The 251,798-nt window shown below is 41.0% G+C and overlaps 3 protein-coding genes and 1 non-coding gene across 13 annotated transcripts; 3 read left to right on the forward strand and 1 right to left on the reverse strand.

Moving 5' to 3' along the window:
- The first annotated feature begins 6,859 nt into the window (after positions 1–6,859).
- Positions 6,860–46,732, forward strand: acat1 (acetyl-CoA acetyltransferase 1). The gene is made up of 12 exons (XM_080197267.1): positions 6,860–6,998; positions 10,628–10,675; positions 13,090–13,207; positions 15,494–15,589; positions 15,761–15,861; positions 16,809–16,952; positions 28,823–28,973; positions 34,267–34,362; positions 37,159–37,272; positions 40,599–40,663; positions 44,487–44,644; positions 46,484–46,732. The coding sequence occupies exons 1-12, from the start codon at positions 6,921–6,923 to the stop codon at positions 46,602–46,604; spliced, it is 1,290 nt and encodes a 429-aa protein (XP_080053393.1). The 5' UTR covers positions 6,860–6,920; the 3' UTR covers positions 46,605–46,732.
- A 247-nt stretch (positions 46,733–46,979) lies between these two features.
- On the reverse strand, positions 46,980–90,351 carry npat (nuclear protein, ataxia-telangiectasia locus). Of its 3 annotated transcripts, none has more exons than XM_080197263.1 (18): positions 90,203–90,351; positions 86,256–86,374; positions 83,287–83,347; positions 82,418–82,490; positions 81,688–81,731; positions 81,098–81,340; positions 78,653–78,734; positions 75,266–75,377; positions 72,323–72,414; positions 69,482–69,569; positions 68,040–68,136; positions 64,149–64,274; positions 62,019–63,941; positions 60,751–60,869; positions 57,359–57,473; positions 56,877–56,949; positions 52,807–53,935; positions 46,980–49,914 (listed from the first exon to the last, which is right to left on the reverse strand). In XM_080197263.1, exons 1-18 carry the CDS (start codon positions 90,237–90,239, stop codon positions 49,828–49,830), a joined length of 4,620 nt encoding a protein of 1,539 aa, XP_080053389.1. In that variant the 5' UTR covers positions 90,240–90,351; the 3' UTR covers positions 46,980–49,827. The 3 variants fall into 3 exon arrangements, with proteins under 3 accessions (XP_080053389.1, XP_080053390.1, XP_080053391.1); XM_080197264.1 differs by having other exon boundaries at positions 62,025–63,941; positions 90,203–90,350; XM_080197265.1 differs by lacking the exon at positions 81,098–81,340.
- A 92-nt stretch (positions 90,352–90,443) lies between these two features.
- On the forward strand, positions 90,444–230,790 carry atm (ATM serine/threonine kinase). Of its 8 annotated transcripts, none has more exons than XM_080197258.1 (63): positions 90,444–90,512; positions 96,285–96,385; positions 96,799–96,911; positions 97,808–97,953; positions 105,992–106,156; positions 107,677–107,842; positions 112,499–112,737; positions 114,160–114,329; positions 114,589–114,758; positions 115,681–116,052; positions 117,000–117,197; positions 124,621–124,719; positions 125,760–125,991; positions 127,608–127,733; positions 129,069–129,194; positions 129,998–130,087; positions 131,988–132,141; positions 132,334–132,533; positions 133,675–133,757; positions 134,522–134,668; positions 134,828–134,903; positions 136,266–136,396; positions 139,468–139,588; positions 142,537–142,701; positions 144,318–144,487; positions 146,488–146,740; positions 148,401–148,519; positions 149,843–149,969; positions 152,045–152,244; positions 153,134–153,308; positions 153,900–154,064; positions 156,617–156,749; positions 158,028–158,123; positions 160,892–161,063; positions 163,806–163,956; positions 166,340–166,516; positions 169,428–169,605; positions 172,161–172,248; positions 172,554–172,712; positions 175,647–175,755; positions 178,609–178,697; positions 184,078–184,180; positions 185,061–185,209; positions 187,384–187,488; positions 187,810–187,929; positions 188,489–188,723; positions 189,629–189,781; positions 191,551–191,670; positions 191,908–192,113; positions 193,409–193,616; positions 195,048–195,161; positions 197,049–197,198; positions 199,138–199,276; positions 199,909–199,991; positions 201,644–201,784; positions 205,495–205,611; positions 208,182–208,331; positions 213,681–213,846; positions 215,009–215,095; positions 217,841–217,955; positions 221,478–221,541; positions 224,339–224,487; positions 229,397–230,790. In XM_080197258.1, the coding sequence occupies exons 2-63, from the start codon at positions 96,314–96,316 to the stop codon at positions 229,575–229,577; spliced, it is 9,177 nt and encodes a 3,058-aa protein (XP_080053384.1). In that variant the 5' UTR covers positions 90,444–90,512; positions 96,285–96,313; the 3' UTR covers positions 229,578–230,790. The 8 variants fall into 8 exon arrangements, 7 of the variants coding, with proteins under 7 accessions (XP_080053384.1, XP_080053382.1, XP_080053385.1 ...); XM_080197256.1 differs by having other exon boundaries at positions 90,471–90,626; XM_080197257.1 differs by lacking the exon at positions 90,444–90,512 and adding an exon at positions 93,050–93,138.
- Positions 230,791–247,320: 16,530 nt separating this feature from the next.
- Positions 247,321–247,392, forward strand: trnac-gca (transfer RNA cysteine (anticodon GCA)). The gene has a single exon. It is a non-coding gene; the product is annotated as a tRNA-Cys (tRNA).
- The last annotated feature ends 4,406 nt before the right edge of the window (positions 247,393–251,798 follow it).

The following is a 251,798-nucleotide window of genomic DNA, read 5'->3' on the forward strand; positions in this document are numbered from 1 at the left end:
CAATATCTCAGGAAAAGCAATGTCCTGATACTGACCCTGGGGATCTCCACTACAAAGCTTCCTCCAATCTAAAAACCATCCGTTGTTCAGTATACTTTCCTGTTATTCAGCCAATTACATATCCATGTCGCTACTGTCTCATTTCATGAGCTATGATATTGCCTACAAGTCTGTTATGTGGCCCTGTATGTCAAATATTTTTATCCTCATCAACCCTCCGTTACCTCAAAAAAACTCCAAGTTACTCAAACACAATTTTACTGAACAAATCTGCTAGCATCAGCCCTGAGTCTAAAGAAGATTGGAAAATAATGACCAGTGCCTCTGCAGTTTCCACACTGTCCCTTCAGTTTCCATCTCATCTGGTCCTGGTGCTTATCAACTTTATGTACAATAATCCAAAATCACCACCATAGCAATTTTAAATCTGTCAAAAATCTTCAATATTTGAACAATTCCAATAAGCTGTACTTTTACATAGTTTGTTTTGGTGCTGCTTATATATTCTGTAATTAGAGATCAAACTTATAACCAAGGATTGGCAAATGTCCCAAAGCCATTTAGAGAGAGATGCACTGTTGCATGGGGATGCATTAATTGACTGCCAGTATTAAACACTGCTAGCATACGCACCACAAGAGGGCTGGTTTATAAACTTTCACTTGCAGTAGACCATATGCTGACTTCTAAGCCCACTTACCATAATACTCCAAGGGCACTGAGGTGAATCATTTCCCTTCTGGTGTCAAGGAACCCTAATACAACAAAGTCAATGGAGGGGGGACAGGGTCAGTGATAAAACTCCTTGGTACAAAGATGATTGACTTCCAACTGCAATCATCCCAACTCTAGGATGCAATTGCTGCAAGAATGTCTGAGGCCTAAGTATTTTCAGTTATTTCAGTGATGACTTGCTCCATAAATTCAGAAGTAAGGCTGTTTGCTTATTGAATCATGCTAAGCCATATTTGAAATTCCTCAGATAATGTAGCAGCCCATACCCACATGTAGCAAGACTTTAGCAGTATCTAGCCTTGAACTGATAAGTGATAATATTTCCAATTTACAAGTGTCAAGAAATGAACATATCCAGCAGGAGAAACCATAACATTCAATGGTATAGAAATTCCTAAGCTCTCACTATTGATATTCTGGGGTGACACAACAAGGAACTGAATTGGACAAACTAAATAAGTATCATGTGCACATTCAGGCTAACAGCTGAAAGTTCTATGGTGAATAGTTTACCCAAGTCCCAGAAGTGTGTCTATCACCTACAAGATACAAGTCAAGAGTGTCATGGAATATACTCATCAGGATGGTTGTTGTTCCAACACTTAAAGGTTGATCCTTTGCATGGCAAATCAGAGTACTTGATTGATGCTCAATTTACTGTTTTAAATATTTAGGCTCAAATCTTCAGCTCAGCATTGTAACCCTAGACACTAAATACCTTCTAGTGAATTTTATTTTAGGGCAAACTTCCAGCAGAGGATTCTACATAACTCAGTGCACAAAACCTCAAAGGGAGCAGTGGAGAGAATCGGCACAGAGACTGAACTCCCTTTTTTATGGCACTAATTGCGGAATTTTGTTAGAGTTTAAATGTCCTAATTTATTGACAATATATTGAGAGAAGATAAAGGGGTAGGGTGGGTGAGGTAAGTAGTTTAAGGGGGTTGAGTGGCAGCTGATCAAGGTGGGGGGGGGGGGAGGTTGGGGAGTCAGAGGGTAGTCATGTGGTGAGGGCTCATCAGTTCATAGAATCCTATACTGCAGGAGGAGGCCATTCAGCCCATTGAGCTTGCACTGACCACAATCTCACCCAGACCCTATCCCCATAACCCAATGTATTTTATCCTAGCTAGCCTCTTGACACTAAAGGGCAATTTAGCATAGCCAATCCATCTAACCTGCACATCGTTGGACTGAGAGGAAACCAGAGCCCCAAAAGAAACCCACACAGATGGGGAGAATATGCAAACTCCACAGACAGCAATCTGAGGCTGGAATCGAACCAGGTCCCTGGCACTGAGGCAGCAATGCTAACCACTGCCACCCTATTGTATCAGGGGGAATTGGGTGATGGGGCTCGGCCATCTCAATGGGAAGTTGGAAGATGTGGAGAGATGTCAGTTCTGTAGTTACCCAGGTGTTAGATTTTAATCTGCCTAACATTTCCCAGGTAACAAAAAGTAAATCACAACTGTCCAAAGTCTAGCTTTGAGTTGGAGACTTTTTTGAAGATTCACATGGAATGGGATCAGAAATTCAGAATTTCGGGGCAATTCCCACAGACCGTGGGAGATCTTATTCTCTCCACCATTGGTGTACTGGGGCCGTAGCCCACTATCTACAGATGCACTGCAGCAAGTCACCAAGGCTTCATTAATTGGCAGCTCCCCCCAAATCTACAATCTCAGTTGGCACAAGGGTAGCAGATGCACAGAAGTCCTTGATTTCCCAGTTATTTTTTTTTAAACTTTATTCCAATCCAATCAAGTCAAATTAAACCCAATTCAGAGTCCCAACAAGTTGGGACATTCCCAATCCAAGCTGACAAGACAGGGCTCTCACCTCCTGTCTTGGGCTTGATCTACATGATCTAAGCTGACTGGAGTAGGTGTAGCTCCTCGTCCAGGGCTTGATCTTATTTGCATCTTAGCCAAATGGCCGAGATGCCGCTTTAAAAAATTGCTTCAAATGAAGCTGAAATGTAACCTAATGACTTAACCAAGTGCAGCATGTCGATACTACACTTGATCTTAGCCAAAAGGCCGAGATTTCCCAGTTATTTGCACCTCGTGCATATAGACATTTGCTGTTCCTTCATGGCTGCTTGGTCAAAATTCTGTAACGTAACATTGTAGGAGCTCTATCTTTGCGTAGATTGCAATTCCAAAGGACTCATAATTATCTTCTCATAGGAAATTAGTGATGCGCAATAAGGGCCAAACTTGCCAGTGATTACTGTATCTCTATACTCATTTTTTTTAAAACAAAAATGACTGGAAAATGTGTAGACTGAGTGGCTACAAAAGTCGTCGCATAGTGAGTATATAGGAGTTATCGCCGGGAGTGCAGGTGGAGCATAAGTATTGTATATTGTTGAACTTAGGAATAATCTATGTTTGTTGGAAGTCTGTGATGTCAGTTATTTAAGGAACCCACAAAACTGAAGATGAAGTCCTGCTAGCACCAGGGCTGTGCCGCATCAACCCACTCATCAAAAATATTGCGGATAGTTGGGAAAAGTTCCATAAAGAGTGACGTATTTACTGTGGTGTGTTCTCTGACAAGTTTAAAAAAAAACAGTTTCATAATTGATTAACTTCTTGTGGGCCCTGAGGACATCAAAAAATTTGAGTAGTTTGTTTTCCAGACCAAGGAGAAAGAAGACATTGAGATAATCCTGAAAACAATTCAAGAACATCTGACTCCTAGTAAACAAAATGTAATCCTTGATAGACATGCATTCAACTCAACAAATCAAAGAGTAGATGAGTAAATACAATCTTACATGGCCAACCTAAAAACATTGGCAAAGAAACGTGCGTCTGAAACTTTCACTGAAGACCTAATCAGAGAATGATTTGCTTGTGGACTAAATAGTCTACCAGCAGCCATCGATATCTGCATGTTAAATAATCAGAAAAATGAAGCAGAGACTTCAGGCAGGAATTTGCAGTAGAGGGGGCATTCTGCTCCAACTGCAGTGACCAGCACCCACCAAACAGAGCAGCTTATTTTGTATTTGGTAAAAGGTGCAATAAAAGTGGGATTTGGAAATGCTGCAGATCCAAATCATAGCTGCCCTTCTTTATCATCAGCAATGTGGCAGCTGTTTGATCCACCAGGCATAGGAGTGTCAACAAGGTGATTGAATTGAAATTCAAACAAAGCAGTAATGCTACAGAGCCTCCACAACACTATTGCAAGTGTTGCCAATGTCACAGGAAAGGGTGAAATCTTCACCAACCTCAATATAATTAACAGTAATGCCAAACTTTAAAGTCAGGATTGATTCTGGAGTGAAGGATAATGTACTATCCAGCCAAATGTTACAGGAAATAAACGCATATGTGGTACCAAATTCCAGCACCCAGATGCCCCTCATGACTTATGGTAAACAGACAATCTACACCAAAGGTGCAGCAATCCTCGATTGCACACAGGGAAATTTCAAGTAGTTGAATAAAATGTAAAGCCATTATTAGTAAAGCATTGCATTGGGGCTCATTTAACTTGGTCAAGAAATGCATGTTTTACAACTCCAAGCCTCAGTGATGATAGCATATAGAGAACTCTTCAACTGTGACATCATTGACAAGCTACCAGTTGTATACCAGAGGAGACTCGATGATTCAACACCATCAATGGTCTATGCTCTGAGTAGAGCACCAGTAGCCATGAAGCAGGAAGTCCTTGATGAGCTGCATCGGATGCTGGCATTTGGTGTCATGAGATCTCTGAGCACAGTAACAGGTGTCACAACACCAGGTTAAAGTCCAACAGGTTTATTTGGCAGCACAAGCTTTCGGAGTGTCAGGCTCCTTCAGGTGAGTGAGGAATTGTGTTGACAAACAGGGCATATACAGACACAAACTCAACTTACAAGATAATGGTTGGAATGTGAGTCTTTACAGGTAATCAAGACTTAAAGGTATGGACAATGTGAGTGGAGAGAGGGCCAAGCAGAGGTTAAAGAGGTGTGAATTGTCTCCAGCCAGGACAGTTAGTCTCAGACAGTTAGGCCTCATCTCTAGATGAGGCCATGGAATGGGTTTCAGCAATGGTGGCTGCAAAAAAAAATCATAATATGTATTGACTCAATGCACTTAAAGTGCTGCTCAGACTAAATCCTATGAAGACAGATGATAGCATACATGCCAAATGCTGAGGTGTTCAGCATTTTCAATACAAAATGTAGATTCTGGCTGATCCTGATTGATGACGAATCCTTGAACCTAATCACGCTTGTGTCTCTGGTAGGCAGATATCATTTTCTTGGTATACCCTATGAGAGCAAATCTTTGGGGACAGTAAGTCTGAGCAAGGTGCCCGAATGGACTTCTGCACTATAGGGATTCTATGATTCCATAGATATATAAGTAAGTAGTTATGTATTCGGTTAGATTATTTGTATATTACATAATGTAGTTTCCTATTGCTCCCACTGTTATATTTCATCATGCAGTGGGAACTTTCCACACACCTGACAAAGGAACAGTGTTTCCAAAAGCTCGTGGGTTTACTATCAATTAAAGTGGTTGGACTTTAACCTGGTGTTGTGAGACTTCTTACTACATTTCATGCAGCCAGGTGCCCCAACTGAATGGGGGAAGATGTAGACAGAATGATTATGTGAGAACGTGGGCATGTTGCTACAACAGAGGTCAGGTGGTGGGAGTTCAGGAATTATCTCCAGGAGTGCGGGCAGAGCACAAGTATTGTATGTAGCTGTTGAGCTTAGGGAAAACTACCTTTGTTGGAAGACCTTATGTTAGTGACTTAAGTAACCCACAACATTCAACAAAATTAACAAAAAACATGTAGAACTGGGTCTGTGTCATGATTCGTCTCAGTGGTTTAAACTTACGTAGTGTTCAAATGGGTCTGCAATCTGTGTCACATTCTCCTGCTGTTGGCATCTTTAATATTTGTGCCAGTTCAGACTGGATGCATCAGAAGTGTTATTGGCACCACGGAAGCAGACACATGGATTAGCTTTAGTGCTGACACTGACTCCTTCAGTCAGGACTACAACTCCCAGGACAGCTGACACTGACTCCAACTTTTACAGATGCACCATAGAAAGCATTCTTTCTGGTTGTATCACGGCTTGGTCTGGCTCCTGCTCTGCCCAAGACCGCAAGAAACTACAAAAAAGTTGCGAACGTAGTCCAATCCATCACGCAAACCAGCCTCCCATCCATTGATAAAGGGGGGGCAGTTCAGAACGGAGTTGAGGAGGAACTTCTTCACTCAAAGGGTGGTGAATCTCTGGAATTCTCTGCCCGTTGAAGTGGTGGAGGCTGCCTCGCTAAATATTTTTAAGAAGCGGGTTGATGGGTTTTTGATAAGAGAGGGGATTAAGGGTTATGGGGAGAGGGCGGGAAAGTGGAACTGAGCCACGACAGATCAGCCATGATCTTATTGAATGGCGGGGCAGGCTCGAAGGGCCAGATGGCCTACTCCTGCTCCTATTTCTTATGTTCTTATGTTCTTATGTCTATGCTTCCCACTGTCTCGGCAAAGCAGCCAGCATAATTAAGGCCCCCACGTGCCCTGGACATTCTCTCTTATAGTAAAAAGTCTGTGTTTATGCCAGTCCAACGCCGGCATTCCCACATCATTCTCTCTTATGTCAGGGTAAAGATACAAAAGTCTCAGGTCAGGTACAACCAACACAAGAACAGCTTCCCCTGCTGCTGTCAGACTTTTGAATGGCCCTACCTTGCACAGAGTTGATCTTTCTCTACACCTTTAGCTATGACTGTAACACTACATTCTGCACTCTCTCCTTCTCTATGAAGGGTGCGCTTTGTCTGCAGAGTGTGCAGGAAACAATACTTTTCACTGTATGTTAATACCTGCTAAAGCTTGTGCTACCAAATAAACCTGTTGGACTTTAACCCGATGTTGTGAGACTTCTTACTATGTTTATCCCAGTCCAACGCCAGTATCTTCACATCATGTTGATACCCGTGACTATAATAACTCAAAATAAACCCGGTCAGGACTACAAGGCCCAGCCGCACTTCCGACACCTAACGGTTCTGGGCAGCTCGAGGCCCCCCTCCCACCTCCCACCTCCCAGCATAGGCGGCCGCCATTGGGCAGTGAGGCTGCTGGCTTGTGATTGGTGGCTGTTTGGGGGCGAGCCTGCTGAAGGTGAAGGTGATCACTTTGCGCTTGAAATGGCAGCTGTTCGCTTTGCTCTCTTGGCCAGCTGGCGAGGTGACGGTGTGCCCCGGCAGTTGCTGCTGCCGCTGCTGGTGAGAAATGCGGGTCCGGTTGTTTTGAGAGGCTGTGCGTTGATCTGTGAGAGGTGGCTCGGAGTTGGGGGAGAGGGTGTGGCGCTTCAGTCAGACTCGGATTGATATGAATTCAGTTGCTTCAGGGAGACCGGGAGATTTGGGTAGTTTGGTAAATTATATAGTTTGTGCAATCTGGATAGGACGGTGACTGGTGTAAACCCATCTAAAGTAGGGCCCGCAATGATGTGTATGTATATCTGAGGCGAGTGGCAGTCGGAGTGAGTGAGACTTGTCCACACTCCATAGTGGGCACATGATGTGAAGAGCAGCCAGAGCGACGTTCAGATGACCTTTCTTCAAAACGAAGTGCAAACATTTAAATCTGTTGGTCAGCATCGATGGCTAGGAGTTCATTTCGGGTCAGGATCTTCAAGTAGAATCGATGACCTGCGGCTACTTTTAAAACACCAGAAAACCACAAGAAATGTGTGTTAAAATTGAAAATTACACCCCCACCACCACCGATTTTTGAAACAACGAGGAATGAAGGCTGTCAATGTGGAGAAACTTGCAATAATCAATAATCCTTCAGCTGCTTCAAGATTTTTATGTGACATCCCATAGAGGGAAAAGCCAGATTAAGAGTTTACTATTTTAAGTATGTCACATGAGAGTGGCTAGTATAGAATAGAACAGAATCCCTACTGTGCAGAAGGAGGTCATTTAGCCCATCAGGTCTGCACCAACTCCATGACAGAGTAGCCCACCCAGACTCTATCCATGTAGCTGCACATATTTACCCTGCCAACCCCCTGAACCTACACATCTTTAGACAGCAGTGACATTTTAGCATAGCAAATCCACCTAACCTGCACAACATTGGCCTGTGGGAGGAAACTGGAGCACCCAGAGGAAACCCACACAGACATGGGAAGAACGTGCAAACTCCATAAGACCAGAATCGAGCCTGGGACCTTGGTGCTGTGAGGCAGCTGTGCTAACCATTTTAGCCTTTTTTTCAAATGTATTTTTCACAGTGGTGCATCGGATGCAGGAGCATGCATACTGAGTTTTACGTGGGTGAATGACTGAAAAGGAAAAAAGTAAAACGTACTATTATCACTGTACATGATAACCAACCAAAAGAATGTCGTAGAAGGCAAATAACTAGTCCCCTAACATGTGCCTTTCTACCAAAATCCTTTTGTTCTATTTATCCATACAAACAAGTTAAGGCTTATGTTTGTGAGTTTTCACCATTACATGGGTGGCACAGTAGCACAGTGGTTATCACTGCTGTTTCACAGCTCCAGGGACCTGGGTTCGATCCCTGGCTCGGGTCGCTGTCTGTGTGGAGTTTGCACATTCTCCTCATCTGCGTGAATTTCCTCCGGGTACATAGAACATAACAGCGCAGAACAGGCCCTTCAGCCCACGATGTTGCACCGACCAGTTAAAAAACTATGACCCTCTAACCTAAACCAATCCCTTTCCATCCATAAACCTATCCACGGATCTCTTAAACGCCCCCAAACTAGGCGCATTTACAACTGCAGCAGGCAGGGCATTCCAATCCCTCACCACCCTCTGGGTAAAGAACCTACCCCTGACATCCGTCCTATAACTACCTCCCCTTAATTTAAAGCCATGCCCCCTCGTGCTAGCTTTCTCCATCCGAGGAAAAAGGCTATCACTTTCCATCCTATCTAAACCTCTAATCATCTTATATGTTTCAATAAGATCCCCTCTTAGCTGCCTTTTTTCTAGCGAAAACAACCCCAAATCCCTCAGTCTCTCCTCATAGGACTTCCCCTCCATACCAGGCAGCATCCTGGTAAACCTCCTCTGCACCCTCTTCAAAGCCTCCACATCCTTCCTGTAATGTGGGGACCAGAACCGGGTACTCCGGTTTCCTCCCACGGTCCAAAGATGTGCGGGTTAGGTTGATTGGCCATGCTAAGAAATTGCTCCTTAGTGTCCTGGGATGCTTGGGTTAGAGGGATTAGTGGGTAAAATGTGTAGGGATGTGGGGGTGGGACCTGGGTGGGATTGTGTTCAGTGCAGACTTGATGGGCCGAAGGGCCTCTTTCTGCACTGTAGGGTTCTATGATTCATATTTTCCATTATATAAATGGTGCTTTGATCTACAGTGCCATGGAATGTTTATAACTTCCCACACATAATTCCTGATCATGGCTATGTTGTTTGAATGGACCTAATAGGTGTTGTCTAACACCTATTATTGAACAACAGTGATGAAGGTTCCTAATCAAACTTGTTAAGCTACGTCTTCATGAGTGCTGCAAGCCTTTTGGCACTTCATTAAACAATCATTACTCAAATGAAATCCTAAATAGTGAGTGTCAACTGAGAGACATCACATTTAAGCATAATCCTGCATGATGTATACATACTTTTGAGTCTGTAATAGAGGTTGGTAATTATGATCAAAAATTGGAAACATGCTGCTTTTCCCTTCCCTACCTAGCTGTACAGACACCAATTAGAGTAGCTAATTCAGAATTGAGGTGGAGCTAGACCTGGAACTTTCTAGTCTGTATAATTCAAATACATGCAGTTACCAAGTGAGCTACGTTAAATTTCAAGATCTGATATTGTTTTAATCCATGGAGTACTGAACATCTTTAAAGATTTTTGATTTTCATAACATTCTTTTGACCTGTAGTATGAAGTTGTTGACACTACCATTAAAAATATAAGGGTCGGGTTTGTATCTGGAACAGAAGTCACATTACTTCATAATGGTGGATCATTGAGTTCAAATATCTTTGACCACAGATGTTGCAATACTGACTGCAAAATTGAACAAATAGCTGGTGATTAGTCAGAGAAAATGTTTACTTTTCAATGTGCCAAACAAGTGATTTAAAAAAAATGTTTTATTACATTTTTACCATTTCAGGATTAGAATTTGTTTCTTTGCCATTTCTCATTTCAAAGTTGCTAGAGTCTAGCTACTATATATTTTCCCACGTGTGAAAGACAAATTAATTTTTAGTACTAAATATATTTTGTTAATCAGTATTTATCTTTACTCACGTTAACTTCCTTTAAAATTCTTTTCTTTTTCAAAAATGAAAAATAGCAGTTTTTGCTTCACATGACTGCTACAAAAAATCTTATCGACCTAATTCTAGTTGGCTACGGACTATAACAGTAGTTTTAATTTGAAGAGTTAAGAAGTTGTTTAAAAACAATTGCTGTCAGTTTTGAGGTTTCAATACAAGCTTATTTAGTAGTGATATTAGAATAAATGAAACAAGCTGCATGTTTAATTTGGTTTCAAAATCTGCCCTTGTACTCAAAAGAATAGCTAGCAATAGCCACTACCGCCAGAGATAGTCTAAGTGTAAAAAGATTGTGCGCTCTTTTGCAGTATGGACTTTGAGATATTGTCAACTAGCAGGCCATTGGACTGAATAACACAAAAGACCTTCTTCTGGCTCTTTGTCAAACAAAATGGAAAATAAAATTTATGTTAATATTTTGTAAGTCATAAGACTGAAATAAACTTTGCTTTTGTTATATAGATGAGAGTATGTTATGGTCTTCCTATACCAGATCTTTCTTAATGTGTTATCTCAGTATATTAAAGAAAACTAAGAATATAATGTGTTTTATCTCAGCTTGCAAAATGTAAGCACAGAGGATATTCATCTGGAGCCACATTGAATGTAAGTATCATAACTTCTTTCAAGTTTGCTGTGATTTGTATTAATGAGTTTTATGGATTAGGATGTTTTACCAGAAATGCACACTGTATTCTGTAACAATTACAAAATGACTACATTTAAAATGAAACCTGTACAGACTTGACATCCCCAAAACACACACATGTTGATGGTTCCAGATAATGTGAATTGTGATAGATACAAGCTGCACCTTGAAATCACAGGCACTTTGTAAGTGTGAACTTTGGACTGTCTTCATTGCACTAAATCTGTTTACAGCTTAAAATGACACATTGTTTAATGCGAGGGTGTAGGGGGTGAAATAAATGTACATCTCTTTACCCAGCATCCACTGAGACAGAGAAATCACCCTATCTCTGAAATTGAATGATTGCTTGAGTCTCTTCCAGGCATCTGCCACTATGGCTATTAAGGACTCCTCGTTGCATAAAAGCTAGGAACTACTTCTCATTCCATATGGTTTCCAGCCCTCCAGAAATTGAGGGTTCCTATCGTGCGCGTTCATTTCTCCAGATGAATTGTTTAAATTTCTTGAAATAGGACGTCCACATGACAAATAGACATGCTAAGTGTGAGGTACTGTAAATAATGACTAACTGTTATCTTGCAACTAAGAGTGAGAACAAGGTCATGCCACATGAATTTTAAACTGAACAATTTTTTCTGTCTTTTCCAATGAGATCATAATTGGTACTATTTTGTGCTGACACTCAGAGCCACAACCAGGCTACTGGTACAAAAGGGCAAGGGTGCTCAGTGGGCAAGTAGGTGAGGGGGGGATGTTCTGTGGGCAATAAGGTGAGGGGGCAAGTGGGGAGGAGTGCTTGTAGAAAGGGAGTTTGGGGAATGTGGATTTGTGGGATTGGTGAATGGGATTGGGGAGGGAACAGAGAGGTTTGGGAAGGGGTGAGAGATGAGGGACTTTGGGGAATGGGGACATTGGCGGGGATGGAAAGAGACTGGGGGATTTTGGAAGAAAGATAAACATGGTTTGACTAGTGGAGCTTTCGGGAGGGCATGAAGAGGTCTTGGGAATGTGTGGGGGAAAAGATTGGGGAATGGGGGTTGGGGAGGGAATGTTCTTTTGTTTTCTCATGGGATCATTCATCTCTTCATGTTGCCTATTTGTAATTGTCCTTGTGAGGGTGATGGAGTAGCACCTTCTTGAATTGCTGCCGTTCATCTGATCTAGGTAGGCACGCTCGCTAAGGGAGTGCCAGGATTTAGGGAGTGCAACAGTGAACCTGTGCTAATGTCATTCCATGTCAGGGTGTTGTGTGACTCAGGAGAACTCGCAATTGGTGTTGCGTCGAGTGGCCTTGTTCTTGTAGGTCGTAGAGATCGTGGATTTGAAAGGTGCTGTCGAAGGAGCCTTGGTGAGTTGTTGCAGTGCATCTTGTAGATGGTAAATACTGCTGCCACTGTGTTAGTGATGGAGGGGGTGAATGCTTGTTTAAAGTCATAGAGGGTGTGCCAACCTGTGCCATGTAGATTGAGAAAAGGCTTTGAGGAATTAGGAGGCGAGTTACTTGAAGCTAAATTCCCAACCTCTGATCTGTTCTTGCAGCCACAAAATTTGTATGGCTGGTCCAATTGAATTTCTGGTCAATAGTAACTGCAAGATGTTGTTGGGGTATTTGCTGAAAGTAATGCCGTTGAATGTCAATAGTTGAATGTTTTTTCTTTTGTAGATCATGCCACAAGAAGGCAGACTGCTCTGGTATCTGAGGAGTTGCTAATGTTACTGAACAGTGTGCAAATGTCATGAACATCCCCACTTCTGACTTAGATGGAAGGCAGATCACTAATGAAGCAGCTGAAACTGGTTGGGCCACAACACTATCCTGAAGAACTGCTGCATTTTCCTGGGGCTGAGATAATTGGCCTCCACCAACTGCAACCTTTTTTATATACGAGGGATGATGTCATCCAATAGAGAATCCCTCCAATTCCCCTTGACAGAGAATTGATCTTATGGGAGATAGTGACATAGTGGTAATTTCACTTGACTAGTTATCTAGAGGTCCAGATTCATGTTCTTGGAGCATGGGTGCAATTCCCACTTGTTGGAACTTAAATTCCATTAAGTTTTTCAAAAAATCTGGAATTGAAAGCTAGTCTCAGTCATGGTGACCATCTCTGTCATCAGTTGTTGCTATTTGTCTTCTGACTATGCATGCTCTGATCTATTAATCTATTATATAGCACATTACCCAAAGCCTTTGGGAAGTTTAGAAAAATTACATCTCCTGCATTCTCCTTATCCACTCTAAATTGCCGATATTGGTATATAATAATATAAGAACACTTACTAAGATACAGAATGCATTAAGTCTATCTGATTTAAAATTTTATTTACAACTGAATACTCAGAATATAATACTTTTAAACCATAGGAAGTGGTCATTGCAAGTGCAGCCAGAACCCCTGTTGGTTCATTTAAAGGATGTCTTTCCTCATTAACAGCCACTCAGCTTGGTTCAATTTCGATAAGAGCTGCCATTGAAAGAGCAGGTATGAGTATATGTTCTGTTCTTTGATTTAAAAAACCTTTTCTTCAACTTTAGTTTTTTTTGTGAAGCAAAGCTTTTGGTAAAATTAAAATGCATGCAAAGCAAATTGGTAAAATAAAATGGAGAACTAAATAATGCTGGACTGACAGAAGAAAATTGAGATATGGAAGAAACGTAACTGCTAAATCTAATGTATTATTTAGCTACTTAAAATCCCTTAATGTAGAGATCACTACCTAATGTAGTGACTGTAGAAGCATTTTTCAAAATGTGTCACTTTTTGTTCATGCAAAGTAGTAGATGATATTGGCAAGGTCTGATGAGATGAGGAGAATGAAGTTGTTTATGAGCTGAATAGCGTTTTTCCCATTACGGTTTATGGAATTCTTTACCTATCACCAGCATGTGTTTATGATGTCTGATGGTGAGACCTTGAATACTTTACAAATTGTAACAAAACCTCACTACGTGCTAACTAATTTGCACAGTTTGATTAGCAAATATCCATAGTAAGGTTTGAGTGACAGATTTTTATAAATGCCAGTTGATGCTGAGAAGCTTGACCAGCAAAGCAAGCTGTAAGATTCACATTTCAAACCATCAAAAGTCTCTGGACAAAACCAGAGGTGGTGAATGTCTGGAACCCGCTGCCTGGGGAAGTAGTGGGAGCAGGTACAATAACGGCATTTACGGGACATCTAGACAATAGGATGGGATGGAAGAGTACGGACTCCATTAAGTGCATATGATTTTAGTTTAGGCAGGCATCATGATCGATGCAGGCTTGGAAGGCTGAAGAGTCTGTTCCTGTGCTGCACTGTTCTTTGTTCAGTGTCAACATTTTTAATTTTTGATGTGTTTTAATTCATACGTTTATTATATTACACTGCAGTAGTATAAGTATGATATCACTTCAATACCCATATGGTTTTTCCAGTGTTAGTATAGTGCAACACTAACGTTTATGGAATCTTTGGTTTTAAAAATGTAACTTTTCCAAGTCGATTACTTTTTTTTAAGGTTGCCACAAATTTTTCTCAGCATATAGATACTGAGTTGTAAGATAGAAAGTTCTTGAGAGTAGATTGAAATGATTCATCGTGCACTGTTCTTTTTTTTACCTCTGTAATGAAGTGCTGGCTTCCACTTGACATTTTCCCAATGGGATGTATCAGTGCCCTATTCATCTTGCACAATATGTTTGCACTATCAGTCTACTACATTGTAACAATGATAATCAAGCTATATTTCTGTTGACCAAAGTATACAAGAACGTAAGAACATAAGAAATAGGAGCAGGAGTAGGCCATCTAGCCCTTCGAGCCTGCCCCGCCATTCAATAAGATCATGGCTGATCTGAAGTGGCTCAGTTCCACTTTCCCGCTTTCTCCGCATAACCCTTAATTCCCTTGCCTACCAAAAACCTATCTACCCGTGTCTTAGATTTAGTGAGGTAGTCTCTACCACTTCAATGGGCAGAGAAGTCCAAAGATTCACCACCCTTTGAGTGAAAAAGCTCCTCCTCAACTCCGTTCTAAACTGCCCCCCCCCCCCCCAATATCTTGAGGCTGTGCCCTCTAGTCCTGCTGTCCTTTCTGAGCAGGAAGAATCTCTCTACCTCTACCCTATCCATCCCCTTCATTATCTTATATGTCTTTGTAAGATCCCCCCTCATCCTCCTAAACTCCAACAAGTACAAACCCAGTCTATTTAGTCTCTCTTCATAGTCCAACCCGGTCATCTCCCGGTATCAGCCTAGTGAACCTCCTCTGCACTCCTTCCAAGGCCAAAATATCCTTGCGCAAGTGCGGTGACCAAAACTGCACACAGTACTCCGGCTGCGGCCTCACCAGTGCCCTGTACAGTTGCAGCAAGACCTCCCTGCTTTTATATTCTATCCCCCTCGCTATAAAGGCCAGCATCCCATTCGCCTTCCTGATCACCTGCTGCACCTGCAGACTGGGTTTTTGCAACTCATGCACAAGGACCCCCAGGTCCCTTTGCACCGTAGCATGCTACAGCTTTTCACCCTTTAAATAGTAATCCCACCTACTATTATTCCTGCCAAAGTGGATAACCTCACACTTGCTAAATTTGTACTCCATCTGCCAGGTCCTCGCCCACTCGCTCAGCCTATCTAGATCCCTCTGCAGACTTTCCACACCCTGATTCTTTCTGTTGAAATCTTAGACATTGTTATGCTTATTTTCTACACATGTTAGCTAATTGAATATTTGTATGCAGCAGACTTTGATGTGCAGTATTAATATATTTGTTTAATTGACAGGAATTCCTTCAGAAGAGGTGAAAGAAGTGTACATGGGCAATGTTTTACAGGCTGCAGAAGGACAAGCTCCTGCTAGACAATGTGCCCTTGGTGCAGGTAAGTATACTGCTATTATAATTAGATGAATGAAAAATATAGCACGGACTTTTGGGTTGGATCATAAGTAAAACTCTGACCATTGCTGTCTTAGTTCAGTGTCAGGGAAAACAGTTATTCTAAATGTTATGGATGAAGTTTGATGGTTGGAAAACGTTTCTCTTGATTTAGGTTTGCCAGTCTCCACACCTGCAACAACTGTCAACAAGGTCTGTGCCTCTGGAATGAAATCAATCATGCTAGCAGCACAAAGTCTTATGTGTGGACATCAGGTACTTCTGCTTAATTTATGGTGGAAACGTGTGATTTTTTTTTCAGGTTGATTTAAAATTTAGTTTCTTTGGAAACAAATAGATCAAGAATAATTCACTACCAAGTTAGGTAGCTTGTAAAATGCAATCTACTGAGACATGACTGCAGGGAAACTTGACTCAAATTAAACTTTGCAGCATATCACATATTTAGAATCTTGGTTAGAGCACACTTAAGAGATATGCGCGCATTTCTGGTTGCCATATAATTAAATGGATATAGAGGCGCTGGAGAGGGTACAGAGAAAATTTCCAGTGATAGGTCTAGTCGTACGTTTCAGTTCTATCTGGAAAGGATTGACAGAAGGGGCTCTTTTCAAAAAAACAGAAGGCTGAGTGGTCACATAATAGATGTCTTGCAAAGCATGAAAGTTTTGATAAGGTGGATACAGAGAAGACGTTTCCACTTGTGGGTAAGAGCTTAACCAGAAGCCATCACACTGCCGTTCACAATTTGCAGTCTAGATTCAGTCACCAAAACATCGAAAAGAAACTTCTTTATCCAAAGACTGATACAAATGTGGAACTTACTGCCACGGAGAGTGGTTGAAGTGCCTAGCCTTGATGCATTTAAGGGAAACTAGAGAACACATGAGGGGAAGGTTATTACGATATATTTGAATGAAGAAAGATTGGTAGAAGCTCAAATGTAACGAAATGCTGATAGGGACTCGTTGGGCTATGGCCTATTTCTGTGCTGTACACCCCTTATAACTCTATGTAACATGATAATGTAATGCAGCAACGTAGCTGAGAACTCAGTGGGAAAAATATCAAGAACAGTGTATATTTAAAGTAAGGTGTAGTCCTACTTTTTGTGAATCCGGTGTTTTGTACTTCCATGAATGTGACTATTAGGTATTTTTTAACATTAGTTGAATATTAATTATTTTTTCCCTACATCTCAGGAGGTAATGGTTGCTGGTGGGATGGAGAGCATGTCCAATGTACCATATGTGATGGGCAGAGAAACACCAGTTTATGGTGGTGTAAAATTGGAGGACCTGATTGTAAAGGATGGGTTAACGGATGTCTACAACAAAATTCATATGGCAAGTATTTAACTTTTCTGATAAACTTTTTCCTTTGCAGTTGGTTGAGAGTATTTATGTATTGGCAATGGAGCCAGATATTGAATATTTTTTGATATAAAAGTCTAATTTCAATTTCCTATAGTGCTGTGATCTGATGTGATCAAAGAGCAAGGCTGGCGGGGTAATATCGAGAATGGAGTCGAGATAGGGGAAGGCTGAGAGTGGGGTTTGTCCCTGACAGCTGCTTTTCTACAGTTCTCCCACATTGAACAATGTGGAGAAATCCAGAGAGGATGGAGAAGAGGATTCCGGCAGGAGAGGCTTGAGTGACTGAGTGTGGAGGGCAGTAATAAGTGAGTGGAGCCTATGTGAATAGAGGGCATGAGTGAATGCAAAGGCTGAATGAAGATGGGAAGGCATGAGTACGTGAGCGGGGGAGACTGAGTGATGATGGGAGGACGCGAGTGAGCGAATGGGAGTTTGAATGGAGATGGGAGGGAGGCTATGTGAGAGTGTGGGTGGGTGGGTGGGGTGGGGGGGCAAGCTGATTACAGTATGTGTGGTGCGTAGGAGAGATTGCTTCATTGAGTCAGCTATCATTAGTGAATAAGGAGTGTTTGTCTGAAACCTACATGGGTATCTAAATTAATTTTACAAAATTGTTTAAGAATTTTACGTGTGTTGTATATTATTATACGTTGACATATAATACACGAACTTTAATTCGCTCATTGTTTCTATGCTACTTTATTGCTGTTGGTTTTATTTTTGTTGGTGTCTGGGGTCATCTTCATTTTCGAGTTTTTTTTTAATGTAGATTATTTTTCCATGGAATGTGGGCAGCATTGACAAGGCATGCCTTTGTTACCCATCCTAAAAGCCCTTCAGAAGGTGGTGATGAATTAAAATGAGGTCACATTGCAAAGTAGTTTGCATAGCATTGGCAAGGTCCTTCGTTTTGCATGTATAGGGGTGGGGAGAGAGGAGGAGGTTGTTCTTCAGGGTAGTGTCTTGGACCCAACTTCCGTCATGAGGTCAGAAGTAGAGATGTTCACTGATGTGTGTTCAGCATCGTTCGGAACTCCTCAGATATTAAAACAATCCATGCCCAAATGCAGCAAGACCTGGACAATATCCCGGCTAGGGCTGGCAAATGGCCAGTAACGTTCGCACCACACAAGTGATTGGCAATGATCATCTCCATAAAAGTAAACCTAACCACTGCCTCATGATATACAAAGGCATTACCGTTGTTGAATCTCCCACTATCAACACCTGGGGGTTAACTTTGACCAGAAACTGAACTGGACTAGCCAGATAAATGCTGTGACTACAAGTCAGAGACTATGAATCCTGCAGCAAGTACTTCCTTCCTGACTCTGCAAACCCTGTGTACAGTCGAGTAAATGTGGCTCCAACAACATTCATAAGAACATAAGAACATAAGAAATAGGAGCAGGAGTAGGCCATCTGGCCCTTCGAGCCTGCCCCGCCATTCAATAAGATCATGGCTGATCTGTCGTGGCTCAGTTCCACTTTCCCGCCCTCTCCCCATAACCCTTAATCCCCTCTCTTATCAAAAACCCATCAACCCGCTTCTTAAAAATATTTAGCGAGGCAGCCTCCACCACTTCAACGGGCAGAGAATTCCAGAGATTCACCACCCTTTGAGTGAAGAAGTTCCTCCTCAACTCCGTTCTGAACTGCCCCCCCTTTATCTTGAGGCTGTGCCCCCTAGTCCTACTGTCTTTTTTGAGCGGGAAGAGTCTTTCCACCTCTATCCTATCCATCCCATTCATCATCTTATACGTCTCAATGAGATCTCCCCTCATTCTTCTAAACTCTAACGAGTACAAGCCTAGTTTATTCAGCCTCTCCTCATAGCTCAACCCCCTCAACTCCGGTATCAGCCTAGTAAACCTCCTCTGCACTCCCTCCAAGGCCAAAATATCCTTGCGCAGGTGCGGCGCCCAAAACTGCACACAGTACTCCAGCTGCGGCCTCACCAATGCCCTATACAGCTGCAGCAAGACCTCCCTACTTTTATATTCAATCCCCCTCGCTATGAAGGCCAGCATCCCATTCGCCTTCCTGACCACCTGCTGCACCTGCAGGCTGGGTTTTTGCGACTCATGCACAAGGACCCCGAGGTCCCTCTGCACCGTCGCCTGCTGCAGTTTTTCGCCACGTAAGTAATAGTCCTTCCTACCATTCTTCCTACCAAAGTGAACCACCTCACACTTGCCAACATTAAATTCCATTTGCCATTTCCTGGCCCATTCGCCCAGCCTATCTAGATCCTTCTGCAGACTCTCCACACCCTCCGCACAATTTGCCTTTCCCCCAATCTTGGTGTCATCAGCAAATTTCGACACCCTACACTCGGTTCCCTCCTCCAGATCATCTATATAAATGGTAAATAGCTGAGGCCCCAGCACCGACCCCTGGGGCACCCCACTAGTCACCAACCGCCAATCCGAATAGCACCCATTGACCCCCACTCTCTGCCTCCTATTTGACAACCAATCCTCTATCCACGCTAACCCTACCCCCAACTCCATGTCCTCTGACCTTCTGCAGTAACCTCTTGTGAGGTACCTTATCAAACGCCTTCTGAAAATCCAGAAAGACCACATCCACCGGCTCTCCTCTATCCACCGCCCTAGACACATCCTCATAGAACTCCAGTAAATTGGTCAGACACGACTTCCCTTTAATGAAACCGTGTTGCGTCTGCCCTATCAAGCAATTCCCTTCAAGATGCCTCGCAATTTCCTCCTTAATGACGGATTCTAACATTTTACCTACCACAGACGTTAAACTAACCGGCCTGTAATTCCCCGCCTTTTGCCTGGCACCCTTCTTAAACAACGGCGTAACATTAGCCGTTTTCCAATCCTCCGGCACTTCCCCGGAATCCAGCGACGTCTGGAAAATAACCACCAAGGCATCCACTATCACCTCCGCCATTTCTTTCAGAACCCTCGGATGCATTCCATCCGGTCCTGGGGACTTGTCCACAATCAGCCCCTCCAGTCTGTCGCGCACCACCTCTCTAGTAACAGTAATGTCATTAAGACCCTCCAGTCCTACCACCTTTCCATCGCTAACACCCGGCAAATTATTCACGTCCTCCTCCGTGAAGACAGAAACAAAAAAGTTATTCAAGACCTTAGCCATATCCCCATCCCCTACCACTAGGTCCCCTTTCTCATCCGCTAAGGGACCAACGTTCACCCTAGCCAGCCTCTTCCTTTTTATATATTTATAAAAACTCTTGCTATCCTTTTTTATATTAAGTGCTAGCCCAGCTTCATAGTTTATCCTACCCTTCTTTATCAACTTCTTTGTCAATCTTTGTTGACATTTAAACCTTTCCCAATCCTCTTCTCGCCCACTGCTCTTAGCTACTCTAAATTCCTCCGCTTTTAATTTAACACTTTCCTTCACCTCCTTCGTTATCCACGGCTTATTACCTCTCTTCCTACTGTCCTTTTTAACCATCGGAATAAATTTCTGCTGAGCACCAAGAAAGATCTCCTTAAAGATCCTCCACTGCTCCTCAGCAGACCTACCTTCCAACGCACTCCCCCAGTCCACATTCGCCAATTCTTCTCTCATCCTACCATACTCCCCTCTATTCAAACAAAGGACACGTGTCCGGGAACCCACTTTCTCCTCCTCCATCTGCAACAGAAACTCCACCATACAATGATCACTCTCTCCAAGAGGATCCTTCACCTCAAGGTCCCTAATTCTACCCGCCTCATTACATAGCACCAGATCCAAGATAGCTCGCTCCCTCGTCGGCTCCAACACACACTGTTCCAGGAAACTATCCCGGCAGCATTCCAAGAACTCCTCCTCGAGCCCACCTCGTCCAACATGGGTCGACCAATCAATATGCAGATTGAAATCCCCCATAACTACTGCCGTCCCCATTCCTGCACGCCGCACTTATTTGCGCGTTAACAGCCCGCCCCACCTCCAGATCATTATTCGGGGGCCTATAGACGACACCCACCAGCGTCTTCCTCCCTTTGCTGTTCCTAATCTCCACCCACAACGATTCCACTTTCTGCTCTTTGGCTCCGATATCATCCCTTGCTACCACCTTGATGCTGTCCTTAATCAGCAGAGCTACGCCACCCCCTCTTTCCTCCTGCCTATCCTTCCTAAACACTTGATAGCCCTGTACATTCATCTCCCAGTCCCTGTCACCTTGCAGCCACGTCTCTGTAATGGCCACCAGATCGTATCCATTTGTGTCGATCTGCGCCACCAGCTCATCCACTTTATTCCGAATGCTTCGTGCATTCAGATAAAGCGCTTTCATCCCAGCCTTCTTCTGGACCCTATTTGCCGTAACGCCACCACTTGGGACATCCTCAGCCTCTTCCCTTACCTGTACCCTATCCTTAACTGTAGACCTCCTAACATCACCTACCCTCGCACCCTCCCCCCCCCTAATTAGTTTAAAGCCCTGTCTACAGTTCTCTTTACTCGATTCGCCAGCACTCTGGTCCCAGCACGATTCAGACCAACCCCATCCCGCCCGAACAAGTCCCACCTACCCCAATACTGGTGCCAATGCCCCATAAATTCGATCCCATTCCTCCCACACCAATCTCTGAGCCACCCATTCACTTCCTTTATCCTGTCAACCCTACGCCCATCTGCACTCGGTTCAGGCAGTAGCCCAGAGAAGACCACCTTGTCGGTTCTACTTTTTAATTCCATTCCCAGCTTCTCATACTCCCTCCCCAGATCCTCAGTCCGCACTTTGCCTACGTCGCTGGCACCCACATGTACCACCACAACTGGGTTCTCACCCTCCCACTCCAGATTCCTCTGCAGCCCAGCTGCGACATCCTGTACCCGAGCACCAGGCAGACAACACACCCTTCTGTGCACTTTGTCATTGTGACAAAGGACAGTGTCAATACCCTTCACCCCACTATCTCCAATCACTACTACGTTCCTTTTCCCCTTCTCTTTGCCTATGTCCTGCTGCATCACTGTACCGTGTGCAGTTTGCTCACCAACCTCACCTGCCTCGTCCTCTTCCAGACTGGAAGCAAGAACCTCAAACCTGTTATGCAGATTAAGAGGCTGAGGCCTCCGCTCCTCACCCCCTTTCCTCCTCCCAGCAGCCCCCTTTTGTTCCTGACCCTTAGATTTAGACAGTCTAGGGGGGGTGGATGTCACTTGCACCCCATTGACAATGACACCCTCTCTCCCCCTGATGAGCCTCAGTGTCTGTAGCTCAGAGGCCAGCTCATCCACCTTGAGCTGGAGCTCCTCCAGCAACCTGCACTTACTGCAGACATGGCCACTGGGAAGGACCCTGGGGTCCACCAGTTCCCACATCATACAGGAACCGCACATCACATGCCCCTCCATTATTCAATATAATTTGTTGTGGGAAAAAAATATTTTCCTTGTTTTTTGCTGTAGTAGTTTTGAAAAAAAAAATTTTTTTTTTTTCCTTGTTCTTTCCACCTGGCCTTTTTACCTTCCAGCCCTTTTTGATATTAAGCCCTAATAGCTCACTCTGCTTCCCTCTCACTCCGCTGCCCGCTCCGACGCTGCCCGCTATCTACACCAGGCCTCCTTTTAAACTTGGCGCTGATTTAAAGCAGATGGGCCACAACTGCCTGATGATCACTCCCTCACAATTCTTAAAGCAGTAAATACAATAAGTAAATGCTTTAAACAGTTCTACAAAGAACAAAGTGCTTTAAACTTATTTTAAACAGGTTTTTAACAGGTAAAGTCTTAGCTTTCTCTCTGATGCTCCTTCCTCGTCTGCTCCAGCAAACAATGTAAGGCTTCAAGAAGCTTGGCACCATCCAGGAAAAAGCAGCCCACTTGATTGCCATGCCATCATAAATATTCACACCCTTCACCACCAATGCACAGTAGTAACAGTGTGTACCACCTACAAGATGCACCAGAGGAACTCACCAATGCTGTTTCTGCAACATCTACCAAATCCACGACCACTATCATTTAGGAGGACAAGGGCAGTAGATAGATGGGAATGCCATCACCTGGAAGTTCCCCTCCAAACCATCACCATTCTGACTTGGAAATATATCTCCACTCCTTCTCCCAACAGCACTGTTGGTATACCTCATAGACTGCAGCAATTCAAGAATGCAACTCACCACCACTGTCCATTGTCTTGAGAGCAATTAGGAACGAGCAATAAATGCTGGCTAAGCCAGCAAAGCCCACATCCCATGAATGGATTTTAAAAATTCTTCAAAGTCATGTTCAGTTGTTAGTATCCTGTATTAAAGGCACTAACTGTATTGAATGCTGAAATGCTGAGGTCATTTTGGTGATTTGATAGAAATGCATTGGTTCACAGTCAAGGTAAACAAAGAGAAGCAAATGTTCCTAACACTTGAAAGTTAATAATTCCACCTATCTGAAGTGGCCTGAAAGCATTTGTATTTCACTACAAGCCAGTAAAAAGTGCTATAATTAAAAGATTCCTTGTCATAAAATTTTGTGACCCTTTTGTCTCCAGCCACTCATCCTTTGTATGCATTAGTAACTTTGTATGAATGTACTGCCTATTGGAGTCTCCCTTTCATTACATTTAGAATGTGGATGGGTTTCAGGTTGGCTGGAAATGGCCATTTTTATTCTTAAAATGTTTGGTACACTTTCTGTGAGGCTCTAGTTTGACTTACTATTTCTTGCATACAGCTTAGATTATAGTTGTCCATGTGTGTTTAAAAGGATTTCTCTGCATGCATTTACAAATACATTTCTTGAAAATGCATAGTCACCAACTTGATCATTCACGTTTTAGAAACAAAAGAAACTACATTCTGTGAAAGTATATTGGCTCAGAATTTGCTGAAAAAAAGCAATGAGTGAATAACACAGGCTATTATTAATGTGCAAATTTATGAGCAAATAGTGGTGCAGCTGAGATTTGAGTTGCTCCACTATCAACTTCACGAAAACAACATTTGTTTTTAACCTTCCTTAGATTTATGTAAAACTGAAGTATTTGGACATTAATTATCCATTAATCCTGCTACAACATTAAATTGTAACTAACAGCTAAAGCACCCTTTTAATGATGTGGCAGTCATTACTGATTGCCAATCGTGCTTTCAGGTCAGAGGATGAACAGTTAAAAGTGAAATCTCCATCCTTCATTTGTGAATAGTTTTATGAATTGAGATTTCAAAAATGTAAATGTTTTTCTTTTTATTTTTCATCTTTCTCTTTATTCCTCCAATTGTACCTGATTTAACATTGAATTTACATTCTAATTCACCCTCCTCAAATCATTCTGTTTCTTTCTCAGTCATAAGAACATAAGAAATAGGAGCAGGAGTAGGCAATCTAGCCCTTCGAGCCTGCCCCGCCATTCAATAAGATCATGGCTGATCTGAAGTGGCTCAGTTCCACTTTCCCGCTTTCTCTCCATAACCCTTAATTTCCTTAATTGTCAAAAACCCATCTACCTGTGACTTAAATATATTTAGCGAGGTAGCCTCCACCACTTCAATGGGCAGAGAATTCCAGAGATTCACCACCCTTTGAGTGAAGAAGTTCCTCCTCAACTTCGTTCTAAACTGCACCCCCCCCCCCCCCCCCCACACACACACACACACACACACACACACACACACACACAACCTTATCTTGAGGCTGTGCCCTCTGGTCCTGCTGTCCTTTCTGAGTGGGAAGAATCTCTCTACCTCTACCCTATCCATCCCTTTCATTATCTTATACGTCTCTATAAGATCCCCCCCTTATCCTTCTAAACTCCAACGAGTACAGACCCAGTCTATTCAGTCTTTCTTCATAGTCCAACTCCCTCATCTCCGGTATCAGCTTAGTGAACCTCCTCTGCACTCCCTCCAAGGCCAAAATATCCTTGCGCAAGTGCGGCGACCAAAACTGCACACAATACTCCAGCTGCGGCCTCACCAGTGCCCTGTACGGTTGCAGCAAGACCTCCCTGCTTTTATATTCTATCCCCCTTGCTATAACGGCCAACATTCCATTTGCCTTCTTGATCACCTGCAGACTGGGTTTTTGTGACTCATGCACAAGGACCCTCAGGTCCCTCTACACTGTAGCATGCTGCAGCTTTTTGCCCTTTAAATAGTAATCCCTCCTACTATTATTTCTACCAAAGTGGATAACCTCACATTTGCTAACATTGTACTCCATCTGCCAGGTCCTCGCCCACTCGCTCAGCCTATCCAAATCCCTCTGCAGATTTTACACACCCTCCGCACAATTTGCTTTTCCACTCATCTTCGTGTCATCAGCAAATTTTGTTACCCTACATTCAGCCCCCTCCTCCAGATCATCTATATAAATGGTAAATAGCTGAGACCCCAGCACTGGTCCCTGCGGCACTCCACTAGGCACCAACCGCCAATCAGAATAACACACATTGATACCAACTCTCTGCCTCCTATTAGACAACTAATCCTCTATCCACACTAACACCTTACCCCCAACTCCATGCCCCCTAACCTTCTGAAGCAACCTTTTGTGAGGCATCTTATCAAACGCTTTTTGAAAATCGAGAAACACCACATCCACCGGTTCCCCTCCGTCTACCGCACTAGTCACATCCTCATAGAAATCCTATAAATTCGTCAAACACGACTTCCCCTTAACAAATCCGTGCTCCGTCTGCTCTATCAAACCATTCTTTTCTAGGTGCCTCGCTATTTCTTCTTTGATGACGGATTCAAGCATTTTTCCAACTACAGACGTTAAACTAACTAGCCTATAATTCCCTGCCTTTTGCCTGCTACCTTTTTTAAACAGCGGCGTATCATTAGCCGTTTTCCAATCTTCTGGCACTTCCCTGAAATCCAGCGAAGTTTGGTGAATAATCACTAAGGCATCTACTATCACCTCTGCCATTTCCTCCAGAACCCTGGGATGCATTCCATCTGGTCCTGGGGACTTGTTCACCATCAGTCCCGTTAGTCTATCAAGCAGTACCTCTCTAGTGACAGTAATCGCATTCAGGCCCTCAATTCCTACCATCCTTTTATCTTTAATATCCGGCAAACTATTCGCATCCTCCTCCGTGAAGACCGAGGCAAAAAAACTTATTTAAGGCCTCTACCATTTCCTCATCTCCCACCACTAAATCTCCCCTCTCATCCTCTAAGGGTCCAACATTCACTCTAGCCTGCCTCCTCTTCTTTATATATTTCTTTATATATCTCCTTTAATCTCACAATTAAAGGAGATATGCTGTTTCATTAGGCCTGAAGCACCTGAATGCCCTGTTACCCTTCTATGCTATTATCAGCTTATACTTCCCAGCAACTTTGTGCCAGAAGTGTTTTAAGCATAAACATACACAAGCAAATCTTAAAAGCACATGTCTTGAGATGTTCTGCTGCAGCAAAACCTGGGTCACTCTACTCAATAATCCTACAATGCTTTTCTAAGTAGGTTAGCTTGAAAGGAAAACTACTGAGTATTCTGACAAAAACATCTAGCTTTCAATTGTCAATTTTCTAAGCTAGGATAATAAAATTACTCTCAGGTAAAAGCAGACTTTGGAAAGAAAGATGTGCACATTTAATTGAAAAGACAACATGTTCCTTTGGCTGTGATGTCTCGAATCTTTTTTAAAAGGAAGTATTTTTAAGGTCAATTGATTACAAATTTTTTCAGCTTTATAAAAAAACTCTCAGCTTTAGTGAATGCTTGATTTAGAAACCATTAAGTGTTTTGTGCCAGTTATAATGTTTGGTCTGAAATAATGTAAGCAAAAACCATATTGATTTATAAGGATATTTTGTATGTAATCTATAATCACAGTGTTATTGTCAACTGCATTTTGAAATTGGCATGGGATAAATAGCTGGGGAACATGTAAAACCATATTTTGTAAACTGTTCAGGGCTATAAAATGATTAAGTGAGATGGAGGAGCATACATACCTAAGGATACAGATTCACAGATCATAAAACGTAGCAATACAAGTCAACAGGGCCATAAAATACTAGTATTCATTTTCTTGAGAAAACATAGAATCCCTACATTGCAGAAGGAGCTCATTTAGCCCAATGAGTCTGCACTGACTCTCTGTAACCCCACGCATTTTATCATACTAATCCACCTAACTTACGTATCATATCTTTGGACTGTGGGAAGTAACTGCAGCACCTAGCAGAAACCTGCACAGACATAGGGAGAACAAGTAAACTCCACACAGACAGCCATCCAAGAACGGAATCGAACCCTGAGTCCCTGGCACTGTGAGGCAGTAGTACTAACCACTGCATCACCAGTAAAAATGAAAAGAAGGGCAGATGTATCAAAGTTGTATAGAAGACTCAAGGGAGTACTGTGTACAGTACTTCAAATTATAAAATGTATAAACACAATAAGTAGTCTCACAACATAGGTTAAAGTCCAAGGTTTATTTAGTAGCATGAGCTTTTGGAGCGTTGAACCTTCATCAGGTGAGTGTCTATCCCAGTCCAACACTGGCAACTCCACATAAAAGATAAAGAGACACTGAAGTTGATGCAAAAAATATTTACAAATATGATGCTAGAACTGAGATGTCACAACTTGGAAAAGTCTGAACAAGCTGGGCTTTTTCTCCAGGAAAGGTTGAGTTGTGACATAATGGAGGTCTTTAAGTTATGAAGTGGTTTGATAAGGCAGATGTGAGAACGTTGGAACAGGAGTTGCTCATTTTAGCCAATTGAGCCTCTTCAATCGTTTATTGAGAGCCAGGCTGGTGTGCTTGGTCCCATGTTTTTTGGTTAATAAAAACGTTGTCAATCTCAGATTTTAAATTAACAATTGATGTTTAACATCTATTGATGTTTGCAGAAGGGAGTTACAAACTTTTACTATCATTTGCATGTAGTAGATGTGAAGGACCTCCTAGACTAGGGATTATTAAATATATGATGGTTAATTACTAATAAATTCAATAAAGGATTCAGGAAAAGCTCAGAGTGGTGAGAACGTGAAAGTTGCAGTTGACGTGAATAACTGAGATGGTTTTAGTAACAGACATTTGAGAACGTGTTGAAATAGGCGCGTGACAGATGAAATTTGACACCTTTGTGTGTGTGTGTGTGTGTAGTCTTTTGATAGGAATAATGAGGGGCAATATAAATTAAATGGTACCATTTTATTGGGGGTGCAGGAACTGGGAGATTTGAGGGGTTGATTCGATCTTTAAAGATGGCAGGATGAACTCTGAGAGCTGTTAACATGCAGAATCCACATCTATATAAGCTGAGGCATAGAGTACAAAAGCAAGGAGGTTATGCGAAACCTTTTATTGCAAAACAGTGAAGTATTGTTGGCAGTTCTGGACATTGTGCTTTATTAAGGATGTCAGGGCCTTGGAGAGGATGCAGAGAAAACTTAGAATGATAACAGGGATGCAGGACTTCGATTACATGGAAAGACTTAAGATAATTGGCATGACTAGAGACAGCGTTAGAACTTTTTTTACACTGAACTATGATTAAAGTTGCACTATATAAAATTTTCAAAAAGGAATTGGATAAATAATAGAAGGGAACATACTTACAGGAGAGCAGGACAATGTAAGGATAACTCTTTCAAAAAGCAGGCTCAGTGGACCAAATGGCAGTGTACTGTGCTACATCATTCTGTGATTCTGTTCAGATGAAGCTAGATAAGTTTGAGGAGGAAGACATAGAAGGATATCAGATTACATTAGATGAAGAAGGGTGGGAAGAGGCTTATTTGAAGCATGAACATTGATATAGACCAGTGGAAAAAAATGAGCTGTTGCTAAAAAATTGTGTAATTCTCTGATTAGTAACTATGTGCATTAAGCCCATTGGGATCATTTTCCATGAAAATTAAATTTGTTACAGGGCAACTGTGCTGAGAATACTGCTAAGAAGTTTAATATTTCACGTGAAGAGCAAGACACCTACGCAATTAGTTCATATACTAGGAGCAAAGCATCTTGGGATTCAAAGCTGATGGCAAAAGAAGTGGTTTCTGTCAGCATTCCACAAAAAGGTATTTGTGCAATGTCTTTCTGTTTTTAAATTCAAATTTTGTATTGTTTTCTCTACCCCACCTGTCACAGTGCCTTCTCTCACTTCTCATATGTCCCAAATTCCTATTCCAACTCTTCAGCATTCCTCAAAGGTCTTACACTCTCACAACTATTCTAGGTTTAACACCCTCTTAGCTATGGCTACAGCTTTCTTCTGTATCTCCCTAGGCATCCTTCAAAGGCCCAATGAGGAACTTAGCCCTATCTCCCTCAGAGGAGAAATGTGCAGTTGGAATTGCTGCTCAATTTCTCCTTCCCACTTAGCACACACACAGGGTACTAATCTTGCCAATCACCTTCCTGTCTCACTCACTCTTCCCATCACCGACTCCATGGTTGCCACCAGCAGATTGGCTATATCGGTATATTTCTCAGTATCTACCTCCAGAATGTCCATTCACTTCACTTTTGAACAAGGCTTTTTTTGCCCATGATCTTATTTGGAGGATAATAATTGCTTTGTTGGTTTCCTTGCGTAACGAACGATGCACTTGCTAAGTGGAGTGCAACAAAAATTCTCTAGGTTGATTCTTGAGGTGCAAGAGTTTTGCTATGAGGTGAGATTGAGCAGAATGGGCCTATATTCTCTAGAGTTGAGAAGAATGAGAGACGATCTCTTTGAAACATAAAATCTTTCAAGGCCCTGATAGGATGGACACTGAGAGGCTGTCTCCCCTGGTCAGAGTCTCTACAATTGGAGATCTTAGTCTCAGGATAAGGGGATGCCAGTTAGGACCGAGGAGAAATCTTTTCATCGAATGCTATGCTCAGTAGAGTGCCCTTGGAAATTCTTTATCCCAGATGACATCAAATACTCAGTCATTGAGTATATTCAATTTGTGATTGATAGATGTTTGTTCTATTGGAATAGAGGATTATGGGATAAAACGGTTAAGTGGATCTGAGATTGAATATCAGCTATGACCTTATTGAATAGTGGAGCAGGGGACTTTCGGCTCTTATTTCTTCAAATGATTGAATTGACATAGTCTTGATGTCTATCTGACTACCTTCCTACCTCAACAAAAAAAAAATCACATCTTGATGCATCCCTACTCCTCTGACATCTGCTTCTTTGAGCATCTTGCCTTATTCAACCCCTTTTACCCTTTCCTTCAAAATCTTCATACCATACTGCCCACTCCAAGTTTCTCACGGAAGTATCTTCACTGCCTTCCTCCCTTGGCCTCTGCACCAAGTGATTTCAACCTCTGTCCCAGCTCATCATGCTTTCTGTCCTCTGAATTTACTGCCCTCCTACCCTCTCTAAAGCTTTCCCTCCATATTATCTCCCCATCCATATTCACAACCATCCCCTTGACTTTGCCATCTCATATGAACTTGCTGTTCTCATTGTATCATTCACAAATGAAGTTATTTGTGATCATTTCTTGTAATCTTCCCAACCTCATCTCCCTTTTTCCTCTCAAATCCCATTTACTTATATGGGCAACACGGTGGCACAGTGGTTAGCAGTTTTTGCTTGGCAATGCAGGGGCATTCAGCCTGTGATCTTCGGGTAAGCGTTCTCCAAGATGGCCTTCACAACACACAATGCAGAATGGCCGAGCAAAAACTGATAGCTAAGTTCCGTACACATGAGGGCGGCCTCAACCAGGATCTTGTTTCATGTCACACTATCTGTAACCCCCTCGGCTTGCAAAATCTCACTAACTGTCCTAGCTTGAGACAATTCACATCTTTTTAATTTGTGCTTAACCCTCTCTCCACTCTCATTGTCTGTGCCTGTAAAGACGTGATTATCTGTAAAAACTTGCATTCCAACCATTATCTTGTAAATTGAGTTTGTGTCTAAGTATGCCCTGTTTGTGAACACAACTCTTCACTCACCTGAAGAAAGAGCAGTGCTCTGAAAGCTCGTGCTACCAAATAAACCTGTTGGACTTAAACCTGGTGTTGTGAGACTTCTTACTTTGTCCACCCCAGTCCAACAACAGTATCTCCACTACATGGATTTAGTAAGCCATCTAACAAGTTATGACTGATCAGAAAAGTAAAATCCATGGGATACAGGGAAATGTGGTGAGTTGGATCCAAAATTGTCTCAGCAACAGGAAACAAAGGTTGATATTCTAGTGAATGGAAAATTATTTCCAATGGTGTTCCACAGGGCTTGGTGTTGCTGTTTTATATGTTAATGATTTGGACTTAAATGTGGATGACATGATTGGGAAATTTGCACATGACTCAAGATTTGGCTATCTGGTTCATGGTGAAAAGAATAGCTGCTTGTCTCCAGAATGATATCAATGGTTTGATTGAGTGGCCAGAGAAGTGGCACATGGAATTTAGTCCACAGGAGTGCAAGTAAATCCGCTTGGTGGGGGCAAACAAAGCTAGGGAATACATATTAAATGGCAGGATATTGGTAAGGGAAGAAGTGACACCTTGGACTGCATGTGCACAGGTCCTTGAAGGTGGCAGGATATATAGAATTCATTCCATCTCTTAGAATATTACAGCACAGTGAAAGCATATGGAATGCTTCCTTTTAATGGACGAGGTATAGAATACTAAAGCAGAAATATAAAGATGGAACTGTATAAAATAGTGGATAGGAATTTTGTGTATGGTTCTGGTTACCACATTACATGAAGAACTTAATTGCTCTGGAGAAAGTACTGAGGAGATTTATAAGAATGTTGTCGGGGCTTGAAAATTGTAGCTATGAGGAAAGATTGGATGGGGTTGGATTGTTTTCCTTTGAACTGAGGGTAGCCTGATTGAGATGTAGAAGAGTCTACTTGTCTACTTATGACTAAGTATGTCCTGTTTGTGAACACAACTCTTCACTCATTTGAAGAAGGAGCAATGCCCTGAAAGCTCGTGCTACCAAATAAACTTGTTGGACTTGAACCTGGTGTTGTGAGACTGTGTCCACCCCAGTCCAACACCAGCATCTCCACTACATGGATCTAGTAAGCCATCTAAGTACAGTAGACAAGAGTGCCCAGTTCGCCGAGCGGAGAGGTCAGTTGCCAGGGGATGAGTATTTAAGGTGATTTGTTGAACATGAGGAAAACCTTCTTCACCCAGAGGGTGATGGGTGTTTGAAAATTCAGGTTTGGTGATGGAGGCAGAAATCTTTCAACTCATTTTAAAGGTACCTGGACCTGCAAGGGTAAAGACTGGCTGCTGGAAGGTGGAATTAGGTTGGGCAACTAGTTTTTTCTTTTCACTTTTTCACCCAGGACAAACACGATAGGTTGAATGGCCTCTTATTATGTTGCAATAGTTCTATGGTTCTATTTCCCTTATTTCCACTCCCTGAAGTTTAAGGGATACAGGTTTTAATGTCAAAGATCAACAACTAATTTAAGTATTCATTGCCAATCTGGTTGGGACTGAGTATATTGGGTTTTGATCTTGTCTGGTTGTTGTTCCAAATTCATCCTAGAATGTGGAGATAATCCCAGGCTTCCCTTCAGTACGAGCTTTCTCAAACCCTCTCCTTTGTCTCCTTCCCGTCACCTCCAACACCAGTTGTGGGAAACTCACTCACTTCTTTCTCACCTTCCTTGCCTTTTCCACCAAACTGCTGACTGGACAGTATTCCTTCCTGGACCCCATGTTTTATATATTTATTTATTTATTGAAAAACAGTTTCCCTCCCTTCAAATTTGCTATCGTCATCCCTCCCAAAAAGCCACCTTTGAGCCCACTATCCTTGCAACCTATTGCCTCCAACTCAAATCTCTTGCCTCCCAAAGTCATTAAAATATTGTGTCCCCAATCCATTGTCACATTTCCCATAATCCCTAGATTGAACCAATTGCCCAACCACAGTGCTGAAATAATCCATACAAAAGTCACAAGTGGCATTCATTGTGACAGTGACCATGGTAAGTTATCCCACACCATCTTTTTTTCTGAAAAATATTGCAGCCTGGTCCACATATCTGTAATATTTGAAACATTGAACCACATCATCTTCCTCAAGTGTGCCTCTTTTGCTTTCTAGTTGGATGAGACAGCTTTGCCTGGTTCCATTCTTAGCTATTCAGTCATACAGCATCAGGTCTTAAGAGTAATCTATCGGTCTCAGATTTCAGGTGTTTAATTTCATAGAAATCATCAAAACCCTACAGTGCAGAAAGGGGCCATCTGGCCCATCGAGTCTACACCGACCACAATCCACGCAGGCTCTACCCCATCATATTTTGACCTTGGAGGGAGTGCAGAGGAGGTTTACTAGGCTGATACCGGAGTTGAGGGGGTTGAGCTATGAGGAGAGACTGAATAAACTAGGCTTGTACTTGTTAGAGTTTAGAAGAATGAGGGGAGATCTCATTGAGACATATAAGATGATGAATGGGATGGATAGGATAGAGGTGGAGAGACTCTTCCTGCTCAGAAAGGACATAGGACTAGGGGGCACAGCCTCAAGATAAAGGGGGGGCGGTTTAGAACAGAGTTGAGGAGGAACTTCTTCACTCAAAGGGTGGTGAATCTCTGGAATTCTCTGCCCGTTGAAGTGGTGGAGGCTGCCTCGCTAAATATTTTTAAGACGCGGGTTGATGGGTTTTTGATAAGCGAGGGGATTAAGGGTTGTGGGGAGAGGGCGGGAATGTGGAACTGAGCCACAACAGATCAGCCATGATCTTATTGAATGGCGGGGCAGGCTCGAAGGGCTAGATGGCCTACTCCTGCTCCTATTTCTTATGTACCCACTCATCTACACATCTCAGGACACTAAGGGGTAATTTTAGCATGGCCAATCAACCTAACATGCACATCTTTGGATTGTGGAGGAAACCCACAAAGACACGAGGAGAATGTGCAAACTCCACATAGACAGTGACCCAAGCCAGGAATAGAACCCAGGTCCCTGGAGCTGTGAAGCAGCAGTGCTAACCACTGTGCTACCGGGCTGCCACAGTACCCAGCATCAGCTGCTGTTGGTAAAGAGATCCATTCTCCAAACTTCCTCATTTTTCTCATTTCACTATTGAATGGCCTGCCTCTAAAATTTAGGCTACATTCCTTAATTCTCTATTTTCTCCCTATGTTCTCCATTTTCCTGAACATCCTGTATACTTTGATTAAATTACCTTAAAATTTAAATTTCAGGGAATATAATGCTAATGGCAGTGCCTACTTTTGAATATAATGTTAAAAAAAACTTCAGCCATCTTTTTGCATATTACCAGTAGTGATAGTGTCAAAAATTAAAAATTCTATTTCCCAACTCGCATTAAAAAAAATGGTGATTTTTTTTTCCTCGTAAATTAGGTAAACCGGATCTAGTGATCAGTGAAGATGAAGAGTACAAACGTGTGGACTTCACCAAAGTTCCAAAAATAAAACCAGTCTTCCAGAGAGAAAATGGTAAACGCATCTGCTCTAATAGTTGACAATATTTACTGAAATGAAAATAAACCACTCTTCAACATTAAATTGCTTCAGCTGTTTGAAAATATCTTTAGTTGTGGAAATTGATAGATTGTAATGAAACTTTGATTTATGCTTCTCAGCCTTTTGGCTGAGATCAAGTGTGGTATCGACATGCTGTGCTTGGTTGAAGTCATTAGGTTACATTTTAGCTTCATTTAAAGCAATGTTTAAAAACAGCATCTTGGCCTTTTGGCTAAGATGCAAATGAGATCAAGCCTTGGAGGAGAAGCTATGCCTACTCCAATTAGCTTCGATCATGTAGTTCAAGCCCAAGACAGGAGGTGAGAGCCTTGTCTTGTCAGCTTGGATTGGGAATGTTTCAACTTGTTGAGACTCTGAATTGCACTTGATTTGATTAAATTGGAATTTAAAAAAAAATTTTTTAAAGATTTTCAATTTTCATGCATTTGAAAAGTTTCTGAAGAAATATTGTGATCTGGTCTACATTTCTGCAAGTAGTATTACCAGTCAGATTAATATATTATTTATCTCATTACTGTTTATTTAATCTTGCTGTCTATAAAATGGCTGATGTTGTTGATATAAATCATAAATCTTTGTATTTCAAAGTAATTTTGTATGAAAGTGCTTTGAGACGTTTGAGACGCCCAATAACATGCTATATGGATGCATAATTTTTCTTTGAAATATTAAATGTAAATATGGGTTAAAGTCAAATATTGAACTGTGAAATTAGGTTTCATCAAAATGTCTAAAGGAATGTTGCTAGAAATGATACATCTGAGCTGTAAACGACTGTACAATTTGAGGGGAACTCTTGAATTAACAACTTCGCATTGTTTCCACCCAATCTGAAAAGTGATTTTTTTTCCACTGCATCAATTTGTAGGACTAGGGGGCACAGCCTCAAAATAAAGGGGGGGTGGTTTAGAACGGAGTTGAGGAAGAACTTCTTCACTCAAAAAGGGTGGTGAATCTCTGGAATTGTCTGCTCGTTGAAGTGGTGGAGGCTACCTCGCTAAATATTTTTAAGACGCGGGTTGATGGGTTTTTGATAAGAGAGGGGATTAAGGGTTATGGGGAGAGGGCGGGAATGTGGAACTGAGCCACGACAGATCAGCCATGATCTTACTGAATGGCAGGGCAGGCTCGAAGGGCTAGATGGCCTACTCCTGCTCCTATTTCTTATGTTCTTATGTATCAGTCAACATCACTTTAAAAAAAATTATATGGTGGTTATTTTGTTGCTGTTTATGGAACCTTACTGTGCACAAATTGGCTATTACAACACTTTAAGAGTGATAATATGGCACATCAAAGGTTGTTGTGGAAAATAGAAACGTGGTGTAGGAGATAACCTGTTGGCTGGCAGTAAATAGTATGCATAAATGGATTTTTGGCAGGATGTGGTGAGTGGAGTCATGTAGGCGTCTGTACTCAGGCCTCAACCTTTTCCAATTTATTTCAATGACTTGGGTGAGACCTAGTAGCTAAATTTACAGATGGTACAAAGATAGGTTGGAAAGTATGTTGTAAAGAAGACACGAGGAATTTCCAGACAGATATCGATAAGTTGAATTAGTAGGCAAAAAAAAACTGGCAGATGTAGTATAATGTGGGAAAATGTGACATTGTTCATTTTGGCAGGAAGAATGAAAAAAACAGTATTACTTAAATGGAGAAAGACTGCAGAATTCTGAGATGTAGAGTGATCTAGGTGTTCCAGCACCAAGTGTCATAAAAGTAGTATGCAGGTATGGCACAAAATGAAGGCTAATGAACGCCACTCATTGCATACATTAGCCTTCATTATGTGCCATACCTGCATACTAATGAATGAATAACTCATTCATTCATCTCATTTCACTATTGAATGGCCTGCCTCTAAAATTTAGGCTACATTCCTTAGCATTAATTAGCTAATGAATGCTATTATGAGAGGAATTGAATATCATGTTTTGCTTCAGTTATACAAGGCATTGATGAGACTGTATGATGAAATGGCAAAAATGGGCTCGACGTGTGTTTCTCAGGCAAAGGATGGTTAATATTTTGGAGATCCTAATAGAGGATTTTACCAATTTTATCAGTGCTTGATGTATTGAAAACCTTTGTGCTCAATCTTCATGGACATTCAGCCTTTGATCTTTGGGTAAGCGTTCTCCAAGGTGGCCTTCATGACACGTGACAGCGCAGAATCGCTGAGCAAAAACTAATAGCCAAGTTCTGCACACTTGAGGACGGCTTCAACTGGGATCTTGGGTTCATGTCACACCATCTGTAACCCCTGTGACTTGACTGGGCTTGCAAAATCTCACTAACTCCCCTGGCTGAAGACAATACGCATCTCTTTAACGTGTGCTTAACCCTCTCTCCACTCACATTGTCTGTACCTTTTAAGATTTGATTACCTGTAAAGACTCGCATTCCAACCATTGTCTTGTAAGTTGAGTTTGTGTCTTTATATGCCCTATTTGTGAGCACAACTCCCACTCACCTGATGAAGGGGCAGTGCTCTGAAAGCCTGGATAAACCTGCTGGATTTTAACCTGGCATTGAGAGACTTCTTACTGTGCTTACCCAAGTCCAATGCTGGCATCGCCACATCATGTCTTCAATCTAATACATAGAAGGTTTTCATGTATTTAAAGTGTTATTTCAAAGATGTTTGAATAATAAAACATCCAAACTTGTGTTTTTTTCAAGCTGCAAACTGGCCTAACCTTCCAACACCATTTAAAATACATATTGGTTGAATTTGTTTTTCAGGTACGATTACAGCTGCCAATGCAAGTACCTTAAATGATGGAGCTGCTGCTGTAGTACTGATGACAGCAGATGCTGCTAAAAGACTAAATGTTACACCAATGGCAAGGATTGTAGGTATGCAACAAGTACTGACTAAATATAATATTTTAAACCACAAATATTGTTTGTAGTGTGAATGCTGCAGAAAAGCACGCCAGTCACGGGAGAGTGTGGCAGCCGTATTTAATTTGAAGTATAAATGTAGCCGTTTGTCTCAATGTAGCCCTTCACACAAAATATTTACATCATTTAATAAAAAAAAGATTGTTTGAAAAAAAGACATTCACTTGAATTATTCAGAAATAAGGTTTAAAAATACATTTTGGTGTGGTGCTGCAGAACAGAAGTGTGAAGTGGTTCATTTGTTAGGATAGGACGGCACCGTGGCACAATTGGTAGCACTGCTGCCTCACAACACCAGGGCCCAAGGTTTGATTCCTGGCTTGGGTCACTGTGCAGAGCCTACATTTCTCCCCATGTCTGCATGGGTTTCCTCTGGGTGCTCTGGTTTCCTCCCAGAATCTGAAAGATATGCTCATTAGGTGCATTGCCCATGCTAAATTCTCCCTCAGTGTACCCAAACAAGTGCTGGAGTGTGGCAACTAAGGGATTTTTACAGTAACTTCATTGCAGTGTTAATGTAAGCCTCCTTGTAACACTAAGAAATAAACTAGGAAGAAGGTGGAGAGACAATAGAAGATAGGGGATGCAGGATCAGAGGGACCTTGGTGTGTATGTGCATAAATCATTGAAGGTGGCAGGACAGTTTGAAAGAGTGGTTAATAACAGCATGCTAGGCTTTATTAATTGGGACATAAATTATAATAGTGAGGCAGTTATGTTAAACTTGTGTAGAGTGTTAAATGGACTTTAATTGGAGTTCTAGTTCTAGGCACCACGCTTTAGAAGGGACGTGGCATTTGAGATATTGCAGGAAAGATTAATGAGAATGTTTCCAGTGATAAGAAATTTACTTGGGAAGATTGGAGAAGTTTAAAGATGTGCAGGTTAGATGGATTGGCCATTGTGAAATGCATGGAATTACATGATGATAGAGCGGAGAGGAGGGCCTGGGTGGGGTGCTCTTTTGAAGAGCTGAAGCAGATCCGATGGGCTGGATGGCCTCTTTCTGTCATCCTGTGGCAAATCCTATGATTCTGAGAAGTTGGGATTGGTATCTATGGAGAAGAAATATTGAGAGATTTGACATAGGTGTTCAAAATCATGCGGAATCTGGACAGAGCAGATAGGTAAAAGCTCTTCCCATTGGTGGAAGGATCGAGATGAAGAGAACACAGATGTAAGGCAATTGGCAAAAAAAAAGGCGATATGAGGATTAACCTTTTTGCAAAGAGAATGGTTACAATCAGGAATGTACTGCCTGAGAGTGGTGATGGCATGTTCGCCTGAGGCATTTGAGGGAATTGGATCTGCAAAGGGAAAATATGCAGGAATGACAATAGGCGAGTTGCTCCGTTGGAGAGCCAGCACAAACACAGTGGGGAAAAATGGCCACCTCCTGTGCTGTAACCATTCTGTTATGGAAAGTGACTGGTTTCCACTTGCTGTCCATCACAGATGTGATGGTTAAGAATGGCAGCTTGCCACTATTTATTTAAAAAAACACCTGGATGAGCACCTGGCACATCATAACATTCAAGGCTCTGGGCCAAATGCTGGTAAATGGGATTAGATAGGGTAGGTCAGATGTTTCTCACGTGTCAGTTCAGATTCAGTGGGTGAAAGGCCTCTTCTGCTCTGATTCTGTTTCCACTTCTTATTTTAAACTGAAATCCAGAAGCTATGTCAAGGTGAGTAGCTATATACTTGAATTTTTAAGAATTTTCGGGAATGGAGAACAAAGCACAGGAAACAAGGCCCTTCGGCCCTACAGGCCCGCACTGCCCACTTTAACACTCAGTGAGTGCCTCATTCCAATCCTCCTTCTACCTACGACTTTTGTCTACGCCTCCTTGGACTCCACAATACAGGGGTTCAAATTTAGAGAATTATATGTGTACCAGATTAAGGGAGGTCTAATTTAGGGACAATTTATTGACACCAATCAGCCTAAAAGCACGTTTTTGGGGTGTGGGAGGAAACCAGAGAAAACCCGCGCAAGCACGGGGAGAATGTGCAAACTCTCACAGACACCGACTGAAGTCGGAGATCCGACCCAGGTCCCTGTATCTGCACAGCAAACAATGATAGTCACTGAGCTGTCGTGTTGCCCATCAATTGGTCCAGTTTAAGCATACACTAATGACGTGAAGCACTGGGCAACTCTCGAAGCAACATCCAAGAGCAGCCCTCGCACGACCCACTGCGTGTATGCCCCTTGTTGGCCAACAAGGTGGACCGAATCACCTGTGGATGTAAAAAAAAAAAGGAGACATCAATAAACATACACAGCCTATACAGACATTCACGGAAGATCCCCAGTAGCTCCAACGTAAGAGACAGGTGAGCCATAAAATGTTTTGGACAGCCCATAGGAATCCATTGATTCCCAGGAACGTCCTGAGGCTCTTGATCCTTAACTAGAGGAGATGTGCTATTTTGATTGAGGCTTCTGGAAAGATTGGTGCCTGACATTTTGACCTGGTTGCTCTTTGTTCTTCAGCTTAATTTACCCAAGGTCAGCCAAACTAGTGCAAAAGATTAAATCAAGCTTCTTTGGTCTTTTGTTCATTTAAAAAAAGTATTCTAGAATTAGGTCTCATGCACAAATTGACTTACTAAATGAGCTTGCTTATTTGTTGAACCTTAGTTGAGGCTGTTAAAATGGAGTTTTTCCTTTTGGCGTGAGGATGCTGAACAGCTTTTTTAAATGCTTTAAAATTATTTTTTGATTTAATTCACTAGTGTAAATCAAAAAAAACAGCAAATGGTTCTGTACAGATTTAATACCTTTTGTCATTGAATATCAGATTACTCAGAGCACTGAATGAAAAGTTTATTTTTTTGATAAAATACAGCTGAAAATGGTTTTTTAAAAAAGCAGCAGGTTACCACTCTTAATCTTATTGGAATTATTTTAAAGTAAAAAGTTACATTCTAAACACTGCCCAGTTCCACTAGTTCCGGGGAGATGTTGTGTTTGCCAATGTCCAAATGGATTGGAATGGCGACTTGAGCACAATGCATCTGAAAACTGGCATAATTGAGTGTAATTTGTACCTAGTTCGTTTCTGAAGTGACGACTCTTCCCCAGAAGCTTTCAACTAAGAAACGTTATTAATTGTAACTGTTAATGGGAGAAGGAAGATGACTAAGATTGAACAATCATAATATTATTAAAAATCAAGTTGTTTCATTGAAGTGCCTTTGTTTTTTTAACTGGATCTGGTTTTTGTGCATTGATTTTTCTTTGTGTAGTAAAACTCATTTATTCTCTGCAGCCTTTGGAGATGCAGCAGTTGAACCAATTGACTTTCCAATTGCACCTGCTTTTGCCATACCAAAGGTAAATATGTGCTAGATATACTGTAGATGTTTGCTTATAAGTTGACTGTGCAACTTCCACACATGGAGATTGATTCATATGCTAAGTGTAAAATATGAGCTGGTGGTGTGGGTCTGAATGCCATTTTGAAATGTGAAAAAAAATTAATGTGGCATGGTTTTTGAATCAATTAAATCTACAAGGTGTCTTTAACCAAAGTGAAAACATTTAAAAATCCATCACATTCATTGGCTTCGGCATCCAGCAAAGAATTCATCAAATTCATTGAGTTGCTTTGGCTATGGCATCATTGTAACGATCTCACTTTGGATGTGGTGCTTTTGGTTTCAGAAATATCCCTCCACAATAAATCATCTTGATTTCCATCATTGAATTAGATGTTCCACAAATTTTTGAATTATCTGATGGTGGTTTGCGCACAAATAGTGTCCTACAATTTGATGGTGAAATCTCACAAAACATCCAGTGGGGCAGGGCACACATTTCCATTCGTTGTGAAGGATTTTCTATGTAAACCATGCAGTGCAAACGTGATCCTTGAACGGCTTGAAGTAAATACCCAAAAGGTGAATGACAGACATTGGATCCCCGGTACAACTACAATGTGGATGTTATTTTGTCAAAGGTGCCTTTTGATTTCATTGGTTATACGGGATCTAATCATGTCCTTCAAATCTTTATGGAGGCAACCGATTCAATTTGTTTGAAAATTGCCATAGGCTATAATCTCATTCCATTGACTGATACCATGAAGGCTAGAACCATTGTGAATCTTGTCGTCTGATGTCGTGTCACTTTCCCTGGAATGGTTTTTGAACCTTTCCACCCAACATTTTGGTTGCTGGCCGTATTGGAATTTGACAGTGTTTCATGCATGTTTCCATTGTGGCCTGATTGAAAATTCTGTTTTTGTCGCTGTGTGATGAAGAATCGCTAGAAACTGGTGGTTTTCCTTCTTCCATTCTTACATCAACAACAAATTCCCTCACAGCAGCACAGTTATTTGATGAGTTAGAAAATGTTATGATAGGTCAAAACCAGTTTAATATTTCATTTGTTTTGTTGGAAGACTCTCTTCTGTTCATACATTGCTATGCAGGGTTTGCTGTGTGGGTATCGTAAAAGTCTCACAACACAGCCTAAATCAGCTGCTCAATCCCTTGCACCCAGTTATAAGGTAAATAAAATTTGTGGGGTGAAATGTTGAGGCTGAAAACGAATGCTGGTATAGCATGAAGTGATTGAAAAAGGTGTTAACTTGTATGCCAAGTCTATGGAAAAACATGATTTTAATAGAAGTGATTTTAATAGAACTTATTGTAATGTGTTAGTACGGACTTGATGGGCCAAAGGGCCTCTTTTGCACTGTATCATTCTATACCCTGCAAACTGCATTTTAAAAAAGCACCATTTTTAGGGTAAGAGAGGGAAAGTTTCAGGATGGCTGATATGAAAAATTTAGAGAAAAAAAACATTGGTGGTAACTTGAGCTGTCCGTGCACTGAATCAGACACGACACTTTAACTTGATGGTGGACCAAGCAGTATGTAGGATTCCTTATGATGTATGCATGTTTTGAAATGCAATTTTCAATGGAAATGTTCAATGGTAATGTTACGCCGTTGTTTAAGAAGGGTGCCAGGCAAAAGGCAAGCAATTATAGGCTGGTTAGTTTAACGTCTGTTGTAGGTAAAATGTTAGAATCCGTCATCAAGGAGGAAATAGCGAGGCATCTTGAGAGGAATTGCTTGATAGAGCAGACGCAGCACGGTTTCGTTAAAAGGAAGTCGTGTCTGACAAATTTACTGGAGTTCTATGAGGATGTGTCTAGGGCGGTGGATAGAGGAGAGCCGGTGGATGTGGTCTTTCTGGATTTTCAGAAGGCGTTTGACAAGGTACCTCACAGGAGGTTATTGCAGAAGGTCAGGGGACATGGAGTTGGGGGTAGGGTGTTAGCGTGGATAGAGGATTGGTTGTCAAATAGGAGGCAGAGAGTGGGGGTCAATGGGTGCTATTCGGATTGGCGGATGGTGACTAGTGGAGTGCCCCAGGGGTCGGTGCTGGGGCCTCAGCTATTTACCATTTATATAGATGATCTGGAGGAGGGAACCGAGTGTAGGGTGTCGAAATTTGCTGATGACACCAAGATTGGAGGAAAGGCAAATTGTGCGGAGGGTGTGGAGAGTCTACAGAAGGATCTAGATAGGCTGGGCGAATGGGCCAGGAAATGGCAAATGGAATTTAATGTTGGCAAGTGCGAGGTGGTCCACTTTGGTAGGAATAATGGTAGGAAGGATTATCACTTACATGGCGCAAAACTGCAGCAGGCGACGGTGCAGAGGGACCTTGGGGTCCTTGTGCATGAGTCGCAAAAACCCAGCTTGCAGGTGCAGCAGGTGATCAGGAAGGCGAATGGGATGCTGGCCTTCATAGCGAGGGGGATTGAATATAAAAGTAGGGAGGTCTTGCTGCGGCTGTATAGGGCATTGGTGAGGCCGCAGCTGGAGTAGTGTGTGCAGTTTTGGGCGCCGTACTTACGCAAGGATATTTTGGCCTTGGAGGGAGTGCAGAGGAGGTTTACTAGGCTGATGCCGGAGTTGAGGGGGTTGAGCTATGAGGAGAGGCTGAATAAACTAGGCTTGTACTCGTTAGAGTTTAGAAGAATGAGGGGAGATCTCATTGAGACGTATAAGATGATGAATGGGATGGATAGGATAGAGGCGGAGAGACTCTTCCCGCTCAGAGGATAATAGGACTAGGGGGCACAGCCTCAAGATAAAGGGAGGGCAGTTTAGAACGGAGTTGAGGAAGAACTTCTTCACTCAAAGGGTGGTGAATCTCTGGAATTCTCTGCCCGTTGAAGTGGTGGAGGCTACCTCGCTAAATATTTTTAAGACGCGGGTTGATGGGTTTTTGATAAGAGAGGGGATTAAGGGTTATGGGGAGAGGGCGGGAAAGTGGAACTGAGCCACGACAGATCAGCCATGATCTTATTGAATGGCGGGGCAGGCTCGAAGGGCTAGATGGCCTACTCCTGCTCCTATTTCTTATGTTCTTATGAAAGACCAGAGAAATTTGATATTAAAATATTAATTTTATTAAATTATTAAAAAGAAATCTCCAGTCCACAAACTAGAAAATATATTTTCCTGGCAGAAACCAGCAAATCTATGGTTAGTGGGAAAACTAACCACAAAAAAGGTAAAAGTTTATTTATTAGTCACAAGTAAGGCTTACTTTAACACTGCAATGAAGTTGCTGTGAAATTCCCCAAGTCGCCACAGTCTGATGCCTCTTAGGGTCAATGCACCTAACCAGCACATCTTTCAGAATGTGGGAGGAAACCGGAGCACCTGGAGGAAACCCAAGCACACATGGGGAGAACATGCAAACTCCATACACATAGTGACTCAAGCTGGGAATTGAACTCGGGTCCCTGGTGCTGTGAAGCAGCAGTGGAACCACTGTGCTACCTAGCCGCCTGTGTAGCAATTTAAGATGGTGCACTGCTTTTTCAGGGTGTAATTAAGGGTGAACAGTAAATGTAACATCAACATTAAAAAAGGTTGTTCTTACTGTTTAAGTATTTAACTTCTCTGCCTTTTACTCACTATGAAAGTTTATTTGGAGATTCAGATCAGTGACATTTTATGTATTATTAAGACATCAAACCTAAATATTTGGTTCAATGTGGGAACTGCTAATAGGACATTTAGGAAAATGAAGACTAAGTATTGTGCACGGAGACTAGATTAACTTGCCCGTTTTAACAATTAACAGGTGGAATCAATGAATTTGCAATGAATGTTTTTTTTTAACTCAGCTCCTTGCAACAACTGGCATAAAGAAAGAAGATATTGCAATGTGGGAGGTTAATGAAGCCTTTAGCGTTGTTGTTCTGGCTAACATTAAAATGTTAGAAATTGATCCTCAAAAAGTTAACATCAATGGTGGAGCAGTATCTTTGGGTCACCCCATCGGGTAAGTAGAAATCCCGATTTCTTGACTAATTTTTACATGATAATGTTGACCTAGTAACTGTTTCCAAAAGATATGTTCCTGCCATGCAAGGCCATCTGATACCTTGAAAAAAGTGCCTATTTTTCAAGTAAGAGACTAGAGGAGCACTTAGCCATTCAGCTCTTATGACATTGATGGTCACCTTTACAGATCCTAGACTCTGAAGATTGGAAGGTAGCTAATGTAACCCCACTATTTAAGAAGGGAAGTAGGGGGGAAGAAAACAAAGAATTATGGAACAATGAGCCTAATGTTGGTAGTGAGGAAAATTCTAGAGCCCATTACCAAAGATTTTAGTTTACCAAGTGCAGAGCACTTGGTAAACAGTGGTAGTATTGGACTGAGTCAGCATGGATTTACAAAAGGGAAATTATGCTTTACGAAACTACTGTAATTCTTTCAGGATGTAACTATAGACTTGATGAAGGGGAGGCAGTGGATGTGATTTATTTAGACTTTCAGAAGACTTTTGACAAAGTCCCACATAAGAGGTTAGAATGTAAAATTTAAAAACTGGCTGGCAGACAGGAAACAAAGTTTTCCATATGGCAGGAAGTGACTAATAGGGTACCACAGGGATTGATTGGTACTGGGATCCCAGCTACTCACAATATATACTTGCATTTAGTTCCCTCATTTAAATCATAATATCTCCAAATTTGCAGATGACGCAAAGCTGGGTGGTACTGAGCTATGAGGAGGATGCAGAGATGCTTTAGCGTGATTTGGGCAGGCTAAGTGAGTGAACAAAGGCATGGAAGATGTGAGGTTATCCACATTGGTAGCAAAAACAGCAAGGCAATTGTGTGGCTATAAAATGAGGGGGGTGTAGGGGAAAATCAGCAACAAGACTTGGATGTCCTTATACACTAGTCTTTGAAGGTAATCATGTAGGTGCAAACGGTGATGAAAGCGGCAAATGGTATGTTGGCCTTCGTAGCGAGAGGATTCGAGTACAGGAACAGGGATATCTGCTGCAATTATATAGGGCCTTGGTGAGGCCTCACATGGAATACCGTATCCAGTTTTGGTCTCCTTATCAGAGGATGCTCTTACTATAGAGGGAGTACAACCAAGGTTTACCAGACTGATTCTTGGACTAGCAGGACTGAAAAATGAAGAGACATTGAGTTGGTTAGAATTAGATTGGTTGGCATTCAGAAGAACAAGGGAAGAGCTGATTGAAACTTATAAATTTCTAACAGGACTAGACAGTGTACATGCAGGAAGGATGAGCCCACTATTGGGGGGTATCCAGAACCAGGGGTCATAGTCTAAGGGTATGGTGTCAACATTTTAGAACTGATGAGGAAAGATTTCTTCATCCAGTGATAAACCTGTGGAATTTGCTGCCGCTAAAAGCAGCTGAGGCCAAAACATTGTATGTTTTTGAGGAGTCAGATAAAGCTCTTGGGGATCAGAGGATTTTGGGTGGGGGGTGTGAGTTCAGACTATTAAGTTGGATGATCAGTCATGATGATAATGAATGATGGAGCAGCTACAAAGGGCCAAATGGCTTATTCCTGTTCCTATTTTCTCAGTTTCAGCTCAGCATTCATTCCTTGAAGAAATACAGCTTTGACTATAAAGTAAACCTTGACAATATTTAATAAAAATAGATGTCTGAATATCTAAATCCTCTCCAAACTAAATACAGAAGACTTGAACACTTGTACAGAACATTTCTCTAACTTTTTTAATTTGTTCATTCATTATTCTGTGTTAGAAGTTCAAGGAAAATATTTTCTGCACATAAAATTTGGGGACATTCATTCTTAATCCATTTTCTTTTAATTTTAGAATGTCTGGAACAAGAATTGTTGGTCATATGGTTCACAATTTAAAGCCTGGAGAATATGGTATGGCTGGAATCTGTAATGGAGGTGGTGGTGCTTCTTCAATACTTATCCAGCGCTTGTAAAGTACTGTCCTGAATTATATTTCTTGAGATCCAAGAGCTAAGCTGCTAAACATTGTCACTGAACAATGATGTAAAAAATAAAACTTTGTATAATCATTTTGGAATGAATATTGGATACAATTTCTGTTGTTAAGAAAAACTGATTTTCTATATTGGTGGCAGATGTTACTGATCTCAGAACATTCTGCAGAAGCAATTTGAAGACTTGAGATATGTGTACTACATTGTACTTCAATCATATTCTGTTAAGTGCAGTCTGACTGATCAGTGCAGATGTTTTGTTTTACAAGTTAACTATATCCAAACTTATCATCATTGTGGCCTTCCATCAATTTTACTTAATTGAGTATGCTTCTACCTAAGTGGACTATACAAGCTTTACTTCTAATTTTTTTTTAAAGTGGATGTTTTCTGTGGATCTATGGTTAAATGAAAGGTAATCTTCAAAATATTCAACTTCTGCTTTAGAAAAGCAGTGGGCCCAATTGTAAAATTCAGCCTCTTGAGTATATTAACAGCAGCACTGATAAATTTGCTCATCATTTATTGTCCATCAAACTATTTACTTCAAATAAAATGTTATCTGCTAAACTCTGGTGAATTACTTGAAGTTAAAGATTATAGGAGGAGTGAAGGATAAATGTGACATTTCTCCTCACATTTTGCTTAAAGAAAATGTTTTAAAAGTGATAAATTTCAATAGCTTGACTAGTAAATTCTTTCCATTGGTTACTTACTACAAGCTTGCCTTGTACCTGAGCTAGATTTGCTATTGTATAGTTATTTACATTCTTGCAATGTATGCCACCATCCCTATACATTTGCACCCCAAAATATCCTGGTCAGAATCTTGTTACCATTCACAGCAGTGGGATTTTCCCATTCCCCTGCTGTGAATGGAGATGATTTGGATCTCCACCAAATTCTCTGACCTCACTGCAGTGGGAGAATGGTATGAATGACAGTTAAGATCATGCCTTTTGTATTGTACAATCCATAATATGATCTTCAGTACCAACTCTTTAGATTGCTTTATATTTAAAAATATGATCTTCAGCAAGAATGCAGCGAAGTACAAAGATAGGAAGTTTCACTCATTATTTAAGGATGCTGACCTATCATTACTATGGTGAAACGTACTGCAGCAGAGATTGGCGAGGAGCTGAAGCAACAATGGCTTCTGAAGTGAAACTTAGGAGGGGCGGTGGGGAGGGAGATGCCTCCTTTAATAAGCTGCCAAACATGCTAAAAGAACCAATTTTCCAGGTGAGTTTTGAGGGATTGATAAAGATAGTGAAGTGAATGTTGTCCAAGTGGGTTTCAGTAAGACAGCTGATAAGCTCCCATGTGGCAGAGTGGTCAAAAATGAGATTCCATAGGCTAGTGGCAGGTTAGATTCAAAATTGGCTCAGTGACAGGAATCAAGGGAATGTTGACAGATGTCTTTTGCAAAAGGGAAGTGGTTTTCTGTGGTGTTCCACAGGGCTTCATGTTGGGGACCACAATATTTGTTGTATATTTTAATTTAGACTTAATGTAGGTAGCATGATTTAGGAAATGTGCAAACAAAAAAAATGACTGTAGTTGATAATGAAGATGTTAACTATTGATTTCAATTATTAGGTTGAATGGGCAGAGAACTAACAACTGGAGTTTGATCTGGAAGAGTGAGGCAATGCATTTTGAGCAAGGCAAACAGAACAAGGGAATACTCAAGTGGGAAGCGGTTGAGGTAATGAGACCTAGGAATGCACGTCCACAGGTCCTTGAAGGTGGCAGAACAGGTGGACAAGGTCAAGAAAGCAGAATGCTTTTTGGGGTGAGGTATTGAATATAAAAAGCAGGGATGTAAACTGCTAGTTAGGAAACGTACAATTTTGGTCACACATTACAGGAACGATGTAATGACTCTGGTGAGGGTGCAGAGGAGATTTACAAGAATATTGTTGGAGCTTAAATTGCAGCTATGAAGAGAAATTGGATAGGCTCGGGCTGTTTTCCTTAGGAGAGGAGGTTGAATGACCCATTAAAGGGTCTAGAAGATAGGAAAGACTTGTTTTCCCTAGCTGAGGGCTCAATTACCAGGGATTTAAAATGATGAGCAGAAGGATTAGAGGGGGCATGAGGAAAACATTTTTATGCAGAGGAAATTCTGGGTATCTGAAATTCACTGATGCTGAACTCAGCGAAAGAAAAGTACCTGAATCTGCACCTGAAGAGCTGAAAACTGCAAGATTACATACTACACACTGGAAAATGGGATCAAAATAAGCGGTTAGGCTAGCACCAATGTGATGGGCTGAATAGCCTTTTTGCACACATGGTACAAATACAATTTGCTTCTTTACCAATTCTGTCACATCTTCTGTTAACACTGTAGTCTATCGGTAGAAATTCACTCCACGCACCAAATGCTACAACTGAAATAAACACCTGGCAGGCTCAATTAGCACGTTACCCAACCACAAGTGCAATTTTATGTTAGCACAACACAGCGCCTTAGCTTGAGGTTGAAATTGTGTAAGATTTAAAAAATGAGTACACATTGCCTTGGTGTTATCCACTAACAAAGTAAGATAAATCCAAATGATGACTGCATTAATTCAATCAGACTAAAAGAACTTGTAGGAGACAGTTCCTCTTAGCTGGGACAGACAATGGGCCAGGAATTGGACTGTAAACAAACAATTAGACTTCCTGCACAATAGATCAGATGTGGTCAGGTGGTTCGTGCTGGCTCACGTTACAGCTCATTCATAAAAAGGTTCAGTTTTTGGAAGTACAGAAAGGATATTTAACCGTATAAATTTAAGTCCTTATTGAAATAGCCCAAAACAATCTGGAGACTGCCATTAATTGTGCTCCCTTGCACATGATAAATTTATTAAAGCATAGTTCAAAGCTTTACAGTATTTACAAGTTGACTGGCACTATTAATAACAATTGCAACTGGAAATACAGTCCAAGTTTCAAAAAATATTTCAAGCATAATCTAGTTGTCAGTCATTTTCTACAAGACTTGCCCTTTGACTACACAATGCAAACTTCACCTTGCTTAGTACGTTTCAGCAACTGTACTAAGTGCTGTTACAGGGGCATTGTAATTTATGTAGAATTTTGTATGTCAGTATCAGGAATCAGTTATGATACAAGATGAATGGAGAAAGGATGCAACAACAGTTTTGTTTGTCATGAAATTAAGGCCATATCAAATCCTGCATAATCATTCATCATACTGTAATGAACTCAAAAATTTATCTACATCCATTTCAACAGGAAAAGAGTCCAGGTGTTTCTTTCTCTTGTGTTTCTGGAAGACAAAACATTTCATTTTAAAGTTGGAACAAATTACCTATAATTCCATAAAATTAGAAAGAAAAAATGTCTATGATCTGTACAATGACCAGTGAAAATTAAATGACCAGTGAAATTAAAAACCATATTTTAAATAGAGTGAAATCATTGATCAATTGATGTTAGTCTTAATTATCAGAACTTTTCAATACACTGAAAACTGTCAATTACCCTCCTATAATACAAACAGAGAAATAACCAGATTATGCTCTAAAGAATATGCTACAAGCTTTATGTTATGTTAAATATTATGCTCTTGCCATCACATAAACCAAGACTGTTTATTCATCCAGGTCTTGAGACCGAGTCAACAAAACTGAAGCTATCCTCTATGGCTCACATAACCATCTATGCATCAACAACTTCAAATATTCTTAGATACGAATACCCTGCCCAATAAACTTGTTTCAGCATTTCAAACTTGTCATCATTTCATACTTTGTGATTTTGCACAGCACCATCCCTCCTACTACTTAATTTCCACTTCAATAGCTCCGCAAAGCACTCAGACATTTCTGTACATGGACAGCATTATAGAAATATAATCTAATTCTTGTCCACAATCACACCTTAAATGTATTTTGCCTGAACGCCTCACCCAGAAAACTATTTTGTCTTGAACTTTTACTAGTTTGTATCCATATCTCATTTTGTACAGTTTTAGATTTATAGTGCTTCCCAGTAAAATTTAAATATTTGATTTAATAGTTTATATGCTGGATTACATTTTTGGGGGATTTTCATCCCAGGCATTCACTTGGCTTGGGTTCAAATCTGGATCTGGCCATTCCTGTAAGGAGATCCAAAGATCCAATGTGAACCAGAATACTCCAAGACGTCGAGTCAAAAAAACTGTCACTGTACTCCAGTTCACTAGAACTATGCATCATCATCACCACTCACTTTCAATGGTAGGAAGAATATAGATCAATTTGCTCAGGCTATAAACCATGATTAAAAATATACTGAACATGAAACAAGTTAGGAACTCATCAATACAAAACTAGCATATTCCAAGTAATTACAACTTTATGATTCTGTATCAAAAATAGGTTATTCCCCAATACTAACCCCTAAAAAGATAATTAACTTTGGACATGGACAACTTCTCAAACTACCCTATATCCATAGCAACTTGACTTTTTTTGTTGTAATAACTTGTCAAAATGTAGCTTCAGATTTTTCTGAAGATATCCCAAAGGACATTAAAATTGTGATTTGGAATCGCCTTTCAAAGGAATTATGCTGAAAATTGCACTCGCACACTATGGAGTGTAAACCAGATTAAAAAAAGCACAGAATATACACGCCACTGTCCACCTTTAAGTACAACTTCATCCTCCTGATGTTACAAAAATTAAAGTTTGAAGCCAGCAATGTACATTAAGCATGGCATATTTAGGAACATACTTTTTTTTAAACACAACATATTCTGGTACCAGAAAGGAAGGCACAGAAAATACAATCAAAAAAGAGTTACAAGGATGTTAGAGATATAGGGTTAAGTCATCTGAAATAGTGACCCAAAGGTTTACTGTATAATGTAAACATTCTGAAATAGCATAAATTCAAGAAATCAGCTTTCCTGGTCTTTTGCATGGAGCAACAATAGTGAGACTATTAGCCAGACTTAATTCAGGGATTGGAAAACCAGTTTAACATTTCCTTAGGCAAAAATTGCACAACTCCATCTTGTTGCATAGTTACACTGAAACCATTTTGGAAATTGTAGGCCTATATTTTTAATAACTAAGTTTAGGAAGCCAAGGTACTTGCTGGATTTAAAATATATTATCCACACAGATATTGCATCTAAATATAAAAAGTGCCAATGTACTTAATAAAATTGGATTATCAGTTCCAAACACTGAGTAATCTGGAGTTGAGTCCCCATTTAAGGACATTGCTCATCTCAGTAGTGATCCAACCAACATCATAGCAAATAAGTAACTATCTGCATATCTATGTCTTTGGCTTAGATTGTAATGTGCATCTCTGAGGAATTAGAAAGCAGTGCTTAGCTTTAACCCCAAAATGATCAAGAGAAAGGCTAATGATTTTAGACAGAAGTATTTCATTTTTAAAATCACACCTTTCAGAGTCAGAGTTTTTTTAAAACTCTCCTTAACTGCTGGGGCAACCTCAAACTGCCTTTATAAAAACTAATTGTGATTTTAAGCATCTCTTATGAAATCTCCTCCTGGCCTTTTCTGCTCTTTGTGAACAATCCCAAACAACCTTGTGTTTTCATCATTCTTGGAACCATTCTAGTAAAACTCTTCTATACTCTCCCTGCAAGTCTTTCTTAAGGAGACCATAATTGGGAATATTCCTGCTGGGCCAAACTTTTGTTTCATATAGATTTAGTAGAACCTTCTGGCTGTTATTTATAAAGCCCAGGATCCCATAACTATACTCTCAAGTATTGTGCTACTCTGCCAGGAAAATGTAAGTGTTTTCTCACCCAGATCTGTCTCATCTGTTCATCTGGCTGGGTTTTAAGAAACATGTACCTCATTAGGTTCTAATATGTTGTCATCTGCATTGCACTTCATTTCTATGGTTGTCTAAATGTGAGTTTACCTGTGACTGCTCTTCAGTTGTCTGCATTAACAGTCTTATCACTTTGTTTAACATAGGTACAAACCACCATTACCCCAACCAGTCCACTTTGCAGGTACAAAAATACCAGTGCTCTAAACTGTACCTTACGGAATTTAACTTGTTCATCTTTTGTCACTTCAATATTATTATACATTTGTAAGTGGCAACAGTTTTCTTTATTATTGACCATACTGGCATTTTGTTAGATTATCACGCAACAAAATCCTAAGACTGAACTACTTACATGTGATTTTGAACGTTTCTTCTTTCCTGGTGAGTTGGAATTTTGAAGATCTGTCTTGCTGGATAAAGACTGCTGTCTATATTCTTCCTCCCGTTCTTCTAGTTTTCTTTTCTTTGTCTGACTAAGCGGAGACCTGATCTGACAGCTATTATCTTTCAGAGGTGTGGTACCGGTAGTCCTTGCAATTGCAGCCCTTGAGAGAATCATTAGAGTATGTGCAGCCATACTAACACTGTTTTCACTTCCTGCTTCACTTGCTGGGCTGCATGTTGGTATGTCTGGGGTTGTTGGTGGTACCATTACCCTGGGTGATGCTTTATCATCTCCAAAACTTTTGTTGCGTGGAGTCCGTTGAAAGTCTGAGCAATCATCTGGTCCTTCATGTGCATTAGAACCTGGTGTCCTGGGCACTGCTAAGTCAGTATTACTAATTTGCTTTGGAACAGGACTTTGCCTCTGCATATCTTGCAGCATCTCAGCTGCCTGTTTAGTCAGTGTGCTGGTCAGACTAAAACTATCACTTTTATCTGGATTCCTTTTAGATGCAGTTTCTTGAGAGACTGCAAGAGCGGTGGTCCCTTTTTTGCACTCTTGCTGAGATTCAGGAATTTTAATTATGCCATCCTTGTCTGCAACAGTTGTTTGAGAATTAGGTCTCTCACCATGAAAGCCTTTTTTTTGTATATGAATATTTGAAAGGTCCGAAGTTTCTTTACCTCTTTGTCTAACTGAATCCCTGCTTGCCTCATTTTCCTTATTTGCTGTTGTTTTGTGGAATGAATCATATGGTGGGCCAGAAGGTATATTTTTATTCTTGTCTGATTTACCCTGTATTTCCTTCCCTTTGCTAACCTTTGCATCCGCCCTTTCAGACCGTTCCTTATTCTGTGAAATAAAAAGTCTGTCAGATTGATTTATGTTATCAGTACGATTTTCTTTCTTTTCTTGATTGGTGTTAGACTCCATTTTGGGTTGGTCTGATTCTACAGCAGTTGCATTATCAAAGCACAGTACTCGTCTGTGGCGCTGAGATCTCAACTTCGAGCCTGACGCATTTGGTATCTCCAGTGGGTGCTCTTTTAATTTTCCTAATTGGCTGACAGGAATATTCAGGTCTGAATTTTCAACCCTAGAAAATAATACAAATTTTGTATTATGTGTTGTTGCTTTTATCAGAGAACATACTTCACGGAAGGTAGAAATTATTTTGTCGGCTTTACACAAGTGCTTTATTTCCACTTGCTTTCTTCCCAGATATTTTGGGAAAGAATAGATTGTTTAAATTCAAATTGAGGTTCAATTTACTTACATCACACATCAGTAACTGAGTGACTAAGAGCAGATCAGAAGAGGTAAAGTCCAAAGAGAAACTGGAAAAATGAACATATGGCTACATGATGCTGGCCAATGTTTATATGTACAGTAATTACATGGTGGTGGTTTAATCCTAATAATCTCACTGGGGGGGCAACATGGGGAACTAAATCGAGATCAAAGATATTGGTGTCAGAGCAGGAAGAGAAGTCACTGCAGTGATACTCTAATGACAATTAGTTAAATTACAATGACAAAAAAAAGGAAGGTTATGTCAGATATTGGGAGCTCAATAGCACAGAAAGCCTACAGGAGTATAGAAAACATGTGGATAAAATTTAACAACAAAATCAGAGAAACAAAAAAAAATCCTAGCAAGAAAAATTAAATAGAAAAAAACCAGAAAAAAACCATAGAAAATTACAGCACAGAAACAGGCCTTTCGGCCCTTCTTGTCTGTACCGAACCATTTTTTGCCTAGTCCCACTGACCTGCACTTGGACTATATCCCTCCACACCCCTCTCATTCATGAACCCATCCAAGATTTTCTTAAATGTTAAAAGTGACCCTGCATTTACCACTTTATCTGGCAGCTCATTCCACACTCCCACCACTCTCTGCGTGAAGAATCCCCTGTAATATTCCCTTTAAAGTATTCTCCTTTCACCCTTAACCCATGCCTTCTGGGTTTTTTTCTCCCCTTGCCTCAGTGGAAAAAGCCTGCTTGCATTCACTCTATCTATACCCATCAAAATCTTATACACCTCTATCAAATCTCCCCTCATTCTTCTATGCTCCAGGGAATAAAGTCCTAACCTATTCAATCTCTCTCTGTAACTCAGCTTCTCAAGTCCCGGCAACATCCTTGTAAACCTTCTCTGCACTCTTTCAACCTTATTTACTTCCTTCCTGTAACTAGGTGACCAAAACTGTACACAATACTCCAAATTCGGCCTCACCAATGCCTTATACGACCTTACCATAACACTCCAACTTTTATACTCGATACTCCGATTTATAACAGCCAATGTACCAAAAGCCAAAAATATTTTATAAATATATTAGAAGAAGAAAATTAAGGAACAGATTAAGGATGATTAGAGATCAAAAAGAGTTTCCTTTTTTATCCCGAGTATGAATTTTGAAGTGCTGCAATCTGTAAGGCTAAGGACCAAGAGCAGTGGGATTATGTTACATAGAAACTAGGAGTCGGAGAAGGCCATCCACCCCTTTGAGCCTGCTCCACCATTCATTATCATCCAACTCAATACCATGATCCCACTGTCCCCCCATATCATTTTATTCCCTTCGCCCCAAGAGCTATATTTAACTTCTTCTTGTTTTTGCCTCAACTACTTTCTGTGGTAATAAATTCCACAGGCTGACCACTCTCCTCATCTCTGTCCTAAATAGTCTACCCTGTATCCTCAGACTGTGACCCCTGGTTCTGGACACCCCCACCATCAGGAACATCTTTCTTGCAGCTACCCTGTCAAATTCTGTCAGAATTTTATAGGTTTCTATGAGATTCCCCCTCTTTCTTCTGAACTCCAGCGTACACAATCATAATCAACTTAATCTCCTTATGTTAGTCCTGCCATCCCAGGAATCTGTCTGGTAAACCTTCCCTAAATTCCCTCCAGAGCAAGAATATCCTTCCTCAGATAAGGATACCAAAAGTGCACACAAAACTCCAGGTGTGGCCTTACCAAGGCCCCACATAATTACAACAAGACATCCTTATGTTTGAATCCTCTTGCTCTGAAGGCGAATGTACTATTTAGCTTTTTTTTTAAACTGCCTGCTACACCTGCATGCTTACTTTCAGCAACTGGTGCACCTGGACATCCAAATCTTGTTGCACATGCCCCTCTCCTAATTTACGGCCATTCAGATAGTAATCTGTTTCCCATTTTTGCTACCCAAAGTGAATAACTTCACATTTGCCCAAATTATACTACATCTGCCAATCATTTGCCCACTCACTCAATTTGTCCAAGTCACACTGAAGGACCTCTGCATCCCCCTCACCGCTCACTTCTCACCCAGCTTTGTAAATTTGGAGTAATTACGTTTAGTTCCCTTGTCTAAATCATTAATGTATATGGTGAATAGATAAGTTCTGGCACTACTTGCTGTGGCACCCCACTAGTCACTGCCTTCTATTTGGAAAAAGATCCGTTTATTCCTACTCTTTGTTTCCTGTCTGCAAATCAGTTTTATATTCTTCTCAATACATCACCCACAACTCCATGTGCTTTAATTTTATGCTCTAGTCTCTTGTATCAGACTTTGTTGAAAGCCTTCTGAAAATCCAATAAACCATATCGACTGGCTCCCCCTTATCAACTCTACTAGTTACATCCTAGGTAACTACAACATAAGTTGGATGCCTATTTATCAGATAGCAAAGACACAATGGACCAAGCGGCCTTCTTCTGTGTGTTTATATCCAGTGTTTCAATGTTGATAATTCGTCAAAAGGGAAATAAAACATATAAACAGTAAGAGATAAGCGCTTTTCTCCTCCGGAAAACAGATCAACTCATAGTAGCTCTGCATCGGAGTCCAGCCATGAAATAAAACTATGCAGGAATTTGAGTTTGGTCCCTTGCCAAAAAGATCTGAAGCCTAAGTGAACAGAATATTTTGAACTGTTTAAATCCATCTACGCAAGCATCATTTCTAAACAATAACACAAAAGATTAACTTTAATAGCATACAGAATGACATTTCAGTCACTCTGGTGTATTACCTCGGAGGCTGGGAATTACTTTGTGAAACTGATGAATCTATTGAAATGAAAGTGCCAATAACAGATGATTGTCCTAGAATACAAAACAGTAATTAAATTAATCAATTTAATATAATCCAGGACAATTATTTAAACAAAAATGAGAAAGCAAAACATCAAATTACTTGTTTTTCACCTTTATATTGTTCCAAAAAATGGTTAACATGAAGATTGAAGGTGCACATTATCAAGCCATATAAAGCTCTATTGTGATACTAGTGCCAAGTCTGCGTTCAGCCATCACAATGGTGAGAATTACAAGTAAGCGTTCCAGACCACACAGATGCTTTATAAATTGTAAAAGCATTTAACTGTTAAAATACCATTTGATTATTTATTCATTCAAGGTAACAAGCAGGATAAAAAAATTAAATAAATAGGTATATTGTTCGCCAAATAACTTTTTTGGGGGATAAATATAATTTATTTCCATACATACTAACCTGTATTTAAGGTGCTTGGCTGAACAGCTAACTGCGGTGGTTTCCTTGAAATGGGAAGTTTGCTGAATCTGTTGCATTTTTTGCCAAGTGAAGAGGATACTGGCATACGGAGAACCTGGTTGAAATAAATAGAACATTGCATTGCGTAACTAAGTCCAGTAAGTGGAGACTGGCATTTATGCATTCCACCTTCAGTGTGTACCTTCAATGCCACCTTCAATGGTGTACTATGCAGCCATTCTGTCCCTGAAATGAGTCACAAACTTGTACCTAAACTTGCACCAATGCCACTCCACATGATAGGCTCCAAAGAGATTCACACCCAATGTGGGGGGAATGACTTATAGTTTTCCCCTTTTTCTCTGCATAACATGGCTGAAATCAGCAATAAGCCAGAGCAAATTGCAAATTTGAATCAAAATCCTTTAGTATAGAAACAGAATATAAGAGCAAGAGGGGGGCATTTAGCCCTTTAAACTTGCTCTGCCATTCATTATGATAATGACTTCAGCTAGCTCAAAAGCCTGATCCCACCTTCCCCATATTTGATCCCCTTCACCCCAAGAGATTCTTGAAAACATACAATGTTTTGAACTCAACTGCTTTGTGTAGTGAATTCCACAGGCCTACCTCTCTCTCAGAGAATACATTTCTCCTAGCCTCAGTCCTAAAAGGTTTATCTCATATCCTTAAATTATGGGCCCTGGACTGGCCCCCATCATTGGGAGCATCCTTCCTGCATCTAACCTGTGGTCAGGTCCCAGACCAGAACTTCATATTACATTATGAAGCCAGACTAGACCCCCTAACATTTTTTTTTATTTTGGCATAAATGTCAGGAAAGGATGTTTCAAGCCACTGACAAATTAGGGATCTTTTAACAAAACAAGCTTTATTCATAACAGTTTAAGTATAACTGTAACAAAATGAAGCAGCTTAACACTTTAACAGTTAAACAATCTTTAAAACTGAAAAGAAACAACTCTAATTTCTAATTGCCATTTCAGTTCCAAATAAGCAATATGATTCTTACATACATGAAACTCACTTTAAATATAGTTAGCAATCACACCCTTGGGGTTTTCAGAGATATATAAAGCTTTCAGAAGCCTGCAAAATTCCCCTAATTTCAACCAGGATAGTCAAACTCCATCTTCTTTCTACAAAAGCCTGTTTCTTTTTCCCTTCCGATCCAGGACTGCACATAAACCACAACATCATATGACCCTGTAATCACTCAGTTCCCAGGGGAACTCAAGTAAACACAAACCCATTAAGTCAACATAACCACTTGCAAGGTTGAAATGAGTAATTATTCTGCTCTCCCAGTATCTAAACTGCATTCCTGCCAGACATGAAAGTGTACTAACTAAATTCATATATGTACTGAGTTTTTTTATGTTTCAGGAGGATGTTTTAAAGTTTAGATTTTACTGCAGGTAGTTAGCATGTCTGGCAGGAATGCAGTTTAGATACTGGGAGAGCAGAATAATTACTCATTTCAACCTTGCAAGTGGTTATGTTAAGTAGACTTAATGGGTTTGTGTTTACTTGAGTTCCCCTGGGAACTGAGTGATTACAGGGTCATATGATGTTGTGGTTTATGTGTAGTCCTGGATCGGTAGGGAAAAAGAAGCAGGCTTTTGTAGAAAGAAGATGGAGTTTGACTGTCCTGGTTGAAGTTAGGGGAATTTTGCAGGCTTCTGAAAGCTTTATATATCTCTGAAAACCCCAAGGCTGTAATTGCTAACTATATTTAAAATGAGTTTCATGTATGTAAGAATAATATTGCTTATTTGGAACTGAAATGGCAATTAGAAATTAGAGTTGTTTCTTTTCAGTTTTAAAGATTGTTTAACTGTTAAAGTGTTAAGCTGCTTCATTTTGTTTAAACTGTTATGAATAAAGCTTGTTTTGTTAAAAGATCCCTAATTTGTCAGTGGCTTGAAGCATCCTTTCCTGACATTTATGCCAAAATATAAAAAATGTTAGGGGGTCTAGTCTGGCTTCATAATGTAATATGGGGTTCTGGTCTGGGACCTGACCACAGGTTAGATGCAGGAAGGATGCTCCCAATGATGAGGGCGAGTCCAGGGCCCATAATCTAAAGATATGAGATAAACCTTTTAGGTCTGAGGCTAGGAGAAATGTATTCTCCAAGAGAGAGGTAGGCTTGTGGAATTCACCTGTCTAGTCCTGTTAAGAGTTTAATAGGGTTTTAGGAGATCCCCCATCATTCTTCTGATCTCCAGCAAGCAGAATCATAATTGACGCACTCTCTCCATATATGTCTGTTCCACCATCCTAGGAATCAGTCTGGTAAACCTTCTCTGCAGTCCCTCTATAGCAGATCATCCTTCCTCTGATAAGGAGACCAAAATGTCAAGCAATATTCCAGGTGTGACCTCACCAAGGCCCTCTAATTGCAACAAGATATTCCTGCTCCTGTATTCAAATCCTGTTGCGATAAGACCAACATACTATTTGCCTTCATTATTGCTTGCTGCATCTGCAGGCTTACCTTCAGCGACTGGAGTAAGAGGACAGCCAGGTCTCAGTGCACATTCCCCTCTCCATTTATAGTCATTCAGATAATCTTCCTATTTTTGCTACCAAAGTGAATAATCTCACATTTATCCATTTTGTACTGCATCTGCCATGCATTTTCCCGATCATTCCGCTTGTCCAAATCATACTGAAGGATCTCTGCATCCTCCTCACAGCTCACCCTCCCACCCTGGTTTGCTTCATCTGCAAACCTGGAGATATTATGTTTAGTTCCCTTATCTAAATGATTTATATTGTGTGGACCCTATTATTAAGAGTGGCACCCTATTATTCAATGCCTGCCATTTACCCGTTTATCCCTACCAGTACTGTTTCCTGTCAGCTAACCAATTTTCTATCCATCTCAATGCATTACCCAAATCCCATGCACTCATTCTACATGCCAATCTCAATGTGAGACTTTGTTGAAAGCCTTTTGAAAGGTTTTGTGATGAATCTGAAATCCCCTTCCTAACTGCATTGAGTCGACCAAAACCACAAGGACTGCAGGGTTTAAGAAGGCAGTTCACCATCACTTTCTCGTGGGAATTAAGGATGTGTAATAAATGCTAGCTTAGCAAGCAATGTCCACATCCTAGAATGCTTTACCACAAACAGCTGTTGAGGCAAAGATCAAGATATTATACCTTTCCATTTCACACAAAACGTTAAATAGACCAGCCCTGCACTGTAATTTCTCTGATTCTGCAGCATGTCAAGCAGAATCAATCAAGATCTTAAGTCCCAAATCAATGTACAATTATCCTCAATAAAGGCAACACCTCCTCAAAGTTACAGATTAAGTACTCCAAATGCAGGCACATACAGAATGTGTTTAAACTGACCTGTTGGGGCGACACTGCAAATGAAGTCCCATTATTTGGACCCATTATTGAAACGGGAATCACTCCCATCATTCCTTGCAGCACTGGTTGGACAGGAGATGTGATAATAAAAGTTGACCCTGAAAAATATAACACATTTAATTTTCAGTAGCAAGATGGGTTAGAAAGCTCCATCAAGAAAGATTCTGAACACACAAATGAATTAGCAGTAGGCCACTCGGCCCCTCATGCCTGCTCCGCCATTCAATAAAATCATGACTGATCTGATTGTAACCTCAATTCCACATTCCCGTCTACCCCCAGTGAGTTGCTAGGCTCAGAGGCCAGGTACTACTCAATTTGGTGAGGAAAGAGAAAACAATGAGTGTCAACTCAGGTTTTTCTGTTGCCCTTCTTCATTAGAGACAGGAGACATGGCTGCTCACATGTCTGTCCTCCATCATAAGAAACAGTGAGGAAAATAAATAAGTAGATACTTTGAATTGGCATTTATCTTCCATACACTTAGAACACTGAGCAAACGTAGGGTGTGATATTTAGTCATACAGACAAGAACACCACAGGTTCAATTTCTTTTCTGAAACTTATTAGCTGAAATTCAGCTTCTTCCTTTGTTCTACATGAAGTTAGCCACCAGGGAAGCAGTTTGAGTGTTACTGTAACCATTTAGGAAGACAGTCAAAGGGAAAAACACTTGACCTGTCTCCTTCTGTTCTAATAACAATACTAGCATTTCATCACATGGCTTTGTAGGTGTTGTGTATGACACCAGCTGTGTAACAAATAGAATTCTGACAGTGCAGAAAGGGGCCATTTGGCCCATCGAGTCTGTACCAATTCTCCAAAACAGCATTCCACCCAGGCTTTCCCCTCCATCCTCATAACCTCCCGCATTTACCAAGGTTACCCCATCTAACTTACACATCTTTGCACACTAAGGGACAATTCAGCATGGGCAATCCACTTAACCTGCACATCTTTGGACTGTGGGAGGAAACCGGAGCACCCATACAGACACGGGGAGAACGTACACCAGACAGTCACCTAAGGCCAGAATCAAAGCCGGGTCCCTGGCAACGTGAAGCAGCAGTGCTAACCACTGTGCTGCTCTCATGTGTGCCAATATTGTATTACTATACAAGGTAGTACTGGGTAGTACTATGCATTAACAGAAGCTGGTAACATCACAATAACAATCACGTATTAAAGTTGGAAAATTTTCTGATATTACAAATGTCAAAAATTGCCATTTTGAATAGTCTGATCACCTGCACCTTGTGAAAAACTTGAAGATACAGGCTGTCCCATAGTAAAAACAGTGCTTGGCCTTGGAGGTGTTGATAAAACTTGAGGAACAGACGTTGATATGGTGGTGGAAGCAGAGCTGCTTGGTAGCATCAGGACATTTGCAGAATTTCCTCGGTGGTCCAAAATAAATGTGTTAGCGTTATTTGGTTCCTCTCCCTTCCTTAATGATTGCCCTGCAGAATCTTGCACACAAGTTGCTATCAGAACACTGTTGGACTGCCCAAATGTGGTAGTGGCAGGCAACAGTTGAATAAGGCCAGTGTCTTTTGATAGGTTAACTGGATTTTGTGTGGACAACAGAGTACCATCAGCCTGTGGTATATTAATGGTCACATTACTCGAGGTAATGCTTTGTGTAGGTACAGCTTCAACTTCAGTCACTGCAACATTCTGCTCACTGCTTTCAGGCTCCTCTGCCACCCCCAAGCTATTAATAGCACTTTCTGTTTCTTCAGTACTTACACACTCATTGCAACTGGAGCTCGTTTCAGTAACAGCAATACTGTTGCTCCTTGATAATGGTTGACTTAATCCTTTGCCTTTTAACGGTGTACCACCCGGAGAGGACAATATAATTGTTGGTACATTTTCATTTGTAATACTAGACACAGCATTACTTAATTCTGGATCTGATGATGACTGTTTGGGGTCATCACTAATTATTATCTTGAGAGTTACTATATTTGTGGGATCTACCTCCATAGTGCTGGAAGGTTCAGCATTTGAAGCTTTGGAGGTGGAGATAACATTCGTCTTTGTAGAAGTGGTAGGGAGCGGTGACTTAGACACCATGTTAGTTGAAACACTTTCGGTTGTAGGATTCAGGCCAGAAGTAACACAACTTGGTTGAAGAGATACAGTTTTAACCTCAGAGCTCGATTTAGAAGAAGAAACAGAGGAAGAAACAGGTTCTGCTGGATCAGACAACTCCACTTCAGCAGAAACAACACATGTTCTTATTGCACCAGATTTCAGAGAGTTTACTGAACTGGAGCTTACAGTGGAACTGTTTGATGCTTCAGGTACAGGAGAAACAAGGACATTGGTTAAAGAAGGGCTTTTAGAAATTTCGACCATGTGCATGGCATTTTGCTGATCTTGCATTGTAGTTATTGTGGAGTTATCAGAGTTAACTGATAAGGACTTTCTTCCATCCAGGGGAGCAGGCTCACACTCAGAAGTTTTCTGCACTACAAAAGTTGACTGAACTGATGCTTCAGCACAAGCTGCAGGTGGCACATTACAACCTACAGTATCAATCTTATCACTTGTTCTTGTAACACAGACAGATTGTGCCGCTGGCTGTTCAGGTTTGTGCTGACTTGTAACTGCTTTTGACTTATTAGTATCATAAAGTGAAGGTTTATCAGCTTCTGCAGCAAGGCTATTTTGGCATGCCAATTTGGATTGTGATTGTGCTTTCCTATTGTGATTAGTTAACTCTTCAATGCCCAAGGGTTCCTCACTGAGCTCTTGTTGCACAAGTGGAGACAGTTCTGCCCTTTTATGATAAATAGATGATGACTGAGCTTCGATCTCCATTTCGACAGTGTCCCCAGCTTCTTGACACTCTGACATTGCTATAGTAGTTGTGTGAATAGTGGCAACAGGCGAAGAAAGATCAGATACAGAACTGGCTTCTCCGGTGATCCAACAGCTACATTTGGATGCCTGGCTGCTGGTTGTCTGACTATCCGTTGAAAGGATGGGTTTGCTTGCATCTGTTGTACTGAAGGTTGGAAAAATCTGATTTTCTCTTTTTGTGGGTTTTGTAATAGAATTTGATTCTGATGACGTTTTATTTTTATGTACTGTCCCATCAGCTTTGCTTTTCTTCTTAAAACCACTTGATACTTTCTCAGAGACCATCGAAGGCAAGGACACTAGGATACCAAAGGGGGAGGCAGAAAAGTAACATTACATGATTTGCAAATGTAGTACAAAACATATTACAAATAGTTTAATAAATGATGAGAATAAAATTATGCAATTATACTTTGAAGGTAATGCTTTTCATTAAGAATTTTTGATACAAATCCATAAATATGTATTTCTGGTTTTATAAATTAGTAAACAAAACTGCAACTCACCCAATTCCTCTGTTTGATAGGTACTAAATACCTCAGAGAATGCCGAACTTGCACTACCTTCTATTATTTCCAAGTCTTCTTGACTGCACTGTCCACGATCGCCATCTTCACTCCTTTTAGATTTGCCTAAATTAATCAGATTTTAGAAAGATGAAATACAAATTTACTAAATTATAAACACAACTCTAGAGATACATTTAATCCTAATTAATGAAAGACTGATCATAGAACCAAAATGTACAATTTCTCCAGTTAACACCTTAGAAAAAAAAGTCAGAATATCAGACATTATAATCGTAGAATGATACAGGCCTTAGTCCACAGTACCTGTGCCATCTCTTTTTCCAGATGGCTACCCAACTGGTCAACCTTTATCATAAGCTTCCTCTTTCTGTTTTAGTTTAATCTGTCTTCAGTTATCCGAGGGACATGCCAACAAGGAGCAGAAGTCGACCATTCTGCCCTTTGAGCCTGCTCCAACATTTAAGATGATCATGATTGATTTGATACTAACTTCAGATCTGCATCCTGCCGACCCCCCATATCCTTTCATCCCCTTGCTTACCAAGAATCCATCCACCTCGGCCTTAAAAATATTCAAAGACTTTGCTTCCACTGTGTTTTCAAGAGTTCCAAGGACACTTAATCCTGAGAAAAATAATTTTGCCTCACCTCAGTTTTAAAATGGGTGACTCCTTATTTTTAAACGGTGACCCCTGATTTCTCTTATACAAGAGGAAACATCCTCTCCACATCCACCCTATGAAGACCCCTCCGGATCTTATACGTTTCAATCAAGTCACTTCTCACTCTTATAAACTCCAGCCGATACAAGCTAAGCCTTTCCTCACAAGGCAACCCACCCATTTCAGGTATTGGCTTGGTAAGCCTTGGCTGAACTGTTTCCAAAGCATTTACATCCTATCTTAATTAAGGTAGCTAATACTGTATTCGGTACTACAAATGTGGTCTCATTAGTTCGCTGCACAATTGAAGCATAACCTCCTTACATTTATATTCAATTCCCCCTTGCAATAAATGATAAAATTCTATTACCTTTCCGAATAACTTGCTGTACCTACATACCAGCCTTTTGTGATTCTTGAATTAGGACACCCAGATCCCTCCGCATCTCAGAGCTCTGCAATCTCTCATTATTTAGATAAAAAGTTTCTTTCTTATTCTTCCTGCCAAAATGGAGAATTCCACATTTCCCACAATGTACTCCATTTGGCAGATCTTTGTCCATTCGTTTAACCCATCTATATATTCTCATCTTCTTCAGGACTTACTTTCCTTCTGGCAATCATCCCTTCATACGAACAAGGAACAGAAGTCAGCCAACCACCCCCGTGGGCATGCTCTATAATTTAGTGAGATTGTGGCCGATCCAATAACTTATCATCCCCTTGTTTAGCAAGAATCTGTCCACCTCCACCTTAAAAATATTCAAAGACTCGGTTTTCACCACCTTTTCAGGAAGACAGTTCTAAAAACTCATGACCCTCTCAGTGAAAAAAAATCACCTCATCTATTTTCAATGGGCGATCGCTTATTTTTAAAGTGACCCCTAGTTACAGATTTTCCCACATTCTTTCACCCAATTCATTTATGTAAATTGTAAACAGTTTAGGTCCCAGCCCTAATCCCCGTGGCACACCACTTGTGCATCTTGCCAATCTTAAAAAGGCCCATTTATGCTTATTCTCTGCTTTCCGTTAGCCAGCCAAACTTTAATCATGCCAATATGTTATCCCCTATGACATGAGCTTTTATTTTCTGTAATAATTTTTGATTTGGCACTTTATCAAATGCCTTTTGGAAACATAAGTGTAGTACATCCACCGGTTCCCCTTTATTCACAACACATGTTAATTCCTCAAAGAGCTCCAATAGTTGGCCAAATATGATTTTCCCTTTCACAAAATTATGTTGACTCTGTTTGATTACCATGAGCTTATCCCAGTACCCTGCTGTAATTTCTTTCATAATTGCTTCTAACATTTTCCCCATAACAGATAGTAGATCAACTAGTTTTCTGTCTCCTTTCCTTTTTGAATAATGGTGTTATATGTACTATCTTCCAACCTAATGGGACTGTGCCCAAATCTAGGGAGTCTTGGAAAATTAAAGCCAATGCATCAGATATCTCACTAATTTTTTTTAAGACCCTCGGGTAAAGGGCTTTTGTCAGATCACAGTTCCAACAGTTTACTGAGTACCACTGTAGTTAGGGAGCTGTGCCTTTGAATGTCCTTCCTTTCCCCCTAATAGAAATGTAATGCAATAGAATGTCCATTCTGTATCCAAAATATTTCCTTTCTGATGACCTTCCATTATTGATTAACTGTTTCAACTGCCAATTGTTGATTCCAACCCCTAATTCCTTTTCAGCTCACTGGAATTAGTCCTCATTGGCTAAGTATTTTCACATCTGATTTTTCCTTGCCCTTTGCCATAACTTTTCCTTCCATTAGGTTGGAAATGCAGTCAAGAAAGTTTTCTTGCAGACATTTCAGTAACTCCTCTTCTTTGCCTTTTACATTGTTATTTTCCCAGCCCATATTAGGATAATTGAAGGCCCTCACTATTACCAAGTAGTGTCTTGCTGCAATGTGCCTGCAAATTTGTTCCTCTGTCATTCCCCCTATTTGATTGCCAACAGTATTCATTCAGCAGCATAGTGGCTCCTCCATTGTTCATTAAATAACTAAAGATTGTATTTGACCCCTCAAGCTCATCACTTTTTTTTTATTAGTGTCACAAGTAGTCTTACATTAACACTGCAATGAATTTACTGTGAAAACCCCATAGTCGCCACACTCCAGCACCTGTTCGGGTACACTGATGGAGAATCTAATATGGCCAACCCACTAACCAGCATGTCTCTTGGACTGTGGGAGGAAACCACACCTGGAGGAAGCCCACACAGACACAGGGAGAACGTGCAGATTCCCCAGGCCGTGACCCAAGTCGAGAATTGAACCTGAATCCCTGGCTCTGTGAGACAGCAGTGCTAACCACTGTGCACTTTCTAGTGCTGTAACAATATCTTTGATCAATACTGCTATTCCCTCTCCTTTATTTACTTCCCTAACTTTCCTGAATTCCAACATTATAACCAAGGATATTAAACGTCTACATCCCCCTTTGAGCTACTATTGCCATTATTTCATAATACCATTTGCCTGCAGTTCAGCAATCTTATTCACTATTCTATGCATGTGCATAAATGCATTGGGTAAAAGGGAATGTATAAAATCCATGGAACATCAAGCATTTATGAATCTGATGTTTTAAACTCTAATTCCAAATTATCTCAGTTATACGCTTTTAAAATTCCATTTGGTGAGTTCCTACATTCAGCAAGATGAGGGATGTTGAAGTGGAGAATATAATCCCCAAATGTCTCAATTTAGGAGTTGCCTGAAGTCAGAATAATGCTTTCTACTGACTTAATAATGTGAGGAATTCCCATCTTTCAAAGCCTGCCTGAAAACAGGTCTTTCAATTTGTACTTTCCATTTTAGCAGCGTTTGCAAATATATTGATTTATAATCTTAAAATCTGGTATAAATTTGTGTATGATACAAGTGCCACAATGCACAAAACTCAAATGTAGGAACTGTCCAGTTAATACTGAAGAAATGCCAAGTCTTTTGCCCTAATGGGTATTCTACATTTATAGTCTCAAACTGAAAATCTTCCTACAAATTACAAACTGAATACTTATGGCTATTATTGATTGGCCTGTATTGAGAAGTTACATTCATTTTCATAAACACTTGTATGAAAAGACCTTATCTGTTCAGATCAAGTTCATTATTTAAAAGATCTTTATTGAACATCAATTTAAAAAGCGTACACTTTTCAATAAGGTTTGGTACAAACCATAATCAAAGAGGTCAAACAAAGCCTGAAATGCAGGGTCTGATTCCGTCTGCTCCAAGATATCCTGAATAGCTTCATCAGACATATGGACTTCATCCTACAAAATATAAAACAGCATTTTATTCAAGATTTTGATTTGGTTTGCAAAAAAATGCTCAGGGTCATAAGCAGAGAGTATAATCTAGACTGGAGTGTTAACATGTTTGGAGTCTTCAGGAACATATGAAAAATAACTTGAAGGATTTTTTTTTAAAAAACTAGAATTTGTTGTCTTATCTTGGTTTTGGAACTAGTGTTCCACTCTTTTTCCACTTTTACACCACTGTCCATTTGTGCATAAATGTTTCTCAGCAACAAAAGATCAAAGCCTAGGCTGCTGAACTAGAGTATAACATTTATGTTGGCTGAATGCTCTATCTATTCATTCTGAAGAGCTTCGTTACCGAAGTGACATTACAGATGCTCTTCAGCTTAAACTAGCTATTCTAATATTTCTCTAGTTGTAAATAAAAGGAAAACGCTTCGCAGCTGCATTAAAATACAGGCACTGATATTTTAAATTATATACTGTAAAAGCTAAGTGAGATTTTCAATGAACTGCAGAAAGTTTATTTTATTTAAACAGAGACAGCTCCCAGTTAATACCTTTATCCCCAGACACATTTGGCAGAATTTTCTGGTGGGCGTTGGGATCCTGATGCCAGGCCCACCTGGGGTACCAACCAGCCCACTCGCCCCACCTTCCTCCTAATTGTCTGTCTCTGCAAATAGTCCCATTAAGGACGGCAGACAGGCAGGCTCCTGATGATGCAGATCCAAAGAGGCCTGTACCCATGTCAAGTTGAAAACTCCGCCAAGAGAATCAGAGACAGGTAGGTGCTGGTTGGCAAGCAATCACAAGGTGCTCCAACAGGGAGGCACCCTCAGCCATATGCATTTATTAATTAAAGAGGCTCATAGCCAGATGGATCATCAAGTGGAAGGAAACTTATTCACAGATGGGCCTGTGATCTTTCACCCCCAAAACCTGGCATTGGGGATGGAGTCCAGTCCAGCCCAGGAAAGTCTCTTGTATGCGAGAACACGGTAATAAGCTGTCTGATGGAGCTTACCCCCATTTTCCTTGCTCCTCCCAGTCTCCAAAGGAAAAATCCCTTTTCATTTCCACTATATATACAGAAAGATCTTGTCCCATAAAAATTATAGTTGACCCTCATCATATTTAGCATAAAACCATATCTTATCATTTATTGGTTATCACACAAAGGTCTGCCTTAATTAAACTAACTTGAAAAAATTAAAAGAAATTCAAGAGCATCCAACTTCTGTTTTGCTGAATTTATTGGCAAAATACCTTATTAAATGGCCCAAGTATTCAAAGACACAAGTTGCATATAAAAAAAATTAGATAGTATGCCACTCAAGTTTAAAATAAACATTACCCCAAGGCCCAAGATTTCATCAATGGACTGCTCCGGTAATAAAGTACTGCTGTCTGGTGGCTTTGAAGGGTGTCCAGTGCTAGTCTCGCTGTAAGACAGAAAGCATGTTCGATTCAATACAAAATTGAGAAGTCTATCCAGTTTACAGAATTCTTGGTTGGTTAAATTTAAGTTTTGGATGAAATGTTCCTATGAATACAGATACCACCTGAGTTTCCACAAACAAAATCCTTTTGGTACACCTATCAAAAATGCATGTGTAGCATGGAGGCCTTTCCACCCACTGGGGCCAACCTTGGCAATTCTCTTCCTGTCCAACTAACGCCACTGCTGATCCTCTGGACTCTACCAGTGGAGCAACTCTCATCCCTCTATGTACTTTCTTCCAGAATGTCCTTGAACCAGCCCTTGCTGTCAATGATTTCATCAACAGTATGGCCATGATGGAAACCTGGCTGATGGGTGCTGACACATAAGAACATAAGAAATAGGAGCAGGAGTAGGCCATCTAGCCCTTTGAGCCTGCCCCGCCATTCAATAAGATCATGGCTGATCTGTCGTGGCTCAGTTCCACTTTCCTGCCCTCTCCCCATAACCCTTAGTCCCCTTGCCTATCAAAAACCTATCAACCCGCGTCTTAAATATATTTAGTGAGGATCACCTTTCTCCTTCACGATGCATCCCCTACTTGGCTCTATATTCCATCACTTGCTCCATTAAGACCAAAGTGGCAGTGTGCTACTCGCCACAAGATCACCTTTTTTCCTCAGGCACCTTCTCCTCCTTTGAGCATCTCACCTTTTTCCAACCATCTCCCCTCTTTCAAAACCATAATTCTGTACAGACAACTAAGGAATGTTAGAAATTTTATCACCAAGATTTTGTAACTACTTTCATCCTTCAGTGTCTGAACAAAACGACCTCCCTCCTCCAAGATCATTGCCTTCTCATCCTCCTTGTGTCTCTACATGTAAATTCCCTAACCAATATTCACAGCCACCCCCTTTAACTTGCCATCTTACACGGTCCCACTACACCCATTGCTTCAATTACAAATAAGGCTATCTCTGATCACTTTGTTGTATCACTCACCACCCAGATGTCCCTTTCATGCCCCAAATCTACCTCTTTCTATATCCACCCCTGGAAAAAACCTATGTCCCATTTCACTTCCAAAATTCCAGTTACCCAGCCTTTGGTACACCATTCCATTTCTACAGCTACTGATTTATTCAACTGCACCCTAATTTTCACCTTTCACATCCTAATCCTTGATAAAGCTCTCTCTCAGCCTGGCCATTTCCCCTGGTACTGCACTCACCTACACTCCCTACAGTCCAAGGGTCACATGTTTGAAAGGATTATGGTGGTTTAGCTATTCACTGCCTGATCAAGCTGGACCACTTAAAACACTACTCGTGTTTGCTAATACTGTGCACTATTCCAGGATCATCCTGGAATGCAATGATAACCCCTGGTTTATTTACTGCAAATCGTTGTCATAAATCTCTCCCCTTCTTCTCCTGCACGCTCAAAAAATATTTATAGGATCAAGAAAAACAAGAATACACTCAACAATCTGATTGCACGTCTGCCATGTCACTCTCTTCCACCAGCCTACCTGGCTAACTTTGCATGAATGTTTCTATCTGCACTAGCCCTGAACTCGTCTCTTTCAGTTCCCACTAAATTGTTGAGCACCCAACTTTCCCCCTTGCCCCAGGTTAGCTAATATTGTAAACGGTTCTCTCTCTTTAAACCTGCTGTCACCAACCATCTCCTCCAAAAAACTCCGACCCTCGATCCTTGCAAACTACTGTCTCCAACCACCCACTCTTCTCCAAAGTCTTCATATGGTTTGTCACCTCCCAAACCCTTTCCCTTCCGAAGCTCTTGTGATTGAATTCATCTACCAGATGTCTGTCCCTGCCACAGTACCAAAATGGCTCTCACAAAAGTCACAAATTATATCCAATGTGAATGTGACAAAGGTAAATGTTACCTCCTTCTCCTTGACCTGTCTGCTGCTTTTGACACAACTGACCACACCATCCTCCTCTAACACCTCTTCATTATTCTTCACCTGGATGGGGCTGTTATCACATTGTCCCATTATTATAACTAATTGAAACCAGAGAATCATTTGCAATTTCTTCTCTTCTTGCTCCCACATTATCTCTGCTGCGCCCAAAGGATCTATCCTCTGTTCTTTCCTATTTTCCAGCTACACCTTGCTCCTTGGTAACATCATCCAAAGGTACAGTGTTAATTTTCACATGGATGCTGATTGCACCCATTTCCAACTCATGACTCCTCTAGTGTTGCTAAATTATCAGACTGAATGAACAGAAATTTCTTCCAATTAAATAGTGGGAAGATGGAAACCATTGTTTTCAGACGCTGTCCCAAACTCTGTTCCCTGTGACCTACTCCATCTCTCTCTCTGGCAACAACTTGAAAATAAGCCAATCTGTTTACAACCTTAGAGATGAGCTTCCGACCTCATATTCTTGCCATCACTATGACCTGCACCTCTGAAAATCATTCAGCTTCCCCCCGCCATCTCAGCTGATCTGCTGCTGAAACCCTCATTCATATGTTCCCTAGTTCTAGAACAGACTATTCCTAGATGTTCCACTCTGAAAATCTGAAATCAAAAGCTTAATTTAACTTACATCAAGTATCTCAATGACCTATAGTGACTCCCAGTTAAGCAAGAAGTGGATCTTAAAATTCTCATCCTGTTTTTATCATGTTTTGTTTGATAGTGAAGTGCCTTGGGACTTTTAAGTTGTTGTTGCTATGGAGTCCAGTTTGTTGCCACATAAAGAATTACATTACCTGAACATAACTTTATTTATGTTTTCTGCAAGTTTTTCCAGTAAAGATCGGTCTTTCAAGATTTTCTCTCTGGCATTTTCAATTACTCTTTGCTGCAAAAAAAGAGACACTAAAATTCCATTCTTAATTGGCATTCTATATAGTCCTATTTTCAAGGACAAGTTATTATTTTCCTGTGAGTAAGGGTATACTCATAGTTGAGCTCAACCCTGTTTTTATTTGGAGTAGATATAAATAAACTGTTAATTTTTTTCCTCCAATTCTTGGGAATGTTACAATTTGTTGTCCAGGTCAAAGTAATCGGAATAGGGGCAGCACGGTAGCACAGTGGTTATCATTGCTGCTTCACAGCTCCAGGGTCCTGGGTTCAATTCCCAGCTCGGGTCTGTGTGGAGATTGCACATTCTCCTTGTGTCTGCATGGGTTTCCTCCCACAGTCCAAAGATGTGCGGTTAAGGTTGATTGGCCATGCTAAGAAATTGCCCCTTAGCGTCCAGAGAGGTGTAGGTTAGAGGGATTAGTGGGTATAATATGTAGGGATATGGGGGTAGGGCCTGGATGGGATTGTGTTCGGTGCAGATTCGATGGGCCGAAAGGCCTCTTTCTGCACTATAGGGTTCTATGATTCTATGAGTCCCTCCTCAAAAACTTGATGGCTTACTAGGTCATTTCATAGGGCAATTACGAGTCATGCCAAAAGGTCACATGTAGGATAAACCAAGTACAGTATGATCCCTGTTTAAACAGTAGTGACAGCTTCATATGTGACTTTTAGTTTGGCCAACAAATTATTTCCACTTGTGATTAGAAGCAAGAACCTAGGGTAATTCCTCCTCTTCACCCTTTCCTAGCTGGGATCATCAAAGCCACCAGTCCAGATGATGCCAGTATTGACTGAAATCAACTAACAGCATAGGATAGTGTCTGATCCATAGATTCTTGATTCATTATGGTTCAGTACCATATTATTCAGCATATTTCTCCACCAACTACCAGGAGAAACAAATAAAACAAGGTTAACCGTTTTAATAAAGTTAGCTTTCAATTTAGAATTGCTCCCAAATGTCTTGGGTTTAGTAAAGGAAACTGGCATTGTTTAACTTTTGCAAAATTACTCAACTCCAAAATAGCAAAAGTAATAAAGCCAAGACTCTTCAATCGGTTATTAACTCCTGAAATATTGTTAGGACAGGACAGAGCAGCACACGCACACTCTCAGGATTTATCAACATCATTCTGTGGAAGATGTTATGGCTTGGAATTTCCTCTTTCGCATTTCTATGGGGGCGATTTTACAATCACATTGTGTCTATTTTCGGGTGTGATGCGATGGTAAAATTGGCCAGCTGCAGTTGTAAATGCGCCTAGTTTGGGGGCATTTAAGAGATCTGTGGATAGGTTTATGGACGAAATGGGATTGGTTTAGATTAGTGGGTTAGTGTTTTTTTTTTAAAAGCTGGTCGGCGCAACATCGTGGGCCGAAGGCCCTGTTCTGCGCTGTAATGTTCTATGTTCTAAAGCAATTAGCACTAGTTTTTGCAACCAGTGCCGAATTTCCAGTGCAGTCAGCCTCGCACCAGAAATGGGCAAGAAGCAGGTGAATGTATGGAAATTTATTTAAATGTTTAACATCTGCTCACTGAGCCCGGCGCTCAATTATCCAGGTTCACCCCCCTTTATGACTTCAGCTGAAAAGGTTTGCGCTGGCGAGGAATAGGCATGTTCATGTTGTAGCTTTATAGAACCTTACTTAGGCCACACTTGGAATATAGTGTTCAATCCTGGTTGCCACACTACCAGAAGGGTGTGGAGGCCTTGGAGAGGATACAGGAAAGATTTACCAGGATGTTCCCTGGTACGGAGGGCATTAGCTATGAGGAGAGGTTGGAGAAACTTGTTCTCATTGGAGCGACAGAGGTTGATGGGAGACCTCACAGAAGTCTACAAGATTATGAGAGGCATGGGCAGAGTGGATAGTCAGAAGCTTTTCCCAGGGTTGAAGAGTCAATTACCAGGGGGCATAGGTTTAAGATGCAAGGTTTAAAGGAGGTGTACGAGGCAGATTTTTCTTTTTTACACAGTGAGTAGTGGGTGCCTGGAACTTGTTGCCGGGGGAGGCAGTGGAAGCGGATACGGTAATGACTTTGAAGGGATATCTTGACAAGTACATAAATAGGATGGAAATAGAGGGATATGGTCCCCGGAAGGGTAGGGGGTTTTGGTTAAGTCGGGCAGCATGGTCGGTGCAGGCTTTGAAGGCCGAAGGGCCTTTTCCTGTGCTGTAATTTTCTTTGTTCTTTGTTCCCCACAAACAGGGAGCAGTCAACTTGGCGTCATCAGTGGAATTGGAGGCCATTGAGGCTCCCTGGGAAGCCGAAGCCAGTGCCAGACTAGAAGTGCCACCCTGGCACCTGGGCAATGCCAGTGGGGGCGCACAGCCAGTGAGGGCCTGCTGCCACTTTGCAGCGATTGATCTGAGTGGTGGGGCTGTATCTTGGGCCCTGGGCTCCTGCGATTGCAGGGGAGGTAGCTGTTTGGTCTGCCTATACTAGCAGGGGCCTGACAACTCCCTCTTTTCTGTCAGACCCCTGCTATTGTTAATGCGCATGTGCAGCAGCAGAGGCCTACACGTGTGTACTACCTCCCTCTGCCAGCTTTCGGGCACGTTAAGCCCCACCCACTGGCTTCTTTAGCGAGCAGAGTGTGTACGTGGGAGCTCAAAAACGCACCTAAAAAACGGATCTGAAATTCTTCCAGTTTCAAGTCCGCCTAGCACTTAGACAAAAAATGTTAAGATCGTCCCCACGTCCTCTTTGTGACTATGACGCTGCCTCAGGCTCATCAGCTATGTACTTGCCTGCATCACTTTTAGATAAGCAGCACAGTAGCAAGCAAAGCAGACTTCTGAGTGAATTTTGGAAATTTGACTAGTTTTATACTTACTGGAAAACTTTCAACAGCAATTTCTACTTGGCTTTCTTCCACTTCATTCTCCACACTTCTAGAAGTCGAATTCTGTCCCGATACAAAACCACCTCTTTTACGAGGGGAATCACTAAAACCAAAAAGGAATCAAATTAAGGAGTCAATAACACAATTCAAACGTATAGCATATCAAACTTGTAAAGAGATGCTGGTTTCTTCAATGTAGAACAGAATGGCATTATTTGACACCCCAAAGTTAACAATTTCAGCGGTCGCTCACCAGTACTCTGGGATCTGGAGCATGGCTGTGATTTTTAGGTGCCAACTTGGCTTGTTCCTTGAGGTGCAATATTCAGATAGCACTCGTAGGAAGTGATCTGTGACAAACATTAGTTCGTTCTGCATTGGTCTGGTAGTTGCCACTTTAAACCTGATAAGATATATTGTCAGGTCTATGCTGTCACATGTGTTTTGTGATGGCCTTGAAAGAACATCCAGCACAAGATTTTCAAATAATGGCCACTGGTTCATCTAATGGAGAATGACAAGGACAAGAACAGAAGTCAAAGGGAAGACAGTTACTGTTTAAGAAAGGAACGGGAAATTTCTGGTGCAGGCAAAAGATCTGGGATAGCTAAGTAGGTCAGATTGAAATCCTGGCTTTATTTTGGACGACTTGGGTGGAGAACATTGAAGGCCATTTACTGCCTTCTGGTTGACATCTCACATCCCTTCCTCTGTCTAATCAATATTCCCAACACCATTCATCTTCTTTCCTGCCCTCCCGTCCTAGCTCCATCTGTTCGATGCCCACACTTCTCTATGCATTTTCTTGATCCCCGTATCCTTTTAAACTTCACTTTATCACTACTTAATGAATCCATTGCCCATGTCCACTGCTCCCATCTATCGAATTCCCTTCCTATTATTCTGTTTCTAATCCTGTGCACTCCATTATACCCTGTTCCTTACATCCCCCTTTGTGGTAGCCACTCTTTTCCTTCTGTTTTTTTTCTCCCATCTCCCACATACTTTTATCTCTTGCCCCTTCAACAACTTATATTTATCAGACAAAATTGGCTTTATCAGAGCCAATAAGTGATCATATTCAATTATTGCAATTGAGTGGCTCAGAATTAAATGAAGACTGAGATATGAAGACCAGCAACCATAAGTTTAATCCAAGTTATGGATTCCAAGGAGTATCTTAAAAGAAGAAACTGGCAGAAAGGTTTTAAGGAGAGTATTTCAGAGTTTAGTACAGCCATCAATATTGGAATGAAGGCTACAGTTGGAGGAATAATTAGGGGGATAGAGGAAGTAAGAGAGATAAGGAGTGACAACATCACTGAGTATTTGGAATACCAGGATGAGAATTTTTAAAATCAAGATGTTGATACTGGTCAGAGTGAAGTTATGAATTAGCTTACATTTTTGGAGGGTGGGAGATGGCAGACGTACCAGGAGAGCATCAGAATTGTTCCATCCGAAGGTAACGAAAGCATGGACCTATTTATCTTTCCTCGTCAGCAGCCTGAACCCAAAGCCTATTTCCCCAAAACAGCCTGGTGGCGTACTGAGAGAGTGGTTAACAGCAGCTATCCTATATTGGTCAGAAGACAGCATGGCAACCTGCGGCAGCTCAGAGCTGCGTTGGAGGGAAAAGTAGCAACTGAAGCCCAATTGGCAAACAGTTGCACCGAGTGCTTGGAACATAAGCAATCACTGCCATTCAACAATTATCACCAGAAAATGAATAATTTAAAAATCTGCAGACTCACTGCATTGTTGAGTGCAATTGATTGACTGCTTGAGCTAAAGCAGACTGAAGGTAAAATTTAAATAAAACACCACACTTTTGTGGTCAGCTCCACAAAGCCACAGGTCCAAGACCCTAGTAGCCCTTTTTGGTATACATGATCCTGAATGGTTTGAACAAGGCAGACCTGGAAAGTAGGCTCCCTCTTGCGCTGAGTCCAGAGCAAGGGAGCATTGTTTTAAAATTGGGACTCAGCCTCTTGAGACAGAGACAAGGAGAAATCTTTTCTCTAAGAGGGTTGTGCGGCTTTGGTACTCTGCCTCAGAAGGTGGTGGAGCTAGGGGAGTTGAATATTTTTAAGGTGGAGGTAGATAGATGAAACACAAACCGATCAGCCATGGTCTTATTGAATGGCAAAGCACATTCGAAGAGCAAAATGCTCCTGTTTCGTATATTCGTATATCATAATACCATGATCAAGAATAAAATTTATTCCAAGTATTGTGTGTACGTGAATTGGCAGAAGTCTTTGGCTAAACCATCTCTCACAGCTGGAAACTAATCTCTGTAGCAACAATAAGCAATTACCTTCTGTCAAAAACAATTCTGTCAGAGTTGGAATGATAGCTTTCACTCGTCCCAGTGTTTACCTCTAAAAGTAATTTCCAAGAATAGGACATTCAAACACACTCATCCCATGCGTACAATCCCAAAACGGGCAAGCAACATTGTATCAGTCAGATTCAACCCAAGAAGCACGCATGTATAGTACACCAAAAGGCACAGTCCCGCTTGCCCCTCCAACAAGCTAATGGTTTCTTGCTCATTTCCTCTAGTGGTTCTCCACTTGGTGCTACCTTTAGCTAGCTAGCTTCAACTACTTTCAGCTTGCTCCTCAGAGATGCAGCAGGCCTGGTCCTACGAGAACAACAAAGCAGACAGACAGCAAAAAAAAGCAAATGAAAATCGTTCAACAGACACAACGGTTGAGTGAAGTTAACAGAAAAAAGGTAGAGAAGTCATGAGTGAAAAAGTATGAGACAAGAATAAAGAAAGTTCTGACAAACAGAACACATTCATGGAAGGAGATAATGCAGCCCAGAAAGACTGGCAAAACCCTGAAAGATCCTGTAATCATACAATCAAAACAGCATATGACTCATCCACCGAAACAATTTTCCTAATTATGATCAAACTGAATCACAGAATGCAATTCCAGAATTCATTGAAATAAAAAAGATGGAATTTCACTTCATCAGAACTCGTGGCCAAACTAGGTCTCCAGCTCATTTCGCTTTTAAACCCATGTATTTCAGTCTGCATGAGATTTTCACGGTAACTTCACTGCAGTGTTATTGTAGGCCTATTTGTGACACTAATAAAAAAAACTATATTTGTGAAAGTGAGATTCAGATGTTGACTGATCCTCTATTATAGAAAGCGTATTGACATCATCAGGATATGTTAGCACAGAAAGGGAAAACAAACATTTGTAAACAAAGCACATTGGCAAGAAATTTAACTTCACTTATAAAGATGAAAGTATAAACTATGTGTGTGAGCAAATTACATTGAAAAATGGAATTGCGATGTGACATTTCAATATAGCTTTGACAAGACGCTGTTTCCACTCACTACTCATTTACCATTTCCTTTTCCCTGGAGAAATGTGTTCAGGTTGTAATCTTCGGTCACAGGGTCCAGGAACGACAATGTGAAGAACATCACCTAAACAAAAAAAATCTCTTTACACCAACAGAAATCAACACGCCCAAACAATATAGCAAATTGCTGACCTCTGTTTTTTTGCCCCCCATGATATGGATATGCCGGTGTCGGACTTGGGTAAACACAGTAAGAAGTCTCTCAACACCAGGTTAAAGTCCAACAGGTTTATTTGGTAGCAAAAGCCACTAGCTTTCGGAGCGCTCATCAGGTGAGTGGGAGTTCTGTTCACAAACAGGGCAGATGAAGACACAAACTCAATTTACAAAATAACGGTTGGAATGCGAGTCTTTACAGGTAACCAAATTTTAAAGGTACAGACAATGTGAGTGGAGAGAGTGTTAAGCACAGGTTAAAGAGATGTGTATTGTCTCCAGACAGGACAGTTAGTGAGATTTTGCAAGCCCAGGCAAGTCATGGGGGTTACAGATAGTGTGGCATAAACGCAAGATCCTGGTTGAGGTCGTGCTCGTGTGTGCGGAACTTGGCTATCAGTCTCTGCTCAGTGACTCGGCATTGTCGTGTGTCGTGAAGGCCACCTTGGAGAACGCTCACCTGAAGACCAGAGGCCGAATGCCCATGACCGCTAACATATTCCCCAACCGGAAGAGAACACTCTTGCCTGGTGATTGTCGAGTGGTGTTCATTCACCTATTGTTGTAGCGTCTGCATGGTCTCCCCAGTGTACCATGCTTCGGGACATCCTTTCCTGCAGCGTATCAGGTAGACAACGTTGGCCGAGTTGCAAGAGTGCGTACCACGTACCTGGTGGATGGTGTTCTCACGTGAGATGGTAGCATCCCTGTCGATGATCCAGCACATCTTGCAGAGGTTGCTGTGGCAGGATTGTGTGGGGTCACGATCACTGTTCTCCTGAAGGCTAGGTAGTTTGCTGCAGACAATGGTCTGTTTGAGGTTGTGACCATCCCCACACCCCCATTTTTTGCCTTGAAACAATCGCACAACCTCAAACAGACCATTATCCACAGCAAACTACCCAACCTTCAGGAGAACAGTGAAAATGACACCACACAGCCCTGCCACAGCAACCCCTGCAAGACATGCTGGATCAGCGATAAGGATGCCACCATCTCACGTGAGAACACCATCCACCAGGCATACCGTATATACTCTTGCAACTCGGCCAACATTGTCTACCTGATAAGCTGGAGGAAAGGATGTCCCAAAGCATGGTGCACTGGAGAGACTATGCAGACGCTATGACAATGGATGAATGAACAACGCCTGACAATCATCAGGCAAGCGTGTTCTCTTCCTGTTGGGAACACTTCAGCAGTCACAAGCACTCGGCCTCTGATCTTCAGGTATGCGTTCTCCAAGACAGCCTTCACGACTCACGACAATTCAGAGTCACTGAGCAGAGATTGATAGCCAAGTTCCGCACACGAGGACAGCCTCAACTGGGATCTTGGATTTATGTCACACTATCTGTAGCCCCCACGACCCGCCTGGGCTTGCAAAATCTCACTAACTGTCCTGACTGAAGGCAATATGCATCACTTAACGCTCTCTCCACTCATATTGTCTGTACCTTTAAAACTTGATTACCTGTAAAGACTCGCGTTCCAACCATTACTTTGTAAATTGAGTTTGTGTCTTTATATGCCGTGTTTGTGAACAGAACTCCCACTCACCTGATGAAGGAGCAGCAAGCATTCCGAAAGCTAGTGGCTTTTGCAACCAAATAAACCTGTTGGACTTTAACCAGGTGTTGTGAGACTTCTTACTGCTTTTTTCTCCATGCCAGAAGAGCAACTTGAGTAACAAGGTGGGTTGGCGGCATCCCCAACAATAATACAAGAGAATTGTGATTGTAATTAGTAGTCCTCCAGCATGATTAATAACGCAGACTAATTAAATAGAAATGCTCTGGAGGAAAGGAAGTTGCATGCAGATTTGGAAATAAAGCCCTTACGTGCCTTCTTTAGCATTAGAGAAATAAGATTAAAAATTTAAAGTTGCACCCATCCAGGTAATAAGCAATGTGTGCCTCTATCCCAATGGCAATAAGTGATTAGCAGGCATCAATACTGCACAAGGACGGCTAATATGGATATATTCAAATACATGTAACAAAATTCAAATTCATCCTCATCAGTTAATCTTACCCAGCTACTTCCAGCTGGACTCATGGAACAGCCAGAAGTTGCACCCTATCTGACTTTCTTGTCTAGTTCATGAGTACAAAGACCACCTGAAGTCTCTTGCATCATTCCACCCAAAATCAGCTGACTTGGAATAGATTAGGAATCAACTGAAGGCTGTCCCATTATAGATAATTCAACCACTAACCAAACTTTTTCACCCATGGAGCTAAAATTTTCAATTCCAATGAACCTACTTACCACTTGCATTAGCAGCAGGCCGACTAGGATCTTGTGAACGGATTTGGTTTGCACAACCATCAGGAATAACTGGACTGGTTCCAGTGTTGTGTGTTATTACAACTGGGTTTGCTGACAGAGGTTTAATAATTCTCTGCTCGGTTTGCGGAGAAATCGACAAGAGGCTGGAGTTAGCCCTGGTCACCTGCCTTGAAGAATAATTCCCTCGCCGTCTTAATTCACTTAAAGCATTTTTTGTGCGAGCTACAGGAAACAAGATTTTTTTTTAAAAGGGGGAATTTAGTATCCCTTTGTCAAACAATGTAAAAATTGCTACAAAATTAACACTGGATTTTATAAATATTCAAAAATGATAATATTTCAACGTTCATCTGCGCAGAAAAGTACTTAATATAAAAGTCCAAGTCATTTACTATTAATTACAATTCCCTATATTTGCAGCAAAAGGTTAATGCAAGAGCTGATTTGAAGGAAGGAAAGACAGAGAAACAAGAGGAAGGAAGTGAGAGCAAGGACAGTTAAAAAAAAGTTTGACTAATCATAGATATATCCAAAATAACTTCATACAAAATACTTTTTATAATAAATACCTCTCTGGTTTGTGGCAAGTGCCACAGAGCTCTGTTGTAAACTCCTGTAAGTAAAAATAAATACATCAATTAGAAACATCAATAATCAAGAAACAGCACAGAACGCTAATCATTACATTTCAGATACGTTCAGTACAATATTTTGAATTTGCTTTGACACTGAACCATCAACCCACTCACCAAAGACCTGCCACATCTATCAAAGGAGAGGCTCTCCTCTAGTTGCAAGACCTAACAAAATGGATCTGCACAAATACAAGTCTAATTTGAAGGATGCTGTCAGGAGGAAATAACATTCAGAATATGCTCCTGGGATAGAATGACACACAGCTGCCTTTAGCCCTTGACCTGGGGTTCGTCTTTCAATGCTCCTCTTATAATACCAGTTTCGCTGATTACAACTCAACTTCTAGCGGGTGTGGATCATCCCATAATCTGATGTTAACCCCACACGGAAAGAACAGAGGATGCCTGGTTATGGGACATTTAAATTATTACACTGAGAATGGAAATACCATCGTGAAATTGGGGTAAATGGAATTTTATTTTGCATTTAACCATCCTACACCTGACACTTGATGTGAACACCACATACCCAAGATGGGAAAGTACTCTACTTCAGCATTAAGTGTGTAACATAATTCTATTTAAACATCCAAAGAGTTGGAGCCATCTAATTGCCTTTATTCAATTTGCAAAAATAACTAGCACTCTAGAAGGTGGCTTTTACCTAATTTGAGAAAGTGTATACTCCAATTTTCTCCACAAGGATGGCAAGACTGCAGGTGCTTCTGGCATTGAATCTGGAAAAGGGGAAGAGTGAAACAGGGCAAAATTTAATTTTTCCACAAGAAACTTGGTCACTCCACTAAGATACTGGATTCAAGCATCTGTTACTGAATTATGAATTCATTCAAAACGTTGTTGCGAATGTTCTAACTGGCACCAAGCCCCATTTGCCCATTACCCTTATGCTTGTTGACCTACAGTGACTCTTGGTTAAGCAATAACTCACTTCCCATCCTCATTGCCAAATCTCTTCCCGGCCATGTTCTCTCTTTTGAAATCTTCTGCAGTCCAACAACCCTGCAAGATATTTGCATCCCTTTAAGTCTGCCCTTTTATGTATCCCCAATTTTCAATTCAGTTCCAACAGTGATGGCTATGTCTTCAGCTACTAAAGGCCTAATGCTAGAATTAAACCTTTCTGCCTCTTCCTTTCTTTAAGGCTGTCCCTAAAATCTGTCTCTTCCATAATAGCTCATCTTGAAATGCTGCTTGATAACAGTGCCACAAAGCACCGTGGAATGTTTTGCTTTGTTAAAGACACTATATAGAAGTTATTGTTGTTGATAATGCAATGTCACAGAGAATATTTGTTTTCTGATATTTCATTCTTGCAACTTTCCTTTCTTTGTACTTTATTACTATTTTTCCACATTTCTTAGGCATACTGTATCTCAACACTTGTAATCTTTTCATTTTCCCTTTTGTACTGCCTGACTAACCATATTGCAGGTGAGTTTAATGACTGAAGTTTTCCATCAATATTAGAGAAATCACCATCATATAATCCCAAAACTCTAACAATATACTTACCTCTTGCTTTCATAACCACATATTCATTAAGAATAGTTTTCAAGTTTTTTCCAAAAAGTGACTGAAAAAGAATGAATTCAATATTAATCAGCAATTTAAAACATGTGAGTGAGAATTTCAGTTAAATAACTGCAACTAATCGAAAACAAGTGCACAAAAACAAAAACAAAAGCTGGAAATGCCCAGCAGGTCAGGCAGTATCTATGCAAAGAGAAATAAAGTTAATGTTTCAAGCTGATGAACTGGAAGAGGTTAGAAATGCAAAATGTTAAGCACAAACAGAAAAAGGGAAAAGGGTAGGCGGGGAAGGTCAAAAGGGCAATTCTATGATAGGGTCAAAGGCAGGTCATCACAAAAGGGATGATAGTAAAAGGGATGATAGTACCGGGACAATTAAAGAAACAGATTAGGTATAAATGAGATTGAAGAAAAATATTGCTGTCAGATAAAATGGAGATTGTGGTTACGATCTGAAATTGCTGAATTTAATACATGTTCTAGGAGGCTGAAAGTGCCTAATTGAAGGATGAGGTGCTATTCTTTGAGCTTATGTTAAAATTTATTGGAACAGCATAGGAGAGAAGGAGCAAGGACAGTGGCATAGTGAGGTGACACAGAGATTAGAAAGCAGGACCCCAAAAATTGCATAATAAAATTCTATAATTATATGAAGAGATCATTTTAAAGAGAAAGTAGGGCAGTGGGACTAATTAGATAGACAGAAGACCAGTACGCCCCCGCCATGGGTTGAATTTTATGGGGCACCATATTCCCTGCATGCCCCACCTCCATCAAATTGGTTGGGAACCAACTGCAGCTATTTTACACTAGTTAGGGTTTAATTGACTAAGGGCAAGACACATCTTAAGAGAGCTGCTGGTCAAACCATAGCTCCAACAATACCAGGTTCAAGTGATGGCCACTGTTGAAATTACAGGCAGTCCCCAAATAAGAGGTTATGGATGCTGTACTTCAATAATTCTGGTGTATTGCTGGGACCTGGCTGGCAGACCCAGTGAAGGATTGGGGCCAGGTCTGAGGCTAAAGGGGAGGAGTTATAGCCCCCCAACTTAAAACTAGCCAGCCATAAAAATCTAACTCTGTGATTCATATTTCAGTTGATAAAACCATTAATTGTTTCAACTGATGTCACATAAAACACTATTTGCATAACTATCTTCCACATTTGAATTTCTCCATTTTATAAAGATCTGGATTTTTCCATGCATTATAAAAATTTAACATAAAAATTGTATCGCAAGTCAGTTTGTACTTCTTGTGGAGATGATGAAAGAACAATTCATTGATGAATGACTTGGTTTCCAAATGCCTTAGGTTTACAACTTTTTAAACAATAAGTTGCTGTGAATGCACGTCTATATATATCCCACAGCAGTAGCTCCTCTATGTATAACTGGCTGCACAGATAACATACACACATTATACCTATAGAGCTATAATTTGTACAGTATCAACCATATATAAATACTTCAGGTAATCCAAATTTCACAGAAATTTTTGCTTGCACAAAGTTAAACTGTGTGAAATCATACATTCAGCTAGTAAATGGCTGATGACCTAGCTGAGAATCACCAACATCAACACAGATGTAGATGCGATTACACAGATTTGAAACTTGGATTTGAAAACTAGCTAAAAAATTGCAGATAATACATAACTGAAAAGGGACAGTAAGAGCGGCAGCAGAATCGAAGAGACAGCTCAGAAATTATAAAATAAGATAAACTATGCCAGCATAACATGCAAATAACCATTCAAAACTGTTATAATAAAGTACATCTCATATGAAGGACAAATGTATAACACACACACACTCCATGAATGGTGCTGAAATCACCAATAAATTAAAATGGCTTAGCAGTCTTAACAAATCACCCAAAGCAAAACAGCAATCACAGCTGTTAAACAGTTACTCTTTAAAGTCAAAATAGTAGAATATAAGCCAGAGAAAGGCATGGTGAAATTGTACATTTTTTTAATCAGAGTATCTCAAATATTGCATTCAACTCTGGTCACTGAGAATGAAAGGAGAGACTGAGGCTCCATGAGGCTAATCCCCAGTGTGAGAGGACTGAGTTATGAGGAAATGCTGGAAAAACTTGGCAATGGAGATATGTGAAAGTTGATCTTTGGAAGAGATAAGATAATATGAGAATGGAAAAGATAAGTTCAGGATATTACTTCCACTTGATGGGTGAGAATAGGGCACAAACAAAGGACAGAGGTTCAAACTAGGGAATGGTAACGCCTGACAGCAAGATGCAACTTCTCCAATGTGAACACATGAAATGCACTTGTAAATAAGAAATGCTCTTTGGTAAAACCGCACACTTGAAAAGCTGCAGTATACAGTTTATGCTGTCTCCACCCATCGCAAGGATTGTTCAGAGAAAAGTAACGGGTCATCTTTACAGCGCTGTCACATAAATATCCCTGCTCCCACATATTGATCCGAGTAATAATACCTGGAGCTATATTCATAATCTCCAGGGATTGTCAAGCAGTGTTTCGTACCTTCCCCTGGTTGGGAAAGGCTTGTGGCGCAGTGGGTAGTGTCTCTGCTTCAGAGTCAGAAGCTCCAAATTAGGCGACCTGATGGCTACAGAAGATGCGAACATAGTATGCAAAATTATCAACCTATAAATTTGAAGGCCTCCTGGTCAGCCACGTTTGAGCAAAGTGGTGCCTCTCAAGCTGTATGAGAGGCTGACAACTTGTTCCAGGAAAGATGCACCATGGAAACAGACATAAGTGTATGCTTTGTTTACCTCTCCTGTCCTGACATGGGAAAGCCTCTGATCTGAGTACTGTAGTAGAACTCCACAGTCTCACCAATGGGAAATCTACTGGGCCTTTTTTCTTTATAAAATGGGACTTGCATTCCCACCAAATACAAAATAAAAGTACTTCATAAAAGGCTTCATAAACTCATTCAATGGATACTATACCAGTAAACAAGCAGGAACCAATCCATCCTCTGTACTGTGTTCTGCATACTCCTTTAGATCACCACTTTCCAATATAAAGGTTCTGCAAGTATTAGAAAGCTTTTCCTGCTGCAGATATCCTATAAGACAAACACAATAAAGTCGTTTCTCACTGATCTATACAAAAAGCAATATAATATTTTGATATACAAACTGTTGCAGAGACATTCTAACAATTAAATAACCGAGCATAAGCTATAACTATAAACATACAGTGGGAGGTGGTGGCACACTGGTAATGTCACTGGACTCAGCGACTCAAGCTAATAGCTAGGACTTAGGTTCAAATTTCACCGTGGACACTATGATTCCTCTTTAGAACTACCTAGTGACTTGAAATGTTAACTGTTCCACTCTTCAGGTGCAGCCAGAGCTGCTGAGTTTTTCCAGCATTTTCTGTTCTTATTTGTTGTCCATCCCCAATTGCCCTAGGATCAGGCTGTGGAATAGGAGTTGTACAAAGGTCAGAACAGGCATGGATGGCAAATTTTGTTCCCTAAGGGCACTAATTGAACTCCTGGGTTTTTACTACAATTGATAACAGTTTCATTGCTGAAAAATCTCATTAAAATTGGGAATTGAAATTAATGATGGTGGCATTCTCTCATTTCATTTTCCAGCATCTGCAGTAGTTTGCTTTCATTTTCATGGGTAACAATTGATGGTCTTGCCCACAAAAACAAAAACATTACACTTAGGATATAGGAAACTCAAAATGAATACCATTTTACAAGTTGTTTAGTCACATTGCCTTATGCAAGCTAGCTGTTATACGCTTCACAAATGTGCCTGCTTTGAAGAATGGGTATTAGTAGGCAAATCTCCACTCCTCGAAGTATCAATCTTTAGAAAATTAGACTGACAGCATTCAGAAGAAGGGGCATAGCAGTTGGTAGTTGTTCTGTGCAATGCATCTAGTTATTTCTAAGTCTGCTGTGTTATGGAGAGTGGGAAAGAGAAGATGCTGTGGGGATAAACATGGATATTTTTAAAACCATAAACACTGCTTTTCAATAATAAAGGCTTACTAAAGTAGCAAAATCTGAAGTAATCAGCAGGTCTGAAAGCATCTGTGGAAACAGTTTTTCTTGCCAGGCCTGACAAGTCTTTCCAGCCTTTTCTGTTTTTATTTCTAAATCTGGTATAAACCTAAGCTATCACTAATTGCACCAGCACTTCAAAATCTCACTGGCTACTAACCCCTCTCTTCCCCTGTCCACAATAAGCCAAACCTATACCTGCCTATGCACCTGTAAACTGTTCAGCATCTTTGCAAGATGGCAGAGTTTAAATAAACTCATCCCATGGGACAATAATGATGAACACTCCTTTCCTGTACAGATGTCCTAGCATGCCTTATTAACGTACTACATTTTGCATTAATGGGCGATTATCTGTAGAATGGGCTATTTTCTCTCATTCAAAGATCATTTCTGATATACTTTCAATATAAACCACTCCCACTACATCGTTCAAATAATTTTTATGAGAAGAAATTTAAAGTATTGTTATAAAATGAGGCAGCATGAACCTCTTGTATTATGGTCATTTGAGCTGAGCAAAGTAATCAGCAGCCCAATAATACATATTTTTCTTCCAAATTGTGCTACATTGGGAGACAGCAATTTGATTTATTAATGTGAAGATGGAACAGGCATATGGAACACAATTAAAATATAAAGGCTTCAATTGCTACAGTGCACTGGAGAAGAAATATATGAAACACAGAAAAAGAAGTAGGCCATGCAGTGCTCTCCTATTTCAATGACTCTTCCACAATTTAATTGAAACATCACAAGATATTTATAGTTCTTTAACATATGCAGAAATTTAATTGGTGTTTTTCTTGGTGCTGCATAAGTCTAGATCAGCAACCATTACTGTCATTGATTTTCAAAGCAATTTAAAAATTCAGCACAAGACTGCAATATAGGAGAGAAAGAAATTGCATGTATTTGGTTTCTTATCAAAATTCCCTATACACAAAAAATACTGTCAACCATGGTCACTGTTGTTATGTAGTCAGTCAACCTTGTCTGAAGTAGAACATTCTGGCTCAAGTCTTATTTCAAGGTCATAAGCATGTAGACTGCCACAGATCTGTGGGAGTGCTACACTTTTGCAGTTGTCATCTTCCAAGAAAGATTTCAAACCAAAGATTCATCTACTCTCTGATGTGGGTGTGACTGATATTTAGTTCTCAGCTAATATCATTAAAAATAGGCTTCTTAATCAGTAGCTCATCATTATTTCTGGAAGCTGCTGTATGTAGTCGATTTGACATGCTTCTTCTATTATCGCACTAACTACACTTCAAAGTATCTCATAATAAATAACCTTGGAATATCTGAGGTTATGAAAGGAGCTACATATACGCAAGTTGTTTCCTTCCTATATTGCATCTAAAAAGGATACTAACAAAACGTACCTTTTTCTTAAGATAAGGAGACAAATATAAATGAACAACAGTTCTTTACACTAATTGTTCTTTCATACAATGATCAGTGGGATGATGGTACTAGACTACAGATTTTAGCAACTATGTTGCTCACTGTGCCAATCATGAGACTCTGCAGCGTACAGAGCAGTTGTTGTTGCCACACTTGCATTCTACGAAAGTTGGAGTACGTCAGTGACAGTGAGAACAATACAGAAATTCCACTGGCAATATCTTCACCACATCCTTCGAATTCAATGGAGAACTATCAAACACACACTAGTGTCCTTCTTGAGGCCAGCTCCATGGTATTCAGACACAACTACTACAAAATCATGATGGCCTGGACACTGTGCACCAGATGGCTGAACAACAACTCTCAAATGGCTAATGTTTCAGGGGAGGCCAAAGAAAATGCTACCAAGGGACTCTGAAGTTCTTTTTGAATACTGGAAGGAGCTAACTACCTATCATTCACAAAGTCGACAACCTGTACATTAAGCTTTGAGTCCGACTACCTCAACAACGAGGCAAAGCAGCAGCAGAGAAGATAAGAAAAGAAAGCAAATTCCGCACTCCGGATCCATCATCTCATGGGATATCCTGTTCAATGTATCCTAAGATCCGCATGTCAAGAATCAGTTTGCTCAGTCCCATGAAGATCCACGTCCAAAACAAGGGACCTGGAGTAGACATCATCTCAAATTGAGGGACAGCAGATGATGACCAATCATCAGCAGTTTCTGATATCCAATCTCTGCTTGATGGAGTTGTTTGATGACCAAATAATTTTCAAGATTAATAAAAATTAATAAAAAGGTGTGGAAAGGAAAAGCAAGCTGGATTTTTTCACAAACAAGGCAGATCACCAAAGAAATCATGTGAACACTCAGCCAAATTGTTTGGATAATTGAGCCCAACAGCTCCACAGTACTCAAGGGAAATGTTGACATCCGAGCAGCCAGCCTAGCTCATTGATGGAACTGGATCTGTCAAAAGGGCTGAAATTCTTTCCTTAGGAGTTATTATTCCATCAACATTTTGAATACACTTACACAAAAACAAATTGCAGTCAAATTTCTATTTCGTTGATGCAACGTCAGCACAATGGCACAGACAGTTGAGGCTGCCATTTGACACCATCACTTCGTTCAGGAAAAAGGAAAGTGAAAATATCCCGTCAGAGAACCAGACATTTGCCAACACAATTAAATCGAGGTACCCCCACCCCATCCCCACGTTTCGTGGACCACGATTCAAGAGAAAACTGTTCCAGAAACTTGGGATAAGTCGTGACTAACAGTAAGTGATTAATAAAACATTGTCAATGGGTGGTTTTGGGAGAAGTGGTTGATATCCCGCCCACTTCAATCTGCCAGTGAGAGAACTCTTCAGCTCCGGTCTAACCGGTTCCTTGTCAGTGGCCCAGCACCGCCCAGTCAGAGCAGCCTCCTCTCCAGGCCCCACTTACCCAGGACCAGCCGCGCTATGTCGGATGGTAGCAGCATGATCGCGGAATGGGCCGCAAACTGCGAGAGGATGGCCCCAGGGAGCGGCGGCCCGGCCTCCCTCCGTCCCCCGGCCGCTCAGTCACATCCAGAAGCCGATTTCCCAGCTGAAAATGGCGCGTAAAGAAAACACTGCTGCGGAGATCTACTTCCGGCGGATGTGAGGTGAGACAGGATGCATTGTGGTAGCTGCAGTCCAGTGGACTACAACTCCCAGAGTGCCGCGCAGCCGCCCGGGCATGCGCGGTGGAGGGGAGGGAAATCTCCGCTTGGGTAACTCGCCTCCAACAGAAGTTTCAGTAGCGATTCTCGTGCGGGTTAATTCATGCCTGTGGCTCGGCTTTAAATGGAGTTTGATTCCCGGGCTATGTGTGGAGTTTAGTTGCTGTGAGTTCTCCGGATTGTGATGGCCGGCAGGGAAAGCTGTATCTGCACCCGGTCCGCTGGGGTTACTGCACATGGCATTGGAATAACATGGAGAGCCGCCGTGCTGGGCCAGTGGAACATGTTTAATCTCCTGCAGCTTGTTTAGCGTTTAAATGTGTGGCTTTCCCGCCCTAGTTTAACTGCCGGTGGAAAGCTGATTCGCTTTTGCTGCTGGCGGGCTCTGAGGGGATGGCGCATTGGTTGGCACTGCTGCCTCACAGTGGCAGGGACCTGGGTTCAGTTCCAGCCTTGGCTCACTAGCTGTGTTGGGTTTGCACTCCGTGTCTGCATGGGTTTCCTCTGGGTGCTCTGGTTTCTTCCCATTGTTGTTGGTGCAGCTTCGATGGGATATATGGCCTCTTTCTGCACTGTAGGTTCTATGATCATTGATGCATGTTTCCCACCAGGAGCAGCATGTGGGCTCTCTTTCTTAGGCAGTCCCTTTGGATCCAGGCTGACTTGCTTCCCATCTGTTCCATGACCCCTGGGTTGGCTGAAATGTCCAACGTGGTCTCTGTCAAATGCTTTGCAGGTGGTGTTTGGAGAGACCGGGTAGCTTGGAGATTTTGTGCAGACTTGGCTTTTGTGTGTTCCCAACAAAAAGTCTCTGTGTTCGGTGCCTTCCAGAATGAACCATTTCTATTCTGCTTGATTGTGAACCAGAGACAAATGGAGATCTTACCTGCTGGCTGAAGAGGCAGTGAGAGCCCCACGTGGCCTCTTTTAGGAGAGGCCTAGCAAATTAAGTGTGAATTGGGCAAGGAATTGATGTCTCAAGGGATCTAGGTTGGGAGCTCTATTGAACACAGCATTACCAGAAGGCAGTGGCTCTGATAATGCCTGATATCATTATTGCATCTTGGGTCATAGGTGACTGATGGGGGAGGTGGGTTGGCAGCAAGAGCAGTGGCTTCACTGCTGTGCCAATGCTGAGTCCCTTGATCAGGCAGAGTGCTTTTGAACAAAGATGCTCCTGAGAGCCCGCAAACAACCCAACATGGGTTGCTTGATGTGTTCCCTGCATGGAAAACCCCATTTCCTCCCCCAAACCACCCCCCCCCCTTCAACTGCTAGGTTAATACTGGTGACAATGATGGCATGAGATCCTTAAGTCAATGTTAATTGCCCAGTTAAAGGTATCCATTGTTGTCCAGAAGGATAACGATAGGGATTCCTGCCATGGAATTTCTCAGAACAGAGCCAAGAAGGTGGCTGTGTGCCATCTGCCATCTTATAAGAGTACATGCCTTCCACAACTGGCAATGGGGCAGGGTATTAAAATCCACCCCTTGAGGCAGCTGCTCAGCATTGATTTGAGGACATTGCTAAAATGTTCCTGAAGTCCTCCGGAGTGGGGATCTGATGTCAAACATATCAATGATTTGCCTTGCCCAGTGGAGTTGATTTTTGAGTGATTAGTGACCAATGCTGTGCATATTGGCTTGGGAGAGGACAATGCTGTTGGGCTGCCTTTCTTGCCACTGGATTTGGGGAAGGTACTGCTAATGGTATTTCTCCGGTGCATTTAGGAGTGTAGGGAATTCTGGTAAATACCGACCTTAATCTCAGCTTTGAGATCCTGGTGATCAAATATTCTTTTCCTCAGAAGGCTGAAGTGTGACAGGCAAATTGGAAACAATTATGAATTTTGTTGTCTGTGTCTACCTTCCCCTGAGCTAAGCTTCCCAACATGCAGAAAATAGTCCTTGTTTCTAGACTTCTGGAGTCTAATCCCAAATAACAGCCAGTGTTTGTCCACCACCTTTTACATAACAAAATATCTTGAGGCACTCCACAAGAATGTTACCAAATGAAATTTCACAGTAAGCCACATAAAGGAGATATTTGGACTGATTCAGAGATGGTAAAGGGGTGCAGAAGGATATCCTATGTGTTAGGGACCAGATTGGAAACCACAAGGTATATTGTGAAGTTAAACTAGACACCAATATTTTTTGGCATGAGTGAGGATGAAGTGTTTCACTCCAGGTGTGATTCTATTGACATACTCGGAGGTGTTTATCAAAACAAATTTTATTTTAACAATACAGTTGAGCTTGACTTATTGCCACATATATTAGTATACAGTGAAAAATATTGTTTCTTGCGCACTATTGCAGACAAAGCATACCATACTTAGAAGGAAAGGAAAGAGTGGAGAATGTAGTGTTACAGTCATAACTTTTACAGTTGAAATACTTAAGCATGTCAAGATGCAATTCTTAACTGCTAATCTATTTCCATTGGTTTCAACTCGTGCAATATTCCTCTTATAGACTTAAAGTCGTCTTCAAAATCAGTTAACAAACAACACAGGCTTCCATGTTTTTACTTGTTCACTGTTCTAGAGCCTTTGAACACTTCTGGAGAAAGAAAGAGAGACAGCTCTGACAATAAAACAGCAGCTTCCAGAAAGAGAGAGAGCCATCTCTTGCTTCTATAAGGACCATGAAGAAACTGCTTGCCTCTCACTGTAAGCTTAGCTCTTCCCATTAGTACGTAACACTGCATCTGTCAAGCAACCTAATCGCAACCCTACTCTGAAACCCCAGGGGGTAAAACCAAAAATAAACAAAAATGCATTAACTCAGATTAAAGTAAACATCCCATTATTTAGGATCAATAATTAATCTGCTTTCCCAGTATGTGAGCTGCCTGGTGTAGACACATCGGCATTGTGTAAACAGAACTGAATGCCAAACATACCTCTTACAAGAAACATGAGAAAAATACATTTCCTTAAGGCACAGTATCATCACACATGCCTAAAGTGATTTAATATGGTTTTTAGAAGAATGTTGGGAATTATGTGATTAATCAAAATGCAGCCTGTACTAAACAAATGGAGTAGTACTTATTGGAGTAGCTCAGGAGTCAAAATGAATTCTCATTTTTAACAAATCATTGTCAGACTGTGCAGCTTCCACTAATAAATTTGAGTATCTAATTCCACATCCTCCCATTCTTAAGCACTTTCTTCCATTTCAGCCCTTCTGGTGCAGAAGCTATTAGATGTGGCTTTGTGGTCTCTGGACTCATTGCTCACTTTAGTGTTCTCTGATCTTCTTAACTCCATAATCTCTAATTTGTCAAAAACCATGCTACAGGTGTTCCATCTGACAGTTAAGTTCTACTTGTCCATCACTCCTCCTCACCCACCTATGTTGGCTCCCTGTCTCCAATAATTCAACTGAAACCTTTTCATCCTTGGGGTTAAAAATCAATCTCCAGAGTCCACCTCATCATATCTCAGCAGTGTCTTCTACTAATTCTGCTCTGTGGATCCCTCTTCCTCTGTGGCGCGGTTGGCGATGTGTGAGGAGAGGGAGAAGAAGAAGGGATGATTGACATGGCAGAAAGTGGAGAGGCGAGCAGGCAAGATTATGGAGAGTGGAGTGGGAGGAATAGGGAAAAAGAAAAGTGAGAATAGGGTAAGAAGGGACAGTGCAGAAGGCTAAGGGTTGTCAATGTTAACATTGCCTTATTTGGTGGGCATACTACATTATTGCTGTTCTTCAGTCTGGCAAAGAGGGAAAAAGACTTACACAGAAGTGAATTGCCCAGAGAAGAGGTTGATGATGGGACAGAGAAAAAGGAAGAAGAGACTGAAGGGGGAGAGGAGGAGGAGGAGAGCTGTTGGAGTGCTAACACTTTATCTGAGCATACCGTATTTATTCCTGTGCTTTGATCCGTGATGGGTGGGGAATGGATGGTTCCCATTTTCTCTAGAGTTAGCTGTTGAAGGGTGGGTAATGTTTTTGTACATATTTTCTTCATTGAGCGGGTGTGTGACTACTGGTCAGAATGTTTGGCTGGCATTATTTAGCTGTGGCTGGCTGAATTGACTTTCAGTTCGCCCTTCAGATAACGTTTCTTTTAATATTTGAAGTAAGCAGCATTGAAGTAGAGTTTTTATGTTGGTGTGAACATTTAAAAATAACCTTTTTTAAATTTCTCTTGCATGCTCCGAAAGATGTTTGATATACCTTTGATTTGGGTGACCTTGTCCCCTCTTGCTACAATTTCTTGAATGCAATATTTTTGGAATCTTGCAAACTGTACTATATATGGCTATACATATACTTACAGGAGTAGTCGTGAGGGTGAATAGCAGAGAAAAAATATATTTTTGAAGCTAACCATTCTGGGTGGTACCACTATAACATACTTCATATGTGACGTTTTTCAGTTTTGGATGAAACACCTGCAGTCCTGCTTTACTCATTGTAATGCAGCAGCCTTCCTTGTCCATCTGTTTTATAGTTCATAACTCTAATCAATGAGATCTTTTGATATTTAAAGTTATGAATTTTGAATCTATGAATAATAGGAATAAATTTAAATTGTCTTATTTTTCATTTATCACATTTAAAACAAGCTGTTTACATTTTGATTGGACAGAACTATTATCTGTATTGCCTCTAGCAATAGGAAATGTGGATTGTAGCATTTGTTTAATTTTATATTTATGTAAATGATCTTATGTGTATAAACATGATTTAAGGCAGTGAAATTACAACTTGGGTATTAAATAGCTTGAGTAAACAGATTCTGGTGATGAACAGAAGCTTTGGCATTTTTAGTCATTATTGGACCATGAGATTTTGTGGTATAATGCTACAATGTAAACCATATAGCAATATTAAATGGGATTCTCAACATTTTCAATAAAGAAAGGGCCTTTTTAAAAGCTTATTGATGAAGCTCATCAGTCCAGAGTGCAGATTCCAGATTTATAGAAAAATCATAGAAACCCTACAGTGCAGAAGGAGGCCATTTGGCCCATCAAGTCTGCACAGAAACAATCCCACCTAGGCCCTAACCCCGTAATCCCCACATATTTACCCCGCCAGTCCCCCCAACCTATGCATCCTGGGACACTAAGGGGCAATTTAGCATGGCCAATGCACCTAAGCTGCACATCTTTGGACTGTGGGAGGAAACCAGAGCATCCGGAGGAAACTCACGCAGACATGGGGGGAATGTCCAAACTCCAGAATTGAATCCAAGTCCCTGGAGCTGTGAGGCAGCAATGTTGACTGCTGTGCTACCATGCCGTCTTGTAGCAGCATTCTGCGTGAATACTTGGATTTTTCAATTTTCAAAATAAAAGCTTCAGGTCCCTACTGAGATCATAACAATGTACCATAAGCAAAACTAGAAATCTGAAATAAAAACAAATTCTGGGGGGAAAAAATCAGCAGGTTTAGGATCTGTGGGGAGAAACAAAGTTAACATTTCAAATCAATGATTTTCAGGATTCTAATGAAAGATCCTATCTGACTTGCTGAGTGGTTCTAGAATTTTCTATTATTACATTTCTGTCAGATATTTTAAGTAGAAAACATCCCAGCTATTTCACAAATTTATGCCCCAACATACCATGTACCTATTTTTTCTCTTTTGTCTGTGGAATGAACTGATAACTCCTGCAGCAGCTTAGCCTGAGAATGAAAATGATAACTGCGACCCTGTGTCTACTGTGCCGTGTTACCGTGCATTAAATCTTCAGTCCGCATGTCAACAAAAGCATTGTTTCTGTCTCTTAATAGAAATCTTTTTTATGGGTTAACAGTCTTTCATTAAACGTGTAATCTCTTGTTCATTTTTAATTGGTAGGATTCATTCCACGGTTCTTTTAAGGAACTATGAGCCTTATACTTCATGATCTCTACCTTTGCTGTCGCCAGATTGATAATGACAAAGCTACAGAGAGAAAGGTAATAATTCCTATCTAATTTATTTTCTCAGAACTATGGAAGACATTTTGTGTCCAATGAGTTAAAAATAAAATTAAAAGCTTGACAGTGAATTGCACTTAGTGTTGCCTGTTGTTTGAATGTAATTTTTTGTTCCCTTGCCTGGTTTAAAGCATCTCCTTTGACATTTTTTTCTCTTGCACTCACTGTTTGTTTCTTCTGCTCTCTCCTGCCTTGTATCCTCACAGGAATTAAGAGACTTAGCACCTGAATGTGTATCTGTTTGTCCTCTGTGATACAAAGGGCTAATTATGTGCGGGCTCTCTACTGCCTGATTTTGTGATTTTAATCCATAGATCGAATGCTTACATTGTAGTTTGTACATTGTCTCTCACCAGGCTTACTGTGGCTTTAACATCTTGTTTTTTTCTTAGAAAGAAATTGAAAAATTTAAACGTCTTATTCGAACACCAGAAGCTATAGAGCAGTTGGATCGAAATTCTGAATCAAGACATCCAAAACAATTGAACTGGGATGCAGTTTTTAGGTAAAATTTTCGTATGTCCCTTTGTAAAAAGTACAGTGGATGCCTAATAAAGCATCAGAAGCCTTCTATTACAGAGCAAGTACTGAACTACAAAATATATTTCCATACACATAATTTGGGCTCTTGCATGTACGTTGTAGACATTTGAAGATTTGTACCATGCTGTCAATATTTTTTTGGGATGTATGAAAAATCTGTCTGTGTTTTATCAGATTTTATATTGTACTTTGTAGTATTGATATGACTTCATCAGGATTTCTGTGTTTCTGGACCAACCACCCAATTCACTCCAAAGATTATATCAAGTTCTGCTTCAATTAATCAATAGCATCTTTTAGTCTCCTTCCTCCGTTTTATTTATCAGCACTATGAACTATTTTGTCATCTCAAAATATCTTGGTTTTAAATTGGAAAGTCTCTTTTTTTGATACAGTATATTAGAAGTGGACTGTGCTGTTCTTTAATAAATATATGCCTGTCCTTCTCTAGTGTGTGTATGTGTGCAAAGGTTCCAGATAATGTGGAGAAATTGCTGCACAATAAACACAGTACCATGTAACAGCCATTTCCCATTTCATCGTAGAGATTGAAAGCCTGCACTTATTGGATTGTCCCTCGTTTCTATAACCATTGATATGATTTTAGTTTCTTAAGATTTGTGGTTTAGTTGTACAGAATTGCATAGAAATTGCAAAATTAACCAGCCCAATGTGCATGTTGATGATTATCCTTCGAGCAAGCGATAATCCTTGTCTCAAATGTCCAATCGGTTGCCATTTTTCTTTATCTAATCTAATAGACAGTGTAGCTTCATAAAGTGTAAAGTAATGTTACTTTGATGTTATTCCTACTATGTCCATGTTCTTTTTAACATCAACAAGTTGCTTGTGTTCTAGGTTTCTTCAAAGATATATCCAGAAAGAAACCGAATGTCTCCAAGCAGCCAACCCCAACGTATCAGCAGCTACTCAAGCCAACCGACAGAAGAAAATGCAAGAAATTGGCAGTATCGTGAAATACTTTATCCGATGGGCCAATAAAAGTGAGTGGGGGAGGCAGTGGTGCACTGGTATTGTCGTTGGACTAGTAATCCAGAGACCCAGGGTTTGAATCCCACCCCAGCAGGTGGTGAAATTTGAATTCAATATAAATCTGGAGTTAAAAGATGACCATGAAGCCATTGTCATAAAAACCCATCTCGTTCACTGATGTCCTTTAGGGAAGGAAATCTGCCATTCTTACCTAGTTTGGCCTATGTGACTCGAGACACATAGCAATGTACATAAGAACATAAGAAATAGGAGCAGTAGTAGGCCATCTAGCCCTCTGAGCCTGCCCCGCCATTCAATAAGATCATGGCTGATCCGAAGTGGATCGGTTCCACTTACCCGCCTGCTCCCCATAACCCTTAATTCCCTTATCGATCATAAATCTATCTACCTGCGACTTAAACATATTCAATGAGGTAGGCTCCACCTCTTCAATGGGCAGAGAATTCCAGAGATTCACCACCCTTTGAGAGAAGAAGTTCCTCCTCAACTCTGTTCTAAACTGCACCCCACCCCCTCCCCCTTATTTTGAGGGTATGCCGTCTAGTTCTGGTTTCCTTTCTAAGTGGAAAGAATCTGTGATTGACTGTTAAATGCCTTCAGGGATGGGGAATAAATGCTGGCCCACATCCCATGAAGGAATAAAAAAAGTTTTTTGAAAAATCGAAATGCTTAAATTTTCTTCCAAATAAATTATCCCTATCCTGATGAAAATCTTTTAGTTTATTTGTGTTTGTTATGGTATGTAATGTATTTTTCTGAGCGCTTCTTAAAAAAAATGTTCATTTAAAAACTACAGAGGAAGTGGGCCGCAGGGCTTTGTGGGAAGGGATTTTTTTTTACTGCGCGAAGTTTAAAAGGAGGCCTGCTGTAGACAGCGGGCAGCGTCGGGAGCGGGCAGCGGAGTAAGAGGGAAGCAGAGCGAGCTGTAAGGGGTTAGGATCAAAGGGCTTGGGAGAAAAGGGCCAGGTAAGTTTAAATTCTTAACTGTGTTCAGTAATTACTAAGAGACTGTGATGGAGGGGTATGTGATGTGCTGTTTCTGTATGATGTGGGAGCTGGTGGACCCCAAGGTCCTTCCCAGTGACCATGTCTGCAGTAAGTGCTGGTTGCTGGAGGAGCTCCAGCTCAAAGTAGATGAGCTGGCCTCTGAGCTTCAGACACTGAGGCTCATCAGGGAGAGGGAGTGTACCGTAGATAATGGGGTGCAAGAGACATCCACACCCCCTAGGCTGGTTCACTCTAAGGGTCAGGAACAAGAGGGTGCTGCTGGAGGAGGAGGGGGGTGGGGGAGGGACGAAGGAACGGGGGGGTGGGGAGAAAGGAGGGGGGGACCCAAAGGCCTCAGCCTCTCGATCTGCACAACAGGTTTGAGGTTCTTGCTCCCAGTGTGGACACGGACGAGGGCTGTAAGGTTGACGAGCAAACTGCCCACGGTACAGTGGTGCAGACACAGGTCAAAGAGGAAGAAGTAAAGAGGAATGTAGTGGTAATTGGGGATAGTGTAGTTAGGGGTATAGACACTGTCCTTTGTGACAGAGATAAAGAAGACAGAAGGGTGTGTTGTCTGCCTGGTGCTCGGGTCCAGGATGTCTCATCTGGGCTGCAGAGGAACCTGGAGGGGGAGGGTGAGAATCTGGTCATTGTGGTACATGTAGGTGCCAACGACGTAGGCAAAATGGGAACTGAGGATTTGCAGAGGGAGTATGAAAAGCTGGGAATGAAGTTAAAAGCAGAACTGACAAGGTGGTTATCTCTGGATTACTACCTGAACCGCGTGCAGATGGGCATAGGGTAAATAGGATTAAAGAGATGAACGGGTGGCTCAGGGATTGGTGTGGGAGGAATGGGTTTGAATTTATGGGGCATTGGCACCAGTATTGGGGCAGGTGGGGCCTGTTCAGATGGGACAGTCTTGGTCTGAACCGTGCTGGGACCAGAGTCCTGGCGAATCGTATAACTAGGACTGTAGATAGGGCTTCAAACTAATGGGGGGGGGGGGGGTGCAGGGGTGGGAGAAATTACAATGTCTAAAGAAAAGGAGAGGGTACAGGTACGGGAAAAGGTCAAGGATGTCCCAATAATAAAGGGAGTTGGGGGCATGAGAAAGGTTGGTAGTCTACCATCAAATAGGGTCCAGATGAAAGCTGGGATAAAGACACTTTATCTGAATGCACAAAGCATTCGGAGCAAAGTGAATGAGCTGGTGGCGCAGATCAGCACAAATGGATATGATCTGGTGGCCATTATGGAAACGTGGTTGCAGGGTGACAGGGACTGGGAGCTGAATGTCCAAGGGTATCAAGTGTTTAGGAAAGATAGACGGGAGGAAAAAGGGGGATGGGTAGCTCTGCTGATTAGGGATAGTAAAAAGTCTGACAACACCAGGTTTTAGTCCAACCTATTTATTTGATAATATGCTCACTAGCTTTCGGGTTAGCCCCTTCGTCAGGTGAATGGAGAGTTCTGGCCTCAGACAGAGCATATAAAGCACAGACAGTTTAGAGTTTAGAGATTTAGAGTAATCTCTAAACTGTCTGTGCTTTATATGCTCTGTCTGAGGCCAGAACTCTCCATTCACCTGACGAAGGGGCTAACCCGAAAGCTAGTGAGTATATTATCAAATAAATAGGTTGGACTAAAACCTGGTGTTGTCAGACTTTTTACTGTGTTTACGCCAGTCCAACGCCGGCATACCCACATCATGATTAGGGATAGTATCAGGGCGGTAGTAAGGGAAGATATAGGCTCCAAAGAGCAGAACGTGGAATCGTTGTGGGTGGAGATAAGGAACAGTAAGGGGAGGAAGATGCTGGTGGGTGTGGTCTATAGGCCCCCAAATAATAACTTGGAGGTGGGGCGGGCTATAAACACGCAAATAAATGATGCGTACAGGAATGGAACAGCGATAATTATGGGGGATTTCAATCTACATATTGATTGGTTGACCCATGTCGGACGCGGTGGGCTTGAGGAAGAGTTCTTGGAATGCTGCCGGGATAGTTTCCTTGAACAGTGTGTGATGGAACCGATGAGGGAGCGAGCTATCTTAGATCTGGTGTTTTGTAACGAGGCAAGTAGAATTAGGGACCTTGTTGTGCGGGGTCCTCTTGGGAAGAGTGATCATTGTATGGTTGAGTTTTTGATGCAGATGGAGGATGAGAAAGTAGGGTCCCGGACCTGTGTCCTCTGTTTGAACAGAGGGGAGTACGACAGGATGAGAGAGGAATTGGCAAATGTAGATTGGGGGCGCAGATTGGTCAGTAGGACTGCTGAGGAACATTGGAGGATCTTTAAGGAGATCTTTTTCGGTGCTCAGCAGAAATTTATTCCAATGGTAAAGAAGGAATGTAGGAGAAGGGATAACCAGCCGTGGTTATCAAAGGAATTAAAGGAAAGTATTAAATTAAAAGCTGATGCGTTTAGAGTGGCTAAAAGTAGTGGGCGAGTAGAAGATTGGGAGAGGTTTAAAAATCAACAGAGATTGACGAAGAAGATGATAAAGAAAGGAAGGATAGACTATGAAGCTAAACTAGCACTAAATATAAAAAAGGACAATAAGAGTTTTTATAAATATATAAAGAGGAGGAGGCTGGCTAGGGTGAATGTTGGACCCTTAGAGGATGGGAGGGGGGATTTAGTGGTGGGAGATGAGGAAATGGCTGAGGCCTTAAATAAGTTTTTTGCCTCGGTCTTCACGGAGGAGGACGCGAATAGTTTGCCGGGTATTAAAGATAGGAGGATGGTAGGAGTTGAGGGCCTGAATGCAATCTCTGTCACTCGAGAGGCACTGCTTGATTGACTAGCGGGACTGATGGTGGACAAGTCTCCAGGACCGGATGGAATGCATCCCAGTGTTCTGAAGGAAATGGCAGAGGTGATAGTAGATGCCTTAGTGATTATTTTCCAAACCTCGCTGGATTCCGGGGAAGTGCCGGAAGATTGGAAAACGGCTAATGTTACGCTGCTGTTTAAAAAAGGTGGCAGGCAAAAGGCAGGGAATTATAGGCCAGTTAGTTTAACATCTGTCGTGGGAAAAATGCTTGAATCCATCATCAAAGAAGAAATAGCGAGGCACCTTGAGAAGAATTGTTTGATAGAGCAGGTGCAGCATGGATTCATTAAGGGGAAGTCATGTCTGACGAATTTATTGGAATTCTGTGAGGATGTGACTAGTGCGGTAGACAGAGGGGAACTGGTGGATGTGGTGTTTCTCGATTTTTCAGAAGGCGTTTGATAAGGTGCCGCACAAAAGGTTGCTTCAGAAGGTTATGGGGCATGGAGTTGGGGGTAAGGTGTTAGCGTGGATAGAGGATTGGTTGTCTAATAGGAGGCAGAGAGTTGGTATCAATGGGTGCTATTCTGATTGGCGGTTGGTGACTAGTGGAGTGCCCCAGGGACCGGTGCTGGGGCCTCAGCTATTTACCATTTATATAGATGACCTGGAGGAGGGGGCTGAGTGTAGAGTGTCGAAATTTGCTGATGACACGAAGATAAGTGGAAAAGCAAATTGTGCGGAGGGTGTGGAAAGTGTGCAGAGGGATCTAGATAGGCTAAGCGAGTGGGCGAGGACCTGGCAGATGGAGTACAATGTTAGCAAGTGTGAGGTTATCCACTTTGGCAGGAATGCAGTTTTGGTCGCTGCACTTGCACAAGGATATTTTGGCCTTGGAGGGATTGCTGACGGGGTTCACTAAGCTGACACCGGAGATGAGGGGGTTGGACGATGAAGAGAGGCTGAATAGACTGGGTTTGTACTCGTTGGAGTTTAGAAGGATGAGGGGGGATCTTATAGAGACATATAAGATAATGAAGGGGGTGGATAGGGTAGAGGTAGACAGATTCTTCCTGCTCAGAAAGGACAGCAGGACTAGAGGGCACAGCCTCAAGATAAGGGGGGGGCAGTTTAGAACGGAGTTGAGGAGGAACTTCTTCACTCAAAGGGTGGTGAATCTCTGGAATTCTCTGCCCGTTGAAGTGGTGGAGGCTACCTCGCTAAATATATTTAAGACGCGGGTTGATGGGTTTTTGGGAGGCAAGGGAATTAAGGGTTATGGGGAGAAAGCGGGAATGTGGAACTGAGCCACTTCGGATCAGCCATGATCTTATTGAATGGCGGGGCAGGCTCGAAGGGCTAGATGGCCTACTCCTGCTCCTATTTCTTATGTTTATGTTCTTATGTTCGCTTTCATTTAAAAAAGACATAAAATGCTAACCCAGTTCTCCTGCGCTGACTAATCAGAGTGAAGGACATGGTTGCTTCTGAAACAAGAATTTCTGAATTATACGTTTTTTTTTAGCAACTTTTGTTTCAACTTTACACTGTTGTACTTAAAATTGCCAGATCTTTGAAATGAGCAGGTTTATGGGCTGTAGTTTATTCTGGATTAGGACTATGATCTGATTTCCAACCTTTCACATGATTTGTTATTCACTAGGGCCCGTTTTTTTAATATTAAACATTGACAGTACTTGGAGTCCATCATACCCACAAATGAAACAATAATGTTATTCATTTAAAATTTATTCAAACTACTATACATCGACATTGGGCATAATTCTAGGTACAATTTTTGTTGTTGTCGGCTCCGATTCCAATAAACAAAAATTATTTTGATAACCATTCCTCTCCTCCTCTTCCTTGTTCTGCTACCATATGAATTGCTAAGATTCTAAAAACGCTATGCTACTATTTAAATATGAACCATGGTTTTGAATGTTGAGTGCAGTGGGCATCACATCAGAGCTTGATCCTGCTGTTTACAAACATCCACTTTCAGTAAGTGTTGCTGCACGGTGAATAGGCTCATTTATGAGATATGGCATCATTGCAAAGAGCAGCATTTATTATCCATTCCTATTTGCCCTTGAGAAGGTAATGATGAGCCACTGCCTTAAACCAGTGCTGTCCATGTGTTATGGACCATAGTGTTGTTAGGAAAGAAGTTCCAGGATCTTGACCCAGCAAAAGTGAAGGAGCGGTGATATAGTTCCAAGTCAGCTTTGTGTATGACTGGGAGGGAAATTTGGATGGCAGTGTTCCCGTGCATCTGCTGACTTTGTTCTTCCAGCAAGAGGTTATGGGTTTGTAAAGTACTGTCAAATGAACCCTGGTGAGTTTCTGCATTGCAGCTTGTACTTAGTGCACACCGCTGCCACAATGCGCCAGTTGTGGAGAGAGTTGCTGTTTACCATGGGGAGGGCCAAGTTACCAATCAAGGAGGCTGCTTCGTCTTGAATGATATCAACCTTTCAGAGGGGTTTAGAAGCTTCACAAACAAGTGGAGCATACTCTAAGCTCCTGTTTGTGTATTTCTTTTTAAACGTTTCCAAGTCAAGAAATTTTTAAAACAGGAACTTCTCATCAACTAGGGCATCTTAATCTCACAAAGCTACAGTCTCGGCTGCTTTATGTATGCTTTATTCTATAAGTTGAGTTGCAAAGTTGGAAATAATATTATTCTTCATTTGGGGCAATGGTCACTTGAAAGCATTATATTCTATTGTTTATTAACAGAACCCAAATGTTTCTATGGAATTTCAAATTTGTGTACCAATAAAAAAAAATGCTGCATGGTTCAATTTTACCACCTCTCAGCTGCGACCTTATTCCTAATATCACCAGAGAAAAATTCTAGTTTGTGGCACATGCTTCAGAATCCATTCCTTTGTCATCTTCTGTTGCTTTACTGATAGTCAGTCTTGATGAGAGTCATTGTAGGCCACAATTATTCAATCCAGTTAGCATTCATGGGCAGCTTGTTATAAGAAATATCAACGTACTTCAGTAAGATTTCACAAATCAATTAAATTAGCACTGTCTTCATTTTAAACACGGAATTCTTGCTTAAATCTTTATCACTACAGTGGCCCGGATCCTGTGCTTCCAATCTAGGCAAATGCTGGGATGTTTGCCTTCATTGAAGGCTGCAGTGGAACTGCAATTTGTAGGGAACTGACTGACACTGGAACCCAGTTCATCAGAAGTGGACCTGGGAGAGCCTGTGCTAGAATCTGTCGGCATGTAAACTTGAACTTATTTCCCAGTATCCGGACAATTATTTTGTTACGGTCACATCCCAGGTGAGGCTCCCTAAAAGTCATTGAAAATTTAATACCCAAGTTGTAAAAATTGTTACAAACCCAGGTGGAGAAGCATGTACTGGCTCAGTGTCAATTCAACCCCCCCTTTTCCTTGGGTACCTTTTTCCAGATATAATAGTTACAATAAAAAAAAGTTAATTTAACCAGCTTTCTTGAGTTAAAGACAGTGAGTTTAAATGACTAAAAAGGTAAGGAGAAAATTGGTAAAACACGTGCATGTACATTCATACAGATTAGAAGTGAGAATGGAGTCCAATAGTAAGTAAATATTTTAAAAATGTATACAGAACAGTCCTTGACTTGCGGGGGTTGATGAAGTGTCTGAGTGTTAGGATGTCATTCTAGTAGGATTGACTTCTGCAGGCGAATAATTGATTTTTCAATTTCCGTGATTTGTAGTTTCATAAAGAAATTCTGCGTTTTTTTTCCAGCTGTGATCCTTTTGCTGCTAGGCTGACTTCCACAGTCAGAGGGATTTGAGATATACCAGCAAAAAAAATGACCATTTTGTCAGGGCACTGCTGGCTGTTTCTGTTACTATATTACACCTTCAGTGAGAAAAAGTATACAGTGCTTATCCTTGCAGATCACACAAAGACAGACGTTGGGATGGCTCTTTCAGCTAACTTTGAACCCCTTCTTTGTTCTAAGAGGAAAATGGAATCCACAATTCCATCTAGATATTACACTCAGGATTCTTTGAGATGAGATGGCTATTATGTCCCTTTGTCTTTATCGGAGATGGTAGTCAGTCTCTGGATGCTTTTAGAAGTACCTTGCCTGGAAACAGAAGGTCAGGGGGGTGGTGTCCATTGTCTCTTAGAGAAACACCATGCAGCAATTCCTGTCAATAGCTAACTATACATTCTCAGCCAATGAGTGCTCACTTGCTTATTATTGTTTCATTGATAATATTGTTTTGTTTAGGGGGACCACGTCTGAAATGTCAGGATCTACTGAAGCACATCATGGATACTCTGCAGAATAGATTTAGCTGTGCAGCCTATGGAACTGACTACAGCAGCATTCTGCTAAAGGATATTCTCTCAGTTAGGAAGTACTGGTGTGACATTTCCCAACAACAGTGGTCAGGTATTTTTATTTGCACTAAATGTTTACAATAATTGGATGTTTTTCAATGACATATGAAAGTGCTTTTGTAAAGGTATGTGGTGCGAAATCCACAGTCACGTTGAAGAGTTTTTTTTTTATGTTCAGCAAAACTAGCCCTGAGCTTCTCTTATTTCAGGTGACTGGCATGAAAACTCCCAGGTCTGGTGAAGCTCAGCTAGGTGAACCTTCTACCCTGTTCTAACAATGTACCTCTTTCTCATTCTCAAGTGTGATTCATTCTTTTCCAATTTCTCAAGTAGTCTACTCATGGCCTCTGAGTCAACTTCCCAAGTAGTATCAGATTTGTGCTTAGAGATGTACATTCACAGGTAGTTAAGGTGGTCAAGAAGGCATACAGCATACTTGCCTTCATCAGCTAGGCCATTGAGTTATATTACAGCTGTATAAAAACTTTAGTTAGGCCACATTTTGAATATTGAGTGCAGTTCTGGTCACCACACTACCAGAAGGAGGTGGATACATTGGAGAAGCTGCACAGAAGGTTTAACAGGTTGTTGCCTGGTTCCAAGGGTTTTAAGTATGCAGAGAGGTTGGATAAAATTGCGTTGTTTTCACTGGAAAGACAGAGGCGACCTGACAGTCTACAAAATTATGAGATACATAGAAACAGGTGGATAGTTAGATGCCTTTTCCCAGGGTGGAAAGGTCAACTGCAAGAGGACACAGGTTTAAGGTGAGAGGGTATAAGTTTAGTGCAGATGTGCAGGGAAAGTTTTTCACACAGAGGGTAATGAGTGCCTGGAATGCAGTGCCAGTAAAGGTAGCAACATTCAAGGCATATCTTGATAGACACATGAATGGGAGCCAAACAGAGGGATAGAAACTGCATATTGGTGCAGCTTGGTGGGTCGAAGGGCATGTTCCTTTGCTGTATTGTTCTTTGTAACTGGATTTCGCTACTGGACCCAGATAGAAGAGACTTTTCTCTTGTCAGGATTGGATTTGAAACTAGACTGAGGAGGTGAAAAGGCTCATGTTGAATGTACCATGTCACGCAGTTTCTTAATTTTAATATTGGTCCAATAATCTATTTAGCAGTGGTTATGTGTCATGTTTGAATGTGAACCCAAGTTAGGACATTCATTGCATTGAATTATCCTGTTACTGATTGGTGAAATATTTGCTTATCATCTCAGACGTCTAAGGAATAGAGTGTAACAGAGTTTGCATGGGTTACATTTCATTTTTATAGATATGTTATTAGCCAGGTTTATTTCTTTAGAATACTAATTCTAAAAATTAGCTAGTGTCAAATCTCCACCTATGCCCAGTGGAATGAATCATTTTTCCAGAGCATCTGAGCAGAGGAGAATAGTCTGGAGACTTGAAAGTACCTGAAACTTCCTCATGGAAGTTTTTATCATCTTTTTTAAAAAAACTATAGTTTTGAATCATGGTTGGAACCAAATCTGCCATTCTACAGGTTTAAAATGTTTGAAGTAATTAGTGGCTGATGAACTGTCTCCATCTGGCTTTAGATTTAACAAGCTTGTACTTCAAGATGTACCTGAAACCATCTAATGATACAAACCGGGTTCTTGTGGCCAGAATAATTCACACACTTATCAAAGGCTGCTGTTTCCAGTCTGAAGGACTGACCTCCAAACTGTTTGAGTTCTTTGCAAAAGCAATGCTGAATGCAAGGTAGAGGACTTTTGCGTATAAATTTCTTTAGTTATGTGTTTAATCGGTAAATCATAATTACCAGCAATGTCTATTAATCTTATAGGTAATGCTATGATTAGAATATTTACTAGTAAACATGGAATATAAGAATGAAACAAAATCCATACAGTGCAGGATATAAAGTGCGGAGCATACAGTCGCTGTTGCTTTGTGCCAAGATTGTGTCCCTTGCTTTGTTACTGTGTTCCCATAAATCATTTGAAATGCTGTCTAATTTTCTTTTCCCCAACCTTCATGTTTTTCTCACTAAGTTACTAGGGCTGTATTTTCCCATCTGGACAGGGGGGGGTTGATACATTGGGTAGGCACAAAGAGAGGTGGGTGGGTCCCGCATCTGAAATTCCGACACACATTTCAGACATGGCCACTTCCAACGGGACAAGGGATGGGTAGCGATATAAAGCATGTCAGGCACACCATAATGGAGGCTGCTGAAGCAGTCATTCAGCATTTTATGGAGTTGTTGCAAATTTGGAAGCATGAACAATGCCAACTCAGTGCAGTCAGGAACACAAAGGAGGCCCCTCGGCAGGAAGTTTTGAAAACGTTAGCAAGTAAGGAAACATTGACTGTATCTTGACCAGAAAGACTTCAAGGAAAGTCCTGGGGAGGGCGCACGAACTCATACAGCAGAATTCTGTCCATTCGGCCACATTAGAATAATCTATACTCTGAGAAAGGAAGTCTGCCATTGGACATGAATGAATCTCCCTCACACCTGAAAGCCATTCAGATGGAGCAACTGTAACAGCAGCCTTGCATGCTATGAAGGAGGGTACCCAGGGAGCAAGAGTCACAACCTCAGCAGCCAGCACAGAGGAGGAGAAAGAACAGGAATTTAACCTGAGCAATATGTGTACCATGTCAGGCTCACCTATCTGGAGATGTTGGAGGGCCAGTTCAGGAGGAGACTTTGGCTGTCCAGGGAGATGGTGATTGCTCTCTGTGTCTTCCTGAATGATGACTTGGCCCGTAGAACCATCCATTGACAGGCCCTGCCAGTAGCGGCACTGAAAATGACAATGGCCCACAACCTCTTCGCGTCAGGTTTCCTTCAGGGTTCTGCTGCTGGTTACTGTGGGATATTTCAGTTGACTGCTTATCACAAATACATGCCACCACGAGGACCTCCTTTGCAATAGTGGCTGACTTCTTCAGCTTCCTAACAGATGCAGACAATTGTTACTGGTTTTGTATTTAAACCCTGTTTTCTACAGGTCCAGGGTGTGTTGGACTGTACCCGTATGTCATGAAGGGACCCACAGAGGATCTAGGTTGATCAACAGGCAGGGTTGCCATTTTGGAACCATGCAGTTGATGTACGACCACTGGATGATCTTCCTATACATCTGTGCAAGCTTGTCAGGAAACCACCAGAATGCATTTATATCCCACAGGTCAAGGCTGCTTTAGCTCTTCTAATCTCCCCTTCCCTGAAAAGAGGACGGGTTCTGGGCAACAAAGTCATTCAATCTCCACTGATGAATTTTCAAACAGAACAATGGTGGTGTATTCCTTATTTGTGCACAGGATTGACACTGTCCCACTTTTTCTTCAATCTGAGCATCCAGACCCGTCCACCAAAAATAACTATGTGCTAATACCTTCATCCGGACAATATCAGGATGTCCTTCATGTAGTTGTTCAAGGACTCTTCTGTGCAGATGAGGAATGATCACTCCCACAATAAATACCCACCTTGGACTATCGGCTTGAGCTTTCTTGACACAAATGATTTCAAATCCAAGATGTGTGTGATGCATTCCGGCTATCATTCCTTTCAATACCATATCCGTTATGGGATCATTTCTGATATGATTCTGTACTTGAAGCTGTCACAGGCAAATGATCTACTGGCAAAAAGTAAAGAATATCAGCAAAACTAGTTGGTGACACCTGAATAGGTAAATGTAAGTGTGATGATGGATCAGCATTAGCATGGCACGCTGATGATATTTTATATCGGAGATCTGTGCAGATAAGATCAGTGACCATCTTTGCAATTGGCTAGCATTTAATAATGGCATATCTTTATACAGCTCAAAAATAGTAAAGGGCCAATGAGCAGTTAATAATGTGAAATGACAATCATGTAAATAATGATGAATATTAGGTGCTTTATGTAAGCCTTTACTGTCAATAAGATGACTTGAGTACTGGACTGACATCTGGAAAAAGTCACACTTTTCTTTCTTGATACACAGGCCATGTGCTTGATGATGTTCCAATTTTTCTTCTAAATTATTCAAGTTCTCCTGTTCACTGACTGTAATTAGAATATCATCCAGGTAACATTGTTGACCAGAGAGCCCACTTAAAATCTGATCCATCATCTTTGGAATATGGCTGGTATGAATTTTATTCCAAAAGGCAATCTTTAATGACAAAAAAGACTTACGAGTATCAATGGTAATTGGTGGTTGAGATTCAGCTGCTACATTCATTTGTGAAAGATCAATCTTGCTGAATTCCTGCCCAGCTGATAAAACAGCAAATGAATCTTCAATTAGAGGAAGCGGATAATGATCAGCACACAACATTGGATTTATGGTTGCTTTAAAATCACCACAACTACAAACTGAGCTTTCTGGTTTCATGAAGAATACGATGGGAGCGGAGGGGGGAGGAGGGTAGCCCAGTCACTCATTGTAACCGGCTCTAATACAACAGTGTTAACAAGTCATACTTATTCTTCTTCGACCTTGGAACGAATTGCATATGGCATTGCTCTTGCTTTAAGACTTTCTGGTTCACTATTAGGCTTTATCTTGCGTTCTACTTGAACTCCCTTCATTGAGCCAAGTGTTCCTTTGAATAGACTCTTGTATTTATCCAGAAGATGCCATAGGTCTGTTTTGGCATCAACCAATCTGTTGACCGCACTCAAGTAAAGCTTTATATTCTCCAACCATGATCTCCCAGTAGAGCTGGAAAATGACCACGGACGACATGGAGAGACAGCTGAGCTGTTTTTACACTAATCTCTGTGTAGACCATGACATAACCTTTTAACGGCATGATCTCTTCCATCGTGTCAGTTGGTTTTAAAGGAAGATGTTTCAACTTTTGGTATGTAGTCTCAGGAATTAAAGATACAGCAGCACCAGACTCAACCTCCATTCTAATAGGTTGTCCGCTTAATTTCGCAATCACCCAGAATCTATGTGATTCACCTTATATGAATTAGAAGTTCAGTTGGAGCTCTTCATCATTTCTCTAGACATTCTCTTCACAGTCGTAACTTGTTTTCTTTCTGAAAGGTACTCAAATTCAATTTTGGAATATTCTTTGCTGAATGGCCCATTTTGGCACATCTGTGACATGCTTGTTGCTGTGTGCAGTTCCCAACTTGTGGATCGTCAATCCTGCATTGTGAAGCCTCTTAAGCAACCAGTTCCATTGACACTCTGATTTCTCCTGCTGTCTTTAATGTAAAAGCATGTTCAGTAAGCAATCTTATTTGGATAATCTCATTTTGGAGACAACAAATCAGATAATTGTGAAGATAATCTTCTAATGACTCTCCAAACTCTCACTGTTGTGCCAGCCTTTTTAAGGTTGTCATAGTCTGAACAATGCTTTTGTCTTCCACTTCATTCCTTTGTTGGAACCTGAGCCATTCCACCATCATCAGTGGTTTTGGAGAGTAATGCTCTTCAACAATCCTTGTCAAGTCATCATGAGTTTCACTTCATGGCTTTGTTGGATACACCAGTTCTGGGGCAAATTGAAGGTGTTATTTCCTATTGTACAGAGAAAAGCTGGTAAAGGCAACTTGCTTTCAATTTTATTTGCTTGTACGGAATACTGAAAGCGCTCAGCATAGGAACTCCATGATTCTTCATTGAAGGGACCCATGGATCTTAATTGACCCGCCGCCATTTCTCTTCTGCAGGGAATAGCAATTCGAGACTACGCAATGTGTATATTTTTTACTGTCTTCCAAGTACTTATCTTTTACCCTGGAAACTGTTGATTTTTTAAAATTTTTTTTTCAAATGACCCAAGCCACACAACAAAGCATTCTTTCTTTTCAAATATGCCAGATACTGCCTGGATTTACACCCTTCTCTGATCAGACAAAACCCTTATTTTAAAATCACACTGAGAGCTTTTTTCTTTCTTCATCTTCCTGCACTGGCACTTTAATCTTGAATCCTGTTGTCAGTTTTCCCCAGCCTTCTAATATCCAAAGTGTGAGAACCCACAATGTTTTTTGTTTTCTCAATGGAACAAAATTCCGACTCATTGCCAATTTTCTTTTTGAAATGTCCTAACTATGTTAGACGTTGTGGGTTTTAAACAAAAAGAAAAAAACATGGTTTGCACAAGATTCAAATTGACAACAGATTTATTCTAGGAGCTGCTGTCTGCACTGAGTACAAAGTGAAACCAAAAGCAGGAACCTGCAAAACACCCTACTGACGTTACCTCAAATTATGTGATCAGCTCTTAAAGCAATCATGCAGCCTCTTAAATATGTAACACTGATATGATTCACTGTAGTGTCAATCAGCCAAAATCACTAGCCATTTCCATAAAGATTTTTCAGTGACTGAATGTGAAGGTAGCTTTAAGAATGTTTAATTGTTTTCATTCATATTTCTAATGCAGACAGGAAAATGTCTTTGCTGTTATTGAACACATCATGTCAGCTCTGAATGTCTTTCTCAACGCATGTGTAATGAATTGTCGTATTCGTGTGTGTAAACTGGGGGAAGAGATCTTTCCAACACTTCTATGCATTTGGACTCAGAAGCGTCCCCAGGATTCCCTAAAGGAAGAAATCATTGAATTTTTTCAATTACAGCTTCGAGCCCACCACCCAAAAGGGGCCAAAACTCAGGAAAAAGGTACAGGGGTAGATTGATGGCTGTTTTATGTTATATAATCTTTTGGCTATGTATTTTGTTTTTAAAATTCATTTACAGACTGTGGGCATTGCTGTCTAGGCACTTATTGTCCATCCCTAATTGCACATGAGGAGGTGGTGGTAAGCTGCTTTCTTAAACTGCTGCAGTCCCACAGTGCTGTTAGGGAAGGAGTTCCAGCTTTTGACCCAACAACTTTGAAGGAACAGCAATATATTTCCAAGTCAGAATGGTGAATGACTTGGAGGGGAACTCCCAAGTGGTGGTATCCCCATGTGTCTGCTGACCTTGCCCTTTTAGATGGTAATGATCATGGATTTGGAAAGTGCTGCCTCAGGAGCCATGGTGAACTCCTGCAGTGCATACTGTAGATTTGCTGGGGTACCGGACCAGAACCCCAAGATATATAGTGAAGCCAGATTAGACCCCAACTTTTCTTTTTGGCATAAATGTGAGGGTAAGATGTCTCTCTGCAGGAGTGATTCCACTGACAAAGTATGGATCTTTTATGGTAAAACAAATTTTCTTTAATAACATAGTTTAAATATAACTCTAATAAATGAAGCAACTCAACCATTAAAAGTTGAACATCTTCAAAAACGAAAGGAAGCAACTTTATAGCTTATGACTGTTCCATTTCCAAATTCATGCATAGATCAAAACCATTTTCAAATAAATATAGTTAGCAAACCCAGGCATACTTGCTATAAATTGTGTTAACAATCTTGAAACTTTCAGTGAGAGATTTTGTAGAGAGAGGGTGATTCTCAGGAATAGCCTTCATGTGCCTCTGACTTTAGCAAACCTTCACCAGCAGCTGCTTAGTTTTTCCCTCCTTCAGATCTAGCTCTGCACATTAGCCATATTATCGTGCAACCGTTTTACGACCCTTGAGCTAAATGTCTTCCAGACACACCGACTCTAGAATAAAGCTGAAATTTTAAACACTGCTGCCATTATTTGTTGGTGGTGGAGGGACTGAATTTTTCTGTAAGGACTGTCAATCAAGCAGGCTGCTTTATCCTGAGCACAATTTACAGACGGTGTAAGGAAAAATACTTTTTCGCTATTGGATTATTGATTTATATTCTTCATTACTAATAACAATACGTGGTTGATTATGGTTTCTTGTGAGCAGTCTCTGCAAGGTAAGATATATGCACTTCTATTTCATTGGCTAAGGGCCAATTAATATATGTCTATGTTATAGTCTCAAACAAATGGGGAGTTATGTCCATATACAGTAAGTCTGATTTTGTGGAGTGCAGAGAAATAATGCAAACTGATATCTAATGCAGAAGCTATTCTAAATTTTCTCCAAGATTCTTCTGAATATTGTTTGTTTTTTAACATGTGTGCAATGTTTGAACTCTTTTGAATGTAATTTTATGTTGTGTGCCATAGGTGCTTTTGCAAATGACTGGTTGAAATGGCAGAGTCTGCTTTATAGTCTGTACGAAACAATTGTCAGCGAAGTGAGCCAGATAGGAAGCAGGGGAAAGTACTCCGCAGGAATGCGCCATGTTGCTGTCAAGGATAACCTTGTTGATCTGGCTGCTGATATCTGCCATCAGGTAAAGTAAAAATGAAAACCTGACGGGTTTGGATTCCTCACATCTCCCTAATGTATTTGACTTCCAACTTGGGAGGAGAGGTGTTGGTTTGGTTAATGATAATGGGTTCAGTTGATCTCTGATCATATGTTGAATATTTGTGCATTTTCACAACAAATTGTAGTTTAGATTTTGAAACATATGTTGAAGGAAGCAAATAACAATTATACCATAAGAGCTCTTTTGATGGAGCTTATTTATTTTGTTTCTTTGTTTTCAGTTGTTTGGTCAAGATACCAAAGTGTTTGTGTCATCAGTAACAGATGTTGATTCACCACAAAGCCACTCTCATCAGGGAACTCCGAGCAAGCGTAGACGTGTTGAATTAGGATGGGAAGTAGTGCGAGATGGTCTGCAAAAAGCAAAGAATGATTTTGATACAATACCATGGTATGTTTGCTTTTAAAATTAGAAATGTACCAATGGTTTTGTTAGTAATTGCTCTAAACTGCACATTTTTTTCCATTTTCTCATGCGTATCCACAGTCCACCTTATTGGAATAGTGCATCATTCTACGTTTCTGTTATAAGTTCAATAAAGATGGCTAAGTTGAGTTGGAAATTTTTTATTCAATTTTGACCTATTGAAGTCAATAAAGACTGCAGAGGTTGGAATATTTTAAGCTATGGCAGTATAGAAATGCTGCTCATCGCTGTAGTACTGTATCGAGATTTTCCTCCTCCTTTTGCCTTTTCAACTCTTAACAAAGATTTATCCTAACTGAGAGAATCTTTCTTCTCTTCCTTCCCTGTTTTAGTTGTTTGATAAAGATTTTCCTGTGATAGGTTGAAAAGAAGTGAGCTAGCATTGATCTGATATGTATTATCTCCTGCTTCCTTATCACCACTCTCCTCTTCCTGTTTGAGTGAGGGACTTAACCAGCTTGATTATCTCACCTATTGCACTGGTCAAGCAACAACTCCAAAAGTGAGAGGCAATCTCTTGAGACAAAAATGCAAATAGGTGAGTAAGAGAAGCAAATGATTGAGCACAGAAGAAATTGAAGTGAAGGAGGTTGGCAATAAAACCAAAGTTAGAGGAGGTGAAAGATATTTCGATCATATGTAATACATTGTGTTTAAAAGGCTGCACCAATTTCCATTTTTCTTACCCAAGAGCTGCAGAAGTGAATCTAGTCATTATAAAACATATCCCATTAATAGCTTCTAATTGGGCACATGAAATACTGTATAGAGTTTATTTTAATTTAAAGTTCAGTTCAAAGTAGATGTTGGCATTTGTTAATACTTTAAATTTTGGGGAATATTAGTGCATTGTAAATGATGGCAGACTTTTGCTTTTGTTCCTTAGGTTACAAATCACCACAGTTCTAGTTGCAAAGTATCCATCAAGTGTACCCCCCAATGAACTTGTTCCCATTCTGACCATATTGCACCAGATCCTGTCTCAGCAGAGACGAGGGGAGAGAATTCCTTATGTTCTTTGCTGCCTCAGTGAGATTGCTGTGTGCCAGAAACTGAAGTCGACCCTGAATACTGCACAGAGATTAGACCTTCAGAAGCTCTGGGCCAAGATCTGGGGCATCACACTTCGAAGCATCAGTTCACAACAAACTGAGGTTGAAAGCTTTCAGCTGCTGGAAGCTATTCTTCACGGAAACTTGACATTTCCAGATAAAGATTTCTGGAAGATCTTTTCATGCTCCACAGTTCAACCTTCCAGGTTAGTCTCGCACATCCAAATGTTCTAGGTAATGATCGTTGTCTCAAAATTTTGTGTAATTTTTGTCTTTAATTCCCAATACAACACCTCAGTTTTTCCCTCATGAGGAGGGATGGCCATGTTGCACTCCAGTTGTAGGTTAAATAATAAGACCACAGGAATTGTAGTATGTGGGACACGGACTATGCAAAGGTCCATTGAACTCGGGTGGGATTTTTCATTCTTGAGGCGAATGTGCCTGGAAAATCTCACTCTTACTTTGTGAATGAACAAAGGTTAAAAACATCCCAAGGGATGGCTCAGCAAATAAAATTAAGCTGTAGAAAAGAAGCAAAATACAAGAAATATTGACTGCATTTCCAGCAGGTGATGAACAATTATTTAATTTTGTTTTCTGTTATATAACTTGTAGTTTTAAGTGCATATATAATCTAAATGCGGAGGTCAGTTTAGCTTGGTTGGACAGCTGGTTCACAGAGCAATGCTAATAACCCAGGTTCAGTTCCCATAACGGCTGAGGTTATTCACGTAGGCCCCGTCTTCTCAACCTTGCCCCTCATCTGAGGTCTCAGGTTAAACCACCATCAGTCTGTTTGCTCCCTCAAAGGGGAGAGCAGCCTCTGGTCATCTGGAACTATGGTGACTTTATATAGTCTAACTATTAGGAAATAAAAACAGGCAACTTCAGGAAAGCATAAGAAAAAATTGAACTGTTCAGTTGGTGTTAATGATTTATAACAATCTGATTTAGTGTGTACTGGTTGTTTGGTAGTTTTTACTACTTATATGTATCTGAGTAAATTGGCATGGTTCTTTTAATAGCAGTTAAGTAATTCATATTCACGAGTGTGATATTTTGGAGTATGGACAATTTCCTCATGCTCCGACAAGAGACTTCTTATTTTTAAAAATAATTAACATCTAATTGTTGAAAAATTAATCTCAAGTTCTGCAGTTAAATGCCTCTTGCGAGCGTTGGTGAAATGTACTTTACCAGAACACATGGATGGTCTTGCTGAGCAGTACCTAATAACTGTGAGTGACAGGCCACAGACCCCCAGAGAAGCCATAATGAGATGGTTATTGGGGTATCGAGCGGAGGAGGACATGGAGGAAAATGTGGAGCTTCCATCCGTTATCTGCAGGTTGGTCAAATAATATTACAAACTTGAACTGCAAGATGCTGTTGAACCATGCATTGGACACTGAATTTTCCAGACTAAATTACTTGATTGTGAGTGTAATTGGACTGCATGACAATTTCTGGAATTATTTAATAACTAGTTAACACATTAGACTGAACTTTGCTTTATGCCGAATCATAGAATCGTAGAATCCCTATGGTGCAGAAGGAGGCCATTCAGCCCATCAAGTCCACACTGACCACAATCTCACCCAGACCTCACTCCTGCAGTCCCACATATTTACCCTGCTAATTCCCTGACAATTTAGTATGACTAACCTGCACATTTTTGGAATGTGAGAGGAAACCAGAGCAACCAAAGGAAATCCATGCAAACACAATGCGCAAACTCCACACAGTGACCAGAGTCCGGAATTGAACCTGGGCCCCTGGTGCTGTGAGGCAGCAGTGCTAACCCCTGTACCACCCCTGATGGCCATAGCTGATTTAGTTGTTAGTAAAGTAAGAGTAAAAAATAAACACCCTATTTCAATATGATAACATCTTTGAACACAAATTGACCACAATAAAGATGTTTTTATTATAACTAATTATTAGTTTATATGTAAGGAAAATTACTTTGCAAAGCTGAATTTACTGCCTTTTGGAATGAATTAAATGTTCGCATTTTACTTGAACAAAGTCTCAAAGTTCTGAAACAAAGTTAATTTTTTTTAAGCCAATGTTTGCTCATGGCCTAAACGCAGTGCCAAACCCAACAACCTAAAACAAGCTAATTCAATAATTCCTCAAATTTTTTTGAACGGACACAGCTTTCCTGTTCCCTCTAACTCAAGTTATCAATGTGTCTTGTTACTTTTCTCAATAACAGCCATTTGTTTTTATATAGTACCTCAACACAACAAAATGTCCAAAAGTATTTCACGAGGGTTATGAATAAAAATTTCCACATTGATCCAAATAGGGCAGGTGGCCAAAAGCTTGTTTAAAGAAGACTTTAACGAGCACCTTAAAGGAAAAAAGACAGGTGGTTATTCCTGAGCCTAGGGCCGGGGCAGCTGAAGATATGGCAACCTATGGTAGAGCAGTTACAATCAAGGATGCTGAAAAGGCCAGAATTATAGGAATGCAGATATCTTTTGCCGATATCTGGGTAGCACAGTGACACAGTAGTTAGCACAGCTGTCTCACAGCACCAGGGACCTGGGTTCAATTCCTGGCATGGGTCACTGTCTATGTGGAGTCTGCACATTCTCCCCATGTCTGCGTGGGTTTCCTCCAGGTGCTGTGGTTTCCTCTCTGTTAGAAAGATGTGCTGGTTAAGTGCATTGGCCATGCTAAATTCTTCCTCTGCTTACCCAAACAGACACCAGACTGTGACGACTAGGGGGTTTTCACAGTAAATTCATTGCAATGTTAATGTAAACCTATTTGTGATTAATAAATTTACTTTATCTCGGAGAATAGTGAGGTTGGGTGAATTGCACAGGTAGAGAAGCATGAACCATGGAGATGTTTGAAAACAAAGGGCATAATTTTCCAGCCCTACCTGCTGCCATGATCATCTGAGTCCCACCAAAAGTCAGTAGACTTTTGGCTGGACTGCCAAAACTCCTGCAGTGGGTTTCACCATGACAAGGCTGGAAAATCCCTGCCAAGATGCAAATTTTAAAGTTGAGATGATACTTTGCTGGAGCAGACGAGTGAAGGAGCAGAGAGAGAGCTAAGATTTTACCTGTTAAAAACCTGTTTAAAATAAGTTTAAAGCACTTTCTTCTTTGTAGAACTGTTTAAAGCATTTATTGTATTTACTGCTTTAAGAATTCTGAGGGAGTGGTTAGAAGGGAGTTGTGGACCAGCCAGCTTTAAATCAGCGCCAGGTTTAAAAGGAGGCCTGGTGTAGACAGCGGGCAGCGGAGTGAGAGGGAAGCAGAGTGAGCTAATAGGGCTTAATATCAAAAAGGGCTTGAGTGAAAAAAGGCCAGGTGAGTTTGTTTGAAAAAACAAGGGAAAAAAAAAATTTTTTTTCAAAACTACTACAGTGAATAATGGAGGGGCATGTGATGTGTGGTTTCTGTATGATGTGGGAACTGGTGGACCCCAGGGTCCTTCCCAGTGACCATGTCTGTAGTAAGTGCAGGTTGCTGGAGGAGCTCCAGCTCAAGGTGGATGAGCTGGCCTCTGAGCTACAGACACTGAGGCTCATCAGGGGGAGAGAGGGTGCCATTGTCAATGGGGTGCAAGTGACATCCACCCCCCCTAGACTGGCTAACTCTAAGGGTCAGGGACAAGAGGGGGCTGCTGGGAGGAGGAAGGGGGGTGAGGAGCGGAGGCCTCAGCCTCTTAATCTGCATAACAGGTTTGAGGTTCTTGCTTCCAGTCTGGAAGAGGACGAGGCAGGTGAGGTTGGTGAGCAAACTGCACACGGTACAGTGATGCAGCAGGGCATAGGCAAAGAGAAGGGGAAAAGGAACGTAGTAGTGACTGGGGATAGTGGGGTGAAGGGTACTGACACTGTCCTTTGTCACAATGACAAAGTGCACAGAAGGGTGTGTTGTCACCCTAGTGCTCGGGTACAGGATGTCGCAGCTGGGCTGCAGAGGAACCTGGAGTGGGAGGGTGAGAATCCGGTCGTTGTGGTACATGTGGGTGCCGGCGACGTAGGCAAAGTGCGGACTGAGGATCTGGGGAGGGAGTATGAGAAGCTGGGAATGGAATTAAAAAGTAGAACCGACAAGGTGGTCATCTCTGGGCTACTGCCTGAACCGAGTGCAGACGGGCGTAGGGTTGACAGGATTAAGGAAGTGAAAGGGTGGCTCAGGGATTGGTGTGGGAGGAATGGATTTGAATTTATGGGGCATTGGCACCAGTATTGGGGTAGGTGGGACCTGTTCGGGCGGGATGGGGTTGGTCTGAACCGTGCTGGGACCAGAGTGCTGGCGAATCGCGTAAAGAGGACTGTAGACAGGGCTTTAAACTATTTGGGGGGGGGAGGGTGCGAGGGTAGGTGACGTTACGAGGTCTAAAGTTAAGGATAGGGTACAGGTAAGGGAAGAGGCCGAGGATGTCCCAATAATAGAGGGAGTAGGGGGCGTGAGTATGGTTGGTGGCGTTACGGCAAAGGATCCTCTTGGAGAGAGTGATCATTGTATGGTGGAGTTTCTGGTGCAGATGGAGGAGGAGAAAGTGGGTTCCCGGACACGCGTCCTTTGTTTGAATAGAGGGGAGTATGGTAGGATGAGAGAAGAATTGGCAAATGTGGACTGGGGGAGTGCGTTGGAAGGTAGGTCTGCTGAGGAGCAGTGGAGGATCTTTAAGGAGATCTTTCTTGGTGCTCAGCAGAAATTTATTCCGATGGTTAAAAAGGACAGTAGGAAGAGAGGTAATAAGCCGTGGATAACGAAGGAGGTGAAGGAAAGTGTTAAATTAAAAGCGGAGGAATTTAGAGTAGCTAAGAGCAGTGGGCGAGAAGAGGATTGGGAAAGGTTTAAATGTCAACAAAGATTGACAAAGAAGTTGATAAAGGAGGGTAGGAGAAGCTATGAGGCTGGGCTAGCACTTAATATAAAAAAGGATAGCAAGAGTTTTTATAAATATATAAAAAGGAAGAGGCTGGCTAGGGTGAACGTTGGTCCTTTAGAGGATGAGAAAGGGGAGCTAGTGGTAGGGGATGGGGATATGGCTAAGGTCTTGAATAACTTTTTTGTTTCTGTCTTCACGGAGGAGGACGTGAATAATTTGCCGGGTGTTAGAGATGGAAAGGTGGTAGGAATGGAGGGTCTTAATGACATTACTGTTACTAGAGAGGCGGTGCTCGACAAACTGGAGGGGCTGATTGTGGACAAGTCCCCAGGACCGGATGGAATGCATCCGAGGGTTCTGAAAGAAATGGCGGAGGTGATAGTGGATGCCTTGGTGGTTATTTTCCAGACGTCGCTGGATTCCGGGGAAGTGCCGGAAGATTGGAAAACGGCTAATGTTACGCCGTTGTTTAAGAAGGGTGCCAGGCAAAAGGCGGGGAATTATAGGCCGGTTAGTTTAACGTCTGTGGTAGGTAAAATGTTAGAATCCGTCATTAAGGAGGAAATTGCGAGGCATCTTGAAGGGAATTGCTTGATAGGGCGGACGCAACACGGTTTCATTAAAGGGAAGTCGTGTCTGACAAATTTACTGGAGTTCTATGAGGATGTGTCTAGGGCAGTGGATAGAGGAGAGCCGGTGGATGTGGTCTTTCTGGATTTTCAGAAGGCGTTTGACAAGGTACCTCACAAGAGGTTATTGCAGAAGGTCAGGGGACATGGAGTTGGGGGTAGGGTGTTAGCGTGGATAGAGGATTGGTTGTCAAATAGGAGGCAGAGAGTGGGGGTCAATGGGTGCTATTCGGATTGGCGGTTGGTGACTAGTGGGGTGCCCCAGGGGTCGGTGCTGGGGCCTCAGCTATTTACCATTTATATAGATGATCTGGAGGAGGGAACCGAGTGCAGGGTGTCGAAATTTGCTGATGACACCAAGATTGGGGGAAAGGCAAATTGTGCGGAGGGTGTGGAGAGTCTGCAGAAGGATCTAGATAGGCTGGGCGAATGGGCCAGGAAATGGCAAATGGAATTTAATGTTGGCAAGTGTGAGGTGGTCCACTTTGGTAGGAATAATGGTAGGAAGGACTATTACTTACGTGGCGAAAAACTGCAGCAGGCGACGGTGCAGAGGGACCTCGGGGTCCTTGTGCATGAGTCGCAAAAACCCAGCTTGCAGGTGCAGCAGGTGGTCAGGAAGGCGAATGGGATGCTGGCCTTCATAGCGAGGGGGATTGAATATAAAAGTAGGGAGGTCTTGCTGCAGCTGTATAGGGCATTGGTGAGGCCGCAGCTGGAGTACTGTGTGCAGTTTTGGGCGCCGCACCTGCGCAAAGATATTTTGGCCTTGGAGGGAGTGCAGAGGAGGTTTACTAGGCTGATACTGGAGTTGAGGGGGTTGAGCTACGAGGAGAGGCTGAATAAACTAGGCTTGTACTCGTTAGAGTTTAGAAGAATGAGGGGAGATCTCATTGAGATGTATAAGATGATGAATGGAATGGATAGGATAGAGGTGGAGAGACTCTTCCCGCTCAGAAAGGACAGTAGGACTAGGGGGCACAGCCTCAAGATAAAGGGGGGGCAGTTTAGAACGGAGTTGAGGAGGAACTTCTTCACTCAAAGGGTGGTGAATCTCTGGAATTCTCTGCCCGTTGAAGTGGTGGAGGCTGCCTCGCTAAATATTTTTAAGACGCGGGTTGATGGGTTTTTGATAAGAGAGGGGATTAAGGGTTATGGGGAGAGGGCAGGAAAGTGGAACTGAGCCACGACAGATCAGCCATGATCTTATTGAATGGCGGGGCAGGCTCGAAGGGCTAGATGGCCTACTCCTGCTCCTATTTCTTATGTTCTTATGTTCTTAACTGGGAGACTGCAGATCTCTGTGGATAGGGATGATCAGTGAACAGGAAGGACACAAGAAGCAAAGTTTTGGATAATCTCAGGCTTGCAAAAGATGGGATGTAGTAGGCTAACCAGGACCGAATTAGAACAGTCAGGTCTTAGATATGTTCCCTTCTCTTCACTGTCTCTTTTTACTTTTCTATTTAAGTCTACATATTTTTCTCTCTCTTTCCCAACTTGGCCTCCCTTCCTCTAGCAGTAGAAGTAGACCAAAATACTCCAAATTTGAGTGTGCAGTCTGATCTTCCCACAAAATATCATAATAAGAACATAAGAATTAGGAGTAGGCCACCTGACCTCTCGAGCCTGCTCTGCCAATCAATAAGGTCATGGCTGATCTTTTCGTGGACTCAGCTCCACTTACCCATCCACTCACCATAACCCTTAGTACCTTTACTGTTCAAAAATGTATCTATCCTTCCCTTAAAAACATTCAATGAGGTAGCCTCAACTGCTTCACTGGGCAGGGAATTCCACAGATTCACAACCCTTTGTGTGAAGAAGTTCCTCCTCAACTCAGTCCTAAATCTGCTTCCCCTTATTTTGAGGCTATGCCCCCTACGTCTAGTTTCACCTGCCATTGGAAACAACTTCCCTACTTCTATCTTATCTATTCCCTTCATAGTCTTATATGTTTCTATAAGATCTCCCTTCATTCATCTGAATTCCAATGAGTATAGCCCCAGTCTACTCAGTCTCCCCTCATAAGCCAACACTTGCAACTCTGAAACCTCCTCTGCACCCACTCCAGTGCCAGTATATCCTTTCTCAAGTCAGGAGACCAAAACTATACACAGTACCATATACAGCTGCAACGTAACCTCGCTGTTTTTAAACTCCATCCTTCTAGCAATAAAGGGCAAAATTCCATTTGCCGCCTTAATTACCTGCAAACCAACTCCTTGAGATTCCTGCACAAGGACACCCAAGTCCCTCTGCACGGCAACATGCTGCAATTTTTCACCATTTAAATAATGGTCCATTTTGCTGTTATTCCTACCAAAATGATGATCTCACATTTACCAACATTGTACTCCATCTGCCAGACCCTTGCCCACTTACTTAGACTATTTATATCCCTTTGCAGACTTTCGGCATCCTCTGCACAATTTGCTCTGCCGCCCATCTTAGTGTCATCTGCGAATTTTGACACACTACACTTGGTCCCCAACTCCAAGTCATTTATGTAAATCGTAAACAATTGTGGTCCCAATACTGATCCCTGAGGCACACCATTATTCACTGATTGCCAACCAGAAAAGCACCCATTTACCCCCACTCTTTGCTTTCTATTAGTTAATCATGTTTAACAATGGAGCTTCTTCTGAGGCAGTTTATGTTGTGATTTTATTTGACTCCTTTTGTAATGGTAACTTTCAGAGAGGAATTGGATATATTGGAAGTGGATACATTTATAAGGACTTGTGGAAAGAGCAGCCGAATGGGGCTGACTGGATAGCTTGTCAAAGTGCTGGCACGGACACGATGGACTGAATGGCCTCTTTCAGTGTTGTCTGATTCTGTCTCAATTCCTAGTGTTTGGAATGGCAATTTGTGTTACTCGTATTTCTGGCACTGAACCACTGGTTTCAAATTCGCAATTTATGGGAAAAAATTGTGACAGTATGAACTGAATAAAGTAACTGCAAAATAATGACAAATGTCACAGTGAGCTTTAAGGGAATGTCTAAGTAGAAATAGCTCACAACTGGATTTCTGGTTTGTTCTGAATGTCAGGCTACTAAATTAATGTACATGAGATTTGATGAAAAGGTTGTTGATCTGAAATATTAATTCTTTCTCTCTCCACATATACTGCCTGACTTACAATGTGTACCAGTATTTTTTGTTTTATTTCAGATTTCCAACATGTATAGCCTTTTGTTCATTCACTATTCCTTGATTGTCAGTGCTAAATATTGTTTATCTCACTATACATTTTTTTAATAGAGATTTTCAAAATCAGCTTGTTTCTCAAATTTTGGTGGTTTTGACGCTGAAGGACTGCCGAGCAGGAGTGGATTTCTTTCACTTACCTTCGTCAGACAGGTAACTGAATAAATGTTATACGGATAGGATCATTTTGAGGAGCTGAAGTGTCTATTCCAATTGTAATCCTGCCTCACCTATGAACTTTATAATGCAACAGCTTGTATTCCAAGCAATTTCTTGAGTTCAGAACAATTTAAAGCACTACAGATGTACATTTTTGTAAGTGAAAGATCCTTGATCTCTGTTAATAAACTGAAATAAATGATTTTAAAATGCCTTGGCATCATTGACTAATATCGATTGCATGTGCTGTGCCACAATAGTTTCATGCTGAGGGGAAGAAGGAAGCGTTAAATAGATGTAAGCTAATTCCTGTTACAGCTATGAATAGAATATATGAATTTTAGATTCCTAGTTAAAGTTAATAATAGTGGGATTGGATCTGTCACAAGAGTGATGAAGTGTGTCGTGATGTCAGAAAGGAGATTGAGAGACTAATGCCTTTTTCCCTTGTGAGAAAGAAAGCCTAGGCTTTCTAAATTACATCAAACAAAATAAATGCTAACAAGATCTGTGAATCATTCAGGAACACAAATGCTTGCCAGAGTGGCCTAGGCCAGCTAAACTTCATTAGGTAAATCTCCAGCTCATGGAGAGTTCCAGCACCTGTATCTTCCTGAGAACAGGATCCAGTTCAGCAGTGATTCTCCCATTCAGTGCCTGGACTTAAAATATGTGGAGAATAACAACTTATGTAAGGTATTAGTACCACAAAATAAGGAAGCCACTTCCAAGTAAGGAGAGAGAAAAGAGTGTGTATGTTGTTTTGGAGATGTCCATATTCCAATGCAGAACTAAATCTGTTTAGGAAAATGAATCGCAGAATCTGCAAAACAGTGCATCTGTGGTAATGAGAGTGGAAAGAAGGGGGATGAGATCGGGAAGAAAATGTTGCGTAAGTTCTTCTGCAGGACAACCCTACTGGATTTAATGGTTATGCCAATGAAGACTAATATCTCTCATAAAGTTTCAATGATTTTAATCTTATCATTGCACACACTTTAATAAATAGCGATAATGTTTCTGTCTTGTCCAAGTGCACTAACAGGAGAGAGCCTGGCTGAAGGGGACAAAAGTGGCACAGTCTTTACAGAAGCCGAACACCTTTTCCTGCAGACAACATTTGATGAAACTCCAAACTACAGTAGCACTGTGGTATCAGTTAAAAGAAAGGAACCTGTGGCATCAAGAATAAGTGTCAAACATGCTTTGAAAAACAAACTAGAGGAATATCTATTAGCATTGGTGGAATGTTTGCATTCTGCTGTGGTAAGTGCATTCAGTAATATAATATAACTGGTGCTGGAGATATTCTTCCCAAACTTTCCATTCGGACTTGAAGCACCTAATGTGAAAGAAGAGGAAAGGAACAACCTTGAATTTATGTAGTCTATTTCCATGATCTTAGAGCAAGCCAATGCACTTCAGAGCCAATTAAATGCTTCTGATGTTTTATCACTGTTGTGGAGAAACTGGGCAGCCAATTTGCAGGCAGCAATTTTCTCAAGTAAGAATAAAGTAAATGACCACGTAATCTGAGTTAAAAGTATTGGATGAGAGATAAATAATGGCCGGTAAACAAACAGAATTCATTTGTTCTTTATCAAATAGTCATGAGATATTTTGTCTGTACCTGAAAGAGCAGACAGCTCTTTGTCTCATTTATAAAATAGCACTTTTGATATGCTGTAGTCCCTCAGTAATACACTGACGTGGCTGTCAGGTTATATGCTTAATAGGGTCCAAAAATGAGACACAGAAATGTACATAAGAAATAGTTGGAGTAGACCATTCAGCCCCTTGAGCCTTTTGTACCATTCATTATGGTATTGCTGATAACCAAATTCAATACCTTGATCCTGCTTTTCCCCTATAATCCTTGATCACTTGGCCCCAAGAGCTATATCTAATTCCATCTTGAAATTAGTGAACGTTTTGACCTCAACTATTTTCTGTGGTAGTGAATTCCACAGATTCACCACCCTCTAGGTGCAGTAATTTATCCTTACCTCAAACCTAAACATGGCCCCACAACTTTCTAACTCAGGTAGGTGTTACAATTGAGCCATGGCTGACATTTATTGATGATATGTTAGGAAAGGAAGATATTTTCTCTTTGTTGACATTTGCATCTTAGTCAAGTTATGAATCCAATGGTAAACAGTTTGGAAAAATTTGTTCCCACAGTAACAAAATCCTCCACTTTAAAGAAAAGACCCAGTCAATGTTAGATCACATCAAGTATTGTAATTAGCCTCAGTTAACCGATGTTGAGCCATGCTGACTCAGCAAAATGAAGAACAGCCACTTAGGAAAGATATGGATAGCTTCCACTGCCTGTAAAACTACTTTAGTTTAGCAGATCAAATGAACAGAAACCTAGAAGGGAAAGGTTTGAAAGAGGAAAAATATAATATTCAAACTTGGATTTTTAAATTATTGTTGGTTAAGGGCAAATTGTGGCAGCAGCTATGTTATGATGGGGAGCCAGTGTGTTCAGTTGGCTGAAAGGTTAATGTGTGGTTCAGTATAATGCCAGCAGTGTGGGTTTGGTTCTTGTTTTGGCTGAGGTAGACTTCGGACCAGGTTCATCACCCTGATCCTGAGAGTGAAAGACAATGACACTGACAAAAACTGCCAAGGAGATGAGCAGTGAGCCAAGGATCTACCTTTGGGCAGCTTACAGATAAATTAATGAATATGTTCAACAATAAAACTAGCTCATTAGAGAACATTTATCATTGAGTTAGTTTGTGCAATCCAAGCAAAAATAATCTATCAGGATTGAATAAAGGATTTGATAAATTGGATATTTCAACCATGTTAACCTACCATGAAAGGTTCCACACTACATTTAATGCCTGTATTCTGCATATTGCTTTCAGATGGTTCCACCAGAATGCCAGGTTCGCTGCGCAGACCTCATCATTGGTGTACTCCGGTGTTATTGTGATATTGGTGTCACCAGTGAGGATGAGGCATGTACATCTGCCCTGTTTCAGAAGGCAAAGGTATATTACTGAGTTCTGGCTCCTAAGTTATTGATTTAGAATCTGAAGAACACACAAGGCTTATCATGTGAAAGTTTAATGTAATTTCTTTACAAATTAAGTTCAAGCCCAACAAAATGATTTTGATAAACATCCAGGAGCAAAATTTCACCATTAATTTTTTTAAGGAAAATGTTAAAGCCACTAGATTAATTTATGGGGTGAGTAGGTAGCGAAGTCATTAAATTTATAACACCAGAATCTGGTTCAGTTTTGTATGTGTATATGTACATCTGACTTCCTGTTTCCCTTATTTTCTCTCTGTACCCTCTTTTTTCCAAATTTTTTTTCTTTCTCAGGCTTCTGCCCCACTACAGAAACACAGTTTGATGTTAATTACCCTAAGTTATATTTATACTGCCATCCTTCCTAGATGAATTCAAAATTTACCCAAAAATGTATTCTTTTTCCCAAATTTTATTTACTTTGGGGAAAATAATTATAGTTATTGGTAGATTTATTTTTGTAATGCTCACAGTTGTGAGTGTGTAAATTCTATTTATGTTGCCTAAACTTAGATGTTGCTACAGTTCGTTTCTCACTGTTAATTTTGTTCTATTAAACTTAAGCTGCTAAAAAATGAAACAAGAGAATGAGAGAATCATGCTGATATCCACATTTTGTGCTGTATGATTGTCATTTAAGGGGAACCTTATTCTAATACTATTGAACTAAAATCAGTTCTCATTTTGTTTAAGTTAATTAAGATTGCTTCCTTTTATAACAATGTGTGGCACATTATTTTATACCATTGCACGCAGTACGTTGTGGCTCATTGACCTAAGTGTGATTGGCATATAAATGTTGACCTATACACTCATTGTGAAATTAACCAGCTTCACGATTTGTATCAAGTTTTGCAGCAGCAAGTATTTGCTCAGTTTGTCTTTATGGGAATTGAAGAAGTGTGCATGTGCAAAACACATGATCTTTCTTATGTTACAAGGATAGGTTTTTGAAAATGTGTAACATTTGCATAGCAGATCCTGCAGCCTCTGAGGCTGGTGACTAGAAGTATATCTGCAATCCTGTGCTCTACATTCGTTCTTCTTTGCCAACGCAAGCTCTGAAGGGCGAGCCTATGTAGGCCATGCTGGTACATTGAGCCAGGACAGCAAAACACCCATTAGTCTGAATAGGCTTGGTGCACTTGGAATGTACGATTTCTGTTCAAGACAGCTGCAACATGGGCGTGTAAAATCATTCTCATAGTGTATTTGCTACTTGAGAAATTTCTACTCAAAAGATATATTTTTGTGATTTAAGTTATTATTGTTAATTTCCTTTCCCTCTTAGTCTCTTATACTGGATGCCGGTGAATACATTTCTACAGCCAAAAACAAACTTAATGAAGAGTTGAAACTTAGTTCCCTGAAAACCATGGTTACTGTATGCACAAAATGTCTGCATTCTCACACTAAGGTATTTAACTCACTTCAGTTAAATGTCTACAATTACATTATACTAAATATAATCAGCTTCATTAAACTGACATCATTATGTTTTATCTATTTAACTTCACTTTGAACATAATTCTGATTGTTAGCACCCTTCTGCCTGAATCAGAAATCTTAAATTCAAATTCCATGCCAGGATTTGGTGGGATGAACTAGGCTGATGCTCCATTAAAGGGATGCTTAACATTTGGAAGTGCCATCTGTCAGATGAGACTTGAACCAGGGTACTGTTTACCTGTTTCTATGGTTCAGATGGATATGAATTATCCTATTCTGCTACTTGGAGAAGAACAAGAAATTCCCTTGGTGTTCTTGCCAGTGTTTTCCCCTCAACCAACACTATAGGATCATGCTGTGTTAGATTAGTAACCATTTCTACCTACATAACAGAAATCACTCCACTCTAAAGTAATTCATTTTAGATGAAGCACTTTGTGTTGTTTCGGAAATACATTAAAAGATAAATAGACTTCTGTCTTTTATTTCACTGATTTGATAATTTTTTTTGGTTGTCCTAAAACAACAGTTAATTTGCTATGCAGTTTTATGTATTGTTTTCTGTTTAAACTGAGAATTGCATTAGAATATATCCATTATTTAAGCTGCAGCTGACTGCCTCTTTGTATTTTTAGTTTTACCAATACGTACTCTGTCTAAAGAGTGGTGACTTCACAAAGTTCCTTACAAAGTCATTCTTAAGCACTCAAGGATGATTCGTAATAATTCATGTCCCCTGGAATTAAACAATGTTTTCTATTATTTTTGCAGCATTGGCCAAAGAGGAGCTCACCTGTCCTCTTCCTTCAGATATTCCCAGCAAGATTTATGAATGATCTTGTGCAGATTTGCAAACAACTGGTAAGAGATTAACTGAAAATTTCTAGCAGTTGATAGGCAGCATGGGGTTCCTAGATATGTTGCTACTTGTAGAACCTGGATTTAATTCATTCTAAATTGCTGTTTGTAAGGAGTGCAATTACATACACCACATTGCACACATCAATGTGACAATTCAAATAACACAACCATGATGAAAATTATATGTTTTTCCATCCCAAATGTTTTTTAATTAATACATTTCTTTTTACAGTAAGCATGGTATGTTTTATGACAAAAATTGGAACTTTCTCATATACCACATTCTAAGGGGAATTTTAAGAGGAGTTTAGAACTTGAGCAGGTTAATGATGCCAAGATATGTTAGCAAGTTTTGAATCCTCTCAAACTTATGAGGAGGCAGCAACATATTTTAACTTTCTGCAAGCCCCCAAGCCTTTACAATTGCTGCAGTGAATCAAATGTAGAGATATGTATCAGGTTACCTCTTCAGATCGTATGTAGGGAATTGCTTGACCATTTCTGGCGACAGTGGCTGCTGAAAACAATAATTGCTATCTCTGTTCTACAAACTTGATTTACTTCTGGCAACTTCACTGAGCCACAAATACATATTGTCCCTTTTTGATAAAGGCAAAATACTATGGATGCTGGAATCTAAAACACTGGAAAAGCTCAGCAGATACGACAGCATTTGTGGAGAAAGAATAGACAACAGGTCACCCAGACTCGAAACATTGGCTCTGTTCTCTCTCCACAGATGCTGTCAGACCTGCTGAGATTTTCCAACATTTTCTGTTATTGTCCTTTTTTCAAAAACTCTGGAATTGTCTAAGTCAATTCCAATTTGGTTTGAAATAGAGATTAATTTTGTCTTTTGGATATCTTGGCACTAAAATCTGACAAGAACCAATCTGCTTTAGACAATATTGAATAAATCTGCTTGCCCTTTGCTTACCTGACTTCTATCACATGTGAGGTCTCTTTGTCCTAGCCTCTGTTGTTTGAAAGAAACTGCATTTCCACTTGATTGTATTTTCATCTATGATGATATTTTCATTATTAAGTAGCTGTTTTCTGGCCCTGGATAGTAGACAACCTGGTCTGCCCATGGGCTACTTATCCTGTTTCAAGGTTTGAAATGATGAGTGCATAGGATTACATCTTAGTTAACCAAAATCCATCAGCAGTTTGGTTTGTATTTAAATCCATTACAACATTCTAACCATCAGATTATATTTTACAAATCATTTACAGCTGACGTTTATCACATAACTGTTGCATCGTTGTGGTAAAATAAATCAAGTGATTGTATCACCTCCAGAGACACAAAACCCATTAAACTAAAGTTTGAAATGGCGCATCAAGTTTGTCAGAATTTGAAGACAAAAGAAGAGGTTTATGTTCCATGTAAAGATACATTGTCAAAAAGATATTCTTGCAGACGTCTCTGACATCATAAACCAGTGGTTACTGACAGAGGCAGACATTTTCTTTGGCTGCATAGTTCAGCCTAGCAAAATAAACTGGAAGAGGTTCTGTAGAAGAATCATTTAAATCCAAAATGTTAACTCTGTTTCTCTCCACAGATGCTGCCAGACCTGCTGAATTTATCCAGCAGTTTCCGTTTTTATTTTGGAAAAGGATTTTGTTCTTTCTATATCTTTGTAGTTTTTTGGAGATGCAGTGTTCCAAAAATTAGCTGCACAGTTTTTCCTGTTGTTATGGCTGCCAATTAATGCACCCATTGCTGTACACAGGCAGTCCCCACTGCGGCAAGACATTTCTTAAATTTGTTCTGAACAACGAGCAGTCCATTTTGAAAAAAACTCCCCTTCCTCCTGAAATGATTAATGAATTGCAGTGATGGTCAGATTGAAGAAAGGATAATATGTGTTCATTGCTCACCCCTAACTTTCAGGCAGCCCACTGTGGAAAATCACATGAGGTTTGTGAAGCACGGGATGATATTCAAGATGGTTTCAGGGAAGTACAGGGAAATGGATCTGGGGATTTCTTTGACGATAATGAAGTAAGCGATTATGGTGACAGCAGCGACTCATTGATTGGAACAGGTAAGATATTTATGGGTGTAGATACTAAGCATTATAGCAGAAAAATAATTACCTGAGGTTGCAGTTGTGCTTCTTTTGGCTGCATATTATAGGCCTAGTTCTAGGAGTATATTTATTTAATTTCTGTTGATTTATTCAAGTAGTATCATTATGTTGCGTATGTATTCATTAGCTTTCAAACTTCTTTTTCAGGAGCAAAGAGCATTTTAGCTGAAGAGAATTTGACAAAGCATGATTTTCTCCTCCTCGACACTCTCCAATTCCTCTGCTGTTGCACAGCAGCAGGACAGATGCATGTGCTTTCTTTCAGGTCTAGTGATATTAGAAGAAAACTGTTAATGTTGATTGATCAGGAAGATCATAGCATTTCAAAATCTCTACACTTGCACATGGTGGGTATCACTTTACATAATAACCTTTGCTTATGTAGTTGAAATATAGAGATTTTGAAACTAATTTGATGAGTCTCCCTTTGATGATTCATGTCCCATGTTGCCCCTTCCCTTTCTAAGAAAATTAGGATAAGTTGTTAAGTTAATGCTCCAACTGTGAAATACTTTATGGACAGAGGTGGGAGCAAAGTGTGTGTGTGCGTGTGCATGTTGTCATGCGTGTGCGTGCATGCTCCTGCAGGACGTTAACAGTGCTTCCAAGTGTGTAAAACCGTGGCTCTCAAATCTTTCTTGCCCTTTTTTCAAATTCATTGGTAATTAGAATCTAGTTCTCCATGTATCCCTGTGTGCACCATTGCAGAGACCAGGGAAACATACCTGGCCAAAATAGTAATTTTATTGCAACAGCACTCCTTTAAATACAGGGTTTCTAGTTATTCTTTCACTAAAGACTTCAATAGAATCAAAATTTCTCGCCTTGGAAAAAGCTACAGAAAGCTGTGTTAATGTACAAGCATTGGGTTTGAAATGGTGCTGAAAAATAAACACATTGCTTGCATAGTGCGCTCAATGTTTAATTGATTGTATTAGATGGAATTGAGATTTTAAAAAATTGAAGTGTTAAAATTGTGGTTAGCAACCACTTTACTGAAACAATATTTTTCACCTCAGTCAGTTTATCGCATTTCTCGGAAGTAATTCTACAGCTTTTGCAATCAGCTATCCAATCAAGTGAGAGAAAGTGTAATAAGCAAAAGCCATTAATCTACTTTAGTTTGCACTGTTGGCAACTATCCATAAAGAAAGAAAAGATCAATTCGGCTGTGGCATGGCTTTTGATGTCCCGAAGCACCCTGTAGAAATAATTATCAGGTGCAGTTCTGTGAGATAAAGTGCTAACACTTTTTTGCAGAGCAAATTTCCACAAATTGTTGTTAGCAGCCACTTCCTGGAAACAACTTGCATGGCAGAGGTTAGCCCTGTCACACCTGGTTGTAAACAGAGGCCCTTATACCTTATTCCATGTGCCTCACATTAGATAAGTCAAATATATATGATAAATGTGTGCAGTTTTACAACCGTATCTTGTCATTAATTTTGCATTTAAGTGGTGCTGATTTGTTTGTGTCTGATCCCACAGTACTTGATCCTGTTGAAAGAGCTCCCATCTGAAGAATGTGCTCTTCCATCAGATGATTTCTCCATACTTGTGAAGCCGCTCTTGTAAGCAGCATTTTGTTCCCCTGCAGGGAGTTTATGTGGATAGCAATCAGGAACTTGGGTGGGAAACCATGGAACCCTTGTAACCAAAATCCCAAAATACCTTCCTTGCACAAAGGATGCAGATATTTGATGCAGACACAGAGTGACTGAGATGCACAAAATTGCATTATCCAGCACTAAACTACTGATGAATATAAAAAAAAGTTGTAAAAATATTCAGTGTCAGAACAAGCATCTTTTTAACAAAGTGAACCAGTTGACTAGTTAACTGTAAAAGTTCCAATTTCCACGAAAAAAATCAATGTAAGTATTTCTTAAGGACTAAGTGATAATCAGAAAAATAAGTGGGCAAGATTAAATAGTTGAAGTTCATTTAAATGTAAGAATTCCTTTTTTTTGGATTAACAATGGATTTTGTACCACCTGGTTGGAATCTTATTGCGCATTTGATTTCTAAGAATCTTACAAAAATTGAATTATTCCCTGATAGAAATTATCCCGAATCGATTTGAAACTGTCAGTGGAAATGTTAGTTAAAGCAGACTAACAGCATTCCAAAGCATAGGTCATATTATTTATGTACTCTTTAACTTGCATTTTCAAGTTGTTTTATCTCTCAAATTGATGCAGAATTGCGCAAACTCCTGTACAGTTAGATTATGAACAGCTTTGAAGTGTAATTTTAACAGTCACTTAACAGGGATTTGATTTTTACAGATGTGTAAATTTAAACATTTTATAATTGCAGCCTCTGATCTGTGTAGGGACTTGTGTTCCATGTATCGTTGTGATCAAGAGGTTTGTTCAGTGATCCTGATGCACATTCTCCCATTACTAACCGTACAAGGCATTGACTCTGATGAAATGACAGATGTCCAGGGGAAACTACTGAAGGCAATTGGAGCATTCTGGTATGTGTACTTTCTTGGCCTCACCCTTTCCACAAGACGTTTTCAGGCTATGTTTTTTATCGAAAGCAAATTCTAAATATTCTCCCTCGATGTGTAGTTTTGAGATTTATGGAAGTAAATGTATGTGTATATATCAATGCATATGTTTATTTGTAATAGGCACCTAAGCAAGGAAGGAAAATGTAATGCACAAGTGAGAGCTGCTTTAGTAAGATGCATGAAAGCATTACTTGAGGTGAGTCAGTTAACTGTATCTTCTGATATTCGAGTAACATGTTAACAAGGTTTAGCAATTGTTTAAATATTTCAGTACCACAACTACAACAGACACTATATACAGGACCTCCCACTCATCCAGTAGTCTCTCTGTAGTTCAAGTTTTGAGATTTTTATATAACTCTATTAGTTTTACGTGGCTGGGTGTATGTGCCTATATGGCCAGGAGATAGAGGCTCCACCTTCCATCAACGTCAACAACCTTGCTCTGGAGATCTTCGACAGCTTCACATATCTGGGATCAACAATTACCATTGACCTGTCCCTTGATACCAAATTCAGCACCAGGATTGCCAAGGCTACAGATGTCATGTCAAAGTTGAGAGGTTGAGTATGGGTCAACAGCAAACTAACCAAGTTTGTGTGTACCAGACTTGTATTCTATGCACCCTCCTTTACAGTAGTGAAGCATGGCTACCTTTTATGCAAACCATAATAAGCAGCTGAACAGCTTCCATATCCACGGTTTCAGATGAATATAGGGCATCTCTTGGCAGGACACTGCTGAATGTGGAAGTACATCAGCACACAAGAATTTCCAGTTTGTTCATCCTCTTGAGTCAGTGGTGATTTCAATGGCTAGATCATGTGCACCAAATGGATGGGGGCCGCATCCCCAAAGACCTGCTCTATGACAAGCTTTCTAACAGCACAAGACCAACATCTGGAATATAAAGACGTCTGTAAACGACACCTCAAGTTGATGAATGTTGGAATTGATGAATGGGAAGTCCTTGCTGCTAAGCAGTGAGCCTGGAATCAAGCAGTCAGAAAAGGTGTGAGAAAAGCAAAGGACAAAAGAAATAATCAGAGGGTGGTAAAGAGAGCCCATTCAAAGGGGAAATATCAGTCAGCCTTGGGCCAATGCTATTCATCTGTATCAGTTGCGGCATCCACTGCCACTCTCAAATTGGTTTCTAATGCAGAAGTGACATACACCTCATGTTCAGCCCATTGGCTCCCAAGGTGGAGAGATGTCAGAGAGATATAGATGGGAGGCAATTTTTTGTTTTGTGATGCATCTGTGAAGTGCCTTAGCATGCTTTATTGCATTTAAGTTAAGGTGCTATGTAAGTGCATGTTATTGTTATAAGATAGTCACAGGTTCTGAATAAAACCAAAATAAAATAGTTAACAATAATAGCCTCAGTGATTTGGAAGTGCTTGTTCTAAAAATCAGTTTGGAGAATCATAGTTTTACAACCTACATCTGATGTGCAAAGTGTTTGTTAGTCCTGTAATCTTTGTGTGTTTCATAATTGATGCGATGATGTGTTATAGTAATGTTTAGTTTTGTTTAGGACTTGTTATGTCTCTCCAGAAAGACCCACATTCCAAATGGACGGTACTCTCCATGAGAGATGAAGAGTTGCCTGTCTCTGAAGTCTACACAGAGTTCTTAACAGATACTCACCATCAGGTTCGCATGCTTGCTGCCATGTCTGTTAGCAGGTAATCTTTCTGGGTACTAATAAATGCTTACAGTTATAATTGCAAAGTTTTGCAGTTTTGGAAAAAGTTTGATCAGATGAAACTTGATTGTATATGCCAAATGAGTTTCTGACTTTTACAAAAAGGAGGATTAATATCAGTTGACTGGTTTAGCAAATGTAAAACACATTTTTTTGTCTAGCCTTTTGAAGTTTTTGTGTACTATTGAGAGAAACAAAATATTTCAGAGCTATTTCACTAGAGTTGAAATAAAACTTTCTGGTGAAGCGTTTTATTCATCAAAGTAAAAGATGGGTATGTGGGAAAATAAGCAGTTTTTCTTTCTATCCTGGTGTCAAGTCTAACTTTTTGATGTACAACCCTTATTGCATCAATGTGGGTTTGTTTCATCTTCTACATCAGCCTTTCTATAACCCTCTGAATGAGGTTACCAGTTGTGCTAAATTGTGAGTAATTTTGTATTCCACATCCTTGAGAACCAGTTGGAAGGTTGTCTGCATTATTTCAGTTGTGGTTTAACTGTGACAAAGGTAAACTCTTCCCCCCGACCCCCCCCCCCCCCCCAACCTCTCTTTCTTGACTGTCTGCAGCTTTTAATGTGGTTAATCACACCATTCCCCTCCAACTCCTCTTTATTGTTGCAGGATGTGTGGGACTGCAGTAACCTGGATCCATTTTTAGGTCCCAACTGCACCTAGAATGTCATTTACATCGGCTTCTCTTCCTGCTCCCACACTCTTGTCTCCAAAGATCTAGCTTCTGCTCTTTTCTGTTTCTCATCTGCATGCCACCGTTCGGTGACACCATCCAACAACACAGACTTGATTTGCGCATGAACTCAGACTTCCAGTTCTATCTTCCCATCCACCTCTCCTGACTCCTGCATTGTTGCTAAATTAACAAACTGTTGATTGAATACTAAGTTCGGAATGAGCAGAAATTTCTTCCAGTTAAGTCTTGGGGAAAACTGAAACTGTTGTTTTTGGTCCCCACCTTAAATTCCATTCTCTAGCTACCAACTCTATTCCTCTTCCTGGCAACAGCCTGAGATTAAATCAGTGTACTCACAACTTTGGTGTCACATTTGACGTGGAGAGACGTTTTTGACCGCATATTTACACCATCACTAACACCACCTATTTCCCTCTGTGGCATTGTTTTACATCATCCGTTTAAACTCCTCTGCCGTTGAAACTGGAGCTGATTCTCCCAAAAGTGCTGAATTGGCAAGAAAACTGGTGTAGATCACAACTGTTTTTTTAATGCAACTTCAGACCTGTATCTCCCCACTTTTGTGCAATGCAGAAGTCACAATCGGGGCGGGGGATGCTGCTGCTGCTGCTGCTGCAGCCTGACAGCTCTGGAATGCTGTGTGAGTGCAATAGCCTCAATCTATCAGTCTCCCCATGTGCTGGCCAGCTCAGGATCCCCACAGTGCTGCCCCTCCAGCTTCCTCCAACATCCCAATTGTGGCCCTACAACAATTCCCAGGCCAGGCCCTCCCTCCCCAATCCTGGAGTGCCCCAATGTCCAGCCCTGCCCCCCAGCAGTGACAATTCCCTCTGCCCAACCTCCTCATCCCAGCTTTACCGTTCCCCCAGGTTCAGACCCCCACTATGCAGTACTCCTGGCGGGGTGGGAGATGCTATCTCATAGTGATAATCACATGTAGAATAGATTTAAATACATTCAAAAAAGATTTAAATCACTTACTGCTCTCTTCCTGTCAGTTTCCAGTGCGGTCCCAACTGCAACTGTTCGCTAGTTCTGGGAGGCGTGCATGCATTTCCCACTAAATGCCGAATGTGATTCTACTAAACGAACCCGCCAGAAAATTGGCAGGTCGCAAAGGGAGAATTGCCCCCTCTAATTCATGCCTTTGTTACCTCTCGACTTTACCACTCCACTGCGCTGCTGACTGGTCTCCTGCGTTCTACCCTCCATAACCTTAAAGTCACCTAAATCTCTGATTGTTTGGTGTTGATCATGTCCGCTAGCGGGAAAGGTGGCAAAGGGCTTGGTAATGGCAGAGCCAAGCGGCACCGCAAGGTGTTCTGCGACAATATTCAAGGCATTACCAAGCCTGCCATCAGGTGTTTGGCTCACCGTGGAGGTGTCAAGCGTATCTCTGACTTGATCAATGAGGAGGTCTGTGGGGTGTTGAAGGTGTTTTTGGAGAATGTGATCAGGGACTCGGTGACCTACACTGAACACACCAAGCATCAGACAGTGACTGCCATGGATGTGGTGTATGCGCTAAAGCGCCAGGGGCGGATGCTGTATGGCTTTGGTGGTTGAGGACAATGTAAAGGGGAAAAGACTTTTTTTCCAGCACCTGAGTCTAAAATTGCGGCAAGTCCCATTCCCCTATCACCAGTGTGCTCACTGATCTACATTGATTCCCAGTCAAGCAAGATATTGTTCTTAAAATTGTTGTCCATGTTTTCTAATTCTTCTATGGCCTTGTCTCTCCCTATCTCTGTAATCTTCTCTAGCCCACAGTTCTCTGAGATATCTCTGCTCATCTAATTCTGATCCCTTGAGCATTCTTGTTTTTAATCACTACCCCAGTGGTGTCTGCATCTTCAGTTGCTGTAGTCCCAATGTCTGGAATCTCCTCCCCACACTTCTGGAGCCCACTGCTGTCCTCGAGGGCACTTGTTAAAGCCTATTCTTTCGAGCAAGCTTTTGGTCATTTGACCTAATATCACCATATGTGGCTCAGTGTCATTGTACTATTGCTCCTGTGAAGTACCTTGGGATATTATGTTAAAAGTGCAATTTAAATATCAGACATTGCTGCTGTTGTCTGAGTGAGACTTTATCCTATATGACTAGGTGATATTCAATCCGGAATCACAAAGGTGAAAGATCAGGATTCTAATCCATTACATTCTGACCTATTGAACCTGTATTTTTTTATACTCAGTTACTTTGTATCTCTATCACCAACTTAAATACCTGTTTGTTAGAAGTTCCAAATCACTAAACAAAAACACAACTGTAGCATTCTGATCATGACATCTCATGAAATGTGATCACTCATTTTTGAACAATTCATTTCATTCCAGACTATTCCAGGAAGTCCAGATGCAGGATCAGTCCATACAGCTAAAAGCCATTCCTGTGAAATTGCAGCAGAAGGCCTTTGAAAATGTGTACATGAAAGTGCAAGCTGGAATGAGATTTCAAGTATTGGTGTTTCTTTCTTTCAGTATGATTTCAGACATGCTCATTGGCTAAGATCATGTGTGGTATCGACATGCTGTGCTTGGTTGTAGTCAGTAGGTTACATTTTAGGTTCATTTAAAGCAATTTTTAAAAGCGGCATCTCGGCTTTTTGGCTAAGATGCAAATGAGATCAAGCCTTGAAGGAGGAGCTGTACCTACTCCAATCAGTTTGGATCATGTAGATCAAGCCCAAGACAGGAGGTGAGAGCCCTGTCTTGTCAGCTTGGATCGGGAATGTCTCAACTTGTTGGGACTCTGAATTGGACTTGATTTAATTGAATTGGAATAAAATCAAAAATCTGATACGTTCCTTATCTGGGGGTCATATATTAAATTGATTTTTGGAGTAGGGAGATGGAATAGGGGCTTGCTCTGTCCACTTATCGTCCCAGTAATGCAGTATCTCCAGGAACAGAGCATCCCCTTTCTGAGGGCATTCTCAAGCTTCAAAAACAGCTCTAGGTCATGTACATCCTTGCTAAAATCAAAGGAAGGTCAGTTAATCCTATTTGGAGAAGCATCTTCCATTCTGTCCCTTCAGTCAGCTATTGGTTCTTGGCTCATGTTCCATCTTCTGTTACACCCCACCACCACTCGCATTTATTTTGCTTAATTGATGTCCTTGATATTTTTTTCTCATACAGAAAAAAATCTGAAATTCCACTGTTATAAATTAATTTGATTCAGTACCATTGAGCTCCTTCCTTCTAAGATGTAGGCTATTGTTGTGATTCTGGATCCTGACATTACCTACCATTAAAACAGACATCTAGGCCTAGACCTTCGATTCTCTACAGGTCGTATCCCAGAAGATGTGCTAGCGGACCTCTTGGAAGTGCTCATGAAAAGACAGCACAGCAATTGCTTGGGCACTTCTGTTGGACAATTAGCTGCATCTGGCATCCTCCAAAATCTGATCTAAATCAGAGACTTTGGAGGGTTTCAATACATTGAGTAGAAAAGTTACCCAAGAAAAAGTTAAAAACATTAAATCCAGTTCTAACTCCTGGATGCCTATAAAATATAAAGTCATCATAGTCCCAGATGTTCATAGGCTACTCTCCCCTTGGAAGGGGAAAGCTGATTGGTGGTGATTTAACCTAAGGATCACCACACCTCAGGTGAGGGGCAAGGTTGAGAATGTGGACCTTCATGAATAATCTCAGCCAGTTTGGGAATTGAATCCATGCTTATTGGCAGGGTCTTGCATCACTAACCATCTGTCCGATCAATGGAGCCAAACCGACCTATTGACCGCGCCAACTACACTCCCCCTGACCATCCAATTACCCTCCTGCCCCTGACTCCACCCCTTGACCATCCAACCAGCTTTTGATTCCACTCCACTGACCACCTGACTAACCCCTGTCTCTCAAAGCCACCCAACCCATGCTAACCACTAATCCACTTACTGTACACATTTATCTTCTCCCCTAACTTGTCTGTGTTTTTAAACAAAGGGACATTTAAATTTACCGCAATGTGGCAACTAGTGCAGAAAAAAGATGTGGCTTTCTTTTTCCTCAAATGCTCCTACACTACCCAGAAGGACTCTGAGAGCAACTACGCACCACATTTTTCAGCAGGCCTAGGTTGAAAGTCTAGGTGAGAAATGTGAAACTCTAGCGTAAGGTAGAAAAATAGGAGAGGAATGATAATCTAATGTGGCTGCCACTCCATGCAGGATTTGTCCCATGATCTTTGTTTTTCTTCTTTAAGTTTTCCTTGCTATGATTTGTTTTTGCTGCATAGTTTACTTGAAATACAAAATTGTGAAAGATTTGCACTGCCAGGTTCTTCTTTTCTGTTTTCAGCATCTCACCGTAAAAAGCCACATTTCTCTGGTTTATCTTTATTTTATTAGTTTCGCTTCACTGACCGGGAAAACCTCCACTTTCTTTCCAGTCTCTGTGAAGTTAGCTGAGTTGACCTTGCATGGTAGTAGGACCACTACATTTGGCCTTAGCAAGAAATGTGATATATGAACATTGAATTAGGGCAGAATTAGGATGAGATATGATAACCCCTTGCAGTTGGAAAGCCTACCGAGACTCACTGGTGGAATGTTTTCAACTGAAATGTGAATGCCTCCCTGGGAAAGTAAGAGGAAAGACTCAGCAGTAAATTTTTTTTTAAATCATTTTTTTCAAACAAAATTCTATGGTTAATTGAAAAGGTTTCAAATTATTAAATAACATTTACTATAATCTATAATATAAACCTTATGCCTGTAGCACTTATCGTTATCTTTGCCTATAATTTATTCCGAACTCCATCTTTACAGTAGAAGTGCTTATGAAACGTGTTGTACGTAATTATAACTTCCTTCCTGATCCAATTATTCTTTATATTCTAACCCCATTTCACCTGAAGAGAACGCTTGATTTCCTATGGATGGTGTCTTGACACATGCCTTTAAAAGACCAGATAACATGATATCTCAGATGGTATTCCATATTACATTTTCTTCAACCAAACACTCCAATGTATTAATAGCATCAGTTTTCCCCTTCCTCCACCCCCTCTCCCACAGAAGATCTGCCTTGTCCTCACTCCTGTCTTCAGTGGTCTAATTTCCATCGTTGTGTTTAACTTTCCTCATGACTTATTTTTCCCTATCTATGTAACTTTTCCCAGTGCCACAGTTTTCCCATTCAAATCTCCTTCCTCTGACTTCAGGAATTTGTGCTTCTCTAGCCTGCCTGTCCACCTCCATGCTTTCATGCAACTTAAATTCATGTCTTTGACCCAAGCATTTGGTCACCTCTCCCAAATATCTCTTTTAGCTTGGTGCCCATTTTTTTCTATGATTGTCTATGACTTATGTGTTCTGTTGTATAAATGCAAGTTGTATTGTGTATGTATGCCTGTATATTAAAGTACAATTTCCTTGTTTAAACTTTCCTCAGAATTGTGCAGAGGAACTCCAGGATGAGAAGTGCAACAGAAGAGCTACGTTGCTAACAGTGATTTCATTGATCATGTGCTGTAGTCCCATTTGTGAAAAGCAGGCCTTATTTGCAATTTGTCAGTCATTAAAGGAGAACAAACTGGATCCTACACTTGTTAAAAAGGTAACTATTGTTGCCAGCTTTTTCTAAGAAAAACTGTAGAAGATTGTATGGTCATGCTCACTTCATTTTTTTTCATTTTTCCTGTATTAGGGCACAACCTTTTCATCGTTTCAAATCTATTCAGCTGACAGGACAGCACATTCGTTTGCATTGAGTGCCATTTCAAAACTCTTCTTGTGAAAATGTGACCCATGCAGGTGTTAGCTGTTTTCCTCTGTGCATATATCAGCTTCTGCATCAAGGGACAGACTGTGTGTCACTGTGTACTCGAGGTAGCAGAATTTGTCAACTGCTTCCAACCAGTTATTATTTAGTGCAATAAGGGGCAGAGATGCAACGCTATGTCCCATGACTTACAGTCAGGGAAAATAAGTTACAGGCATTGGAGAGACATTTCATGAGTCTTTGCAGCTAAATTTCAGCCTGGGCAATGAACGCAACGTCATCAGTGTAGAGGAGTTCTCTGCTCGGGGTGTGATGTATTTTTGATTTCACTTTCAGTCTTGTTAGATTGTAGAGCTTGCCACTCTTTCCATAACTACAGGTAAGGCAAAGGTTAGGAGCACAAAGAAGAAGATGCCTATAAGTGTGGGGGCTAGGACTTAGCCCTGTTTAATTCCATTCTTCGCTCTGAAACTGTCAGAAGTGGAGCTATCAAACTGTACTATGCAGTGTATTTTATCATGGAAGGAGCGGAAAGGACTGAGGATCTTTGGTGGACTGCATATTTTTCCCCAAATCTTGTAAAATTCTGCTCTGTTGGTGGTGCTGAATGTTTTGGTGAGATCTGCAAAAGGAAGGTGAAGAGGGTTTAAACCAATTCCTACCCCTCTCTGTAGCTGGTGAAGAAGCAAGAAGATCGTGTCCAGACTAGATCTGCTAGCACAGAAACTACGCTGTGCTTCTAGGTGCACTTGGTCTACAAGTAGATGGAGTTTTTAAGTATGATCCTAATAAAGGTCTTTACCATGACGCTAAGAATAAGATGCTCCTGTAGTTGTTGCAGTCGCCTCTATTGCCATTGTTTTTATATATTGATAATTTTCTTCTAGAACAGAGCCTACTTTCCAGTAGGGAAGATCTTAAAGATATGGCAGTTGATGGGAATTTCCATATTTGAGCAGTTTAGCTGGAATTCCATTGTTGCTGGGTGCCCTTCTGTTTGATAAGCAGTCTAAGTATGGTCTTCTCAAGCTTAAGTGATGAAGGTTTTTCATCAACTCTTCCATGACAGGAAGTTGCTGGAAAGAGCCCAATGCAGACTGGGAAATGTCTGTCTCTCAGAAATACATTCACATTAGTATTCAGCCCAACAGGACATCTGTTTACTCCTGCCAGTGAGCCTCATTACATTGAATTAAGTGCTTTTTTTAGAATGGAAATCTTGGGTTGTTTTCAAACTGAAGTAAAAATAACAATTCCATGTTGAGTGGAACTGAATCAAATGTTTCGTGTTTGGTGGTGCATAAACAACCAATTCCTGGAATCGTATAATTAATTTATGGTAACCAATATTTTGCAATTAAATATTTAAATGCTGAATTATGTCTCATTGCCATGTTGTTCACATGATTCATGTTGCATACTTTCATGGTATACCTGTAAATTTCAATTAGATTCTCGAGACTGTGTCAAAGTGTCTGAAGTATCGTAGTTTGGAAAGCTTCATGGCTTCCCATTTGGATTACCTGATCCACGAATGGCTGAGAATGGCAGATTCGGGCTACAACTTGCCTGTGTTTCCTTATGTCCTACTAAACTGTTCCGATCTGGAAGAATTTTACAGGTAAATGGAGTGTTATCTTTTCTCCAAGTCATGCAGTAGAATACAGTGAAGGTTTTCATCTTCACAGAACACCCAAGCATATTCAATAGATGTTGCAGTCAATTTGTGCTGAATGTTCCTGAAATATCTGATTATTAGTATGAGGAGCAAAGACATTACTTGAATCTCTCTTGTGATCAACAATGTTGTAATTTTTTGCTGCATATTTTGTATAAAGGAGCAAGTTAGCATTGATTAATCCTGTTTGTGTAAAGATGAAGTTGTTCAATGAAAAGCTACCCTTCTTTAACATTTTAAAATGTCAAATTGTAGAATGCAGTGTCATCTACAATAATTTCCCAAGGATGCCCTTGCCTAATGTCTGTAGAATGTAAATACTTTGGGCTCAATCTTCCCAACTTTGAAAATATTTGGGAAATAGGACCATTTCTGGGACCCAACCCTATTCACTGCCACAATGGATCATCTGGTTTAATATCACAGGAGGTGACCACATTTTAAGCCACTTCTGCACTTACTGTCCAGTTAGGATCTCAGGTGACAAGAGATTGATTTTTCATTTCTCATTTTACGGGCAACTGGAAGTCTTCACTATCCCATCAGTGTTGCTGAAGCCCAAGCAACAGGAGCAGCAGAGTCGCAATGGAGCCATCCTCATTTATTCATTGATCAGAGGTGCAGTTGCAAGAGTTGGAGCAGTATGCAAGTTATCAGTTTACACGATATCATGACACCATGATAAGTCTCTGACATGGCAGTACACAGCCTTGTCACATGTTATCAATATGCATTGAAATCACATACAGCTCCAATCTCTTGCTATGTGGCTCCTTCATCTGATGTGATGTAGTGCTGACATAGAGTGGCGCACAGGTTTCATGCTAAATAACATTTCTGCTAGAATCTTCAGTTAGTTGCCTGTCTAATGACCTAAATTGGCTTCCAGCCACTGTGAGTGGCCATCCTTCTGGTGAATCCACCCTATGTAAAAGTGCTCTTGAGATGAAAATTCTCCTGGTGCAAAATTCCCAGCCCATCTGCCTCCATGGTACTGGGAAATCTTCCCCCATTTCTATTTTATGTGAGGTATCACTTCAAAATGAAGAGCTACTAAAAATTAATGATGTGGGAGACTAAGGATAGTGTTGGCATGAAAGTATCTCGCACCCACTCCCACTGATGACATTTCCTTTAGCATGTTCTGGCCAAGCTTAATTTGCATTCATACCTGCCATTCATCAGTTGTAAAAATTCATCAATTCATTGAAGTCTGAGCATTATTATTTTGTGGATGTATTTCTCAGTTTCAATACTTTCAATCCATCAATATCTGAAACGTAGAAATTGTAGAGTATTCAAACACTTGTAAAAAGTGGGTCAGTGATGTTCCCAGTGTTTCATAAACACACATCAAAGAAAAATAAATCAGGATGATATGTTTCTTCCCTCGCCTAGAACCTCAGTTCAGACAGGTAGGAAGAAAAACAGAAAATACCGGAAATATACAGCAGTCCACCAGATCCCGTAAAGAGAAAAAACAGATTAACATTTCAGGACCAGGCCTTATATCAGACCTAATAAATTCACTTATTTGAATGTATAAGTTTTCTACTGGTCACGCTGCCATAGCACAAAAACTACCCCAAACTGGCAGTCTTAGAGTTCACAGGATTACTGATGTGGGGAATGGAAACACTCACTGCTGATGTTGGAGCTAAAGATACATTGAAGGAGTAAAGTAAGCTGAGCAGAAGTGAGAGTGATTGAAAGAATGGAAATGTTTGTTACTTTCCAATGGTAACTTTCAGTATGAAATTGAGTACTAAATTCCCAAGCACAATAAGCTGTACATATGGCCAAGAAATAAATAAAATAATCTAACCCAAATAGGGATTTCTATCTTTGCAAGAGATAATGTGGATGCCTACTTTATAAATATTTTTAATGTTGATATCAAAAATTAATTTAATGACCTAATTTTTGCTGATGATGTGTTCTAGATCTTATTACAAAATTCTTGTACCACACCTGATGGTTAATAGTAACTTGGAAGAAGTGAAATCAATTGCTGCTTGCATTAAGAGGAACTGGAAAGAATTACTTGCTGATTGCCTTCCAAAGATCATGGCTTACATCCTTCCATGTTTTGCTTATCAAGATAAGAATGGATCTGATAGTGAAATGGCACAGCAAAGGGAAAATGCATCAAAGGTGTTCGACATGTTGAAGGAGGACAATTGCTTAGGGAAGCAGGTGAGATTAACTAGTGGACTGTTATACCTCATTTGGGGTTTGTTGTGTTTATCAATAAAATGGAATCTATTGCATCACCCCCAACTATTGAAGAAAAATATAATTGAAGCTTGGATTCTCTTGTTGTCAGTGCAACTTTTTCACTGATGCTACTGGGAAACCTGTGAGGTTTAGTAGATTGGAATGATGCATTATGCCTCTGCTCAGGTTTGAAACGAACCTTTCTTTCCTTCATCCATCAATTTTCTTTACCCTCACAGAGTTTGTTTTTCTTTTAACCCCAAGCTATAGGCAAAAATAATTGCTTATAATTCAGTGTTGTATTTTTTTCTTCCTCTTGTTTATCCAAAATTCCAACTACACCTTTCTGCACACACTTCCCTACATTCTTGCTGTGTTGACATTAAGACTCATCCAACATCTCAGAACTGCTATTTCCTTTCTCTCTGAGCTTCTTTCAGTCTGTGGATTTATCACCTGTTCACTCTGAATGAACACCTTCCTGTCGTGAATTATTTTTTCTTGCCAATTTTCTGTCCCTCCACCCCCTGCTTTCCAAAAGATGTTGACACTTTTTTGGTGCGCCGTATGGGTACTGGATGCAACCTGATACATTTTCAAGTTACTACTGGGCATAAATCACATATGGATCGTAGCCTGCTCTGGTTTTTACCTGGCATCTATTCGTTCCACTTGCAGCATGGATCACTGGCTAGTAATAGAGAATGGTAACCATACTTTTTTTCGTGTTTCTCACTACCTAACCCAGAGTAAGTGAAGCCGTGTGTATTAATGTGCCACTTGATAGCAACTAAGTAAAGTTAGAAAGTTTATTTACTAGGCTTATATTAACATTATGATGAAGTTACTATGAAAATACTCTAGACATCACACTTTGGCACCTGTCCGGGTACACTGAGGGAGAATTTAGCATGACCAATACATCTAACCAGCATATTTTTTAGATTGCTGGAGGAAACTGGAACACCCAGAGGAAACCCACGCAGACATGGGGAGAATGTGCAGACTCCGCACAGACAGTGACCCAAGCTGGGAATCGAACCTGGGTGTCTGGTGCTGTGAGGCAACAGTACTGACCACTACGCCACCTCTCTACGTGGACAGGGGATTAAGCCTGTGACTTTCTCATCTGAATCACCACAATACACTGTGAATTGATACAGCTCTTGGAAGTCTTTTTTGAGCGTAGGTCTTACTAGTACCCTATGTCTTGCACCCAGAGCTCTCATTAAAATAACTTTGATTTTGCTTCTCAGTATTTGGTTCAAGTTGGTAATTCACTAGCAACATGAATCTTTATCCTATCAATCTGCATTGCAATGAGATGATTTGTGGCAGTTTATGCATGTTAATACATTTACTGCATATCTTTGTTCTAACTGTAATAAACCAATGTAACCTCTGAGAGTATGCAGGTTCAGACTATCTGTATTTAATATATTGTTACAGACCCATATTGGCTTATTTTGATGCATCATGGGGAGTGGGAAATATTTCAGGAAATAGTAGATGTGGTGAAGTCATTCCATGTCATTTTCTTTCAGTAAAGCAATCTTATTTGCAATGTAAATGTTTAGTGTAAATGTACAATTTATGAAATATTGTTTGACATTGGCATTTCTCTTTTTTTATGCAAAAGCAAATTGACCATTTGAGCCACAACAACTTGCCAGAGATTGTTGTAGAGCTGCTTAATACCCTGTATGACCCTCCTGACCAAGAAGCAAGAGATGGTATTGAGTTGATAAAATTTTCTGGGTAAGAAAATTAAAGAAGATTTGAAATCATTCATTGATAATGAGACTAATAACCAGGCATCTCCAGAACGTTATGAAAAGCAATTTTTGTTATCTGTTCTAGATAAAGTTTTTTTTAAAGAAATAACATGAACATAAGTTCCATGTGTTTCTTACGAACTATAGTAGTATCTCAAGTGATAGCATCCAGGGGACTCAGTCTTTTTCATTATAGTTATTTTAGTTTTATTTTGGATTTTGTGCTTGTAAGCAGAGGAATAAGCAGAATTAGAAAATATACAACCTATTCGTGTTTCCAGTTGCTTTTCCCAGAAACGAACTGAAGAATTCTGATGCCAACCCACCCGACAGCAGGAGCAAGCTGATTGAGGTGGAAAATTAAACTATTCACTGTTCAACTAGCATTGCATGGGCACCACACTTTATCAGCACCTCTGCAACTCGAACTAAGTGGCCATACAGAGGGAGGTTGGAGCAGTATTAGCTTCAGTGCTTTCTGAACTTTAAGGCAAAGAATGGCAAGGTTGCAGATTTCTGCTGGCAGAGTCTTGCCTTTGTGTGAGTAGCTCCTGGAGACTCTTGTCTCCGATAGTGCTGGGAGCGGCCGCTGCCATTATCCTTATTACACAGCTCTTGCATCCTCCCTGTCTCACTGTATACTCAGCAGCACTCTCACTCCAGACACAGTGATGACTACTGACAGGCGTGAAACAGGGCACAATGGAAGTGACCTTTTGCCTTCTCAATCCTCTTACCATTGGTAATTGGACCACAATTCCAGAAGCAGGTTCTTAATTTGTTGCCTTCTGGGAGATGGAGCAGAAAGGCATGCTGTTACTGAAAATGGCCTCAATTGGAAGAATTTCAAAGCTTTGAAATTTTTTAATCCTTCGTTGTCACACTATTTGCTGCACAGACCACCAGATCTATTGAATAATGCGAGGTATAACAAGAAAACCTTTTAGATATTCTTTTTGTAATTGAATTTAGAGTTGTTAGTTTCTAATCTGTGCACAAAGCTTCTTTATTTTTCAGCTTTAAATTTGTGGGAAAGATCAAACACTCAATTGTCGATTTTATCCACTAGTCCCTTGAATGTTTGGCCAGTTAGAGATGCAAGCAGTCTGAAATGAACACTGTTATAACTCTTGTTAATTCAAGGTGTTTAGATGAGGAAACAAGGAATCTGATAATTTTATTACTGGAATCATTCTGTGTCCCACATTGGATTTCTGCAACATTTTTGAATGATTAAATCATTGCTGCATTTTTCTGAAACAGGGTTACATGTGTTCAAAAATGTTATTTTCCAATTTCTCTGTAGGGCAAGGGATCCTGCCCCCAACCCACCTAATTTTCCATCGTCTGTGATCAAAGCTACATTGGAATACATTAGTAGCTGCCACAAAGAGAAGTTTAAGTCACTCGTTGCAACTCTTTCAAGAAACCCAGTGAGTTTCTTTTCACCTATGTTTTTCACTTGTTTTTGCTAATAAAGGAAATATAGGGGACATTAACAGTGATGGGATGTTTCTTGAAGATGTTATCTGTGTCCTGGTCCATAAAGAAGAAAGTGACAACTGATTTAATTTCACAGATTTGAATGGGAAGCAAGGGATTGGTTAATGTGCTTCACAGTTGCATCTCTGTTTAGCTGGTAAGGTAGGGTATTCTAATAGGATTCTTCCTAACATCCCCATCTTTCTCACTCATTTTAAATAGCCTTTTAATTAAGAAAAGTTCCATGGCTACAAAATCGGACTGAATCCCAAAAATGGTTCCTATATTGCAAGGTGCAGTTGACCCATTCCAGTTGTTCCTGATATAGGCAGCAGCCAAATTTCATGCTGCCTGCTGATTTGCGTGAAAACTGTGTGTAGCCAGAGCTAAGTAAGGTGATAAGTGGCAGAGGGCCCAAATTTGGACAATGTTGCACCAGTTGAAACTAGCCTGAACTACTTAAAGCCAGCCTGCACCTTTTAAAGGAGAAGTGAGTATTGACTGGAACAAGTGCTGGAACTGGTTGTATAACAACAGTATGGCAGGAAGAATGCTGCACAACAGCAGAGAAGATGCACCAAGGTTCCTGTTCAGCTGGAAGCCTTGGTAAAGGAGATAGCCAGAAGGCTGTCCATACAACTGCAAAGACAATAGGGCAGATAACTATGATGGTTAGTGCCAGGAATCAAGCCCTGTGAACCTGGATGCTATGTTGCAGGAAGATCAATCAAATGCTTGTGGTCAGTGAATTCATCTTCAATGCCAAATCACATTAGTTGCTCCATTAGACTCACACTGTTCAATGCATCACATTCCCCATTGCTTGACACTGGAGAGGAACTTGCAAGTGGGGGTGGGAGAGGTGGTAGTGGGGGAGGTGGAGGATTGACATGATCCATGTCAGTACAAACGACGTAAATAGGAAAGAAGTTGATCTTGGGGATTATGAGCTGCTAGGGGCTAAATTAAAAAGGAGAACCACAAAAGTAATAAACTCTGGATTACTACGTGAACCATGAGCAAATTGGCATGGGATAAATAACGAGAGAGTTAAATGCATGGTGTCAGATCAATGGATTTTGATCCATGGGCACTCGCACTGTACTGGAGAAGGTGGGAGTTTCATCATTGGAATGATTTTCACTTGAACAATGCTGAGATGAGTGTTCTGGCAAGTCATATAATTAAGTGGGTACAGACAGCTTTAAATACTGAGGGAACAAGGATCATGTGAGGTGAGACGTAGTAAACTTTAGAAAAAAGACACGACAATAGGCAGGGTAGCAATATGGGTAATGATAACTCAGAAAGGGTATGGCACACAAACTAAAATACGCATCAGCAAAAAGTCAGAATTTGCCAAAGTACAAGAACAGACTAAAAGGCGCTGTATCTGAATGCATGCAGCATTGTGACAAAACAGATGAATTGAAATAGAAATAAATATGTATGACATGATAATCATTACTGAGACATGAATGAAAGGTGATCCAAGACTGCAATCTAAATATTCAAGGGGGTTTGACATTTTGAAAAGGCAAGAAGATAGGAAAGGTGGTGGGGAATGACATTAGTACAAAAGTGAGAGATTAGTTGATAAGACCAAGATATAGAATCTGTTTTGGAGGAGATAAGATATATCAAAGGTAAGAAGTCAGTTGGAATAGTTTATAGGCCCCCTAACTGTAGCTACATCTTAGGAAGAGTGTACAGGAAGAAATCATGAGGGTTTGTAGAAGGTACTGCAATAATCATGAATGATTTTAATCTCTTTATAAGATAAATCAGGTTGGCAAAGTTGGTGTGAGAGATCATTTCACAGAGTATGTCCACAACAGTTAGAGCAGTATATTCTAATGCTCAGCAGGAAGCAGGCTATCTTAGACCTAGTAAATTGCAATGAAACAGGATTAATTAACAATCTCATAATAAGGGAGCCCCTGGGCAATAACATGATAGAATTTCACATTCAGTTTGCCATTTTAGACACCTGGAATTCTAAGTTTCTGAAATGTGTCGTCACCAGGATTCAATCCAAAAAATCTTGCTAGCAATTTCTAAAAAAGCAGCAGATAACAGCAGTGCCTATGAAAAGCATCGAATCCTGATGATGTATCGTTTGTTTGTAAACTTGCTGCTGAAAGAGATAAAGGACGGTCTGGGAGGCGTGTGGGCATTTGTTCTTCGTGATGTCATCTACAGTCTGATCCATCACATCAATAGCTGGTCAGTCTTTCATTTTCTTATTCTTTTGAAGGTTCAATTACATTTAAGATTTATTCTCTATTTGACGAAGTAAAGTCTGCATACGGACTCCAATTGCTCCACAGACCCAAATATTTACCCCAATGCCTTCAGTTAGACATTGGGCTGAATCTTCTGTGAAGTGGCTGTCACTGTCAGATTGCCACTCCGTTCCTATTTTCCTGCCTTAGACTGGAGCTCCAAATTTTTCACCTGGACGTCTGTACTGGGCCTGCTGGGAAATACGGGATGCAGCTGCTCCTGGAGGCTTTCAGTGCAGTGCAGGATTGTCTGGAGAAATGAAGCCACATTCCCTTTTTACAGCACTAGTAGCTGCAACCAGGAAGTTTAAATGTCTCAGCCAGTGTGACAAATTAGGAGAGAGGAGGTAATTGAGTGATGGAGTAGGGTGAGGTGGGATAAGATGGGTCATGTCAGGGGATGGAGGGCAGTAGGGTGAGGCTGGATGGGAGGGGGGTGGTCAAGTGGTCAGGCAGTAGCTGAGGCGGAGGATGGTCCAGTTTGGGGCTGTGTGAGAGGGAGGGGGTGGCAGAGTTTATAGTGTATTTACACAGGTGGTAGAACTGGTTTCAATGCTTCTAACCTTTCCTGGGTAACTTCTTCTAAGTAAGTCAGAATCATCTCAAGTCTTCAACTTTAATTCAGAGTTACAGATGGTTTGAGACACAGGTTAATTGCCTGACAGAAGTTGAAACATCCTGGGTAAATCCCACACAGCCCTTGCAGTGCAGGAATACTTCCTAAAGGTGCTTCAGTACATCTTCTTGGGCACCTTTGGGGTAAAACCCTCCAGAGACAGTAGATCTGAATCGTCATTTTTTCAGTTCATGCGTTATAATTTTCTTTTCAGGCCATCACACATGGATGATGTATCAACACGTAGTTTTTCTCTGTGTTGTGACCTTTTAAGTGTTACTTGCCAAACTGCTGTGGAGCACTGTGGAGATGCACTTGAAAGCCACCTTCATGTAATTGTGGGGACACTTATACCACTGGTCCATGAACAACCTGAAATTCGCCATCAGGTGAGCTGATTCTTTATGTTGTCTCTGTTTATGACATGAAGTTTTAAGTTTCATGGGCTTAACTTAAATCATCTTTTCCTCATTTCAGTTGTAGTTAAAAATTTAAAAACTGCAGTAGTAAAAATTTGCACCCATGTGATATCTGTGATGTAGAAAAATCTCCATTGTGTCCCACAGGAAAATGAACTTAGAGCCAAAGACAGATACTTGGAGGAATGAGCAAGTGCTTCATTAGAGATTGGGTGTAAACAGAGCATTAAGGGGGAGGGAAGTGAAGTGGCAGAGAAATTGAGGGAGGAATAGCCACAGTGTTGGGTCTACATAGCTGTAGGTAAAACAGCTAATGGGACCAAAGGAGACCAATGAGTGACCTAAACAAACAACGGGGTATTCAATTTGGAAGTGTAGGGGGCCAAAGAACTAATGTAGAACTCCATCACTAAAACTGGTTCATTTCAGTGTGAAACTGAGCAGAAACTGAACATGATTTTCCCATTCTGTTGCTGAGCTGTTTTAACATATAACATCATTGCAGTCCTCCATTTTGAAGTTGATTGAACATTTAGTGAACTGTAGTTGCAATGTTTTCAGGCCCTAGAATTGCTGAAGTACCTTGTGATAACTAATCAAGACAATGAGAACTTGTACAATGCAATTAGACGGTTGGATTCATTCCCCGACCTTCCTGACTTCAGAGAGCTGCGTCTTACCCAAGAGAAAATCAAGTACAGCAAAAGGCAGTTCACATTACTGGAGGTAAGATTTTTCTTAAATGAGTGATTGAGAGCTGAAAGTCTTGCTTTCATCCATTCTCAAGAGTTTTGTTGAAATGACACAATTTCAGTTTTCAACTTGTACCTGCCTTTTACTGACATTCCTGCAGACAGAATTATGTCTAGCTGAGGAAAATTCTATGTTCCCTTATAAATTGGACTAGATTGAACTTTCAAATAAAAGGATTACAAAGTTGCAGTTATATTTTAACCATGTAATTTATGGATAAATTTAACTTGATTCTGGTTAGGAAAGCCAGTTTTCACCACCTCTTAGAAAACCAATCCCTAGTCAAGATTTGAAATTAACTTAAAACATCAAATTGCATTTTGATGACAGTTATGATGTTCAGATTAAATGCACACTGAAAGAATTGCCAGTTTAAAGCAAAGCTGTCAGTCAAAGCTGCGTGTATGTTTCTAGGAAAACAATGTTTTGGCTGAGAAGTTCGTTCGTCCTGCACTCAATTTGACCAGGCACAGAGCTCCCTCATCTAACTTCAACTTTCTTTCAACCTAGTGTTTTTGCTTTGGAGTAGTTTGGTAGTTCTTGATCTTAGAATTGTATTTTCAGTCGGCCAGTCCATTTTATTTTATATTTTTGTTTAACTGAGTAACCTCAGTGAAGGACAGGGATCACAATGTGGGATATCACTAAGGTGGAAGAGAATAGAAGAAAAGATGAGATCAATCGAAATGTAGGAAGAAAAGAAACAAGAACTTGCATTTGCAATGTACCTTACCTTGTCCTTGGGAAACCCCAAAGTGATTCATAGTTTAACTATATTTGAAGTGCAGCCTCAATACTGCAGCAGTTTGGCACAAGGGAGGGAGAGAGGAACCATCCGGTTCACTTAACATCAGATATTGGGAGAATGCTGGAATGAAAAAGGGGAGTCAGCAGATGTGATGTACTTGGATCTTCTAATAGATGGAAGTTTGCTTATTGGACATGAAGCCGAGGATTGGAATAAATAGGGCGTTTTCAGGTTGGCTGATTGTAACTAGTGGAGTGCCACAAGGACTCAGCTACTGATAATCTCTGTTAGAAAGGACCAGGATTAATGTATCCAAGTTTGATGGTATTGCAAAGCTAGGTGGGAATATTAACTATGCAGAGGAAACAGAGAGACCACAGAAAGATATAGACAGGTTATATGAATGGGCCGCAAAATGACAGATGGAGTATAATGTAGGAAATGTTTTATTTTGGTAGTGAATATAGAAAAGCAGAATATTTTTAAAAAGTGTGAAACTTGTAGATGTTATAAACATTAAGAGAAACTTGGGTGTATCCATACACAGGACACAGGAAACTAGCATACAGGCGTATAGCAAGCAATTAAGAGGGCAAACAGGATGTTGGCCTTTATTGTGAGGGCATTATAGCACAAGAATGAGGAAATCTTGCTACAGTTGTGTAGGGTTTTAGTCAGGCCACATCTGGAATACTGAGCACAAGAATATACTTGCATTTGAGACTTTACAGGGAAGGTTTGCTTGTTTGGTTCCTGGAATATGGGTGTTGTCCTATGATGAGAGGCTGAGTAAATTTGAGACTCAACCTTCTGGAATTTAGTAGAATGAAGGGTGATCTCATAGGAACATACGAGATTCTGAAGGGGGCCTAAATAGGTAGAGACTGAAAGGTTGTTTCCCCTGGTGAAAAATAGAATATGGGGAACACAGCATAGATAAATTAGGAATCAATCAATTAGGAGTAAGGTGAGAATTTTTTTCTCCCAGAGGGTTGTGTACTTTCTCAATTTTGTACCTCTGAGGGTTTTGGTGCTGTATCGTATAACGTAAGGCTAAGATAGACAAATGTTTGGTCTCAAGGAACCAAGGAATGGAGTGGCAAATAGAGTTGAGGCAGAAGATCAGCCATTACCGTATTGAATGGCAGAGTAGGCTTAAGAACACTCTGGGCTATTCTGCTTCTATTACTTAAGAACATAAGACAGGAGCAGGAGTTGGCCCTTTGAGCCTGTCCCAGCATTCAGTATGAAATTACTTACACTCAGTATTTGTGTCTTATTTAAAAATGGCAAATGCAGTGCACCTTTAATACAACATTGAAACTTCAGCTCATTGTGTTTTAATCACTGTTAGGAGCCACAACTTTTTAACTGAGTGCTAATGTTCAGATGATATAAAAACTTGAGATTAAAAATACCTGTAGGATATGGAAGGAAGGGGATTTTGAAAGAGCTGAGTTCCAGTTTACGAAAGAATGGAGTGGGCTGTAATGAAAAGAGTTTTGAACAATGAGGATATGGAAAAAGGAAGACAAAATCTGAATAGGAGTCCAAAATCTGAAGTTCAGAAGGGAAAAGACCAAAATTTAGAGGGTCAATAACCATAATGGCAAGAAAGATGAATGGAAATAGAAAAGAGCAGGTTCGAGCTGATACACAGAGGTTCCAGTCCCCTGGGTGATATGTAAAATGTAACAGCAGAGTGAGACTAAAGTTAGATTAGAAAAAAGAGTTGTAATAATTGTAACTTTATCTTTTTGCTATTTTTCTGTTTCAGGAAATCAATCACTTCCTTTCAGTCAGCTCCTGTGATTCATTACCATTAACTAGGCTTGTGGGATTAAATGATCTAAAACAACAACTACAACTGCATAAAGCAGATGTAAAAAATCTGTTGAAAGTATGTCAAGGTAATTTTTATAAACTTATTACATAGCAACCTTGAAGTTGGCATGGCAAATATTGTTGACCAATTAGCAGGAACTTTAAATCTAAAGTTCCGTATGTGGATGTTCTATGATGTATCAGCAGTTTGAACCTGTATGCAGCGCAGTTGTTTACAGAACCTCAGTGGGCTGAGATAGCTGACTTGTCTGTATCTAATTTATCATGAGTATTACTCCAGGTAAAGTGCAGTGAAAGGAATTGAAACATTGGATGGAATTTTAAATGCCCCCCCCCCCCAGCTTCCCCATGCCCATTACCTGCTTACTTGTGATTTAACAGTAGCAGAATGGCAGTTGGCAGAATAACCTGCTCACGAGTCCCTTAATAATTATAATATGTTAATGAGGCTCTGTGCCTACGATTTAGTCAGAAAATTGAATTTCACCAATCAGCATGAGTTGTGGATAACTGAGCAGGTATTGGAAGATGAGAACTTCCAGATTCAGGGCAAGTGGTTTTCCAGCACTGGTTATAAGCTAGAACAAACAGGACCTCTTTTTCTTGGGATCCCAAATAATCATAAGAGTAGATTTGCAGGGAGCTACCCAACCCTCCCCTGATAGTCAGCCCCTCTCCCACTCTGATCAATCTCTCCGTTCAATAAACTAACGCTCTGCATCAACCACCCCACACCATCCCCTGATGATCCCTCCATCCTCCCCTTTTTCTCCCCTTACTGCTACCTATTATAACAGAACATTGCCTGGCGCAGCATCCACCTTGGAGTTATTAGAATGGAGGAAAGAAAAGATTTTACTGAGATCTTGCAATTAAATTTGCCAGGATCTCCACCTTTTCAGAATTTCTGCTTGCAGGCCACCATTTGTTCGTACCCTAATTCTCTGAGAATATCGGGGCCAGTGTTGCCGTTATTAATTTAATTGTGTGATGCCAGAAACATGAGTCTATTCCTTAAAGTGATAGTTTAGGGAAGTTTCATATATATGTGAGTTTTAACCTAGCTGTGAGTTTTATTTATGTGAGTTTTAACCTAGCTGTTATTTTTTGTTGTGCAGCATTTTTTCCAACCAATGGCTATTGACATGATTGTTGCCTCTACGGTTTCTCCATAATACTTTTCAGAACAATGTCCCACTCGATAAAGGAAAACTGATGACTACCTGATCAGTTTTTCAGAAAACCAAGTTTCCACTATTTCAATAGCAGTGAATGCATGACAGTTTATGAAACCTGTTACTAGAACTGTTTGTTTGAACATTTTTCAAATCTCTCTTCATCAGCTGACCCAGAATCCAGTGTTTTGGTGAAACTAGTTGTAAATCTTTTGCAGTTGTGCAAATCTGCTGCTAATCACCCTGCTGGAAAAGACATTCTTGGTGAGTATTTAATCAGCTCTGATTCAAGAAATTCTTTAAGATAAACCCTCATCTTGAACCATGATTTTTAATGGAGAATCATACATATGTTCTCCTGACTGTTTAGATTGAATTACCCACTGATTAACTTTTATTTTATACTAAATAATGACAAACAGAGACAGGATCAAACTTTAGGACAGTAATTGGTTCTTCTCACAGAATGGTGAACACAGTAAGTGGACTTCTACATTGAGAGTGCAGGCCAAGAAACCTAGAATCTTTTAAGGACCAGTTAGATGTAGCAATTGGGTGAAGTTAAGGCCTTCCTGGATGGATTAAAAAAACGGAAGAGTAGCTTTCTTCATTTTTCATTATCCCCTTGTGTTATCAGTATCCTGAGGGTGATAAGATTGGTGAATGGTATCTTTATTTGATTTGTCATACTGAAATCCATGTTCTTAGTGCTGTGAGGTAGTATTAGCATGTGGTTACGTGTTCCTAATATTGTGTATACAATCTGGTAATCATTAAGTGTTTCTTCCCAGCTGATCTTGTAAAATGGGCAGATACAGGATCACAGTATAGAACATCTGGCACCTAACTTTAAATCCAGTTGGACCTTGTGGAATGTTCAGAGTGTTGTTTTGCAAACTGAAGGAAAATATACATCTCCATCATACATACATCAATTATATGATGTGTACATCAATTTTGGGCACCACACTTTTGAGTGAGTTCCTGAGGATAGTGTCCTAGACTCAATCATCTTCAGCTGCTTCATTAATGACCTTCCCTCCATCATAAGGTCACAAGTGGAGATGATTGCTGATGATAGCAAAATGTTCAGCATCATTCATGATTCTGGCTTGCATTGATACATGGTAAGTAACGTTTGTGGCAGGCAAATGGCAGGAATTGGACATCTCCAACAAGACAAACATCTCCCTTTGGCATTCAATGGCATTACCATTGCTGAATCTCCCACTATCAACATCTTGAGGGAAGTGGGGGGCGGTGTTACCATTGACCAGAAACTGAACTGGACCGGCCATATAAATACTGTGCCTATAGGAGTAGGTCAGAGGCTGGGAATTCTGTGGAGAGCCTTCTGACTCCCCAAAGCATATTCACAATCTACAAGGCACAAGTCGGAGTGTGATGGAATACTCCCCACTTGCCTGGATGTGTGCAACTCCAAACACTCGAGGTTCAGTACCACCCAAGACAAAGCATCCCACTTGATTGGTAGTCCATCCACTACTTTTAGCATCCATTCCTTTCACTACCAAAGTATAGTGGCAGTATTTTGTACCATATACAAGATGTTCTGTTGTAACTCACCAAGTTTCTCCGGCAGAACCTTTCAAACTATCACTTCTACCATCTGGAAGAACAAGTGGAGCAGACGCATGGGAACACCAAATTTCCTTTCAAGTCACCATCCTGGAACTTATGTCATCGTTCCTTCATTGTTGCTGAGTCAAAATCCTGGAATTCCCTCCCAGCAACACCATGGTGTACCTACACCACTTGGATTGCAATGCTTCAAAAAGGCAGCTCAGCATCACCTTTCATGGACAATTAGGGATGTGGAATAAAAATGCTGACCTAGCTAGTGACACCTATGTCCCATGAAAAAAATTAAAATAAATTTGAGGAAGGATGCAAAAAAAAGTTTCATAGAGGTGCAGAAAAGGATTACGAGAATGGTTCCGGGGTGAGAGACTTTGAGTTATATTGATAGATCGGAGATGCTGGGGTTCTTCGCCTTAGAAAAGAGTCGATTGCAAGATGATTTGACAGAGGTTTTCAAAATAATGAGGAGCCTAAACAAAGTAGATAGAAACCACTCTCAATTGCAAAACAGTCAAGACCAGGGGAATAAATGTAAGGTGATTAGCCAAAGACGACATGAAGAAAAATGTTTATGTAGCAAATGGTTATGTTCAGGGATGCATTGCCTGAAAGAATGGGAGAAGCAGATTTAGTTGTCACTTTCAGATATTTGGATAAGAATCAGAGGGGAAAAAGTTTTACAGGACTGCAGGAAAAGGACAGGAAGGTAGGACTAGCTAAATTACTCTAGCAGAGAGGCAGCATCTTCTGTGCTGTGTTACAGTTTACCTGAAATGCTTCTAGTGAATTATGCTCAGTTTTGTGCAGTGAACATTGGGGAATGGATTGAGGTGACTCTGAATCATTTCATTCAACAATAGCTGCTGAGTGAGATACAAGTTACACACTGGTGCAGAAGGTATACTTTTAAACTGACATGCAGCTCAGGCATCAACTTTACCCATGATGGGTGTTTGGAACTTGCTGCCTGGTTTGGTGTTGGAGGCAGAAGCCCTCAATGAATTTTCAAGGTACTTGTGGGTCTGTACCTAAAGTGCTATAACCTGCAAGACTATGGCCAGGCACTAAAAGGTGGGTTAGAATGGGCAGCTAATTTTTATCTTTCGGCTACCACAGACACAGTGGATTAAATGGCATGTTTCTGTGTCATAATGTTTCTATGGTTCTATCCTGCAATGAAGTTGTATCTTACTTCAGAAGCATTTAGTATTCACATTGGGTGCAATGCTGAAAAAGTGCTATTTAAGATATGTTCCGGTTATAATTGAATGACTAAATCAGGCTCCTGTAGTGCAGTGTCTACTTTTGCAGACATATATTCAGTGCAATAGCTTGTAAAGCACTTTATTGCTAGTTTTGGATTATTTAGTTTGTGATAATTACCATATAATTGAATATCTTTTTCTCATATGTTTGTTTTATGATTTCAGAAGCAGCAGGAAATTGTTTAGGCGAAATGGGTCCAATTGACTTTTCCACCATTACTTTACAACGCAAAAAGGATGAATTTCATTGCAAAGCAACAGAACTGTTTAAAGAAAATAAATTTAAATTAGTTTTCATTCTCCTAAGTGTAATTAATAATGCTCTCATTGACCAGTGGTGAGTATGTACAGATTTTGAAATGAAGCTAAAACCAAAATGCTTTGTGGATCTCTAGCTGATTTGCTCCATGGCCTGCATCCTGTTTAAACAGTTCACCAAATTAATTCATACTTCCTTTTAATGAATATTCTTTTGTTGTGAACTGTCATGTTTATTGTATAATATATAATTTTTTTTTATCCCAGGTTATAATGACAAACAATTTGTAAGGGTAAAATTTGAAACCAGGGCAATTACATCATGTTAGAAAAATGCTGATTATTTCTTTTATTAGGCTTGCTTGTTTTTTCCTGCTTGTATAGTATTTATTCACATGCATGTAACATTTGCTCAAAATATTAGACTTACATGTTGAACCCTTCAATTTTCACTTCATTTGTCAGCAGGAATTATGCTGTAACTGCTAATCCATTAATGTAGATATTAATCTAGAAATTCACCACTCAGGCCCTATCCACATAACCCCACGTATTTACCCCATTGATCCCCCTAACCCAAATATCTTGAAACATTAAGAGACAATTTAACATGGCCAATCCACCTAGCTTGAACATCTTTGGACTGTTGGAGGAAACCAGAGCGCCCAGAGGAAATCCACACAGACATGAGAGAACATGTAAACTCCGCACTGACAGCCTCCCAAGGCTGGAATCGAACCCAGATCCCTGGTGTTGTAAGGCAGCAGTGCTAACTACTTTACCAATATGCAGTTTCTTCAAACTCCAAGTAACTGAAGTTCCACATCTCTGGAACCATTCTCTTGAATCTTTTTGGCACGGTGGCATAGTGGTTAGCCCTACAGTGCAAGGGACCCGGGTTCAATTCCAGCTTTGGGTGTCTCTCTATGAGGAATTTGCACATTCTCCCCATTTCTGTGTGAGTTTCCTCCCACAGTCCAAAGCTGTGCAGGTTCGGATTGGCCATGGTAAATTGTCCCTTAATGTCATGGGGATTAGCCTGGTAATTACGTGGGGTTACAGGGATAGAGTGCGATTGTTGTCGGTGCAGACTCAATGGGCCAAATGGTCTCCAAAGGGATATACTTCCCCTTGTAATCTTAAGTAAGTGTGCATGAGATAGTCGGAAGCTATTGGTTTTGATAATTAAAGCAGGATCTGTCCCTCCGTATCATGAACAATTAATAGGTCTTTATTTCTTAGAACTAGTCACAACCTTATTAAAACAATTAAACTGAATAAACTCCCCAATAGAATGCTGTTCCAATTACAAGACCCCTTCAGGAATAATGAAATAAATCATTACAGAATATAGCCATTTTCAAATATATAATACCAGGTGTATGTTGGAAGTATGAACTTTCTTCTGATCCTCCTGTCTGGAATACTTTGAGTTGATTGTTCTGATTAAGTGGTGCTAGACCTTCTGTTGAAATGAAAGTGGAAGCTTTAATCACAGGCAGCTTCCTTAAGGCTCAGGTGATGTCAGGAGCCTGTGTCCAGGAGTTGGGTGGGCTGTCCTTTGGTTTGAAGTAAAAGATGTATCGTGGAAAAGTATTCAACCTGCTAATTTCATGCACTGTATCCAGAATACCCTGTCAATCACTAATTTCCAAAAACTAGCCAGCATGATAAAGTATAAAAACAACCAGAGATTGATGGCCTATCAACACCTTACTTTGGTATGTGATACAATGTGCCACAGCAGAATTAACACAGCTGTACTTTGGTTTGGAATTGTGGCCTTGCTGGAGAAGATGCAGAATGGATTCTTGTCACTTTTAGTCATTTTTTTGCCTCCTGTCAAATAGAATGAGATAGTTTGTCAATTTTTAGTGGCCTTGGACACCAAGTTCAAGAATTACATTAACTTGCAAACCTAGAACAATGGATTGGAATCCCAGTGTGCTGCAATATCAAATTATAAAAAGCAAATTCAAGTTTGTTTTCTGCTTTTGGTGAAAGGTTCACCTTAACTGTGTTGCCTTATGGAAACCCATGGTAATGAGACCATAAGACATTGGAGCAGAATTAGTCCACTCCGCCATTCAATCATGGCTGATATTTTTCTCATCCCCATTCTCCTGCCTTTTCCCCATAACCCTTGATCTCCTTATTAATCAAGAACCTCTCTATTTCTGTCTCAAAGACACTCAATGACCTGGTCTCCACAGCCTTCTGCGGCAAAGAGTTCCATAGATTCACCACTCTCTGGCTGAAGAAATTCCTCTTTATCTCTGTTTTAAAGGATCATCCCTTTAGCCTGAGGTTATGCCCTCTGGTTCTAGTTTTTCCTACTAGTGGAAACATCCCCTCCATGTCCACTCTATCCAGACCTCGCAGTAAGTTTCAATAAGATCCCCCCTCATTCTTCTAAACTGCATTGAGTACAGACACAGGGTCCTCAACCATTCCTCATACAAGCTCTTCATACCAGATATCATTCTTATGAATAATGGCCAGAATCCCCCTCTCCAGTCAGAGAATTAAGGGGCAGTCAATCAGGCATCCCTGACAACCAGTTCAGAATAAGTAACATGATGTGATTTCAAACAGCTTGTGATTAAACCTAGATTGTCATTAGTCACTTTACAGGAATCTTTTAGTCTAGGAGGCTGCACGAAATGGAAGAGAACTGAAAAAAACCTGAAGTGCAGAAGAAAGGGATCCAAGTAGTGGAAAGAAGACATCTAAGCACTCAAAAGATTGATTAAATTTCATTATGTTTAAGAAATTCCCAATTGGTTTTTATAATATTGTCCTTTCCATTCTTTTCTGCAAGTATTGAAGTTCGTTTTGCAGCTGCTACTTGTGCAAAGAACATTCTTGCTACACGGTCAGGTTACCAGTTCTGGGAACAGAGTAAAAATGACCCCGATGGTCCTGATCCTATGCTAATGTATTTACAACCATTCCGAACAGCCAAAGGAAAGGTAATCATCCTTCAAACTTGTGAACCTTATCATTTTTGTGTAGGAGAAGAATGTTAGTTTTTTTTTTACTATGCTTTGTCTTAATTGAAGCTACATTGTACTTGGTGTGTGTATGATAACCAGCAACTAACGGTTTAAAACAGGAAGTGTTATTTGAAGTTCAGTTAATGTATAGTACTGTGCTGCAGACGAGGAAGGCTCCAGATTCAGCCAATGGACTGTGACAACGTCTGATAAGTGCTTCAAGTCAATCAGCACTATTTCCATTCCTGTGCTGCAATGGGGGAAAATCAGCCAAATATTTGATTGTTATGTGATGGTCCCTCTGGGAATATCAAAGAAATTTAAGCACAGCTGGAAGCCTTTTTGGGTCTGTACCACTTGAGCTTTCTACTTTAATATCATTTCCCTGCTCTTTTACACATCCTTAAATGCTTCAGATTTTAGTATATCTCCATCTAAAATTATCTGATTGAATTGGTTTCAATAGCTGGTTATAATGTTTTCCATGTTTTAATAGCCCTTTGTGTTTTAAAGAAATTTTATGCTTTTGGTATTAATCCTAAATTTATGTTTCCTCTCATCAACTTACTAAGTGGAAACAGTCTCCAACTGTTTATCTTTTAAATCCTTTCATAATTTTGAACATTTCTGTTCAATGCTTCTTTAACCTTTCCTACTCCAGATATGCAGTTCTCATTTTTCTCCATAACTTTATCCTCAAATCTCTAGCATTATTCCAGTGATTCTGTGTTTGACATTTTCTTCAGTTGCAAAACCGTTTTTGTAATGGGGTAACCAAGATTGCCCACAGTACTCCAGTGATGGCCTAAACAGTATGGGTAGGATTTTTCACACAACACATGTTGGTAGAGGCCATTGGCCAGTAGCAGGATCTTCTGGTCCTGCCGCTGTCAACAGGTTTTCCCGTTTTATCCACCCGCTGTATGGGTTTCCTGGAAGATCTCCTCATCGGCGAGAACAGCTGGAAAATTCTGCCTGTGTTACGATCCCTGTAGACCAATAACCTTGTAAGAAATTAATTCCTGAACAACCCCGATGGAAGAGCTCATGGACAAGATTTACCTTTTCAATTTTTTACTGTAATAGTCAAACCTAAAATCAATATAAAATTAAGTATGCATTAAAAGGTAAATGATATTTCAATGGAAATGATTAATTTCATTCCAAATAGTCAACACAATAAAGACAATTCTCACAATGTTCCAGCACATATGAGGCACTATTTGTAGTTTCATAGTTTTTAAACTCCTCCTCCTCTAGTAGGGTGTCTCACTTTTCTCACTCACTGGATTGGTCCTTGAGTCACTCCCACCAGCAGCTTTATTCCATCTGGGTTCCTCAGACACTATTCAAACCAACAAGACACGCTCCTGCCAAACTACTTCGGTGAGGTTCACAAAGGTGTCAGTGGTGCATATTCCCTGGAACTCCTTCATCTTAACCATTTAATAAACTCTTTTAAACAGTCTGGTCAACTCTGGCAAAACTGAAGAAGTATCAGTGGAATTTTCCAATTTGATTCCTGATTTAACCCTGTCTTCACTTTTCTGTCTTTTTTTTAACGTATTTTACAACTTGTTGTAAAAGTGCCTTCTGAAGAACTGAATACACCAAGAGTTCTGCATGTTCTGTACAACACTGCAGGCTGAAACTTGATAATGCAAATAAACCCCTATTTGTCTTTTCCATCACCTGACTTTCATTTCCACGCATCCTTAAATCACCAGGTCACTCACTTCTCAGAAGTGACCTGTCAACCAGGAAACCCATTATTCTCTCTTCCCAGAATGATCTCAGTTTCACTTTATCCAGGGGATGTCTGAAAACTGCAGGATTTTTGCAAACTGCAGAATTCAGCACAACTATAATGTACCAATCCATTATCTGGCTTCTCTATTCATAGCCCTGAACCTATAACCTATTTCTGTAACCTATTTATAGTCCTGTTTGCTGCTTTGTCTGTTTTCCATCTGCGGTCCTAGTCTACGTGTACATCTCTTACTCTGAAAGGTTTACTATTTATAGTGCGTTTATATTTCTTGTCTTCTGCCCTAAGAGTAGTACTTTACATTTGACTTTGTTAAGCTGCATTTGCTGTTCATGTGCTCATTCTGTATTTTCAACACACTCTGCATTAATTGGTTGAATCTAAACTGTCCTACCTCTAAACTTCAGCCTGTGTTGCTTACTTCCGAAATATGTAGGAATCTTTTATGCTACCTTTTCACTTGCCTTTGTGTGCTGCATCCAATAGTTGGACGTACCTGAATATTATACAGAAATCAAAAGACAATTGACTCAAGTACCATGTAAAGTATTTTTAAACTATTGTCTTGAATCTGTGACTTTTTGGCTTCAGGTTCACGAGTTGCCAGTAGACAACGATTCTAGTCCTTCTGAAAATCTTGATGATACCAATTTGTGGATACCTCAGTCTGGAAACCATGACACATGGCTGAAAACTCTGACCTGTGCATTGCTGGACAGTGGGGGTGTGAAAAGTGAAGCTCTACAGTTAATAAAGCCAATGTGTGAGGTAATTTGGAATCTGTTTCAGCTACTGGATGCTGCAGATTATTTGTTGTGGTGACTTCGCATGAAAATCTAATTTGTGTATTTTAATGAAATAAGGCAATGAATAGATTAAAAGCAAATTGCTGCAGGTGATGGAATCTGAAACTAAAATAGAAAATGCTGGAAAATCTCAACACATCTGGTTGCAACTATGAAGAAAGAATAGAGCTAACGTTTTGAGTCTGGATGACCCTTTGTCAGAACCGTAGTAATAAAGAATAGAGCATCTAGGCTGGATAGACTGGGACTTTTTCTCTGGAGCATAGCAGGCTTAGGGGTGATGTTATGTGGTTTATAAAATAATGAGGGGCATAGATCAGCTAGATGGTCAATATCTTTTCCCAAAGGTAGCAGAGCCTAAAACCAGATGGCATAGGTTTAAGGTGAAAGGGGAGAGAAAGGGTCCAGAAGGGCAATTTTTTCATACAGAGGGTGGTGAGTGTTGGGAACAAGCTGCCAAAGGTAGTAATAGAGGCAGGTACAACTTTGCCTTTTAAAAAGTGTTTAGACAGTTGCATGGGTAAGATGGGTATAGAACGATATGGGCCAAACGCGGGCGATTGGGACCAGCTTAGGGGTTAAAAAAAGGGGCGGCATGGACAAGTTGGTCCAAAGGGCCTGTTTCCATGCTGTAAACCTCTATGACTCTAACTATATTTATCTGTGGTGGACACAGTAAGAAGTCTCACAACACCAGGTTAAAGTCCAAAAAGTTTATTTGGAGTCATGAGCTTTTGGAGAGCTGCTTCTTCATCAGGTGAGACTTCTCACTGTGTCCACCCCAGTCCAATGTCGGCATCACCACATCATGGCTATATTTATCTGTGACTAATGTCTGGTTAGAAATAAAATCAGTGACGAGCTATAATGTCCTTTTAATGTAATAATGTCAAAAGCCGCATTATACACCAAGCCACATAAGGTGATACCAGGGTAGATTGCCAAAGGCTTGGTCAAACAAGTAGGTTTTAAGGTGCATCTTAAAGGAGGAAAGAGAGGGTTAGGGAGGAAATTTCAGAGCTTTGGAACTAATCAACCATTGTTCACATTCAGTTATTTTATAGGTGCTCAGTGACATGCTTCTATTTTATAAGACTTTGATTATAGCTCCAGAGGAACCAAGAAATAGTAGCTTCAGGGCATTTTAATGCAATTGAGAATTAAGTTGTTAAGATCTGGTTAGGGTCCTTTAATTTTTAGAAAAGAATTCTAAGAATCCAGCAATCAACTGGCAGAATTACACTACAAGATTTCATATTTCTAAAACAAAAACAAACTTCATCGTGCGTAAAGAGAAAATAAACAAACTACCTCTGATTTAACACTATTATTCATAAAGACTTGCACTATGAACTCAATTTTACTTTTAATTTCTCTACCTGCCTCCACCAACTTTTCCTTTTTCTTACAAAATCTTGAAGGTTCATTCACTTTTCTTGGGACCACTCCAAAGGTAAGCTACAGCCCTCTGGAATTTACTTTAGTTATCCTCAGTATCCCAACTTTCTCCAAGGTACAAGATTTATGTGATCCTTAGCAACATTTCAATTTTCCTTAACAACTTCATGTCTGAGGTCTCCAGTTCCTGCCTCGGGTCAAGTATAGACTGCTTTTTCCAGTTTGCTCCAGCTGCTTCTAAACAGTTCTTCCAAGCTAACTTCAGACTGTCTGCTTTCTTTCACAAGGCTCTGTGAGGATCACTGTGGATTTCTTCCTCTAACTTCAAACTAGGAAATCTTCCAGCTTCTTCCCCCTTCGTAAACTCCAAACTGAGTTTGAGCGCTACTGCCATTCCATGTGGCGAATGATAAAGTTAATAATTTCTCTTCTTAAATATTGTCCTAACGTTCATATCTTTTGGCTTTCCCAATTAAATGAGTCTCAGCCTATACAAGATTAAATCTGAACTGCCTGTATCTGTTCCCAAACTGAATTGCTTGCTTCTGTCAGCAAATACACACAGATAAATTAAACAAAAGAGCCTCTTACCAAAACTCCACCCTGAATCACCATCTCTGTGGTGATGGGATTTCAAACAGAAATGTAAATTAATTATTTTATCTTCAGCATTCTGTAACCCAAATGAACGATTTAGATTTATAATGGATGTAATTGCCCTCTCTCCAGACTCTGATTTCATTATAAGCTTAGAAATGGATTCATTGTTCAAGATTTTTCACTATCAACTTGCAAGATAAACACAAGCTACACAAGTGTAATAAACCCAGGCTTGCTTCAGTTGCAACACAAATTTACATCAAAGTTGTTTCTTTAACCACTTTCTCAAACAGCTGCCTCAATTTATTTACATTTTAAAACTTTAATTCCTACAATTGTTATTTTATAGTTTTATTTATTTGTTCAGGAGATGTGGAGGACACTGGCCAAGCCAGCACTTATTGCTCATCCCTAATTGCCCTTGAACTGAACTAGGTTATTTCAGAGGACAGTTAAGAGTCAATTTTGTTGTTTTGGATCTGGAGTCAAATGTAGGCCAGCCCAGGTGAGGACGACAGATTTCCTTTCCTAAAGGACATTAGCGAATCAGGTTGGTTTTTACTACAATTGACAATGGTCTCATGGTCAGTTTAATTCTAGATTTTCATTGAATTTAAATTTCACCATCTACTGTGGGGGGATTCAGACCTGAGTACGCAGGGCATTATTCAGGGTCTCTGGATTACTAGCCCAGTGACATCACCTCTCCATGAAACGTGAATTACAAACTAGATATTTGCAACAATTTTTTGAAAGTTACAATTGGCATGGAATTCTCAGCTTTTTAGAACTTGTACGTAAATTTATTCTTGGTACACGGTAATCTTGAAATATAATGGATTTATTTGCTACTGTTGGCTGCTTTCTTTCATCAGGTGAAGACTGACTTCTGCCAGATGGTTCTTCCATACTTGGTCCATGATATTCTCCTTAATGAAAATGATAGCTCCTGGCAGGTGTTGTTATCTAACCACATTCAAGGTTTTTTTAATGCATGCTGTAGAATGGGATCAAGCTCCAGCCGATCCACCACACCAGCTATTGTTGACTCAGGTAACTGATAAATGATATTTTAACAAGTGTTCAGATATTGTAATATTGTACATAAACTTGCTTAATATGAGCAATCTGAAATAAAATTTGTAAAGTGAGAAGTGTAAAACCCAAACTAATGAGCTCAGTTAGTTTACTGCCAGTGTAACTGCCCAATGCATAGTTCCTTCGGCACCAGAAGAGCTGGGCTCAGGAACCCAACAAAACGAGAGATTTACCTGTGCTCCAGTTGTCGGTGCAATGCTGTGATTTTTGAATTTGTTACTGTAACAATGGGTGTAGGATTTGCCTTTGTCTTTTAGCGTTTCAACACTTAACAATAGGGATCTACTGCTACAACTAAAAATACAAAAAAGCAGCAATGATAATGGAGTGAATTTTCATTCTGAAGTCAAGAACCCAGGGCCCAGAACATTTCTGGATACCAACTCCACAACAGTTTCCAAAGTGAAAGCCATTAATCAGCACAAAGGTGAGCTTGGTATCCAGATAGGGGCATCAGCTGGAGGAATAGTTTAAAAGGCAAGCAACAGCCATGACTGGGCTTTCCATTGCTTTTGTAAATGGATGAAATGAGGGCCAGTCGCAGTTTGGGCACGCGGCCACACATTTTCTTTGATGCCTTACTTCGAGACCTCATTCAAAGTTGTGGCAGAAAGGAGAACTACATTCTTCTCTCCATCTGGAGGAAGATCTGCAGTAAGCCAGAAGACCAAAGCAGCCATGGCTAGAGATGGCCATGGATGCCAGGAGCCTCGCTCTGCTCAAGAGTTCAAGTACTTTCTCCTCACAAAGTCAGATCTGTCAATTCCAGTGAAGCAACTGTGTGCCATTGCATAAACAACTGAGTTTCACTCTCCTCTTGCACTCATAAGCACTAGTGGCCCCCTGCTGTGTTCTCACGGCTATGCTGAAATGTGTCTCAGATCCTCCGTATTCCTGTGCCAATCATTTGAAAATTGTTAACTGTTGATCCCCACTCACCTAACAAGCTGAATGTATTGTGAGCTGGAGTTGTCCACGTCGTCATCTACCCCCTTTTGCCCTCCCTTTGAAAATCTAAACACATATCTTGGCATTGAGAGCCAGTGACACTTTCTGTTTGTGTCATTTTCCATGCCTGCCCAAGTCTGAACTCGCCTCCACGGGCAATTGGAAATTCACCCCAGTGAACCAGCCCTTTCAGTCATGGCTAAAATAACACTGACTATTTGGATCTGGGGTTTTCACTGTCATTGGGCAAATCAGCATGTGGGTCTCAGCCACTGAAACTTACTGTCATTGAGGATATATGATTAAAAGGTGGGCACATATCCTTTGGGTGGCTGCATTTCTCATTATAGATGGAAAACTGGCATTTGGAGTACTGCGTCCAGTTCTGGTCGCCTTACTACTGGAAAGACGTGGAAACTCTGGAGAGAGTGCAGAGGAGGTTTACCAGGATGCTGCCTGGTATGGAAGGACTGGGTTATGAGGAAAGATTGGGCAAATTGGGGCTGTTTTCCCTAGAAAGATGGAGACTGAGGGGAGATCTAATAGAAGTATATAAGATTATGAAGGGTATAGATAGAGTAAACAGTGGTAAGCTTTTTCCTAGATTGGAAACACACATTACGAGGGGCCACAGGCTTAGGGTGAGAGGGAGAGGTATAATTCGGATGTTAGCGGGAGGTTTTTCACGCAGACGGTTGTGGGGGTATGGAATGCTCTGCCAAGCAAGGTGGTGGAGGCAGGCATGCTGGAGTTGTTTAAGAGTTACTTAGATAGGCACATGAGCAGGATGGAGATGGAGGGATATAGGAGACTGTTTCAAATAAGATTCAGGAGCCTTGGGATGTCCCTAGGAATCAATTGATTCCTGTGGACCTTCCAACATATTTTCTGGCTCACTTGTTTTACTTTTGAGCTTCTGGGGATTCCCTTGAATGCTTGTATAAGGACGTGCATGTTATTGATGTTTTCTTCTTTTAATCCACAGGTGCTTCGGTCCGCTTTGTTGCCCAACAAGGGGCATACACATGATGGGTCGTATGAGGGCTGCTCTTGGATGTTTCATGAGTAGCCTAGTACTTCACGTCGTTAGTGTATGCTTAAACTGGACCAGATGCTGGGCAATACGACAGCTCAGTGACTATCACTGTTTGCTGTGCAGATACATGGATTTGGGCCAGTGTCTGTGGGAGTTTGCGCATTCTCCCCATGCTTGCGTGGGTTTTCTCCGGGTGCTCCGGTTTCCTCCCACACCCCAAAGATGTGCTCTTAGGCTGATCGGTGTAACAAATTGTCCCTAAATTAGTCTTCCCTCAATGTGGAATGCCATAAGCATAGACAAGGGCCATGGGTGGAGAGGGGACTCATAATGTTAAAATGGCGGCGCGGGCTCGTTGGGCCAAAGGGCCTGTTTCCCAAGCTGTGTTGTTCTTTGTTCTTTGGTTATGCCAGTTGCTGTGAAAATTATTGCAGCTGGAGTAACAGCATGAGGATATAGTACGTTATCATAAAATTGATGAACAAAGTACAATGCTTTTTTGTTGACCTATTTGTTATTTTGATAGAAACAGACAGCCTTCCCCATGGGCATATGGATAAGGCATCGCGGCGCACCATGCTGGCAGTGGTCGATTACTTACGAAAACAAAAAAGGTCTCGTTTTCTTAAATTAAAGTTACACTACAAGTCAATCAACATCTAAAGATGAAAAATGGGTTAGATAAGATAATGTTCTGTTTCGTTCTGAGTTGTGACAAAGGTTTACATCTAAAGTATTATCCACACTTTATTAAATCCTTACATCAATCACTACAGGACGATAATTTGGTTTAATTTTGAATTCCATATTTGTGCAATTACATGAGATTTCTTTGATTTACTTTAATTTCAGACATTTAAAATTAAGCTTGCACAAAAAAAGCCTTACCTATTTGTTATCTGCATCTTTCTCATTCTAGACACCAGCTGAGCACAGTATGGAATGACAACTTTTGGCTGGATCTCAACTACTTAGAGGTTGCTTTGACAGCCCAATCATGTGCTGCTCACTTTACAGCCTTGCTATGTGCTGAAATCTATGCAGATAAAATCAGATCTGAAGAGGAAGAATTGAAACGGTACCAACTGAAACTGTAGCAAATAATTGCAAGTCTTTATCTGATATGATCAGAGATGTGCCCATGACCAAAGTAACACAGTTTTCCCTTAAGATAGATATTTATATTGACTTCCTTAATTCTGTCAGCTAAATAAGGAATTAAAATGAGCTTCGATCAGAGGAATATCCCAACTTGATACAATTGATCAGTATTAAATGATTTGTCTAAGGGATGTTTAAGTTTAAGTTTATTTATTTATTAGTCACAAGTAGGCTTACATTAACGCTGCAATAAAGTCACTGTGAAAATCCCCTGGTCGCCACACTCCGGCATCTATTCGGGTACACTGCGGGAGAATTTAGCATGGCCAATTCTCCTAATCTACACCTCTTTCGGACTGTGGGAGGAAACTGGAGCACCCAGAGGGAACCCACTTGTACACGGAGAGAACGTGTAGACTTCACACAGTCAGTGACCCAACCCAGCTCCCTGGCATTGTGAGGCTGCAGTGCTAACCACTGTGCCACCACATAACATACTGAATTAAAAATATTTTGCGATCAAATATATTTATGATCGGCAGCTTTGTTTTAACTTAGCTGCCTTTCAAATATAATTGGGTCCAAGTCCCTTTTTTGAGGGCACATTCGCCATTACATATACTGAACCTGTATGTACTCACATGATTTTCCTACTGTACATGACAGACAGTAAAACCAGAATGTGGTAAAAGAACAAACAGTTGCCTTTGAAGCTACCTGAAGTCTCCTTTGGCAATTTGCATTGATTAAAAATATGGAACTGCTTTAAGTGTCTAATGAGCAACATCATTCAACTGCTTATACTTTTAGTGGAAAGTGAGGTTGAGCTTTCAATAAAGCCAGTAGCTGAAACAAATTGAAGAGGGAGCCACTGTTTTTTGTCCTGGTACCTGGGCAAGTCACTGTGCTGCCTGGGAAAGGGAGAGCTAGGGGTTACGTAGGAACGTCAATACCGAGATGGGAGGAGTGCACTGTCTGTCTCTAGTTCCACTACTGCATGGATCACAATGTATATTTAAATGAACTCTCCAGCTATTTGTATGGTCAAATATGTGTTTTATTATTAATCTCAGAATGATGACTCAATACCCAGATTTCTTTAATAAACAACAAAGTTTATTATAAATCCAGACTTTCCAAGTAGAAGGCCATACAGTTTACATACTAATTACCATACAGTATGAGATATGAAAGTGTAATGATTACTCTTTCTAAATACCCTAACTCTTTAGCACATACATTCCAAAAAATGAAATTCTGCGTAAAGGATAAAAGTCAACGTCTGGAATTCTTCAACCATTCAGCTGCCACTGCAAGGAGAAAGAATTTGGTGCTCAGCCAAATCTTCATGCACTGCAGCGGAACCAGAGAATCCCGCTGGCGTGAACTGCCAGAGAATCCCAGCCTGTTGTTCAAGGGAAAAGGATAGATGATGGATTCCTTGAAATGGTGTCTAGGTTATGTGTTTGGTTCCTCAGCACTGGTATACAAAACTGTTAGTGATTCCTGAATTACTTTTCAGGCAGTCGTTTCAGAAAACTTGCAGTCAGGCAATTTCAGAATGTAGAATGACTTAGAGCAACTTCCACTCACTTTGTGCGTTTGACTGGGCCTGGAGCCTCAGAAGTTGTTGGGGCGAATTCTCCCGTTCTGCTCATTATGGAAATCGTAGCAGTAATGGGTGGACCATGTTAAAGGTCCAGTGACCTCAAATGGGATTTTCCGATTTCAGGGTGAACGTGGCCGGAAAATCCTGTGCATTGTCATCTTTACCCAAGCAGTTGTTCCTTCTTATTCTCCCCCTCACAAAACCAGCTTTTAAATATAGTTTTCCGGGCATGTTTTTTTTCCCGAAGTCATAAACCACCATGGGACACTTTTGTGACGAATCCAACTGGGCCAAGATATTTCCAGCTTCTTTAAAACTGCTTAATTACCATGTCTTGTAAAATATTGTTTTCTCCAGAAACAGCATTATTCCTTTAAGGGACTGTCTATTTTAAAATGAAACAAGGGTGTTAGTCCTTGAAGATGAATCATTTTCTATGATTAAAATATTTATTTATTTTCATTTACAGGATATGGGCATCATTGACAAGGCCAGTATTTATGACAATTGTCTGAAACATGGGCAGTGATTTTAGCAGGGCACATGTTCAGAGCATTGGGGAGGAATTCTGAAGTTCCTTCAGGCACATATGTATAAGCTGTCCAGAATCTTCTCCAGTTTCAGCCTTATTCTTCAGGTGTCCCACCCACCAGCTGACCAAGTTTGGCTATTTGTTTGGCAGCTAAGCCTACTGCAGAAGGATGCAGTGGAAGAGCAGACAGACCTTTGGTATTGGGATTGGGGGGGGAAGTGCTGGTGTGATGACTACTGGAGAAGATGCAAGATTGTGGTAGCAGGATGATATAGGATGGTACTTGTAAAGCCCCTCAACCTAGATGAAAACATCCCCCTCTTATCCTGAAAGCAGTGCTCTAAAAAAAAACTTAGGTTATGGATCCAGACTGCCTCATTTCCTTTTCTCATCAGATTTTCAGAGGTCAGGGAAATCTGCCAATATGAGTTTTAAAATAGAAAGCTTGTAAATCTGGAAACCTGCAGCCTTCATAAATGTTTTCAACAATTGGTGAATCTGCTGGGTGTAGTTTAGTTTCACCACCCACCTCCACCTTAAAACCTAAAGAAGACTGGTTGAGTTCAGTTTGGAATTTTTGACTTCAAACCAAACCCCACCTGTTTATACATGCTAAAATTACCCCCGTGAAGACAGAAATAGTACCCTCAAAATGTAACAACTGCTGCAAAATTGTAGTATGAAAATTATTCTCCACAAAGGGTAAATGATGAGACACTGGTAGCAAGGTACTGCAACAATGCAAACTTAAGTGTTTTTGATTTTGTTAGGAGTTCTTACAAAGCAGCACGCAGCCTAAAGTTTGATGAGACCAGCCAAGAGCTAACAATCTTCAGCTTGAGCAACAAAAGCAAAGAAGAAACAGGGATTGGTTTGCAGGTATAGGCCTTAAAATGGATCTTTAAATGTCTTCTTGAAATGTTTATCTTCCTTTCCCATATCTGTAATAAACTCTACAAGACAGGAAATTAATAGACCCTATTCAGCCATTTGTATTAAAACACTTGAATGTACAAAGGATAGTTTGGTGCTTGAACAAGTGTTCAATAAATTAGTAAACACAAATTCACAATCCCAATGTTTATCAATCAAGCACAGTTATTAGATCCCAAAAGTATATATTAATCTATATTGAGGAGTGCATTTGACCACAATCATACTGTTTCATGGATGTGACTGAAGTCTAGTATAGATAATCTTCTCGTACTGAATTGCAAGTTAGAAACTTTATTAAAATGTTAAACTAGCCACTGCACATAACATATGAAGTTTATTCTTTGACGTTATAACACGTCAACAGTTCTTTTAAAAAGAGAGAAAGAAATGAACTAAATAATTTCAGGTCTTACTTCAGTGTTGAGCAAATTACCAGAAACATTTCTGAGACAGTATTAACCAAATCATTATTTAGAAAGGTACAGATTGATCTGGGGAGTCGGCATGAATTTGTTAAGGAAAGGTCGTGTCTGACTAACTGGAATGAATTTTTTGAGGAGGGTTAATGAATCAAGCATGTTTGATGTAGTCTGCATTGACTCTAGCAAGGATTTGATGATGTTCCCACATGGAGAACTGATCAGAAAATTAAAAGGACATGAGATCCAAGAAAAACTGACAGATTGGACCCATAGTTGGCTAAGTGATGAGAGCAAATATTCACTGACTGTCTTTGTATGGAAGGCTGTTTTCAGTGGGGTACCCCAGGATTCAATGATTTAGACTTAATTATACAGAACAAGATGAAGAAGTTGTAGATGATATGACAATTGGTTATATGATTGATAGTGACGAAGATTGCTGTAGACAACAAACTGATCATATGAGAAAAAAAGTGCAAATGGAATTCAATCCAGAGAAGTGTGAGGTATTGCATTTGAGGAGGTCAAACAAGGCAAAGGAACACATGATAAATAGTAGGATATTGAGAGGAATAGAGGCACCTTGGAGTACATGTCCACAGATCCCCAAATGTAACAGGACAAATAGATAAGGTGGTTAAGAAGGCGCACAGGATACTTTATTAGTCAACATGTAGAATGCAACAGCAGGAAGTTTATACTGAAACTTTATAAAACACTAGTTAGGCTGTAGTATACCATGTGGTCACCACATTACAGGAAGGATGTGATCGTACTAGAGAGGAAACAGAGGAGATTCACATCAGTCTTGCCAGAAAAACGGATTTTAGCTATGAGGATTGATTGAATTGGCCAAGGTTATTTTCTTTGGCATAGAAGAGGTTGAAGGGAAATTTAATTGAAGTGTATAAAATTAAGAGATTTAGAGTGGGCAGGGTGAACTATTTCCCAATACAGTGAGGTCAATAACCAGTGCGTATAGGTTTGATGTGGTTGGTAACAGGGTTAAAGAGAAGTAGAGGAGGTTCTTTTCAGTTGGTGTTGAGGGCCTGTGCCTGAAAGGGTGATGGAAGCAGAAACCCTCATCACATTTAAAAAGTACTTGAAATATAGTTGAAGTGCCATAACCATCAAGGCTATGGATCAAGTACTGGAAAGTGGAATTAAGCTAGATCACTGTTCTAGTCTGCAAAGACACAATGAGCCAGATGGTCTCTTATGCAGTAAATTTCAATGATTCTTTCAATGAATTATATTAATTGGATATCTGTAATAACTTCATATCACAACCAAATGTGGTGTCCAAACTTGAAAATGTTGCTCCATTTGAGGCTGAACATCCTTGGGGAGCCAAGAGGATTGGGAATGCCCTACCAGTCCCAGAAGGTAACCTTGGGCGTTCCCTGCCTCAAGCTTCCTTCTCACGCTCTCTGACCAGGATTCTCCTCGGTATGCATTTAACTTATGCAGGAAGCTACAGAGGATACCATGCAGTAGTTACGTACGATGATTTGGTTATCATGCTACCTGAGTTCATTGAGGTGAAGTTCTTCCAGAGAGTGCATTTTTAGTGATAGCGTAAGAGAGTACTATTATATTTGGGTCTGATTATAAGATATAAAAAGGCCACAAGGTAGGCCTGCAGAACTTAAGCAGGGAACAGTTAATTTAGGTCTTTACACCTACACAGGCAGCTCTGCCCTGGGTGGAGCTAGATCCCAGGTCACCTGACCCATGTCCTTAAGGCCCCAACTACATAAATAACAAGTAGGTCAAATGCACAGGTTTTATTCTTTGTTGCATTAATTGAGCATCAAATAATAGTATGAAGTTGTCATAAGATGCCATATTATGTATAGCTATGAAAACTATAGGTTCCTGAATATAAATTCTGATTTATAAAAATTGGGATAATCTAGCCCATGCAATAACCTCATCTCACATGTATTTCAGAGAGGAGGCTGAACTGAATTTTGTAACAGGAGTTTCTTACCTAATTTGAAGGTTACTGGCAGATGAAAAAAAAATTGTGTGTTTAGCAGAGGGTTAAAATTTCTTGAGAAGCAGCAGCAGTGTAGGGAAAGTTGTGATAGTAACAATTAACAATGGTTTAATTGTCCACAATGGGCATGCTGCCAGGTAGCATCCTGTGATGTCCAAGAGTTGGTGGTCATACAGCAGAAGATGCAGTAAAGGAGGGGAGCTGTATCTAGCTTTCAATATTGGCAATCAAGTTGGTGCATCTCCTCAAATCCGTTGTACTGAGTTACAAATGAGGAAGAAGTTTGCTGGTAGCGTTGTTATATAAGAGAAATTGAGGGCTGTAAAAAGTTTAAATTATGTTATTCATGATCAAATTAATGTGTTCTAACAGGAGCTCCTAATCGATGTGTACAGGAGTATAGGAGAACCTGATAGTTTATATGGCTGCGGTGGAGGGAAAATGTTACACCCACTTGCCAGGTAAAAACCAAAGTTAAAGATCCTTCTTCACACTTTACCCCACAGTACTGGTTTTGTTGAGTTCTGTATTTTTCTCTGAATTATTTTCCATATCAATTCACCTTTGAAGATGGCTAAGTCAGCTGGTTTTTACAGTTCCATGGGTATTGGCAGTTGATACCCTGTTGGGGACCGTTAGCATTCAAAAATAAATCCAAATACCTTATTTTAACCAATAGAAATATGCCACAAGGTTTCACTTTTTTGTAATAAAACAAACTTTATTGTAATTCATGAAAGATCCTTAGACAGCACCTTCTAAATCCATGCCCACTTCCATCTAGAAGGACAAGGGCACCAGATGCATCCAAGCCACTCACCATTCTGACTTGGAAATATATCACTGTTCCTTCACAGTCACTGAGTCAAAATCCAGCATTGTAATTATGGAGGTGGGTAGAACTTAGGAAGGCTCATCTGCTTAAATTTATCTGTGTATTCGCTGGGAGAGGTTTTTAGATGCAGACTGGATCGTCTGTGGTTTGCAGTTAATGGCATTGTGGACTACAGCAATTTAAGAAGGCAGCTCACCACCACCTTCTCAAGGGCAGCTATGAATGGGCAATAAATGCTGGCTAGCCAGTGACGATGTGGATATGCCAGTGTTGGACTGGGGTAAACACAGTAAAAACTCTGACAACACCAGGTTTCAGTCCAACCGATTTATTTGATAGTAAATTCACTAGCTTTCGGGTTAGCCCCTTCGTCAGGTGAATGGAGAGTTCTGGCCTCAGCGCCCATGTCCCAGAAATGAATAAAATAAAATAAACACTATTAACTTAATGTGGTTATAGCAATATATATTATGCCTTTGGGGTTTACTTCCTAATAGCCCCCAAGAATGCTCCTTTAAGACTACAGAATGCCGTAATCTCTGGAGAATTTTCCTCAGCTTCAGCTATTCCCAGAGGTAAAACTTCAATTTTCCATCTCTTGACTGTAGAGGCCTCACTCAGTTCTAGTTACTTTTCCAGCAAACCTGTTGGTTACTTTATTTTGCAATAATTCCCTGTGAAGCCTACTGTTGATTCTCCCCCCAGTTTTAAGTTAGGCAATTTTCCAGCTTCAGATCTTCATAAGATTCACACTGAGATTAAGCCTCACTCACATTTCATGTGGTCAGTGTTGAAATTAATGTTTTACTCTATTTACAGTGTAGGTCAGTCTAACTGTCATTTATTTCAGCTATCACTTCTCAGTGAGCTGCAAACCACAGAAGATCCAATCTACATCTAAAAACCTCTCCCAGCAAATACACTGGGATTTAAACAGATGAGCCTTCCTAAGTTCTACCCACCTCCATAATTACAATAGCCTGCTCTGGGCTATCCTCAGCCAGACCTTTAGGTTAATTATCCCTCATTTACAAATACTTCTTTATTCTGATTAAGTAAATGGATTTTACAGCTTTTCAGTGTTTAATGAATAGTTTCAAACTAATAAACCAAAATAAAAATATTTCTCTGGACTGCACTTCTTTGCAATCAGCACACACACAATGGGCAGGATTCCTCACTGCACACAGAGTGTTTCATGGTGATGGAAGCAGAACTTCTAGTCTCGCCGCTGTTAATGGTGTGTCGGAAATCTGAGCAGGGGTTCATCATCAGCGGGACCAGATAATCCTGTCAGTGGAAAGACAGCGGCCAGTAAATTCCGCCCAAAATCTTCAGTTCTCCAGTTAAGCCCAGCATCTGTCTCATAGCTCTCTCTTTTATTTTGACTCTATTAAACACACATGGGTAACCTTTTGAACTGCATTTCTTACAATATTCTGACAATCACTAAAGCCCAGAATTTTAATTGCTTTACCTTCACAACAGTAATCTTTCCAGATATTACCTCTATCTCTAAGTTAGTAACATGAAGCAGATATTTGCAACACAGCCCTCTAGTGGCCAATCCTTTGTGTGCAAAGTTTGGCAGTAATTGTTACTAAGCTATTCATATGTGCCAATATCAGAGCAAAAGATCTTCGCTTATCCAATATCTGCTCATTTCCATTAGGGAGCCAGTGCCTACTAGTCACAGCAGAAATTCTGATTTAATTTTGTTCCCCTCACCTCAACATTTAGTGCAGTGGCACTACCACAATTGCCCAGTGCACTCGGTTCTCTTGATGTGAAATGGTAAATATGATCAAAATTAATCGGTGTCAGTCAGCATGGTACTCTCTGGGTACTGAAAACAATGGTAGATAACCAAAGGTACATATGAGAAACATGCGTATCGTTAAAGACTATGGGAAAAAAATTATTAGACAGAAGCCTGCTGGTGTTGAGTTTCACAAATCGTGTATAATATGGACCTGAAATTTCAGGGGTGCTCATTAATAAATATTGCTATAGTTTTTTAATTATTTCTATTTTTAGTCATTCTAGAGCAAGGAATGTACCAGTTCCTAGTCTGTGAAGGAATTTCTCAGAAGATGTTAAATATTTGGAATTCTCTATCCCAGTGGGCTTTAATTTGAAGGTTACTGGCAGATGAAAAAAATTTTTGTATTGCATTTAGAAGAGGGTAATGACTGGCGGCTCAGTCATTAAATATGTTAGTAAATACATCAAGAGATATGGGGATAGTGTGGAAATATAGCATTGGAGTAGAAGATCAATTGAATGGCAGAGCAGGCCAAATGGCCTTCTGCTCTTATTTCCTATATTCATATTTCCTGCTTCTATCTCACAGTAGTGAAAATTTCTCGTGACTGCAATCTTCTCCTGAATGCTGCAATGCTTTGGATGTCCTTTGTAGTAACTGTGCTTGTTGTTGTCACAAAGATAGGTGAACTCACCTAATTCAAAAATTGATGCATTGCACAGGCCCTCTCACTAAATCAGCAATGCTGGAGTCTTCTGTTAATGGTGAACTGCAGCGTATTTTAGTAGAAAGTTTAAGTGTTTTAATACACTGGGATTCGCTCAGCATTCCAATAGCACTGGACCAGCAGTTGGCTTCATAGCTCAGCGGTTAGAGCACTCATTTCGTAAACCAGGGGTCGCGAGTTCAATTCTCGGGAAGGCGATGGCCTAGTGGTATTATTGCTCAACTATTAATCCAGAAACTCAGCTAACGTTCTGAGGACCTGGGTTCAAATCACGCCATGGCATATGGTGGAATTTGAATTCAATAAAAAATATCTGGAATTAAGAATCTACTGGCCATGAATTTCCATAAGAGGCCAATAGCACTGGACCAACAAAGGCTGGAGAATGTTGTCAATGATATTAGGCAATTTACATAGCATATTCCTGCCACTTCTCTGCAGTGGACCTACTGGGTGCATCTAATTGCAAATAACCAGACATGTGCCCAACAGTAGAGAAGTTGTGATGTGACTGAGCTTTGCCAGACACTTCAGGAATATTTCCTCACCACATTAGAGCTCTGTGTAACACTTAACAGTGGCTCGAAAGCCACACACCTATCACTTTTCCTGCCCAGCTCCTCCAAGACTGGAACTGATAACTTGGAGTATTGGTGTGACCCCAGTGTGGCTTTGGGGCAGGCAGATCTGCAACAGACATGATCTGCTCACTACACCATCTTCAATAGAATGCAGAGAGCTGCATTCATGACTGTACCTTGCTTTTTAGGGTCTCACAAAAGCATGTGATACCATGAGCACAGTGGTCCTCTACCAGATAGTAGAGAAAATCTGCTCTTCTCTCAAGTTTTATGGTTTCATGTTGTCCTTTCATGACTGCACCACACCTGACAGTTTTGTGATCAAGAATGAGGTGAAAATGTTGTGCTGTAGCCCCTATTCTATCTTCTTCTGTATTCTACTCACCAATGCTTCCTTTGCTGACGTGGGAGGAGAATACTTCCACACATGATCAGATGTGGAACTCCTCCACCTAGAAAGACTGCAGACCAAGATAAAAGTAGCATGTCCTGATCAGAGAATATCTGTATGTTGGTAATGCTGCACTAGTCTAGACAGAAGACCAGCTCCAAAGGCTCCTGAAATGTCTGTCTCATGCCTGTCATGTTTCCCATCACCATCAGTGTCAAGAAAACTGTAGTTATGGGAAAAGTGTTGTCTTCACCTGCGATCAGACTCAATAGTACACTCTGGAAGCAGTCAGCAAATCCACTACCTTGGATCTCTGGTGACAGGCAACCTTTCTTTTGACAACGAGTTCAGCACATGCATTGGAAACGTAGCCACCAACTTTGGCTGATGAACAAAGCTGAGCATTGAAAGACTGACCTACAGGGCCATAATGCTCATCTCTTAGGCCTGAACCCTCAGCATGTTACTTTATGTTAATGAAGCCTGGACAATGTAAACCTACCAAGAAAAAAGGCTCAGTAACTTCCATCTCTGGGGTCTGCAACACATTCCTGACATCACAAGAAAGATAAAGTCACCAATGAAGCAATCCTTTCTAAGGCTAAGTTAGGCTTCGCTGGTGACTTTGTCTTTCTATGTGATGCTGTGCATATTAGCGGCAAAGAAAGTTTCACTGGCTTGGGCATGTGCAAAGGGTGAAAGATGGCTACATCTGCAAGAATGAACGAAGCCAGGGAGGTAACCCATGCCAAGAGACCAGGGCACCCAAAATTCCAATTGAAGAATTCTTTCAAAAGAGACATGAAAGCCTTCAACATCAATCACAAGTGGGAAAATCTAGCTAATAATTGATGTAATTGGTAACACCAACTGTAGGCAGGAATTAATTACCATGATGTTTGACTTCAGAAGCCCTAAATCAGATGCCAGCGCTGCATCCAAGGCATCAGCAAAGATCTTCCTGTGCCAATGGCAAGGGACTGCTTTGTTGTGACAGAGTTTGCTTTTTAGGATTGGCTTGGTCAGCCATCAAAAGAAGAGAAATAGGATGACCTCTCTGACTTCACCCAGGGTCTGAGGCTGCATTCCCTTCGCCTTGTGCAGATGGAGGAAAGCCAACCATACACACAGAATATTTTAGAGAAATTAAATAAAGAATAGATAATTCATCATTAAGCAGGCTCCAATACTTACACAAGTACATAAGAAATAGGAGCAGGAGTAGGCCATCTAGCCCTTCAAGCCTGCCCTGCCATTTAATAAGATCATGGCTGATCTGAAGTGGATTGGTTCCACTTTCCCGCTTTCTCCCCATAACCCTTAATTCCCTTGTCTATCAGAAACCTATCTACCCGTGACTTAAATATATTTAGCGAGGTAGCTTCCACCACTTCGATGGGCAGAGAATTCCAGAGATTCACCACCCTTTGAGTGAAGAAGTTCCTCCTCAACTCTGTTCTAAATACTTAATTTTAGTAGAAGGCAACCCTAATTTTTCTCACTTCTGCATAAGCTAATATTTTGATTTTTACCTTTACACAGAATTCGAACATATGAGCATGAAGTACTGTGGGATAAAGCTCTTGTAACGTATGATATTGAAATGAATCTCCCAGTCTCTACACGCCAAGCTGGTATTGTCCAGGTAGTGTTGCTGTCGAAGTCCTAAAACTTTTTTATTGTTTTATAAACAGTGGTGTAGTGGTATTATTGTTAGAGTAGTAATCCAGAGACTCAGGCTACTGCTCTGGAGACATGGGTTCAGATCCCACCAAGGCAGCTGGTGGAATTTGAACTGTGATATAAATTAGTCTCAGTATTGGTGACCATGAAACTATAATAGATTGCTGTAAAAACCCATCTGGTTCTCTAATGTCCCTCAGGGAAGGAAACCTGCGCTCCTTATCTGGCCTACATGTGACACCGGACTCCACAGTAATGTGATTGTCTCTTAACTGCCCTCTGAAATGACCTCGCAAGGTCAGTTCAAGGGCAATTAGAGATGGACAACAAATGCTGCCCTTGCCAGCCGTGCCCACTCCATGAAGGAATAAAGGGAAAAAGCAAAACAGTTGTGGAACTGTGCAGTTTTTTTCAGCAAAATGAAAAATGTTAGAGATGATTCTGCGACCAGTCAGTCTCTGGTGTTGGATGATGTTTCGCTGCTAGTGGGTTATACCAACTTTTTGAGCACGCCTCTGCAACGTTCCCTTCCCCAGCCTCTACTGTTAAAAGGGTGGTGCCATATTAAATCTAGGAGTGCTAATAGCATCATGAAAGAGAGAGTGAAATTAGGAACAGAACCCTTGCCATTTAAAATTGTGAAATGTTTTTATTATTATCTTTTAACTTCTGTTTTAATGTCAGATTTTCGGTTTTCCTTTACTAATCAAAAACATTAGGAATGGACAGGTGGTGGCCATTTTGCAAATCCTGACCACAATTATGTGTGCATCTACTTATCTTTAACTTACTCACAAATAGTTTGATGAAGTCTAAAGTTGGTTTGTATTTGTTGAGTGTAGGCATTACAGAACTTTGGATTGTGCCATATTCTCACAACATATCTGAAGGGGCTCGAAGCTGAAAATGCAGAATGGTGTGAGGAGTTGCAGGAAATCCGTTTCCAGGCAGCCTGGCGAAACATGCAATGGGATCATGTCCCTCCATGCAGGTAAATGCATAGTTTCCTGCTTCCACTAAACTCAAACATGCTCAGCACTTCTGTGAAATTTTTCACTTATTGCATTAAATATAACCCCTCAGTCCTGAAGCTTGAATCTTGAGGAGTTTGATGCCTGAAGGCAAAATCAGTTGGGTGCTGTCAAAGGAAATTGGATAAGCACCGGAAGGGGAAACATTACGCGGTTACGATGAAGGTGTGAGGTAGTGAGACTGGCTAAATTGCTCTTGCAAATAACTGGCACAAACTCAATGGTTACAAATGCTGTACATGATGTGGAGAGGCCTGCATTGGACTGGGGTAAACATAACATAAGAAATAGGAGCAGCAGTAGGCCATCTAGCCCTTCGAGCCTGCCCCGCCATTCAATAAGATCATGGCTGATCTGTCGTGGCTCAGTTCCACATTCCCGCCCTCTCCCCATAACCCTTAATCCCCTCGCTTATCAAAAACCCATCAACCCGCGTCTTAAAGGAATCCAGCGATGTTTGGAAAATAACCACCAAGGCATCCACTCTCACCTCCGCCATTTCTTTCAGAACCCTTGGATGCCTTCCATCCGGTCCTGGGGACTTGTCCACAATCAGTCCCTCCAGTCTGTCGAGCACTGCCTCTCTAGTAACAATAATGTCATTGGGACCCTCCAGTCCTACCACCTTTCCATCGCTAACACCCGGCAAATTATTCACGTCCTCCTCCGTGAAGACCGAAACAAAAAAGTTATTCAAGACCTCAGCCATTTCCCCATCCCCTACCACTAAGTCCCCCCTCTCATCCTCTAAGGGTCCAACGTTCACCCTAGCCAGCCTCTTCCTTTTTATATATTTATAAAAACTCTTGCTATCCTTTTTTATATTAAGCACTAGCCCAGCTTCATAGTTTCTCCTACCCTTCTTTATCAACTTCTTTGTCAATCTTTGTTGACATTTAAACCTCTCCCAATCCTCTTCTCGCCCACTACTCTTAGCTACTCTAAACGCCTCCGCTTTTAATTTAACACTTTCCTTCACCTCCTTCGTTATCCACGGCTTATTACCTCTCCTCCTACGGTCCTTTTTAACCATCGGAATAAATTTCTGCTGAGCACCAAGAAAGACCTCCTTAAAGATCCTCCACTGCTCCTCAGCAGACCTACCTTCCAACGCGCTTCCCCCAGTCAACATTCGCCAATTCTTCTCTCATCCTACCGTACTCCCCTCTGTTCAAACAAAGGACGCGTGTCCGGGAGCCCACTTTCTCCTCCTCCATTTGCACCAGAAACTCCACCATACAATGATCACTCTCCCCAAGAGGATCCTTCACCGCAAGGTCCCTAATTCTACCCGCCTCATTACATAACACCAGATCCAAGATAGCTCGCTCCCTCGTCGGCTCCAGCACACACTGAACACAGTAATTCGTCTCACAACACCAGGTTAATGTCCTACAGGTTTATTTGTTAGTAAACGCCACTAGCTTTCGGAACGCTGTTTCTTCATCAGGTGAGTGGGGAGTTCTGATCACAAACAGGGCATATAAAGGCACACACAGTTTACAGAATACTGATTAGAATGCGGGTCTAATCAGTATTCTCACATTCTAAGACTCACATTCTAATCAGTATTCTGTAAACTGTGTGTGCCTTTATATGCCCTGTTTGTGATCAGAACTCTCTACTCAACTGACGAAGGAACAGCGTTCCGAAAGCTAGTGGCGTTTACTAACAAATAAACCTGTAGGACTTTAACCTAGTGTTGTGAGACTACTTACTACAAATGCTGTAACCATTCTATGATTCTATCCTAGAAGCCAAAACTTAAAAATAATTCAGAATTATTTTGCAACTTGTGAACCCATTTTGGTTGTAAATTGCAGTCAGTATTTGCTTTATAACAACAACTTGTATTTAGGTAGCTTAAAATAATAAAATATCCCAAGGCACTTAACAACAGCAGCCTGTAATTAGCCGGTCAGTATTCTAAACCCCTAGTATATACTGAATTCTTGTTAGATGACCTTCACACTTTGTCAATTTAAAAGACCAGAAGAAACAAATCTATTATCTTTGCTTCAATATACTCTTATTGAATTACACTTGCACTTTGTAGTCATGGAGTTGTATAAGTACTTGGCAGCTGATTCACCTTTGACTTGCTAAATGATCATTTAGTGTTGTTTATTCCCAGAGATGAGACTTCAGGACCTGGGTATCACGAATCTGTGTACAATGCGTTGCAATCGCTGAAAGACCAAGAATTCTCTGCTTTCCACGAGGTTATAAAGTTTGCCAGGTAACTTTGCAGTAACTGCTGATGATTCTTTTAATCTCCCCCTGGCAAACTCAAAAGCAAATTATAACTGAAACTATCCTGCTCATCGTTACTGACATTGAAATTTACTGCAATTCACTTTAATTTTCTTTCTCATGTTAATTGTAGTTAAGGCAATTCTTCAAAATCTGTGACTTGTATTTCTTTATTTTTACTGATGAGGGATGTATTTTTGGTTTCTATCTCAAGATTTTCCACTTCTGGAGTATTTTGCTTTTATGTTATGATGTATTCATCATGGATGCCGGAATGACAGTGAATTACAATTTATTGTGTCAATAGGGTGAAAGAAGTTGAAGAATTATGCAAAGGAAGCTTGGAATCAGTTTACTCTCTGTATCCGACATTGTGCAGATTGCAGATACTTGGAGAACTAGAAACCATTGGGCAGCTGTTGTCCAGGTAACCAGCTGATATTTTGTTAGCATTTATTCTGGACTGTGTTATGTTTATTCTGTATATGTGGAGCATTCTGAGACATTTCTCTGGTATCTTCGCTTCAGTTGTTGGAAGTACACAAGGATGGATGTCAAATAAGGACAGCATCAAACTTGGCTATACCCCCCAGAACATTTTTTTTATTCATTCTTGGGGTGAAGGTGTCACTGGCTAGGCCAGCATTCATTGCCCATTTCTAATGGCCCTTGAGATGGTGGTGGTTATTAAATACGCCTCCATCACTCATGTTTGTAGCTCGCTTAAGAGAGCTGTTTAGGTGCATGATACTGAGACTGCATGTTGCCTGTTAAAACTGCAGACCAGCAAGAGATCAGCATCTGCTGGTCAGTATATCAAATAAATCAGTTGGACTTAAACCTGGTGTTGTCGGACTTCTTACTGGGTCAGGAATAGTGCAGAGAAAATGGTAAGAAAAGAGAGCAAAAACTGCTCCAGCCTGAACTGATGGGAATCATTCAAAGCTTAGTTTTAAATTTCTACAGGATGTTATGTTCACTTTCAGATCTGCGACAGATGATGCATTGAATGAAGTACACAGAAAATGGCAGGAACAACTTCAGCTTCTCAAGGACAGTGACTTTACCTTCCAGGAACCTATCTTAGCCATGAGAACAGTCATTCAAGAGATGCTTATCAAAAAGGAAATGGATGAACAAAGGAAGAATTTCATTAAAGATGCTCTGACTGAGCATTTACTTCAAATGGCAAAATTAGCACGAGCAGCAAGAAATTCCCAGGTTTGGCAGCTTTTTAAAAATTATTTGTTATGGAAAGTAGTATTTCTATTGGTACATGTGTAAGAATGCACTACCTATTTTTAAATACAAAGCAAAATGTGTTTCGTCTGCAAAACTTTGATCTTTTTAATTGTATTCATATTACTGTTTCAGCTGAAGGCACAGCCAACCAAGGGCCAATCAATTATGATTAGAAATGTACAAGAGGACGGTATTTATCACTGATCTCATACTCATGCCATCTCTAAAATCGTTTACTCCACTTCCAAAACACCTCTTAACATTGGCTCCCAGTCGAGCAATGTCCGAGTTTTAAAGTCCTCATATAAAACCAGAAAATGCTGTAAATTCTCAGCAAGTCTGACAGCATCTGTGGAGAGAGAGTAGAGCCAACATTTCGAGTCAGAATGAGTTTAAAATTTTCATCCTTATTTTCAAATCCCTCCTTATCCCTCCTCTAACTCTGTAATCGCTTCCAATTCCACAATCATCCAAGACACTTGTGCATCTCGAAGTTTTCTTGTGCATTTTTAATCATAATTGGTCAGCCCTTGATGGCTGTGCCTTCAATTACCTGGGCCCCAAGCTCCTTCCCTACACCTTTCTGCTTCCCTAGCTTGCTTTCCTCCTTTAAGACACTTCTTAAAATCTGCCTCTGACCAAAATGTTACACACTTAATCTAATTTCACCTTATAGAGTTTAGAGTCTGATGTTGTTCTGTTATGCTCCTGTAAAGTGCCTTAGGATGTCAATTTACATTAAAAGCACTATATTATCATCAGTTGAATCTCAAACATGACATGATAAGAAAGCTGACACTTCTATTGCTTGTACTTTAAATTGCTTCTCAACATTGAATATTTTGAGTTTATATGTATCCGTAAAGAGTATTATTTGTTTACAGCTGGCAGAGAAAGCCATCTTCCAGATCAAACAACACAACCCAGTTGGGTTTGGCATTTCCACCTGGCAACTAGAAGAAGCCCAAGTCTTTTGGGGTAAACAGGAACAGAGTCTTTCTCTTGATGTTCTCAAGCAGATGATTTGCAAATTAGAGGTAAATTCAGTAATCTCAAATTGTCCAAACAAAAGAAAAGTCTCAAATGTTTTCTTCCATAGTTAAAAAAAAAGATTGGGGTAGTGATGGTGAAGCCAATAAGTTGCAATATGTTTGGTGAATGCACACAAACAACATTGGCAGTACAGTGCAGATGGTTAATGCTTACTGAGGGTCTACTTATAATTTGCAGGACATTTTGGCAATTGTTAAAGAGGAAGCTGTATTTCAGTGTACATTGTTATACAACAATTAGATTAGGCACTAACTTACAGAATGGAAAATGAAACTCAGTTTTGGAAACAAGAAAACAATTTTACCTTTGCTGACCTTCTGCAAATGAATTGTGGATGAGAAGTCGATGTGGTTGTGTTATTGGACCTGTATCAAACCTGTGTTAGGACCACTTCAGAAACTCTAAGGAAGTTTATGAAATTAGCCTAAATCCCAACTTTTTTTGATTTTGGCATTATGGTGGGCATAAGGTGTTTTGCTCCAGGTATGATTTGATTGACCCACTAGGAAGCTTTTATTAAAACAAACTTTATTTAATAACACAATTAAAATATAACCCAATAAAGCGCAATTTTTACCAATCGAAACTGCTGAAACATGACAAAATATAATTCTTAACAGCTATCTATCTCTTTGGTTCCAATTTAAGCAATATCCCCAAAGACACAAATCCTACTTCAGAACCAATTAGTCCCAAAACAGATATACTCATGCGGATGCTAAATATCTAGCCTTTTAACCCCTCTGGACAGATACAGAAAGATACATGCCTTCTGACTCCCATACAGCTGCTTCCAGAGAAAGATCAAATTTCAAACAACAAAACTTCAGAGAAAGTGACCTATTTTCTGACCGATCCCAGTCTCCAAATCCAGAGAGAAAAAGAGACAGACATAAGCTGTTTCTTCTTTCTACAGCTCCTAAACAGCAACTGAACTGGGTTTCTCTGTGAGCCTTGACCTGCCCAGTCATATGACTTTTCCCAAAGCAAACCCCACTCTGAAAAAAACCCCAGGGAAAAACAGCAACATAACAACCCTGCATTAGACCAGGTTAAAACAAACCTGAACTCCAGCAATTAAGATCAGTGATGCTGCTGCAGTAACAACATGGGCTGCTGGGTAAAGACAAAGTGACACAAATAATAGAATTGACTGCTAAAACAAATTCTGCACAAGAAACATGACACACATACATTTTTAAAGACACAGTATTGTCACATTTGTTCTAGACTAAGTAAGAACTCAGATATGTGGCATCATTCATTACTGCTCTTTGCATCACAACATAATTTTGGAAATTACTTGTGTAGTGTTTGTTATGAAGGGAATGAAAAGGCTTTCAAGAATATTGTGCTAAAATTAAGGTATTTGCTATTAGACTTCCATCAGTATTTAGCTAAGCGGTTATACACTTACACAGGCGGGCAGCACGGTAGCACAGTGGTTAGCACTGTTGCTTCACAGCGCCAGGGACCCGGGTTCGATTCCTGGCTTGGGTCATTGTCTGTGTGGAGTTTGCACGTGCTCCCCACGTCTGCTTGGGTTTCCTCCAAGTGCTCCGGTTTCCTCCCCCATTCTGAAAGACTGCTGGTTTGGTGCATTGACCCGAATAGGAGTTGAACTGTGGCGACTAAGCAAATTTAACTGTAACTGCATTACAAGCTTTACCTGTAACTAATAAATAAATAAACATTTTCTTCACTTCTGATGTTTTAGCATCTTTCTGCTTGTTCTTCTGTGTTATCTCCTTAGACAAACAGCAACGAGTCATTAGTGCCACTGTATGTTGAGTGTTTGCGACTCTGTGGAAACTGGCTGGCAGAAACATGTTTAGAAAGTCCTGGCACCATAATGCAGAAGTATTTAGAAAAGGTGAGAATGAATAGATAGACAATGACTTGTGTGCAGTAGTGACACATTTGGGGAACAAACTGTCTCTCAACCCTAAAATAATGAAACTAATGCAGACCAAAAAAAGGTCTATTTAATAACTCTTCTCTGCAGTCCTTTTCTCTCTAAACAAACCTGAGTTTGTATACTTAACTATTTTGACATCTTCAGCCTGTAACAGGTATTAGAGTGCCTATTTATTGCCATTTGTTTTATCAGGCTGTTACTCTTGCTGTTCAACACAAGGACACAGTTCACACTGGGAAGATGGAAGCATTTTTATCATTGGCACGTTTCTCAGATGCACAATACCAGAGTATTGATAATTACATGAAATCATCTGAGTTTGAAAACAAACGTGCACTTCTTCAGAATGCCAAAGAGGAAATCCATTTGATCAAAGAACACAAATTTCAAACTAATAGGTAAGAAAACGTGAAAACCATTTCTCATGAAGATAACTAACGTGCATACTTGACAAAACAGTGTAACATAGTCCTTCGAAATTTATTGCATTGCATCTATCCGCTGATTAATTTGGTCTCCTACATTCTACTCTCTAAACTGGAGGTCTGCTACCCACTCCCCATCACTTCTGTGTGCACAGACCTACGTTCAAATCATTTATTGGATGTGAGCATCACTGGTTAGGCCAGCATTTATTGTCCATTCCTAATTGCCTTCTCAGAGGGCATTTAAGAGTCAACTACATTGCTGTAGGTCTGGAACCACATGTAGACCAAATAAGGTAAGGATGGCAGAGTAGTGAATCTAATTCACTCACATCCCATGGAAGTTTGAAAAAAACATTTTGGTTTCCTTATTTAAAGAAGTATATACTTGCATTTGAGACAGTCAGCTCACTTGTCTAATTCCTGGGTTGAAAGGTTTATCTTATAAGGAACAGCTAGGCCTATACACGTTGGAATTTAGAAGAATGAGAGGTGATTTTATTAAATTGTAGAAGATAGTGAGAGGACTTGACAGGGTAGATACTGAGAGGGTGTTTCCCACTGTGGGGGAATCTAGAACTTAGAGGGCATGATGAGGAATTTCTTCTCAAAATATCGTTAATCTTTGGAATTCTCTACCCTAAAGAGTTGTGGAGGATGGGTAATTGTGTTTATTGAACACATATTGTGTTTTCTGTGTAACGGCGTTCATGTCCTATAAATTATTACATTGCACAGCTGTATTCCTTCATTCCATTACAAGATTGTTGTTTTATTAAAAAGTGAAATAATCCATGCCCTTTCAATTCACCAAGCACCACTGAGGATTTTTTTAATACTCTGTCTTCATATCAGGTGTTGATGCATTGATATAATTCATAGGATTGTTAAAGCAGTTTCAAAAGGAACCCAGTGAATTAAATTCAAAGATTGGTTTGGGATAGGAACAGGAATTGTATAATCCACAGAAGTCTGAATGCTGATGGCATTCATTACTCCTAAGTTAGTCAAACTAAATTTAAACATGGAGCAAATCTGTGACAGGACAAGCAACTGATTTTCCATAGGCTCAGGAAGAGAAATCCCAGGGATGTTTCCTGCTGGAATTCTCCAGCAGTAACTATCCTATTGTCCTGGATAGTGAAAGGGGTAATTATAAGAGACCGAAACGAAAGAAAATGCAGAGAGCAAAACCGTCTGAAAGTTTGGGGGGGAAAAGCTTTCCTCAGTTGATTTTTGACACGTTCTGAATATTTTCTATTTGGTAGATATGTGGTGAAAGTACAAAGAGAATGTGAATTAGATGAACGAGCAATGTGTGCATTGCAAGAGGATCGCAAGCAGTTTCTCTGTAAAGCAGTGGAGAACTACATCAATTGCTTGCAGAGTGGAGAGGAACATGACATGCGCATCTTTAGACTCTGCTCCTTGTGGCTTGAAAATTCAAATGTTCCGGAAGTAAACAAAAGCATGAAGGTAACTCTGGTAACTTGTATGAAGGTCTGGTAACTCTGCTGATCTTCTGATGACAAGTTGTTAAGATGCCTTTCAGGAGAGGGATTTATTCCTTTCTGTTCTCCATTTCATATTTGCTTGAAAGGTTTGTCTTATAAGGAACGGTGTGTTATTTTGTCCTACTAAAGTACAATAACTTTTATTATGGTCGAACATGAGAGATTTTAAATAACCTTTACTGAATTCTTTTTATACTTTGTAATTTTAAAGTTAGTACATTAGTGACTGCCAATTTTAGCCACACAAATTAAAATGTAAGAAAGCTTGCAATAAGTCGTAGCTATTTGCGCTGTGAAACCGATGCCCTCCCTACATGGCATGAAGTCATCTCTGGCTTGGACTTCACCACCTCATCTCATGAGGAAATCCTTTCTGACCTCCAGTGTTGTTGTGAAGATAGTAGCTTGTTCGCAACACATTAGATTTTAAAGAAGTGTGCTAATACGCTTGTCAAGATGCACTACGCCACTTGGAAATTAATACAGTAATGTGTATAGTTGATAATTTTGGTAATGTAGGGAATATGGCAACCACTTTGCATGCAGCAAACTCCCACAAACAGCAGTGTGAAAATGACGAGATAATTTGTTTCTGTCATGTTTGTTGAGGAATGAATATTGGCCAGGACGCTGAGGATAACTCCCATATTGTTTGAAATAGTGCCACACACCCAGCAAGACAGGTCGGATCTTAATTTAATGCATCATCTGAAGCTGGCACTTCTGACAGTGCAGCAGTTGCTTGCACTGCATTGGAGTCTCAACCTTGATTTTTCTGTTAAAGTTCTGGAATGAGATTTGAGCTTTAAATCTTGTCACTCAGAGGCAACATTGCTACCAACTGAGCGATGGCGGACATAATAACTGAAGCATCAACATAGAACCATAGAAAATTCCAGTTATTCCCACTATGCCAACCTTCCCCCATACAAATTATTTTCTCTTTCAAGAATTTAATCCGATTACCTTTTGAAGTTTACAACTGAATCCATATACATCATCCTGCCAGGCAGCGCATTCCAATTCTTAACCATTTGTTGCACACATGAACACTATCAATAACATGTCATATATCTTCTGATGAATGCTAGCAGACTGCTTAATCATCAATCATATTCTTAATGATCCTTTTGGTTGAAAGTACCATGTGTTTCAGATCCTTTATTAAGATGACATTTTGCACCAAAGACTGCCTAAACCAACTTGCAGTTTAAGACCTCATCTTGGCCACCTTGGAGGTTCTTTAGCACCTAATGTATCCAAAGAAATTCACTTTTGTCACACCACTGCATCCCCTCACCAAGTTGCCTTAAACAAGTAATGTGGAATATACTTTGCACAACAGGAAGGACTAAAAAGCATTCTTATCTTTTTTGACTTCCTTTTTTAACAGAAAGCTGTGGAAAAGATTCCGTCGTACAAGTTTTTACCTTTAATGTACCAGCTGGCTGCTCGCATGGGAACAAAGATGCCAGGAGGGCAAAAGTTTCATGAAGTATTAAACAAGGTACTCTGTTTTTGGATGACAACGTGCTATTGCAATTACAGCCAAGAAAAAATGTTCCTGGGACCTTATAATTTATTTTTCTGAAGGTGACAATTTTCTCCATCAGATAGATACATTTCTAATAGATTTCTGGATGGTTCAATCAGGGGTTCCCAAAATTCAGAGGCAGAATATCAACTGTTGACTTTGGTAGAACAGCACTTTCTCCCACCCTATTCAATAACTTTTGTATGCCCCACCCCCAAAACCCTACACTCTCTTCTCTCTATCTCTGATGGGTTGTACCAATTTTAACTATTAAAATGGGACCACATTAGATAACAACTGGATTAAATGCTGCTGTTGATCCCTGTTTGCATGCAAAATTCTATATAAGATCTTAAAACTTGTGCAATTTTTTTATATCTAGGCAGCACAGTGGTTAGCACTGCTGCTTCGCAGCCCCAGGGAGCTGGATTCAATTCTGGCCTCAGGTCACTGTCTGTGTGAAGTTTGCACATTCTCCCTGTGTCTGTGTGGGTTTCCTCTGGGTGCCCCAGTTTCCTCCCAGAGTCCAAAGATGTGTGCATTAGGTTGATTGGCCATGCTAAATTGCCAATGGGGTTAGCCGGATAAATATGTGGGATTAAGGGTATAGGGCCTGGTTGGGATTATGGTTGGCGCAGACTTGATGAGCCGTATGGTCGCCTTCTGTACTGTAGGGATTCTTTGATTCATCTTAACTAGTGCAAATTCTGGAAATATTTATTGTTACTCAGTAGAATTATTCAGTTCATAGTCACCTGTTTCCTGACTAATCATAGGTAAGGCAGCATGGTCTTGCATTATTTTTAGTTCAATATTTTTGATCTGCAATCTAATTCTCTTCTAAATATGTTTTGGGACAAAATCAAAAAATGTATTTCTTTCATAAAATTGTTTTGATGAAAACTTTGTGAAAGGTTGTTGGTAAGAAGGTCATTGTCCTACATTTATAGCTACAGCTACTATTTGCTGCACTGATCAATTCCTGATTGCAGCTGGACTGTCAAAGAAAGAGGGAGCAATAGTGAGCTTCTTCCTTACAGGAAATGGTCAAATTGAATAGCAATTTGACCCTGTTAGGCATACTGGGAGAATGTTGGGAACAGCAATATTGTATGGGATTCAGGAAGGATAAAATGGGAGCAGAGAGTTTTTGCCAACATAACAAGAAGAGGAAATAAAATAATTTATCACTTTCAAGGCGTTTAGACAGGTTGAATTAGTTTTGAAAAACTTTTGTTATAACCGTGGCTGGGATTTTACCAATCCCTAAAGATGGGCAGAGAGGTGAGAGGTCAGGAAAGGAGCACAACAACTTCCCACCACCGCAAGATGTTTTGAACAATGGGAATGGTGTTAGATTGGCTGCCTTCCGAAAGAAGGCAGGTGGCCAATTAATCCAACTAAATGGTCTACTTGGCCGGTTTACAGTCCCATTGCTATGTTACTGGTATCGGAACAGCCGCCCCATGGGTGGGAAGACCACCAGGTACATAAAGGTAGGCACCCTGTGGTTATCCAGGTAGTGTTGTCAAGGGGTGGGGGGTTTCCTTTTATGAATGCTCGATGGCCCAAAGCCTGGCAGCTTTGACACTGCTGTTGGAGCTTTTACCCCTCTAGTGTCTAGGGCCAAATTCAGAAATGTCCTTCTCCACATTCAATACGAAGGTGTCCTCTTCCCCTCTTTGCAATCCCAGCAGTGGCTTTTATACCAGTGGTGCTGCCAGTCCTCTGATTGGGTTTGGGATCCACATTTAATCCCGGCAGCAAGAAGTAAAATTCCAGCCTGTGTTTCCTTCAGAGATTTCCAATTCGTGATTTCACAATAGATGCTCATAATTTTGCTTTCTATTAATACCACAGCTAATTGGAAGAACTTCATTGGATCATCCACATCATACGCTATTTATTATCTTGGCTTTATCCAATGCAAACAAGGATGACATTCTTGGAAAACCTGAAGTGTTGAAGAGAGGGAAACATACAAAAAAAGAGATGTCTCATCTGGATCAGGTTTGTTGGTGAAACATGAATGATCAAAACAAAATTAATATTCTGGGCTCCATCATTTGTGTTAGGCAGGTTTGTCATTTCCGAGCACACAATTGATCAGTCTGTCTCATTCATGGCATCTGGAGAATTAGAACTGTGACAGGGAGCTGTGCTTCCTGCTATGCTTCAAATACCCTTACTATGCAGGGCATAAACGAGTAGTCATGGCCAGACAAGAAGCAAAAGCCAAAAAAAGAAAAAAACTTGTATTTACAAAGTGCCTTTTACGCTTTCAAGGTGTTCCAGTCTTTCACAGTGAATGAGTTGTTTTTCAGATGTAGTCACTGACATAGACCAGCATAGCAACCAACTTTTGTCAATATTTTCCCACAAATTGGAGAAATTACTAATTAATCCATTTTGGTGATGTTAATATGGACCGAGATGTCGGAGTGAAATTCCTCACTATCCTTTGAATGGTGTTACTGGGTTTTTTATAATCATTTGGGTAGTCAGTCATCTCCCCTGACAAGTGGTACCTTCAACAATGCAGAACTTCCTCAGCATTACACTGGAATATTTGCTTAGATTATCCTGCTCAAGTCCTGGTGCATGAACTCAGGACTCTGACTTACAGGGTCCATACTTATAGGCTGTGCCATGTTAGTCAGTTAAACTGTAGCAGAACCCACTTGACTTCTTGTTGTATCTTGATTCTTGACTTGGGTGAACAAGATGTATTCCAGTGGGGCGAGAATGTGTACTCTGTACTGGGTAAACAAAAGCTCCACCTGTGTGGATTTTTGTAACTTAGTCTGAAGTGTCTTGCATATGATTGTGGGGTTTGACATGGGTGACACCATCCTCCAAAGTTTTACTTTTAATGAAAAAAATGTGCCAATTAATTTCATTTGTGACCTACCACAAATCTGTATTTTGAAGTTTAAGGTATTTTTCACACTTGCAAGAGTACTGGTATTTCATAGGTGGGAAATCTATTATAATAATATTCAGTTCTTATCCATCCAGAATGTTTTGATTGATCTGTTTAAGGGGTGTGTGGGTTGGCAGGTTTATTTGGTGGGAGGTGTCTGGTGCAAGCCAGAGGCACCTGGGATGTGCTGAGGATTGGACCTGATGCATGTGTGGCAGCACTGATGGGGCGGGGGAGATGTTGATGGAAAATGAAAGCAGCAGAAGATATCGGGAGCCCAACAGTAGAAGTTACCCTGGCTGGAGAGATTGCTTCCATGAGGGATGGAGTCAGATTGATGGGAGAAATGAAATGGCATGGAAGGAGTGGATGAGATGATGAAGTTGGTCAAGAGCAGCAAAATGGCAGGGCAGTTATTTGATATAATTTATTATTCCATGCTATTCCTTGTGCTAAGATTCACTAGACTTGAACTAAAAGATTTTATAACAGCTGTCAAGTGAATTAAAAGAATACATTTTTGTTGATTCTGGAGATGAAAGAGATGATAACAGTCTCCAGTAAACCTCCAGAGTTTTTACACAGTCTAATTCTCTGACCATGCGACTGCATAAATCTAGACTCAAGGAAGGAGCAGTTATGAAATTTGAATCCTAAAGAAGGATTTTATTAAGAACAAGATCAGCAGTTAGGAAGCTTAGATTCTGAAATTGTAATAGGTAGATTTCAAGGGCATACGTGTTACTTGAGGAATTTTATTCCTGCATTTTCAGCCCAGGAGAAAGCAATTCCCAATAATACTTCATATTTATGACTGATTCTTGACAAAATTTGTATTTGTGTTCCAAGGCCAGCTTAATGTCATTTTTGTTTTCCACCATGCAAAACTTTAACTCTTATAATCTTTGGTGAAGGAATAACTAAATTAAAGAAGTACTGTTGCAGTAAAGATACTAATCTGATCTCTACCAGATCCCTTTCAGCCACTATTCAGTTACATATCATTGCATTGCTGCTTTGCTTTAGGAAAGAATGGATGCTGCAAGCAATATAATAAACACAGTGAGAAAATCTAAAGCTAAAATGGTGCAGGATATTGAGAAATTGTGTGATGCCTTAATCACCCTTGCAAACATGGATGCTACTAAATGGAAGATGGAGAGAAGTAAGTATTCATTGAATAAAAGTAATATATTGTTTAATAACCCTGGTTTTAAACTTGACAGACATGAATATCTGAAAATCCAATCCATGCCGAAGGAAGAGTAATTGTTTTAAATCAGTCATGCTGAGCCCTGATATTAAAGATATCCATTGAGTATTGGATTCTTGAAGTGGTTTACTTCATTTTCATCTTTCAAGCTGTTTTTGCCCCTCTCATGTAAAAGATGATGAGCTTACCCAGTCTTGTTACCACCACAAGAGAAGTAGTATAATTCAACTAAATGTTGTTGCTGGAAAAGGGTATCTGTAAGGCTTTCCCGGGTTCCTTGTGCTCAAGCATTTGTCAAGTATGAAGGGGGTTTCAAAGCATGGAGGTGATTTTAGATACCCTCACCTCTTAAAAGCATTCTGATTTTTGGCATGGTCACCCGTTTAGAGAAAAGAAGCAAAGAAAAACTTTGGAAAGGCTTCATTTTGGAGATTATATGTAGTTAAATATATTATTTGTGGTCTTTTGAAGGAATTGGTGTGAGATTTCTCTTGTTTCATGCTTTCCTGTATCCCTAATTTTTCAGATAATTAATCACTTCAGTAAAACAGTTCTTTAATTAGTTTTATTCTCTCCAATTACAGAAGCCATTGACATTCCTTCAACACAGCCCATCACAAAATTAAAAGATCTTGATGAAGTTGTTATTCCCACCATGGATCTCAAGGTAAGCCAGAAATGTATCTCATTTGAGAGGAATCCAGTCAATAATGCTGTAGAACAACTCAAAAGCCCTGCACAAATCGGTCCTTTTAAATTATCATGTGCACAGTCACATAGAAATGTTTAAAGGGGCAAATATTTAAATAAATCACTGGCAAATCAAAAAAAAGAGGGAACTTTGATCTTGGCCCTCAATTTATGGAGTCGATTTGTGTGCTTCTTCCTTCCAGCATTAGTTACATCCTTACGGTAATTACACTGGAACCAAGATTTCTTTTAAGATTACATATTGTTATATGAAACCATTCAGCCATTGTTGTTTGATTTTGTAATGGACACAACTGTATACAAATAAGGATGCAGATTTTTCTTCTGTCTCAGTTCCTTCATAGCATTGTTTAGATGCCAGTATTGTGCTGCAATATTTGTGAATCCTTACCTATATTGTAACTATAGCTTTAGTCTCTTACACCAGATTGATTTCTATACTTAGCTTTGAAATTCAAATTGGAATTGGATCAGGTGGGGTTGGGTCTGTATTAATGAAAGGAAAACCATTTTAAATAGCCACGAACAGGATTTGGATGAGAGAGTTAGTAGAAGGGTTAAAGCATTTTATCATTTTCATATTTTTGTCTGCATTTTTTTTCATTCATTTCCTAACAGTAGGTTACCAGCTGAGAGTGCAGTAACTATCTGCCAATTTTAACTCGAACAATGCCCAAAAACTCTTTAATTTTTTTTTCCTCCCCAACTTCAAAGGTTGGGTTTGAGTTCCCTGCAGGAGTGACACTAGACTGATTTAATCAATTAATGGAACTGGTTGATCTGTGAGCTTGTAAAACCTTTTCAGCTATTTGGTAAATGCCTTACTTTTGTGCATAACAACTTATAAAGTGCACAAGAAAAGGCAACGAGTTTGCTTGTAAAATCTTCTCCGTTTTGTTTTGGTAGTATAAATGCTAACCTTTGTTCATTAGCATAATAATTATGCAAAATAGTTAAGGCAAGCATTTCACCATTTAGAAAAGATGGACTTTAGCAACTCCCTGAAGTTACAATGTCCTGCACCATTCACTCCACTTTTCACATTGACCATGTCCGTTTCTTTATTGGATTCGACCTATGATTTTAAGAAATAAATGATGAGGACTTCTCTAAAAGTGTATTAAAATATATGTTACAGCCAAGTATAGAAGCTTTAACTGTGCATTAGATGAGTTTTCTACAGTCAGGCAGTGCCTGATACTGTCACTATGGCTACAAAAAACTGTCCACTGAAGCATTTCAGTTTGATGAGCACTTCATACTGACTGATTCCTGATCAGATGGGCAATTGCTTATATTTCAGAAGTATTTGTCACTTTTGTTTATGTAGTTATTTATTTGAGTTAAAATTTCAATGGTTCTTTCTTAGGCAATCTGATAGAACTGCATGAATGCTCCTGCATCATTGCATTTTTTTTATCCTCAAAGTTCTTTAGTTAAAGTTTTCGTTGTCGATGTTTCATTGCTTTGTAGAAGGAATGCATAGATTAGGGGTGAATTTTGAGGGAAACCCCAAAGTGCTTTATTGCACCCATACCAAATTTAAAGTACTTGTGTGAATTTTCAGTAGCAAGTTACAAATTGCTTGAACTTTTTGTGTATTTTCAGGTTGATCCATCTGGAAAATATGAAAATACGATAACTGTGAAATCGTTCAGGCCTCAATTTCGCTTAGCAGGAGGAGTGAATCTTCCAAAAATTATTGATTGCGTGGGGTCAGATGGGAAGGAGAGAAGGCAATTAGTCAAGGTAATTTATAATGGTGGGGAACAAAAGGTTTTGCGTGCATCTTTTAGAACTACTGGAAAATTTGAATACACAAAAGTGAGATGTCGAGAATAATTTTAACAGTCCAATGCCGATTGGGAAGGGTGGAGGGTTAAATTGGTACGTGCAAAAAGCCGACCTATAATGGACCACGAATGCACCAACGTCCTATTTAACTGGTTGGTTTGAAATTGACTGAATAACTTGCTGTAGAAAGGTAGTAGCACTGTGCTTCATTTGGGATCTGTTTGAATTTAACCGCTGCGGACTGGTTTCCCAGGACTTGCGAAACTCACTGTCTTCCTTCTGTAGGCTTTTCCACCTTGCAGCCAGCCAGCTTTCATCTGACCAGCTGCCATACAGGAAACTGAGTGAATAAAATTCTCATGAGGTTTTTCTGTCAAATTTTGGCATGTCACTTACATTCCCAATATTTCCAGGATTCCTGGCTGCAGATATGTTTCCCCACACCCTTTCTATAAATGTTAAAACCGTAGATTCTAGTGATATCACTTGTTTTATTCATCCATAACTGGCGACACGGACAAAGTCAGCATTTATTGCCCATCCCCAATTGCTCCTTTGAGAATGCCGTAAGACTTGGGTCACTGGACAAGAACAGAAGATTTCCTTCCCTAAAGGACATCAGTGAAACTGATGGTGGTTACTTGGTCACTGTTTATGCGATAAAGCAATAACCAAAATAAAACCATTCACAGTCATCACCTATAGAAATTCCATGATGTATTTTAATGTAGAATCAGTTTAAGTTGACATTTATGATTCAGCTGGTGCCTGATTCTTGATAGCAATTCCTAATATTTTCCCATGGCTTGTTAAAACTTAGTTGCTTAATGACTGGCCCAGTCATTAACATTGTCTTCACAGAATCATAGTGTAGGTGGCCCTTTGGCCCATTGAGTATGCACTGACACACGATCTCCCACCTAATCCCATATACCAGCACTTGGTCTAAAGCCTTGAATGTTATGACAGGCCAAATGGTTATGCAGGTACTTTTTAAAGAATGTGAGGCAACTCGCCTCTACCACCGTCCCAGACAGCGCATCCAGACCATCACCAGCCTCGGGGTAGAAAGGTTTTTCCTCACAACCTTCTGCCCCTCACCTTGAACCTGTGTCCTCCCCTGATTGACCCTTCAACTAAGGGGAACAGCTGCTCCCTATCCACACTGTCCATGCCCCTCATAATCTTGTACACCTCGATCAGGTTTCCCCTTGGTCCCCCCTGCTTCAGTGAAAACAACCCATGTCTTTACAACCTTTCTTTCTAACGTAAATGTTCCACCCCAGGCAGCATCCTGATGAATCTCCTCTGCACCCCCTCCAGTACAATCACATCCTTCTGATAATATGGCGACCAGAACTGCACACAGTATTCTAGCTGTGGTCTCAACAAAGTTCTACACAACTCCAACATGACTTCCCTGCTTTTAAAATCTATGCCTCGAGTGATGAAAGCAAATGTCCCATATGCCTTTTTCACCGCCCTACTAACATGTCTTGCGGGGCAGAAGACAACACTTCCTATTCTGATCTGACTGACTGCTAATTATTGTCAAATTAAAATACGTTTTGTACAGCCATTGAGTTGAAATTGCCTAGAATCACTTCCCTTGTGATTGATCAGGAGAAACTTTAATTCCAAAATGGCAGCCGCACAATTGTTTTTTCACACAAATTACATAGCCTAAATCAAAATGAAAAAAAAAGGCTTTTCACTGCATACAAGTGACTTTTTACTTTGGGACTGTGCTGTAGGGGCCATTTTGTTTAGCTGCTGGCCTCTACAACAACATGAGCAGTTCATTCACTTCACTGTAGATTCAATTAACCAAATCGTTACTGAGTCAGGAATAAACTGAAAAGTTTGGAGGAGATGCTGGGCTACCCAGGATATTTCATCAAGTATGTATCTTAATAGGCCCAACTGAAAACAGTGTTTGTTAAGAGCAGGTATACTTCGACCCTTCAACAGGTCCCAGGATACCTGAGAGAAAAGGGGATAGTTCCCATGGTAACTGAAGACTTTGACAGCTCCTATTCTGATGCTGTTGCTGAACTTTCTTTGCGACATTGGAACAGTTCCAACATTCTAGCCCAACATCAGCTGTTTATCACAAATGTACTCATGTAAGGCACAATGCTCCTCCCTCAATTATGCTAATACTTCCATCGCCGTAGAGTTTTTGTTTCAGGCAGCCAGGAGGCTCATTCCAAATATCTTCCAACAATTAAATCAATTGAATAACACCAAATAATAAAAAAAAATCTTGAAATATTTAATCTTGTTAAATGTTTGACTACTGCTTGTGTTTATTAGGCAGCTGAATTCACTGCTTACTGTCCCTTTTATGTAGAGTAAGCTTCCCAATTTTGGTGTTAAAGTTGAAAACTATCAATAAAACTTTTACAATCACAATGAGCTTGAATTATTTTATTGTTGCTTTCAATCAAAATTTTAATTTGCATAAAATCCAACAAATCTTCAAAGCAAGAGTTTTGTTTATTCTGGCCAATTCATTGCCTGGTCCTAACCTTTCTTGCCTTGCCTCACTCTGCCATTTAACCTTCCTCACCTGTGGTTTCTTTTGATAATGTGTGTGGTGGTGTCCTGTGGCATTCATGTGCTGCTGCCCAAAAGTAAACAGCCCCTGGTCTGGATGCAAACTGCAGTCTCCCATTTAAGTACTCCTCATTGCAACATTCACATTTTAGAAAGATTCGGTGCAGATTAGCATTGTAGTGGCAAAAAAGGTTTCCTTTAGTTAAAATCTAGAACACTATACAAGTCCCAAAATGATACAAAATGTGAACTTAACTGCCATGACCAAACTGCTGATCCTCGGAGCGCAGGTGACAAAATCCTTGAACAAGGAGGTGTTTAGAGGTGGGATGAAGCACAGGAAGGAACCAAGCAGCAACAGTTTCCTTATAAGAGGTTATGGAGAATGAGAGAGTGTCTCTCCCAGGCTATACTTGTGAACCTCCATAAAGTGATCTGAATACAATTAGTAGACTGGGAGAAGACTGTTTGTACTTGGGGAACCCTGCCTGATTTTATTTTGCCTGCAGCTTCCAAGTGCTAGTGTCAATTTAAGCACTAACCCTGTTATTCAGCTTGATCTAGGTACTGATTTTTAATGAATTGGTTCCCATTATCATACCTTTTTGTTCAAGAATGTTAAGCAGTAACCTTAATTGGTAACGAATCTTTCTGAAGTGAAAATGGCAAATTGCAGCAAAATTCGAAAGGTAATGCAAGACTAGGTTGTAAAAGAGTCAGAATAAACAGTCCTGGTGCTTATAAGCCTTGCATACACCTTTCCCAGCCATATCGTTCCAATGAGCTCTTCACTATTCAAGCTCTGACCTATTGTGCATTCCTCCTAACACTGGTAGCCACGCCTTCAGCCGCCTAAGCCCCATAGCAAACATCTCAGCCCCCTCATTTTGCCTGGAATCCTTCCCTTAAATCCTCCACTTCCCTCTCCCTTTTTACAGTCTCATCAAATCCAAGTCTTTGGTTACCCTTATAACATCGTCTCCTTTGGCTTGGCATTAAAGGTGCTATAAATGCAAAATATCACACCAATTGACAAGGTGCAGACAATGCACTATAGAGTTTGTAGCCAGTGATGAACCCAATTTGGTTGTACCTTTTTCCTCCAGGGGCGAGATGACCTACGACAGGACGCTGTCATGCAGCAGGTTTTTCAAATGTGTAATGCGCTTTTGCAGAAGAATGCAGATACCAGAAAGAGGAAGCTGACTATCCGCACATACAAGGTAATCTATATAATACTTATTACAATGGATGGCATATTGGGTGATAAATTCTGACTAATGGGCTTTCAATCACCTTTCATTACTTTCTCCCATGATTCAGCACCTATTGTTCCTGTTTCTTCTTTGTAAAACTTCAGAACATTTTCTACACACAAGTCCAAGTTGTTGCATTTGCTGCTTTAATTTCTTTCCTATTGCCCACCAGCCCAAACTACTTCCCATTTCCCCTCCTAGCCTGCCTCTGACTTCTTACTTCCAGTTTCTCTTCCAATTTCTGCATGCTCTTATCTATCAAATGACTTCCTTTCTCCAATTCTCATTAAATTGCAAACAATTCAACTTCCTTTGCTATTCCCCATGCTGGTTCTCTTTACTAAGACACTCTCCCACTATCTTTCACAATGCACCAATCGTCCCCCCTCTTCAAACTAACTTACTATTCACCACTCCATCTCTCAGATCGGTGCCTCTCTCTCGCAACTCTTGAAGTCCTCTACTCAGTTGGCTGCCCCTTCCATAGCACTTCAAATAGTTTCAACAAAAGTCAAAAACATATTTTGTGACTGGCTATGATGCAATTGTTCTGCTGCCTTTGACACAGTCAGCCGCATTGTCCATCTCCAATGGCTCTCCTGTTTTCCAATTGGATGAGATTTTTCTTAACTTGGTTCCATTCTTACCTATCCAATCATAGTCAGAGCATCTCTAGCAATGGCTTCTCCATTACGTTTCATTCCTTATCCCTCTTCTTGTTGATCCATGTTGGTTTTCAATTTCACAATGCTATGAATTATAAATTTTCCTCATGTTCAACCCTCTCTTTGGGCTGGATTTTTGCAGAGGCAGGGATACTGCAGGCCTGTTAAAATAGTGGCTGAGATCTGATTCTGAGATTCTGAGTCATGGATCACAGCTCCTCAAGATGTGTTGTGAAGCATAGTCTGGATGAGGAAACAGTTTGAAAGGTCCTTGCCCCCAGTGCCAGCTATGGCCCTCCACCCACCCCCATAGTCACTCATACCTTCCATATTATTATATGGTGCTTCAGTGCCCATTTACCCATAATATACTTTGTAGAAAACCAATGAATCCTATAGTAACAATGTCATGTATGAAAACACTTTTAAAAATCAGTCATTTATTCATAATGTTCTTATAAAACTCCTTTTAAAGTATCAGTAGCCTAAATTACAAGCACTTGACATCTCTTTATCTTGTGTAAAGAAACATTTGAACAATTGAAAATAGATCTAAAAAATAAAGCCGTCAATCAAGCAGTATTTTGCTGTTTCAGCCAAGAAAGAGGCAAAGAGAATGTGAGGGGTTATAGCGATGGGCAGAGGGGCATATGTTAGTATGGAGGTGATGAGGAAGACTGGGGAGCAGGTGGGAGAGGGGTCATGAGTTAGCATGGGGAGTGTGTGGGGTGTGGGTAAGTGCTAGGGGGCTATTTTCTGTTTTATTACTTCTATTGCAGCTGGGTCGAAGTCCCACAGAATCCAGCTACTTCCAAACTGTTTCTGGAGGCAGCAGTCCAACTCCAGTTACACCACCCCTTCCCCCACCACATCCTCAATCGAAATGGACATCTTGCCTTTGTAAGCACTTTCTCCCAAGGCAGGCTTGCCAAGCTGGGAAATTCCCTGATTCCCACTACCCATCTTTAGGATAAAAATCTAGTCCTTTATCCCTGTAATGCCTCTAGTTGAATTCTCCATTCCTTTGACTCCAGCACCTTGATCAATCCTTCCTCTCCCTTTAGCCTACCATTGGTTGCATTGGCTTTGCACACTGGACCCTATGCTGTAATTCCTTCTCTAAATACCTCCAGCTCTTCAACTCCCTTTCCTCTTTGATGCCCATCCCAGCACCTACCTTTTTGGCTGGGCTTTTGGTACCTTTCTTAATGGGTCCTTTGATGACTGAGGCATAAAGAAAAATGGACCTTTTTTTAATTAGTGGTGTGTATAAATGCAAGAGGTTGTTGAGGTCCTTATTATCTGATCAGTTTGATGTAAGCAGGTCTGTATATGTATGGTCCTTTATTCTCCATGCTAATTTCTACACGCTAAGATGTGTGCAACATAGAAAAACTTCGACTGAATAAAATACTCAGCCAGCCTTTTGATGTAATATTGGAAACGCCGATCAGAGGACTTCCACTTCTTAGCGGTCCTGGAGTAAGTTCTTCATCAGCAGTTTTATCCAACATGAACATTCCACCTTGTGGAGAAAGGAAGGATCGAGCTGTTCAGCAAAAGTGGAGCTGTTGACAGTGGTGGTGATAGTAAAGGTAGCAGTGGAGCTGCAACCCAAGACCACCCCTACAGAAGGACAAGTAAAGCAGGAGGGAATGCACTGAAGTCGCACAACCCCACAATTACTAACTTATTTTAAAATTCAATTGTACTTCCTGTAATAAGAATTCCAATACACTTAAGGATTTGAAAATAAAATGCACTGTTGTGCTTTTTTTTAAACTTTTGCACTAATTATGCTCCAGCAAATAATTTATGTGCAGTATATCAATAAGTTTTATACCTGAATATTTTGTCTTCAATCTTGAACAGGTCATTCCTCTTTCTCAGAGAAGTGGCATTCTCGAGTGGTGTACAGGAACTGTGCCAATTGGGGAATATTTAGTTAACCCAAATGAAGGAGCCCATAAAAGATATCGACCCAATGACTGGAGCAGCCTAGACTGCAGGAAAAGAATGTCGGTGAGTCACAGCACATTAATAACTCAAAAAAATAAAGATGCTCGGGTAGAACATCCAATTTGATTGAATTCTTTGAGGAGGTAATAAGTGTGTAGGTGAAGGTAGAGCAATTGATGTCATATACATGGATTTTGATGTTGTACATGTGGATTTTGATGTCGTATACATGGATTTTAGTAAGGCGTTTGATAAGGTTCCCCCTGGTAGGCTCCTGAAGAAGGTAAGGAGGTGTGGGATAGAAGGAAATTTGGTTGATTGAATAAGTAACTGGCTGTCTCATAGAAGACAGAGGATGGTGGTGGAAGGAAAATTTTCAGACTGGAGGCCAGTTATCAGCAGTGTGCCACAGGGGTCAGTGCTGGGTCCTCTGCTATTTGTGATTTTTATTAATGGCTTGGAAGAGGGGACTGAAGGGTGGGTTAGTAAATTTGCTGATGACTCCAAGATTGGTGGAGTAATGGATGAGGTGGAGGGCTCTCGCAGGGTGCAAAAAGGCATTGATAGGATGCAGAGCTAGGCCGAAAAATGGCAGACGGAGTTTAACCCTGATAAATTTGAAAGTTTGAACTCGTGGATGAGGGGATGGTGCAGGAGGGAGGGGTTCAGGTTCTTGAGCAATTGGGGCTCATTCTGGGGAAGGTGGGACCTCTACAGGAGTGATGGTCTACACCTGAATCAGAGGGGAACCAATATCTTGGGGGGAAAATTTGCAAAGGCTATGCAGGGGGGTTTAAACTGATTCAGAGGGGGGGTGGGATCCTGAGTAGCGGGGGTGAAAGTGAGGGGGGCATAGATGGGGACTGCAATGCACGGCATCGTGGGGGTGGAGCGGAGCAGGGTTTGAAATGCGTTTACTTTAATGCGAGGAGTATTCGCAATAAAGTGGATGAACTTGCAGCGTGGATCAGTACCTGGGACTTTGATGTTGTGGCCATTTCAGAGACATGGATACAGCAGGGTCAGGAATGGTTGTTGCAGGTTCCGGGGTTCAAATGCTTCAGTCGGAGCAGAGAAGGAGGTAGAAGGGGGGGAGGGGTAGCATTATTAGTCAAGGATTGTATCACGGTGTCAGAGAGGAAGTTTGATGAGGACTCGTCTGTTGAGGTAGTATGGGCTGAGATTAGAAATAGGAGAGGGGAGGTCACCCTGTTGAGAGTCTTTTATAGACTTCCTAAAAGTTCTAGAGAGGTTGAGGAAAGGATTGCAGAGACGATCCTGGATAAGAGTGAAAGTAATAGGGTAATTGTTATGGGGGACTTTAACTTTACTAATATTGATTGGTATAGCTGTAGCTCATTAGAGGGGTCAGTTTTTGTGCAAAGCGTGCAGGAAGGTTTTTTGACTCAGTATGTTGATGGGCCAACTAGAGGTGAGGCTATATTGGATTTGGTGCTGGGAAATGAGCCAGACCAGGTGCTAGACTTGGAAGTTGGTGTGCATTTTGGTGATAGTGACCACAATTCGGTTACATTCACCTTAGTGATGGAAAGGGATAGGCATGAACCTCGGGTCAGTAGTTTTAGCTGGGGGAAGGGTAATTATGAGGCTATTAGGAGAGAATTAGGAAGCATAGGTTGGACTAGGAGACTACAGGGTCTCGGAACGTCCGAAATGTGGAGTCTTTTCAAGGAGCAGCTACTGTGAGTCCTTGATATGTATGTCGCTGTCAGGCAAGGAGGAATTGGTCGAGCTAGGGAACCGTGGTGCATTAAGAAAGTTGGTTCGCTGGTTAAAAAGAAAAAGGACGCTTATGTCCGGATGAGACTTGAGGGCTCAGGTAGTGCACGAGAAAGCTTTAGATTGGCTAGGAGGGAGTTAAAGAGTGAGTTAAGAAGGGCTAAAAGAGGACATGAGAAGACTTTGGCTGATAGGGTTAAGGAGAATCCTAAGGTGTTCTATAGATATGTTAAGAACAGAAGGTTGGTTAGGGCAAGATTGGGGCCAGTTAGAGACAGCAGTGGGAATTTGTGAGTGGAGCCGGAAGAGATTGGAGAGACATTGAACCAATATTTCTCTTCGGTGTTCACGCAGGGGGACATAAATGTAGCTGTGGAGAACACTGGGTTACAGGGTTGTAAACTGGACAGTATTGCAGTTGATAAGGAGGATGTGCTAGATATTCTTGAGGGTTTGAAAATAGATAAGTCCCCTGGGCCGGACGGGATTTACCCTAGGATTCTCTGGGAGGCAAGAGAGGCGATTGCAGAGCCTCTGGCTCTGATCTTCAGGTCGTTGTTGGTCACAGGTATAGTGCCGGAGGATTGGAGGATGGCGAATGTTGTCCCATTGTTTAAGAAGGGGAACAGAGACTGCCCCGGGAATTATAGACCGGTGAGTCTTACTTCTGTTGTGGGTAAGGTTTTAGAAAAAATTATTAGGGATAGGATTTATAGTTATTTGGAGAGTAATGAATTGATTGGAGATAGTCAGCATGGTTTTGTGGAGGGTAGGTCGTGCCTTACTAACATTATTGACTTTTTTGAGAAAGTGACCAAAGAGGTGGATGGGCGTAAGGCAGTTGACGTAGTATATATGGACTTTAGTAAGGCGTTTGATAAGGTTCACCATGGAAGGCTTCTGCAGAAAATGCAGATGTATGGGATTGAGGGTGATTTAGGTAATTGGATCAGGAATTGGCTGGCAGATAGGAGACAGAGGGTGGTGGTTGATGGTAAGTATTCGTCATGGAGTTCAGTTACGAGTGGTGTGCCTCAGGGATCTGTTTTGGGGCCACTGCTGTTTGTAATTTTTATAAATGATCCGGATGAGTGTATAGTTGGGTGGATTAGTAAATTTGCTGATGACACCAAAGTCGGAGGTGTGGTAGATAGTGAGGAAGGGTGTCTTAGTTTACAGGGGGACTTGGACAAGTTGCAGAGCTGGGCCGAGAGGTGGCAGATGGAGTTTAATGTGGAAAAGTGTGAGGTAATTCACTTTGGCAGGAATAACGGATGTGTAGAGTATAGGGCTAACGGTAGGACTCTGAGTAGTGTGGATGAACAGAGGGATCTAGGTGTATGTGTACATAGATCCCTGAAAGTTGGGAATCAAGTAGATAGGGTTGTTAGGAAGGCATACGGTGTCTTGGCGTTTATTGGTAGGGGGATTGAATTTAGGAGCCGCAGCGTCATGTTGCAACTGTACAAGACTCTGGTGCAGCCGCACTTGGAGTATTGTGTGCAGTTCTGGTCCCCACATTATAGGAAGGATGTGGAGGCTTTGGAGAGAGTGCAGAGGAGGTTTACCAGGATGTTGCCTGGTATGGAGGGGAGGTCCTATGAGGAGAGACTGAGGGATTTGAGGTTGTTTTCGTTAGAAGGAAGGCGGTTAAGAGGGGACCTTATTGAAACATACAAGATGATTAGAGGTTTAGATAGGGTGGACAGTGATAGCCTTTTTCCTCGGATGGAGAAAGCTAGCACGAGGGGGCATAGCTTTAAATTAAGGGGTGGCAGTTATAGGATGGATGTCAGGGGTAGGTTCTTTACCCAGAGGGTGGTGAGGGATTGGAATGCCTTGCCTGCTGCAGTTGTAAATGCACCTAGTTTGGGGGCGTTTAAGAGATCCGTGGATAGGTTTATGGATGGAAAGGGTTTGGTTTAGGTTAGAGGGTCATTGCTTTTTAATTGGTCGGCGCAACATCGTGGGCCGAAGGGCCTGTTCTGCGCTGTAATGTTCTATGTTCTAAATGTGAGGTGATTCATTTTGGTAGGACAAACTTGAATGTGGATTACAGGGTCAAGGCAGGGTTCTGAGGAATGTGGAGGAACAGAGAGATCTTGGGGTTCATATCCACAGATCTCTGAAGGTTACCACTCAAGTGAAGAAGGCTTATAGTGTGTTAGTGTTTATTAACAGGGGGTTTGAGTTTAAGAGCCATGGGGTTATGCTGCAACTATACTGGACGTTGGTGAGACCACATTTGGAATATTGTGTACAGTTCTGGTCACCTCACTATAAGAAAGATGTGGAAGCATTGGAGAGAGTGCAGAGGAGATTTACCAGGATGCTGCCTGGTTTAGAGGGTAGGTCTTATGAGGAAAGGTTGAGGGAGCTGTAGCTTTTCTCTTTAGAGCAGAAGAGGATGAGAGGCGACTTAATAGAGGTTTATAAGATGATGAGGGGGATAGATAGAGTGGACGTGCAGAGACTATTTTCTTGAGTGGATGTAGTTATTACTAGGGGTCATAACTTTAAGGTTCATGGTGGCAGATATAGGAGGGATTTCCAAGGTAAATTCTTCACTCAGAGTGTTTGGGGTATGGAATGTACTGCCTGCCGTGACAGTGAAGTCGGACACTTTAGGAACTTTCAAGTGGTTATTGTTTAGGCACATGGAGCACACCAGAATGATAGGGAGTGGGATAGCTTGATCTTGGGTTTGGACGTAGCTCGGCACAACATTGAGGGCCGAAAGGCCTATACTGTGCTGTAATGTTCTATGTTCTAATATTGTCTGCCCTTTTGTGTAATTGATCAGGTACAAGTCTGTCTTAAATGGATTTAAACATTTAATGTAAAACTGAAGCTGGCAATAGATTTGAATGCCAGGACCCATTGCTCCTTTCACATATGACATCGCTGGAGCAATTTTCACCCTTTCTCGATTAGCCTGTTGTCCTACAGCAAGATCTTGGGAAAAAGATCAAGATAGGCAATCAAGAGTAACTATGAAGTGTTTTTTGTAAGCCGTGAATACTTTGAATGCAGGTTGCTCCAGACATCAAGTAGCTCATGAAGTGGAAACTAGGACTGGGAAAATTCCAATTCCATAAATTAATTAGTGTGAAAAGAAGATGAGACCATTTACCACAGGAGATGGGATGGTAGCACAGTGGTTAGCACTGCTGCTTCACAGCTCCAGGGACCTGGGTTCAGTTCCCGACTTGGGTCACTGTCTGTGTGGAGTTTGCATATTCTCCTCGTGTCTGCATGTGTTTCCTCCGGGTGCTCCGGTTTCCCCCCTCAGTCCAAAGATGTGCAGTTTAGGTTGATTGACAATGTTAAAAATTGCCCTTAGTGTCCTGTGGTGCATAGTTTAGAGGAATTAGTGGGTAAATATGTAGGGATAGCGGGGTAGGGCCTGAGTAGGATTGTGGCTGGTGCAGACTCGATGGGCCAAATGGCCTCTTTCTGTACTGTAGGGTTTCTACGATTCTATGATTTCTAAAGGGGGGGGGAATGAGTTAAACCATAATACTTTTGCATATCTCTTGTGTCAGTTACAGACTGGCCAAGGAATAGGAACGTTGTCTCTGCGATGGCGAGGAGAGTATAGAGGAGTTTTGGTATTAGTATCTGAGAATTCATCACCAAATATTACATAATGTTTTTAACTTACTTTTACAGGAAGCACAGAAACTAAGTTTTGAAGGAAAATATCAAGTCTTCATGGATGTCTGCAAGAATTTCCGGCCTGTTTTCCGATATTTCTGCATGGAAAAGTTCTTGGATCCAGCTGTTTGGTTTGAAAAACGGCTTGGGTACACTCGAAGTGTAGCTACTTCTTCGATAGGTATGTCACTATTTAATCATTGTGATGTATCACTGCTTTCCAGATTACCTAATTGTTACACAAATGAAATTCCACAAACCCTAGGCCTCTGTCAATAATTAATGGAGATCTTGAGTCAGACAGAGTTTGACAATCACTCTTCTCAGCTGGGCCAGTCAGGAGCACTACAATTTACTCAATACTCTTAAGATAAGCAAGAGAAAAATCAAGTGGGTTAGACCTTGCTCACCCACTGGGGATATGCTTGTGTAGAACTCAGGTGAGAGGCTGCTAAGGTTGAAAAGCCATCTTGTCTAATCTCACACCTGAATTGAACCAGAAAGCTGGTGTGTCTCTGGATTCCATCCTCCAATCAAGTATAAAATCCTCATTTTCCAGCTTTTAAAAACCTCTGGTTTTGCACCCTCTCTGTATGACCATATCTAGCCCCATCCCCATCCACCAAACAGGACTCAGTTCTTTTGAATTCACCTACCTAACACTACTGTCTAGAAATCCCCATTAAAGTCATCTCCATAAGATATGGAGCAGAATTAGGCCATTCAGCCCATCGAGTGTGCCATTCAACCACCATTCAATCATGGCTGATCTGATTTTTAATCCCATTCTCCTGCCTTCTCCCTATAACCCTTGGTCCCCTTATTGATCAAGAACCTTCTCTCTCATCTTAAAACTATTAAAATCTACTCGTTGACCAAACTTCTATAGGTTTTACTTATTTCCTTAGCGCATCTCTAACATGCTTTTCGACCTTTTTAATGTTAAAATCATTACACAAATACAAGTTGGTTTATGATTTTTGAAACAGTGACACAAGAAAAGAAAGTTAGAGGAAAGAAACAAACCTTTGAATGATAATTTTAAATTAGTGATGTTTTTAAAAGAGGCCCTAAAACTATTAACTCTTAATGTAATTGTGGTTAAATTGAATGAATAAGTAATTAGCTATGGTCCACAAACAACCATAGGCATGCCTATCCATTAGAGAGAGACAGTTGGAGTGATAGCTTGAAGGGTACTACTCCAAAAGCCTGGGGCAAAATGAGGAGGCATGCTCCCATGAGCTACCATAGCCAGTATGAGTTTTGAACTCATGCCGTTGGTGTCTTTCTGCATCTCACTCTAGCCTGTTATCTTACTGAAACTCTTCTTTTATTTGCAGTTTGCTACATTGTTGGTCTTGGTGACAGACACGTACAAAACATCCTCATTGATGAGGAATCTGCTGAACTTGTGCACATAGATTTGGGTGAGCACTTAGTAACCATTTTATTTGTATACACATCCATAATGCAAGAAATAAAAACAAAGTGCTAGAAAATCTCTGAAGGTCTGACAGCATCTGTGGAGAGAGAAAGTGTGTTAGTGGCAGGTGTTCCCTAGTTCTCCAGCTGTTCACTCTCTGCCACCAGTGCGAGTGAGAATGGAGAATTTCAGTTCAGCCAAATCTCCATTTGCTGCAGCCTTACCAGAGATCCTGCTGGCTTGAACCGCTGGAGAATTCTACCCACTGTTTTGAGTTTGATATGACTAATGCTAATGCAAAATTAATTTATATTTTATTTTCTCACTACTGTTAATATTACAGTGCTAAAATTATTAATATAATTTATAGTTTTTAACCTTTATTTCATGGTTACTCAGTGATACACTATGCTGAAGTCTAACAGTGACAGGGTGTCACGACTTCCACTGTACCCAGTTTTTAATCTTTCCTTTGCCAACTGATAAGGAACCTTGTCCCTTCTCTACAGGGAGAATGAAGGGGCAGATTACACTTTCACACCTTTTTAGAAAGGTTTGGAAATAAAGTGCAAGAAACTGCATATGTTGAAACACACAGCCAAGTCAGCAACCGTAGAGAGGGTAGATCAGGTAGGGGAGTCTAAAACTAGAGAGCATAGGTTTAAGGTGAGAGGGGAGAGATACAAAAGTGTCCAGAGGGGCAATTTTTTCACACAGACGATGGTGAGTGTCTGGAAAAAGTTGCCAGAGGTAGTAGTAGAGGCGGGTACAATTTTATCTTTTAAAAAGCATTTGGATAGTTACATGTGTACGATAGGTATAGAGGGATATGGGCCAAATGCGGGCAATTGGGATTAGTTTAAGGGTTCTAAAAAAAAAGGTTGGCATGAATAAGTTGGGCTGAAGGGCCTGTTTCCATGCTGTAAACCTTTTATGACTCTATAGCCTTTCATCAAATCATCAGTTGAAGTGTGCTGATGACAGGCTGTATTCTGTTTTGGGTATATCCCAGTCACGTAAAAACATCAGAGGGTTAAATATTTTGAATAGTCTAGATTACTGTTTTTGGGGTAGTGATAATGCAAAGAGAAGTTGTCAAACCAAATAATGAAATCTACGAAAGCTCAAAGCTTGAGATAAAAGCTCTGAACCAAAGAGAACAGGAGTATAAGCATAAAATAGTAGACAGCATAAGTTAAAAGCAAAACATGCAAAATGAATAGGCTAAAAGAGAGAAGATGATGAACAATCATGAGGGATGTGATTGAGCTGGAAAAATATACAAGGTGAAGTAGCCAAGGATTAGATCAGGAGTCTTCACTGTTTCTGATCAACATAAATCTAAGTTCAGAAATACAAGACAGGTTACCATATTTGCAGATGATACCAAACTGGGGATTCAGTGGGTAATTCTTTTGTTGGCTCAGCCTCAGAAATAGACCCAGACCTTTGGTATGTAAAATTCAAAACAAATGCGTACAAAATCTTACACGTTGGAAGAGAAAACCAGGAATTTATTTACTTTGAGTGGTGTCAAACTGGGAGATTGAAATAAATCAAGGGCTCAACACTGACCTTATCCAACCATTACAGGACAGCAGTTGATAAAGCTGATGGAATGCTGAGCAATATTGCAAAATCAGTAAAATATCAGATCAGTTTTCAGAATGAATACATCTAGCAGAAGGTCTTCACCTATATTGGTAAATTATAGACAAAAGCAGAAAATGCTGGAACATCTCAACAGGTCTGACAGCATCTATGGAGAGAGAATGGAGCTAATGTTTTGAGTCTGGATGACTCTTTGTCAGCATTGTGTCAGTTCTTCCAGACTGAATGCTGAGTTCAACACCTTCAGAGCATGAACTCGCCCCTCCACCAGCTCTGATGAAGGGTCATCCAGACTTGAAACTTTGGTTCTATTCTCTCTCCATGGATGCTGTCGAACCTGATGAGATTTTCCGTTTTTGTTTCTGATTCCGACATCCGCAGTATTTTGCTTTTGCTTTTATATTGGTGAATCATAGATAGCGTGCCTATAGTTTCCTAACATGCTCATCCACCAGAGTGAGGATTTCCACAGGGAGATTCTACTCAAAAAAAAACCAGGCCTTAATAGATCTGAAGTGATCAGTTTACAGTCAGTCTGCTACTTGAATAGCACAGAGTTCTATATTGGGAGAATGTCGATTTCTTTGGAAGGGTGGACAAATCATTTCCCTTTATGATGTTATTCAACCATCAGAGACAGCACGTGACAGCGAACGTTTGAGACAGTCCTGCTCAGCCAGGTGGAGAAAAAAGATGTGGCATCATTCAGCTTTACTAGGGCTAAGCTATAATAAACATCAAAAATGGGTGCTAATTACTCTCCATAAGGAAATGAAATGATGTCCTATAAATGGCATGTTTTTGTTTGCTTGTTTCTTGAACCCTTTGTATTAGGTGCTGTTGAAATGCATTTCACTCTATTTCAGTGCTGCTTGTCTTAGATTGGATATAATTTAACTTGACAAAGATTATTAACCATTTGTTTAACAGTTGTATGCTACCGTTGAAAGTGATGGTAATTTATTTAGATTAGAAGTAGCCAATTCTGACCTTGTACAACTATGTGAGTACACTATCATTGAAAGCAGAGACTGTAGGAAGTTAAAAGGTTGGTGGATAAACCCAGTTTTATAACTGGGTTCCAGTTAATGCACACCTCATTCGCTTGAACTCTTGACACATTTCTCTCTTGTTACAGGAGTTGCATTTGAGCAAGGAAAAATCCTTCCTACTCCCGAGACTGTTCCGTTCCGACTAACCAGGGACATAGTAGATGGAATGGGCATCACTGGTGTGGAAGGTGTTTTCAGGAGGTAAGTGCTAGAAGTGACTTGTCAGTTTCAATCAGCAAGATTTTAAAAAGAAATCTCCATAACTTAACAGGAAAATGGATTAAACTTGGATTGCATGACTGTTAAATGGAGCCAAGCATGCATTGTGTACAGACAGACAATATTCTAACTTCAAAATTACGAAGCTTTTAACGTGACTTAAATACAAATATCTTGCCATCTGAAAACTCTGACTGTCCTTGAGCTATTTCACACCAAATGAGTTGGTTGTAGGTGGGACTTCCACCCGTCACTTGGCAGGAAGTCCCGCCATAGAAAACTGCTGGCCAATCTGATACGTATGTAGTTTGGGATTTCTTTCCATATTCTTTTGACCTAACAATATTCTGTGTGGGATCATTAGGAATGAGGTGAGAATAGTTATTCAGGAATGGAATTTTTTCTCTCTTTTAAAAGAAAATCATTCTTAAGATGTGGGCGCCACTGGCTAGACCAGCATTTATTGCCTTTGAGAAGGTGGTGGTACGTGAACCGCTGCAGTCCACCTGATGTGGTTTAGAGAGGAAGTTCCAGGATTTTGGCCCAGCTATAGTGAAAGAACAGCAGGCAAACCATAGAGAAGTAATATATATTTTCATATGATGTATTTCCAAATCAGGATGATGAGTGGCTTGGAGGGGAACTTCCAGGTGGTGGTGTTCCCATGTGCTGCTGCCCTTGTCCTTTTAGCAATTGTGGGTTTGGAAGCTGCTGTCTAAGGAGCCTGAGTGAGTTCATGCTGTGCATCTTGTAAATAGTACACACAGCTGCTACTGTGCATCAGTGGTAGAGGGAGTGAGTGTTTGTGGCTGGGTGCCAATCAAGCATACTGCTTTGTCCTGGATGATGTCAAGCTTCTGGTGTGTTGTTGAAACTGCAGTCATCCAGCCAAGTGCAGAGTATTCCATCACACTCCTGACTTGTGCCCTGTGGATGGTGGACAGGCTTTGGGAAGTCAGGAGGTAAGTTACTTGTTAGAGGATTCCTAGCCACATTATTTACATGGCTAGTCCAGTTCAGTTCCTAATGAATGGTAAAATTGATAGTGGTAAATTAATGGTAAAAAGATGTTGATAGTGGGGGACTCAGCGATGGTAATGCCATTGAATTTCAATGGGCGATAGTTATATTCTCTCTTGTTGGAGATGGTCATCGCTTGGCACTTGAGGCACGAATGCAAAAGGTGAGATGACAGCCTGGAACAGATGAGGTTTCAATACTTCAAGTGGCAGGTATATACAGCATGGAAGTTTGATTAAATATCTAAACCAAGCAGCCCATAGTCCTCTGGAAGCAGTTGTAACTAAAGTGTAGACATAAGAAAATTAAGAGTCAAGCTCAAAAAGGGACCAGCAGGTGTAGCAGCATTACATATTTGTGGGGTTATCAACATTGAAGCCGATACAAGAACTTAACACTTGTCAGTACATGCCTGGATATTGTTTAAATATTCCTGAATTTGGACATGGTGTCTGAGAAGTTACAAAAGTGCTGAACATTGTGTAATCATCAACAAACATTCTGACTTTTGACCTTATGATGGAAGGAAGATAGCAGCTGGAGATGGTTTTACCTAGGACAATTCCCTGAGGAACACTTGCAACAGTGTCCTGGAATCACAACCACAACTGTCTTTTTTTGTGCCACATATGACTCCAACCAGTGGAGAGTTTTCTACCTGATTCCCATTGATTCCAGTTTTGCTAGGGTTCCTTGATGTCGCACTCAGTCAAATGTGGCCTTGATGTCCAGGGTAGTCACTCTCATCTTAGCTTTAGCATTCAGTTTTTTTATCATGTTTGAACCAAGGCTGTAATTAGGCCAGGAGCTGAGCGGCTGTAGTGGAACCCAGAGCAGATTATTTCCGGGTAAGTGCCACTTGATCACACAGTTGATGATCCCTTCCATCACTTTGCAGATGATCGAATATTGTCTGATGGGGTGGTATTTGGCTGGGTTGGATTTGTCCTGCTTTTTGTATACAGGACATAACTGGGCAATTTTCCACATCACTGAGTAGATGCCAGTAAACTTAAGGTCAAGGTGCTGCTGTGACAATGAACTCTTGTTTAAAAACTGCAGTGCAGAGCCAGGAGAGAAGTGAACAATAGGGAGCAGCATTGCAGCTTCCCCCCCTCCACATTGAAACTGGGATTGTTGATCCATCTGCTGCACCATTCCAACCACGTCCACTAGGGGCAATCTGGACAATGGCTGCAGACAGTCCTCACTGCACATGCGCCACAATCACACTTATAATTGTACTGGTACAGCTTGGCTTGGTGCATGGCAAGTTCTGGAGCACAATTTTGCAGTAACATTGCCAGGATATTGTCAGGACCCGTAGCTTTTCAGTATCCAGCACCTTCAGACGTTTCTTGATATAAGAACATAAGAAATAGGAGCACATGGAATTAATCAGTTTGGCTGAAGACTGGCATCTGTGATGCTGGGGACCTCCAGAGGAGGCCCAGATGGATCATTCACTTGGCACTTCGTGCTAAAGATTGTTGCAAATGCTTCAGTCTTATCTTTTGCCAGTTTGTATTTATGGTTGAGCATTTTCTGTCATGGTAAATTCTGGACCTGAACAATGTACAGTGCTCCTTTCTCTGTCCAGCAGTTGATAGAGTGCCTCTAAAACATGATTTCCAATGCATTCAAAGAAGAAAGAATAACACAGCACGGGCAACAGGCCCAACGAGCCCACACCACCATTTTAACATTGAGTCCCCTCTCTACCCATGACCCTTGTCTATACTTATGTCATTTCACATTGAGGGAAGACTAATTCAGGGACAATTTGTTACACCAGTCAGCCTAAGAGCACATCTTTGGGGTGTGGGAGGAAACCGGAGCACCCGGAGAAAACCCACGCAAGCACGGGGAGAATGTGCAAACTCCTGCAGACACTGGCCCAAATTCATGTATCTGCACAGCAAACAGTGATAGTCACTGAGCTGTTGTGTTGCCCAGCATCTGGTCCAGTTTAAGCGTACATTAATGATGTGAAGTACTAGGCTACTCTCGAAATATCCAAGAGCAGCCCTCGTATGACCCATCACGTGTATGCCCTTGTTGGGCAACAAGACGGACTGAAGCACCTGTGGATTAAAAGAGAAAAACATCAATAACATGCACATCCTTATGCAAACATTCAAGGGAATCCCCAGAAGCTCAAAAGTAAAACAAGTGAGCCAGAAAATATGTTGGAAGGTCCATCGGAATCACTTGATTCCCAGGGACGTCCCAAGGCTCCTGAACTTTATTTAAAACAGTCTCCTATATTCGTGTGAATTTTCTATATTAACAATTATAGAAGCTCTTCAGATTGCAAATTAACGTCAAATTAGAGTGTACTTTGTTGTCGATTGTTAATGTGTATGAAACTTGAGGTAACAAATAATAATTCATCACCCTCTTCAAATTAAATTTAAAATCCAGAAATGAAAGGAGACGGTGTGCTGTGTCCCCCATAACATTTTCTATCCTCTTATCCTTCAGGTGTTGTGAGAAGACAATGGAGGTTATGAGAAGTTCCCAAGAAGCCTTACTAACTATTGTTGAGGTAACTTTTCTTTATTAAGTTTATGTGCATCTTCCCATTGAAGAGATGCCAAATGGACATACTAGTAGTTAGTACACTTGACTTTCATCCTTGCTTCAAACTCCAAATGAAAGTAGCTTATGGATTTATTTTTGTCCAGGATCGATTCCAACCATGCAGTTACCCATCCTTCAGCCTCAAAACTTCTATCCACTTCAAGTCTGGAGTTGAGCATTTTCTACTCTCTTACTCCCATCCTACCCTCTTCAAGCTCATCTCATCCATGAGACCCACTTCTTGCTCTTGTTCATTATGCTTGATCATAAATTTACTCTTCAATGCTTCTCCCTTCATTCATCTCCATGTAAATCCTTACATGGTTTCATTCATAAACAGCCAAGCACAGCATATTTTCAGCAAAGATTTTTCTTTCCTCCCCTGTGTCATCACCTTTAGGGTCCCCCGAATTCTAATGGTGACTTACTTCATCTTTCCTATCATATTTCTTCCTTAGCAACATCATCCACAAGTATGTCAACTTTTGCATGCACACCGATGATACCCAGCATTACCTGTTCATCACATCTTTTGGCCCCTTGACTGCCTTTGTATTTTCCATTATCTCATCTGCCATAAAACTTTTCTCAAGCTATAACCTTACCCAGCTCAACGCTGTGAGGGTATAATCATCATCACTTCTGGCCCCATCACCTTCTCCACTCCATTGCTGTTGAATCCACCCTGTACCCCAGCAACATTCTCGGGCTGATCATTTGCACTTTTGTCTCCTGGTTTATCTTGGAATAAACTTTACATCCTGTTCAACACCAAGACTGTTTGCTTCCACTTCCATAACTTGGTCCATCTCCACTTCTACCTCAAACCCACTGCCTTTGTCACCATCACATTTGAATACTCCCAACAATCTTTTCTCTGGTCTTTTATCTTCCACTATCAACAAACTCCAACTTAGCCAAAACTGCTACAGACATTCTGTTCAACAATATATCCCGGTTATTTAGCATCTGTTCTTATTCTCTACATGAGCTTCCTGTCTTCCAACATATTCGATACAGCGTCCTTATCTTCATTTATAAATCCCTCCTTGGGCTTCCCCCATCCATTTCAATTATCTGGTCCAGCTCTCTATCTTCTCCCAAACTTCTTGTTCTTGTGATGCTCCCTTCACTCAGCACTGGTGACAGTGTTCAGCCACTTTAATATGAATTTTCTGGAACCCTCTCTAAACTTCTCCATCTCTGTCATTGTCAAAAACCATTTTAAAATCCATCTCAGACCTAACCTTTGATCACCCTCTCTAGGCTTGGAAATTTGGCTTCATAGCACTGTTAATACGAGTGTTATGGAAGCATGAAACTCATAAAATTTTGGCTATGGCTCTTCATCCACTTCTGGCACGGCACAACCTGTTAGCATTGGCATGCCTTGTGTGCTGTAGAAGCATGGAGAATGGGAAGATTGTAGCACGGGGCAGCACAGTGCTGCAGTAGTGAGCGCAGCTGCCTCACAGCACTAGGGACCTGGGTTCAGTTCCGGCCTCAGGTCACTGTCTGTGGAGTTTCTCCCGTGTCTGTGTGGGTTTTCTCTGGGTGCAGAGTCCAATGATGTGCAGGTTAGGTTGATTGGCCATTCAAAATTGACCCGAATGTCAGGGGATTAGCAGGGTAAATATGTAGGGTTATGGGAAGAGGGCTTGGGTGAGATTCTGGTCACTGCAGACTTGATGGGCTGAGTGGCCTCCTTCTGCACTGTATGGATTCTAAACAGCCTCTAATGCTAAGCTGGTTCGTGATTTACCATTTTGCATCACATAAGTCTCCTTAATCCTCTCTCTTAATTACTACCAACTGAACACACGTTCAGTCAAATGAGGGGCCGCAGCAGTGTTATTTAAAGAGGTGACCACCATTCTTCCTGTGAGATACTTTCAGTGTTCTTTATCTAGTGCAGAGCTAGCGAAAGCACTGCACGTTAATGGAGGAGGTTTGAAAAACATTTGGATTCACAAGAGAGTGGCACTGGATTTTGACCTGGAGGTGTGATGATTTGGAAGGCCTGTCAGGTAAAAACTGTTTCGGTTATTCCCCCCATCATGAGGAACATTCTTTCTGAAGCTAACCCTGTTAGACAGGGTTAGAAGGCCTTACCTATCTGGGTATTTAGAAAGCTGTTCTAGCCAGGAGCAATGTGTTGTTAGGGTTGGAATAGTTAATACTCAGCGGGTGTTTAAGTTTGGAATTGTAGTTTAATTGATGAAGCACATCACTGCATGTGTATAATGGGGAAATGTGATAATGGAGTTGGGAATAAAGCTCTATCCAAAAGAAGTGGAGACTTGGTTTCTTTATTACCAACTGGCCATTAGACCTTACCATGTGTGAGGTGCCTGTATTTCACTAAGGAGGTGGTGACTGAAATGTGCCACTTCCTACAACCAGACTGACAGCTGCACGGAGAGCAACGGCAGCACTGTCAGTGCCTATCTAGATCATTTTCACCCTAAATTTCTATGCTAATGCATTTTCAGGCAGGTGACGTTAGCAACGTCTCAATTTGAAGAGTGTCAGTCAGAGTAATGATGGAAAATGCTCGCAGTTTCACTGTCATTACAACCATAAACTCTTTGCCCATTTACCTGTTTTGTTTACTGTTCTAGGGTAATATGCACCAATAAAAGTATCAAAGGTTTGAAGCTGTACCAATTTAAAATGTTGGGAAGGAGAGTTCCCCAAGAAGTGCTTTTATAGATATTCATGTAGAATTATCTCTTAAACTCTCCTCTTCATGTACTTTCCAGGTGCTGCTGTATGACCCCCTTTTTGACTGGACTATGAATCCTTTAAAAGCACTTTACCTACAGCAGAGACCTGAAGAAGATGCAGACCTCCACTCCACACTGAATTCCACTATCACTGGAGCTGAGACAAAGTGTGATGGAGATACCACGTAAGAGTTATTATCAATTTAAGATAGCTATGATAATGCAACACTAACGATTATATGATTCCAATGTGACAACTCATTGTTATGCACTACGCTAAGGAACAACACTAAGGCTGCTGGTTTGTGTCACTTGATGTCTCAAACTGTGGGCCAGATTTAAATTTTCAGATCAACACCCATGTCAGGATAAGTCCATGTTCTTAATTTTGCAAGGCATCAATGTGACACATGCTACAATTTTTTTTTAATGAAAGGCAAATCAGTGGATAGAGTGCACACTTGCTGGCCAATATGTGGTCTTCCAACACTGAAGGGCCAACGCTCCTGCACTAAAAGTGCATCAGCCTGCCAAATTGCATCTAAAAGGCTTAGCAGGCACCTCAGGGTGAAGGTGCCCTCTCAGAACCTTCAAAATTCTGAAGGGGTAGGCATACAATGTTAAGTGACATAGAGCACTGACATCTCCACCCCTTGATCTGTCACTGGGAGACTACCTACTTTCAATGGCCTTAACAGACCTCTTTATTGGCTACCTGTCACATATAGGTGGGTGTCCATTGCATCTACAACTCAGAACCTGCCAGCAAATCAGAACATCATTCTCCCAAAGTGATTTTTCTGCCCAACCCCATCAGCCTTCAAAATTTAGCCTAATATGTTTCCAGTGTTGCGATGTCATCAGAAAATGTGCTCAGCAGAGACCAGAAGCAAAACAACAATATTTGCATTCAATTCAGAAACAATTCTGTATTCTAATCCATTCACTCTACTTCTTTATCAATTGTAGTACATAATGAGGCCCTATTTTGGCATATGGTGATTGGTCATAAATGAACAAAAGAATGAAAATGGGATTAACCTCTGATGAAGCCAAGAATTCATCCTTGTTCCTATTGCATAGAATTTATGGCAGAATGACAGGCATTCAACCCAACTAGGTTACAATCCTGCCCTATTTCACCTAGCTTCCTCTCAAAGACATCTATGCTATTCACCTTCCGTGTCACCTGAGAAAGTTTAAAATATCCTAGTTACGTAGAAGTTCAAAAAGTAATGACTGCCATTGTTTCTGGTAAGGCCCTCTATAAATGCATAGGCTTGGAGTTGAGACTGCAGACCAAATCAAAGACTTCCTCCTTTGTTCATGATAACGTCTAGTTTAACGTCTGTTGTAGGTAAAATGTTAGAATCCGTCATCAAGGAGGAAATAGCGAGGCATCTTGAGGGGAATTGCTTGATAGAGCGGACGCAGCACGGTTTCATTAAGGGGAAGTCATGTCTGACGAATTTATTGGAGTTCTATGAGGATGTGTCTAGGGCGGTGGATAGAGGAGAGCCGGTGGATGTGGTCTTTCTTGATTTTCAGAAGGCGTTTGACAAGGTACCTCACAAGAGGTTATTGCAGAAGGTAAGGGGGCATGGAGTTGGGGGTAGGGTGTTAGCATGGATAGAGGATTGGCTGTCTAATAGGAGGCAGAGAGTGGGGGTCAATGGGTGCTATTCGGATTGGCGGTTGGTGACTAGTGGAGTGCCCTAGGGGTCGGTGCTGGGGCCTCAGCTATTTACCATTTATATAGATGATCTGGAGGAGGGAACCGAGTGTATGGTGTCGAAATTTGCTGATGACACCAAGATTGGTGGAACGGCAAATTGCGCAGAGGGTGTGGAGAGTCTGCAGAAGGATCTAGATAGGCTGAGCTAACGGGCCAGGAACTGGCAAATGGAATTTAATGTTGGCAAGTGCGAGGTGGTCCACTTTGGTAGGAAGGACTATTACTTACGTGGCGAAAAACTGCAGCAGGCGACGGTGCAGAGGGACCTCGGGGTCCTTGTGCATGAGTTGCAAAAACCCAGCCTGCAGGTGCAGCAGGTGGTCAGGAAGGCTAATGGGATGCTGGCCTTCATAGCGAGGGGGATTGAATATAAAAGTAGGGAGGTCTTGCTGCAGCTGTATAGGGCATTGGTGAGGCCGCAGCTGGAGTACTGTGTGCAGTTTTGGTCACTGCACTTACACAAGGATATTTTGGCCTTGGAGGGAGTGCAGAGGAGGTTTACTAGGCTGATGCCGGAGTTGAGGGGGTTGAGCTATGAGGAGAGGCTGAATAAACTAGGTTTGCACTCGTTAGAGTTTAGAAGAATGAGGAGAGATCTCATTGAGACATATAAGATGATGAATGGGATGGATAGGATAGAGGTGGAGAGACTCTTCCCGCTCAGAAAGGACAGTAGGACTAGGGGGCACAGCCTCAAGATAAAGGGGGGGTCAGTTTAAAACGGAGTTGAGGAGGAACTTCTTCACTCAAAGGGTGGTGAATCTCTGGAATTCTCTGCCCGTTGAAGTGGTGGAGGCTGCCTCGCTAAATATTTTTAAGACGCGGGTTGTTGGGTTTTTGGTAGGAGAGGGGATTAAGGGTTATGGGGAGAGGGCGGGAATGTGGAACTGAGCCACGACAGCTCAGCCATGATCTTATTGAATGGCGGGGCAGGCTCGAAGGGCTAGGTGGCCTACTCCTGCTCCTATTTCTTATGTTCTTATAAGCAGCAAAATACTCACACCTGCTTATTTGACTAAGAGCAGGCATGCTCAGACTGCCTTCATTCCTACTTACTCCCTGAGGGCAATAGGAATTGCCGAAGAAATGCTCATCCGTCCAGTGGGAGCTGTTTCCATTGAGTGCAATGCCCTCAAATACAGGTAGTAAAGAGAAAAATCAGGAGTAAAATGGCAAAGAGGGTGCATTTTTTTTCACTGTCACTTACAAAATCAAAATACACACTTGTAAGAACTCGAGGCCAGAACACCCAATTTGCAAGTACACGTTTTATATGTGGGCACAAAGCAATGTTGCATTTTTATGACCATTGGAAAACTTAGGGTGATAAAAAGTAGCCTAATAAAGCCTAATTACTTTACCAATAAATCATTTTATCATGATCCAAATTTACGTCTTCTCCCTAATTTGCATTGCATTCACCAGATACTAGAATCATTTTCATTGATTGCCCAATTTTAACAGTTAAGTAATAAAAAGGACTTCTATACAGTAAAATATAAAAGGCAAATACGAATCTTCAGCTGAACATACAAATCCATCTCATTCAGACTCCAATAAATGTCTTTGTTTGAAATTATTTTAGTTAAAATAAGGGACAAATCAGATATGTTGTATTAGCTAGGTTGATCAGCAAAAATGTCCTTAGGAAACTACTCTTCAGCTGTGCTTAGGTTCTCGGTACTTTTCCACGGGCATCTTGTCTTTCTCAACTATCCTACTGATCCCCTTATTAGCCTCAACTAACCATAAACCAAAACTTTGCTCCCTGTATCCTATTGTTTGTGGTTCTGCTCACCTGTCAATCCTGTGCTCATAGAACTGCATTGGCTGTCAATCCATCAGTGCTTCAAATTTAAAGTTTGCATTGTGTTTAAATCTCTTTATAGCTAATCATTATCACCAGCTTATCACTGATGCCTTCCCCAACCCTTTGACCTCTTTGTGCTTCCCTGTTCTTTTTGCACCACCATTGGCAGCAATGGTATCAGCTGTTTAAGATCCTCGTTAAAATCCATGTATATGACAAAGGTTTCTGTGACCTCTCTTAATTGCTTAATGGAATGAAAGAGCATAGTTTGGAGACCATTTGGCCCATCATGCCTGTGCTAGTTCTTTGAAAGCATTATCCAATTATTCCCATCATGCTCTTTTTTCACAATGTCGGGATGCCGATGTTGGACTGGGGTAAGCATAGTAACTGTATAAGCACCGTAAGCACATGTAACTATGTTTACCCCAGTCCAACACAGGCATCTCCACATCATAGCTACCATCGACACCGCAAACTGCCAGCTGCAAGTGGAGCGGATCTCCAAGAAGATTGTGCGTACCGACAGAGACATCTTTTCCCACAGCCCAACAAATTTTACTTTTTCAAGTGTTTACTTATCCAGTTCCCTTTGAATGTTTCTGCTGAATCTGCTGTCACCACCAATTCAGGTAGTGCATTCCAGATCAAAGCAACTCCTTGCATAAGCATTCATTCCTCATGTCTTCTTTAGTTTTTTTGCTCATTATGTAAATCTGTATCTAATGTCTAGTCACCTTTCTGTCACTAGAAACAGTACCTCCTTATTTATTCCATCTAAATCCTTCAAGATTTTGAACACCTCTATTAAAACTCCCCTCAATCATCTCTGGTCTGAGGAGAATACTCTGAACTTCCCTTATCTCTCCATAGGACTTAAGACTTTCATCCCTGATACCATTCTAATAAATTTAATCCCTCTCTAAGGTCTTTGCATCGCTTCTAAGGTATGGTACCAAAACTAGCCATAACATTCAGGCCTAAGCAGTATTTTAGCATAACTTCCTCACTTTTGTACTCCATGTCTCAATTTATAAAGCCAAGGATCCCACGTGGTTTTTAAGTATGCTTCTCAACTTGTCCTGCCATCTTCAGAGGCTTGTGTAGGGATACCTCTAAGAGTCTGTGTTCCCCTGCCTCTTTTAAAATTGTACCATTTGGATAATATTGCCTTTCCTTCTGTTAATCAATCACCTCACTGCTCTGCTTTAGATTTCACCTGCCACATACCTGCCCATTTCACTAGTCTATTTCCTCTTGTCCTATTTTTCTCACTGTTTAGTCTGTTTATAAATTCTGTGTCTTCTGCAAAGCTTTGCCATGTATACCCACATTCAGTTCATTAACATATACCAGAAAAGCAGTGAGCCCAGTACTGACTCCAAGAGAACTCTATTGCATGCTTACCTTCTTTAGTTCCTCAATTTTAAGCTTCTGTGAAGGACCATAGGGCATCTTTCTATGTGAAAGGTCCTATATAAATACAGGTTGTTGTTGTATCTTGCATTTGTTATTGATCTTGTTTATCTGCTACATTTTCTTTTAATAGTGATGTCAAGAGCATCAATAAAGTTGCAGAACGTGTGCTTCTGAGGCTGCAGGAGAAGCTGAAAGGGGTTGAGGAGGGTGCTGTCCTCAGTGTGGGTGGACAGGTGAATCTCCTTATACAGCAAGCCAGAGATCCAAAGAACCTCAGCCGACTATTTCCAGGTTGGCAACCTTGGGTATGATCAAAATAGAAAGAAAAATATGTATGTTTCACTGTTTTTCTTATAAACTACCAATGTTTGGGCTGTACAATATGGATGTGCATATTTTATCACACCTTTGAATCAGAATCCCTATACCTCAATTTTAGATGTCAGTCAAGAGCTGCAAAATAGTTTTTTTCCATTGTTGATTCATTTCTAATGGATTAAAGGTTAATCGTGACATGAGAAAAACATAGTATTGCCCTCCAATACTCAAGGTAGGGATTATGACTCCAATTCTCTCATACTGATAAAAAGATGCAAGAACTTTCTTGGTTAGGTTATTAGAAAAAAATTCAAGCTAATTGTCAATTTTGTGCCTTTGTTTTGAAACCTATTATAGAAACAAAATTACCATTCTTTTAAACACTATTGCCAGATTCTTGTATTTCAGAACCACAAATTTTAGGCTGTGCTTCATGCTGTTAACAGAAACCCACTCAGTAGTATGGATCAAGGAATTGGGCCTTATAGATACAGTCTATATCTCTGGCCTGAGCATAGTTCCCAACACAGGTGTGGGATCAGTGAATTTATTCTTGCCTTCAATTCCAACAATGTAACAGAAGAGCCATCTAGCAATAATTCTGAAATGTTTGCATTTCTAGAGGCATCTCATTTCATGCATATAATCACCTAAAACATTTTTTGAAAATTAATCACATCTAAAACAAGATGTTTTTGCAAGATTAATGTCTGCTACAGTTTTTTGTCTTTAGTCTACATTCTACTACTCAAATATCAAGTCATTCATTTTGTACGGTTAACAAACTTTGACTAATTTTTTTAAAAAATCTTTGCTAGGATGTCGATGTCACTGGTAAGGCCAACATTTGTTTCCCAATCCTAATTGCCTTTGAGAATGAAATATTTTAAGAAATGATTTTGGTCTGTGATACAGTTTGATATTAAATCAAACTTGAATCTAGTGTATGTTGCAATTTAATTATTTGTACTATTCCTGCAAGTTATAAATTTATGGTATAATTTTATCTGTAAATTTATAATCTTCCTATCTGAATTTTCCATTATGTATTATGAGGCACTTTATCCATTCTTGAAAAAATATGCTCTGTTTGCCTATTCAATGCAGTGTGCATTTTAGCATTTAGGATTTGCAGCCATTTTACTATTAATGCAATGTTCCCCATATATTTTTAGACAAAAACTGAAATAAAAGCATTTGCATCAATATTTCTGAAGTAAGAGTCCATTATTTTCACTTGGTTTCATTTTTTACAATACAAAATGATTCCTTTTCTCTGCAGGGTAACTTACCACCTGTGTGAGCATTCATAAAATCAGATTTTATGCATAAGAGATCATTTTCTGGAGAGATCATTTTTCAACTGCAAGATCATTTAAACCTGCTAAATTATGATTACTTTCCATACAGCTGTATCTATTTCTTCAATATTTTATTGGAAATTGAGTGACATCTCTGTTTCTGTTAGCTCATTGTAATCTATCCTCTGTGTTGGAGGAAATTGCATGTAAGTTTTAAGTTTATTTATTAGTGTCACAAGTAGGCTTACATTAACACTGCAATGAAGTTACTTTGAAAATCCCCTAGTTGCCATCATCCAGTGCCTGTTCGGGTACACAGAGAGGATTTAGCATAGCCAGTGCACCTAACTAGAATATTTGGATCTGTATCATGAAACTAAAATATTAAGTCTCAGATAATGTTAATTTTGTTTTTTCCCCTTCATAAGTGTGACTGATCTGTAATCAGCAAACACTAGATTCAAAATCAGTTGAGGTGTACAAAGAGGAAATAGGCACTTCTTTGGAAAATAAGGGAGCTGGAAAAAAATGCTAAAAAGATTGTGATGATACTGAACCTTTAAGAAATGTATTTGTGCTATGTTTTTCATGAGGGGATTGTTTTATACTTCAGCTCTGATTACAAAGCCAATTGTCTACAAATGGCAGCCCCCATGCAGAAGAGTAAGTGGGGTGTCTATTTTAATCTGATTTAATGCAGCTTTGTTATTTATTTTGGGTTTCAGAGTTGGGTTTAATTAGGCTGTCATCTGAAAGAGTCGTCTGAATGGGTGGAGCTAGGTTTACAGAGTAACAAGCAGGCAGTTGCATTTGAATTTGAAAGGAGGAGCTTCTCTGTCTCTCTCTTTGATTGAAAATTGTCTTCAAAAGGCAATAGGTGTTTACTTCCTTTCTCTCTCACTGGAGTTCTACTGTTTGAAGATGGGCCTTTCTCTAGATGCTGCTGTCCGAGTATCAGAAACCAGATGTCTCTCTCTAACCTCTATCCAGAAGTGTTAAAAGGCTTGAGGACTGGCAACTCACATAAGCCTGTGTGTTTTGCTAACTGATCCTGAAGACTTTGTGTCTGAGGCTTATTGCTTAAATTGGAATTAATACAGATAGTCTAGCAGTTAAGAATTATGTTTAAATGTTTCAATTGGTCAAAGTTATGCTAATTCATTTTGGTTATAATTAAATCGTATTGTTAAATAAAGCTTGTTTTAATACAAGCTTCCTAGTGGGTCAATAGAATCACACTTGGAATGAAACACCTTATTCTCTCACTTAACACCAAAATCAAAAATAGTTGGAGTCTAGGCTAACTTCACAATATACCTTGGAGTTTCTAAACTGGTCCCTAACAAGTTTTAAAAATAAACTAAAGCAAAATAGTGCAGATACTGAAAATCTCTAACAGACAGCCTGTGTCCTTGGGTGACTATTTGTGTGGAGTTTACACATTCTCCCCATGTCATGTGACTTTCCTCCCACAGTCCAAAGATCTGCAGGTTAGGTACGTTGGCCATGCTAAATTGCCCCTTAACTGACTGACCCAAAATGTGTAAGTTAGGTGGGCTAGCTGTGATAGATTTGTGCGGTTACAGGGATAGAGTGGGGGAGAGGGCCTGGTTGAGATATCTGAGTCGGTGTGGACTTGATGGGCTGAATGCCAGCTTCCTACTGCATTTGCTACTGAGTATTAATGTCTTGGCTGTGATGGTCTGAGAATGTATTTGTATTCCCTGCTAATAGCTTTACGTGGAATTTACAGCACAGAAACAGGCATTTGGCCCACCTCATCTATTTTGGTGTTTAAGTTCCACAAAAGCTTCTTTCCACCATTCTTCAATAGACTATCAGGGTGATATTCAGGTTCTTTCTTCTTTGTGGGTTTACCAAGTTTCTTGAATGTATTTATTCTAGAAACATAGAGTGGTTACAGTACAGAAGGGGGCCATTCAGCACGTTGTCTTTGCGTCAGTTCTCTACAACAGCAATCCAGCTGGTCTCACTCCTTGGCCTTTTCTCTGTGGTCCAGTAAAATCTCCTCTTCGGATAATTATCCCGTTCCCATTTGAAAACTACAACTGAATCTGTCTCCACCACACACTTGGGCAGTGCATTCCAGATCCAAATCACTTGTATAAAGAATTTTTTCCTCATGTCACCTGTGGTTCTTTTGTTAATCACTTTTGGGTTCTGGACAAAGAACAAAGAACAACACAGCACGGGAAACAGGCCCAACGAGCCCGCGCCGCCGTCCTACTATCTCAGTGACCTATTCATGATTTTAGTCTACGCCTAACGTGCGAGGATCAGGGAGGTCCAATTTAGGGACAATTTTAGTACCCAATCAATCAGCCTAAAAGCACATCTTTGGGGGATGTGGGAGGAAACCGGAGCACCCGGAGGAAACCCACGCAACCACGGGGAGAACGTGCAAACTCCCACAGACACAGGCCCAAATCCATGTGTCCGCACAGCAACAGAGATAGTCTCTGAGCTGTCATGTTGCCCTCGAGATGGTCCAGTTTAAGCACACTAACGACATGAAGCAATAGGCAACTCCCGAAGCAACATCCAAGAGCAGCCCACTACAACCTGCCGCCTGCATGCCCCTTGCTGGACTTAAATGCCTGTGGAGACAAAAAAATTCATTATTAAACAGGCAAAAACTAACATTCCTGAGGCAAAACGTATTCCCAAGCCTACAATGTTCAGTAAGGCCTACTATATCCCCCTATATGTAGCCCGCTCATATGGCTGTCTAAGTGACTCTTAAACAACCCTAGCGTGCCTGCTTCCACCACCTTACTCGGCAGTGCATTCCACACCCCCACTACCCTTTGCGTGAAAAACTGCCCTCTAATATTTGTCTTATACCTAGCCCCCCTCACCCTAAGCCCGTGACCCCTCGTTCTATCCATTTCTTGTAGCGGAAAAAGCTTACCACCATTTACTCTATCTATCCCCTTCATAATCTTATAAACCTCTATTAGATCCCCCCTCAGCCGACGTCTCTCAAGGGAAAACAGCCCAAGTTCATCCAATCTTTCCTCGTAAGACAGCCCTTCCATACCAGGCAACATCCTGGTAAATCTCCTCTGCACTCTCTCCAGGATCTCTACATCCTTCCGGTAGTACGGCGACCAGAACTGGACGCAGTACTCCAAGTGAGGCCTAACCAACGTTCTATACAACTGCAACATCAAACTCCTACTCTTATATTCTATACCTCTTCCTATGAAGGCTAACATACCATACGCTTTCCTCATCACATTCTGCACCTGTACCGACACCTTCAGGGACTTATGCACTTGCACCCCCAGGTCTCTCTGCGTATCTATACTCCGGATAGTTCTACCTTTTATTGTATAACTCCCCTCCACATTATTCCGGCCAAAGTGCATCACCTCGCATTTCTCCGGATTAAATTCCATTTGCCATCTATCTGCCCAATCTACCAGCCTGTCTATGTCCTGTTGCATTGCCAGGCACTGCTCCTCAGTACCCGCCAATCCAACCATCTTGGTGTCATCAGCAAATTTGCTGATCACACCACCTACCCCCTCTTCCAAGTCATTAATATATACCACAAATAGAAGAGGTCCAAGTACCGAGCCCTGCGGCACACCACTGGTGACAGGCCTCCAGTTGGAAAAGGAGCCTTCCACTACTACTCGCTGTCTCCTCCTCCCAAGCCAGTTCTCCACCCATCTACATACCTGGCCTTGTATCCCATGAGCCTTCACCTTTTCTATCAGCCTACCATGAGGGACCTTGTCAAACGCCTTACTGAAATCCATATAGACAACATCAACGGCTTGTCCTTCGTCAACCGTTTTTGTCACCTCTTCAAAAAATTCCACTAGATTCGTAAGGCATGACCTCCCTGTAATGAAGCCATGCTGCGTATCCCTGATCAGATTGCAGCGCTCCAGATGTTCATACATCCTATCCTTGAGGATCCTCTCCATTAGCTTGCCTATAACTGAAGTCAAGCTCACCGGCCTATAATTCCCTGGGTTATCCCTCTGACCCTTCTTAAACAACGGTACTACATTTGCAATGCGCCAATCCTCTGGGACCTCACCTGTGTCCAAAGAAGAGACAAAGATTTGCGTCAGAGGCCCAGCAATTTCATCCCTCACCTCCCTTAACAGCCTGGGATAGATGCCATCAGGCCCTGGAGATTTATCCGTCTTTATACTGTCTAAGAGTCCCAACACTTCTTCCCTCGTGATGACTATATCCCTCAACGGATCCTCAAACTCCTCAAGCACAGCACCAGACATCAGGCCCCTCAGAGAGGTAATAAGCCGTGGATAACGAAGGAGGTGAAGGAAAGTGTTAAATTAAAAGCGGAGGAATTTAGAGTAGCTAAGAGCAGTGGGCGAGAAGAGGATTGGGAAAGGTTTAAATGTCAACAAAGATTGACAAAAAAGTTGATAAAGGAGGGTAGAAGAAGCTATGAAGCTGGGCTAGCACTTAATATAAAAAAGGATAGCAAGAGTTTTTATAAATATATAAAAAGGAAGAGGCTGGCTAGGGTGAACGTTGGTCCCTTAGCGGATGAGAAAGGGGACCTAGTGGTAGGGGATGGGGATATGGCTAAGGTCTTGAATAACTTTTTTGTTTCTGTCTTCACGGAGGAGGACGTGAATAATTTGCCGGGTGTTAGCGATGGAAAGGTGGTAGGACTGGAGGGTCTTAATGACATTACTGTTACTAGAGAGGTGGTGCGCGACAGACTGGAGGGGCTGATTGTGGACAAGTCCCCAGGACCGGATGGAATGCATCCGAGGGTTCTGAAAGAAATGGCGGAGGTGATAGTGGATGCCTTGGTGGTTATTTTCCAGACGTCGCTGGATTCCGGGGAAGTGCCGGAGGATTGGAAAACGGCTAATGTTACGCCGTTGTTTAAGAAGGGTGCCAGGCAAAAGGCGGGGAATTACAGGCCGGTTAGTTTAACGTCTGTGGTAGGTAAAATGTTAGAATCCGTCATTAAGGAGGAAATTGCGAGGCATCTTGAAGGGAATTGCTTGATAGGGCAGACGCAACACGGTTTCATTAAAGGGAAGTCGTGTCTGACAAATTTACTGGAGTTCTATGAGGATGTGTCTAGGGCGGTGGATAGAGGAGAGCCGGTGGATGTGGTCTTTCTGGATTTTCAGAAGGCGTTTGATAAGGTACCTCACAAGAGGTTACTGCAGAAGGTCAGAGGACATGGAGTTGGGGGTAGGGTGTTAGCGTGGATAGAGGATTGGTTGTCAAATAGGAGGCAGAGAGTGGGGGTCAATGGGTGCTATTCGGATTGGCGGTTGGTGACTAGTGGGGTGCCCCAGGGGTCGGTGCTGGGGCCTCAGCTATTTACCATTTATATAGATGATCTGGAGGAGGGAACCGAGTGTAGGGTGTCGAAATTTGCTGATGACACCAAGATTGGGGGAAAGGCAAATTGTGTGGAGGGTGTGGAGAGTCTGCAGAAGGATCTAGATAGGCTGGGCGAATGGGCCAGGAAATGGCAAATGGAATTTAATGTTGGCAAGTGTGAGGTGGTCCACTTTGGTAGGAAGAATGGTAGGAAGGACTATTACTTACGTGGCGAAAAACTGCAGCAGGCGACGGTGCAGAGGGACCTCGGGGTCCTTGTGCATGAGTCGCAAAAACCCAGCCTGCAGGTGCAGCAGGTGGTCAGGAAGGCGAATGGGATGCTGGCCTTCATAGCGAGGGGGATTGAATATAAAAGTAGGGAGGTCTTGCTGCAGCTGTATAGGGCATTGGTGAGGCCGCAGCTGGAGTACTGTGTGCAGTTTTGGGCGCCGCACCTGCGCAAGGATATTTTGGCCTTGGAGGGAGTGCAGAGGAGGTTTACTAGGCTGATACCGGAGTTGAGGGGGTTGAGCTATGAGGAGAGGCTGAATAAACTAGGCTTGTACTCGTTAGAGTTTAGAAGAATGAGGGGAGATCTCATTGAGACGTATAAGATGATGAATGGGATGGATAGGATAGAGGTGGAAAGACTCTTCCCGCTCAAAAAAGACAGTAGGACTAGGGGGCACAGCCTCAAGATAAAGGGGGGGCGGTTCAGAACGGAGTTGAGGAGGAACTTCTTCACTCAAAGGGTGGTGAATCTCTGGAATTCTCTGCCCGTTGAAGTGGTGGAGGCTGCCTCGCTAAATATTTTTAAGAAGCGGGTTGATGGGTTTTTGATAAGAGAGGGGATTAAGGGTTATGGGGAGAGGGCGGGAAAGTGGAACTGAGCCACGACAGATCAGCCATGATCTTATTGAATGGCGGGGCAGGCTCGAAGGGCCAGATGGCCTACTCCTGCTCCTATTTCTTATGTTCTTATGTTCTCTCCTGCGTGAATACCGACGCAAAGTATTCATTCAGGATCTCCCCCATTCCTCCAGGCTCCAAGCATAGTTCCCCTCCTCTGTCCCTGAGAGGGCCAATCTTCCCTCTAACCATCCTTTTATTTCTAACATAGGAGTAAAATGCCTTAGGATTTTCTTTAATCCTACCCGCCAAAGCCATTTCATGGCCCCTTTTTGCCTTTCTGATGCCCCTTTTAAGTTCTCTCCTACATTCTCTGTATTCTTCTAACGCTATCTCTGTCCTCAAATGCCTAGATCTAATGTACGCCTCCCTCTTCCTCCTGACCAGGTCCTCAATATCCCTAGTTACCCACGGCTCTCTAATCCTACCCTTCCCATCCTTCCTCTTGACCGGCACGTGCCTTTCCTGCAAAGATTTTAGTTTTCCCTTGAGAGACTCCCACATACCCAGCGTCGACCTGCCATCAAGCAGCTTACCCCAGTCCGTATCTTTAAGATCCTGCCTAATCCGGTTGTATCTAGCCCTCCCCCAGTTTAACACCCTCCCCTTAGGACAGGCTTCATCTTTATCCATTAATATCTTAAACCAGACAGAGTTGTGGTCACTGTTAGCCACCTGCTCTCCTACTTCAACGTCAACCACCTGCCCAGGCTCATTCCCCAGAACCAAGTCCAGTATAGCCCCCTCCCTGGTCGGGCTATCCACATACTGCTCCAGGGATCCTTCCATTACACACTGTACAAATTCCTCCCCGTCAGCACCCTCTGATCTTGGCACCTTCCAGTCTACCCCGGGGAGATTAAAATCTCCCACTACCACCACCCTATTCTTCCTGCACTTATCTAGAATGTCCCTGCTTATCCCTTCTTCCACAGCCCTCGGGCTGTTGGGCGGTCTGTAGTACACACCCAACATAGTAACATCTCCCTTCCTATTCCTCAACTCCACCCATAGCGACTCGATTCCTATATCCTCTATTCCTCCCTCCCTCTGCACTGCTATGATGCAATCCTTAACTAACAACGCCACTCCCCCACCTCTCTGCGACCCTCCCCTATCACGCCTGAAGCACTTATACCCGGGAACATTCAACTGCCAGTCCTGCCCTTCCTTTAACCAAGTCTCTGTCACCGCCACCACTTCCAACTTCCTTTCGAACATTATTGCCTTCAGTTCATCTGTTTTGCCAGTCACACTCCTAGCATTGAAACACATGCACCGAAGACACTCAGAAACAATCTGATCCTTCTTCCTACCCTCCGGGCTTACCCTATCCCCAATCCCAGTTCCGTCCGCATCCCCACCCCCCCTCCATATTAGTTTAAACACTGCCGAAACACTCCAGCTAACCTCCCAGCTAAGATATTCACACCCTTCCCAGTTAACTGTACCCCATCCCTCTTATATATTTGCCCCTCTTTCATAAAGACTTCCCAATGGTCTATGAATCTAAAACCCTCTGCCCTACACCAATCCTTCAACCACGCATTGAGTTGGAGTATCTCATTATTTCTAGCCCTGCTAGCCCCAGGCACTGGCAGCAGCCCAGAGAACGCCACCCTGGAGGCCCTACATTTCAGCCTAGCCCCCAACTCCCTGAACTGCCTACGTATGTCCCCCCTGCACTTTGTTCCTACATCCTTCTCTCCTATGTGCACTATCACATCAGACTTGGTCCCTCCACCCTTCAAAATTCCCTCTACCCTTTCTGAAACATCCTGTACCCCTGCCCCAGGGAGGCAGACTACCATCCTGGATTCCCTCTTTTGCCCACAGAACCGCCTGTCAATCCCTTTGACTCTCCCATCCCCCACCACTATCTCACACCCTGCACTCTTCCCTTCCTCCGAGGTATTCTGATCTCCCTCCCTTGCCTTCTCTACCCCAGCTGTCACCCCACCCTTGATATTCCGGGATAATTCCTCTGGGGCGGTCCTAGTGCCACGACTCCTTTTCTTTTTGCTCTTCCTAACTGTGACCCATCCGTCTCTCCTCCCAGGTCCTGGTATCTGCTCAGTGTTACTGTCCCTATCCATTATTTCCTCATTTTCCCTAACTAAAAACATATCCTCCAGCCTCAGTTCCAGCTGCCTCACCCGGGCCCTTAATCTCTGCACCTCTAGACATTTCCCGCATATGTGGGCTTTCGGGAGATGTGCTGTCTCCAGAAATGTCCACATATGACAACGAACACAGTGAACACGTGTAACCCTAGACCCTGCCATTATGTTTGCCCCCTATTAAGTTGTCCTATTAATTCCTGTTACCAAGCCTACTCTCGCCCAAGCCCAGTGAGCTTAAGCCCTTTTACCTCTCACTCTGCTTCCCGCCTCACTCCGCTGCCCGCTCCCGACGCTGCCCGCTATCTACCTTGGCCTTCTTTTTATACTCCCGCGCTCCCTTCCCAGCAGCCCCCGCGCCTATCTCCCGCTACGGAGCGCCAAAATAATCAAAAAACCCTCTCGAACTAGACCTTCTCTGATGGGAACAATTTCTCCCCATTTATACTCTCCAGGCCCCTCATGATTTTGAACACCTAACAAATCTCTCAACCTTTTCTTCCCCAAAGAGAACAGTCCCAGCTTTGCCAATCTGTTCACACACTGAAGTTTCTCAACCTCACAATGATTCTATAAATCATTTCTGCACCCATTTTAAATTCCTAACGTCCTTCCCGTTCCGCTGAACCAGTGTTTTATGAAGGTTCATAACTAACCTGCTTTTAGATTCTGAGCTAAGTATAAAATGTGAGATTCTAATTTATTAAGTGCTTTTGCAACCTGCCCTGCCTTCTTCAATGATTTATTTATATATACACCCAGGTCCCTACCCTCCTGCATTTCCTTTAGAATTGTACCTTTTATATCACCTCTCATTCTCTTGACCAAAGTGTATCATTTCACACTTCTCTATGTTAAATTTTATTTGCCATGTGTCTGTTCATTCTACCAAGCTGTCTATATCCTCGTGAAGTCTATTGTTATTCACCTCACAATTCACAATACTTCCGAGTCTTGTATCATTTTGAAATTATGCCCTGTACACTCAGGTCTAAGTTATCAAAAAAAATTAAAGAAAAGCAATGACTCTATATGTCAGTTTACTGACATGCGGGGACTCACTTGAATATAATATAGGAAAACAATAAAATAGTAAAATTTAGAAACGATATGGCCAACACATTCTCTTAGAGCTCCTGCAACTCAAAATTTGCTACTACACCACTACTGTCGAGCAGCATGAAGCACCCTCTCCAGAGCCTTCCCACCTGATGCAGGCAAAATGCCAGCAGGGCTAAATAGGCAGGTAAGCGGGGGAGATATAGCACTGTTGTTCCTGCTGCTAGTAAAATGCTGTGGCAGCAGGTAGACACTGGCCTCCCATCCCAATGACTTCCCCTGCCATTTTACCAACTCTCCTACCTCCCAGTGTGTCAGCATTTGGCTGGTAAATTTCAATCAAGTTTTTTCTCTGAGGAAGGAATGGAGGGAAAATTGGATCGAAAGTCATGCACACCATTCTTTGAGCCTTGTAATGGTTATTCCAAAGGGCACCAATGTCTGCCTTCCCTATAGTCAAGGGCGTGGGGAACCTTAGTAACTTGGTTAAATTGGAGAGAACAAACAAAGCTTCAACAATCTAGAAACTGACGGCTCTAAACTGACGGTTGGTGACTAGTGGAGTGCCCCAGGGGTCGGTGCTGGGGCCTCAGCTATTTACCATTTATATAGATGATCTGGAGGAGGGAACCGAGTGTATGGTGTCGAAATTTGCTGATGACACCAAGATTGGTGGAATGGTAAATTGTGCGGAGGGTGTGGAGAGTCTGCAGAAGGATCTAGATAGGCTGGGCGAATGGGCCAGGAACTGGCAAATGGAATTTAATGTTGGCAAGTGCAAGGTGGTCCACTTTGGTAGGAGTAATGGTAGGAAGGATTATTACTTACGTGGTGAAAAACTGCAGCAGGCGACGGTGCAGAGGGACCTCGGGGTCCTTGTGCATGAGTCGCAAAAACCCAGCTTGCAGGTGCAGCAGGTGGTCAGGAAGGCGAATGGGATGCTGGCCTTCATAGCGAGGGGGATTGAATATAAAAGTAGGGAGGTCTTGCTGCGGCTGTATAGGGCATTGGTGAGGCCGCAGCTGGAGTACTGTGTGCAGTTTTGGGCACTGTACTTACGCAAGGATATTTTGGCCTTGGAGGGAGTGCAGAGGAGGTTTACTAGGCTGATTCCGGAGTTGAGGGGGTTGAGCTATGAGGAGAGGCTGAATAAACTAGGCTTGTACTCGTTAGAGTTTAGAAGAATGAGGGGAGATCTCATTGAGACGTATAAGATGACGAATGGGATGGATAGGATAGAGGTGGAGAGACTCTTCCCGCTCAGAAAGGACAGTAGGACTAGGGGGCACAGCCTCAAGATAAAGGGGGGGGGCGGTTTTGAACGGAGTTGAGGAAGAACTTCTTCACTCAAAGGGTGGTGAATCTCTAGAATTCTCTGCCCGTTGAAGTGGTGGAGGCTACCTTGCTAAATATTTTTAAGACGCGGGTTGATGGGTTTTTGATAAGAGAGGGGATTAAGGGTTATGGGGAGAGGGCGGGAATGTGGAACTGAGCCACGACAGATCAGCCATGATCTTATTGAATGGCGGGGCAGGCTCAAGGGGCTAGATGGCCTACTCCTGCTCCTATTTCTTATGTTCTTATGTTCTAAAATTAAAATCACTGGTGAAAAAATACATTATTAATACAAATCCATAAATATTTTTCATTTTATTGATGAACACTCTTCACACTTGGGGATTGTGCAGACACTAATTCTGAGCTGATTATTCCCAGTTTCCTCACTTATGTACCTCTTAGGAGTGTACAGATCTGTTTAATTTGAAAGGTCTCTGCAGGTGATATATTCTTGCTTTGGTTGACATGTTCTGGTACAACCTTGGACAAATTTCTTTGGATTTCTCCCATTCCATCACTGTAACTTATGCAGAAATCCTGTTTGCATGCCAAAACAGCTTCCACCGAGCTGTCAACAAAATTACAGCAGTAAAACATCCACCTGTTGTGTTAAGATCAGGATGAATAATGAGCCTTTCATATTTCTGCAAGTCATTTTCCACAAGCCCTGCTGAAACGTGATTATATCTAATGGGATTTATGTTTCAACCAATTGATATAATTTAAGGAGCATGTCAAATTCTCAATATGGCTTCTGGCTATCAATCTTTATGGCCATTATTTATTTTTGTTCTTTTTTTATGCAATGCATCACTAAGCACATAGTTGGCAGTGCAACAAAGGCTCCATGTCCTCAGATGAGTTGTCTTTCTTTTCAAATCTTCTACTGATTTTTTTTCTGTTCACCAGGAAAAGCAATGTTGGAATGGAACATCCATATATCTTTTCCCCAAAAAACATCTTAATCATAACATATGTAAAAATGGTTCAAATTTGACCTCAAATAAAGTACTAGATAGATTAGATCAGTTTCTTCTAATCCAATATTTTGCATCTAAGATGCTCACAATCAGAGGTTATATTTACAATATACATGAATGTAAAACATTCTCTTGTGCACCCCGCCTGAGGAATTTATGTTAAGAGAGCCTTAGACAGCAGATTTCCACCACTGAGCCTTTGCAGCAGCTGCACCAAGCTTTAGTGCATACCTTAGGACAGTCCCAGATCTGAAAATGCGTCAATCTGCAGCACTCTTATCGATGCATTGGAAGACTAGTTTCAGGCTGACAAGACAGCATCTTACACCAAGTTGATGGTCCTCATGGCAGCAGCTGATGATCATCATGAATGGTGTGTGTCCCCATAAAGCACCAAAACCCGTATTACGCAACTGCCCAGGATGAATCTCGACACAAACCATGTAACCTCTTTCTAGATCTGCTGTGGATATCAGATACTTAGATCAGATCTGGCACTGCTAAAATGTTGAATGAAGCTTTCTTCGCTCTGACCCAGCAATGTGTCTCCATCCCAACTAAGAAGAGAACTTTGCATTCCACATGTGTGTGACAGTTCCATTTCTTACACTCACCATGTCCATGAGTCATGACTATTCTACGGCTGACTTGAATTTAGACTGCCCAAACTGGATCCAGGTAGGGTTATCACAGCTAGCAGGCAGTTCACTGAAAATTCAAAACCAGGAAAGTGTCTACAATGTAGTCCTTTTAAGGCCCAGGGATTAAAATTTAGATACTAATTTTGTGATGCTTTTGCATGCAATTATTTTCCAACTCTGCTTCTTTAACTTAACCAGGCAGCACGAGTGGTAAAGATAAAATTTTGAGGGTTATACCCACTGTCCAAGGATCTTATGTAGACTTATTAAATCTTGAGTGATACTAGTCAGAAATGTTGAAAAGTAACAATACCTAATGTTGTCTACATTATGGTATTGACAAAGGCACAGCCTGACACTGTCAGAATACCACATAAAATATAACTTGCCCTTCCTTTATTAATTATCACGATGTGATCAGATCTCAATTTGAGTGCTACATCTAGTCCTGGCTGCCAAAATACAAGTAAGGTATTCAAGCATTGGATGCAAGGCTGATTCCAGTGTTAGAATTGTACATTAGGCACAAAGACAGGTGAAATTTCTGTTCATCAGCTGATGAAACCCTCATTGTGTTGTTTTAAAGTTCCTATTCAATTATTCAAATACTCTTCCTGTCAACTTCCCATTCCCTGCATACTGGTTCATTGATACTCCTGCTGCTCCATCCTATTCTGCTCCAAGGACACCTGCTCGTGACCAATATTGTCCCCTGGTTCCCTAATGTTTCAATTTTAAAATCTTTTCATGGCTTCCTCTTCCACTACCTCTATAACCTTTCAGATCTGGAACATCTTTCTCTTCTCCCTGACCAATCCCTCCATTCCTCTGATTTTGACCTTATGTATCCCCAACCTTTACCTTTATCCCATTATTGGTGACTGCCTTCAGCCACCTAGGATCCATACTCTGCAATTCTGCCTCTCTGTTTTCCCTTTTAACTGGTTCTACTTTGAGCAAGCATTCCAGAGAATTGTACAGTGCAGAAAAGGCCCTTCGGCCCATCGAGTCTACATTGATATATTAGAAATGCCTGAATTCCTACCTAATCCCATCAGCCAGCACTTGGCTCATATAGCCCTCAATGTTATGGTGTGTTAAGTGCTCATCCAGATAATTTTTAAAGGATGAGGCAACTCGCCTCCATCACTGTTCCAGCAGCGCATTCCAGACTGTCACCACCCTCTGGGTAACAAAGTTTTTCCTAACCTCCCCCCCAAGCCTCCTGCCCCTAACTTTGAATCTATGCCCCCTCAAAGAAAATTACAGGACAGGAACAGGCCCTTGAGCCCTCCAAGCTTGAACCAATCATGCTGCTAGAAATAAAACCCTCTACTCTTCCAGGGACCATATTTCTCTATTCTCATCCTATTCATGTATTTGTCAAGACGCCTCTTAAAAGTCACAATTGTATCTGCTTCCATTTCTTCCCCCGGCAGCAAGATCCAGGCACCCGTCACCCTCTGCGTAAAAAAACTTGCCTCGTACATCTTTAAGCCTTGCCCCTCGCATCTTAAACCTTGTGACTGGCCCTTCAATGAAGGGAAATAGATACTCCTTACCCACTCTACAGGTAGCATTTGAGTCACTACTTTTAATATTTGATTTATTTGCTCAGTCTCCATTTTTCGCCTTGCATTAAATGCTTTGGGATATTTCCTCTAATGTTAAAACTATAGTAGGAATGAGTGATGAGAAGCCCAGGCTAGTGAGGGGGCTGCAAGATTGAAGTCAGGCTTGTTGACTAATCCTGACTCCATGAATAAGATTACATAAATTTGATACATGCCAAATATCTCATAAGTTACAGAAAATGCTTCATCATTTATATATTAATATCATCAACTTCAAATGGTAAAAACAAATAAAAATTACACTTTGGCTTCAGAGGGAGCGCATGGCTCTCACAGTCAATGTTGTGAGCCATCAGCAGGTACCTCACTTCACTTGCTCTTGCTTTATGTGTGTATCATTTCAGCCATATCGGTAGGAAAGGAAAACACAGGTGGAAATTAGCTGAATGTGGCAACCCTGTGCATGGACAAGGGTTAACAAAGTGTCTGGTGGGCCACACTCAGAACACAGATGCATCCCGACCTGCAGGCTGCCCACCACTAATACAAGTATTCGTTATCCTGTTTTCTGAAAAGATGAATTCAGGTGGGCCGACAAGCCTCCATCATTTACAGTTCCCTCGTATAGTTTAGCATGCCTGGCAATTGAGAAGGTCTACATTTAAATCTGGATGATCTGTAAAGCTAACAGAGGGTTTTCATTACACATTAGAATGCTGAGGGTGGGACTGTCCATTGGGGAAATTGTTGGAAATCAGGAGCTGCGGCAGAAATGCTGTTTACCTTTTTTCCCGAAACTAGATCAAAACTTACTGAATAAGTCATGCTCCGTGGTCTCCTAAAAGCTTTACCTAACTAACTTGCAGACAAAAGCAAAATGCTGCGTTATGGACCCGATATCTTAGCTCTATGTTTCTCTCCACAGATGCTGAACATTTCCAGCAAATTCCGTTTCTCTTTTGATCCACCTGCTTTATGTTTCCAGCCGGTTTGTTTGTTTCAGATTTCTAATCTACATAAGAACATAAGAAATAGGAGCACGAGTAGGCCATCTAGCCCTTCGAGCCTGCTCCGCCATTCAATAAGATCATGGCTGATCTGAAGTGAATCAGTTCCACTTTCCCGCTTTCTCCCCATAACCCTTAATTCCCTTGTCTATCAGAAACCTATCTACCCATGACTTAAATATATTCAGCGAGGTAGCCTCCACCACTTCAATGGGCAGAGACTTCCAGAGACTCACCACCCTTTGAGTGAAGACGTTCCTCCTCAACTCCGATCTAAACTGGCTCCCCCCGCCCTTACTTTGACGCTGTGCCCTCTAGGCCTGCTATCCTTCTAAATGGGAAGAATCTCTCTACCTCTACCCTATCTAGCCCCTTCATTATCTTATATGTCTCTATAACGATCCCCCCTCAGCCTTCTAAACTCTAACGAGTACAGACCCAGTCTATTCAATCTCTCTTCATAGGCTAACTCCCTCATCTCCGGTATCAGCTTAGTAAACCTTCTCTGTACTCCCTCCAAGGCCAATAAATCCTTTCGCAAATGCGGTGACCAAAACTGCACACTGTACTCTAGTTACGGCCTCAGCAGTGCCCTGTACAGTTGCAGCAAGACCTTCCTACTTTTATATTCTATCCCCCTCGCTATAAAGGCCAACATTCCATTCGCCTTTTTGATTACCTGCTGCACCTGCAGATTGGGTTTTTGGCGATCATGTAATCTACACAATTTCTTTTCCTTTCAGTGAAACATTTCGATACTCTCCTGCACCAACATTGAATAAGGTCTAGACAAAACGTGACCCAAGCAGCAGATCTTGGTTTTGTTCCCAAAGAACTTCGCAATAAATGACCAAAACAGTAATCGCAGGCTGTGCTTGTAGGTATTCATGATGTGGAACTGCCGGCGTTAGACGGGGGTAAACACAGTAAGAAGTCTCACAAAACCAGGTTAAAATCCAACAGGTTTATTTGGTAGCAAACGCCACTAGCTTTCTTACCAAATAAACCTGTTGGACTTTAACCTAGTGTTGTGAAACTTGTAGCTATTCACAGCTCTAGAAACTCCACCAACAAATTCAGATCAATTGCAGAAACGCAAGTTGTCTTTGCGTGTTGCAATGTTAAACAAACCTATAGGTTTATACATTTAATTAACATTTAAACAATCCGGACTGGGAAGGAAAGCTGTGATGTAACAGGTACGTAAAGTAGACAAAGCATTGAGTGGCTGTGGAAATGTATCAGATTGAACGGCACCTTCAGGCGATAGCGTTCCACTCTGTGTATCAACGTTCGCTCTCTGTGCGTCACAATAGAGCTGTACAATCTACAGGCATAAAGTCGCCATGGTGATAATAATATCAGAAATAACTGATGACATCACTCGTCGTAGCGCCGTTCATGCGCATTCCTTTTTGAAGTAAATGTATTGCTAACGTAAGTAGCGTCAGTGGGGGTATAGCTCAGTGGTAGAGCATTTGACTGCAGATCAAGAGGTCCCCGGTTCAAATCCGGGTGCCCCCTCATTTTGAACAGCCACCGAAAATGTTTTCTTTGTGATAAATTTTAGAACGTTGTAGCTAGAGCGTATAATATTAAATTAGGTTACATCGTTGCTTTCGTAAAGGAAGCGGACATTATTTTAAAACAGGTAATTGCAGGGCTACAGATAAAAAGCAATTGACACTCGCTGAGTTAACTTTCAAAGCGTTAACATTGACATCAAGAGCCGAATTGGCGCTCTAACCATGCTCTATTAAAATGTAGGTCTCAAGTACATGAAAATATGTTTTCGTTTGTGCAAATCTGAAACAGTAAACTTCAAAATAAATTCAGCAAATTAGCCCTTTATTCGTTTATGAATTATGGAGGTCACTAATCAGACCAACATTTGTTGCCCAACCTTAATTGCCCTTGAGTGGGTTGTTAGATGATTTCAGAGGGCAGTTAAGAATCAATCACTTTGTTGCAGGTCTGGAGTCACTTAGACCAAACTGGGTAAGAATAGCAGGTTTTCTTACCACAGGGCATTAGTAAACCAGATGGGTTTTTATGATAATTGATCCTCAGTAAATCACCTTTAAAATGAGTCAGATAGACTTTTATTACTTCAATAGATTTATGTTTCAACAACGGAATACTGATGGGAAAAGCAAACACATGCATGCTGAATTGAAAAAAAAAAGCTGGCAATTGTGACCTTTCATAAGAACTGGGAAAAGTTACAAATATGATAGATTTTGAGCAAGTAAGGAGTCGGTGTGGCGAGAGAAGCGGAACCATAACTCACATCTGCTACCACTTCCTCCCCTGTATTGGTGCTCATTCCTTATTTACGAATACCTGCATGCTTTAGTGTGATAGGATCCCTCTCTGGTATGGGTTATGTTGCACGTCGCCCAGTCACTTGGTCTGCCCTCATTACTTTGTGAAGAATCTGGATGACATTATAATTTTTTTAAAATTCTTTCATGGAATGTCAGTGTTGCTAACTGGACAGCGTTTGTTGTCCACCCCTAATTATCCCTGAGTGGTTTGCTAGGCAATTTCAAAGAACAAAAACAGCTTGGGAAACAGGCCCTTCGGCCCAATGAGCTACGTAACTCCCTGAACTGCCTTCAGAGGACAGTTAAGAGTCAATCACATTGCTATGGTTCTGCAGTGACGAAGGCCAGACTGGGTAAGAATACAGATTTCCTGACCACAGGATATTAAGAACATAAGAACATAAGAAATAGGAGCAGGAGTAGGCCATCTAGCCCTTCGAGCCTGCCCCGCCATTCAATAAGATCATGGCTGAGCTGTCGTGGCTCAGTTCCACATTCCCGCCCTCTCTCCATAACCCTTAATCCCCTCACTTACCAAAAACCCATCAACCCGCGTCTTAAAAATATTTAGCGAGGTAGCCTCCACCACTTCAACGGGCAGAGAATTCCAGAGATTCACCACCCTTTGAGTGAAGAAGTTCCTCCTCAACTCCATTCTAAACCGTCCCCCCCCTTTATCTTGAGGCTGTGCCCCCTAGTCCTACTGTCCTTTCTGAGCGGGAAGAGTCTCTCCACCTCTATCCTATCCATCCCATTCATCATCTTATACGTCTCAATGAGATCTCCCCTCATTCTTCTAAACTCTAATGAGTACAAGCCTAATTTATATATTGGTGAACCAGAGGGGTTTTAATGACAATGATCCTTGTAAATTAAAAGTTAAGAATGTGACTAAAAGTTTCTAAGCCAAAAACTTGCAGGCAGTGAATGAGTTTCTGGAAAATCATAGGTGCCTTGCCCACAATTTCTGGTTGTTTCTGAAAGTAAGCAATTATAATGGCTTTTAAAACTGCAAACGTCCATAGACCAGTTAGTTTAACGTCTGTTGTAGGAAAAATGCTTGAATCCGTCATCAAAGAAGAAATAGCAAGGCATCTAGAGAAGAATTGTTTGATAGAGCAGATGCAGCACGGATTCGTTCAGGGGAAGTCGTGTCTAACGAATTTATTGGAATCCATAAGGACGTGTCTAGTGCGGTGGACGGAGGGGAACTGGTGGATGTGGTGTTTCTCGATTTTCAGAAGGCGTTTGATAAGGTGCCGCACAAAAGGTTGTTGCAGAGGGTTAGGGGGCATGGAGTTGGGGGTAAGGTGTTACCATGGATAGAGGATTGGCTGTCAAATAGGAGGCAGAGAGTAGGTGTCAATGGGTGCTATTCGGATTGGCGGTTAGTGGAGTGCCCCAGGGATCGATGCTGGGGCCTCAGCTATTTACCATTTATATAGATGATCTGGAGGAGGGAGCTGAGTGTAAAGTGTCGAAATTTGCTGATGACACAAAGATAAGTGGAAAAGCAAATTGTGCGGCGGGTGTAGAAAGTCTGCAGAGGGATCTAGATAGGCTGAGCGAGTGGGCGAGGACCTGGCAGATGGAATACAATGTTGGCAAGTGTGAGGTTATCCACTTTGGCAGGAATAATAGTAGGAAGGACTACTACTTAAAGGGCGAAAAGCTGTAGCATGCTATGGTGCAGAGGGACCTGGGGGTCCTTGTGCATGAGTCGCAAAAACCCAGCCTACAGGTGCAGCAGGTGGTCAGGAAGGCTGATGGGATGCTGGCCTTCATAGCAAGGGGGACGGAATATAAAAGTAGGGAGGTCTTGCTGCAACTGTACAGGGCATTGCTGAGGCCGCAGCTGGAGTACTGTGTGCAGTTTTGGTCGCCGTGCTTGCGCAACGATATTTTGGCCTTGGAGGAAGTACAGAGGAGGTTCACTAGGCTGATACCGGAGTTGAGGGGGTTGAACTATGAAGAGAGGCTGAATAGACTGGGCTTGTACTCGTTGGAGTTTAGAAGGATGAGGGGAGATCTTATTGAGACATATAAGATGATGAAGGGGATGGATAGGGTAGAGGTGGAGAGGTTCTTCTCGCTCAGAAAGGACAGCAGGACTAGAGGGCACAGCCTCAAGATAAGGGGGGGGCGCAGTTTAGAACAGAGTTGAGGAGGAACTTCTTCACTCAAAGGGTGGTGAATCTCTGGAATTCTCTGCCCGTTGAAGTGGTGGAGGCTACCTCGTTAAATATATTTAAGACGCGGGTAGATAGGTTTTTGGTAGGCAAGGGGATTAAGGGTTATGGGGAGAAAGCGGGAAAGTGGAACTGAGCCACGACAGATCAGCCATGATCTTACTGAATGGCGGGGCAGGCTCGAGGGGCTAGATGGCCTACTCCTGCTCCTATTTCTTATGTTCTTATGTTCTTAGTGTGGAAAAACAATTTTATATAGCAGCAATATTAGATTCCATACATGATGTGGGAATAATCCATCCTTGACACCTGAAGAAGATTTTTCTATTTTATTTTTGTTAATGCTCTAGTCACATCTTCTAGTATGCAAAGTATGAGAAAAGTAAGATTCTTGCAGAACAATGCATCCTTTTGTCACATAAGGAGAATTGCAGAGCTGGATGAATCCCTGCTGGGTTTGCATATTTACCTCCCTCGCAGTCACATCCACTTGTCCTTGACCATGGAAAAATCAGAATTACCTAACCATAGGAGTGCCTCCTGGAACACTGTGGCCAGATAACTTTCCCCTCTCTGATGTGCCAGTGTCCAAAACTCAGACTCCAGCTCATTAAGACTGAGCCAAAGTTCTTTGAGCTACAGACATATGTTGCAGATGTGACTGGTGTGGATTACATTAGTGTCCACCAGTTCCCACATGCTCCAGCTGCAATACATCACCTGCCCCTGCTATCTTTACCTGCAACAAATTCCCATTAATACACTAGTTCCTCTCTGTCTCCATTCTGTTTGACTCCCACTCAAGTTTGTTGGATCCCTACAGTGCAGAAGGAGGCCAGAGAGCCCAACAAGCCCACACCAACAACAATCCCACCCAGGCCCTATCCCTGTAACCCCACATATTTACGTTGTTAGTCCCCCCTAACACTAAGGGACTATTTAGCATGGCCAATCAACCTAGCGCACAAATCTTTGGACTGTAGGAGGAAACTGGAGCACCCGGAGGAAACCCATGAAGACATGGGGAGAATGTACAGACTCCACACAGTCACCTGAGACTGGAATTGAACATGGGTCCCTGGTGCTGTGAAGCAGTTGTGCGAAACACTGTGTTACCGTAACATCCCAAGTTGCAATTGCTAAATTAGCTTCCTGTCATAGTAATCAACACCTATTCAGGTAACCATTTTCAATCAATTGACAGATAACTGCCACTGCCAAGTCGTTACTTATCTACTAGACTTCTGAACTGGTTTGCAGTTTTAAAGTTCTAAGTCAGAGACTGACTGTTAGTCTAAATGATGGCTTAAGAAAAACCTATCAGAGATATCCTACCTGCACCAAATTCCCAAGTTAGCACTTGCTTGTTGCACTCAGCCCATGTCATCTCCATGCTGTACTCGCACAGAGCACC

Source organism: Carcharhinus amblyrhynchos, chromosome 10 (genome assembly GCF_965287045.1).
Source record: "Carcharhinus amblyrhynchos chromosome 10, sCarAmb.v2.hapA, whole genome shotgun sequence".
NCBI lineage: Eukaryota > Metazoa > Chordata > Chondrichthyes > Carcharhiniformes > Carcharhinidae > Carcharhinus > Carcharhinus amblyrhynchos.

What these genes read in the sequence shown, in the direction of transcription:
- acat1 (XM_080197267.1), top strand. Translation starts at nt 6,921, where the DNA reads ATGGCAGCTGTTCGCTTTGCTCTCTTGGCCAGCTGGCGAGGTGACGGT. An exon ending in GTCTTATGTGTGGACATCAG is followed by an intron (nt 15,862 to 16,808) that starts GTACTTCTGCTT and finishes CCTACATCTCAG; the next exon opens with GAGGTAATGGTTGCTGGTGG. An exon ending in ACCAATGGCAAGGATTGTAG is followed by an intron (nt 37,273 to 40,598) that starts GTATGCAACAAG and finishes TATTCTCTGCAG; the next exon opens with CCTTTGGAGATGCAGCAGTT.
- npat (XM_080197263.1), bottom strand. Translation starts at nt 90,239, where the DNA reads ATGCTGCTACCATCCGACATAGCGCGGCTGGTCCTGG. An exon ending in TGGTTCCTGCTTGTTTACTG is followed by an intron (nt 83,348 to 86,255) that starts GTATAGTATCCA and finishes ATTCTTTTTCAG; the next exon opens with TCACTTTTTGGAAAAAACTT. An exon ending in TTGCAGTGTCGCCCCAACAG is followed by an intron (nt 57,474 to 60,750) that starts GTCAGTTTAAAC and finishes TATTTCAACCAG; the next exon opens with GTTCTCCGTATGCCAGTATC.
- atm (XM_080197258.1), top strand. Translation starts at nt 96,314, where the DNA reads ATGAGCCTTATACTTCATGATCTCTACCTTTGCTGTCGCCAGATTGAT. An exon ending in AACCTGAAATTCGCCATCAG is followed by an intron (nt 153,309 to 153,899) that starts GTGAGCTGATTC and finishes CAATGTTTTCAG; the next exon opens with GCCCTAGAATTGCTGAAGTA. An exon ending in CCTTACTAACTATTGTTGAG is followed by an intron (nt 221,542 to 224,338) that starts GTAACTTTTCTT and finishes TGTACTTTCCAG; the next exon opens with GTGCTGCTGTATGACCCCCT.